The sequence below is a fragment of the Myodes glareolus genome, chromosome 10, assembly GCF_982192425.1.
Source record: "Myodes glareolus chromosome 10, mMyoGla1.1, whole genome shotgun sequence".
Lineage (NCBI taxonomy): Eukaryota > Metazoa > Chordata > Mammalia > Rodentia > Cricetidae > Myodes > Myodes glareolus.
The window spans coordinates 77238677-77518975 of NC_142035.1; the positions used below are offsets into that span (position 1 = coordinate 77238677).

The 280299-nt window shown below is 45.2% G+C and overlaps 3 protein-coding genes and 2 pseudogenes across 4 annotated transcripts; 1 reads left to right on the forward strand and 4 right to left on the reverse strand.

Moving 5' to 3' along the window:
* Positions 1-8385: 8385 nt before the first annotated feature.
* Commd9 (COMM domain containing 9) lies at positions 8386-24691 on the reverse strand. Its single transcript, XM_048443612.3, has 6 exons — positions 24535-24691; positions 14768-14893; positions 12770-12909; positions 11019-11053; positions 10016-10119; positions 8386-9100 (listed from the first exon to the last, which is right to left on the reverse strand). Exons 1-6 carry the CDS (start codon positions 24583-24585, stop codon positions 8960-8962), a joined length of 597 nt encoding a protein of 198 aa, XP_048299569.1. The 5' UTR covers positions 24586-24691; the 3' UTR covers positions 8386-8959.
* A 2969-nt stretch (positions 24692-27660) lies between these two features.
* Positions 27661-211260, forward strand: Prr5l (proline rich 5 like). 2 transcript variants are annotated; one of them, XM_085696663.2, is made up of 11 exons: positions 27661-27788; positions 30241-30355; positions 48073-48170; positions 153890-154170; positions 155349-155429; positions 170288-170336; positions 182997-183054; positions 189282-189373; positions 194780-194920; positions 200442-200568; positions 208186-211260. In XM_085696663.2, exons 3-11 carry the CDS (start codon positions 48138-48140, stop codon positions 208584-208586), a joined length of 1263 nt encoding a protein of 420 aa, XP_085552789.2. In that variant the 5' UTR covers positions 27661-27788; positions 30241-30355; positions 48073-48137; the 3' UTR covers positions 208587-211260. The 2 variants fall into 2 exon arrangements, with proteins under 2 accessions (XP_085552789.2, XP_048299565.3); XM_048443608.3 differs by lacking the exons at positions 27661-27788; positions 30241-30355; positions 48073-48170 and adding an exon at positions 129093-129388.
* A 14155-nt stretch (positions 211261-225415) lies between these two features.
* On the reverse strand, positions 225416-247347 carry Traf6 (TNF receptor associated factor 6). Its single transcript, XM_048443607.3, has 8 exons — positions 247157-247347; positions 244116-244284; positions 240858-241175; positions 238026-238176; positions 235831-235989; positions 234128-234199; positions 231576-231653; positions 225416-229391 (listed from the first exon to the last, which is right to left on the reverse strand). Exons 3-8 carry the CDS (start codon positions 241151-241153, stop codon positions 228555-228557), a joined length of 1593 nt encoding a protein of 530 aa, XP_048299564.1. The 5' UTR covers positions 241154-241175; positions 244116-244284; positions 247157-247347; the 3' UTR covers positions 225416-228554.
* Positions 231695-234121, reverse strand: LOC125406586 (small ribosomal subunit protein uS8 pseudogene; annotated as a pseudogene).
* Positions 247348-259650: 12303 nt separating the features above from the next.
* LOC125406527 (small ribosomal subunit protein eS12 pseudogene) lies at positions 259651-260049 on the reverse strand (annotated as a pseudogene).
* Positions 260050-280299: the final 20250 nt, after the last annotated feature.

The window sequence follows — 280299 nt, forward strand, 5'->3', positions numbered from 1 at the left end:
TAGCAGGAGTGCTGTCCACAGGCTTCTTCGGGCAAAACTGGGATTCGTGACTTTGCCACAGAAAAGAATTTCAGGATGAGCTGAGACGAAGTGGAGCTGGATTTTATTATGAAGATATTTCAACAAAGGTTTATGTATAGGGTTAATAAAAAGAGGGGTGCTGGAGGGGGTGGGCAGACTCAAGGGAGAGTCACACTCAGATGTCCTATCAGTCACCATATACACCATCTGGGTAGCTCACAATTACACCTCAAAGGACTGCTAAGAAACCCACCCCCTTTCCCTTCTTTCCCAATACATGAGGTTACAGGGCTGCTCCAATGGTGCCTTGGAGAGCCTTGTTAAGAAAGCATGGGTCACAAGGGTTGCGCAGGGGACTTGACATGCCTTTTACTGTAAATGGAGTTCTTTTTTGTGAGATTCCTAGGAAATTGCAAGTTTGCATATGGGGAAGGAGTAAGGCCAAACTCAAAGGCCGGCTTAGGCCTAAAGCATGATTTATTGATATTTTAGCATTCTTATTTGAAATGCCGCTATAAAAAAGGAATGTTGTCTCTACACAGGCAACCTTCACAGTAATTATCCTGCAGTTCTTAACTGTCAGCCGCTGTGAGACTCCAACAGGACTCCAGGCTGAGGACTTCCTTTTCCCGCTTCTTCCCTCTGTCTGTCTGTCTGTCCTGCTGCAGGGTGACACCCCAAAGAGGGTTGCAAAGGCTGAATTTGAGGAGAACGAGCGAGCACCTTGATTAGAGGCTGATTCAGGATTCCAGGTGAGAAACTGAGGATGCCCCGGGGTGGTAACAGGGAGACAGATGCCCTCCTGAGCAAGCAATGACAAGGGCACTGGGACTGTGGCTCAGCCATAGAGCGTCTGTCAAACACGCAAGGCCCTGGGGTCAATCCCCAGGCTGGAAAAAAGGCGAAGTGAGAAAGCGCTTTTTAAACTACCCACAAATGCTCTGGATTTCCACCTGTGAGATGCTCAGCAGCCAGCCAGATGAAGGAGTTCTTTTTGGAGAACGTTGAAATGAAACCACCATATGGAGGGGAGTGGAGGCGTGGTGAGGGATGGGGGAAACGGGGTCAAAAGAGACCAGGCTGAGCCCCAGCAATGCGGCATCCTCTACAGCTGACTGGCATGGGGAGGAAGTTCTGGGTACCATCTGTGCCAGGGAAACGGTATCCTGCGAAACAGATGGCTGGACAGGCACGCCCCCTGGCTGACCGGAGCCCTGCAGCCAGGGTCACCTTCCTGGGAGGGTTAGGATGGAGCATTCAGAGAGGCTGTGGGCACAGCAGGCAGCTGTGGGCACAGCAGGCTGCCGTCCTTGTCAGCGTGACTTCCCTGCTTCCAGACCAAGGCTGCTCTGCTTGGTACAGTTCTTTTTCTTTGGCTGTGCTGTTCCCCAGCAGCTCCCTCTCTGGCTTCTTGGGTTGGCAACGGTCCGGGGCTAGGAAACACTGGGCAAAGTCACTTAGCCAACCCTTGGCACTTCCAGGACACTCGTCATTCATTCATTCATTTATTTGTTCATTCATTCATTCTCGTTCATCCATGCTGGGTATAGTGATATTTCACTTGTATTTTAATAAATACAAATAAATTTTATAAATTTGTACTTAATAAATAAAGCTTGCTTGAAGTTCAGAGAGTAAAACAGCCTCATTGATCAGTCTTACAGACCAGGCAGTGGTGACACACACCTATAATCCCAGTAGCCACACTAGTTTGTCACAGAAACCGGCGGTAGTGGTGCACGCCTTTAATTCCAGCCCTAGAGAGGAATAGAAGATGGGAGGAGACAGCTCTCAGACCCAGTCTCACTCCGAGATTCTGGGAGGCAGAATCGCCACTTCTGACTGAGGTAGAGGTAAGAGCCAGTGGTTGACGGTTTTACTTCTCTGACCTTCAGGTTGACCCCAATTTCTGTCTCTAGGTTTTTATTAATCATGCTCCAACTCTGTCTTGATGTGTAAGGAAAGACACATCAAGAGGACAATTCATCATGCCCTCAGAGGAAGCCAAGGCAGGAGAATCATGAATTGGAAGCCAGCCTAAGCTATATACAGCAAGATACCTCCTGACACAGAAAGAGAGAGACTATGGGGGTGAGTGGGGCTGAGAACTTCCATTCGGTACCCAGACCGGTCCTCGTTCATTTCCTCTCCAGTTCCTGGGCTTTACTCTGCTAATTCAGATTTAAGCATTTCATTAGTTTTGTTTCAAGAACTTAAAAATGTAGGTGGAAATCAGGTTATAAAGGACATTGAGGATCCGTTCTGAGGTTGGCCTTCATTCTGTAGGCATTAAGAAGCCGTTAAGAATCTGGGGCAGATGGGTACCATTTAACTCTGTTCAGACAATGCCTACAGCAGGGAAGAGGAGAGGACGGAGCTGCCAAGGAAATTCAGATGCCAGTTACCCAGGGCCCCTCACCACCCCCGCGGCTGCAACACATCAGACCTGCCGTCACATCAGAACCGAAGAGCCTTGTGCCCACCCAAGGGCTTCTCTGGAAGAGGCAACTCACGCCTAGGAGTTTAACCAACATTGATGGGCATCTTCCACGACTCAGATACCTTCATACATAATTAATCTGCTCCAAGCTGGGTTGTCAGGATGAGTTTAGTTTAATCTCTCTCTCTTATACAGATGAAGAAATCGAGACTTAGTCCAAGCAACCCTGGGCTTGCATCCTGTCTCCACCATCTACCAAAGGAACAGAAATATCTGTTGGTCAAATCCTGGACCTTGTCTGGAGAAGCTGCGTCTGATAAATCATAATGGACAGGATCCCAGGATGGACTAACCTGTGGCAGAAGCAGCAAGGAGGCGCTATCTCAGGAAACCAGATATGGGGGGGGGGGAGTCCTTCAGGGGCTCCCTGGGAGTCTGCCCTGCCCACCCTCTTCCCTTTCTTCCAGCCCTTGTTGCCCTGGAGAGATAATTGGAGGTCGCAGGCCTTGATCTTCTTTTCCAGGTGGCCTCTTGCTAGCTGGGGTTCTACCACCTCCTCCTCCCGCCTCACCTTCCCCACTCTGGTCTTTGTTGTCAATACAAGGCCTGGATGAGATCGAGCGGACAAGTGCGCCATCTGCTGGGATTATCACGCAAGTTCCAGCTGTGCCTCGCTGAGAAGTAGGCCGCAATTTCCTCGCGGGTTTCATTTTCGGGTTCAGGCTTTTGGGTCACCAAAGAGGGTGTGACCTCTTGACCAGTGTCATCTTTTATGACATTAATCCCAGGGACAAGTTTACCTGATCCAGTACAGACAGGAGCTACCAAGCATCTGAGTGTTCAAGTGTGTGTGGGGGTGAGGGGTCTGGGGTTGGAGACAAGAACAAGAACGCAGACCCATAACACACAGTATGTCCTCCGGTAGATCATGCAGGGGACTAAGGCTAGTGGTCTGACTTCCTAGGCCCATGCCGGGTGCTGCTCTTGTATCTATGAGAGAAGCGGGATCAAATGAAGGCGTTCCAGACAGGGCTTGGTGGGGACAAAGGACTGGCTCTCTGGGTTTCATCTCTACTTAAGACCCAGCCAGTAAATCCCTCATTTATCTGTCTGCCTAGTTGGTAGAGAGAACCCAGCAGCTCTTCCCATGGGCCCTCTATAAATGCTGGTCTCCAACCTCTAGTAATGGCGGGACTTCTGGAGTGGACTCCTACCCACAAGCCATGGCAGGAGGGAGAAAGTGCTACAGATGGCCCCACTCCTGCGGACCTGAAGTCAGAGAGAGCTTGAAAGCACAAATAATGGCCGAAGTTGGTGAATTAGGGCCTAAGCAACATAGACTTATTGAGAGATAGTAAGAATGAATGTCACTTCTGTCACACTGTCACTCAGATTCACCCATGACTTCTATGAAAGTCACCCCACAGTTTAGCGACAGTGGTCAAATCCTGTGTGAATTTGTGAGTTATAACTGGGTAATTATTGGTCAGTCTGCTGTGCGCTGGGCATACACATCTCCACCTCCAAACCCCACGGTGCTTTCTGTTTTCTTCTCGTCGCCCATACTTGAGGTTACACTGAGCGGAAGTCGCCGAGTAGGTGCTTACCACACTGCCTGTCAGCTGTGTCTGCCGTCCTCTCTCAACCTGCGCTGAAGTCAAGGACGGGCTGCGTGAGTCTGAGCAGCGGGAGACGAGGAAAGAATGTGGTAGCTTCCGGTGTACTCTCTTCTTCCTCCTTGGGGTACGGCCTCAGAACACAGGGGTGAGCAGATTGTCCACGGCAGTGGGGGCAACACCTTGGTGACGGGTAAAGCAGAAGATGGAACCAACCTCCGTCCACCATCTCAGACACAGAACCATCCTATCAACACAGGCGTTCTTATAGCTTTACACTTTTATGTTATGCCTGCCTCAATGTTATGATCCATGGGAAGTGGGCTTTTGTTAATGCAGCCAAATCAACAAACTAACACAGCAAGCCTCCCTCCTTGAAGTTCAGTGAGAGCCTCCGGAATCCTAGCCAGAGGCTAACTCTAGGGATGCACACCCTGCGAGTTCCTGGCGATTCCCACCAGGTCCCCTGAAGACCGGAGACATCCCTGTATTCATCTGTCACTATGTGGGGTGACGTTATCCTTCACTGTGTAGTGTGTGCAACACTGACACCATTCGTTAGTCAGCAGGCCATGAGGAGTACCGAAACCTATGCCGCCTAGTGTCCTCACCTCCCCTTAGGGGTGAGTTCTGAAAGCCCACCAGAGCCTTTCCCGGGCATTCAGGGCTGGCAAAATCTCTCCTTGGAGACTAGGGTCCCCTAGCACCAACCAGGGACTACTGTCAACAAACTGGTTTTCCTTTTCAAAACTGTGAAGAGGGCAACTAAGCCACAGAAATACGGGCACCAAACAAGGTGGGAAGCTGTATAAAGGTCACCAGTGTGCAATTAAGAATATTAAAAAACTATCAGTATTTGGAAGTCAGTCGATAGAAGCTCAGAACAGTCCTTGTGTCTAATGACTTGAAAAATCTTCCAAGTGCCAGGTGGTCAATAGCTTCTAGATTAGAATTTAAAAAGAATGGTAACTAATAAAAGTTTCTCACGTGTGGTAACATCTCAGCTTTTAAACCGTATCGGACTTGGTAATTTGTGAACACCAGGCTGGAGAGTTTGTCTATGGATGCCTGGACAGGGTTCCCAAGTGAAAGCAGAGACCCAATGGGTGACTGACTCTGATGCCAACTGTCTTCAGACTGAACGTCACCAGAAAAGGGGAGGATGAGAGGATCCCCGGAGACTGATGTAGGAGAGCAGGAAGCCACCGCATTCAAGGCAAACTCAGGTCACCTGTGAGAATCATAGGCTCTCTTCCCTGCTGAATCAGCAGCGGTAGGGAGATGGCTCAGACGGTAAACTGCTTGCTGTCTGAGCACAAGGCCACAAGTTTGCATCCCTAGAACACACGTAAAAAGGATGGGTATGAGGGTCTGCAGACATGGCTCAGTGGTGAAGAGCACTGGTTGTTCTTCCAGAGGACCCAGGTTCAATTCCCAGCACCCACATGGCAGCTCACAACTGCCTGTAGTTCCAGGACATCTTCACATAGACACGTACACAGGCAAAACACCAACACATAGAAAAGTAAGTATGTCAATAAAAAAAAATAGAAAAAGCTGGGTATGGTGGCACATGCTTATCAGTCCAGCGCCAGGAAGACAGAAACAGATCTCTGGACTCACTGGCCTGCCAGCCCAGCATGCAGCGAGTTCAAGGCAGATCCAGCTGTCACCCCAGAGAGAGGGTCAGCACTCCTAAAACCAGGTGGACAACTCTCAATGAAGTCTTGCTTCCACACGCCCTTGTACTCTAATATAGCATGGATGTCCATGAGCATGGGCGGACACTCTAAGAGGAATGGGTTTGGCTCAATACCCTCGTCTCCCTCCAGGGTGTGGAGCAGACAGGCTCTGAGCACCAGGAAAGCCAGTCTCAGCACTGCTGACTCACTGCTGGAGCCCAGAGGCAGGGCTGGCCATCCTGGCAGGGAAAGACAGATTGGCTTTTCAGAGTGAGGCACATCCACAGTATATGCATTGATCAGGACTGAGGCGGCTGCTCACCTTCCTGCTGTGTTGTAGGTGGAATGTATTGGGAAGGCAGGAGCAGCATCCCTCCAAGATTGATCCTTTGATGGATAGTCTGCACATCAAATCTTTCTGCACCCTAGGAAAGGGGCTTCCATAGAGCTGTTCATCCAACTGTGGTCCCAGGAAACCAGACAATCACCCAATGAAGAACTTCCCTTGAGATTAATGGGGAAGGGAGAGGTTCTTCTGAAATCGTGTTGACCCAACCAGAAATACGTTCCTAGAACCAGCTTGCTAAAAACCACAAAATCCCAAGTCCCTTAAAAAGGATTATCCAAGAGCACAAGACATTTGTTGATTTTCCCAGTGCTCAGTGTGACCTCACACAAGTGTCATTGCATTCAAATAGAATATCCAACTTCCCAGACACACAGCCAGCACTCCTTGTATGTCTTTTATAAGACGGGAGACTGAGAAGATGTGATGCCAGGGATGTGAGATCTCATCAGATAACAGGAGCTGGAAGGAAATGGGCGAATTCCTATGAAGGCTGAGTCCTCCATGAGAGCAGATCGGGGACTGTCAACCCTAAGTAGTGGGCTGGGGTCTGCATGCAAAATATCAAACAGCCCTTTTCCACAGACAGGACCTACAGGCTCTCAACGGGTGTGACCCCAAAGAATTCAGGCCTACCATTTTAAGAACAGGCTACTGCCCCTTACTCTGCACCTCTACGCCCACAGCTTAGCACAACTCTCTGACCTCAGAGAAGTTCCTTTGAGCAGGAGACAGAGGTTAATGTAGAAATGCACAAGTGGCCAAAGGACAGAGAGTGTTTGTGGAGTTCTCAGCCACGAGCAGGACATCTCTATCCTACTTCACCCCTTCAAGGCTCAGGAACAATCACAGAAGAGCAGACAGGAAGCCTGTAAAAGCCAGAGGTGGAGGACCAGCCTGAGAGTGTCTTCTGGATATGATAGGACCCTGGATTGCTGACCGCATAGCAGCCGTGGTTGATGGACAAGACCTGGACAAGATCAAGCCAATCAGCATGCCGGAACAGAGTGGGAGGGCAGCACAATTTTCACTCTTAGCTGAAGAGATATTGACAATTTATGGCTTCTGGGAGAGGAGGAGTCCATTGTAAGGGTGTGACCCCCACGAAGTCAATCATTCACTAGGAGGTGGTTGGATACCGATGAGTGTACAGACAACAGATCTTTAAAAAACAGACCCAAACAGAGTACACAGTGTTGGGAGGAGAGGAAGAGGTGGGAGTGGATCTGAGAGAAGTTGGTAGGAAGGGTGGGGGGGTTGAATATGACCAAGATGTATTGTATGAAATTCTTAAAACAATTAGTAAAAATGTCCTTTAAGATCAGGTTGCTCAGTATGAGACGCTCAGAGGGTTGTCTTGACTTCCCAGTATCTCACTGGGTGGCCAGATTTCTTATCTTCAGGTTCAGATTTTCCAAACCAAGCCAGTTAAAAAGCTTCATGTCCCTTGCAGAGTCCCGCGTCGCAGAGAGAAAGCTAGGAAAGCTGTCCCCACATCCTAATGAGGCCATCTGCCAGCAGGTGACCAGCCTGCAGGAGCTGGCTGTCTCATCCACAAAGGGAGGATACCCGCCTGCATCCTCACACCAACCCTGTCGCTGAGACCGTGCATCGGATGCCGGAGCGTCCTACCGCTGTGCCTATTAATAGTCAGAGCTACCGTTACCGAGCCTATTAGCTGTCCCGGTGCTAAGTACTTTCAGGTGTGTTATACCATTTTATCTTCACAGTCTTCGAAGGAGGATACAATTATGTGTCTACTTAATTAAAAAAGGGAAGCAGGGCTGGGAAGGAATTGATCCTTAGAGGTCAAGCACATCCCCATCAAGGAGCAGGGTTGTCTTTCCAGCCTGGCTGCCTGACTGTTCTTCAGCAATGGTGCTACCTCCTCCCTGCCACACCCATCCCAACACACACACACACACACACACACACACACAAATATACACACACATACATACACACACACACACACACTCAGGCTGCATGTGCTACTGTGGAGATCACTGAAGGAGAAGAGGTTCCCCGGCATGGGGTCTGACGGCACATGAAGCATGAGAGCTGTTCTCCGTGGCGAACTCTCAGGAGCGCCCCTCCTGTTAGCCCTGTTTTGTTTGGGTCTACATGATGGACAACAGCAGAGCGGTGAGGTTCATTAGCCGTGCAGTGCCTCCTGCCATGCAGCTGTGAGCTTAGCCTGGAATTAAGAAGCTAAGGTCATTTACCCGAATGAGAGGTAGCAAGGCTGAAGATATCAACTCAAGTAAAAAGAATCATGACCAGAATCAAAACACTGTTATTTATTTCCAATTCTTTCCACTTTCTCGCTCAGGAGTAGTGGCAAATATCATGTTTTAGTTTTCTGAATTGGAGCTGTGGCCCAGGAGGGCTGCAGGCTCAGAGACGGCTCTGCGGGACCGTGCTGTGGTGTGGCGTGTACTCTGATGGGCGAGCAGGCGCTGCTGGCATCCATCAACCCTAGTCCCCCCATGTGTTCCAGGGCGGGAAATGAACTCCTCCGAGGTAATGCTGGAGGTAAGCTCATTAGGTAAGCTCCCCAGTTTGGGCCCAAGTTTTCCACAGCAGCCTGCTCAGAAGCTGACATAAAGAACACGCCCCCTCACACAGCCAGCGCAGTAACTCAGCTTCTCCCAACGCCGTCGCAGAGGCGGGGGCTTCTGCTCATCACCGTGAAAAGAAACAAAATGAGGAAGAGAAAGAATGGCCATGGGCTTGGCGGCTTCCTTCCCTCCACTGTGCTTTCTGAAGAGCAGCGGCGTCTCTGTCACGCTGCCCGTGCACCGTCAGCCCGTGTGGTGAGCACCACACCTTCACAGGTCAGCAGCTGGTTGGCCTATTTATTGGCTACAGCAGAAAGCTGGTCCCGGATTCGGCCCAGACCATCTAACATGGTATCCAGTGTTTCCTTGCTCAGTTCCATGGTCACAGCCGAGATGCAGGGTTTGTCTCCACACAGACTAGGATCTTCTTGAATCTGTAAGAACATGGTCCAGAAAGTCAGAGCTGCCTGTCTTTGCTTGCCCCAGAAGAGAACCCCACGCAGTTCTACTGGCTCCTAAAGAGAAGGGCTCTGTGGGGTGCAGCAGAGGATCCTAGCCTCACGTTCTTTAGCTGCTGGCAATGAAGGAGATGTTTGGCAGGCCTGGGTCACTCTCCTTTGACACATGAGTGTGAGTGAACGCTCACTCACCTCTCTAGTACTGGGTCTTAGCACTCAAATGAGAAACCACTGTCTGTCTGTACTACACTTAGACAAGCGGGCTCTATGGCATGCAGCAAACAATCAGACACAGAAGTTCCGGGTGTACTGATTTGATCTTAAAAGAGGACATGAAATGTTACTATATTTTGAAAGGGACTTGTTTACGGATGCTGGATTTCTGGGTGTCTGCTGAAGTGGCGATAGCCTGGCACTCTCTAACTGTAACCACACAAACCCTACGAGATGGGTCCTATGCCTTTATGGGGCTCCGGTAAAGAACAAAAAGGTGGAGAGAATGAGACCAGGCAGGTGCAGGAAAACGCAGTACTGGCAATCAACTGTCCTGCGGCAGTGACGGCCCAGTTCCACGGGACAGGAAGCTATTGAGAGGCTACCTGACAGATCCAGAGGGCTGTCAGCATCCACATGCGTAACCCTGTTGTTAAAGCCAGGCTCAGCACACTAGTTAAGGAACACAATGCCCTGCACCTGCCATTCTGAAGCCTCTGCTTTTAGTATCTACTTCATTATGACCAAGCTAATTCAATACACTCCCGCAGGTAGAATCTGAACAGACACCACACTGGGGGAGGGTGGTTACTTTGACTGCTGGTGTTGCAGATGGCTGTGGGCGGGGGAGGGTCAACCCACTATCATTCCTTCTGCGGAGTGGGGCAGTGGGCGCACCTTCATCTGGAGCAGGCAGGTGGGGACGGCCATGCGGCTGATGCTGTCTGAGGAGGTTTTGATATCCACTCTCCAGTCCAGGTCCACCAGGCGTGGCAGAGAGACTGTGGAGGGCACAGCTTTGGTGAGAGGCTATACTACTGTCTCTCCTGAGCTTTTATTCAGTGACAGGTGGCTGTGAGGAAGGTATGCATACAATACAGGCAAGCCTCAGAAAGAGACAGGGAGGGCCTAAGTCGTGTGCCTTACACACTGTGTGGGGCCACCGTCCTTTGCCTGACTCCCGGTGGGTGCACCTCCAGACACTCACACTCCAGAGGTTGGGAGAGAAAGACAGGTGACACGGAGACATAGAGAAAGGCCAACTTGGGCGACTGTGCTACTTTGTTTTACGGATGAAATGGTCTTGGTTTGCAGGCAAGCCCCACACTTGCCCAACCCTCTCATCTGGAAGCCGGGACTCCAGGGCTCCTGGGAGGGCTGCATGGGTCGGCAGACACAGCTCCAGCTGTGTGACTGATTTAACAAAGCCACAAGAGCAGTCAGTCAGCAGCACACTCTTATGCACCATTAGGAGTAACGCTAATGACTAATCTTTCCTTTTGGCACATCACACACATATATATATACAATTCTCATTGATTACGGTCACTATACATGTACCGTGTTACATAAGCTCAGTGTCACGTGCATCTGTCAGCCTACACCCACTCTCTCCTCCTCCCCTTCCTATTAGCCCACTTTGCTCCCCTCTTTATTGTCTTAACCGACACAGTACTTAGCTGACAAGTACTTCACTTTCCGCTTAGGTGTTTCTGTATTATAGCTCGTGTCTATCACCACCACCACTACCACCACCACCACCACCACAAGAGAAAATTAAAAGCATAACACAGAGTGTGGTTTGGGGCTATAACAGTTAGTTCTCTTTGGTCTGTGGTTAAGGGCCTGGTTGGGGGACTCAGTGCTGGCACTGGAGGAGCGGCGGGGGCTCCGTACTCACTCTGGTTTGCTTGAGCTTCAGTTCTCCAAGTAGATCTGTTTAAGAGGGAAAGACAAGGAGGAAGCCATGAGAAAGCAATGAGAGTAAGCGTTCTGATAAGGAGAGACCCCAGCTTGGGGCCTCACATCAAGAAAGGGCTTCAGAAACAACCCCTACCAATGCAGTTTTTCATTGTTCTGCGAAGCTCAGTGATGGCAAGGCCCGAGTGCTGATAGTTTTCATAGCTTAGGAAAAACAAGACAGAAAAACCATACAAGGTAGAAAATAAACACACTTGCAGCCCTAACAGAGGGCCTGACTTCAATGTATGGGACCCATATGATCAAGAGAGAGGACTAAGTCCTGCAAGCCACCCTCTGACCTCTGTGTCACCACGCATGCTCCACAGCCCTCCAAATAAATAAATGCAATACGACAGAAGAGAAAGCTTAATGGGTCACAGTCTTAATGAGCTACTGGTCTCTAAGATGAACTAGAACAGGTCAATTCACTGTCTCTCCCTGAGCATCTACTATGAGTGCCACATCTTACTCAAAACACACCACACAAGCCTGGCAGTGCTAGAGCAGCAGGGTGAGGTGCCAAGCCATCAGAATATACGGTGGCCACCATATATTACCAAGCTCCTGGTAAACAACCATTACCAACAGACCCCTTAAAGCGCTCAGCTAAACAACAATCCACTTCTATTTAAGATTCACGTTGAAAAGCATCTTCTCAGTTTAGAAAGTACAGACAATTCATAAAAGAAACTAAAATGATCGATAAATACAGGAAAAAGACAATCAACATCTCTAATTTCAGAAAGTTCAAAGCTAAAATGGGGCTATTTCCCAGTCAAAGGACTGGGGAAGGAACAGAAAAGAGAAAGCGTCTCAGTGCAGCGAGGCCAGGCGTTGTGGAGCATGCCTCCAGCCACAGCAGCAGAAACAACAGATTCCACATGCAAGGCTAACCTGGGCTACATAGGGAGACCTACTCTCAAGAAAAGGGGGGGGCACAATGGTTTTGGTAGCAAACTTGGCCCACTTGACAATGCATGGCAAAACCCAGTATGTCCCGCTATGTGATAGCCTTTAAGTCGGTAAGTCAATAGCTGAATACATAACAAAGTTCTATTACAAACTGTCTTTGGGAGAAGCTGTCTACACCTAAATGGCTAACCTTAAATAATTCCTCCATGTTCTAGAATATACTTTCCTTAAACTGTTAAAAACGGCCCTAAGGGTAAACATTTATAGAAGTGTCATTAATATTAATACCGTTTGCTGAAAATAAACCAGCTATAAAATGGCAAGGTCCTGTTTGTTAAAACCAAAACCAAAAAGTTGGCTTTTCCATATATGTGCAAAAAGAAACACCAGCCAGGTTCTCACCTTCAAGCTAGCAGTGGAACAGCACATGTCTGTAATCCCAGCACTCGGGAAGAGGACACAGAAGGAACACAAGTTCAGAGTCATCCTTGGCCACAAAGGCAGCTCAAGGCAGCCGAAGCTACGGGAGACCCGTCCTCAAACAACAAAAGTAAGTAAATAAAGGCTTCCCATTAGACACTGGATACAGCTAGGCTCCGGCTGAGGGGCTACAAGTATTTATTCTCTTCCACCATTTATCTGTGTGCATTTTCAACCACAGTTCACATTATCTCTAGGCTCTGTGTATATAAAGTGCACACAATGTGCTAATAGTTATAGCAAGATATGAATAGTACAAGAACAGGAATAGCAAGGGACTCTCAAAAACTCACTCACGCGTGCTCCAGGACGATTTTTGTCAGCAGGTTTTTGAGGTTTTGGTGGAAATTTTCTGGAAAGAGAGCCAGAATCGCTTCGGCAGAGGACAGGTCCCGGAAGGCCACCAGCCTAGTGAAGCGGTGCAGCGCCTGGAGCAGCTGTGGGAAAAGAGGGCGGAGACACGAGGGTACACTGCGAGGGCAGGGGCTCTGCACACTCACCCACGGACAGACACACCGCCACAGTCACAGGGTGAGTTACCACAGTGCGGGGCCTCTGCAGCAGGCGCTGACACCAACCTGGTTCACTACACCCCCGACTGCTAGTTCACTACACCCCCGACTGCTAATTCACTACACAACCGACTGCTAGTTCACTACACACCTGACTGCTAATTCACTACACACCTGAGTTTGTAGCTCACTATACACCCACCTGACTTTGCTAATACACTGGCCCTTTTAGAAGACAGAGACAGCTACCCCATCCAGGAAGTCATCAGCCTGTCAGAAACTTGTTAGTTGTGGGCAAAAGAATGGTATATCTTTTTGCTTTCTGTGGAAGAATCTGACCTTCACTTAACTTTGTGACGTTGTTTCCCTGGTAACCTGAGAGACGTGCAAAGCCAGCTGAGTTACTAGGCAACCCTGCACTGGCCCAATGCCTCTGGACTAAGAGGACTGTGTAAACATAGGCCATATTTCTATGAGTGAGGCTGCACCCTTCTTGCAAGAATCTGAACCTGTGCTTATCGAGTTGTTAGGGAAGATAATGGTTTCCCTGGAGTGGAAGGCACATCATGCCTTTAAGCTGTCTCTTGGAAGACCAAAGAAAAACAGTTCCTGGCCAGTAGTGGGATTCCCTCTGGGAAAGGGGAGTCTTGGACTCTGCCTTGCTTCATGTTCCCACCTTATACCCCTGTAGGCGCTGCCTAGCCAGCCCAGGGCTTTTCTGCACAGCAGGCCGGCACTCTATCACTGAGCTACACTCCTGGCAAACTATCCTATGTTCTTGTAGATCTGTAGCCAAATGTAGCTTAGAGCTCACTTATGAATATAACAATGCTTAGCTAACCCCAAGGAAGCTCTCTGGTGGTACCTGTTTCTCTGCTTTGCAGCTTTATGACACCATGGAGGCTGTCTGACTAAAAATGGACACAACCCAGAAGCAAAGAGAAGCGAAGCTTCCAGCAGTGAGGGTGGGCATTAACAAAGTGACTACTTCATCAGTGTGCTTTGTAATGGGCTTGTCTCCATTCTGTCTTCCTAGAATCATCCAGCTGTACCCAAGTTCTTGTATTTATTCTAAGAGCATCCAAACCAAGTCCACAATCTTACTTCTGTCTTTCATTTTTCCCATAGTTTATTTCCACAAATAAAGCTCTAGATTAAAGGAGAATGTAATAACAGGGCCGTCTGGATCGAGATACTCCTGTCAAGCATATCTGCCTGGGATGGAGCACACCGCCACTGCTGTGTAACTCTGGCTTCCTCCACTGCCTGATGAACATCACGTGACCTGAGCAGAAGATGTCACGGGGCAGAGGACAAGACTGGGGTGTGCGGAACACAGCGTCCCTGAGGGAGCCTGGTTGAGCCTAGAATGGGTATTCTCTGACTCCACTCAGGCCTTGGTGCCTCAGCTCAGACATCTACAAGGTCTGCCCTCAGCTGCCAGCTCATCAGCACCCACAAGTCACATGCTGGGCATACGCGAAATCACAAAAGGTCAGGTTTCTTTTTTTTTTTCCCCACACTGCCTAGGTAATAAGCCTGAAATGAAAGGGACTGGGAACTCTAGTTATTTATCACAAGTGGGCTTATGTGTCATAAAGGCTCAAAGACAAAATCCTTTGAGTTCACTAATATTTTTTAAGAACTATCTGAGGCTCGCTACAGTATCAACAAATGTGTCAAGCAGTAAATATCTTTGGACATGAGACTGACCAGGAAGTCAAGAACGAGGCTGACAGGTGATAAGGACTGGCGGGTGACGGCCACTTCTCAGCACACTTACTTGCTCTGCCTCCTCCTGCGTCACAGACAAGCCGGAACATGTAATGTCCAAGAGCTTCTTTGAGTCAAGGGCTGAAGTGGAAAAGCTTTCTTGGCACAGCTGTCTGACGACATCTTTCGAGGAGGCCTAGGAAGCACACACAGTTAGACCCTGCAAACGCCTGTGCTGGTTATGTGAGAGTCGCTTAACACTTCTGTTTCTGGGGAGACGGACTGGATGTGCCTTTCCCTACTCTTCCTGCTGAGAACCAATCCCTAAGCATAGCCCTGAATGGGGGAGAAGGCGGACCTGCCAGGATGAAGCCCAGGGACTGACACGGGGCTCAGGTTCTTGGTTTCCCTTTGTCTCACTGATCCCAGACCTCGCTATAGAGGGGAACCTCCTAAGACAGAATCCCTTCAGACAGTGACTCCTCTACTTCAGCCCCAACAACAGTCACATAGAACTGTGAGAACATCACCGGGGCTGGCAATGGCTGACAGGAAGTCTCGCCATGAGCAGTAAGCCCTGTAATGGAGGCTGCAGCAAGGAATCCCAACACCTCTTAGGGTGGTCTGATGGCTATTCTTGGTTATCAACTTGACTATATGTGGAAGTATAACCACAGTCCAGAAACAGAGGGCACACTGGTGATCCGGACCTTGAGGCGGGAGGGGGCACCTTTAATCTGGGCCACACATTCTGCTGAAGCCTATATAAAGACCGTGGAAGGAGGAAGGGATTGCTTTTTCTTCATCCACCTGCCCTCACTGTGTCGGCACATCCATTCCTTCACTGGGGCCTACTTCTTTGGGACCCCAGCATACACAGAGACCAGCTGAGACACAAACCTTGTGGGACTAAGGAACTACTAGATTCTTAGACTTTCCATTCACAGCCAGCCATTGTTAGACAGCCTGTAAGTCCTTCCAATAAATTCCATATACACCTCAAGACGAGAGATTCATGGTTTTTTTTTTTCTTTTTTGAGAAAGAGATTCATTCTATAGGTTCTGTGACCCTTGAGAACCCTGACTAATGCAGATGGTATCCAGGACCAGGAAAGGCAAGAGGGGAACTTGGATCCTCATTTCCACTGGCCTGTGGCAAGCCACACTGTCCTGTGGGGATTCTGGACTTCCACCTCCATGTAGAATTAATGAGGTTTCTCTTTCTGTGGTAAGATACTGATCAAAACTAACCTGGGGAGGAGAGGGTTAATCTGGCTTACAGGTGGCAGTCCACAATCGGGGTAGCGAAGGCAGGAATCCAGAGGAAGAAACCTGAGCAAAGGCCACGCAGGAGCGGCGCTCACCAGCTTGTTCCTCATGGCTTGTTCAGCCTGCTTTCTCAAGCCTGTCTGCCCAGCTGGCGTCACTCTCCGTGGGCTGGGCACTCCCACATCCATCATTCATCAAGGAAATGCGCCCACAGTCCTGCCTAAAGGCCGGTCTGATGAAGGCACTTTCTCAAGAGGAATTCCCTCTTTCTAGACGACTCTATCATTTGTGCTGTGTCAAGCTGACAAAAGACATCCCTTCTCTTTGCTGTAGCAATGTTGGGGAAAGCTAACTAAAACAAGATTTAAATACTATGTACAGTCTCAGAACACAACAGGAACATGTCCAGGTTCTAATAAAAATCCCCCGTGTGACCAGAAACCAGAAGATTTCGGGATGAATGGGAAGTGGGAGTGAACAGGTACCACAGGAGGCTGAGGGAATAAGATTACAAGTTGCAGGTCAACTTGGGCTATATGATGGGACTGTCTCAGGGACAATGTTAAAATTATCTGACCAAGATTTTGAAGCAGTTATGATTTTGAAATATTCCAATCATTAGAAACATTCCTGAAACAAATAAAAAGACTGGCAAAAAATAAGGCAACAATAATATAAAGCAAACAAATTGCATTTGAGAGACACAACCCAAACAAACACCCAGAGAACAAATGCAGCACAGCAACATGGAAGGGACATCAGAGAACTAATAGATGGGAGACAGTCCATTCTATGAAATCACCCAGCCTGAACAGAGGAAAATGGACTGAAACTCATCAACAAGGCCTTGGGGTTCGCAGGGCCCCACCAAAGACCTAACAAGTGTACCAGTTAAGTCATGGAAGGAAATAAAAGAGGAAAGGAATGATGATAGACGGATGGATGGACAGATGGACGGATGGACAGAGATAGACAGTAGATAGGTAACATTTAAGAAATAACAGAACATATTAAACTTTCCAAGTTTAATCAGACTTAATGGTAAACATTTCCAGAACCCAAGTAAATCCTAAAGAGCATAATTTTAAAACAGCACATCAATACACACCAGAAATTGAGCTTTTAAAAAAAGAAACACACACACACACACACACACAAATTGTAAGCAGTGTGAGACATACTCAGATTGGCGACGGCTTTCATGTTAGAACTCAGGGTCTAAAGAGAATGTTCCTCAGGTGTGGAAAGAACTGTCAGCCTAGGACCCTCAGCAAATGTCCTTCAGGAAACAAACACAACCAAGATAATCTGCCAGAAGATCTGCCATGAACTGGCTATGGCAAGTCCTTCAACAGAGAAGGAATGACAGAGCGTGGGAGCCACTGGGACCTGACAGAAACTATCTTGGGTCATCCCTGCCATACCGCCCCTCAGCAACCCTGGCCTCTTTCCCTGCATCCCAGGGATACAGAACCATCAGAGTGGTATCTGAGCTTTGCAAGCTGATGCTGGCACCAGTAGCATCAGCAATGTGCATGGCACGTTTCCTTAGTCTCTTACCACCTTCTGACCATGGCAGTCAGTGCTTTTACAGATTTTGCTAGAACATGAAGACAGAAAAGAACAAGCAAAGATGTAAAAAAAAAAAATAAATTTTCTAAATTACATTTGAAGGCTAAGCAAAAATTATAACATAGTTTGCTAAAGCTTCAAATGTAATGCACAAGAAATATTCAATACAAATGGGTTATAACTAGACTCCATCCTAGCTGATAAAATGATGACACCAACAGACTGTGACATATGTATGCTGTGACTAGAAAGGTCATTTTAGAATCCCAGATAATACAGGATTCTTTGTATAAATGTACGTGTGTGCGTGCATGCATGTGTATGAGTGTGTACATGCGCATGTGTGTGTGTACACCAGGGGGGAGTGTGTGTGCATGTCTCTGTGTGTGTACAGCGGAGGGGGAGTGCACATGTGTGTATGTGTGTGTGTGTGTGTCTATGTACACCAGAGTGGGGTGTTCAGTGTCCTGCTTCATCACTCTCCTCCTACTCCCTTAGACAAGGTCTCTCACTGCTCTTGGAGCTAGGCCAGCAGTCTGACTCTCCCAGAGACCCTCTTGTCCCTGATCTTTACAATGCCGGGATTACAGGGAGCTGGGTGGCCATGCACAGCCTCTTAGGTGCGTGGTGGAGATTCAAACTCTGGCTCTCACACTTGCATAGCTAGCACTCTTACCCAGATAGCCATCTCCCTAGCCCCTAAGAAACCCATGGGAAAGTGGAGAAATGTAAGAAAGAAAAATAAAAAAGAATGAACAGAAAAACAGAAGAGCAGATTTAAGTCCTAGCGTGGCAATTATTTGTATTAACTCTAAGTGACCTAAACATTCTAATTGAAACAGAAAAATGGACAGAGTGGATGAAAAATATTAACTGCTATATACAAGGATCTCTCTTTAAGTATATGGGCAGGCTAAAGTGGACGGATGAACAAACATTCAAACACCAATCAACGGAAAGCAAGAATGGCCACACTGATAACAGATAAAGCATACTTTATAGAAAGAAAACTATCAGGACAGTATTATAAAATGCTGCCAGATTTTGTCCACTAGGAAAATATCCAGAATGTGTATACAACCAGCAAGAGGACTGCAAACTGCGAAGCAGGAACTGACAGCAATGTAAGGAGAAACAGGATTTCCACAACCCCACGGGCACAGCGGCACCCCTCCTTCAGCGACCGATAGAACCGGCCAGATATGAAAGGGCACGGAAGAATTAAGCAACACCATCCATCACTCTAATTGACATCCATGGAACACTCCCCCAGTAAGAGGACAGGGGAAGCAGGTGAAACAAAGAGCTGGCAAGAATGACAAGCCAGACACTGAAAGGATGAGGGAAGCTTACACACAAACCTGACGGCTTCCACAAATGGACCAATTACTCAAAAACCCCATCACGACGCCCCTCATATGAAACAGATACGCAACAGCTGTCACTACTCAGGAAATTGAATCCACAGCATTAACTCAAAAAAAAAAACAAAACCTCTAGACCTAGACATTTTTCACTGGAGAATTCTAACAAACATTTCAAGATTAAAAACATCAATTCTATAAATCTCTTTTAGAAAACAGAGAAGGAAGGGACAGTTTTCAACGCATTTCATTGGTAAAATTACCTAAATATCCAAATCAGGTGGATAGTTCAAAAAAGGGAAAAGAGAAAGAGGGAATAAAGAAAATTACAGATCCGCATCCCCTCATAAAAACTGACACAGAAATTCTTAGCAACATATTAACATATAGAAAAAGCAATATATAAACAATGTATAAAAGGGATTATACACTATGGCCAGATGGGATTTATTCCAGGAATATGAATCTGGTTAAGTATATGAAAATGTATGTAATTCACATTTTAACAGATTAAAGAGGGGGGAACCACACAATCTCAAAAAAACCAAGAAAAATGCTTGATAAAATTAAACATCAATATTTTACTTAAACAAAGAAAACCCTCTCAACCAAGGAGCTCTTTTGGCAGGTAGAGAAAGGCTTGAGCTGAGGCCCTGAGCTTGATTTCTAAAACCTACATGGTATAAGGCAAGAACCAACCACTGAAAGCTGCTATGGAATAATCCTTCTGTACACTGTGAATATACATTACTCTCATCAGTTAAAAAAGAACTGACTGGCTGGTAGTCAGGCAGGAAGTACAGATGGGACAGTCAAACGGAATGCTGGGAGGAAGAAGAGTGGATTCAGCAGAGTCACCAGGCGACACAGAGGGAGTAAGACATGCTAGAGGAAAGGTAAAGCCATAAGGCAGGTGGCATACACAGATTAACAGAAATGGATTAATTTAAGGTGTAAGAGCTAATTAGTAATAAGCCTGAGCTATCAACTGAGCATTTATATTTAAGTCTCCATGTTGATTATTTGGGAATTGGGAAGGGAGGGGACAGAAACTTCCATCTACAGCAAGTTGTTTTCTGACCTCCATACCTGAATATGTGAGTGTGTGTGTGCCTGTGCACGCACAAATAAATACATTTAAAATAAAAAAAACCTTCTCAAAAATATAAAATTCTTAGAAAAAACTACCTGGCCTCATGGGAGACCAGTATACACACCTAAAACCTAGGGGTGCACATCTGAGGAGAATGCAGCCTCATGACCCCACCTGGCCAGTGAGCATGGGAGAATTTGGGGATAGAGTAAACCTTTGCAGAACACGTCCTTAACTGGGAAGGGCATCTGTGAAAGCCTACAGTTAACAACCTAGGCTATGGTCAGCACAGCTAGGTTCAGAACTGCCCCCTGGCATTGCAAGCATCTTCCTCAGATGCTGCAAGCCAGGAGATGATTTGAATCCAGAGTGTGCTTTGGACCCAATGCTATTACTTTCACAGTGTTGTAAGGTCAAACAATTGAAGGTTGAACCATCTTATCTTGGGCGTTGCCTGTCCGAATAATGGACAGGTGTTTCTCAGAGAAAATGTATCTTTCAAAATACAAAGCAAAGGTTACTGACGATGAGCAAGGACTGTATTCCAGCTTCAGTGCCCTGGCTTTGGCCTTAACTATTCACTAGTATATCAATATTTTCATAGGACTATTGGGTATCTTCTCCCACCTAAAATTTTGAGAAGAGTATTCTAATACATTCTGGCTCCTCATATCCCCACTCTCCCCTCACCCACCCTCTTCCCCCTTCTTTCTATCTTCCTCCCCTCCTCTTCAGAAATCTGCTCCCCCATCTTCAACCAGCCTCCCTTCCCTTTCTTCCTTGACAGTGTATCTCCTGCTCATTCTGCTTTGTAACCCAGTATTCCAGGAAGATTGTCTTAGTTTGTTTTCCACTGTTGTGATTGGGAGAAAAGGTTTATTTCATCTTACAACTCTTGGGTCCTGCCCATCGCTGAGGGAAGTCAGAGCAAGTTATGTGAACATACTTTAAAAAGTGTCCTTTGCAATGGTCAAAGAATGAGTTCTAGGACTTCTGCAATACAACTACAGACTGCAGACAAAGGAGCTCAGAGAAGATGAAATAAATGCGCAGACACACCAAGTTTATGTACTGAGAGATTCAACACCCTAAAGAGGGCAACTTCCCCCTAGTTGGCACATAGATTAAAAACAATTCCTATCAAAATCTAAACATGCTTGTTTCAGAAATAACCAACATTTTAAAATGTATACTGAAAGGCAAAGGAGTTAGAGCAGCTAAAGCAACATGTGCAAGCGTGTGTGTGTGTGTGTGTGTGTGTGTGTGTGTGTGTGTGTGTGTATGCCTGTGAATGTGTTGGGAGAACATGTGCATATGTGTGTACATAAATGTAAAGAGAGAGACAATCTCACTGTGGTTCTTCAGGCACCATCCACCCTGCTCCCTGAAACAGGTTCTTCATTGGTCTGGACCAGGCAAACAGTCAATAGTCAAGCCCAGCCATCCCCAGCAATCCCACTGTCCGTGTCTTCCAGGACTGGGCTTACACGTGCACACCATCACCTCAGCTTTTCACCTGGGGTCCAGAGATCACACTCACAGTCTCACGCTTGCATAACATGTGACTTATAGATTGAGCTATCTCCCTAGCCAAATCAACTTTGAGAAAGAAGAATAACGTAGGAGGAACCGGTCTGATTTCAAGATTTATTATACAGTTAGAGCAATCACTGGGCATACTCAGAGGAATGAACACATGGATCAAGGCAACAGAGAACCCTGAAACAAAACTACACAGATATGCCCAAAGGATTCTTGAATTGCAAAAGCAATTCAGTGTAGGAAAAATTTTCTTTTTAACAAATGGTACTAAACAATTTGACATTAAAAAAGCACACTCAACTTAAATATCACATACTTTATAAAAACCGGCTCTGTATAGATCGCAGACTGAAATACTAAAGATAGACACAGGGCTGGGGGAGACGGCCTGGTGGTAAAGCAGTCGCTGCACAAGTCAGATGACCGAAGCGGGATTCCCAAAACACTCGCAAAAGCTGAAGTAAGACACACATCTGCACGCCCAGGGCTCCTGCCACACAATGATAGACAGAAGAATTCCCAGAAGCTCTGGGACAGTGAGCCTGGTGTATGCTGCAGTGAATGATGAGAAAGATCCTGTCTTTAACCAGACTAAAGACAAAGACTGACCACCACACGTACACATCCACAATCACACACACACAAACACAAATGTATACCCCCCCCCACATACACACTGAGATCCAAGACACATTTATCAGAATGATTCATCTAGGACACAGAGACAGCCCCAGATGCTGATGCAGGCACAGATGTAAGTGTGAAGTAGCACAGGCACTCTGGAAAAGTCTGGAGAGGTCTTTAAACCATGTGACTTCTAGATGATCTCACAACTTTCTCTGTAACAGGGAACACTGGAAACTCTTTTAATAGAGTGGTGACAAACAAACAGAATACTACAGCATACTCCTAGGCACTAAAAAGGAAGCAACTGTTGACACACACGATTTATGATTCTCTAGGGTAGTGGTTCTCACCTTCCTAATGCTGTGGCCCTTTAATACAGTTCCTCGTGTGTCAGTGACCACCAACCATAAAATTATTTCATTGCTAGTTCTTTTCAATGAGCCCAGCTCATTGCTACTTCATAACTGTAATTCCGCTACTCTTATAAATAATAAAATAAATGTCTGATATGCAGGATATCTGATATGTGACCCCCAAAGGGGTCAAGACCCACAGGTTGAGAACACTGCTCTAGAGAATTGGACTGAGTGAGGAAAGTCAATCCACAAACATCATCTACAATGAGACTTACAAAAGTACTTGAAATGAAAAACCAAGACAGAAGAACGCAGAAGTGTAAGGGAGGTCTGGATCTAACTGCAAGGGAGCATGGCTGCAAGACACCAACATGGGGCTCTTCTTCTGATAGAAATGCCTTGTACAGTTTGAGCGTATCAACGTAAATACCCCAACAGTGATACTGTCCTGTAGATTCTCAGAAAGTAACCATTAGGGGATGCTTGACAAAAGGTAAATGGCATTTCCCTGCATTATTTCTTACAACTACATGTGGCTCTATGGTTGACTTATAATAAACTTTAATTTTTAAAAGTAGAACTAAAAATGCAAATGAGTTATCACTACACCATCATGCCTGAGAGCAAGATGTGAAAATGAATGTGTTCAACTGTTCCAATTTTGTGACATTCAGATATGAGCAATATTAAATTAGCTGTGTCAGAAGCAGTGAACTACTGGAAAGGAGAGAGAAAGAAGTTAGGAACTGGGAGGGACTTCCGGGGACAGGTGTCTCAGTTTGTGATCTAGTGTCGGCTACGAGTGCGTAGTCAGAAAGTGAAGCCCTCATGATTTCCGCATTTTCAGCATGTATGCTATAGATTACATTTTAAAGTTTATCAAGGAAAACAAAATGTCTCAAGATAAGTAGCAATGGAGAAGCAATGATCAAAATCAACCACCACGAAGGCTAACGGCTGGGCATGAGAACTCTAGGTTTCTAGTTACAGTCAGTTCTGTTGCACTAATGCACTCAGTAGCTATTTCTTCAGCACATACTGGGTGCCAGGAGTTGTTCTGCTTGTTGGGATACACTTGTGAACAACAAAGTCAAAGCCTTCAGGAGAGGAGCGAGCAAATGTGGCTGATAATGATAGTGTCACCAGTATCATTACTGATCTTCTTTAGAGAGGAAAGGAAAACAAAACTGAGATCATGTTCTTAAGAGACTATAAACAGATCTGCAATGTCAGCTAGTGGTAAGTTCTAGAGGGATGGTAGAGCTACCCTTCTACAGAGTAATTCAAACTTTATAATATCCTCAGTGGTATGTCCCTTTAGAGATGGTTCAGCGGTTAAGAACACTGCCTGCTCTCCCAAGAGTCCTGAGTTCAATTCCCAGCAACCACATGGTGGCTCACAACCATCCATAATGAGATCTGGTGCCCTCTTGAGGAAAAGACCTGGTCAATTGCCTTCATCAACTTAGACCATGAAACCCAATATGGACAAGTTCAACAAAACCGCCATATGCGAACTGCCCATGAATGCTTCAGCATTGTCAGGGCATAAATTTCAAATTTCATGTCCTTTTCAACCTCACAACCTTACCAAAGACGGTCAGGAAAGTGTTCCGACCGCATACAGAACAGAATTGGACCTCAGGGGGTCAGAACGCACATAGTACCCGAGAAAGAGAATTTCTGATAGTGCGAGCGACGGACCTGGAGGGAATGGGGAACTGATTGCCACCCGGATGCTCCAGCCCGGAAAACTACTCGTCGTCACTAATTCTTCGGTGAATTCACATCGATTATCTATTTTTAACTTCCACCTTAATATCAGGAAGTGATTAATTTTGTTGCTCCTGTTTAAAAACTCAGAAAGGCTAAGTGATTTTCTCAGGGTCACACAGACAAATACTTGCGGGGGGCAGTGCTCCGAGACAGAGCCGGTTTATTCCCAACGTTTGCGTTGTACAAAGTCCCAGAGTGTAAGGCAGCCGCCGAACGCACCCCCACCCTTGCAAGATACCTTCAGCAGGCTCTGGAGCGCCACGAAATGCTCCGCTGACAAGGCCGCCATCTTTCTGTGGTCACATGACAGCGGGAGCAAGCGGGGCGTGCCACGTGACACCTCGCGGGACGTGCCGGGAGTTGTAGTTCTTCGCCGTGTCAGGCAAGACTAGCGTTAAAGTACTAGGGTGTGCAGAAGGCTGGGAAATCTTATTCAAGGATCAGAGAGCCGAGATGCTGGGAGAACTCGGGTATGGGATGGATTCCAAGGAGCAACTGTCTGGACTAGGTCAGGGAAAGTGGTTTTGCCTTTGCCCTTCTGGGTTGGCTGGCTGATTTGGGAAATGCACCTGCACACTTGGCAGGCACCTTGGCAACATAGATGCCTAGAAGTGATCTTCCTACTCGCCATATGGATTTAAACGAAGCTGTGCCGATTCGAATTTTTGGAATTCACACACACGTGGACGCATGCACACCTGCAGTAACCCTGTAAAAAAAAAACATACAATGCTCTTAGGCATATAGTTTCTTTTCTGTTTAAGGAGAAATACGGGCTCGGTACTATAACCAGCCTTACCAGACAGTGAAGCCAAAGCATTTAGGGTTCTTAGTAACTTTCCTGTGGTCCCAGGAGAGCTCTGGTGTGAATAACAGGTGGTTAGGACGGGGCTAGAAGGCAGGAAGGCATATCAAAGTATTGCCTCCCTCGGCGCTGCCTGTCTCGCACATGCTCTCCCTGTATTCTTTCCTTGGGTCTCTGCCCTGGGAACTCAATATTAAGGCTCATGCAGCAAGGCACTGAGGCCTGCAAACACCTCCTTCCTCACGGGCAGAAGTTCCCGCCTCTAGGGAGTCTGAAAGTAGCGGTAGCTGGGCCAACAGCTGGACTGGACCTTCTTATTTGTTGACTCTGAAATCTGCCTCACAGGCTGAGGCTTTGACCACTTGGTCCCTAGCTTCTGGGACTGTTTTGAAAGCTGTGGAATTTAGGAATTGGGGCCTGCCTATCGAATGTCACTGCTGGCGGGACTTTGAGAGCTGTACTACTTCTGGTTCTGGCCCATTTGCTTGGTGTCCTGTCTGCTACAGGGCTATATAAGGAGCCCTGCCTGGATATTACTGCCACCCTGCGCTGCCATGTTTGATTACAGCTTCTGAAACCATGAGCCGAAATGAACCTTCTTCCTTGAGTCGTTCCTGCCCAGTATTGTGGCATAGTGACAAACAGTGACCAACACAAACGTCTTAGGAGATCTGAAGTAGAGCCACTCAGCTGAACCATTCCAGGATTTCTGGCCTTGAAACTTTGTATACAATTTTAAGTGCGGCCTTTTTACATCCTGGTTCAAAGCGGCTGCAGGCTGTGAGCTCCGGCACAAGACACTAACCACTGCTTGTCTGTGCTAGGGAGACTCACATCCCAGTGGAGCAAAATCTGTGGCCAGAACAGCCACCTCCACAGGCATATGTGGAGCTCTCTTTGCTGCAAGTTGGGGAGTCACTCCAATTTTAAGAATGTGCTTCCAGAACTAAGAAAAAAACAGAAACCTGTGAAGGAGGGAGCTGGGCTTTCCTCATCACCTGACTTTAAAGATGCTAATTCTTCCTTGAATAAACACAGTTAGGTGAAGAGTCAGTTACCAGTGAAAGGTGGATGCGCCGAGGGTATAGACCACCTGATGCATGCCGTTGCGGTGTGTGGGCAGCCTCAGCAGTCGCTGCAGGTGTCAGAGCAGTCTCCTCCCCCACCGGTGTTCCAGATGCTACTAACTAAACTTCTACCCACACATGAGGGAATTGGAAGTGCTCGGAGCTTGGCTGGAGATGCTGTGGAGTGTGCCAGATATCAGCATGATAAAATGTCAGTTAAAAGACTTCCAAAAATTCTAAACTTGGAAGCTGAGCAGCTGTGGGAATAAGGGCAGACATGCTTGTTACAGACTGTCCTGCACCGAAATCTACCAAACTGAAGGTTCGCTTTGAATAGATTCATTTCTCTGCTTTATTTATTTATTTCCTGTGAAAAGTGCATCTTGACAGAGATCTTTATGCACACACTGTAAGTTACCAAACTATCATGGATTTCATTTATTTCTTAGGACATGCAATTAAAATGTAAATTAAAACACGTCTGGCTTTATCTCTGTTGCTGTGATAATAATGTGGACAGAAAGCAGCACACAGGAAGAAAGGGTTTGACTTACAGTTCCTGGTATCAGCACGTCACCGAAGCAGGAGCTGGAGACCCTGGTCACACCAGCACGCTCAGGAGCGCAGAGCGAAACAAAGGCACCCAAGCTGTTTGCTTGCTGCTTCCGCTCAGCTGGCCTTCATCTCTCTTACACCTTTCAGTGCCCAGCCCATGAAAAGGCGCTTCTCACATTGAGATGGGTCATCCCATCTCAATTAACAACTAAGACAACCTCCCGGAGATATGCACCCAGGTTAACCCTGGCTAACCCAACCGAAGTAACTCTTCCCTTGAGATTCCCTTCTCAAATGGATTATTGGTTGTAACATGTTGATATCTAAAAATTAACCAGCACAATTACTTAGGTTAAAAACTCCCACTGAGTAGTTTCAAAACATTTGGGGGGTGCCGAAGCGTGGAAGTTAACCACAGAGTAAGTGGCTGTAAGTCAGAATATTGGCTACAGTTTGTGTTTGTGAAAACTAAGCATTGAGGATCATAAGATGACCACAACAGTCCCTTTTACTCTAACGTCTTTGAAAGCTGAAAAGGGAAGAGGAGAGAGGCGCTGGGGATTTCACATGTATTGAAAATGGCCTGTAAGCAATAGATCACACTTGGGGCACTGCCTCCTGTTTCCCACTGTAGAAACCATGGATTGAATGTACCTGTGTCTTTTCCATGTCCGAAATGGCCTGGTTGCTAAGATTAGTGAGGTTCAGAGCTCGCCGTGGCCTCATTTTTCATCCGCTGTCCCCGGGAGTAACACAGAAGCAGCTGGCAACACAACAGTATTGTCCCCGCGTTTGTACACAGGCCCCTTTGTTCCCACACGCACAGAGCAGAGGCTGTGACAATAGCCTGGGTAGCACTGTATCCTCCTCCAGTGCTGCGCTTGTTTATCAGTTCTGGGATTGGCGCAGCAATGATTTCCTGCTAGAAGGGGGCAGGTTGTCATATTCCATTTCATTCCCCCAGTCTTCAGGGTCAGAGTGGTGAGTGAGGCCCAGGGAGATCTCCCAAAATGTCACCATTTCAAGAGACTGGCAGGGCAGGATGCTTCGTCTCTCCTGTGCAAGGTAGGAACCACCCTGGGAGAGGGAACCAGGCAGGTAACCTGGAGAAAGGCTGAGAGCCTAGGGCGGGGCCGCTACAGGTAGTAGCTGAGTGTGTAGCCCAAGGAGGATGGGGCTCTGGGTTGGAGATAGACACTTCTGACTCACACACAGGGAAAAGCAACTGTGGTCAGGTTTGGCATCCTCCCAACAGGGAAGCAGACCTAGTCTGTGGTACCCGTGGGTTCCACATATAAGAATGTAACCAATGTTGAATAAAAAATATCATTTACATTTCATCTGTCCTGAGCATGCATAGACATTTTTCCTTGTTTTCTAAACAACACAGAACATAAAGTTACAGAACCTTTATGTTGTACCAAATAGGGCGGCAATCTAGTGATGACCATAGTATATGGGAAGATATGCACATCTTATGGAAAAGGCTTTATCAATTTTTAAAATAATGACTTTGTGCATTCTCAGATTCTGGTGTCCCCAGGGGTAATGACTCCAATCCTCTGATGATGATAAGGGGGCAGCTATGCCTTTTAAAACATTTTTAGATTCATTCATTTTATTTTATGCATAAGGATGCTTTGCCTTCTTATATGGCATGTTCTGCCCAATGGCAACATTATCTCCAAATTGAAACATATGCTCCAAAAAGGGGACTGAAGAGAGGTAAACAGGAGGTCACAGTATCTGGGAAGAATGGAAGCTTGGGAGATTCTTGGGGTCCCCTACCAAGAGTGTAGGCATCAGGTGCCTCTGAGACCTGTGAGTGACCAAAATCTTCAGGGACATGGCGGTTTATCAAAGCAACCATTTCTAAAGAGCAGTTGTTATTACTAAGCTCTTAGTGTATATACCATGTATGTATAGACTTTATTATCTTACTGTATATACCATGTATGTACAGACTTTATTATCTTACTGTGTATACCATGTATGTATAGACTTTATTATCTTACTGTATGTACCATGTATGTACAGACTTTATTATCTTACTGCGTATACCATGTATGTACAGACTTTATTATCTTACTGTGTATACCATGTATGTACAGACTTTATTATCTTACTGCGTATACCATGTATGTACAGACTTTATTATCTTACTGCATATACCATGTATGTATAGACTTTATTATCTTACTGTATATATCATGTATGTACAGACTTTATTATCTTACTGCATATACCATGTATGTATAGACTTTATTATCTTACTGTATATACCATGTATGTACAGACTTTATTATCTTACTGCATATACCATGTATGTATAGACTTTATTATCTTACTGCGTATACCATGTATGTATAGACTTTATTATCTTACTGCGTATACCATGTATGTATAGACTTTATTATCTTACTGTATATACCATGTATGTACAGACTTTATTATCTTACTGTATATATCATGTATGTACAGACTTTATTATCTTACTGCGTATACCATGTATGTACAGACTTTATTATCTTACTGCGTATACCATGTATGTACAGACTTTATTATCTTACTGCGTATACCATGTATGTATAGACTTTATTATCTTACTGTATATACCATGTATGTATAGACTTTATTATCTTACTGTATATACCATGTATGTATAGACTTTATTATCTTACTGTATATACCATGTATGTATAGACTTTATTATCTTACTGTGTAAACCATGTATGTACAGACTTTATTATCTTACTGTATATGCCATGTACATATAGACTTTATTATCTTACTGTGTATACCATGTATGTATAGACTTTATTATCTTACTGCGTATACCATGTATGTATAGACTTTATTATCTTCCTGTATATACCATGTATGTATAGACTTTATTATCTTCCTGTATATACCATGTATGTATAGACTTTATTATCTTGCTGTATATACCATGTACATATAGACATTACTTTATCTTACTGTATATACCATGCACGTATAGACGTCACTTTGTCTTACTGTATATACCATGTAATATAGATTTTACTTTATCTTACTGTGTATACCGTGTACATATAAACATTACTTTATTGTATTACTGTACATACCATGTACATATAGATGTTACTTCATTGTCTTACTGTACATACCATGTACATATAGACGTTACTTCATTGTCTGACTGTATATACCATGTACACATAGACATTACTTTGTCTTACTGTATATACCATGTACACATAGACATTACTTTGTCTTACTGTATATACCATGTACATATAGACATTATTTTATCTTACTGTATATACCATGTATGTGTAGACATTACTTCATTGTCTTACTGTGTATACCATGTACATATAGACATTACTTTGTCTTACTGTATATACCATGTACATATAGACATCACTTTGTCTTACTGTATATACCATGTACACATAGACATTACTTTATTAGCTCACAGTGCTAATTGCATTAACACTAAACACTTACACAGTCGTGCTTCCCATTCTTGCAGAACTCAAACCCAGGAAGCCTGGTTTTAGGATCTGGTCTCCATCAGGAGCTCCTCAGGCTGCCAACAAACTGAGGCAATGACAGCATTTCGTTCTGAGAGGCCTTGCAGTGTCAGGGTAAGTCTCTGTACTGAGTCCTTTGCCCTGGTTAGATATTGTCTTTAAGAGTTTTGCAGTTCTTTCCTCTTCTATTCTAGATGATAACCTAGTCAAGCAGGTACTATATTACCCCAACTTAATAGACAAGGAGATAGAGGCACAGACAAGTGAAATCCTCCATGCAAGGTCACATGACCTTTAAATAGGGAGGCCAGATTTGAACTCGGTTCTCACTGGAGCATTTGTGACTATGATGCTTCCCAGCTTCCTTCCTGGCCGGGAGTCAGTGTCCCTCAGTGGACTGGTGTGTTAGAGGGTGGCATTTACTCTGGACTTTATAGACTTCCTGCACCCACACTGTCCAGCTGGAAGGCTGAGCAGATGTGAAATGACTGATCTCCAGCCGTCAACTTCATCTTGTCTGAGCAAAGCGGGGCTCCCCAACGGTGACGGGGAGGGAACGGTAATGACTGTGAGTGGACGACGCCTCTCGCTGGGCTGTAGATGCACTGAGGAGCTGTATATGTAGATAATAAGTTTTCTTATGCATTAAACAGACAGGACATGAGGAGCATATTCAGGAAGCCGCCTGTATTTCTGCCCACCTCTCTGTCTAATTCTTCTCTGTAGGTCCCATTGTTGTCATAGGATAAAAGTTAAAGAAGTCTGTAATTCTCCTGGATGACCTTCAGGAACCAAACATTTCCTACTTACTTATAGTTTTTATTTTATTTTATTTTATTTTATTTTATTTTATTTTATTTTATTTTATTTTGAGGCAGGTTTCTGTGTAACAGCCCTGGCTGTCCTGGAACTCACTCTGTAGACCAGGCTGGTCTTGAACTCACAGTGATCCACCTGCTTCTGCTTCCCAAGTGCTGGGGTTAAAGGCCTGTGCCACCACCAACCGGCTCCTTACTTAGAATTTTAACATTGCATCACTTAAAAAAATGATATTCTCAGCCCTGTGGGGGATGCCAGACTTCCAGTGCCACCTGGAGTGGTGACTTCCCCACCTCCTCCCATGGAGTCAAAGTAATGGTTTCATCTGACTCGTTGGAGGGCAGAGGGGAAGCAGAAAAGCCACCAAAGTTTCAGCTTGGTTCATACTATGGTGTGTTAGTTAACATTCTGCTACTTGGACAAAATACCTGAACGAATCAACTTTTAAGGAACCAAGTTTCATTTTGGTTCGTAATTTTGTGGGGTTCCTCATGGCAGAAACACACAGTAGAAGCAATCTGTTCTCTTCACAGCAGCAGGAATGTAAAGAGGAGAGATGTTTTAGTTGGGGTTCTCGGGGAACACAACCAATGGGATGGTGTGTGTATACAGAAAATATATCAGGGTTTATAAAGTCAGGTTGAAAACAGTAACGGAAGTCGAATCATACCTGAGTCATGGAGAACTCAGTAGTTCCTAGGTCCTTGACGTATGAACTGACAATATGACCACTCCATGACTTGGTTAATTAAGAAGAAGCTTTATACTGTAGCCATGAGAGAGAGAGCATCCAGAGACATCTGGAAGAGTCTAGAACAAAGTGAGAAAGCAGTAGATTAAACGTGGTAAGCAAACCAGATCTGACCATGAGAGAAGCAGGAGCAGTTCAGGAGATCTGAGGGGGTCGGTACAGGAAAGGAGAGAGGGAGAGAGAGGTACGGGAGCTGGAGGGGGGCGGGGAGAACCTAGCAAAGAAGATGAAAAGAGCCACAGGCCAAAGAGAGCACATATAGCTGAAATAGCAGGGTTATAAGAAGGAGTAGCTGTGGGGAGGGAAACCCATGAGCTGGAGTTCAGGGGAGGAGAGGGGAGGAGGGGAGAAGAGCCAGGAGGCCAGCACGGACTCTGAAATGTGTACTTGTGATACTGAGGGAGCTTGGAGACCAGCATGTGCCTTGGTATGCTGTTAGATACCACAGAGAGTCCTTTGTCCCTTCTGCCAGTGACAGGGAAATGGCTCTTTGGGTAGAGGGGAGCCAGCTTCACAAGCCCCTGAGGAATTCTGGCTTTTGTCTAACCACCAGAATTTGGGGAAATGGAGTTTCCTTCGGATCTAACACTAGAGACTGGTGTCTCAACAATCGGGGTCGTCCCACAGTGGCTGTCTCACTCTGGAAAGCAGCAACTGGTAGTTTCTTAGTCCATGTAGTGAGGGCCTCAGCAGTTCTAACCTAGTTCTAGAAGTCCAGAAGTCCCTCTGGTACCTATCCCACAAAAATAGCTTGGAAATGCTGGTTCTGCTGCTGCTGACAGCAGGACAAATCAGCTTGAGGCCAGAGGGAAAGCCGACCTAGCAAAAGGTCAGACAGTCCTCCTTCTGACTACCTTTTTAACCTAGGCTGCCATCACAACCAGGGTGTGTCTTCACAGCTCTATCAAGGCTATCAGGACAGGTTTTTAGGTAAGGTGGTTCTGATGTGTGGCAAGTTGACTTTAAAACCAACCGTAACAAGAGAGGGAGAAGCTAAGTTCCAGACATCCCTATCAAGGGCACTGTCCCGGTGACCCAACTTCCTCCAGAGGCCCAACGTCCCAAAGCTTCCACCACAGTGCCAATACTGCCTCAGGCTGGTGACTAGGCATTTAGTGTATAGTCTTTAAAGGACGCTTAACATATAGCTGGGGACATTGCCTGGGCCCTAAGTTTTATGTTTTAGTATGATCTGTGGGTGCTTCAGAGAGTGCCCTTTTTAGTAAATTTTGAGGATCTCTGAACTCCCCAGGAAGTGGCTGCCTAAGTCTCCCTCCTTAAGCATCAGAGACAGGACTGTTATAGACACATCAGACTTGGGGAATTAAATAACTTAGATTTAGAGACTAGAAGTCCAAGGCCAAGGATAGGTCTTACAGGTGCCTGTCTTCACACTGTGTTCATCTGCTGTCTTTTTACAAAACCCCGGTGCACCCTGCTTTAGGGTCTACACTAAGGACCTCGTCATTTAACACAATCAACTTTTAAAATAGTGATTTAGTTGTATATGTGTGTGTTGCATGTGTGCCACAGTGCATATGTGGAGACCAGAAGACGTGTGTGTGTGTGTGTGTGTGGTGTGTGCCACGGTGTATTCGTGGAGACCAGAAGACAACTTGTGTGAGTCACTTTTCTCTTTCCACCGTGCAGGTTGCTGGACTCAGGTCATTTGGGTTGACAACAAGTACAATTACCCACTGAGCCATTTTTATGGCCCACAATCAGCTTTTTAGAAGTCCTGGTTTCTTATACAGTCCTATCCTGAACTATTGGGGACAGCTTGTGAATTTGGGAGGCACACAGGCATTAATAGCTTCCTTGTTCCAAAGAGTTTCAACTATACTCCAAGCGCTTGAGAGGCTGAGGCAGAATAATTGCTGTGGACTGAAGGTCAGCCTAGGTTGTTCAAACAAACAAACGAAGTAAAGCCAAATAAACAAGGAGCTCCAGAGTCCACAGGTTACCTGTGGGGGTCTCAGACTTGAGGAAAATAATCGTGGTTTACCCAGGCAAGCCCCATTATTCCAGCTGGCTACCTCCTCCCTGGTTTCCCCTTTCTTTGGGTTTCTAAAGCATGATGCAGACCTATGTCCCCAGAAACATCTCAGCTTGAGGGACACTGAATTCCTCTGAAGGGACTCTGTGTCCCTCGGAAGCCACTCTTTGGGGCAATAGTTGAGTGCTGATGGTTGGGGCTGAGAGCGTCCCCGTTGCTTTCCCCTGTCCCCTGCCAGCTGTCTCCCTTGTCCAGCCTCCTTTGTGTGCTGGAGATGGGGATAGGAAGGGGACACGAGTTTCGTGCCACTGCTGTCCTTCCTTCTGCACCCTGGCATCACGGATTGCTTTGGAATGTGCCGGCTATTCAGCTTAAACTGAGACCAAAATAGCTTCTACATCCTGCTCCCCAAACAACACCTCATTTTGCTTTCACAGAGAACCCTAGGATATTATTATCCACAGATGGGAGAAGCACCTGGAACTAGGAAAGGTTAAAGAATTCACCCAAGATGGGGTTTGGAGGAGGGAGGCGAAGAGTCCAGATTTAGCTCATACCCATCTACCCTTCTCTGGGCCACCAGCATCCGAGATACTTTAAGCCTCTTTTTTTTTTCTTTTTTGCCTGTCACAGTTAGGTGTGCACTGCATAGGCGTCCTCCTCTGGTGAACGTTCTGAAGGTCGTTATGTCTGTGATGTAGAGATGCCGACAGGCTTGACAGGTGCAGCGTGAGATGAGTTTCTTCTTCCAAGGAGATGTCTTTGATTGTTGAAAAGCCCCTTCTCCTTCCCATAGTTTAAGTTAAAAGGTGGGGGAATGAATGGGAGTGGAGGTCTCTCTGTCAGAGCACATCAAAGCGACGGCATTCACTCAGGATCTTAACGGAGGCAGAAGGGCCGTGCCATCGCTCGATTCCTTAGGAGGCTGTTGCCTGGAGGGCTTCAAAAATCTAAAACTCTACTTAAACACTATGCTTTTAAAAAAGCAAGCAACAACAAACAAACAAATGCCATGCCTCAGAAAGGGAGACCATAGGATTTCTCTGCAGCCGTTTGGAAGCATTATACCCAGGGGATCATCTAACGGCAGTGTGGGGCTGGATTGGGCTGGGGTGGAGCTGAGCTCCAAGCAACAGAACCTAGATAGGCTGGGGATGCAGTTGGAAGGGAGGTGGGGGGAAGCAGAATGCATTTTCTGTTCGTCTGTCCAGCAGTTTAGTTCATGTCGTGTCAGAAGCGTCTGTGAACTCGCATCAGGGGAGGGCAGGCATTGGTGAGTGGCTTATGCGCTACTCTCTGGGTTGTCAAGAGAATGTAGCTACCGGAAGGAGGGCGTCTGTGGTGACTTGAAAGAAAATGACCTCCAGAGGGACTGACACTGTTAGGAAATATGACTTTGTTGGAGTAGATGTGGCCTTGTCGGAGGAAGTCTGTCACTGTGGGGCGGACTTTAAGGTCCCATGAGTGTGAATTTTAGAAACACGCAGAGAAACAAGCAAAGCCAAAGGGGAAAAGACTGAGTGTGGGTATCAGCGGGACCAGCCGAGGGAGGGACACAGAAACGCCCAGAGCTTCCAGTCTGAACTATGGAAAGCACATGCGGTAGCTCAAGTGCTCCCATGTGCATGTGTGCATGTGTGTGTGGATGGTGTGTGTGTGTGCATATATGTGTGGATGTGTGTGTGTATGGATGGTACGGGTGTTTGTAGATGGTGTGTGTTTGTGTTTGTGGATGGTGTGTGTGTAGTGTGTGTATGCGTGTGGATGATATATGTGTGCATATGTGTGTGAATGTGTGTGTATGGTATGTGTATATGGTGTGTGTACATTTGTGTATGGTGTGTGTGTGTGCATCTGTGTGTGGATGGAATAAACAGAGAAGCCTTCCTAGCTGGAGAGACTGAGGCATGGTAGCTACTCTTTCAGCAAACGTCAACAGAGCTGAGTGCTTACCTGGAAAACAGGATGGATTGGTGCCTCTCGAGCTGACACAGCACACAGGAAGAGCAGCGCAGGAGATTTGATAGAACGTTGGAGAATAATTGGGGGGATGTGAATGAGGACCAAGTCATAAGTGATACTAGAGAATCAGTCATTTTTAACTATGGTCCTAATGTTGCCTCTTAGTTGGGAGAATAGCCCTTCACTTGTGTCTTTTGGAGGATGCAAGTTGGAAGACTCATGGAGAAAATCCATGGTGTCTGCAATTTACATAAAAATAATATTTATAGAAAGAGATAGAGAGACAAACACGTGTAAAACATTCTCAATTGCTGGGAGAGTATGAAAGTTTAGGCTTCACACTGAAAACTTAAATTCAAAGCGTCAAGGATATGGATGAGAAAGGGCGTTTCTTCAAAGGCATTGATTGACACAGGTGACGTAAATATCCCAAAGAAAATGCCACCTAAGACTTGAAAGACAGGCAGCAGTGGATCAGAAATGTTTCAGGCACAGGGAAGAGTGTAGGCCTGGGGGTCCATCGTCCTACAGTAACAGACATTCAATGTCAGTGTGGGATGGGAAGCAATGGCTTAGTCACTGAAGGGTGACAGGCAGGAAGATCAGGTCCCACAAGGCTTGTGTGTGTGTGTGTGTGTGTATGCGTGTGCATGCGTGCATGTGTGCGTGCATGCATGTATGCCTGTGTGTTTCAGGAAGCGGTTTGGATTTTCTTCTCAGCACACTGTAAAGAGGTGGATGGATATGTTTTTGAAACAGGCCAGTTAACAGGCATGGGGCTATAAGGATCCACTTGTTCCAGTTCTAAACATTCAGTCTATACTACTTTGTTTAGCTTTGCTGAGCCCTTACCAACTGTGTGCACAGTAGAATCTCTCTTTGATATGTAAATCAACCTAGCTCAGAAGGATGGGGTAACTTGCAAAGGTCATCGCAGGTCTGAAGGGCAATCGAACTGAGGTGGCCTGACTTCAAGGCCTATGCTCTAAACACTGCTTTACAATGTTGCTCCAGGCCACTCCGATTCCTGTATGGGGACTTGGCCAACAGCTTAGGCAGGAAGCCTTCTTGCGGAACAGTCAGTCCAGGCAACTGGCGGTGGAGCCTTGAAGGAGACAAAGTAACAAAAAGTAACAGTGGAGATTAGACAAAGAGGAGGGGACGGAAAATTTCAGAGCAAGTATTCATAACTGACGTCAAGGAAGAGATCAGTTTGTTCCCCCACTGAAAACCTGAGTCTGCATAGCACTGGCCTGAGAAATGGACCAGAATAAGGGAGCACAGAAATACTCGAATTGTTAAAAACCCAAGGAAGTGCTAGCAGCCCCTTAGCGTGCTCCTCGGCCGAGTCGGGCGGGTTGTTGTGCAGTCAGCTCATATTCCTCTTGTCCTGGCCTCTGCTAACAATCATTGGTGCAACTTGTCATTTGTACGGTGTGAGCCCTATTATCTTCAGCTGCTGTAATATACAGTCCATGCCTGCACCCCTGTACCCTCAGCTGATTGTCAGTCCAGGCAAACCACAGTTCCCGGTCCCTTCTCTAATAGTTCCTAGACCTAGCAATCATAGCCTTAGCCTTGGATGGCATGATCACACACCTGTGTGTACTCACCAGAAGCCGTTGATCCGTGAGCCTCTTCAGAATGCTTAACGGGTATGAGAAATTAAGCAAATATTGAAAAGCGATAGAAAGAAAAGAACATGGCCGCGTCTTCTAATGCTTATTGATTTGTGGGATCTTCTCGGGCATGAAAACAAGACTCAGTGCTAGTATCTTGACATCGGGTGCCTGTTCCCTAGAAGAGTGGTTTATTGATTAGGTGGGGGTTCCTAGTGAACAGGATTCTTCCCGGGAAAGTAATCAGCCTCAGAGATGGAGCTGTACTGAGACCGAATTGCACCCATTTGAAGTGCAGAATGCTGTAGTCCAGAAGAATCAATAGCACCCTTGAAAACCATTGAGGCCACTTTTCTGTCTCACATCGGCCATCTCTGAGGGTCGCCTTTTACCATTTTTTTGTCCCCCTCGAGGCCTCAAGAATTCCTGGTTGGTTTTTCTGTGGTGGTGGTGGGGGCAAGCACTATGCAGTGTCAGGCACAGAGGACACAGGTCTGCAGGATAAAACACCAGCTCCTCTGCAGTCCCCTCTCGCCATACCTTCCTCAGAACTCTTTGGTCATCTGCTACTCACTATGTAAAGGATTGGTGAGACAGCCATGTGCAAGATGACAAAAGCCTCGCCTTCCTGTAGCTTATTGCTTCACTGATTCTTTGTGAATTTCATATCAGCGCCACTCATTTTCCTGTCCCTCCATACCTGCCCTCTGCTCTTGCAACCCTTCCCCCCAAAGAAAACAAAAAACAAATGTAGTACGATGGAGCAGCAGGCTGCATCCCGCCACCGGCTAGCTTAACCCCCCTCCCCCACAAATAACCACACAGAAAATTGTATTAATTAAATTGCTGCCTGGCCCATTAGCTCTAGCCTCTTACTGGTTAACTCTCACATCTTGACTAACCCATTTCTATTAATGTGTATCGCCACTTGACTGTGGCTTACGGGCATGAGTCTAACCAGTGTCCATCTTGGGCAGGAGAATCATGGAGTCTGCCACACTTCTCTTCTTCCTAGCATTCTGTTCTGTCTACTCTGTCCACCTAAGGGCTGCCCTATCAAAAGGCCAGTTTTCTTTATTCAACCAACGAAAGCAACACATAGAAAGAAGATCCTCCTACACCAAATACAAATGACAAAAAATTTAAAATTAAAATTAAAAAACTCTTTCTCTGGAAACTGCAGTGTGCCACGGTGTGTCTCACAGTCTGTCCATTAGTCCAGACATCTTTCCTTGCAAATGTTTGTGCAATGAGTCATGGGTGTAGTGTGAGGTCTCTGGCTTCTGCTACACGATCAATACCAGATCCCCACGGGACTCCTCTCAGATGCCTTGTTGTTGCTCTATGTCATGGAGATCCTGGAGCTTTGGATCAGCAGGGCCAAGCCCTCCACATGCTCCAGCAGTTCATAGATGGGGCAGTTGTTGGGATGGGTCAGCTCAAAGCCCTAGATCTGGGCCTGGGTGGTAGCTGAGTTTGTCAAGCTGCCCACCCTCCCAAACCCCCACCAGCAGGGTCTGCTCTCCAGCGATGCCCTGGTGAGAGGCAGAACCAACTCTCCTGCCTCACCCCTCGAGCTGGATCTCCTGTGCCACCAGGTCCAGCTCTACTGTGCTGCCCAGACAAGGTGCGAGGTCTGCTCCCTGGATGGTGGTAGCTGGCGAGAGATAGGGCTCTCAGGGACAGTTCTCCTGCCTGCAGTGAGGGGTGGGATGGAAGATACCACATCTCTCCCTCTCGCATGCCACCACCCTGCTGACAAGAGGCAGGGCCAGCTCTCCCGAGCTTACATCCTCTGGGCTGAGGCCCAAGTCATGTGACTGAGGGCAAGGGCATCTCAGGTTTCCTCTGCCAGCCTGGATGTCCCTCTACCTGTTCAGGTCTAGCAGTGTCAGCTAGGCCTGTGGGTGTTCTCGAGCCCCCCAGATCTTTTGACCAAGTTGATACTCTTTCTATAGATTATATTTTTATTTCTGTAGGCTAGTGTGTGTCTTTCCCTCTGTCTGTCTCTGTCTCTTCTCTGTCTCTGTCTCTCTGTCTCTTTGTCTCTCTCTCTCTGTGTGTGGTTATGTACATCACATGTGTGTCTGTACCCATAAAGAACTGAAGAGGGCATCGCTCCCCCACTGCTAAGTAACAGGTGTTCTTGACCTGCCTGATGTGAAGATTGGGACCAGAGCTCAGATCCTCTGGTAGATCAGTATGTAGTCTTTTCTGCTAAGCCATTTCTCCAGCCCTTTCTAGGCAATGTTGTGACAATGTGGTATATTGTCTTCCAGCCCATAGATTCAAAAAGGTAAACATGTTCCTACTGTATGTGTGGTTCTGTAACTTGGAATTCATTCCATGTGACCTTCCCTGTCCTTCGATAAACCCTGAAGATAAGCAAGTGGAGTTGTCACTAGTTTTCACAAACAAGGCTGGAGAGAAAGCTCAGCTGTTTAGAGTGTTTGCCGTTTTTCCAGGGACCAGAGTTTGGTTCCCAGCACAAGTTTGCAGCTTCTCATGTCTTCCTGGAACTCCAGCCTAGGGAATCCACCACAACCTTCTGGCCTCTGAAGGCACACATGTAGCAGACAAGCACTAGTAGACACACACACACACATACTCATACTTTCCTTTGCACATTGTGTTAACATGTAACTGTGCACACCAAGTATTTGTGTGTGAATTAGTTAGATTCTCTGTACCTCACTTTCCCCCTCTGTACAACTGCGCTAGTGAAGTAATGCTTCTACAGACACCATGGAAGTGCACTTCAACTCCGCCTGGAGACAGCACTGCACACCCACAGAGATAGGCACAATAAGATGATCAAGCAGATAAGAAATGTTGGTGAGGGTAGAGAGAAATGAGAAAACTGGTCATAGTGGAAAATGCCGCTGCTACCTTGGAAGACAGTCTGAAGTTTCCTGGAGAGGGAAAACCCAGGCTGTAATTTAATTCAAGAAGTTCCCTTCTAGGTCTATTCCCAGGAGAAATGGAAATAGATGTCTGCACAAAAAATGTTCATAGTAGTTTTGTTTGTAGCATATCTAAGATAGATGTAACTCAAGTATCCACCAACCTATGAAGGGTTAAATACAAAACTAGTGTATCTATGAACTGGTATATATACATATATATAGTACATCTGTAAGCTAGTATATACAGATGTACAATATATCTATAAACTGGAATATTACAAGTCATAAAGACAGATTAAATACTGATAGTTGATAGAATATGGACATTCCTTGAAAACATGCTAAGTGAAAGAAATGAATCAGAAACACCAGCATAATAGATATATCTACTTGTAGAACATTTCCAGAAGAAAAAAGGGAGGTGGGTAAGTCATTAAAAGGCATGGGGCAAGCACGGGAATAGAGAGATGTTGTTGGGTTCTTTTTTGGAGTGATAAAGAGGTTTAAAATGAGCCACATTTGAGAATGTGCTTTAAATCACCAAGCTGTTATGGACTATAAATAGCTTAATTGTTTACCAGGTGCCAACCTCTGAATGCCATGCTCACGCCTTCCATGAATTCCTATGTTGAAACCCGCTGACAGTGTGACAGTCTTTGTGTTGGGCCTCTGGAAGGCTATTAGGCCATAAGGATGAAGCTCTCACATCTGGGACCAGTGCCTTCATGGAAGAGGCCCTACATAGTGCTTCCTCCCTTTTAACATTTGGAGGCCCTATTAGGTACCAGCCAAGAACTGGAAAACGAGCCTTCACAAGACCCTGGGCAGAGCTTCCATCTGGAATACCCCAGCATCAGAACGATAAGGAGCAAGCTACTGTTGCATAGAAGCCATCATTTGATAGTTATGGTTACAATAACCCAAACAGACCAAGGCACCATGTGAATTACACCTTGACAAACCTATCATTTAAAAAAAAAAGTGGTTGTTTTGAATATTCCCTAAAGGGCAGACATTAAAAAAAAATACACAGAAAGACTCTAGCAGTCTGTAAGCTCTGTGTAATTACTCATTGATTTCTTTGCTGTTTTCAGGGTCCAGCTTCCTACAAGCACATTTTAAAGTTATTTATTTATTTATTTTGAGACAGATTTTCCCTCTGTAGCTTTGGAGCCTGTCCTGGAACTCACTATGAAGACCCGGCTGGCCTTGAACTCACAGAGATCCATCTGCCTCTGCCTCCTGAATGCTGGGATTACAGGCGTGCACCACCACCTCCTAGTTTTAAAGTTAATTTTATTAAGTTAGCATACAAGTATTGGGTTTCATTGTGGCCTTTCATAAACATTTGGTGGTACGGGACAATTGTCTATATTCTGTCAATTATGTTTTAAGTAAATGCTGATTGGCCAGTAGTCAGGCAGGAGGTGTAGGTGGGACAACCAGACAGGAAGTAGAGGCAGGTCAAGGAGAACAGGAAAATTCTGGGAAAAGGGAAGCTACCTTTGCAGTCCTGTCCAGACAGAAAAGAAGCAAGATGTGACTTCGCCAGTGGAAATGGTACTGAGCCATGTGGCTAACACAAATAAAAATAATGGGCTAATGTAAGTTATAAGAGTTAATAAGAAGCCTGAGTAATGGGCCAATCAGTTTATGATTAATGTAGACCTCTGTGTGACTTCTTTGGGACTTAATGAATGCGGGAACTGGGCAGGACAGAAACCTCAGACAACAATTTGGTATTATACTTTGCTCTTATTTCTCCCCCTCCCTCCAAGCAGAATTGCTTATCCAGAGGACGGGTACATCATTCTTTTCAGATTGTGCACAGCTGTACCCTTCTCCTGAAAACTCCACCAGGCTCTTCTCCAAGGATGGTGTGGGAGGCTACCCCTGGGAACCTGGATGGCTGCTTGTCAGTCTCCTTTTTCTTCTCAAGAGCAGCTAGCACCAAAACCGTTGGAGGACATACCTGTGCCCAGGGCGTTTCCTTCGGGCAGTGGAACCTGGGGCATGCTTTCCTCTTACTTAAACTGATTGCATTTTTTCCTCATTAAAAGGGAGCATGTACAAACTGTAATGTTTTAAAATAAGAGCAGCCACCCGTCTTCTGCTGGGGTCCCACCAATGGCAGCCATGGTGTAGGAACCCTCATTGATGCAGTTAGGAGCCCTTCCCAATTTGAGGAGGAGGTTGTATAATGAGTTCTGGAAGCGGCAGCTAGGGGGCGACAAACTAAACATGGGGCAAAGGACCGCCGCTGTCTCCGGCCCATATTTTCTTACTTGAAAGTTTCCAAATTCCCTGCAATAAAAGCTATGGCCATGTGGCAATGCACCCCGCACAGGTTCCAGACTCTGTCAGGTCTCAAAGACTTCCTCCGCAATGTCGTTCGCCCCTCACAGCAATTCCGGGACACGGTGCCCGTGCAAAATTGGAGTGAGTGAGTTAGGTGATAACGGGATGCACACGACTAGTAAGTGGCTGCCTTGCCTTAAACTACCAGTCAAGCATGATAAAAAAGGGTGTGCTTAAAAACTGTGTTAGTAAATATTCTTTTTTAAAGCTATCTTATTAACGGAAATGTAATCTATTCTGATCAAGGTTCCCTTCTCCTAACTCCTCCCAGCTCTCTCTACCTTTCCACCCACCCAACACTTCACCTTTCTTTTTTCCTTCCTTCCTTCCTTCCTTCCTTCCTTCCTTCCTTCCTTCCTTCCTTCCTTCCTTCCTTCCTTCCTTCCTTCCTTCCTTCCTTTCTTTTTCTCTGTTTGTTTAAAAACAAACAGGCAAACACAAAAACAAACCAGAATCTTTTTTAAAAGGAAAATAAAAACACAAGAAACACACACAAAAAAAAACTCATAAAAACAAAATTGGAAACCATAATTTACAAGCAAAAGACCAATAAGACAAAAAATGCCCACAAAACCAATATGAAATTGAGTTCATTTTGAGATCATTGGTGATCTTCTGTTGGGCACAGGACCTTGGGTGCAGTTAAGATACACAGTGAGCTGTTTTCTGCCTGCCGTGAAGTGTCCAAGTGCACGGTTCAGGTGACTATGGGCTGAAATGGAAGACTGAGGTAAATCTCCTCTCCTTTAGTGTGTTCTCTCAGGTCATAATGCTGAGAAAGCTAACGCCTTGAAGGCGGAGGGTATGAACCGCCCACATCTGCCCTCCTGTTTTATCCCAGGTTGCAGGGTCTTTATGACGCAGGGTGTTGCAGACTTGGTTTGGGTAGATCATAGGAGCAAAGTGGCTGCTTTTCAACTATCCCAGTATCTCGGATAATTCCTTCTCGAATGTTTCTGGGCTGGGTGGCAGATATTTAACTCACTCTGGGCTCTCAGGAGAAGTCTCTTCAGGGTGACAGGTCTGTCTGCAGACTTGATTTTGGAAATTGGGAGAATTTTAGGTTTGAAGGACTTAGGAAAGGCATACTTACCTTCTCGCAGGGAAGCATACTCTTACTTAACTAGTGTGAGGGGACGGGTGTCAGTCAGCAAGTCTCCACTTGCCTTCTCCACCATGGGGTCATCTGAAGCTTGGGCATGTCCTTAGATTTGCTTTGCTAATGGGATGTGATGGTACATGATAGGGTAATAGAGGCTAAATAATGCTTCTGCCGTTTGCCTGGCCTTGTGGTCCTATACCTGGCGAGGAGCCCCAAACAGAATTCATCATAGGAAACAGAACTCAGCCCAACTAGTCGAGGGATTGCTTCTAACCCACCTACAGATCTTCAAGTAAGGCATATTAGTGCCTTTCTTTTTCTTCTTCTTTTTGGGGTGTGTGTGTGTGTGTGTGTGTGTGTGTGTGTGTGTGTGTGTGTATTCATTTGTGTGACTTCGGGTAAAAATACCAGGTCACATTTGTGAAACTCAGAAGACACCTTTTGAGTTAACCCTCACCTTCAACCTTAGCTTGAGGCAGGTACACGGTATGACGGGCTAGCTGGCCTGGGGGGATTCTAAGGCTTTTTCTGTGTCACCTCCTATTTTGATATAGAGGAGCTGGAATTACAGACACATGTTGTCATTTTCACAAGGGTTCTGGGGATCCGAACTCTGGGCCTCCTGCATGTACAGCCAACATGTTATTCACTAAGTCATCCCTCCAGGCCACGTGCTTGTGTTCTTAGACCCAAAGTCGTTTCTGTTTTTCATAGCATCATCGGCGCAATAGCAGCCTGATGTCTGGGGGCTTTGCTCAAGTGTGTGGGCATGGAGACAAGCCGTGAGGACATGTCCCGTTAACGCAGCTCCTAGGACAGCAGCCTTGAGAAGAGCTCATCACGGGAATGAACTGGAGGTATTGTGGTGATTTTCTTGAAGCAACCCAAACTCTGAAATTTTTATAAACTGTTCGTGACCCCCTTGTCACCTAAACCAACTTCATGGCCAAGAAATTGCTAAACCATGCATTTCATCATCGCCTCTCACATGCAGTATGTGGAGGAAAGAGTGAGGGGTGTGGCATGGGGCTGGGCCACGGCGGCATGCCACAGTCTGGCTCTTGTCTAGTATGCGCCTTCGGATAAGTAATTCAACCTCTTTGAACCTCACTGTCCTTATCTGCAAGATGGAGGTGGTTATAAAAATAAAATGGTTGCCAGGTGGTAGTGGTGCATGCCTTTAATTCCAGCAGTCCGGAGGCAGAGGCTGGCGGATCCCTGAATCCAAGGTCAACCTTGACTATAGAATGAGTTTCAGGACAGTCACAGAGAAATCCTGTCCAGAAATCAAAACAAAACAAAAAAAAGAAAGGAAGGAAGGAAGGAAGGAGCAAGCATGTTTATTACGAGTTTCCAAACTGCTTTTAGTGAGTGGGATGCTCTTTTCAAACAAGTTAACATATAAAACTGATCATTAACTACAGCTACATCATCATCATTTAGTACTAAGTCTTTCAGTGTTGACTGAACTGTCAGGTCCCTACCCAGCACCCTTAGGGTTCTCTGCAGCCTGCTTAAAAAATACAGACACAGTAAAGATACTTGGCACACGTGGGTGGTGGCAGTAGTGGGCATGTTGGTGGCATATGATCTCAAAGTCCCTCAGGAGTTTTTGTCTTCTTCTCTTCCCCTTAGATCTGTATTACTTATTGTAACCGGAAATCCATAGTTACAGTCTCTCTCTCTCTCTCTCTCTCTCTCTCTCTCTCTCTCTCTCTCTCTCTCTCTCTGTGTGTGTGTGTGTGTGTGTGTGTGTGTGTGTGTGTGTGTTTGCTGTTAAACTCAACATAAGGATGAGAAGACTCAACAACACCCAACAATTCAGCTTTCCTTTATCGGGGAGGTTTTGAGACAGGGTTTCTCTGTGTAGACTTGCCGGTTCTGAAACTCACTGTAGACCAGGCTAGCCTCAAACTCACAAAAATCTGCTTGCTTTTTCCTCCTGAGGACTGGAATTGAAGGCATGCACCAGCACTGCCCAGCTCAGCTATCCTTATAACATATTTTCTATGGTTCTGCAAACATCAATGAATCTATTAACCGCCTACTGCTTTCCTACAGTTTCATGTGGTGGCTCTTTGCCTTAATGTCAGTATCTGAGCAAGAGCTTGATATTTGCACCCAGGTATAAAAGTCATCTCAGAAGAACACCCATGTATGGCTTGGCAGAGCTGTATGCTGTGCCCCTTCCTCTGAGACAGGATCAGTTCACAAGTCTATGACAGCATACAGTAACGACAAGCCTTTGTTACTGACAATGACTTGTCCTTTGGTTACAATTTGGCAGCACGTTTTCAGACAGCTCCTACATGTCTAGCCCATTGCATCAGCACAACCTTTTAAATTTACTCCACTGAGCCACATGAGTCATCTGCACCTGAAGGAAGAGTCCGTCAGCATCTATCCAGAGAGAGTTAACTGGAGTGGGACGAAGTGTCTTGATCAGAGTTTTCCTAGGAGCCAATCCTGAGACAAAAGCACAAGCAATCTATTTGCAAGGCAAGGGAAAGGCTATTATCAAAGCAGGAAACTGAGAAGGCAGAGAAAACTGGCCCATAAATGGAGTGTTATAAGGAAAATTATCCCTGTAATGGTGGTTGTAGTTTAACTCCTAAAAGCCGTGGGAGACTGTAGGGCACACACCTCAGAGTTATGTCATTCGGGAAGAAGTCAGTGAGCATTTCTATGCCAGCTTCCTTGGCTGATGGGTGAGAATGCTTCCATGGGTATGAACTCCCTAGCTTTTATGGCCCTCCACAAGCCTGCGCACAACAACCGTGGTGAATGGGACTGTTCTTTAGGGCAGCACCAACTCTGGTCTCTGCAAACTTTTCCCTGTGTATCAGCCAGACCGTCCTCTCCTCTTCTTCCCTCCTGTCCTACTATTCCTTACCCGAGCCACAACTTCTATGGGCACAGGTTTTTAAATCAAGGCGATACCCCAGGCTGACACCATCAAGGGATTTGATCTTCTAGCAGCTGTGACGTAGTCAAGATGTATTTGTGTGACAGTTACTCATCTTGTTATCACCGTAGTCAGATATATTAAAATGTGCCCAAGTGTTCCTGCAACTTCTGGATATAGACTTCCTTGGTTCTGCTATGTTTTGATACCCAGATCAATTATCAACATCTGTATAAAAGCTCCTTCCTTTGTCTGCTGGTTTACTAGCAGTTTTAGGTTGGGTGTAACTCTTACTGTTTCTATGGTAAAAGTTCATCTTCTCCCTGTCTTCCCACTAAGAATCAGCAGATACTAACTTTGAGCAAATGAGAAACACAAAGTCCATTAGCAGGTCTCTGGAGTTATAGCAAGAAGAGTTAGTTATAATTACATTTCATGATCTCTGAATCCATGTTGCTTAGTGATTGGGGGCACAGCACCAGATAATGACTACTGGTTCAAAATATACCACATTTTTTGGGATATGCCTTGACTCCATAAGAGGTCACCCCAAAGTTGGCATCTCTCCCGTGCCTTTATGTGTTGGTGAGTTGTTTTAATCTAGTTTTAGACAAACAACTTTTGTGTGGTGTGGTGTGGTATAATATGGAGGCAGTAGATCTTATGGTTCTTGGAACATTGCCTTGGCTGTCCCTTGACAAGAACAGGAAAAGCAAATCCTTCCTATGAATGCATTGTAGGACCTAATACTCCTTCCATATCAGGATTTTGATGTTAGCACCAGAGGTGTACTGTTCCTATATTTCCCAGGCTTCTTTACTGTTTGTGCAATTGGATATCAGCACAATCAGCCCTCTGGCACAGCCTTTAAGAGTCTCTTTACACACTTCTGTAGGAGCTGTTAGATCATCAACCTAAGTTGATAGCTTGTTTTTGTTTTGTTTTTTTGCTTGTTTGTTTTGGTTTTGTTCTTGTTTTCTGAGACAGGGTTTCTCGGTGTAGCTCTGGCTGTCCTGGAACTAGCTCTGTAGGCCAGGCTGGCTTCGAACTCAGAGATCTGCTGCCTCTGACTCCCAAGGACTGGGATTAAAGGCATGTGTCACTACTGCCCAGTGACGGCTGCATAGTTTGGATTGGTCGTTTTTTCCCCTTTGTTATTTCTGTACCTCTCAACCAGTAACTGACCCCAAAGCTTTACAGATGTCATATTTCTTCCCCTTTCTCTCTATTGCTAAATATTACACATGCCGGACACTTCCTTCCACCTGTGCTCCCACCCAATCCACTACTGTCAGGGTGCTAGGCATTGAGGAATCAGGAACTCCTCGCTGGGCACCAGCAACAGATCCGTATTGTCACCAGCCAGGCAAAGATCCAACTTTGAGAATCCTATCTTGACGTTCTGTTTCTTAGGACCACTTCAGTCATAAAGAAGACCTTGAAGATAATGTGTCTGGAACCAGCAGTTCTCCTGGAAGATGATGGAAGCGCCACCAGGCAGGAGAAACCAGGTAGGGATACATTCACGTGCACATAACCAAAACCGGCATAATCCTGCGGAGAAGTTTGGAAAACAATATGAAATGTGTTTTTTTTAGGTTATCTCAACTAAGCGGCTTGAAAGCTGGGTTCCAGCTTTGCCCAGTCATTGGCTGAGGTGATACACATGGTGGCATTAATTCCTGGCTGTGTGGCATCACCTACGGTGAGGAAGGCACAGAGGAGAGAGTCAAGAACAGCAAATCAACTTGGGGAAAGCAAAGATGTCAGGAGTCAGGGGCGTTTCTTAGTGTGGCTCATGCGAAGTTGTGGCTGCTTGGCATAGCTCTTCCTGTGAACGTTAAAGAGGCTGGAGAGAAGGAATACACAAATCTAGCACCGGTGTGTCCTTTATACATCTTAGGGGGATGCCTTAGTTGGGATGGAGCAGGGGTAGGGGCACAGGTATCTTAGCAGAGTGGCTGTTGTTTAGCTCTTCACGGCCCCAGCCTAGGGAGTAAGGTCTCCTTCTTGGCCTTGAGCTGCTAAATTGTGCTAGATTAAATTTTGAGTTAAGTTAAAGACTTGAAGGAAAGTAGAATGGAAAAATTAAAGAGGTCTGACACTTTAAAAATGTTTCTAAGCTACGACACACCTGGAGAGATGACTCAGTTTAGCCTGTTCTTCTCTTCTGGTCTAAGAAGAAATGAGGTCTCTGGCAGAGCGAGTGCATGTAGCAGTTTCCCAGGATTTAGTAAAGTCTTTTTTTTCCCCAGTGGGGCCTTTGAGTGTGTTTCATTTTTCCTCTATTCCAGTGTTCAGTGGAGGGCAATGTTGGAATTCTGGGATGCCCTCTCCTTCCTTCTGTCTGTGTTAAAGCCAATTGAGGTACAGGTATAAAATTAGAACACCAACCTAAATGTAACAAAAGATTAGAAATAATCTCTGTTTGCTAATAAGGGACTGATTAAATAAAATACAGTGCAACCATAAGATGGAATGCTATCGACCATAAAAAGAGAAAGAATATATTCTCCCAGCTTGTTCATATGAACAAGCTGTGAGAGTGGGGGAGGGGAGGGAGGACTGTATGCTTCAACACCTCATACATACAAGAAAACGTGAACGGAATCCCTGGGATGTTTGAATAAGAACAGGCCATGTAGCCTCACTTATTTGAAGGCTTAGTCACCAGGGAGCAGAACTCTTGGAAAGGATTAGAAGGATTAGGAGGTGTGGCCTTGTTGAAGGAAATCTCTCTCTCTCTCTCTCTCTCTCTCTCTCTCTCTCTTTCTCTCTCTCTCTCTCTCTCTCTCTCTCTCCTAGTCTCTTTCTGCAGGGTGTAGCATAGTTATTGTTTCAGCACCACGCCTGTCTGCTTCCTGCCGTTATGATAATGAACTAAGCCTCTGAAGCTGAACCTGTAAGCCAGCCCCAGTTAAATGCTTTCTTTTGTAAGAGTTTCCTTGGCCCTGTGTCTCTCTTCACAGCGGCAGAGCAGCAGCTCTGACAGGTAGCAATAGGGATTAAGGATGGAGATGAGGCGATAGGAACCTGATGGGAAGAAATTTATCTTTAAAAAAATGGCGGGTTTTTTTTTTTGCTTATTCTTTGAGAATTTTCTGCAATGTATTTTTTAAATCATATTCTTTTCCTTCCCCAGATCTAGAAACTTTTCAATGTCATTTCCTAGAAACAGAATATATTCCGTACGTATACATACATACATACATACATACATACATACATACACACACATACATACATACATACACAGAGAACCCAAAGAAGGGAAGATAGATAGAGAGGGGATAGCTGAAAATAATTGTTGCTGTGTACATTATGAGTCACTGGGATGACCTTTACACTGACTTTGGGAAGGGGAGAGGAGAGGAAAGGACAGGAAGGTATGAGCAAGAAGAAACCAAGTGCTGAGCCTGGAGGCAGAGGACCACATCCATGTGCTAAGCGCGTCCTTGGTGTGTTCTCTGCATCTCGTGCTCTTCTCTGAACAGGGCTTGGGAGTGTGCCTGCTGAGGTGTGAGGCAGCTGGAGTTCTGCAGAATCAGCTGGGCCTGCCTCTCTTTGCTGTTCCGGGGAGGCAGGGCAGGGGATCATTAAGATCGTGGCTCCTGAGACAAAATCAACTTACATTCAAGTCCTGCCTCTGAACTTCACTAGATATGTGAGCCTCACATCTATTTAGTTGCCTGTGGCCTCCATCCCCACACCTATGAAACATGTATAGCATGAGTGCCACCATACTCTCATGGAGTACGTCCCAGGAGGAGGGTCAGTGCATGGTCCGCTATATATGTTCAAGCGCCTTTAGTGCCTATGTTCACTACTTTAACAACAATGTTTGCAATCAGGAGTGCAAGCCCTGACTTTTTGTACATAAGGTCGTACCAAGTCTGTGGTTTCCCAGGCAGAGCAAGATGACATGAATCTTCTGTCTGAGGCATCCCTTGGGCACCGCTCAGATGGCAAAGTGCGGTTCAGGAGGCCTTTTCAGATGCAGCCACACAACTGTATTCTCGGACACCCCACAAGTGTTTATTCCCCATGCGACTGCTAAGTAAAAGGTTTAATGTCGTTGCAAAATGGCTCTACAAGCTAATGGTTCCCCCAATAGAAAAGCCCTCTCCCTGCCTCCAGCCACACAAGCTGTCAGAGAGAAGCGATGGGTCTCACTGTACCCTAATCCATGAGCCTCCTCGAGTTTCATTTGTGATAAGCAAATCTTGTTTGAGGCAAGAAAAAGAAAAGTAGATGTCAGCCAAGTTATTAGGGATGCTCCACTCTTAATGTGATATATTTTACTGTGCCTGGAGGAGGAAATTTTAAGTTGCTCCAATATTTGGGGTTCAAATAGTTCAGCCTATTCATGTTTTTAAAGTGTTTAGTACAAAAATATTGGGTATAGATGGTCTAGAATGTTTGAGACACTGCATTTAACAGTCAGCAGCAAGCCAGAACAATGAGAATAAGAGGAAGACGAGGGAGAGAGGGGAAGCTTGGAGGACTGTGTGCTGGTGCAGCAGAACATGCCTGTAGCCACTGGAACTCAAGAGGCTGACATCGGAGGATCATTTGAGCCTGGAAGTTCAAGACCAAAGTGGTGGGAAATATAGTGAAGGTCAGGTTTTTTTGTTTGTTTGTTTGTTTGTTTTTTGTTTTTTCCTGGTCTATATTCTGGGCAGACATATATTTCTTCGCTGTACCACCAAATAGTTCGTCCTGGAAGCATGAGGTAAGCCAATAGCAGCTGAACCTACTCTTCCTGAGACAGGTGGGGAGAGCAGTGAGAGACCTGAGGGCCGTAGGTCTGAATTCATCTTTTCCTGTATGAACATGCCAAAAATCTCAAAACTACAGTCCAGCAACCGCCAAGCTGCAGCTTGACCTTCTTTGCCTTGCCAGTCATATCTGCTTTGAGGAACAATTAAAGAGTGTGGATATTGTCAAATTAGAGCTGAACAGGGGATAAAGGGCTTTGCAGGTCCTGCTGTGGCAGATCTCTGCGTGGTACAGCTTAGTGTAAAGTCTGGATTAGGGGCTCTAGGGCATGTGACCCGACCCGAGTTTAAAACCAGCCGGGCTTCACCTCAGCACCTGGTGTGGTTTTAACCAGTCACATGCCTTCCCTCTCCTTCACTTTGTCTTCCGCTGAAAAATGCTGGCGATACCAGCACACGTTTCCCCAGGCTGCAGTGGGGATTGAAGGTGTTCGTAAGGAGAAATAACCTTCAAAGCCAGCAGCAGCAGCATAGGACTCCAATCTCAAATCACCAGTAACGTCTTTCCTTGTGCTTTTAAAGTACATGGGACTGAAGATCACTTACCTCACTGGAAACACGTGGTTGGTATGAGGTCACTGAACTAATTCCTGAGATTACTTATAAAACGTGGATAAAAGGTCAGCTGGGGGCTAAGGCGTGGCTCCCGTGTCCTCTTGTTTGCCTGGTGACAAACCAGATCCGGGGTCATGTGGTGACTTGCTGTAAAAGAACTCCCTCACACATGTGCAGGTTGGGTAGCGTCTGTTCACGGTGCTCTGGTGAGCTCACATACGTGCAGGCTGGGTAGAGTCTACTCACAGTGCTCTGGTGAGCTCCAGGAAGGATGAAAGCTGTGTGTTTATAGCGTGTGTGCACGTGTGCACACACATACACACATGCCTATCCCACAGCAAACAAACAGCTTCAACATCTCTCGGGGTTTCTTCTCTCCGAAGTCCCACTTGGCTATGCTCTGAGGGTTTCCCTCCATGCCCTTTTACTTCTACCAGCAGCCAGTCTTGTTCTCTGTCTGCCTCTTGGGAAATTCCAATTCCTTATTCGTTTCAGTAAGCAGGGCCCCTGGGCCCTAATACAGCTTCCTCCACAGTCTTACTACATCGAACATGTGCCAGACCGGCATCTATGACTCGGCACACTGATATATCAAAACGACCCTCTGCTCAGGGATCCCAAAGCCAACAATGAAAATACCCAGTCTATGGCTTCCGAGTCCTGTGGCCTGGGGCACACTGTTTTCTTCGTCATCTGAAAATCAGGTAAGATGTCTGAGAGACAGAGATAATGATAGTGTCATTAGAGTTATGGGGAAGAGCGTGTGGAATCAGGCCTGGGAAACAGACAGTGTGCCTGGCACATACTCAGACTGCAGTGCATACTGTATGGATGAGTGGGTAGCCCCAGGTCTCATGTAAGTGGGGCTGTTCATAATAAAAAGTGGTCGCTGATAACTGTGTTAGTGTATGTGTAGAGAGCACTATGGAAGGCAAAGGTGTGAAGAGCTGGGTCCCAGGTAATGGTGGAGATTTTTGCAGCTTACCTAACCATTCTCCATATTAATTTTCCCCATCACGAAATGGGGAGTGTTACATTTACTTATGACTTGTAGAAAAATTAAATGAGATAATATATGTAAAACACAGTCTAGTCCAACTCAGAGTTTTAAAACCTTAGGTATTACTAAAGGCTCATTCTTCGAATTGCACTGTTAAGATATGAAAGGATACTTGCTTCCTTTCCCAGTATAAAAATCGAGTTTGCAAGGTTCAGATATATTTAGGCAATCTTAATGTTATTTTTCTCTTGAAAGCTTTGGTCAAGACAGAAATCATTTAATTTAGGCTAATAGCTTTAGCTTTAGAGGTTGAAAATTACTGCACAATCCATAAATGTACTAATGGCTCCCTCTTGATATTTGGCTTAGGAAATCTCAACTTCTTTGGGGCCTTTTAGCTTTGTAGTGGTTTCCTTTCATCAGCTACACATTCAGAATTAATCTGAGGTATGAGCTAATAGCCCAGCACTTCTGGCCAGTGTGCCCTTTGATTTTGTGTAAATTGCTAGCAATTGGCCATACTCCACAGGCAGCTAGTTAGAGAGATGGGCTGTGGATGCATGCGCAGAGTTTAATGCCTAGATCAAATAAAGCTGGCAACAAATGTAATGCGATGTTATAAAGGCTGTGCAAAATCAATATTGTGCCTGGTGGTAATTAGACACAAATGTCGTTCGTGGAGACGACTACAGCTCCAAGCAAGTCCGTCTAGGATCAGCGCCCAAGGAAAGGTTTAGGCCTATCGGGAGCAGAAAGCAACTTAGAGCCTTTTGGGGTGTACCAGAACGTGGAGTGTCCAGAAGCTTCCCTTTGGAGGTGGGGTGAGGTTGATCAGGCCACTGTTGTTTCTTAGGAGTAGGACATGGTGGTCCTTGTAGGGAATTGTTGGTAAAGGAATCCATATTGGAATTTTTGTTGCTTTTTTTGAGACAGGGTTTCTCCATGTTGGAATTTTTAACTGTCCCGATGTTGCACAGACTTTGTGTAGGTAACAACAGCTGCGGGAGTTCCTGTGTGCAGCCGCCAGCTGTGTCCAGTGGTTTGGCTGGGAAGTGTTTATCTGTTTGAACAGATAAGCCAGATGGTGGCGCTGTTTGGGGAAACTGTTGAAACTTTAACAGATACCGTTTCATGGAAGGAAGGGATGCACACAGTTATGTCAAGTGATCACGTATGTTTGAGTGGGAGTCCACGTCAGCTGCTTTTCCGAGGGTGGTTGTACCAAAGAGAAGATGGAGGAAGTCTCTGAGGGCATAAGCCTGCAAGAGGACAGGATTTCAGAGGAGAGGATAGAGATTTGAGCAGTCAAGGAATGTAGCCAGGGAAGGCTCTGGAATATTCTGGAAAATGAAGAGAAATTGGGAGGAAATGAGTCTCAGGGTAGATCCAAAAGACAGAAGACAGGGAGGAAGGCAGGAAAGAAGAATTAAGCTGTGGCAACAAATATCAGAAACTCAAATATAGCAGAGAGAGGTATTGGTAGGGGCTTGGCCTAAGAAGAGCTGGATCCTTTGATATCTCTCTCTCTCTTTCTTGCATTGGAAGGCCCTAATGGTCTATATCACATAACAAGGATGTTTGGATAATAGAGACATTTAATGCCCACTATTTTCCCCTCCTGATGGAGAGTAAAATGGATCATTCACTTTAAGGTACTATATGAAATAAAGAGAATGAAAGCGTTTTAGAAGCAGCAAGCACTGTGAAAATCACATCCCACGTCAAGATTATGGAACTTGTCCAGCCTAAAATGATCTGCATCTTGGAGGGTTCCATTTAGGGAGGCTCCGATGAAGCTCCTGCCTGCAAGGAAGTGGAATCCCAATGTGAATTTCAAAATCAGAGAAAAGATTTAGCTTCCATAATGGGGTGGTCTGGAGCAGGCACTGCCCTCAGACAAGGCCTTTTCCGGCAGCTCGGACGGTGTCGCTGCCCTGGGCAGAAAGGGGTCTCTCTGCGTGCCAAGCTTGGAAAGCAAGCCTAGAAGATGGGAAAATGAAGAAAAGCTTCTGCCCACAGCACACACAGAATGAGCTGGAGTGGAAGCATGGGGATTTTAGTCAGGGACCCTACACATAAAGGGGTGAGGGCACATTTCTGAACACACTCAATTTAAGGCCATAGTTCAGACAGAAAGATGGTAAATTTATTTTGTAGCTTGCTCGGTTCATGGTAATATTTTAGAGGATTAATATGGTGGACAGGAACACTTCAGGACATACTCAGTTCATGCGATAAAGATGCTGAACAGAAGGACTTCTGGAAATGGTTAGTTTTCTCCAAAATCTTAAACAGACACAAGAACAAAGAACATGCTGAAGCTAAGTTAAAACACAACCTTCTCCTAAAGGTTCCTGCTTCACTTAGAAGTCAATGAGCCTCCCAAGACATGTCAGCTCGCACGCTTGAGGGGTTCACTGAGGATGGGGGTCATTCTTAAAAAGCAGGCATGGCCTGATGGGAGTGCTGTCACTCACTAATTAGAGGGGTGAAACTCTAGACAACAGAGCAAGGAAGAGCTGCGGCCCTGCAGCCGGAGTTCAGTTTAGTTTATTTTATCTGTAGTAATTTCACGGAGACCTTTTAAGGCACATCTAAATATGACATAAACCGTGAATAAAATCAGCAAAATTGACATTTCTAACTTAAGTAGCCCAGAAAATATAGACTTAATGTCCTGAGGAATCCAGGCCAAAGCCCAGTTAAGCAAGCAGGCCGATACTTACTGTTTCGCGATATAATACAATTGTAAGGGAATGCGATTGGAACTTCCGGTAAGACCGAGTAGGAGAGTAAGTGGAAATGTCATTGCTGCTCGTCTCTGCTTATTGTCTGCCTCTTCGGCTTTAATGTGAACTTTGGCTGCAGTTCACAGGAACACTTGTCAGTTTGGGTGGGAGGCGTCCCCCAAAGGGGGCTGTGCGAGCTGGCTTTCCAGCTGGAGACTCTGTCTGGGAGGGTCTAGCGTTTGGAGGGTGCAACCTGGCAGGAAGGAAGTGAGTCGCTGGGTGCTTGTCCTTGATGAGCCTATCTCCTCCTAGGCCTGTCTCTCGCTGTCTCTTTCTGCTTCCGTCTGCCCAAGGTGCCTGGGCTCTCCCATGGGCGCCCTTCTACAACGATGCTCTGCTTCACCACAGGCCCAGAAGGAAGGGACCCAAGAACTGTGTGGTTGAATGGGTTCAATCTCTAAAATTGTAAGTCCAAGTAAATAATTCTCAGCTGATCCCCTAGGGTTATTTTTGTTGAAGCTGCAGAATGTTAACTAACCCAGCCTCTGAGACTCACTTGACCTCGTACTCTGGCATGGTGAACTTAGGGACTCATTCTTGGGGATGTAAGGGAAGAATGAATAATTAGTAAGAAAGGACCTTGTCCCATTGGAATAGAGTGGTCTAGAGGGGACCCTGACTTCCGGGATTTTAAATATACCCAGTCTTCTGAATTGCCATGTGTTGAGGCCCCTGGCTCCAGCAATGGAGTAGCTGGACTAGGGGCCAGAGAAGTCTTTAGCCGTCAGTCTCTACTAGCCTGGTTCAGGGTCTGGTAGCCTGGTTCAGGGTCTGGTAGCCTGGTTCAGGGTCTGGTAGCCTGGTTCAGGGTCTGGTAGCCTGGTTCAGGGTCTGGTAGCCCAGTTCAGGATCTAGTAGACAGGCTCTGTAGTATTTGGCTGCAAAAAAAGTCAATTGGGTATTATTGATCACACAATTTAGGACCCATCGTCTAACCAAGTACATCTTCCTGTATTTGGCTCCGGCTTCCTGTTGGATAAGAGTCTTAGGCTGTGAACAATGGAAACTGGCTCTGAACTCTGTAATGAAAACGACAAATTCATTACCAAAATAGTCAAAACTCAGATTCTCTGGAAATTGGTACAGTGTGTGTCACATGATCAGTAGAAGGGACCAGTTCCTCCATGGCCACTTGCAGGAGGAAGGAGTTTCGTCACTGAAGAAAGCGAGGCACTCAGGCTCCGAATGCTGGATCTCTATTAAGGCAGGGCAAACTCCCAAGTCAGGAGCTGCTCTGTGTCTCTCTCCCCAACCCCAGAGCTGTGAGCTTCCCCGAACAGACAGAAGACCGGACCTGTGTCCTCGCACTGCTGCCGCTTGCTCGCTGTTTGGACTTGGGCTCACTCCAAACCTTCTCCGAGTTTTCATTCTTCAGGAACAAAAAGAAAAGGAGATCCTAGTCATTTAAGACTCTTAAGTGCCAAGCTTTGACACCTCCTTCCAGATAGCCATCATCTTGCCAGCTAATCTCTGAGACGTAACACCCAGTGCCCCGCAGCTGACCTTTTTACGTAATCACCGGCTGGAGGATCTTGTGGTGGGTGATACGTGTGTTCTGTGAGTGTCCACTCCCTCATCCCCGACCAGCCCTCCCCTGCAAGGTGGCGTGGGCGTGAGAACCACAGCTTTGTGCCCAGGCTGGTTCAGGGGGTGGCTCTGGACTTTTGGACAGCAGGATTCCATCTTTGCTTAGCCTTTTTTATTATTATTATTGTGCAAGATCGAACTGACAGTTTAAACCTTTGAACTCTCTGAGATTTCTGTGTCTGTAAAATGAAATTATTTCTAAATTCCTCTTCATGGGATTGCCATGAAGATTAGGTGAGATACTACATGTAATGTGTTTAGTATACGGCTTGCCAGCCAATATCCTGTACATATGACAGGTTTTTTTTTTAAAAAAAAAAGTTAAAATATTTGTTATTTAAAAGAATTGTTTATTTGGGAGTCTCTCTCTCTCTCTCTCTCCTTCCCAATTTATCTCTCTCTCTCAATGTTCTCACAGAATTAAATATTATTTTTGGTTTTATGTTATTGGTTGCTTTTAGCTATTTTTATAAGTATGAAAGTAACAAATGCCTATTTAATTTTTAAAAGCTTCTAACCATTAGAGTTGGATATTTTCTGGTATAATAGCAGGCATTTATGTAAGAAAGTGCTTTGATTGGCTGCTGTAATTGCAAGGGCATCTAAGTTTAATATTTAACACATCGATGTCTATGAAGATTGTTTCCTTATTCTGTCTGTGCTCTGACTCTCACATCACAGTAAATCACCTCGATGCTCAAACACAAGACAGTTCTCAGCCCATCCAGGGGCTTCCTCTTCTTCCACATCCTATAGAAGAGACAAAGCTAACAACACTTATTTCCCTGAGGCCTCAAGTAAACGTTTTTCCAAGCACCGCCTGACATGAGAGCTTTGGAACGAAGTCCAAAGAAACCGCTGCCGCTAACATACTAAACTGAGCCGTGCTGGTCTCTGTGGCTGGCTAACGGCCTCGGATGCTGCTCCAGGATGTTCTAGGGATATTCTGTGACCAGGAAGTGACCAAAGAGCATGACCTTTGCCTGCCACCCCCACGTTAATCCTCTAAATGTTCATAGATCCCTGTTTGCTCGCTAAGATTGTTTTCAGGTGGGGCTTATCACAACAAAGTTTTCAGGAGGGGTGGCATTTAAACAAAGAAGCATTTTTTCTCCTGGTGTTGGGGGTGCTGAAGTCTGCACATCTGAGATCAAGGGTTGGCAGGGCTGCTTTTTGCAAGACCTCTCTCCTGGCTTTTAAATGACTGTCTTTCCTCTATGTCGTCACTTGATCTGTGCCTGTCATGATCCCCCCTTACATTCACACCTGTCCCTTTGGTTTAGAACCCACCCCTTGACCCCATTTCATCTTAATAGTCTCCTTGAAGGCCTTTCTCCAACTCCAGTTTCATTCATTCATTCCAGTGCTAGGGTTTGGAAACTCAATGCAGTCATTTTGAACTGATAAAGTCTGAAGGGATAAAAAGTTCCCCACCTGCAAGCCAAGTCCATAGAACACCTTTTTAAATGCTTTGCTACATAACTATAGTTCATCATCATTCCCCATTTTTGTGTGTATGTGTGTGTGTGTATGCCACGTGAATGCTTCCACCCACAGAAGCCAGGAGAGAACCAGAATATCCCTCTGCTGGAGTAATGGGCATTGTGAGGTGCAGGATGTGGGGGCTGAAAACTGAACCCGGGTCCTTTGGAAGAGCACAAATGTTCTTCACCATTGGGGCTTCTCTCTCATCCCACCCCAAATGTTTTTTGAAATGAATTTATGCTGATTTTGCCCCAGACATTAAGGAATTACTAAAATTCTTTCAAGAGTCGGGAAATCAACGTACCTGAAAATTTTATTCTAAGAATGGTTTTTTAAAAGTTTGTTTTTTATTATGTTTAATTATGTGTAGATGTGTGTGTCTACATGTGAGTTTGTGCACATGGGGGAGGTATTTTGGGGGTTGTCAGAGCCCTTGGAGATGGAGTTACAAACAGCTGTGAGCTACATGAAGTGGGTGCAGGGACCCAAACTCAGGCCCCCTAGAAGAGCAGAGGGTTCTCTTAAAGGATCAGCCATCCCCCAGTGTTGTTTTAAAGCAGATGTTTTTATTAATTTTGGCATCTGTCCCTAAGATTTCCACATCAATATACTTAATATACTGAACCCTAAAAACAAATTCATAACAAATGTAACACCAAAAAAAAATTAACTGAATAATTTAACTTCTGGTTTAGAACTATGTCAGACAATGCTTTAGCTCACTGTCATACTATGGTATAAACTATTTTTTGTGGTTTCTTTGAAGAATTCCTTCTCTACTTCAAGTGATCTTTGAATATTTGACAAGTGTTGTCTGCCACCACCCACCTCTGGGTTTGTCATAGTCTTGAGCATGTGACCCAGATTAAGCATCCTGTGACAAGGTAGCAAGTTAAAGCAATGGGCATGCGGTTTGGAGTAGACACTGCCCTGGCATTAGAAGCTGAAGTGGTACGGTAACCTTCTTACTGTAGGTTAAATTGTGCCCCTATTCCAACAGATGGACTGAAGCTCTAATCCTTGGTACCTGTGAATAGTCTTATGTGGAAATAGAGTCTCTGGGCCTGTGGACTGGGTGTGATCATCCTTGATCAGTGCTGTGGCATGTATACCAGTAATGCTTCCCAAAGGGCCATGTGTTGAAGGCTTGGTGTCCAGGTAAGTGCTGTTGGAAAAGTGATCAGATCCTAAGGAATTGGGAACTAGCATGTTTTAATGAATGTTCTATTGGTAAATCACCAAGGAGTGTTTAAACTTATTAAGAGTGGATTCTGGGCTCTGCTTTGTTTCCTCAAAAACTCCCTGGCCCAAGGTGGCTTGTATCCTCACTCCTAACAAGGAATAAAATTAACAAGCAACTAAATATTGTTAAAAATGTGCTGGGAGTCAATGAGAAGGCTCAGCAGGTCACTTGCTGCTCTTTCGGAGCACTGAGGTTTGGTTCCCAGCACCCACCTCAGGTGGCTTATTGCTGCCTGTAACTCCAGGGGATCCAGTGCCCTTGTCTGGCCTCCAGGGATATCTGTACATGCATAGTACACATTCATACATTCAGGCACAGACATATACACATAAGTAAAAGTAAATTTTAAAAACAGTTGTGTTCTTGAGAACAGATAAAAGGTGAAGTGTTTCTAACCACATTTTCTTTGTTTATCATATAATATCAAAATGCCTACAGAGGAGAAGTAAACCTGGAAACTCATAGAAAGGACAGAAGGGACCCTCTGCCCCAAACTCTCCAGATCAGGAACTCCAGCTGACTGCCTCAGCTTCCCCAGTAGGTTTCTATCAGAAGGCTGTTGGTATTGATTTGCTAATGTTACCTATAGATTGCTATCTGCTATTTTACTTGGAAGCCTCACCCAATGGGACACTCTTCAGGCCCAGGACTCTCCACTGGGAACTCTAGGCTGGCTGCCTCAATGGATCTTCCAAAGCTGAGTTCTTCTGGGCATTTGTAAGCTCTTCATTTGGTGGTATTGCCTTTTGATTACTCTCAGATGGGCTACTCCAGCGGTCTCTGCTAGATGTTGTGAAGACCTAGCTGCTTCCCATCTGCTTCTCTCTCCTACTCATAATTCTTTTACTTTTACTTGCTATATACCTTATAAACTCAACCATTTAATACAGAAAAATCACAGCTATTTTAGATCATTCTCCAGACTGTCCAAGATATATCCTTAGGTCACCGTGGGTGTGCCTTCAACCTGGATTGCGAGACTCTGCTCTCTTCCTCTTCTGGTATTTTCTTTGCTTCATAGCTCCTGAGCCAAGCAGATTATTTGACTTCCACTAGTGTGGACCAAAAATATAAAGATTCCCAGGTTTGAACTGGAACCTCCAGAATCATGAGCCAAAATAAGCTGTTTCTCTGGAAATTAATTGCCTCAGTTATTTCGTTGTAGTAACTTGAGGCTGGCTAATAAATTTAGGGTGGATGTTTTGTGATATCCACAACAGACCAAATAAGAATACTATTGAAGTGCAACTTAGTAAACCAATGAGTTATATTGAGGTACTTACAGGAGTATGGGGGAACAATTATTTTCAGAAGAAATGACGCAAAGACCTCATCAAAAGCCTGATCCAGCACAGATGATGTTCGCAAGGGCTAGAACTGTGGAACTCATGGCACAACTTGTAGGCAGCTCGACAAGCTTCCAGGTAGTTCCACCAGTCCCTGCCTCTTCCAGGGGGCCCAGCATGTCTGTAGTATCTCTCAGCTGTTCTTATGGATTCTAGACTCTTGGGGAGGGAAGAATCTACTGAGTCTGATTAGTTTCAGGAATTTCCTGAAGCCTGTGGGTTAATTATTTCCCGAGTTCAATAAGCTTCTGTGTTGGCTAGTTTTATGTCAACTTGACATGAGTAGAGTGATCTGAAAAGAGGAAATCTCAACTGAGAAAATAAATGGGGCATTTTATCCATTTGTGACTGATGGAGGAGGACCCAGACCATTGTGAGTGGTGCTACCCCTGGGATGCTGTTCATAGATTCCGTAAGAAAGCAGGCTGAGCAAACTGTGATGAACAAGCCAGTAAGCAGCATCCTCCAACGCCTCTGCGTCAACTCCTGCCTCCAGGTCCCTGCCTTGCTTGAGTTCCTGCCCTGACTTCCCTCAGTGATCGACTGCTGCCTATAAGTGCAAGAGGAAATAACTTTCTTCCCCAAGCTGCTTTGGTCATGTTGTTTTATCACTGCGATAGTAACACCAACTAGGGCAGCTTCCCTGCAGGACAGACTGTCTCACCTCCCTTTAGAACATCCTGTGTCTCCAGGACCTTCCCTTTCAGGTGGAGTTTTCACTCAGAGGACATTGCCACACAACAGAGGGCCTGATTCTGCTCTGACCACTGTCCTTAGAGGATGAGAAGAGACACACGAGGAAAATACCACTACAGGATGGAAGTGGACTGCCATGATGCTACAAGCTGAGTGGAGCCCACATACAAGGAGCCCGCTAGTCCATAGAACTGCAGGAAGCTACACTTCTATCTTTTTAAAAGCTACCCAGCATGAGGCAGGCCGTTTCCCACAGAAGCACTCGGACTTAGTATAACTCCCATTCTTATGTTAAGATATTTGTGGAACCTGAGGACTTGATATGGCTACTGTGCCCAGACTACGGTGAGAGAAGGTCCAAACCAAAGAGGTGACACAAAACGAGAGTTGGGCTGATAGGAAGTGGGTCCGACCTCTTACCCTGCACCCCTAGCAATCCCTTATACCTGCCTCAGAGCTTCCTAGCCCAGCCACTAAGGACAGGAGGGCTCTCATTACCCTGAAATGTTGGTTCCTTCAGCCTCGGAGTCATTTCGGCTGGGGTTAGCAACAGCAGTCAACTCAGTTTAAGATTCTTCTGTGGGCTCTGTGATCGTCTGCTGTGCGTGCCATGACATGAGTTGAGAAAAAACAGCTTTATCTTTCCAGTGTTATTAGCCCCTGTTTTTGCTGACACCATTTTGACCTCAAATTATGTCATTTGAAACGAAACAGATCCTGGCTTATTCAGTGCTATTAGCGGCCAGTCTGTTGAGTATTCGGAGACTGTCTCCCAAATTACTAAGACTAAAATTTAAAAGGGGGGTGGTTTTATGTGTTGACTAGGTGGGGTACAACTGACAGTCTTGCACATTGTTGGTGGAATAAAAATAGCATGGCTTCTTTGGAGAACTAGTTGGTTGTTGCCATAAAGCTAGCCAGTTATATATCTGCTAGGTATAAACCCAGGAGAGAGACCTAAGTAGATATGCCCACAAAAAGATTTAAACAAAAAAAGGTTTATAGACTTATTCCTAATGGTCAGTAACTTGAAATAGTCCAAATGTTCTAGCAACAAGATAATAGATAAATAAATGATTGTATACTTTCATAATGGAGTTCTACCTAGTGGAATTCTACCACAGTTTATAGAAAAAAATCAACACATACAAGAATATAGATGGATCTGATATTGTATTAGATTATAAAAACCACATACGAAATGATATATATTATATAATTCATTTACATGATGCTAAGAAAAAGCAACATAAGCATTTGAATATTTGTGTGTGCTAAAATTGTGGTTGCTTGTAAGTGGAGGTAGGAGATAGGGGGATGCGGAGGGGGATGGGACACCAGTGGGAGCTGAACAGGGAAGAGGTGTATCCACTGATGTATCCAGTGCTCTGTGTCTCAGTCTGGGATTCGGTAACATCTGAGCGTGCCTATAGCCACACTGGACACTGTATCGGTTATTTGTCCTTGTTGCAACAAAACAAAGAGACTTGAGCAATTTAAGGGAAAGGAGTATTTTGTCTCACAGTTGAGAGTGTGGTCCCTTCTGCCAGGGCAGCCCAGGAGGCAGGAGCCTGTGACCCTGGCAGTCAGAAAGCAGAGATACCCAAGTGCTGACTCTCAGCTCGCTTTCTCTTGTTCAGTCCGAGATCCCAGCCCCTGGCATGGTGCCGGCTATAGCACCATCGGGGTCTTTCTGCTTCAGCTAGCCTGACCTATTCCTTACAAGCAAGACTTGTCTGCTGGGTGACTCCAGAGCCTGTCAAGTTGGTGATATCCACCCCCGCAATCACAGCAGTACCCTTTCCTTGTAGGTGTGTTATCATGCAAGGGGAAAACTCTAGGGAAAAAACAAAAATAAACAGAATTTCTGGGGGTAAAGCTAGTGCTTTTAAAACTTGTACAATGATATTAAATATTAAGAATCTTAACCTACTCTTATTTATTTCATTATTTAGAGAAAAATCATTGTTCATTTTTGAGATAAAATATTTTCATTCTCTTAATTTTAATAAAATTTAGATTATAGAAAACTGATTTTTTGGTACATTTTTATGATAATAAATAGTATTCAACACTATTTTCCATTTGGTGAAATGCACCAAAATGTTCCTTCACTGCAAGTTAAATTCATTTTTGGTGGACTTTAAGATTATTTTTTATGGATTGGCATTAGAAATCTCTCTGAGAAAAAGAATGCATTTATTGCTCTTGTTATATTTCCAAAGTCTTTCCTTAGGAGGACTTTCTGTGAGTCAAATGAGACTGGTAAAGCTGCTGATCTACTCTCTCCTTCTCTCCCTTCCTCTCTTTTTTCTTCCCTTCCTCCCTTCCTCCCTTCCATCCTTCTAGGTAAATACATCTTCTATTACTCTTGATGTAACAGTTCAAGTTATTTGTTCCATTTTTCATTGGTGGACACTACCAACAGTAGGGTGTGGACTTTGTTCTCATTGGTGGACACTACTGACAGTGATGCATGGATTTTGTTCTCATTGGTGGACACTACCAACAATAGTGTGTGGACTTTGTTCTCATTGGTGGACACTACCGACAGTAGTGTGTGGACTTTGTTCTCATTGGTGGATACTACCAACAATAGTGTGTGGACTTTATTCTCATTGGTGGACACTACCAACAGTAGTGTGTGGACTTTGTTCTCATTGGTGGACACTACCAATAGTAGTGTGTGGGCTTTGTTCTCATTGGTGGACCCTACCAACAATAGTGTGTGGACTTTGTTCTCATTGGTGGACACTACCGACAGTAGTGTGTGGACTTTGTTCTCATTGGTGGATACTACCAACAATAGTGTGTGGACTTTGTCCTCATTGGTGGACACTACCAACAACATTGGTGTGTGGGCTTTGTTTTGCCTTTTGTTGTTTACAATCTCAAACACACAGCATTAGAACAGTGCTTTGGGCCTCTATGAAGCCGTCACTAACTTTACCAATGCTCAACACTTTGCTGCCCTTGCTTAGAATGTGTTCTCCCCTCCACAACACACAGCATATTTTTTTTCTAGTCTACTTAAAACAAAGTGTAGGTGCTGTTGTTGTAGACAAGGATAACACGTACATGCATGCATACATCCGTGTACACACCATTGTCACCATCACACATAATCTGTGATTCATTTCTGACTGAATCTTTCATATCTACCCCACATTTCATTCATGCACACACACACACACACACACACACACACACACACACACACACACACACTTAAACATTCTGTTTGCTGGAATTCGGGAAGAACTCAGCATTGATTTGAGCCACCTACTTCTGAAGTCCCCATCTCTTTCCCTCTGTACCCTCTAACTTCCACTTGTTTGGAGGCCTTGGGTGAATCACTTGTCTTGAGAAGACCCCATATTCTTCATTTGAGTGGCTGCTGGCTGCACCCCTAGGGTGTCTTCCACTTGCTCCTCTCATACCCCAACAAGCCCACAAGGTGTTATTTGGGCAGAAGCTATATTAGATCGTTCTAAAATTGCCGAACTCTTGAATCGGCTGATAAATATCCCCTGGAAAGGTCACAGCTATTTTAAAAATCTAAACCATTCTTAAGGACTCAATTAAATGTCAGGGTAAGTGTTTGTTCAAACTTTGCCTAGCTGGGGGTGAGGAAACTAAAGCCAGCTTATGGTATCTGGCGGACTCCTCCCAATGCCAGTGAGAGAAAGTGTAGTGATGCGGACTTTCCCAGGCAAGCCAAAGAGGGTGGGGACAACAATTCCTTCCATGTTTGCTTAGTCATCGCTAATTCAGGGCTTCTTGGCTGAGAACATTGGACGGAAAACGAATTATTGTGCTATGGATAGCTATCGATTTCATACCCCTGTGGGACTGACTGATAAAGGGTTTCCCTCCAGCTCTTACATTACTTAGAAGACTTCCAATTAAACTGAGAAAACACAGGTTGCTGGGCGGAGGCCAGATTGAGTTAGTAATATCCTTGTCATGCAAGCGTGAGGGTGTGAGCTCCCCAAACCCATGGGAAACAGCAGAGTGCTGTGTTGTACGCTTGCAACCCCCAAACAGAAAGCAGAGGCAGGAGCATCCCCAGGGCCTTGGGCAGCCTGACCTAGCGAATTCAGTAAACCCCAGGACAGTGAGAAATCCTGCCACAATAAACACGGTGGATGGTTTCTGAGGAACAACAGTTGAAGCTGTCCTCTGGCCTCCACAATCACACGTACACACATGAGTGCATGTGTTCACACTCGCGTGCGCGCGCACATACACACACACACACATACACATTGATTGGCAACATTTTCTTTCACTTATGTGGAGGATCATGGGAAAACGTGAGCCAAAGAAGTGGTTAGAAGTGGGGGCTTGTATAACATCTGCTAGCAAAAAGTCAGCAGTAAAGGATGCTTGCAGACAATTGGATGACTTGGAAAAACGAGTGAGCCTTAAGAAATGAGATGGTAGACCTGATAATTTGTTGACAATGTCTGTACTGGTTATTTCTTCTGCAGTGCCAGCTTCTCATGTGCACCAGCAGAAGTCAGTCTTCCCCTGTAACAAAGTTCCATAGACAGTTTTTGTAGCTGTGTTTTTTCTTTCTCTTTAGGAGCCCACCAGTCAGTTTCCAAATAATTATGTGGAAACTTATTCTTACTTATGAATGCCTGGTCTTAGCTTGGCTTGTTTTTAGCCAGCTTTCCTAACTTAACTTATCCTGTTTCTCTTTAACTACAGTTTGCCTCTCAGCTCTTTACCTTTCTTTATTCTACATATCTTTCTTTCCTTCTTACTCCATGGCTGGCTGTGTGGCTGGATGACTGGCCCCTAGTGTCCTCCTCTGCTTTCTTTTCTCGCTCCTCCCTTTTCTTCTCGAACCTAGATTTCTCCTTCTGTTTACTCTCTCTGCCTGCCAGATCTGCCTATCCTTTCTTCTGCCTAGCTATTGAGGGTTCAGCTCTTTAGTAAACAAATCAGGTGTTTTAGGCAGTCAAAGTAACACAGTTTTAGAGTTAAATAAATGCAACATAAAAGAATACAGCACGTCTTTGCATCATTAGACACATATTCCACAGCATAGATGAATGTAACACGTCTTAAGCTATATTCTGCAACTGGTTTTATTATTGTTGGGTTCCACTTTGCTCTTAGACAGTTAGAGGGTGTTGGGATGCAGGGAGAGACTCCTTAAGTTGTGTTTATAGGATCTCTGCGCTTGCTTCATCAGAATCTCCCATCTAAGGGGCCAAGTTACTTGATTGCTCCAGAGCTCTGAAAACCAGTTCCCCTGTCTGGGAAAGGTGCACAACTGTGCCCCTGGTTGCAATGTTGCAGGTGACAGTGGTGTGTTTGGAAGAGAGGTCTTTCTATGGGGTTCATGTGGAGTTGCATATTTCACAAAGAGTGTTCAAATCCAGAGTGCAAAAAGATTTTCAGAATTTGGGCTTGAAGTATCTTTACATGATGGAGTGGGGGTGTTAGTGGTATGTGGAATACAGGAGACTGGGTTCATTATAGCAAACTTTCTGTGTGCTCCAAACTTCCTGATAGTTCTTTAAAGTTATATCAAATTGTCCAATTTCAGCTTCCAGGACTTTGGGAAAAGGCAGTGTTAGTTTTCATCGAGGAGAGGAATATTAGAAACGTTAATTACTGGCATACTATTAGATAGGAATATCCAGTTTACAAAGAGGCAAACATAACATAAACATTATGACTATGGCTTAGAATCTAATAACACACAAGGGTGGGTTGTAGTTTTCCACCAAGCATAACATTTTGGTCCATAATTGCTCCCATTCTGATCAAAGACAATTGCAGTTAGATTACTCTTGCTTACAAAGTAATTCTACAGCCTCATTAAATTTAGCCTGAGCATTTGTATAAATGTAGCAAAAATAGTAATTGATCACATAAGCCTTTGAAGTTTTCCTTAACTGGAGATTTTTAAAGGAATCTCAGGCCAGACTTTAACATGTTTTTGAGACTAGGAAGCTGAGAACCAAACTCACTGTCGGAATTAACTGGAACCCAGAGATTTAGGTGAATTGGTCTTTTATTGAGGTATTTATAGATACTTTTCTGGTTACCATGGCAAAACAGCTAAGGTAGGAAGGGTTTGCTTAGCTCACAACCTGAGGATTCTGTTCATCAATGATAACAGGAGTCTAAGGAGTAAAAGGTCACACTGTGTCCACGATCCATGAGCAGAGAGCATAGATGGTGGTGTCCAGCTGCACACACGTGCACACGCATGTGTATGCACACACACACGCATGCACACACTGACTCACACTCACTCACTCAGTCCAGGACGGCCCATAGTCTGGTGTCACCCACATTGAGAGTGGCTCCTCCCACCCCAATGAAGCCAATCTAGAAGTTCCTTCACAGACATGCCTAGAAGTCTGTTTTCATTAAATCTCCTCAAGTTGACAATCAAGATTGACCATCACAGTTGAAGTCTTGAGAATATCTTAAACTCAGAACCAGTTTAGGTAGAATGCAAATGTAATTCCAGGCCTTGGGAGGCTGACGTAGGAAGAGTCTGAGTTTGAGAACAATCTATGCTACATAGCAACATATGTCTAAAACACAAAAACGAACAGTCAAACAAAAATATAAATTATATAAATATTATGTGTGTACACAAACATATATGTATATGCATATATATGAGACATACATAGAATGCATATTAGAATATATGTATCCTCATTCCTCTAACACTATCAGAAATTGATCATTAAAATACATAATTCTTTCAGACTTTCATACATGTGTACAATATATTTTGATCATATTCATCCCTCCTTCCCTTTACTCTTCCCAGATCTGTTCCCTTTCCCAACCCAACTTTGTAATCTTTTTTTTTTTTAAATTAACTCACTAAGTCCAGTTTGTGCTTCCCATATACTGTTAGTTGTGGGGCCACTAGGGGCCACACCCTTAATACTGATTCTATAGCTTTTCCCAGAAGCCATAGATTGTCATAAAAATGCCCTTTATCACTTATCTGGGAGGCAGAGAGCCCTGCAATCCAGGAACTGGGCCACTTTGTAAGGACTAGAACCTTTTAAACACGAGCTCCACAGAGATACACTTAGCTGCATGAATCTCACTCTATGGGCATCATTCTCGAACATGGCCAACCACTCAGAGCTCGCCGTAGGCCCAGTATTTCCAGATACGCTCTTACTAGAGAACAAGTTCTTACAGAACTTGTACGAAACAAGATGATACAGTAATGGTCTCCAGATTCCGGAGGCATGGTATAGGGAGGAAAACATGAATCTGTCACTTTTGTTTACAAACGTATAAGTCACAGAATTTAAGTGGGGATAAAAGGGAAGAACACTCCTTATATTTACAAAGTATAACATTAAAGTAGAAACAATGTTCCAAGCACAGGCCATAAAATTTGTGACCATTCTTCATCACTTCATTTAGGCCTGCGGGATTAATTCCCGTGCTTCATCTTGGGTTAGCAGTTTTACGACTCCATTTGTGCGGAAAATTCCCTCTCAATGTGCTGACTCAGTCTTAAAGTTACTTAGGCAATGACATCAGAAGCCTGTATGGAGTGTCATGGTCCCTTCCATGGGTTTCAGAGCACAAGGGAAATATGATCAAAATGCGTTGTACACATGTATGAAATTCTCAGGGAATTAGTAAGGTGAATCACTTTGTCCTCTGAATGCTTAGAAGAGAAGTCTACCTGTTAATGTCTAACGAGGCAGATAAGCCGCAGAAGGCATTAAGCATTTCTTCCTATTTGACAACAGGATGTGTGTAGAACATCAAATCCTAGGGGTGTTCCTGTAAGGTGGCAGGACAAATATGGGGGTCTCTGGTAGTCCTCTTATCTCAGAGTCACTTTAGAATTAAGAACACTTCATTTAGAATTTGACTTATGGAAGTGGTAAAAGATGTTGAAAAATTTGAATGCTTAGATAAATAGAGCCATAGATAAGTTCCTCAAAAGATTTTGTTCTGTTCCATAATCAAAGACATGAAAATCCCTTCACATGCCTTTAATCCCAGCACTTGGGAGGCAGAGATAGGAAGATCAAATATTCAGAAGCATCCCAGTCATGTAGAAGCTTCTAGAAAATTATTCTGATAATATGCAGAAATTTTTTTGCCAGTAGATCACCCCCTTTACAATGTCATATTAAAAGACCAATAATCTAAGAAATTTTATCTCTTTAAGATTTACTTTGAAATGCTATTGACATTTAAAGGCATCTGCAAAAATAAATCTGTTCAGTCTTGAGCAGCTTGGGACAGGTATTGAAATGGGAGTTCAAATGATATGAAAATAGTAAAAACAGAATTTTATTCAAGTGTGTACCTGGGCAAAATGTGACTGCACAGTGGTGCGTAGTGTTTGGGGCCTGCATTAGCCAGGGTTTTCCGAAGAGGCAGCCAAAGAAACACCAATACAGAAGTAGAAATAGAAAGTGAGATATAGGTTGTGGTAGTTTGAATGTAGTTAGTTGATCGCCATAAACTCATTAGAGTGGCACTATTAGGATGCATGGCTTTGTTGGAATAGGTGTGGCCTTGTTGGAGAAGTGTGTCCTTGTGGGAGTGGGCTTTGAGGTTTCTATGCTCAAGATACACCCTATATCTCAGTACACTTTCTTTTGTCTGCATATCAAGATGTAGAATTCTCAGTCACCTCTCCAGCACACCACCACCATATCCCACCATGATGATAAGGGACTGAACTTTTGAACTGTAAGCCAGCCAATTAAATGTTTACTTTGATAAGATTTGCTATGGTCATGGCGTTTCTTCACAGCACTAGAAACCCAAACTAAGACACAGGTGAAAGGTTAATTTTGAGGGGTTGCTTTATGTAAATATCGAAACTGAGTGGTTCCATAATCTGCTATTATAGAAAGGTCAGTTGTTTAATTCAGCATCTTCAGATGGGAGAACCAGGTGTCTTGGTTCATTTCTGTTGCTATAACAAGATATATGAAGCTAGGTGATTTACTTTATGGATTTTTTTTTAAAGTTAGGACTTCACACCATACTTTAGGGTGGACTTGAACTCACTTTGCAATAGAGGTTGATCTCAAACTCATGGTGTTCTCCCTGTTTAGCTTCCACAGTGCTGGGATTGTGGGCTTGAGCCTCTGTTAGTGGAGTCATTAGGATCAGAGTCTGGACTCTGGTGACTCTAACAAACTGACTTTGGCCACCCATCCTCCACAGATCAATTAAACAGACAATAGTGAAAGCAGAGAAGGGGAGTTATTCCATGTGTTCACACTAAGACAAGGAACAAACAAAGAGATCAAGCAATACCTCCCCAGGTTCACCTTTGGGGTCCTGACATGAGGGTTAGGTTTAGAGAAGAGGCGTGAGGCACGCGTGCCTAGGCAGTCCTCATGAAGGTGTGATCCTCCTCGTGAAGATGTGATCCTCCTCGTTGTCTGGTCCTCCTCCTCTCTAGTCTCTCCTGCACTGAGTTCTGATTGTGCCCACATGAGACTGTGTGGTTTATTAATAACAGAAATGTGTTTCCTCGTGGTTCCAGAGACTGGAAAGCCTACGATCAAGCCATCAACAGTCTTGGCATCTGATAGGTTTATCTGAGCTTCCAGGATGGTGCTTTGTTGTGTCCTTGCAGTGAGGGAATAATTCCATCCAGCCCACGTAGAAAGTCTCGAGGCCCATTTAAGAGGGCAGGGACCTCATGGCCAAACTACTCCACAAAGTTCTAGCCCCTAAAGCTTTGAGGTCTTGTATTTAACTTTTCTTTGGGCCACCAGCTCATTAACAAACAACAATAATGAGACTCATTATTAATTATGAAAGCTTGGGCTTAGATTAGGGTTTTTCCAAACTAACCCTTATAACTTAAATTAACCCATTTGTGTTGATCTACATTCTGCCACGTGGCTTGGCTACTCTTCTCTGTACCATACGCCCTACTTCTTCAGTGTCTCACTGATGTTTCCCCACCTCTCTTTTTCCCAGAGTTCCTCTTCTTTGTCTGGAAGTCCCACCTATTCTCCCCTGCCTAACTATTGGCCTTTCAGCCCTTTATTAAACCAGTCACAATAACACATCTTCACGCAGTATAAACAAATATTCTGCAACAAGGTCTAGTTTTCAGTGTGAATTTGGGAAGATACATCACACATTCAAAGCAGTATGAGGGGAGGTCAGCTGCGTGGAAACTCAGCGTCTCAGCTCAAACACTGAGGTGAAAGCGAGGCCATCCCTCTTTAACTTTTTGTTTTAAAACTCACATCAAAATGGGAGCATGGGGACTATGGGGGAGGGTAGAAGAGGAGGGAAGAGGAAGTGGGAGTGGAGAAAAGTATATGACTCAATAAAAAATAAAAATAAAAAGATCCACGTCAGGGAGGGCAGTACACTTTCCTGAGTCTCCCTAACTGTTAGCTTTGATGTAGATTGTTCAAGATGACCCTGGGGTGGATTTTCAGGTTTTAAAGAGTTAATCTGATGAGTTATTAATGCCTGGGCAGACAGAGGATAACAGCATGGCAGAGGCTCTGTGGAGAGTTCAGCCCCAACACCAGAGACGACAGCATGGTGGGGTCTCTGAAGAGAAATGGAAGAGAAGGGAATCTCTTTTCATGCCTTTTCAGGGCTTAAGAGTATTTCTGGCTAACTCATACATCTTAATTTACCAATTTCTATTAATCTGTATATTGTAACGAGGCTGTGGCTTACCTGTAACATGAAGGGGCCTACTTGTTGGGGTATCTGTCCCGCCCAGTACCCCACAGCTGGCAATCCCCAAAGAAAATCACACACAGGACTCCATAAGATTATAAACTGATTGGCCCATTAGCTCAGTCTTCTTATTAACTAATTCTTACATCTTACGGTAACCCATAATTCTTGTCTGTGTTAGCCATGTGGATCAGTACCTTTTCCAGCTGGCAGCTCACATGTTGCTTCTTCGGTGGTCTGGGCAGAAATGGCGGAGGGAGCTTCCTCCTTCCTAGCCTTCTCCTGTCCTCATTGCCCCATCTCTACTTCCTGTCTGGTTGACCCACCTATACTTCCTGCCTGGCCAATCAGCATTTTATTAAAATACATGATTGACAGAATACAGACAATTCTCCCGCACCACTTACTAGGTAAAGTTTCAGCATTGGTCTCCGGTTGGGCTACATGGCTTCTCTTTACCCTGCCTTCTTTCTCCCAGCATTCAGTTTAGCTTTCCCTGCCTAGCTCTGTTATGCCCTGCTCTGCTATAGGCTCAAAGCAGTTTTTTTATTCATTAACCAATAAAAGTAACACATAGACAGAAGAACCTCCCACACCACCACACCAAAGGGACTAGAATGTGAAGGCTCCTTGTAGGCCCCAGCTCAACTTCTCCATGTTCAGTAGAGTTGTAAGGATGTTGTCTTTGGCAGTGGGCCTACTGTCAGTTTGTGGAGAGTAATCCTTTGTCCTAGCAGCAGCCTGGGTTGTTTGGAGATTTCTATGGCACTTCCCCTGCCAACAGTTCAATGGAATGCAACCCAATCCCTCCACTGGAAGACTTGCCTGGCACAAGAGATGGCCAGTTGAGACTCTATAGCTCCTATTACTAGGAGTCCTCATTAGCATCACCTTCCTATATTTTAGGCAGTTTCCATTGTACTAGCTTTTCATACTACCCCCCAACATGTCCCCCAGTTCCAGCTGTCTCTCCCTGTACTCTATCCCTCCATCCCTCCTCACCTGATCCCTTCCACTTCCATCCCCACCTGCCCTCTGTCCACCTGTAAAATCTATTTCCCTTTCCTGAGGAGATCCATGTGTTCCCTCCTCTTTACTTAACCTCTCTGAGTTTACTGATTGTAGCTAAGTTATCATTTACAAGTGAGCACATACCATGTTTGTCTTTCTGGGTCTGGGTTACCTCATTCAGTTTTTTTTCTAATTCCTTCCATTTGCCTGCAAATTTCATGATGTCATTTTTTTAAACAGCTGAGTTTAAAATGTGTTACATTTACACAGCTCCATTTTATAAATGTAACACATTTTCTTTATCCATTCTTCTGTTGAGAACATCTAGGTTGTTTCCAGTTTTTGGCTATCTTTTTTTTTAAAAAAGAAAAAAAGCTGCAATGAACATGTTTGAGTGAGTATCCTTGCAGTAGGATGAAGCATCCTGGGCATTTGGGAATATGTCCAGGAGTGGTATAGCTGGGTCTCGAGGCAGATTGATTCTCAATTTTCTGAGAAGCCACCCTATTGATTTCCAAAGTGACTGTACAAGTTTGCACTCCCACCAGCAGTGGAGGAGTGTTCCCCTTGCTCACATCCTTGCCAGCATGAGCTGTCACTTGTGTTATTGCTCAGCATTCTGACAAGGATAAAATGAAAACTCAAAGTAGTTAATTTGCATTTTGCTGATGGCTAAGAATGTTGAACATTTCTGTAAGTGTTTCTCAGCCATTTGAGATTCTTCTATTGAGAATTCTCTGTTTAGATCCATACCTCATTTTTAAATTAGATTATTTAGTTTTTTATATCTAGTTTCTTAAATTCTTTATATATTTTGGATATTAGCCCTCTATCGAATGTGGAGTTGGCAAAAATCTTTCCCTGTTCTGTAGGCTGCTGCTTTGTCTGTTTGGCAGTATCCTTTTGAAGCTTTTCAGTTTCATGAGGTCCCATTTATTAATCATCGATCTTAGTGCCTGTGCTAGTGGTTTTCTGCTTAGAAAGTCCAGTGCCACTGTTCAGGGCTATTCCCCATGTTCTCTTATTCAGGTTCAGTGTATCTGCTTTTATGTTGAAGACTTTGATCCACTTGGACTTGAGTTTTGTTCAGGGGTGATAAATATGGATCTATCTGTATTCTTCTACACGTAGACATCCAGTTTGGCCAGTAACATTTGTTGAAGATACTGTATTTTTTTCAGTGTGTATTTCTGGCTTCTTTATTTAAAAAAATTGGTGTTTATATGTGTTTAGATTTTATGTCTGGGTCTTTGATTCAATTCTAATGATTAATGTGTCTGTTTTTATGACAATACCATGCAGTTTTTATTACTATAGCTCTCTAGTGCAACTTGAAACAGGAATGATAATCCTGTATCCTGTAGTTCCTTTATTGTTCAGGATTGTTTTCGCTATCCTGGGTTTTTGTTTTTCCATATGAAGCTGTGAATTGTCCTTTCAAGATCTGTAAACAATTGTGTTGGACTTTGATGGAGAATCTGTAGATTGCTTTTGGTAAGACAGTCATTTTTACTATACTAATCCTACTGATTAGTGAGCATGGGAAATCTTTCCATCTTCTGGTATTTTCTTCAATTTCTTTCTTCCAAGACTTAAAGACTTTTTTCCAAAACTTTTATCATACAAGTCTATTACTTGCTTGGTTCTTAACTCAAGCTATTATGAAAAGTGTTGTTTTCCTTATTTCTTTCTCAGTCTGCTTGTCATTTGTATGTAGGAGGGCAAATTTGGGGGGGGGGAGTTGTTCTTTCTTTTTTAAAATTTTTGACATAGTGCTACCCAGGCAGAGGACAAGATGATCATATCCAGATGAAATCCTAACCTGATGCCATCTTAAGTGATTTGATGCCAACTTAAGATGACATCTAAGTTAAAGCTTGACTGTAACCCTTCTTGCTGAGGATTTACATCTGCTGGATTCTCCTGGGAGGCTCCTGTAGGCTGCTAAGATCAGCTAGGAAACCTTGCTCTTCAAAATTGTATGCCCTAAGTCTCTTTACCCTCATACTAAAACCAAGTAAAAACTTTTCCTGTTTTACAGACTGGAAAACTGAGTTTTGGCAAGATTAAGGAATTCTCACACTGACACAGAGCTAAGTGGGTTGCTTGGCTTCAATCCTCGCTCCACATGATTGCAGTTTTTTCTTCCTTCAGGGCTCTTTCACAAATAGATGGAAATTGAGGGGTCTTGTTACAGATTTTCTATCACCCTCAAACAAAGCTGATAACATTAACAGTGAATGCAAGACTAGGAGGAGGAAGCTTGGCCAGAAAACTTCTGAGAGTTATATAATAGATAACCACAGACAGAATGATTTTCCTACATTGTTAAGGTGCAAGAACAAGTGATTTTTAATTTATTTATTATTTTTCATTATTTATGTATGTGTCATTGTACTATATATGCACATGGGTACCCATGGAAGCCAGAAGAGAGTCTCAAGTCCCTTGAGCTGGAGTTGCAGACAGTTGTGAACTACCTGCTGTGGATACAAGTATCTGAACTCAAGCCCTTCGGGGGAACAGTATACACTCTTAACTACAGAGTTATCTCTCCAGTCCTCCTAAGTGAAATTTTAAAATAAGATTTTCTTTATAAAACAAATATGACTAGTTTATGGAGGATAATTTAATGTATGCAAAATATTTACACTTGATCTCAACCAAAAAGCTAAGAAATGATCAAAATAAAATTTTAAGCTATCTGTCTTAGTTACTGTTCTATTGCTATGACGAGACACCACGACCAAGACAACTTATGAAAGAAAGCATTTGATTGGGGGCTTGCTTACAATTTCAGAGGGTGAGACTGTGACCATCATGGCAGGAACAAAGCCGCAAGCAGTCAGGCATAGTGCTGAAGCAGAGGGTGAGAGCTTACATCTGACTCACAAGCAGGAGACAGAGAAAGCTTCTCCTCCCCCAGTGACACCTCCTCCAACAAGGCCACACCTCCTTATCCTTAACAAACAGTTCCAAAATTGGAGACCAAGCATCCCTATGTATGACCCATGGGGACCATTCTCATTGAAACCACTGCACTATCTGAAATGCTCAAAGCAAGTTTCTAGTTGCTGAGCCAGTGTTGGGCTCACTTTAGGCCTCTGATGCTCATTTCTACCCATCATAATCCCAAAAGACCAAACTGCATCATCTCCTTTGAAAGTCAAACTCCAAGCTTTCCAGTGAAGCATAAGCTGCATCACTGACAAGCTGTATGACTTTGAACAGGTCGTTAAATGTCTCTGCATCTTAGCTTCCTAACTGGTGACATGCAGAAAACAGGATTGTCATGAAGATGAGCTCTAAACCATTTATTTAGAGCTTTTCTTCTAGCTCTTGGCTTCAAGTAGCTTGGCGTCTACTCTTCATTGTCAGCATGATTAGATTTGGAATCACCTAGGAGACACTCTTGTGTCTGTGTGAGGTTTTACTGAGAAGGGATCCACTCTGAAAGTGAGCAGCCCCATCTCATGGGCTGGAGTCCCACACTAAATAAAAATAAGGAAAGAGTGGTCTGAACTCTAGTGTTTATCTCTCTCTGCTTCCTGGCTGTGGATACAGTGTGACCAGCCTTCTCATACTTGCTTCCAGTCTTTCTTCTGCTGATGGGCTGTGCTGGGAGCCAAAACAAACCCTCCCTTCCTTCTTTATGTTACCCATTGTCAAGTATTTTGTCATAGAAACAAGAAAAGTAACTAATATAGAAAACTGGCCCCAAGGAGTGGGGCGATTACTGAGAGAAAGTTGATCGTGTGGGCCTTTAGTCTTTGGAATTGGTTTACAGGAGACATGAGAAAGACTTTGGAGGCTAAAGGCTACAGAAGTCCTAAAATGCTATAAGCAGAAATGAATGCACCATTCTTGTGGGATTTGGGGAAAACCAGAGTGCCAAAAGAGATGCAGGCAGGAAAAAATGTGTTCATGAAGTTTTAGAGGGAAACAAGGACATTCTTGGGCACTGGCTACAGCACACTCATGTTATATTCTGGCACAGAGTCTGCCTGCATTCTGCCCATGTCTGGAGAAATTCGCTAAAGCTGAATTCTAAACCAGTGAACCAAGTGACTTGCATTGGAAATATCAAGAAGGTAAGCATACAGACTGTGACAGGGTTGGTTCTCATTGCTCTTGTCCAGGTTTGCAGTGGGAAAGCAGCAAAATGGAGCAGGAGAGATGAGGTGAGGAAAGGACCGTGAGCAAGTTTGAAGTTGCACCCAGGGAGGCAGGGGAGAAAGCAACTGCAGTGAAATACAAGCAAGGAGACTTCTCACTCTTCATCAGACCTGCAGGAAAGGAGCCTTCCGGGCAAGACTGCCTATCCAAGGCTGCAGGTGTCAAAATGCAGATTTGCCCAAACAGAGAACAACTGAACTGGGAATGCCAGGCAAAGGACTTCCTGTGGAAAATAACTGCCTACAGAATGATTCCCCAGGTTAGCTGGCAAGGCACACAGAGACCACTTTAGCTGTGGTAGATGACGGCCGGGTGACACCCCAAGCTGGCAGAACTTGGCAGTGTCCGTCACACGATTTTGCAGGATACACAATTCAGGAGTTACAGGGTCATTGGAGGCTTACACCAAGGTTCTGGAAGCATGCTGAGCCAGATAATGTGTAGCAGGGCTGAATTCCCCATAAGGAGGTCCCGACAGATAATGCCTGAAGCTGAGAAGATGTAGCTTTGTTTGCTATGGAGAACCCAGAATGCTGGCAACACTGGGACCGTGGGATGTCTGTGGAGAAAATCTGCAGGCACAGGGTAGAATTAGCTCAAGAGAGATGCTATGTGTGCTGCAGGTGACAGACCAGGACCAGAGGAGGAGGAAACAGGTAATCCTGCAAACTCCAGATGTTGGGCCTCTAACTGAAAGATTTGCTGGTTTCCCTTTGGGGTTTTGTTTCTCCTTTGGTCTGGTTTTTCCTTGCTATGCCCCTGCCTCAGCCTCTTAGAATGGAACTGTTTATTCTATGCCATTGTACATTGGAAACATGAAGTGTTATGATTTTGTAAAGCGGCTCAGAGTTAAGAGATTGCCCTGAGTCTCTTGGATTTTGATCAGTTTTGAGACTAAGACTTTGGAGACTCTATAAGCTGAATTAAACACATTTTTGCAACATGAGAATGCCACAGGCTTTTGAAGATCAGGGATAGAAAGTTATGGATTAAAAGTAGCATATTTAGGTGTCAAGTTGACAAGAAGTTGATATGACAGTCTTCTTTGTCAAGTTGATCTATGGAGTCATACCTCAGGGTGTGTCTAAACGTTTTCCTAGACAAATTGGAGTGAGACAGGATGTTCCACCATGACTATGGATTGCACTGTCTCATGGGCTGGAGTCTTAGATTGAATAAAAAGGGGAAAGGAGGACTGGAGAGATGGCTTAGCAGTTAAGAACATTGGCTGTTCATCCAGAGGTCCTGAGTTCAATTCCTAACAATCACATGGTGGCTCACAACCATCTACAGTGGAATCTCATGCCCTCTCCTGGCCAACACTTGTACATGCAAATAGAATACTCATCTACATAAAACAAATAAATCTTTGAAAAAAAATCAAAATAAAAAAGGGAAAAGGAAAAGGTCAAGTAAGCCCCAGCATTCATGGCTCTGTTTCCTGACCAGATGTGTTGTTCCCAAGTACTTCCTAGCTACCATGACTTCCTGAACTGTGGAGGACTCTAGCCTCAAAATTTGAGCAAAATAAACCCTTTCTTCCTTCACTCTATACATTGCTATTGTTGGGTACTTTGTGACAGAAAGAACACAAGAGACTAATATAGATAGGCTCTTTCTTGTTTGTTTACTTTTTTGGAGGGGGGGTTCTTTCCTATAAACTTAAGAGAACTATGTATAGATATAAATAACAATCATCATTTAGTAAAACCAAAATCTGTAACAATGTTACAAAGACCCCCTCACTATTTGTTGTTAGGAGGCCACTTGTTTGTTCCCAGCTGCTCAGCCCCAGAATAATCACACAGAAACTATATTATTTAAATATCACTGCTTGACCCATTAGCTCTAGCTTCTTATTGGCTAACTCTTATATCTTAATTTAACCCATCTCTGTTAATCAGTGTATTGCCACATGGCTATGGCTTACTAGGTAAAGTTCCCAGCATCTGCCTCCAGAGGGGCTACTGGTACAGGAGAATTGTCTGTATTCTGTCAGCCATGTTTTAAATAAAACGCTGATTGGCCAGGCAGGAGGTGTAGGCAGGAAAACCAGACAGGAAGTGGAAATGCCGCAAAGAGAGCAGGAGAATTTTGGGGAGGAGGAAGTTGATTCCTCCCACTCCTGCCCAGATCACTGAAGCAGCAGGATGTAAGCTGCCCCACTGAAAAAGGTACTGAGCCACATGGCTAAAATAGATCAGAAAAATGGGTTAACCAAGATATGAGAATTAGCCAGTAAGAAGCCTGACCTAACGGGCCAATCAGCATTATAACTTATAGAGATCTCTTGTGTGATTTTACTTTGGGACTAAACAGCTGGGGGAACAGGGCAGGACAAAAACCCCAACAAGCAGGGGTTGTTTCATGTTACAGGCTACATGGCTTCTCTTCAACGCTGCCCTTCTTTCTCCCAACATTCAGTTGAATTTTTCCCACCTACCTAAGTTCTGCCCTACCAACAGGCCAAGGCAGTTTCCTTATTAATCAATGATGTTCTCAGTACACAGAGGGGAATCCCACATCAACCATTCATACTTCCTTCTCACTCCTACTGAGTATATCCTCCTGTACAATCATAGACACACAGAAGTATGCTATCAAAAGCCATGGAACCTATGTGCTTTTCAAGCATTAAGTAGGATTGAGTCTGAGCCCAGCTCCCCTGCTGCTATAGCCTGAGCAATTTTCCTTAACTCACCGTAACTAGTCCACTAATGAATCCTAAAGCCATCATCTGCCTAATACCATGCCCTCCTTCTCATTTCCCGCCTCGCCACTGTAGCCACCACCTCTTGCTGGAATCATAGATGTCTCTAGCTGCTCTGCCTCCTTTCTGTATTGCTTTGACTATTTTGGATGATCAGTTAGCTTTGTCTGACAGCAGGAGAAAAATCCCAAATAAGCGTAACATACAAGGTTTTTCTCTTTCTCGAAAAAAATAAATAAATAAAAAAAATTAAAAAAAAATGAAGGCATCTCACTAAAAGCCCATTATAATATCTAAAATTCAAAGGACTGACAGTTCCAGATCTTGGTGAGGATGTGGATCAACTGGTGTGCAAATTCTCCAAGAGTGTCAAATAAGAATCTAGTGCTCACTCATGCTCCCCAGTCTCTAAACATCTAGTCGTTTATCTCCCAGGTATCTCCTCGGGGTTAATAAAAGTCTCTGTACATGTTTGTAGCAGTTTGATTCACATTAGCCCTAAACAGTGAGCTAGACTCCATATCAAATGTCTATCATCTGGGGAACTGGTTAAGTCAGTGGTAATGAATATGTTCAATAACATTCAAGTTGGTCATAAAGAGGAATGAACTTGATACAGCAGTATAAATGAATCTTAAACTAATTATACATGCTGAAAGAAGCCAGACACAAGAGAGTGCATACTACATGACCCAATTTAAAGTTCTAGGAGGTGAAAAGCAGCCAATGGTGACAGAAAGCATAAGAGGATGGACTGGTGTGAGGAGTGGGAGAGAGGAGTGGGATTGCAGAGGCATAGGATGTTTGGTGGGGGTGGTGACGGGATAGCAGAAAGGTTCTGTGATGTGGGCTTCCCCTCTGAGTGCTGTGAATATGTTTTATTACCATTAGTTAATAAAGAAGCTGCTTTAGCGTTCGGCAGGGCAGAATAAAACCAAGTGGGAAATCCAAACAGAGATATATAGAGGGAATAGGCAGAGTCAAGGAGATGCTATGTAGTTGCTGATGGAGACAGATGCTGAAACCTTACTGGTAGGCCACAGCCTCATAGTGACACATAGATTAATAGAATTGGGTTAGTTTAAGATGCAAGAGTTAGTTAATTAGAAGCCTGAGCTAATAGGCCAAACAGTGTTGTAATTAATATAGTTTCTGTGTGATTATTTGGGTCTAGGCGGCTGGAAGCAAAAGTACAGTCTCTGCTTACAGTTCTGAACCTTGGTTGTAGTAGTCCTTAGAGGGTTTTAAGTATAGAAACATACTTATCAGTACATTTTAAAAGCATTTTATGTGTATGTGTGTAAATGCTTGCATGTATGTATGTGCACCATATATGCATGGTGACCTTTGGGGTCTGAAGGAGTCATCAGGTCCCCTGGAACTGGAGTTGCAGGTAGTTGTGAGTCACTTGATGTGGGTGCTGGGAACTGAACTTGAGTCCTCTGAAAGAGCAGCAAGTGTTCTTAACCACTGAGCCCTTTCTCCAGCCCCAATTAGTACATTTTAAATGAATACTGTTTTCTCGTATATGAATACAGCTGGTGCACTAGTGCATGCCAGACAAGCACACCATCACTGAGATACACGCCCAGCAGCTTCATATTTCATTTAATCATTTGTCCTCCACCCTGAATCTTCGTTTAAGTCACCATCTATGAGAGGAGCTGAATTTTCCTGTAAACACTGCCTCGGAGCTGGGGTAGGGAGTGGAGTGAGTAAAGCTCACAGGCGTGAATGTTATCAGAAAATTCCTCAGTTACTATTTCCCTGTGAGGGGGACTGAATTACTTTGAGTTGGAACAGGACGTGTGTGTGTGTGTGTGTGTGTGCGTGCACACGCCCAGGGACAGAGCTGCATGCTATGACACGCTTACACTGTTCCTTTAATGGACAGAACAGGAGGTGTTGATATGCAGGCTATTCTCCAGTGTGTGGTACTGATTTTGAATGAAGATACAATGCAGGCTACTTACAGCAGTGATTTAATGGAAAGAATATAGGATAGTAACAGATTCAAGAGCCTAGATTCTCCACTAAGTGATACCTGCTCAGCCAGCTGTACCATAAGCAAACATGAAAGCATTTTTAATGGTCATTTTTTTCTCCTCCTCCTCCTCCTTCTCTTTCTTCTTCTTTGGTTTGTGTTTTTAGGATAGGGTTTCTCTGTAGCTTTGGTGCCTGTCCTGGAACTAGCTCTTGTAGACCAGGCTGGTCTCGAACTTACAAAAATCTACCAACCTCTGCCTCCTGAGTGCTGGGATTAAAGACATGCATTACCCCTGCCCAGCTATGCTCATTTCCTTATACAAAGTGCCCTTGATTTATGAAGTTTTGTCTCAGTGATTTCTATCATCAGTGAGTTCTCATAAATTTGAAAAGGAAATATTTTTATTTTGTTGATGCTGTGGGATGATGCTTTTGTACACTGTAAAATTTGTTACTTGTATTGGTTTAATAAAATACTGACTGGCCAGTAGCCAGGTAGGAAATATAGACAGGACAACAAGACTAAGAGAATTCTGGCAAAAGGAAAGGCAAAGACACAGTCACCACCCAGATGCAGAGGAAGCAAGATGAAAATACCTCACTGAGAAAAGGTACCAAGCCACGTGGCTAAATATAGACAAGAATTATGGATTAATTTAAGTTGTAAGAGCTAGTTAATAATAAGCCAGAGCTAATAGGCCGAGCAGTTTATAATTAACATAAACCTCTGTATGTTTCTTTGGGACTGAATGACTGTGGGACTGGACAGGATAGAAACTTCTGTCTACATGTTGAAGAAATAAATAAAAAACTAGAAATGTGAACAGGAGAAGAAGGAAGGGAAAGAAGGAAGGGAAGAAAGGGAAGAAGGGGAAGAAAGGAAGGTAGGAAGGAAAGGAAGGGAGGAAGAGAAAGAAAGGAAAGGAGGAATGGAAGAAGGGAGGAAAGAAGGGAAGGGAAGGAAGAACGGAAGAAAGGAGGGAGGGAGGGAGGAGGAAAAGTAGATCTCAGTTCATGGAGAGAGTTGTAACCCACATAGCCCCTCCCCTTGGGGGGGTGACATTCATTCATAGTTTGTTTCATGCAATTTGCCCTAGCCACTGTCATGGCTTACTTAATAAGAAAAATTCTATTTTTTAAACAAATGTATTTACAAAAACAAATTATGTAGGTCAGGAATTTTTCTGTTGGTCTTTGAAATACTTAAGATAATACCTAGTAGGGACTAAAAGAATGTTTGTTCAATGAATAAATTTCATTATCACCTATGGAGAAGTGTATTTTTTCTAAGATGTTATAAGTCTATAACTGTTATAAACATAAATATTTATGATATAATCCCTGTATAGAGTCCTCTTGGCCACCACTGAGGTTTCCCCACTAACCAGGCTTCACTGTGCTCCCCAGCAATCATAACTGCAGAGCCATCTCATCACTTTTTTATTATTCTTCTTACTCACTAGACACACACCTCTGCTCCCTGGTGGTTTGGTCTATCAATATATCTCCAGCACATTACACCACACAGGGAGCATCTGTAAAAAGTATGAGTAGCCTACTTTACTTAACCTTCAACAGCAACCTGAGCATGGAAATTATTGCATCGTTTTAAAAGATCTCACTGTGCTGTGTAGTATTCTCTGATCCTGCCACATCATCTCACCTAGCAGTTTAAGACAGACTGATAAAAATGCTTTTCTCAACATTATTGAAGCACGCTGTAAGCAACAGGAAATAAACCACCAAAGGGGCTGCTCCTTGATTTGTGGGAGGTTATTGTGGACAAGAGAGCATATATGCTCAAACCACGCCCTCATACGTCTCAGATCACTTCTTGTTGTCTGTGGGTCAAGATGTAGGATTCTCAGCTCCTTCTCCAGCACCACGTCTGCCTGTACACCATCATGTCCCACCATGATGATAGTGGTTAAACCTCTTGTGAAGAAAAATGGCCCCAAAGGGAGTGGCACGATTAGGAGGTGTGGCCTTGGTGGAGGAAGTGTGTCACTGTGGGGGTGGGCTTTGAGGCCTCTTATGCTTAAGTTACACCCAGTGAGGCAGCCCACTTCCTGTTGCCTATGTGTCAAGATGTAGGACTCTTGGGCTGGAGAGATAGCTCAGAGGTTAAGAGCATTACCTGTTCCTCCATAGGTCCTGAGTTCAATTCCCAGCAACCACATGGTGGCTCACAACCATCTGTAATGGGGTCTAGTGCCCTCTTCTGGCCTGCAGGCATACACACAAACAGAATATTGTATACATAATAAATAGAATAAATACATTTTTTAAAAAAGATGTAGGACTCTCAGTTCCAGTGCCACATCTGCCTGCGTGCTGCCTTGCTTCCAGTCATGATGACAATGGACTGACCCTCTGAAAATGTAAACCACTCCAATGACATGTTTTTACTTTATAAGAGTTGTTCTCATCATGGTGTCTCTTCACAGCATGAAGAAGGATGCTTAAAAGAAATCTCACACTAGCTCAGAAGTAAGAAATAGATGGTTATTTATTTAGGGGTAGACTCACAAATCAGAATCCTCTGCTGGAACAGAGATCAGAAAACTGAATCCTGCAGCCAGAAAAGAGACTGGGCACATGCTCTACATTGGCATAAATAGTATAAGAGGCCACACCCCAGGAGGCGGGTAACTACTGGTTGTAAGACTTCCTACAGCACCTTCCCCTTTTGTTTAAATAAGAGAGTTTTAAGCCTAATACAAAATTGTAAACAATAAGAACAAATATATTCAATAATTATCCTGTCCTAACTAGTTTAAGTCTTGTATAATAAATAACTTGGCCAAGTCATGAGAGGAAAGTAACTACAACTATCTAGTCTTCAACCCCATTGAAGATCTGAGAAGTGAAATAATATTACTTGAGTAAGCAGAAAGAGCAGTCAAGCAACTTCCAAAATGTGCAACAAATGACAGAGACAACTAGCTACCTGAGCAATCGCCCAAAGTTTCATTTGCAATGTTGAAGCAACCTACTTTGGCTAAGGCCTAGAATAACTGACAGACCATTTTCAGAGGCAGGAAAGCTTTTAAAAGCATCTTACCCTGTCTTGGCAAGATTTGACAGTCCTGCTTATCCATGGTATTTCCAAATACCATGTACCTTGTCAGTGGTTCAGGCATAGGCAGTTTTTCTGCCCAAAGGCCAGTTTTGCCAAGAAGAAAACAAGCTCCAAGTGGAGTGTCTTTGGTGCTCAACATTCTCTTGGGAATAGAACGGTGATGCCAGGAACAATTGTGTCTCACTTCAACAGAACCCTAAGTTACTTAAATGCCATATTCTATAGCTCCTTGGAGTGGTTGAAGATTACCTGTCTATGCAGAATATAATCTCTATGTATCTAAAGAACCTGATTAGTCTAACTATAAGTATGACAAACATAGATGACTATTGAGCTATAATTCTTAATATCTATATAACTTAAAGACTAAGACTTCATATTAGAATATTATACAATAAACAACTGTGCAACAAATGAGGACAATGACCTCAAAATGTAAGCAATGTATAAGTATCTTGATCAGAGGTAGAAATGTACATTGCAATATGATAAATATATTCTAAAATTGTATCAATATACAAAAATGTTTTAAGCAGAGGTAGAAGCATCCATGCATACAATATGACAAAATAACTTTGCCTAGGTATACAAATATTGTGGATGGAAATAGGAACATATTTAATATAATTTAAATTTGTATCAATATACAAGAATCTATACCAATGTAAATTGCCTATAAATAATAACTCACAAGTATTCACTCTATACTCACTATTATTATTAGTGTAAGCCCATACTAATCTATTACACCATCCAATTTTCCCGGTTTTTCCCCCCAAAGAGATCTCTGAGCCTACAAAATTTCCCCCCAACCCTATACTAATTATAATCAATCCCTAAATGATGTTCCTAACCATGAGGACAAACTTTGTTGGGAGAGGGGACGTCTAACAAAGGTGGGGGCCAGAGGAGCCTGGAGGTCAGCATGAGCTCTGATATGCTGATAGGTGTCAGAAATATGTGCCAGTAGAGAAACTTATGTCCCTTCTGCCAGAGGCAGGGGAAATGACTCCATTTGGTGGGAAGGAATGCTAGCTTCTATCTAGCCATCAGCAATCCTTCTGTAGTCCAATTTGAACTGACTCAATTTTGGTCAAAGTCAGTGAATCTGCTCTTTTACGGAGGGCGGGATGCCCTTTGGACCTGACATACATTGTCTATGCTCTAGCCTGAAGGCTGGTGTCCTCCCAGATTCCCATGTTAAACTCTGATCTTCAGAGCAACAGTATTAAGAACTGACTGGGGTGGTGATTGGGTGATTGGGGGATTAGATAAGTGGATTAACACTCCTATCAAGGGATTAGGGGGAGCCTGGTTGACCCCTGCCCCCTCTCCCCAGCACTGCATATGCTGGCCCCTTGTCCTTGAACTTCCAGGCTCCAGAACTGCGAACAACCAATTTCTACCATTTAAAAATTACTCAGGCTAAGATATTTTGTAAAAGGAGTAAGGCAATATTTGTGCATGTTTTTAACCTCTTAAAAACAACAAAACAACAACAACAACATCCAGTTCATAAGATGGGTCCCCAAATAGTTTTCTCTTTTAAAATAGATCCTTTTTAAAGAATTTTTTTATGATGCATAATGTTCTGCCAGCATGTATGCCCACAGGCCAGAAGAGGGCACCAGATCCTATTTTAGATGGTTGTGAGTCACCATGTGGTTGCTGGGAATTAAACTCAGGACCTTTGAGCCATCTCTCTAGCTTCCCCCCACCACTACCAAACAGTTTTCAGCCCTTGCTCATTTATCTTCTCTTGGTTACTGCACTCAGCTTCCTCTCCCAACATTCTACTTCTGAATGCTCCTTTCCACCTCAGTACTGTGAAGTTGCCACCATACTGTCCTGCACTGCAACTTCCTGCATGGCATTTTCAATTTGCTACTTGTCTATGCACAGACACTTGATGGTTACGTCCTCCTCGGGGTTAAAGAACAGCCAAAGGATTGTTTGTCAGTTAGGATTAAGTTCAGCCATATGTTAAGACTAGATCTAAACAATCGTGTATAGCAAAGAACTTCCCTTCCTCTCCTTAATAAGTCTGGAGGTTGACTGCCTGCCACTAGTAAGAGTCATTCAGAAATTGGTTCCTTCCTCTTCTGTGATCCTCAAAATCCTGCCTCAGCTACTACTGCCACTGCTGTTGATTGCCAGCCAGAACCAGATGGTAAGACCCTATTGCTTTGGTTGCAAAACATAAAGAAATCAAGTGGGGACTGAGCCAGAAGCTTCCTCCTGGCTATTTGTTTTGTATGCTGCTAGAAGATACTAGCAAGCTTGTAGGGAGAAGTGCTCTCATCAGTCTTACTGAGTTATGGGAGCATGTGTGCTATACGACCAACTTGGCAGGCACAAGGTGCCCAGGTACAGTACAGGCTGCTGAAAGTGTAGCAGATCACTTTCTGGTTGTATTTGAAGCCCCCGACACAGAAGGGAATTCACATCTAGTACTGCAAAAAATGGTTAAAAGCTAAGGCTAGAGAGGTCATCGGTCCTAGTGAGGAAGATACTGCTTTGAAAACAAAGTATGTGTGCAAGTCTCTCTCTCTCTCTCTCTCTCTCTCTCTCTCTCTCTCTCTCTGTGTGTGTGTGTGTGTGTGTGTGTGTGTGTGTGTGATATGTAGTGGTGTGCATCCAGAACACACAGGTGGAGGTTAGAGTCAGAGGGCAACTTTGTGAAGCTGGTTCTTTCTTGCAGCTTTTTCTTGGGTTCCTAGGATCCAACTCAGGTCACCAGACTTGCATAGCCAAGGCTTGAATCCACTAAGTCATCTTGCTGCCCCCCACGTTCTGATAAATGGATATGTGCTCATCAAATTGCTTCCCGAATGTTTCTGCTTGCAGACTAGTGCTGCTCTTGGTTTGGTGAGGAAGGCTTCTGTGTGCAGTGGACGGTGGTTACTGCAGAGACTCACAGCCAGACAGAGTGCCGAGGATAAGTGATTATTGAATTCTCGGTCATAACTAGGACATCTACATTACCCCCAACAGCTCTCAGGGAACATCTTAGAAGAGGGTAAAGAAAGAACGTACGAGCCGGAGGGAGGGGTGGAGGCTGTGAAATGGTGTCTTCCTGGCACGCTATGGCGCTTGCACTCTTGAACTTTCAGCTGTGATCCCTTGCACAAGATTGGGTTTATTAATGTCATGTGTCATGGACTAGGGAGCGGCTTCTAAGGGCCCTGCAACTCCCTGAAGATTTATGGACAGTTAATGATTGCTTAAGGAGGGAAAGACATTGTCTTCAGTGGTATAGTCATGGTAACTTAACCCCCCCCCCCCCACACACACACAAATAGCCCCTTCTCTGTGCTCCTATAAATCACCCTAGTCAGGCTCAGCAGAAAGAAGAGTCCTACCTCAGAATGTGAGATGGCTGCCAACATTCCAGCCATTGTGTCTGAATTTGACTTTCCCTTAAGTTCAACCTGTCACACGGCTGCATTCAACCAAAAGAGGGGCAGAGAAGTATAGTCAGTCCTTTTGGGGACCAATAAAGTAGACTTTTTTTTTACATTTATTAATTTTGCATCACAGGACAATTTATGGTAGTTGTTTCTCTTCTTCCAGTCATGTGGTTCTCAGTATTGAACTCGGGTCATCAAGTGGTGGCAGGTGCCACTATCCACTGAGCTGTCTCGCTAGCCCCCTGTATTAGATGCTTTGTTAAAGATAAAGAAGGGAGCCTAGCCATTAGTTTGCACCACAGCCAATCATAGAAAGTCCTTTTCAATCAAGTAGCAACACAGCTCTGAAATCTGTCTCTTTAAGCTTCCTGAAAGTATGAACCTTGTCACCGCTTCCCTTGTTCACTGCCACCCCTGTGATGATTTGACTTTAGAGCCCCTGCACCCACAGAACTTTTGCCTGTGAGCACATGAACTTTTCCAGCTGGGAATGATGGACAGACAGAGCAAGTTGCTTTCCTGAAGTCACACAGGGGAGGAGGCAGGACCTGATCCTGAGCTCAGTCTCTCACGATGTTAAAAGGGTGATTAGAAAAGAAGGGTGATCTCATGATTTAAAGATCTGCTGACATCCATCACAAGGACTATGCTTGCCACTCCACCCCAACATGAAGCTTTCTTGGGATGGGATGTCCTTGACCCTGGCCACTGCAGGCCACCGCCAGCTTCATTAGCAGTTCAACCATCAGTCTCTGTCCCTACTTCCCTTTTAATAATCAAATCCTGTGGTAGGGAGAGAGGCCACTTGGTGTTTCCCAGCTGCTCAGCCCTGAAATACTCATACAGAAACCATATTATTTCAATCACTGCTTGACCCATTAGCTCTAGCTTCTTATCAGCTAACTCTTACATTAACTTAACCCATTTCTATTCATCTGTATTTCACCACGAAGTTGTGGCCTACCAGCAAAGTTTTAGCATGTCTGTCTCTGGAGGCTCCATGGTGTCTCTCTGACTCTGCCTCCTTTCTCCCAGCATACAGCCTAGCTTTTCCTGTCTAGTTCTGTTCTTCCCTGCCATAAGCTCAAAGCAGTTCTTTATTCATTAAACAGTAAAAGCAACACACAGACAGAAGGACCTCCTGCACCATTTCCTCTTTCCTGTTTAAACAAAAAGGAAGACTTTCACATAGTAAAATTACACATAACAAAACAGTTATCAAGCAAGAATTACAGTTACAATATTTCTATTTGCTTTATCTTTTAGCATAACTAAGGAAAACTGTAACTATAAATTCTTCAACTCCATCAAAAACTCCAGAAGGATATGATATTACCTAAGTAAACAGGAAGTACATTGTAAGCAACTTCCAAAACTCTAGAATTGACAGAGACATCTTGCTGCTTGGACAGTCACCCAAAGTTTTTCTGTAATATTGGAACATCCATCTTCAGCCTACAGGCTCATAATATCCAGCAGACTTTTCCATGAAGCAGGAAATTTCAAAGACAGTTTAGTCACTTTCTTCTGTATCCTGCAGAATGTCTTCCAGACTCTTTCATGAAGCAGGAAACCCAAAGAATCATCTCACCTTTCGGCAAGTTCAGCAGTCCTCTCTCTGCAAGTCCTGTATGTCCAGTTAAGCAGTCCAGGCAAGAGCAATTTCTTGCCCAAATGGCTAACCAGCTCCATAAGGAGCCTCTTTGACACCCATCTTCCTCTTGAAGTAGCTTGGTGCTGCCAGGAGCAGATGTGTCTCACTGTCATTAAAAGTCCTGAATTTTTAAAACATTTAAATGCCATATTCTGAAGGTCTCTGAAAGGTTTAAAGAATACCTAACTAGGGCTAGAGAGATGGCTCAGTGGTTAAGAACACTGCTCCTTCTTCCTGAGGTTCTGAGTTCAATTCCCAGCTACCACATGGTGGCTCACAACCATCTGTAATGAGATCTGGTGCCCTCTTCTGGCCTGCAGGCAGACATACAGGCAGAACATTGTATACATAATAAATAACCAAATAAATAAATAAATCTTTTTAAAAGCGAATACCTAACTAAATGAAATATATCTCTATATATCTAGAAAACCTAACTAACATGACTACAATTTTGACTATTATAGATGACTATCTATTAACCTATATTTCTTAATTATACATTATAGTTTTAAATGAACTACACAAACACAACACCTTAATCAAGAGCAGAAATATACATATAATGAAACTGACCTTAAGTTTGTATCAATAAACCAAGATCCATACCAGTGCAAAATATCCATCTCTATAGCATATCCCCCTTTAAATGTAAACATTTATAGAAAGTATTTCTAGTTATTTGTATATTTGTAGTATATTATCTGTAGAATATGGGTGTAGTTATTTCTCTCCAAACTGCTTCCTGCTGTTTATTGGGTGAAGTAATTTTTGAGGGTAATTTTGGGGTGTTCACAGCAACCTTTCAAGGGTCCTTGGTCCATCAAATCACACCAGTCTGGAATGAACCGACAAGTTCTCATCCTCTGTGGAAACAAGGGAAGAAACTCTTTTCTAAGGCAACCTATCCTTAGACCCAAACTTGGAAGTCATGATACCTTTAAAATTAATATACATGCTGGTTTAGCTTAGCAGCCCATATAATAAAGTGTCTTTCTGTACTTAACTCTTTCATAGTCAAATTTTTTTTAAAAAAAAACACAATAATATACATAATCCAGACTCTGCGTATACTCCATCTTTATGTGGCTTATTTTCCTTTTCTCCTTTTAATCTATGACTGTCTGTACTCTCTCTCTTTAAAGACTTTGTTTTATTTTTTTAAACCATTTGCTTATTTTCCAATTCTCTATACTCGTTTTTTCCTCTCTTTCAAACCTATGTACATTTATCCAATACTGTGACCCATTTAGAGATCTTTTCCATTTGAATTTGACTTTATGGTGTATCTGTGATTTACTGACCAGGACAGCTTCTTAAAATGCTAAGTGCTTCTTCAAAACTTCAGCTGCACCATTGCTAGACATAATACGGTACATCCTGCTTTCCTGCCCAGTCTAAAACTTAAGCTGCATCATTACTATAATATATACGGTACTTCCTGCTTGCCCTCCCAGTTCAACATGGCAGAGCCTCTTGTGCCTCTGAGCCACGCACACTACCCCACTTCCAGGCACACAGCCAGTCCAAGTTGCCACCAAGCAAGCCACAGTGCACACTACCCACAAACCCCACTCCAATGCTCGGTAGCCTCTGCTCTGAAAGAGTCAGAGGTTGCACTGGCAGGATGGCCCAGAAAGTCAGCATTTCAAAATGGTGTGGCTTTTTTCCTGTGATGGCTGAATCAGGAAAACCTCTCTTAAAGGAGCTGTAGCATGCCACCAGAAAACAGCAAGAAGTTATGTTAAACTCTGTATTTTTGTATCTAGAATTCCTTTGCAAGCCCTCTCAGGTTTTAAGTGGATTTAGATAGCCATGTTGGTGCCAATCTGTTGGAGGAGGGGCTGTTTGTTGGTTCCCAGTCACCCAGATAACTTAGACCTGAAATAATCACACAGAAACCATATTATTTAAATCACTGCTTGGCCCATTAGCTCTAGCTTCTTATCAGCTAATTCTTACATTAATTTAACCCATTTCTATTAATCTGTATTTCACCGTGAGGTTGTGGCCTACCAGCCAAGTTTCAGCATGTCTGTCTGGCGGCTCCATGGTGTCTCTCTGACTCCACCTCCTTTCTCCCAGCATACAGCCTAACTTTCTGTTCTTTCCTGCCATCGGCTCAAAGCAGTTCTTTATTCATTAACTAATAAAAGCAACACACAGACAGAAGTACCTCCCACACCAAAATCCTACTTGGCTATAACTAAAAGGAATTCAGGCATGGTGCATCTGGAATTCCAGCACGCAGGAGGCAGAGGAAGGATCTCTTAGTTTGAGGCCAGCCTTGATAAAAAGCAAGTTCCTGGACAGCCAGGTCTACACAGAGAAAGCCTACCTTGCAAAACTGGAAAAGGAAGAAAGGCAGGGAGAGAGAGAGAGACCAAATTCGTCAGGAGACTCTGTTTATCATATCCAGCACTTGGCAGTGGCAGGCCAGAGTGACTGAGCCAAGGCAGCAGCCACAGCATCTGACTTGATCCCCCACTCACATGCTGAGTTTACGGCAATCCAGGATCTGATGATGTTTCAACTTATTGTCAGTGTTTACAAACTGGACCATGTTGCAGAGTTCAAATTTGGGCCCGCCCTGGGAACATGTGAGAGGTGTGGGAATTGTGGGAATTGTGGGTGGGCCTCCTGTGGGCTCAGGCTGCCAAGTCAAGAGTAGCATGTTCTGTCAGGGTCAGCACAGGTTTCTCTTTCCCGTTCCTGGAACACCTGCAGCCTCATTAGTTTTCCTTACTAGCCTGCCCCAAATGACAATAACGGCACAGCGTGTACTTGTATAAAACACTCTGTGCCACAGTGGAAGAGGGCTATCATTCTCTCCAGGAAACTGAGGACCAATTAATAGTTGGTGCTGGGTCATGATACCTGGCATTTTTGGGCTTCCAAGTCTGCTTTTAAGCCCTATACCAATACCTTTTTGCAGACCTTGAAGTGTGTGCCCCTGCTTTGAAAGGACAAAGAGCAGATAGGGGACTTGCCTTGATGCCTTCTGCGGCTTAAGGCCCACACATTGAAAACTTCAGCCGCAAAGTTCTGCTCCTAGGCAAACAGCAGGCCAGCAGGAAAAAGCTGTTTTTACTTCTTGCTCTGAAAAAGTTGAACTTGATCTGACAGCAGGGTAGTGAAAGGACCAAGAGAGACTTGGCAGTGCCTTTGGGGACTTCGGAGCCAGCGGTGGTGAACAGACAAGCTTATCGCTCTTGGAAGAAAGAGAATTTAATTCTGTTCAGCCTGCATCCTAACTCTCACTTGAAACATTAGCCCATAAACAAATGAAAAAAACCGTTTGGATTCCTGACTGTCTTCGGAGAGGCGGTGGGGTGGGTCACAAACAGGAGCAGAGATACCCAGCATCTTCACATCACATCCACAGTGGTCACCAGGCTACCTGAGCCCCCTGGGCTATTCAGTTCATAGAGTGACAAATGGTTCCTGTCCTTCTGAGAGAAATTAATCTGCTCAGATTATTTTGCTCAACAGCCTCTAGAAACTGGGTCATTTTAATATTCTGGTGCTCAAGGGAGAGTCACATTTGGAAATCTCCATGGTTTAGAGGCAGAAAGTGTTTATGTGTGGCTGCTGAGGCTGTGGGGCTTGGTACCCACAAGCTGTAAATTGAAGATGCTCATTGAACATTCCCACTTTCCCGTGCCTAGAGCTGTGCATGTGACAATGGGTGGTTAAGGTGGTTTTCAGATTCTACCACGGTGACTGAGAGTGGGCTTAAATGGACTGAATGAAGTGAGCTCCCTCTGGAGCCAACTGGACAGGTGGTCAGAGTGAGAGATATTAAAACGTCCCTGAACTCCAGGGTCAGAATCTGGCCAAATGACTATGTGTGTGTTAGTCTATGAACTCACGATCACTCCTGCGCCACAGAGGATTTCCCATAAGCACGTGCTCCTGCTCTTGCCCCCATTGCCATTCTCTTGTGTAAATCAGTTTCATCTGAACATATCAACCAGGAAACAGACCCGAGAAAGGTGGGGAGGGCTGAAAGAAAAAGTCCTGCCACTCGAGAAGAGGGAGGGTATCATTGGAGCACGCTATTGCTGGAGAAGCCCAGGTTCCAATAAAAAGAAAGAGCTTTTTAAAATCTCCAGTGAAGTAGGGCATGATGGCACACACTTTAAAACCCGGCACTCAGAAGGCAGAAGAAGAAGAAGAGTTCGAGGCCAGCCTGGTCTACAGAGTGAGTTCCAGGACAGACAGGGCTACACAGAGAAAACTTGTCTCTAAAAAACAAAAACAACAACCAAAAAAAAATGGAGTCTTGGGCACTTTAAGAGTGTGCAGTGATACCTTACACTGGCCAGTCCCAAGTCCCCTGCCTTGATCTAGGTTTCTCTGCAGAATGAGAGGAATGCCAATTAAGTCCTGTTATCTGAGCCAAATACTTCCCGCTTTGATTTCTCTGATAAAACCTCCCTAAATGGAGAACTCTCAAAATACCAAAGTGGGCCTCCCTGTGGAATTCCTGAGGAGTGACGATCTGGAGGGGATTGTGGGGTGGACGCTTCCCCCAACCCTGTGAGCCTCTGGGGGCCTCACCCAACCTTTCCCACTAGGGTTCTGCTTGGAGACCCAGCCTTGCTTCCCTATTAAACATGGCCACACTTCAGTATGGAATGGAAAAATTAATTCATAAAACTCTTCTTCCAAGATTAGGTGGCTTGGCCACTTTGTTTTTCCCACGCCGTCTCTGTTTAAATGTTTGCTGGTGCTTTTAAATACCAGCCAGGCCCTGCATGCTGCACACTGGTGAAGCCTCCTTCAGGACAGAAGAATGGATTCCAGGAAGCGCATTACTGAGCTGAAAACAAGAACAATGTTTTTCCAATAGAGGGCATTGTTTTGTGAAAGAGAACCCCCTCTTTTTTTAAAAAAAAAAAAATGTTTTTATTGTGAGGAGGGAGGGTGCATCTTAGCCACAAAAAAAAGGGGGGATTTTTAAAGTTCACAGCTAAGACTCACGCGTTAGTGTGAAGGGCCGATATATCGAAAAGCAAAGACTCTGAATAATTCTTCCAAGACCAGCCTATGATCAGTTCTAAGGTCGGCTCAGAACTAACCAAATTAAGTCACAGCCCCATTCCCAGTTTTTCTTTTCTTTTCTTTCTTTTTCTTTTTTGTTTTTGTTTCTCGAGACAGAGTTTCTCTGTAGCTTTGGAGCCTATCCCAGAACTAGCTCTTGTAGACCAGGCTGGCTTTGAACTCACAGATATCTGCCTGCCTCTGCCTCCTGAGTGCTGGGATTGAAGGTGTGCACCACCACCGCCTAGATCCCAGTGGTTTCACCAAGAGGAAAGAGAAGAGAAACAAAGAAGGAAGGGAGGGGAGAGAGGGAGGGAGAAAGGAAGGAGAGAGGGATAAAGGAATGTAAAAGACAGAAGGAGGAAAGAAAAACAAACAGAAAGAAGGAAGCAATGAAATGAACTACAGTTCAGAATCTTTAAGGGCGTACAGGCCAAAAGTATAAAATTCAAATGTTCAGCCAGATAGAACTTTTGCATACGAGTTCATACCACATCGTTTGTTGCACGCTTGCTGTGCAGGGGCTGTCTTTCTTGCTTTGCAGGCCTATAATCTCCCTGAAGCACGTAAGTACATAATGTAAGGTATTCATGTATGCATTTGAAGCTGGATCCCATGGGCAGCTCCCATGCTTGCCAACCGTCAGCCAATATTACAACAGAAAAATCGCATTGCAAATAGCTCATTTTAAATGCTTCAGACACCCTAATCTTTGAAAGACATTGGATGTTTTGCTAATGAACGTACTAAGCATCAGAAATGAATTTCCACTGGTGAGATCCATGCTAATGAACGTTAGAATGTTCTCAATCACTCTTCATAAATGGTACTCAAAATTATATACTGGCTCAAGTGCCTTGCTATTGTTGACTGCAACCACTGTGAAAATATATAAGAAGTCTTGGCCCCCTTTGTGGCTATTCGGATAATGTCTTCAGTGCTAGCAGCGGTGCCCACAAACCTGCCTCTGAAGTGTGGTTTCAATGTCTTGGAGACGTAGTCATGCAAAGTGGCTGGTTTAGCAGCTAAAAGAGCAGAGGGCAAGGACTTCCCTACGCGTGCAAGGCGGCTTGTAGAAACCACACGATTTCTGCTCCTCTGCATTTCGTGGGAGAGTGGATGCAGACTTGGTTTTAGGTTGTGGGGGAACAGCGTGCCCACTCTATCCTCTTTTAGAGTGACATCATTGCTTATCAACAAGAGCCCAACAGCAGTGCACGTGGGCGATGGCATGGTCCTCCTGGAGATGTAGACCCCATTACGACTGTCACTTTCTGCCGAGGGAGCAGGTCTGTCGGCACAGCTTGAGTCCCTTGTCCAGGCCCACGGAATGAAGATGAAAACTGTAGTTTGGTCCTCAAGCTTTGCTCTTCCTCCATGCAAGTTTCCTGTTTGCGGGAAAATTGAAAAATATATGAGCATATAAAACAGCTTAATCTTATCATTCAAAGAAGCCACAGGAGGCTTTGCTGCATCCTGCCCAGACTTGTTCACATGCATATTTGGATGAGACTGTATAGTTGTGAGGTAGGACTTGCTGACTTACCATGACATGAATACCTCTTCATACCCTTCAGCAACACTAGGTTGCTTTTAAGGACCCGCTAGCCTGGACTGTGACTATCCTGAACCACCTGCTTGTTGGACGTTTAACTTCATTCTGATTCTTGGCTGCCATGATTAGTGACGATACAGTCATCTCTGAGAGTAATCTCTTGCTTTCTTTTCTCATTTCATTAGGACAGATTTCTGGAAAGGATATTACCAGGTCAAAGGGCAAGAACAGTTTAATGGCCATCGGGAGGCCTGAAATAGGCCACAGTGTACTTTGCCTTTGAAACAAAGACTAGTGTTACTTTCCAAGACTGATACTTAAAGTAACCTAAATTAAAACAAGGCACATTTTGAGCAAGGGCAGACTGGCCAGCAGACGTATTGATTTCTCTCCAGTAGGGGGCAGCACAAACACCAAGGGACACCCGCCTTTCCTGTTGAAGTTTGTCTCTTTGTAATGTTTTATCATGGCTTCTTTGTTAAAATTTAGCAACACCGTGGTCCTCAAGTTTATAGGCAGGAGCCAGAAAAGAAAACCTAGTTTACAAAGATTTATGGCTTTCAGGAATGTTCCGGAAGACGGTTCCAGATGGCAAAGTGCTGGAGATAAAAGGGTCTTTCCCCTGTGGGTTTGCACTGGGAGCTAGGAAAGCAGGTCGTGTGGGGGGAGCAGCAACCGGAAGAAGGGCTGGTGAGGACCGCACTGGTATTCTTTGCCCAGTTAAGAGCTGAGCTGATGGCTCAGACACGAATTTATCTTTCCAAACAGGATGGCAGGAGGAAGAAGGGAGCACGTGACTGCCAGCCTGAGGAAGACCTTTGGAATGACAGACACAAGGTCAGGGACAGGAGGCAAGTGTTCATGAATCACTGAGAAATGTGCTGTGTCTGACCCTCTGGCCAGAGCCAGGGAAGGCTGGTGAGGAGGGGCAATGTGATGGGCCTCAAGCCTGACTGATAACCTAGACTTGGTACCACGGTAGCACTTTTATGACAGCAGAACACATCTGAGTTTACCCAGAATTCCTCCGGCAAAACAGACGTGTTACCTCTTGGGGAGGGGCTGTGACTTGAGGCTTCTGACCCACCAGGAGGTCAGGAATAAGTATCTGTGAAGATTCCTTTTGTGACTCTCTCTGCTTTGTTCCGAAGCCTCTTACGTGGTGGTACGCCTCTCAGGTTGGCCCTGGGAGGACTTCTTAGAAGATGAGTCAGGTACCAGAAGGCAGGCTCAGCAACAGCTCTGCACCCGGGAGACATCCAGGAAGCCCCAGGCGACTGTGAGGACACAGGTGTCACTTGGAGACATGCTTTGTTTCCTCAGAATCTAGTTCCTCGTAGCCCTCCGACCAGGGCTGGGTCAGACCGCTGCTTCAGGAAGTGTACAGTGGGAGCTGCGTGCTGGCGATGAGGTTGTTAATCTTGAGAGTCCCTCAGATTCCTTCCGTACATTGAGTTACCTTAACACTATCTGCAGAGGCAAGAGCCTGGAAGCAATCTACTGGTAATTAGTAATTAGGTAATTCTGTAATAAGTAGTGATGCTTCTCCTACGTCATGAAATGATAGGTAGATGTCTTTAAAATCATTTCATCCGCATTGCATCTATTCGTTGGTTTCTGTGTCTGTGTGTGCGCAGTGTCTGTAAAGGTTAGAGGACATTAAGCCATGCTGTGGGTCCTGGGGCTTGGTCATCAGGCTTGGCCACAGGTACCGTTTCCCCCTGAAATATGGCTAGCTTTTTAAAAGAAAAGGAGATCCTAAGCCAGTCACGGTGATGCATTTCTTTAGTTACAGCGCTTGAATGGGTGAGGCAGGAGGATAGCAAGGTTAGCACCCACCTGGGTTGCATGTACAGCAAAACCGTCTCTCAAAACAAAACAAAAAGAGAGAAAGAGAAAGGAAGGGAAGGAAAGGAGAAAGAAAAGAAAGGGAAAAAGAAAAAAGTTAGACCTGTACTCAGTGACCTAAAGGTTGTCCATGATATTTTCCAATATCTCTCAACTATTTCATGATGGTTGAAAGAGTAGGCACAGGTCGGGAAGAAACAACCACTTTCTGCAAATGGCTGAATCGTAACTATTTTAGACTTTGTGTGATCCATAGCCTCTGTCATAATGATTCCTCTTTTTACATCTGGTAGAAAGACAGCTATTGCCAATATATAGAAGAATAGATTGGGCTGTGTTCCAATAACGCTTTATTGATAAAAGAAATTAGTGGGTCAGATTTAGTCTACAGGTTATGGCTTGTTTGCACTTGACACAGCTTTGAGAAGACCTGCGTGTGTTTGTCTATGTGTTTAAGGCTTCAGGTTGTTCGTGCTAATTACTTTGTGGGGAAAGAAGAGGGAGTGTCTTTGTTATGGTTCCATTGCTGTGAAAAGACTCCATGACCAATTGTTTTCTTATAAATGAAAACATTTAGTTGGGGTGACTTGCTTACAGTTCAGAGGTTCAGTCCATTATCATCATGGTGGGACATGGTTGCATGCAGACAGACATGGTGCTGGAGAAGTAGCTGAGAGTCCTACATCTTGTAGGGAACAGGAAGTAGTCTGAGTATCACATTGAGTGAAGCTTGAGCCTATATGAGACCTCAAGCCACCTCCACAGTGACACACTTCCTTCAACAAGAAATAATAGTGCCACTCCCTTTGGGGGCCATTTTCTTTCAAACCACTACAGGGAGTGATGGGGTGATTATTGTCTTCTTTTCCATTTCTATTCTCTTTGATGTGAAACGGAACATATATACTGCTTTTGTAATCTCTTCTTCAAATACCTAAAACGATGTGATTGAACATTTGGGGTTCTCAGCAATAGAGAAATTCCTTTGTTAGCAGAGTGGGAAAGTGTTGCACGGACTTATAGGGATTTGTTAACCACGAGCACCAGAGAACCTAGTCACTACTAAAACGTTGGCCCAGTTTTAGAGGATAATAACTGTGGTTTGAATGAGAAATCTCCCCCACAGGCTCTGGGATTGGCAAAGTCCTCAGTTGGCGACACTGTCTGGGGAGGCTTTAGTTGGAGGAAGTGTGTCACAGGGATTGGCTTCGTACGCTTACAACCTTGCCCTACTTCCAGTTCCATCTTACAGCTTTGTGCTGTAGTTAAAGATGTGAGCTCTCAGATTCCCACTCTCTCCACCCATGTCTGCAGCTCACTGCCATGTTTCCCTGTCCCCCCACCCCTATGATGGGCATTAACCCTCTAGAACTGTAAGCCAAAGTCGCTTTTGGTTGTGATGTTTTATCACATGACAATACAGTAGCCATGGCATGAGTGACTCGGATGAATAGTGAGGACCAACCCGTTGGTATGAGGACCATCCTATTGATGTGAGAACCATCCTATTGATGTGAGGACCATCCTATTGGTGTGAGGACCATCCTATTGGTGTGAGGACCATCCCATTGGTGTGAGGACCATCCCGTTGGTGTGAGGACCATCCCGTTGATGTGAAGACCATCCCATTGGTGTGAGGACCATCCCGTTGGTGTGAGGACCATCCCATCGGTGTGAGGACCATTCCATCGGTGTGAGGACCATCCCATCGGTGTGGGGACCATCCCTTTGATGTGAAGACCATCCCATTGGTGTGAGGACTATCCCGTTGGTGTGAGGACCATCCCATTGGTGTGAGGACCATCTCATTAGTGTGAGGAACATCCCATTGGTGTGCCACCTCCTGTCAAGCCGCTTCCAGGGCTTTCTTTTGTTTGAGGTTCCTGGGGTATGAGGTAGATGTTGACAAACCAACTGATTTCTCAAGGCAGAGACTCTGAAGGTGAAGGGAAGCCCTGACAGGAGGCTCCCTTGGCCTGCAGAGGTGGGGGCAGCTGTTCCTCTCACCCACCCCCCAATTGCTGTGGAATAGAAAGGAGGAACATCCCAGCTCCAGGCTGCATCCCAAACCCTGTCATCCAGCAGTCTTATTAGCAGCCACCAAGGAATGGGAGAGAGGACAGGCCACACAAGTCCCTTTTCTAAATTACTGTGGATGGAGTTGTTCTATGCAGGACCTAGGAACTGAGGGGCAGAAATCCTGCTGTGTCTCAGAATCTGTGCTTTGTGTTTCACTGACCTGATTTTGCAAACTTGGAGAACATTTATGAATCCCTTCATCCCTTTCTTTCTCCTCTTGTAATACTATAGTGATGATGATAACAATGTCAGCCACAGATATGGCTCAGTGGGAGAGATCCTACTTAGCATCCTGGAGGAGCTAGGCTGCATCCTAAGCACAACAACAGAAATAATAAGAATGGACATCTCTTTCTTCAGGTTGTCATGAGAGTCAGAGGAGTTGATCCATGTCCAGCCCCTCTCATGGTACATGCCACAAAAAATATAGATTCCTTTTTTTTTTCCCCAAGACAAGGTTTCTCTGTAGTTTTGGAGCCTGTTCTGGAACTAGCTCTTGTAGACCAAGCTGGCCTCAAATTACAGAGATCTGCCTGCCTCTGCCTCCAGAGTGCTGGCATTAAAGGCTTGCACCACCACTGCCTGGCTATGCCACAATAAGTAAATGCCTTGCTGGCGTGGCTCTTAATGTGGGTATTACTGTCACATTCCTCTCGTCCTTTCCTCTTCACCTGTGTGTGCAGAACTCTCTCTTTAGCCTCAGAGTGCTTTGACTTGTGGGCTTGGATACAACCTAAAAGATTACTTGACGACTTGGCTTTCTCTGGGCTCAGCTCTTCTCTAGTCTCCTGTGAACAAGCAGGAGGATGCACAGTGCCCTCTAGAATGGACCCACAGAGTAACTTGCAGGCTACTGATTGCCTGGAGTTTTCTGCCTCACCTATCTGCAGGTCTAAACTTCCCCCTCTTCTTCAGCCAGCTCAGATCCCACCTCTTCTGTCTACCCGGACATTTTCTCTTGGAACTTCCAGACATTTCTATGTGCCTTGTCTGTTGACCGATGCCAGACATTGCTTCATAGCCTAAATGGTTGTATGTGTGCTCTTCACGGCCATAGATGAAAGAAATGTCTTAGAGAATTAGAATTTGTCTTGTATGTTTTCATGCACATCACCAGTTAGAAGCTAGTAGTGAGTGCTAAATTCAAGATCAAGTGGTCAATACAGTGCTAGATCTCTTCACGTAAAAAGGACATTTAAATCACAAAGTGATGTGCGTTTTTAATACCAGTACGTGGAAGGTGGAGACAAGAGAAAGGAGAGCTCAAGACCAACCTGGGCTACACACTAAGACCCTGCTCAGAAACAGTAGTGTTGTTAAGAGCGAGGCACCCACATGAGGTAGCATCCATGTCCCTGCTGTGTGGTGAGCAGAGTTCAAGAGAGCACTGAGGTGGGTCGAGTGGATCCAGGTATTTAAGAACCAACACTTTCCAGTTCCCCCAGCCCCAACAGAGCTAATGTGCAGCCTTCAGTGATGAATTGAAGATGTAAAAAATTGCTATTCTAACTGCATTGAGTTGGGGGTAGAAAGAGGGCTCAGTGTCAGGAGCACTGGCTATTCTTCCAGAGGATCTAAGTTTGATTTCCAGGACCACCATGATAGCCCACAACCATCTGTAAATCCAGATCCAGGGGACTAGACACACCTGAGATACATAGGCACACATGCCGGAAAAATGCCACACGTGTTAGATAATACAAATATCTTTAAAGAGTATTCTAAGGATGCAACAAGTTTTTAAAATGTTTATAAATCCATCTGAGCTGGCTGGCCCTCCTTGGAGTTTGCTTATCAAGTGGGCTGTAGCTCACCTGGAACTCCACCAGGGCCAGGGAGAAGGGAAGCAGGAGGCCGGAGTTTCCTGTGGGGAAGTCCAGGCCTGAATGTCCTGTTTCCTTCTGCTCAATTGTTCATGGGAGGGAAGGCAAGCTGAGTGTTCTTTCTCCGGAAGCCCGAAGTACCAGCTCTTTCCGAAGCAGGGATAAAGAGCGTGACTGCCTTCTCTGGGTATGGGGGGGGGGGGCGGGGGTGAGGTGAGGTGCGGGAGGCAGTGGTACATGTCTGAGCCATTTCCTCTGTGTCTGCTCAGTGGCAAGGTTAGCAGGTTTAGCACACTGCTTCCTAAGATTTAAGAAAGCGTGTGTGTGTTTGTGTCTGTGTGCATACTTGTGTGTGTATATGTGTGCGCATGTGTCTGTGAGTGTGTGCATACGGTGTGCATGTGTGTGTGTCACATGTGTGTGGAGGTTAGAAGATGTTGGACTCCCTGCATAAGCCACCCCGTGTGGGTTCTAGAAAAGGACTCAGGTTCTCTGGAAGAACAGCAAGGGCTAACTGCTGAGCTATCACTCTGGTTTCACTTCTGAACATTTTTCAAGTTCTTACAAAACAAAAACCGAACACTTATGCTTCACAAAGCTTCATGGAGTAGTCCAAGTTTGACTGAGCAGAGTGTCCCCAAAGCTTCCAGGTTTCTGCGTCACCACAAAAGGTCCCACCGAGGACTGAACAGAGCAGAGGGTCAGCGCCCTCTCTGTTCTGAACTCTGCCGCTGGCTTTTCTCCATCACTTGTGTGTGTGTGGATGCTAGAAGTCACCCCCGGTTCTCTCCAGTACCCTGTGAATTCAAGAATCTCTCAGTTCTGTTTTCCAGACTGCTCTAGCTAACAGCTGTCATCTTAGAGCCAACATAATCCAACATAAATGACTGGTGGGTACTAGATCCAGACCCGCTCGCTCCGGGTCTGCGCAGCCTCCCTCTGCCGCAGTTCTGAAGAAACGGAAGTACTGGATAAGGCCTGTCGGTGGCGCTGTTGTGGAGACTAAATAACTGAGTACTTCCAGAGCGTCAGAACCACACCTGGCGCAGGGTTATGAGGCAGCAGCTCTTCTCTGAACAGACGTCTTCTGTGCTGCCGGGTCCTTGAAGGCCCCTACCTTGAAAAACTGCTTCCTGTCTCTTTTATGATTTGGGGACGCCTTCCATATGCCTGTGACTCAAGCTGAAAGAGAAAAGGTAGAACACGTTTGCCATTGTGTTGTTGACCATTTGCCTTTATTTCTGCCTCTCTTCTGCCTCTCTTTCCCATTTGAACCCGAGAAACCTTTGTACCCGATGATGATTCCTTACCTTGCCTTTCCAAACAAAAGCTCATCCTGTTTTCCTAAGGCCTCCCCCACTGCAGTAGATACCACCCCCACATGCACACACTGCAGACATTGCTGTGACCAGTTAATTTTTAAAATAATGGTCTTTGCCTTTTTACTACACCAAGATGAATCACGGCTTTCAAAGAACTTACTAAACAGGCAGGAGGTGGAAAGCATCCACGCGAACAGGCCTTTAGGGAGGGAAGTTCTGTGTCAAAATTAATAAATACTTACATAAAAAGGAAAGCCAGGTGGTGGCGGTGCGTGCCTTTAATCCCAGCACTTGGAAGACAGACACAGGTGGATCTCACTGAGTTCAAGGCTACCCTGGTCTACCAAGCGAGCTCCAGGACAGTCAGAACTGTTACAAGAGAAACCCTGTCTTGAAAAACCAAAAAAGAAGAAGAAGAAGAAGAGGAAGAAGAAGAAGAAGAGGAAGAAGAAGAAGAAGAAGAAGAAGAAGAAGAAGAAGAAGAAGAAGAAGAAGAAGAAGAAGAAGAAGAAGGAAGAAGAAGAAGAAGAAGAAGAAGAAGAAGAAGAAGAAGAAGAAGAAGAAGAAGAAGAAGAAGAAGAAGAGGTGAAAGCCCCAGTTGGCTTATTGTTATAGGGGAGAAAGGTCATTAACTATCACACTTGAGCTTCAGACATGCATGTCAGTCTCCAGTCAGCGCTGACACGCCAGAAGGTACCAGCCGACAGACAGGACACCTCTTTGCATCACCTCTCAGTTCTGCCTCAGCGTTGATAACTTATTTTCAGCTGTGTTCAGCACATGCCTTGGCATCTTCCCTTTTTCTCCTTATCCAAACTGGAGCATTGGGAAGGCATATCCGTCCTTTAAGAAGGGCCTGGAGACTGACTGTGTTTCACCCGGCTCCACGTCACCAGCATCCTCGGCAGGCAATGGCAGCGACTTCTCTGGGGCTCTCTCTGTCTCAGTTCCTATTCTCCTACTTATCAGCTCCAAGCCTCCCAGCAGCCCCAATTCACAGCCCTCTGCATGGTCCTCTGTCCCCTTCGGACCTGGGCACCTTCCTTCTCTAGTCTCATCTGCTACTGTCCTCTTCTGTTCATCCCAGCCCCTCACCGCCTGTCTGAATTTTTGTGGCCCAGCAAGGCTTTTACCACCCCAGGCTCCTGGCACTTGCTATTAATTCACCTGAAATGTTCTTTCCCTGGATTGTCAGCCCCATGTCTTCCTGCAATGCTGCCTTTTCAGCGAGGCGTATTGGGATCACGTGGTTAAAAATGCTAAATTCCCTCTCCTCACACTTCGAGTCCCCATTGCCAGAATATGCTTTTTTCCATAATACCAAACACCTGGAAACACGCCTCTTGATTATTTAGTATCTCGCCTGTCTTTTCCACCTGAATACAGACTGAAAGGTTTTTTTTTTCATTTTTCTTTTTAAAAAAAATTAAGTGTAGGGGTGGATAATTGGCCTGCATGTATATCTGTGCATTGTGTGCCCATCTGGTGACCTTGGAGGCCAGAAAAGGGCATCAGGTCCTCGAGACATGGAGTCACAGATGTTTGTGAGCTGCCGTGTGGAGGCTGGGAATCAAACCAGTGTCCTCTGGAAAAGCAGCCTGTGCTCTTAACTGCGGATTCACGTCTCCAGCCCCTGAGTGGGATTTGTGTTCATTCTGTCCTGCTGTCTTTACTCTCTAGCTGTGCATTTATATCTAGGTCTGTGCACAGTAGGCATCCAATAATACATCCTGAAGAACTGAGTGCATTTAAATGTCAGAAGGTTCGCATAGGTTAACTGTGTAGTCTAGAAGGGCACTTTCTTCCCTCCAGTGTTAACAGTGCCTGGGGGATGGGACTAGGGCTAGTCCTAAATTCTGATTTCTGACTTTTCTGAGTATTTCTAGTGGTCAGATACTTTATAATCACATATAACCATAAAAGTGTTGTTTAAAGAAAAAGCAGCAGAAAACGTCCCAGAAAGTAGGTAGACATGTGCATTTGATCCTCTCTACTGACTGTCCCCTTAACAGAGGCACTTTAAAAACTGGAACTTGCCTGGCATAGCTGGCACACACACTGTAGTAGTCCCAGCACTTGGGAGGCAGATGCAACCTGATCTCTGTGAGCTTGAGGCAACTCTGATCTGCAAAGCGAGTTCCTGGACAGCCAGAGCTGTTACACAGAGAAACCCTGTCTTGAAAACCCAAAAAATACAAAAACTGGTGGTGCATGCCGTTAATTCCAGCAGAGGCAGAAGCAGGCAGATCTCTCTGACTCCCGGGACAACCATGGCCACGTAGTGACACCTTGTCTCAAAATAATAATAATAATAATAATAATAATAATAATAATAATAATGAATAAAAAGTTAAGTGCAGAGATGTTAGTGCTTACTTAGCTTGTACGAGGCCCTGGGTTCGAGTCCCGGTACTGAATAAGACAAGTCTGTGACGTGAGTTTATAATTCCAGAATTTGGAAGTGGATGCAGAAGAATCTGTTTGTTGTTCAGGAACATTCTTCCCCACACAGCATCCTCAAGGCCATTCTGGGCTGCATGGGACCCTGAACATTTAAATTAAACCTGGTGGTGGCTCACACCTTTAATCCCAGTACTCGGGAGGCAGAGGCAGGTGGACTTCTGTGAGTTCGAGGCCAACCTGGTCTACAGAGCAAGTTCCAGGACAGTCAGAACTACACAGAGAAACCCCATCTTGAAAAACAAAAATAAAAGCAAATAAACCCCAAACAAACAAAAATTAAAGTTAAATAAAACAAAAGCCTAAAGTTGTGAAGATATACTTAAAATATATAGCATCATTTGTTGAGAGCGAATGTATTAATATTTAGTTACTCATATTGTCTTTGGAAAGCTGATTTGCTTATTTATTCCATGAGTGTGTACTGTTTCACTGCCAAGCAGCGAGATCTGTTGAAGTCCTTGGGGAGATAAGAATGAAAGAAGTGGATCCTGGGGTTCATGGTCCAGTGCTGTAGAACAATGTAGGACCACCCCATGCCTTTTCTAGGTTCCCACAGGGAATAAAGGAGGGAGAGAAGCCACCGATGGTGAAAGTCCACAGTGGGCGTGGCCAGAACACCAGGAGCCTGTTCTGCAGGCGTCATAGAAACAGATCACATGGACGAGGACTCGGTGGCAGGCACGTGTGTTGGCTAACAGTCCCTGGGTGGATTCCATTGCGCCCATACATTGTCGTGTAATGCAGACTGTAGCAGTGCTCATGATGTTCTGGAGACCTGGAAAAGTCCTTTGCAGTGCTGGGGGCCAGCACAACACCCCACAAATCCACAGAACTGTCTCTAGCCACCTCCCAGTTTATACTGTCTTATGCCTAGGAGCAAAGTCTCGCTTCCAGCAAAAGCACACCCAGAGGTCGGGGCGAGTCATTAGAGTAGTTTCCTTGGTGTGGATCATCTGGTTGTTCCTTATTAAACAGCCTGTTGTTTGTACCCATAGTTAGCTTCAAGGTGGCATAAATACTTCTGAGCCTGTTATTTCCTCTACACACAGAGGCAATGAGAGAAATGTGCTACTTAAAACAGATGCCCTCTCATAATGAAAGTGGAGCTTTTTTTCTTTTTTTGAAAGTGAAAAACACGCAGAATGCTCCATGCACGTGCCTGTGAGGTGCAGCATTGGATGGTGCGGTGATACTGCTATGGCAAGTAGTTACAAACGAGCTGGCACACAGCTGCAGCCAAGATGCGGCTTCCATTATGACTCTTACCAGGCAGTGCAAAGGGGCAGCCTTAAGGCTTGTGAAAACACTGAGCTGTGCACAAGACAGTGCCCAGGCTATCGCATGGGCTTCACCAAGGCTAACGAGATAGGTGTACGGACATGGGAGCCTCTAGCTGTGGCTTGCTTCTGGGGATAAGCTAGTCCACTGGGGAAGCAAGGTTTGAACTAGGCAGTCTGACTCCAGAGACCCTGTTTTCAGCCACTGGGCGATCAACAGCCTTTAAATACCTGACCTATTTTTAAGTAAAAAGAGCGTCTGTGCTATTACAATGGCTCTCTCATGATGATAGAAGCTTGGGCATGGACAGCAAGAATTTCAGCGAAGTGAAAGCCATTTATTTGACAAGTGCATCATTGACCCGTGAGTGGGTGGTTTCTGTCTAGTGCTGGAAGACAGCCAGGCTGCAAGGGTTTACAGGAGTCAATGGAGGGGGAAACGAGAAGAAATACAATGTATGTATCACTCCTGGGAGTTCAGCAATAGTAGATGAGAAACAAATAGGATTACATCAACAAGAAGCCAGTCACACGGTTTGTTTTTCCCTTTCCTGGGGTGATGGACATACCTCAGGAATAAGGAAGGGGTCTGCTGTTGGGGAGAAGAGAAAATGCTGATGGGCAGGAAAGGGAACTCAGATACCTGGGATGGGATGGTGTTCAGCACATTCACAGAAATATTTTCTTTCTATGGTTTGGATGATTTCCAATTAGTCCAGGGTAGAATATTCTGGAGCCAGCGATTGGCTCTCCAGTGGCCTGGACCTGTGATGCCCTGGAGTACACATTCTCCTGGTGTGGATAGTCTTTGACTCATTTGCTAGGTTTGCTCCCACTGCTGCTGTCACATAGACACGTGGTCTTGGATGAATCAGTCACTTCATGTCTCTGAGGGTGCTTCCACATAGATCCCCTGGAACTGGAGAGACAGTTGGTTGTGAGCCTCCATGTGGGTACTGGAAACTAAGCTCAGGTCCTCTGCAAGAACAAGCGCTTTTAATTTCTGAGCCATCTTCCCAGCCCTGATCAGTCACATCCACAAGTGAGACTCTGAGAAACCAAGGCTCACCACAAGCTAGTCATCCATCATTCACAATATTTAGGAAGTAGAATTTTCCCCAGCAACCAGAGCTAAAAAATTCAACTCAGCTTCGAGTGGCAGCCGTGTCCAGCTTTTTGAGATTGTTATCTGCAGAGTTCTCTCTCAAGAATGGGGCAAACAAGGTACAAAAACAAAGTTGAGGAAAACAAAATCTGCTACTGCTTTAAGTAAGTTCACGGTTGTTTTTGTGTTGGGCCCCATTTATAGATAGCCTTGGCTATGTGTGGCTACCTGTCACCCACAGGCTGCGGATTGGCCATGCCTGCTATGGGAAGGCACCAAACAGGAAAATGAGGAGCTTAGATATCTGTGGTGTTGATCAAAGTGTGCCCACAATCAAAACACAGCACAAGAGTCTGTGACAAGTATCTCTCTAGGGTGTAGCCATTTGAAACACAGCTTGAGGGGTGTGGAGGGATGTGGTTACTGGGGACTAAGGCTGAAAATGGCGTATGGTTTTACTGTTGGATATTAGGGAAAAGCTTTGTGAGTCATGCTTGTGTGGGGAGGTATATGTGGTGAGTATGCATGACCAGGCCAGAGGAGGATGACCACTCTCTTATTCTCTTGAGACAGGGTCTCTCAATGAACCTGGAACTAGTCCAACAGCAGGAAAGCTCAAGCAATCCTCCTGTCTCTGCCCCTACAGCACCAGGGTTGTGACACTCATACAGCTGCATCCAGATTTTACATGGGTGCTGAGATCAAATTCAGGTCTTCATCCTTGCACAACAAGGGCTGTCTCACCAAGGTGGCTCTCAAGGCCAAGTTATGCTCTACCCTCTGTGCATGGGGTCACTCTAAACACTGGCTCATAAGTGGTACAGTAGCGCTCCCCGTCCTCCGTGTGTGTGTGTGTGTGTGTGTGTGTGTGTGTGTGTGTGAGAGAGAGAGAGAGGGAGTCTGTGTGTGTCTGTCTCTCTTTGCAGCCTATCTCTATTTTTGTCTCTGGAAATGTGAAATTTAGCTGTCTTTTCCCAATTTGGACATTAAAGAGATTTGCAGAAATATATTTTGGTTTTGGAAAGGGTAATGGCATTCTCATAAAATATTATTTATGTCATTATGGAATTGTTTTTATTATTTTAAATAAATTAATAAACTATCATCAAATTATTTTCTCTATGATCCCTGGGTATAGCTGTGGTAGAACATGTATTTGTCATGGGCGAAGCCCTAGGTTAGATCCTTAGTACCAAATAAACAAGTTTGTTATCCCTGTCAGTTCCTGATATGTTAAGTAGCACCAGATACAACCTGGAAGAAACTTAAGCCTTCAGAAATCATCGTCTCCTCTGTGGAAGCTTGAGAGCAGCAGGGTCTGGATTCTGTGTGGCATTTGGAGCTCTCCAAGACGACAACGCTGCTGGAGTGGCCACCGCGGGTTCACACAGAAACCAGCTGTCCGCTTCCCAAGGGCATAGGCAGAAGGTCCTCTGCACAAGGCACAGGGGGATGCAGTGACCGCGGAGGTTCTGTCTATGGCTCGGATAACCAACAGAGTTGCTCCTTACCAGATCCAAAGTCACGAGGCTGAAGTGGGGAACAGATACACGAAGCGGGTGTGGGGAGGCAGGAGATGACCCTGGCCCTCTGTCAGCCTGCAAGCCATTTGGAGGAGTCACTAGAAAGTCGCACTCCGGGCATTAGAAGCCGAAGCGGCCACCAGCTCCAGCTTGCGGGAGAAGGGGGGGATGTCAGCGTGGGAATGGGAATGGCTCCTTCTCACTCCTGTATTCTGACTCATTGAAACTGATCGCTCCCTTCCCCGTGGGGCCCCCTTCCCTCCACTTTCAGCTCCACAGTTCTGATATGAATTCTTCCCACCTGTTTTTTAAAAACTCATCTTGTAAAGTCTCCCATATCACCCTGAGAAAAGAAAGGAGGTTCCTGGGTCAGAGCCTTGACCCCAAGGAGCACTCCTGTAAAGCAGGGCATTTTAGATGCTGGACGAGAGGAATGGATGGAGTCAGTAAAGACTGTCTTTCTGCAGCTTCTCAGGCCATACCTGTGGTTTAAAAGCAATCTCTCCTGTTAGCCTCCGCACTTTTCTGTGGATACCCAGGCCCGATTCAGGCGCGCGCTTTCCTGACTTGAGTCCACGAGAATGGACGATTGCCCTAAGGGTTTAAACACACGACACAAAGAGACCTGCTCATTCACCAAAGAGTAAATGGCCACTTTATTAAACTCAAGTCGGGTATTTATACCAGTGGGCAAGAGGGCAAAAGGGCACAGCCCCCTCCCAACAGGAGCAGTAGAAGAAGATTACAGGTGCCCGGAGCCTCAGGCCAGAAGCAGCTGGGGGAGCCAGGCGTGGCAGGCGTATAGGGCCCGCAGCTGGAACCTTGTTTACAGGTGGAATTACCATAACAAAAGAGAGCCAAGTTCTTTCTAAACTATACCCTCAAGCCAGTGCTAGTGCAGAATCTCCAGGGAGCCAGAGGTCAACTGGTCCTGCAAATCGCCAGGAAGAAAAGGGAAAAAGACCTGGGTACCTACACTCTCCATCTCTCTCCTCCCCTCCACCCATCTTCCCTTCTGCACTCCTTCTTTCCCCCCATGCTGTACAAGGCTCTATGTGCTCTCCGTCGTGTTCACTGTCTTGGCACTGGGACGCAGAGATAAACTATGGTGTTAGGGGAGCGGAGACGAGCAGGTAACCTAATGATTACAACAGGCTAAGGGAGATACTGGACAGAGAGGATGTGTATAGTGCAGAGCAGCCTGGGATGAAAGCAGAATTTGGGATGATGCTTTTCTCCAGCTCTGAGAGTAAGAGTGTGGTGTGCGTGTGTGTGCATGTGTGCATGTGTGTGTACATGTGTGCATGTGTATGTGTGTGCATGTGTGCGTGTGTGTACATGTGTGCATGTATGTGCACGTGTATGTGTGCATGTGTGTGCATGTGTGTGCGTGTGTGCACGTGTGTGCGTGTGTGCATGTGTATGCATGTGTGTATGCATGCGCATGTGTGTGCGTGCATGTGTGTGTGTGTGTGCATGTGTGTGTGCATGTGTGTGAAGGCCAGAAGTCAACCTTGGTTATTTGGGTAGTATTCCTTAGGTGCAGCCCACCTTATGTTGGGGAAGGATCTCTCACTGTTCTGAGACTCTGTTATTAGGCCAGGCTGGCTAGTCTGGAAGTCCCAGGGATCCTCCTGCCTCCACCTCCTCAGTGCACAGAGCACAAGGAAGGACCGCCAAACCTGGGTTCTGAGGACTGGACTCAGGTCTTGTGCTCACATGGCAAGAACCTTAGCAACTGAACTGTCTGGGGGTGGTGGTGAGAGAATAAAGTGCTCCAGGCCCTAGAGATCACACAAGGCACCCAGGATCCCATGTGCCGTGTGGTGCCACAGCCAGCACCACCCACCTGTATAGTCCTACCTTTCTCAAACACCAGACAGATTGACAAAGATAAGTAGGGAGAGGAGAAACCGGCAAGGGGATGTGACTGTGATCTGTCTGGCTGTTCCTTTTGGCATGCCAACAAACAGAAAAAACACAAAGTTGGTGGACTTGTCAGTACCTTTACTTATGTTTCTGTCTGAGTTATGGAGCTCATATATATGGCATGCATGTCACATGCTCGGACTCATCTCAGGGCCCCAGTCTCCGAGGCAGGACTCCCTGAGTCAGGAGGGGTTTGCAGCTACTCAACTCGAGACTGCTTTCTGCCCTAACTTGGGTTGAAGCTCCCCACTGCTTCCTTTGAACTTTGGCTCCTATTACTAACAAATGACACAACTCCAGCCCCCTTCCCCCTGCCCCCACATGTCCTCTGCTGGGTTTCGAAAGCGCAGGCATTGATGCCTTATCTTCTCCACTTGCCTGACCCTGACCGACAGTAAAATCTTGCACCAGTTAGATCCAAGGAAGCCAACCTCATGCAAACAAACAAACAAGCAAACAAAAAACACCCAATTGGTTACAAGCTTGCAGAAGGGCCAATAGGAGCCCGTCTGTCTTGGAACTCTCCATTGGACAGCGCTTACCTCACCTAGCTGTTCAGCATGTGAACCTTCAGAACTATGGATGTCCCTGCTTTCCTTTTGGAGACCATGTTCAGCTACTGGTCTCTGAAGATGATTTCATTTTTAAAAAGATTCCTGCCCATTCTTTTCAGGGGTGGGTAGTACCACAGATTAGAGAGGCAGAATGTTTGGCTCTCAGTCTCAATACCTAGTCTCTGTACCTCTGTGCCTCAGTTTACTCGTTATGAAGTGAGGACAGTGAGAGAGTAGCAGTGGCCTCTGCTGTGCTTTGTGGGGCCAGGAGAATCAAGTGAGTTGATATTTGCAATGTGCTTAGAACTCGACGTAGCCCATACGGTAACAGGCTACCACAGGCTAAATCAATCGACTGTTTATGTTTAACCTTCCAAGTATGGGTGCTATTTGCCTGTGTTCTTTGTGCGTGCTTGCACATGTGTATTGTGTGACCATGCATGCACATATGTGCACATGCTCATGATGCCAGAGGTCAGAGCTGGGTGTCTTCATCAACTGTTCTCCTTCTCATTCTTTTAATTTACGTGTGTGTGTGTGTGTGATATGTATGTGTTCATGTGGCATACACACATGTGTAAGCCTGCAGTTGTGTGTGTGTATACAGAGCTAAAGAGATTGATACTACCTGTTTTTTCAGTTGCTTCTCTGCCTCCTTTTTTTTTTATGTGACATGGTCTCTCACAGAAACTGGAGCTCACCATTGTGGCTGGACGGGCTGGCCAGTGAGCCTCAGATCTGTCTTGTCTTCTCTGCTCCCCTGATGCCGGCATGACAGTTGGACACTTTGACACCTGGCTTTTTATGGAAGTGTGGGGGATTTGAACTCAGGCCCTCATGCCTGCGACAAGCACTTTACAAACTGATCCATCACCCCAGCCCATTGCCTCTTCTCTTTGCTTCTCTCGAGATCTCTGCCACTGGACAGAAAGAATGGATTTAGTGAAGAAGAGGAAAGTAGCAGTTTGAGGTTGAATTGCATCATTTTAAATCCTGACTCCTCCACTGAATTAGAGGCTAAAGCAACTATTTTCTGTGCCGCTTGGCTCCCTGGCCTGTAAAGATAAAATTGCACTTGTTTCTGGGAAACAGCTGTGGGCAGTGAGCTCTGTGAAGTTCTTAAAGTGTGACACCCAGTAAGTGCTCAACAAATTTTAACTGTTGTCATTGTCAAGCATGAAGAAAAGGGGTCCCACATACCACACGATTTTATGCAAGCCACAATATGGGGCTTTTTTTGAAAGGGGGGTGTTATGTAACACAAGCTGACTTCTGACTCAATGTGAAACCCAGAATGAGCTTAAACTCCGGGTCCTCTGGCCGCCACCCCAAAGTGGCATATACCACCATGCTTGGTGCAAGCTAAAATCTGACCAGAGTTAGTACACTGAGCAAATGTGACCAGCAAACAGTCTTTTCATAGTACCACAAGTCCAGGTGGCTTGTGAGGTGCCAAAAAGCTCAAATCGTGTGTTTAGAGACCTAGTGCTTCTTGCTAGAGTGTGAAGTTGGGCAATCCGATAAGTCCAGACCATAGTTAACTTTCTTCTTTTTTCCTCTTCTCCTAACTCTCTTTCAATGGTCACTCCTTGAGCACCTCCCCCTGGCTGCCCCCATCACACAGTTCATGTGTGTGTGTGGTGAGGCCTTGGGAATTCAACAGTTGCTGACTGCAGAAGCCCAGAGTAGGGGAGGAGTGGGGAGGAGTGGGGTGCTGAGCTGGGGCTGGCATCTGGTTTGCTCTCTGATGTCCTTAGATCCCACCACTGTAGGTCTTAGGCTTTCCCAGAAGGAAGCAAGACAAGGGGAGTTTGTTCAAGGTTACTCATTCTGCTTCCGCAGTGGAGAGTGAAGCAGGACAGTTTCTTCCTCTGTGAATTTCTGATACTATCAGCAGACTAGTCATCCAAGAAATTAAAGCGCAGAAAGCAGGGGCTACCAAGTAGACTCAATTAAGATCTCTCCTTGATCTTGTACCCTCCTCAGCCCTGCACAGTGCGCATTTGACGGACGGAATTCTTTTGTCTTGGACAACACTTCCCAGCTGTGCTCTGCAGAGTGCATTTTCTTCAAGCTGTTAAGAGCGTTCCAAGCCCAGAAATTAAACTGTTGAATGTTTCTCTTCTGAAGACCACCTCCAAGGTCTTAACATTCTAGTGCATACTGTACGCACGCTCTCCCTCCCTCCCCCTCTCCCCCTTTCCCTTTCTTCCTCTTTCCCCCTCTCCCTCCCACCCCTCTTATAATCTAGGTTGAACCTACAACTTGCCATGTATTCAAGAATGAAGTTCTCCTACTTCCACCTTCCTGGTTCTGGGGTTACAGGCATGGACCCCCACACTGGGTTTATTCAGTGCTGGGGTTAAACCCAGGCTCCATACAAACTAGGCAAGCAATGTGCCAGCTGAGCTACACCACAGCTACCGTCAGGATTTCTGAGAATTTAACTGTCTTGTTCCAGTAAGTCTTGCAGTATTGTCCTTTCTCAGAAACAGCCGTCTGGGGGAGCTATCTAGACTTCCTTGGTGAAAGGGTGTGAAACATCAGGTTTCAGGTGGCCCAAGTGCAATCCCTGGGAGATGTTGAATGATGAGCTGGTCTGGGTTCCTGCTGGGACAGGAGGACTACTTTGTACTCCTGGTGAGAATAAACAGCGATGTCTGTGCACCCTGCCCAGCGTGGTTCACTTTGTCTGGGCTGGGCACTCTGGCACGGGCAGAGCCAGTGGGTTCTTGGGGACAGCAACATCTTTTGCTTTGATAGCTTTCATTTTCCGTTCCTGCAAAATTTCCCCCATTCCCCACGTCCGTCAGAATGGATGCACTGGATGAGAATGCTTCTCTTTCCTCAACAGTTCTACACACTGCCTCCTCTGAAATTGCGAGGTAAAGATGACTGCAGTTGAGAAAGACTGAGGAACGGCAAATAAAATAATGTGACTGGTGATTATTTCTGTTTCCAGGAGGCTGTGAGACCTCGTGAAAGGGCTCGGCCCTTTAAAAGCTCAAGGTGGTTTTCTGTGAACTGGGGGTGGGGTAATAACAGCAGTCTTTCCACAGCTTGTCCAAGGTGTGAGGTTCTGCTAGCAAAGTCCCCTCAACAGTGAGCGTCACATGCTGTGTTGGTGTTAGTGTCAGCTACACTTGTTACACACAGGTCTCATATCTGTGTGTATGCGGGAGCAGGATGCAAAGAGGAAGGGGGAGGTGGAGATGATGGCTCAGAGGTTAAGAGCACTGACTGCTCTTCCAGAGGACCCAGGTTCAATTCCCAGCATCCACACGGCAGCTCACAACTGTCTGTAGCTCCAGTTCCAGGGAATCTGACACTATTGCATGGAGTATATACAGGCAAAATACCAGTGTGCATTAAATAAAGACATGAGAGAAAGAGAGAGAGAGAAGACAGAGGGGAAGGTGGAATGAAGAAGGAAGGGAGAAAAGGAGAGAGCCATATAGAGTGCATATTATACAGAGAATATAAAAGAAATTCTATTTATGAGGGAAGCATTAAACCAAATGAAAAAATATTATATTTCCTATTAATAAGCATCTCTTTTTTACCTAAAGAGACAGCTTATCAATGGAATTCTGGCCAAAGTCTTAAAAAAAATTCTGTATCACAGGTTCTGTGTTCATTAGTGTTCTAGTTTATACACCAGTCTCTGAGAAAACTCAGCTTGAGTTGATCCACTAAGTGTATCAGATGGACCCATGTGTCATGGTATCTAGCATACTAAATGGTGGCTATAGAGTGGTGTGGGGGCTTTGATATTGAAGAAAGTGACCCAGATTGCCTTCAGGATGTGTGTGTGTGTGTGTGTGTGTGTGTGTGTGTGTGTGTGTGTATGTGGTGTGTACTGGTGTGCATGAATGTATATGCATGTGTGTGTGGAGGCCCGAAGTTCACATTGGGTTTCTTCTTCAGTCTCCACTTTATTTTGAGGCAGAGCCTCTCATGGAACCAGGAGCTTCCTGCTGGTGTGGATAGCCGGCTTACCCTGGGGCCCCTGCGTCTGTCTCTAGAGTGCTGGATTACAAAAGGGCCACTGCACCTGGCTGTCTTTTATGTGGGTTCAGAAAATCCCCAGCAAGAGCCTTATCTACTGAGCCATCTCCCCAGTCTCCCTAAGCGAGTTTTGATCAGGCTTCTGACTCACCTAGATGAAAGCTGCTGGCAGGGGCTCTACCCCAGGAGCCATGGGACTCCTTTCTACGGTGGCTCTTTGCTTTCTTCCTCCTAAATTTATGACCCCTTTCCCCTCAAAACAGACGTGGGCAAACATGAGCAAACTCTTGTTTGTTCCATCTGTCTTTGTATGTAACTGATGCTCAGATCACTGTCTAAGGTCGTTATTCATGCTATGGTTACACAAGTTTTAGAAGTGGGGAGAATATGAATGTCATGCTTTACTATGAAGATGACTATTTTATTTATATTTTTGAGACAAGATCTCATTATATTACCCTGGCTGTCCTGGAACTCACTATGTAGACCAGGCTGGCTTCAAAGTCACAGAGATCCACCTGCCTCTGCCTCCCAAGTGCTGGGATGAAAGGCATACACTACTATACCAGGCTATCTATCTATGGCTTACTTATAGAGGTCTCCTTAAACATTGTTATTATTCATAATTTCAACACATATTAGACTGTGAAGAAACACTAGAATAAACTAAAAATACATTACAGTGTTAGATTGATAAAGGAAATGGGATTATTTATCAAAGGAAACAAATACAGACAATAGACACATTAAGTTGTTTTTTTTTTTAATTTGGGATCAGGGATATTCCTACCTCAGTTGGTAGGCTGCTTTCCAGGCAGGTACAAAGCACTAGGTTTGATGATCCCTGACATGCATAAAACTGGAAATATCTGTTACACTAGCACTTAGGGGGTAGTGGCAGGAAGCTGAGGAGTTCAGGGTCATCCTTGCCTGCATACTGTTGTAAGAGGTCACTTGTTTGTTCCCAGCTGCTCCAGAAATAATCATACAGAAACCATATTATTTGCAATACTGTTTGGATAATAACTTAAGTATATTTCTGGCTAACTCATATCTTAAATCAATCCATCTCCATTAATCTGTGTATTGCCATGAGGTAGATACACAGGTAAAGTTTAAACCAGGTAAAGTTTAGGCATCTGTCTCTGCCTTCTTTCTCCCAGCATTCAGTTTAGTTTTCCCTACCTAAACTAAACTCTGTTCTCCCTGCTCTGCTATAGGCTCAAAGCAGTTTCTTTAATAAGCAATGGTATTCACAGCATTCAGAGGGGAATCCCACATCATCATACTGAGCTGGAGACCAGCTTAGGTTACATGAGACTGTGTCTTAAAATTGTCCTCTTCCTTTGAGCGTTATACCTAATATTTGCTTTGTTACTGAAAATACAATTCTGTGTGTCAAGCACCATTGCAAATATTTCACATATGTCCCCTAAGCTTCATATGGGCATCACTAAAACCCCATGAAAAGCTATTAGCTACAACTGAGGCCCCAGTAGAGTTAAAATAGGAATAATTCTAGCTGGGAAGATGGGCTGTGGTGGTTGGAGTGGGAGAGAGTGTCCACAGGAAGTGACAAGATCAAAGCTGACCATGAGAATGGCAGTGACTGTAGAGTAGAGGGCAAGGCCATTGGAAGAGAATTCGAGGACTTGATCTACCATGGTTTCAGAAAGATTTTTTTTCCTGTGGATATCAAAATTATCAAGAAGTTTGACATGAGCCATTGTTAGGAAAGTGACCATGAACCAGGAATCAAAGCTTGAAGGAAAGATGGGGAGGGCTGGAGAGATGATGACTTAGTGGTTAAGAGCATTGGCTGCTCTTCCAGAGGTCCCGAGTTCAATTCCCAGCAACCACATGGTGGCTCACAACCATCTGTAATGAGTTCTGGCGCCCTCCTCTGTCATGGGGGCATACATGGAGGCAGACTGTTGTATACATAATAAATAAATAAACCGTTAAAAAAAGAGAGAAAGAAAGATGGGGATACCTCTGGAGTCAACAATGACCACAGGCTGTGACTAATCTGACGATACTGTGCCCATTTTGAGGGGAGTCTGTGGTCTTCAGGAAGGTGAGAACAGGAAGGCAAACACTTTAATTTCCAGGTCAGCAGTTCAGAGAACACTGGCGAGCAACCAACACCATTTGGACTATTTGTAAAGAACCAAGGAAGAACCAGGATTCCAACCAGGATTCCAACCAGGACAGTCATCCTCCACGTGCTCCATGACCAGAGTCATCTGTGCCCAGGACCCAGGCAGAGATCCGTGAGAGTAACGCGACTCTCATGGAGATCCGAAGGATCATCCACCTTCTTCGCTCCGATTTGTTCATAAGTCCACTGCTGTTCTGGAGGCAATGTAAAGAGACGCAACAGCCTCTTCTTTCCCAGTGCGTCGTCATTCTGAACAATCTTATCTTTCATAAAATACGAATTGTATTATTTTAAACTTCCTGTATTAGTTTTAACTTTTAATTTTGAATGTAGGAAGTACAGACAGATACCAGACAAATAAAAGCTTTTTAGGCGCATGAATCACTTGTTTAAAAGACTGAAGACGTCCTGAGATGAAAATATTGAGTGCTCCTACATCTAGACCTAAAGGTTGGCAAGAAACCGAGGTTTACAGGATTCTGCTGGTGAGGAACCTTTGGACAGGAAGAACAGGGAAGAGGCTCTTGACAACAGACCGGACTGGGAAATAGATCAGAAAAGGGCAGAGAGAGAAACAATAATTTGATGATGTCATTTAGGGGATCAAGAGACCCTAATTTGGCCTTATTGTTTGTGCTGATTGGAGGAGAAAGCAAAAAAGGCCAAAAGGAGTAGCGATCAAGAGGCTGCAAGGGTCTCCAGGAGACAAGGGGCACGTTCCAGAGCGGAACAGCTTCTGCTGGGTGGGGGCGGGGAGGTGGGGGGGTGAGGGCGTTAGCCCAGAAGAGCTCAAGCATCCTAACTACGTGTGGATTATAGTTTCTGGTTTTGATATTGATGTTTTTGTTTGTTACAAGGTCTCACTGTATGGTACAGGCTGGCCTAGAACTTAAAGCCCTGCTGTCTGTCTCTTTCTCTGTCTATCTCTCTGTCTGTCTCTGCTTCTATCTGTCTGTCTCTCTGCGTGAAAATGTAGAGCTCAAAGGATAATTTTCAGGTGTTGTACCAGGGATAAAACTCAAATCATCAGGCAGGGAGGCAAGCGCCTAAACCACTGAGCCATCTCCTTAGCCCCCCAAACAGGACTTTAGTTTTAATTTTTATGACTAAAATTTTAAAAAATTGATATGTGCATATATGTTATATGTGGTATTCATGTGTGCACATTATTTGTGTATATGGATGAAGGTACAAGGATGTCATGGCACACGTGTGGAGATCAGAGGACAGCCCTGGATGTCAGTCTCACCTTTTACCTGGTTTAAGACCAGGTCTTGTTTATTGCTGAATTTGAGCCAGGCAAAGTGGTCTGAGAGTGGGGATTCTCCTGTCTACCTTCTACCCGTACAGAAACACCCCCATTACAGATGCTTGGGCTCTGCCCCAGCTTTTTTTTTTTTTTCATATTATGTATATAATATTCTGTCTGCATGTATGCCTACAGGCCAGAAGAGGGCACCAGACCTCATTACAGATGGTTGTGAGCCACCATGTGGTTGCCGGGAATTGAACTCAGGACCTTTGGAAGAGCAGGCAATGCACTTAACCTCTGATCCATCTCTCCAGCCCTCCGCCCCAGCTTTTATGTAGATTCTAAGGATTGAGACAGGGACGAGCATTTTAAGTCACTGGGCCATCTTCCCATTCCCTAACTTGCGTTAATTTGTTGTTGTTATTATTGTTGTTGTTATTGTAAGACTTGCTTCTTTTATTTTGTGTGTATGATTATTTTGCCTGCACATACGTATGTGCACAATGTAGCATGATTAATAAAAAAAACCCAGAGACAGAAATTGGGGTTCAACCTGAAGGTCAGAAAAACAAAACAGCCAGTCACTGGCTCTTACCTCTACCTCAGTCTGAAATGACCAAATGGCCATCCTACCTCCAGGAATCCTCAGAATGAGCTGTGAGTGACAGCCGTCTCCTCCCATCTTATATTCCTTTCTAGTGCTGGGATTAAACCTGTGCACCACCACCACCCAGTTTTTATGACAAACTATTGTGGCTACTGGGATTAAAGGTCTATGTCACCACTGTCTGGTCTGTAGGGCTGAGGGGTGCAGCTGTTTTATTCTCTGAACTTCAGGCATACTTTATTTATTAAAATACAAATAACATATCACTACAGCACAATATTTGTGCCCGGTGTCTGCGGAGGTCAGAAGGAAGTGTTGATCATGTGACCCTGGAGTTACTGTTGGTTGTGAGTCACCATGTGGGTGGTGGGAACTCAGTCTGGGTCCTCAGGAAGCACCACTAGTTGCATTCTTAAAAGGCGGTCTGGCTGTCACAGCTCTTTTCCTGTGTTGGTGTCTACCCGCCATTTCCAGCCACTGCTCCCTGCTCAGAAGCATGGTGGTTCTTGGCATAGGAACCTTTAAATGCCTTCTGTGATGATTGAAGGAGATGGGAATCTCCTTTTTGGATGAACGTTAGTATTTATTTGGAATGCCTCCCCATTGGCCCAGCCTTAAAGGGTAGGTATGTGCTGACCTCTATTGTAGCCCAGCATTTCCACTGAAAAACAAAGCATTATCTATGAGCCCTTGCCCTTCCTCATACATCGAGCACACCAGACAGCCCTGCATCCATAAAGCTATAATAGAGCACAGTCATCAGGACTCAATCCCTGAGCATCACCATCTTGTTCTTCCTTGGTTTATCACTGCCAACTCCTAAAGGGTCCACTGCTGATCACTTCTGCTCAACCTGTTATCTGTTGAGATCTTCTGGGAGCTAAACTCAAGTCCTAAAGAAGAGCAGTAGGTACTCTTAACCGTTGAGCTATATTTCCAGCTCAATGAGAGTTTCCTTTAAAAAAAAATTACCTGGAGGGGTGGCAGATACGTTTATTCCTAGCACTCAGGAGGCTCAGCAGGGGGATTTTTGAAAGTTTGAGGTCAGCCTGGTCTATAGCTATATAGCAAGTTCCAGGACAGCCAGGGCTACATAGACCTTCTTCCTAATGGAAAAATAAGATCCTTAATTTTGACTTTATGTGTATGATTGCTTACCTTCACATATGTAGCTCAGAGTCCTTCTCAGGAGAGCACAGCTAAGCTGCAAATAAAGACTCTTGAGACCAGACCAGTGCCTGGAAAAATCAGAAACTAACAGAGCTTCCTGGAAGAGGTTTATATCAGAATTATTTAGAAAGGACACTATTCAAGCTATTGAGTTGGGGGGGTATGCAGTATGCTCCAGGTTCGCAGCTTTGTGAGCCACCACTTGTGCTGCGGTGGAGGGGCCTTTGGTGATATACCTGTCTTTGAGTTATTTCTGCTCTCCCATGCTCTTGTAAGTAACCCCAGTAAAATTCATTGGTTTGCCAAAGTGGACTCGTATGGTGTCTGTCCTTTGGTCTACTCTTTGGTCTGTTGTGAGAACTCTGTTTGGGGTGAGTACGCATGTGTGTTGTGTCTCCCTAGGGAAAATGTTGTCCGATAACTCATGGGCATAGGTCGCCTCTTGTGGCACGCGATCTGTGCCGGTCATCTTGTGTCACTAGTACACACCCAGGACAATCAGTCTAGCATGACAGGTTTGCTTTGGGTCCTGGTTTCATTGGCTGGCCTCACTGTGTGAGCTGAGAAAGGGGCTGGGGTCGGCCCTGTGTCCCCCTTCAGGGGGCACATTCTCAACGATCCACCGCTTTCTGCACCACACTAGGATCCAGATTTTACCAATGTCCTTTGTGGGACACTCAAGGTTCAAACTGATCATAAAACCCTTCCATGACTTCCGGTGGTGACTGGATGTCAGTCCATCTGGTGGTGCTAGGACCAGGCCCTATCTGATGTGACCTTGATTTTGTTCCGGAATTCATTCTTCCCCTTTTTTGTTTGTTATCTTTCGCACAGGTGGCTGTTCCTCCCTGCTCTTCAGCTTCCAGGTTTATTCCTGACTCGGGCTTCCTGTGTTGCTGGGAGTGCTTCTTGTTGTGTTTGTCTCACTCCACAATTACCTCCACGGAGAGATCGTCCCCAAGGACCATTCATAGAGAGAGCCTTTCTCTCTTGCCTGGTCACTAGGGCTCTCTTCTCTCCTTTTCACAAAATTCACCAATCTCGAAACCTGTTACGGGCTAAATGTGCAGTGTCTCCCACAACTTCATATTTGCACATTTGATCCCCACTGTTGGTGCTGTCTTGGGAGGCTGCAGAACGTCAGAGGAAAGAAACATGGCTGGGAAGTGGCTTCCTGAAGGTGAGCCTCTGAGGATTATAGTCCAGCCTGCTTGTAGCGAAGCTACTTACCTCCTGACCTACCAATGTGCAAGCAGCCTCTGCCACATTCCTCTGCTACTGTGGCCCCCATGCCTTCCCTGCTATGTTGGACTGCCATCCCTGAAACCGTGAGCCAAAATAAATCCTTTCTCCCTCAGGTTGTTTCTGCCAGGTTCCATCACAGCAGAGAGAACGTTCCCTAGTAGAAAAAGAGGTCCCCGTGTGTTTGTCTCTTGTTTCTTGACGGCAGGAACCACACCCTTTTGTTCGTTCTTGCACCTCTAGTACTTAACGCAAATCAACAACTTCACAATGTTTTGGCCCACCAGCGGAATTGGGATTGTGCAAAGGAATAATTGAAATTTTTTTCCAAGGGACTATTCGTGTAGGATCTCTAACTTGCTTTCCATCTGCAATACCTACTTTTTCAAGTGTTCTCAGCATTTTCAAAGTATGAATTAATCGCCAACTGTCTTAAATGGGAATGTGTCTTAAATTGGGTCCTCAATACCCAAAGAAGAAGAAAGAAGTCAAAGACCAATGTATTAAAAAATGCTCTGCTGCTGACTAGGAAAAGGTGGAAGGGAATTTTTGCTGTTTGTTGGTTTCATCTTAATTCTACCCCACCCCCACCAAACTTCAAGGTTCTGACTCTTTCTGGTGGACGCTGGCTGGAGGGAGTGTGTGTGTGTGATAAACCTTCCCTGTGTACCAAAGGTCGCTGATTTTATACCTTGCAATTGGGTCAGACACAGAGCACATTTCTCATATGGTCCTGTTTTTATGGCTGGTGAGTGCTGAGGATTTCTAAGTGCTTATTCGCGTTCTCTATTCAGGGTGGCACCTATCGAGAATAACCATGCTAACTTAGTTTATGACTGGAACTTTGAGGCCTGATTGCACACACGACAGAGAGACCTACCTATGCGCCGTACCTCTACCATAACCTCTGCGCCGAAATATCTAGGAGTTCTGGAGTCTCCACCCCCTTGCCCCCTCCCCCCTGCACATAAGAGGGGGAAGGCTGGGGAGATTAGTCAATAAAGCCTTTGTTTGGGGAATCAGAAGTGCTTGAACAAAGCTGGATTTGGGCATTCTACGCCTGTACTCTGAGTGCTGTGACCCCAGAGACAGAAGGACCCATCCCTCAAGCTCACCATCCAGCCGCCCCAGCAGAAGGGATGAGCCTCAGCATCATTGAGAGACCCACCTCAAAAGATAGTGTGGGAGCAGCTAAGAATACCACCCTCTTCAGCCTCTGGCCTCCACCCATGTACACGCATGCACACGTCTCCTTCCCCCAAGTGCATACACACAGACATGCACACAGGAGACAAGACAAGGTCTGGACGTATGCGGTGCCTTTCCTCACTGAGGTACGGAAGGTGCTCTAGGCTGGAGAGCAGACCCCTATGGCCTAAACTGGAGATACTGTGTCACTCCCGTTGGCTACCAAGCCTGTAAGCCCCTGCCTTGTTTAGTTCTGTTGACTCTAGTGGGTTCCTGTTGTGATTCAGAGTTGGAAGCAGGTAATGAAACAAAAGGAAGACCTTGTATTGACTTCACAGAAGCCCTGTGCTATTCTTTCCCGCTTGAGGATGGTGTTGACCGCTCATCGGACTGTGGTCTGACTGGGGCTCTTCTGGGGTGGCAATGAGGAATAAGGTCGGGTGGGCAGGATTGCCTTCTGTGCCCACTTGTCTGTCTGTCTCCTCTGTGGCTGCCTTTACCTTAGTAGTACTCAAATGATGTCACTATGAGTAAAACTTTGAAAACAATGCGTGCTCTCTCTTGCTGGGGGTAAAATGTTTGAAACCCATGACACTCGGTTGCATGATGGGCTTGCTCAGAACTCTGGCCCCTCCTAGCCCAGGCATCCCTCTAAGGTACAGTGAGAGTAGCTGGCCTAGGCCGGGAGCCAGAGAAGCAGGGAGTGGCGGGGATTGTGGCAAACTAGAAACAGGGAGGAAAGCATTGCAGAGTTGATCATGTGGCCCTGCAGGCCTACAGTAAGGCTAACACCGCTGTTCCTAGGTTCTTCAGGGCAGGCTGAGAATCTGTTTTTAATATGAAGTTTTCTGATTGAAGAAAATTGAACAGCATGAAGTTCAAATAATAAGCGTCTAACTATTCTAGTTGCAGACAGTCTGCAGCGTCTATAATCTAGACGCCTGACCTTTTAGCTTTCTCCTCTCCTTCCTTTCTCTCTCTATTTCTAGGCCCGAAAATGGAATATGATTTACCCCATACATTTTGGGACAGATTGTGTCAAAGGACAAATCTATGGCTTGGTTGAGCCTGAGTCCGGTTCCCACTCTTAGTCCTAAAAGGGCTGCCTAGGAGTTATCCTTTTATCTGAAGTCTGGTTTGGGCCAAGTTCCATTTCAGAGACTGACACGGCAAGCTCTACAGGGAGGTATGCGTAATAAAGAATTAGATAGCACCCCCTACCAAATGAGTATTTAAATGTCTTGATCTGTGTTGAATGCTCCCAGCAAGACTCTGTTTCTTAGTTAGAAAAGGTGGTGCTCACTACACATACATATACTATACATACATACACATACATAATACACATTTATACATGTGTGTATATATACACATATATATTTATATATTTGCAAAGTGACAAGCATGAGAGAATGGCATTAAAGAAGTCTTGATTTACATCAAAATACTGGTTTCTCCTTTTAAGAAGATTCTGTTTACAAAATTGGTGGCACTAATTGGGTGTGGTGGGGATAATCCCATCATTCAGGAGGTGGAGGAAGGGGAATCTGGAGTTCAAAGGTCATCCTAGGTTAAAGGAGTTGGACACCAGCCTGCATTTTGAGAGTGCTACCTCAACAAACAAGTAAGCAAGCAAGCAAACAAACACAAACTTAAATTAGCAAAACTTCAGGTTAAAACCTCATAAAAACTTGCTCTCAATCTTTGGATATTTTTTTCTCAGCCCCTCCCCTTTACCTTCCCAGGAAGGTACTTTTTCCACAGGGAAGAGTGTCTCCTCTCATCCTTGGACAGGTCTAGTAATTAGTTCCCACCCCACACACACCCACACCATTGCGCAATGCACTGCTCATCGGAGGCTTGGTGTCAGAGGCAGCATGGGATGAATTTATTCATAAATCTATCCCTACAGTATATACCATGGGCGTACTGTGTGCCTGGTGCTGGTCTAGGAACTTGAACCATCGGTGAAAAGAAGGAACGATTTTTAGATAGTTGTCTATGTAGATAGATGGGAAGGAAAATTAACTTATGTGATATATAATATATTGCAAGGTAATGGACGCTAAAGGGAAAAGGGGTGGAGTGAAGGGCGTTGGGGAGAAGGAATGGATTGCAATTTTATTTGTATTGAGACAGACTTTCCTTATACAGCCTGGAACTTCAGGTTCTCTGGCGACTGCTTCCTCGTGCTCTGTTTACAGGCAGATAGAATAAAGTAGGTCTCCTTGAACAAAGAGCTGTAGGGGAGGAGCCCTGGAGAGGGAAACGCCAGTCTCGAGGCTATCCTTTCCCCACGGTGGGATCACAGTAACAACAGCTTTCTGTCCTGTGAGTTCCTGTAGAGGTTCTCCGGATGCCCTCAGCGCGTATTCCTTACATCCTTATCAATGAACCTGAGAGAGCTATTATTTATTCCCATTTCAAAGGAATAAACTGAGGCCCAGCAGTTCTTCAGTAACTTCTGAGGCTAGGATGGAGGTGATGGTGTACGACCCCAGCCTTGGAGCTGCAGGCTTTTGGGCTTTCTCCTCTTCCTCCTCCTCGCCTCTCTTCCTCCTTCTTCCACATTTTTGTTTTGCTTTGAGACTGGGTCTCTCCCAGTAGCCCAGAAATGCAGACCATGCTGACTTTGAACTTGCAGAGGTCCACTTCCGGAGTGCCGGACTTACAGGCCTCTGCCACCATGTTGGCCAGGCCAGCTTTTGCTTCTTGATCACTGCTTGTTCTCTGGCTTATCTACCTCCTGCACTGTTCTGGGCACCGTCCCCACTGTGGAGGAGACTCTTAGAGTGAGATTTAAGGGCCTTCTGTCCATCTTGGGGGTTCTTTTCAGAATCCTTTAGATTTCTCTACTATCTCTGGGGCTCATAGACCCCTCTACACACACAGCTTAACACAAAGCCTTCATAGGGTTGCAGTGACCAACGCAAACTCATACTTAGTTTTAACCAAAAAAGGGCACATCCATCTTTTCCTTCATTGAATGTCACTGTGGTTTTAAAGTTTACATGTTAATAGGAGGTTGGGCAGTGCTTTTAAAAGTAGTTCCTGCTCAACCACAGGGTCACTTAGGCTAACAAGGAGTCCTACAAACAGCTGCATAAAAGAATTTTCTTTGTTTTTGAGACGAGGGCTTTTATAACCCAGGGTGGAATGGAACTCACTGTGTAGAGCACTATGTCCTTCCTAAACTCTTGGTCTTCCTACCTCTACCTCCAAAGTGCAGCAGCGATTCTCAGTCATCCTGACGCTGTGACCCTTTAACACAGTTCCTCATGCTGTGGTGACCCCCCAACCAAAAAATTATTTTCGTTCCTACTTCATAACTGCAATTTTGCTACTGTTGTGAATCATAATGTAAATATCCGATATGTAGGGTATCTGATATGCGACCCCCAGAGGGGTCATGACCCATAGGTTGAGTAACACTGTACTAGGATCAGGAATGCTCCACCATCAGCTCAAATTCTTAGCGCCTCCCAAATAACAACAACAACAACAAAATAAAAATAATTTTAGTGTTTTTAAATTTTCACATTCGTTGGTTTTCTGTGGTTTCAATTCTCAAGACCTGTTGTGTTCGCGAAACCTTCGCCTGGGAAGATAATCCCAGATCTTTAAAGTCGTTTTGCAATGCTAAGGAAGAGACGCAAACAAGTGTGGAATCTGTTTGAGACCCTTTCCTTAGAACAGAGTCGCGCGTGCGTGCTCCAAAGCAACAACAAAACCCTCTCTGTCTCAGGAATGTTCTGCAGACCTCCGCTCCTTTTTATCTGGTTGCACAAACACCTCTGAGCTCCTGAGCAGTTTCTTTTCGCGAGGTTAGCAGTGGGAGGTCAATCTCTTGGGCGAGCGAAAGGTATCTCAGAGTCCTTGACTTGCAGCATCCTCCCCTGCTTTTTAGGACCACGAGCTTGGATTTTCTGAAATTGTTGAGGTGAATTTCAGCGCAGGGTTCCCCCGCCTCCCCTTGTTGCTGAAGAGGAGGCGTGGGACGGGGTGAAGTGAGGCGGGAGCGTTGGAGAGAAACTAGAGCGATGTGCACCGGACAGGAAAAGTGGGAGGAGGTGGGGGGAGGAGAGGAGGCGGCCGTAAGTTGAGAGAGGAGGGAAACAGTCACCAGTCACGCCGGGAACTACTCCGGAGAGGAACCCAGGCTGTACGCGACCAGGCTGAGGGCAGAACTGGGAGAGGACCCAGGAGGGGAGAGCAAGGCGAGAACCATCCAGATCGCTTGTTTCTCTCCAGGAGAAAACTTTCCCTGGAACGCCGGAAACTTTTTCCTGCGCGCGCAGTGTCTGAAACGGAGGCGAGCGGCGACCGGTGCGCGACTCGACTCGGGTGACTCACGCCGGGGACCCCAAGGGGGTGAGTGGGGAAGTCCCTGGAGGGCATGTAGTCATCCGTTCTGCAACTTCACAGGCTTGGAAAACAACTCGGCGGGCGTGATCTGTGGGTGGGAACGGGGGCCAGAGGAGGTTCCGGGTGATTAAGGAGCCTCCGCACCAGATGCCGAGGGTGACGAGGTAGACCACCTAGGAGTGGATAAGGAAGGGGCAGGCCACCCTTGGCTTCGTGTGAGCGAGGAAGCCCTATGAATGACTCTGGGGAGATGCTGCTGATTGGGGGAGACCCATAGCGAAATAGGAGGCAGAAAAGAGTACGTGTGCCTGCTTCATCCTCCCACGGCCCGAGGAGCAGATCTAAAGAACCACGGGTGCTCAGGGGGAGACACAGACGCAAAGCCGACCCTCCCACCCGTCCCCTTCTTTCCTGGAGGGGGCCTGGGAGCACAAGGCGTCCACTTGGTTGCGTGCGCTTTGCAGGTCACTGTAGCTAGGGGACAGCCCGCCAGAGACCTGGCCCCTGGTGGCGGGAAACTCTGGACAGCTCGCTGCGGTTTTGCGCTGGGCGCCCGCGGTGTCCCCTTTCCGCTTCGTCTTTCGCGCCCGCGGGGCGTTGGGCTGGGATTTCCTCCACGCGCCTCATGTGTGTGCGCACTGCGCGTTTTTGCGCGCAGGGGGCGCTGTGGGACCCGCGCCTCCCAGCAAGTCTTGTTTCCCAGGGCTCGCGCCCAGTCTTCCCTGGACTGTGACGGGGACCAGGTGTGCTTGCGAAGTGTCTTTCATGGATAGATTCCAGGGTGCTACCTTCGTGGACAGTAGGGTTTTCCCCGATTTCTACCCTCGCCCTGCCAGGGATCACATGTCACCGCCGCCTCTTCCTCCGCGGTGCCAGAAGCCCGCGTTTTGCTTGTCAGCAGTAAAGTGGAGAGTATTTATAGACGCCACTGCAATCCTGCGGTGTGCAAGGTTTCAATTACTGCGCTGCGTCGCGCCCAAGACGAGATGCTTACCCTTGTCGGCTCAGCTACAAGTCTGCTGCGGAGACCCGCATGGAAAAACAAAACAAAACAAAAAAAACCTCCAGGCATCCAAAACTTGGAGTTTTGGAATCCTTCCCCAGGAGACACATGCAAATTCGGAAAGTCATGATAAGGAGAACAGCAGTCCAGGACAATCACATTTCATCCGTCAGTCTCTTTCCCCAACCCCTCTGCTGTCTTCCAGCATGGCATCCACCAGCCTTCGAGACTATGCCTTTGACCATCTACTAGTGATATTGCCCACTTAAGGATTGAAGTAATAGTATTTCTTCCCCCACATACTGCAAAAGGTCATTGTTAGATCTGGTAAATTACTCTGGAGATAGAAGGCGCTGTTGACTGATAACACCAAACTGCAAGAAAATCAGGATAGAAGTGAAGCTTCTGGAAATCAATTTAGCCACATTTTAAAATTAGCCCCTAGTAAGGTTCCTTCTACACCTGGAGGGAGTATGATGGTCTACCAGATGGCACCAGGCAGAGGGTTCCTCTCATTGCAATACTGAGAAAGGACCAGCGTGGCGGTGGAGAGCGGTCTCTGCAGCATATTGCCTTCCATAGAAGGCAAGCAGTGGTTGACCAGGCTACTAAGCTGTCTCTGGTTTCTCCACACCCACACGTTGTTCTAGTTTGTTTTAAATGCCCTTCTAACATCTTAATGTGTAGAAAGCAAGCTGGTAGTAGAAATGAACCTACTTACATTGGCTCTAACCTGACTATAGCCGATTTCTGAAGTGAAGAAACACATTTCTTTCAGCTCTAGAAGGGGCATGGTTATGTTTTTATTTCAATGCGTGTGACTTTAGCAGTTATCTTTAATGTTGAAACGTTAAGAAAGACTTGCTTCTTGTTGGACAGTGGTGTCACATGCCTTTAATTCCAGCTCTCGGGAGGCAGAGGCAGGCGGATGTCTGAGTTCGAGGCCAGCCTGGTCTACAAAGTGAGTTCCAAACCCTGTCTCAAACAAAACAAAACAAAACAAAAGCTCCTTCTGAAGACGGGGAAAACTAGATTAGGTTTGGGCAGAGATGTCTTCCCCTTCTGTGGGATTCCCCAGATGTTTACTACAGTTAGTTACTTGTGTGTGTGTGTGTGTGTGTGTGCGCGCGTGTGTGCGCTGTGTGTTATGTCTGTATGTATATGCATATTGCATTGTGCACGTGCGTGAGTGTGTGTGTGTCAATGTGAGTGTCTTCCTCAGTTGTTTCCTACTTTATTTTTTTTTAAGATTTATTTATTTATTATGTATACAACATTCCTTCCATGTATGCTTGCAGGCCAGAAGAAGGCACCAGATCTCATTCTAGATGGCTGTGAGCCACCATGTGGTTGCGGGGAATTGAACTCAGGACCTCTGGAAGAGCAGTCAGTGCTCTTAACCTCTGAGCCATCTCTGCAGCCCCCGACTTTAGTTTTTGAGTCAGGCTCTCTCACTGATTTTGCTAATTGGCTGGCTAGCAAGTCCCTGGGATCTCCTTCTGCACAGCTGCTCCAATGCAAGCAAGCATTCAGGTCTGTTTTTTTACATGAGTTCTGGGAATCCACATTTGGGTCCCCAGGCTTGTGTGGCAAGCTCTTTACCAATGAAGCTGTTTCCCCGGCCCGCATGCTAGGTTGTTTTTTTCAAATGGCGTAGGGTTCTAATTTGAACTTTTTTCAAATTACTGAAAAAGTCCTTCGTCTGGTCCTAGAGCACTATTGCAGTGTCTGCCTGAGAACTCCACCGAGAGATCTTACCTGGATGTTCTATCCTCGGCTTACTCATTAACTCAGTGCATGTTCAGCGTTTAATCCACGCGTCGGGAGAAGGTGCAGCTTGTGAGCCTTCAGCTCTGTTCACGATCCCATCCTGGTGATATGGGTGGGCGTGCCTGTCATACAACCCTTGTACCGGGTGAAACGAGTGCAAAAGCTTTTTCCGAATTGCGGGCTTTCTCTCTTTAGTCCTTTTTGCAGAACCAGGCCAGCATAGGATTGATTTGAGGGCTAGCATGTGCATCTCTGTGAGGGAATTCTCACAATGCCTGTGTCTTCGAAGGGCTTGGTCTGTAGAGCTACCTGCCTCTATGCAAGCTGTAAATACGTTCAAGGCAGTGCTTATAGAGAATGCTCATTTCCTTACAGAGCAGAGTGAATTAATACCTCTGTCGCTGAGATTGGAAGGGAAGATGTTTTGTGTGCCCTGTCCAGGATTCGGGGCACCCTAGTAAGCAGAAGGAAGAAGCCACATTGTAGTCAAGAAGGGGAGTGGGGATGTCGCTGGCACAAGCGGTGACAAGCCATCGGAGATCAGCTTGAGATAATTCACGTTTTGGCAGACTCCCAAATTCTCAAGATGGTTGTAGTGGTTTACACGGGGAAGTTTCTGAATCAGAAGTCAGTGTTCCAACTACACGGGGAATCTACAGTGGGGGGAAGAGGATGTTGTAGTACTCAATAGCCTCAGGGGGATCGTCCCATGGAAGGAAAGGGATAGAGAGTAAATATAGAGACTAACGCTATGTGCTATGTTGGTTTGGGAAGGAGTGGCCCTCCGTCACAGAGCCAAATAAATAAGCCTTGGTGAATGACATACTGGATGCAGTTCTCAGAGGGGGAGCAGTGGGAAAGTAAGGCCCCCACCTCCTGGGAGTGCCCTTTGTTATTCTGCGCCAGCTTATAGGCTGTAGATGTAAGGGAGCCCGTGAGACCTGTTTCCATTTTAATTGGACTTGGCCCTTTGAGCTAACAGTCACTCAATCGCTCTTTAAATATTCTTTTCTTATGCTTTGCCAGTTTATAGTCTTTGTAGATCAATGCTTGGGTTTCATTTAGGAGAAAGAGAAAGAGGGGGGGAGAAAGCCCAGAGGTTAGTGATTACCAAATTGGATTAAGTTCTGTCTAGCAGCGTTTAAAGAAATGCTGCTTGCTCTCTAATTACCATTAACGAGGAATTTAAACACTCTATTAAATAGAAGCTGGCTTATAAAAAAAAAAACAATCCTGCAGTAGTTTTAACTGTAACATATTCTAGAATTTTAGAAGTTTTTATATAATAAATAAATGTGGAGATACTCGGTATACATGTGTATCTCTCTATCCAAGCCTTACATTTCCGTATCTGACAATGCAGGACATTGTTATAAAAATCAGAAGTTCATGGCCTCGTTCAGCCAGTTTCAGCAGCCTCTGGAGAACCCAGTTCACTGAGGTAGCCTAGAAGGTTGGTGGAGAATGGAGAACTCTCCAGAAGACTCTTCCTCTTGAGTGTGGTCTATGGGAGGACCTGGCAAACACGCGCCCTGCTGCTGTCCAGCGTAATTACATGTGCCATGTACTCTGCGTGTGATTATGTGTTACATCGGATTGTGTATTTCCTCATGCCTTTCTCTGTGCTCCCAAGCTCCCTTCTTGGTCCTGCGGTATCAGGAGAAGAACCTCACGTGTACACTCAGGTTCTCTCTTGTGCATCAGCAATGCCTCTTCCTCTTTCTTCTCTTCTTACTTTACAGAGCTTTTTTTCCAACCTTGCTGGTGCTGTTGACACTGGCTGAGTTCTTGGTTTTGTGGAAGGAGCTGGGTTACTCACAAATTTGGGGATTAAAGAAAGGACTGTGTTGGGTGCCTCCGTCTGTTTGGACCGTTGGGATATGCGTCAGTTCAAGCAGAGCCTGCAACAATAGCTGAAGGTTGTTGTTTCTCCTTGCTCAGAACTGGGACACAGTTCTACCTCTGGCTCTGAAGTATGTCTGTATTAACCTGCTCTGAGCGGCTTCAGACCCTGTCACAACCTGCTCCTGACCTCAGCAGCGTAGCTCCTCAGGGTAAACTCTTTCATATTGGCTGTTGAATGCTTCAGAAATCCTTTGGAAGTGACTCATCGTCCTCTCCCGGGTGCCTCCGGGAGACCAAGTCAACTTCGGCAGGCATTTGGAGAACTCTGAAGCATCAGACAGTTGTCTTCCTCCTCCCCTTGGAGCCCTTGAACTATTTTATTTGTGATATCTGCAGACAAAATTAATGGGTGGTATTTGAAATTATTTTTAAAAATTCACCTACCAGCGGGATAATAGATGTCTTTTAGGCCTCAGAAAAACCCTCACAGGATGCCCTTTTACACACACACACACACACACACACACACACACACACACACACACACCACTTCCCAAAAGTCACTTTTAATGCAGAGTTGTTACCTGAGCCCACTGTTAGCCTTTACTGGCACTGGGGAGACCGCACGGGCTGGGGACTTGAGGTTGGGAATCTGACTGCGGCTCTGCCTTGAGAGACTCTGATCACAGCGTACTATCTTCTCAGTTGTTTCTGAACTTTTGCTGTCTACAAACCTTGTAAAGCTGACCTATTACAGAGTGTCATCCAGGATGGCCATGTTCAAAGTGCACACAAATCTGATGTGCACTATTCCTGGGAAGATATGCACAGATGTCTCTTCACCCCACATAGGGAACCAGGGACAGAACAAAGTACTGATGCCTGCAAAGTTCCAATTGGTGAACCAATGAGCTTTTTGTGATTACTCACAGCATGGAAGACCCGACAGTTGTATCGCCAGAAGCCTAGCCCAGCGTGGGGGAACTCTGGGTCTCTCTGCATGGCATTCAGGCAGATGGACAGGCTGGACTGTCTTTGATGCCTAGCAGTCTTCCTTGGTAATCTAAGTTTGTTGGCATGGCTGGGGCTTGTGAATCGAATGAGTTTCAGTAACTTCCTAAACTGGAAGTTGCTTATTTCTTGAGTCTTGGTGAGCCCCTCTCCTTAATGGGATGTTTTAATTCATAAGAAATTGCTGCATAGCAGGGTCACAAGGAAATCCTAGGAAACTACAGTCTGTGGATCCAGTGGGTCTGCATGGGTCTACCCACGCCAGGGCGCTATTGATCATGTAGCATCTGAGAACATAGTGTTTGTGCCCAGATACTAGGGTTTGAAGCAAGGTTTCTCCTCCTTGGCTCTACTGACATTTTGAGCTGCAGAGTTCTTGTGGTGTTGCGAGATGGCCTCTGTCTACTCAGGGTGTCCTCTGCCCTGAGCCCCACAGTGGTAACAATCCATTCATGCTGGCTGTCTCCTAGGGAAACAGGAGACTGTGGCTTTGGTTGAGAATGTTGGCCTAGCCCTATGTTATCAATGCGAGTGTATACCAGAGTCATAAACCAGTACCAAGTCTCAGGGTTAATGTATTAAAATCCAGGATCCTTTACTCCTGATATTGTTCTTGGTTTCAGTTAACTACAGCTACTATGGAAATGTTAAACGGGAAATTCCCCAAAGAAATAATTTGTGTCTAAAATTATACCCTATTCAGAGTAATATGATGAAGTCTATGCTGTTCTGTAATTTGCTGCTGCTTGGGCGAATCATACCTGTGTGCAGTGTGCTCTCCTCGTATGCACTACCTGCCTGTTAGTGACTGAACAGCTGTCAAAGGGATCAGATCCACTGTTACTGTTATTGTAGGGTTAGTGTTCTACTTTTGCTTAATAATGAACACTAACTACAAATCTTTAACAGAATATGTTAGTATTCTACTTGTGTCAGTCTCTTTGTTCACTTTATAATTAAACAATCTTAGGTGTGGGGTTAGTGTTGTGAACTTGACAGAATCTAGAATCACCTGGGAGATGTGCCTCTGGGCATATTTGTGAGGCATAACCTTGATTGTCTTAATTGAGGTAAGACGATCTGCCCACTATGTGTGGCCCCCTTCCTTGGCTAGGATCCTAAGCTATATAAACAAAATGGGAGCTGAGCAGTGGCCTGCATTCATCACTCTCTCTTCCTGTCCTGTATCTCTGTGGATACAATGTAGTCAACTTCTACAGCCTCTAGCTGCCTTGACATCCCCATCATGGTGGGTTGTAGAATAAATCCTTCCTTCCATATGGTGCTATATTGTAGGAACAGGAAAAGAAACTAAAATGATAGATTATGTGTATGTAGAAAAAACCATGGAATGCATAAAGTTCATCACTCTTTGTAGATTGAGGCATTCACTGGCGGTGTTGAAATGCACTCTTTGTAGATGACGGGGGACAACTGTATTTTTTAAGGTGATGGAGGCTGTAATTCTGAGATTCTGGATGGAACAGATGTTAGAACTGAGCTATGACGCTGTGGCAGTGGACCTCAGAGATGTCACTGAAATGCTCAGAGCCTCCCGCTCCCGGGAAAGGGCTTTAGGTACTCATGTGCCGTGCAGATGTGAGCAGGCATTGTACTGCTGCCGACCTCTGGAGTTGTGTTTCCATGTTGGTTTGATTGCCGTATTGCTGTATTTGGTTTTACTCGATCCTGTGTTCATTTTCTCTCAGGCCTACATCAACAACCAGTACAAGATTTCTCTACACTGCCCCTTTAAGCTGCTGCGGCTGAGAACTGGGCACACTTCTCTACACACTCAAAACACAGGTTTCAAACTGGGAGAGTTGACGCATGAGCTTTCCAGCTTTTCTGGAAAGGGTGTGTGTAGTAGTGCACAGTGTAATGCAGAACTTTGCAGGCAGGGCCCCGAGGCGCACGAGTTCAGGGTCAGTTTAGACCACATGCTGAGACCCTGTCTCTGAAAAGCAACCCACAATACGAGAGAGAGAGAGAGAGAGAGAGAGAGAGAGAGAGAGAGAGAGAGAGAGAGAGAGACAGAGAGAGAGAGACAGAGACAGAGACAGACAGACAGACAGACAGAAAGACGGATGTGTGTTTTATTTCACCACTGTCCTGCTTGTAATCTTACTGCATTCCTGACCTTGACCATTACTGATTTTGCCCTATGGGAAGGGGGTCCTATCCTTTTCGTTAGTCATGACCAATTATTCTCTCCTTTTATTTTCTTATTGTTACTAGGCTGCACATATGAACTGTCTTTACAGGCAGCCGTAGGTATTGGATGCAATGCAATCACCCATCTCTGTGTTGCAGAGACAGCGGTGTCTGCTCTCAGAGCTTCTAAAATTCTTACTACTACTTATCTACCCTGGGGCAGTGATGTTGCAAGCCTTTAATCCCAACACCCCAGAGACAAAGGCAGAAGAATTTGAATTCAAGGCCAGCCTGGTCTACAGAGTGAGTTCTAGGACAGTCAGGTCTACACAGAGAAACTCTGACTCAAAAAGCAAAACAAAACACCAAAAATGTCTTACCTACAGAAGCGTGTTTTCCTTTCTCAAAGTCTCCTTCCCCATGCTTAGTTCCCACACTCCAAAGTCCTGGGCAAGGACTGGGGAACCGGTAGTTTTCAGCTGACCTTTGGTGGGTCTAGCCTTGTCGTTTCCAAATGTCATCTAACATTCTGCCTCTGGTTGTCTGACTGACCATCTTTGGCAGTAACCTTGGTGCCTGTCGCAATGATAGTACTACTTTTGGATGTTTGCTGACAGACCCTGAGCTCCCTGGGGGTAGTTCCTTTAATCTTCTTTCTGGGCCAATGGCTTCTTCGCTTAGGTCCTGGCACACACTCGACTGTGGTTGAGGTACAAAGACTTTGGCCAACTTCCGTGACTTTGTGACTTCCGTGAAATAATTGCATGGCAATAACTCTGCTCCTGACTTATTACCCGGGGAGTTTGTTTTCTCCTCACCCCTTCTCTTAGGAAAAAGCATTTTATCTCTGAGAGAAGACCGACTTTTCAGGGAACAGCACATTTAACATGGGACACATTTCCCAGCACTTCAAAGCGCCGCTGGCTGCCAGGCAGTAGCATTTGACCGCTCCTTCACCCATCAGTGTTTTATATATATTATGTGTCAGAAATGTAATTGCTCCTTAATGATGCGTCTCAGCTACTGCCTGCGTCTAGACTTTCTGGCTTACCATTGAGTAGGCACCGCAGAACCACTGTGGATGACACTCACGGGCCACACCCCAGCCACGTGCATTCCAAGGAAATTGATGTTTAAGTGGGGACGTCAAGGTGAGTAAATAGGAAGTGTGGTATTTCCCACAGTTTCGCTTAACTTGCACCAAAGAAGGGGGGTTTTGTTGTAATTATACAGTGGGTTTCTGGTCCAAGCAGTAATGTCATATAGTTACTTGTAGGTGAAACTAAATTACCAGTGTCCTGAGTCCTCCAAATAATTAGTGACCTCTGCTGAGTTGAGGTCAAGCCCTGAACTTGTATTCTGTTTGCTCGGATGTAGAAGAGTGTCCAAATTTGGACTTCTAGATTCTCGGTTTGGTTGCCAGGGAGCTCTGAGAAAGTTGTTCATCTTTCTCCTGGGGCCTTTTGCATCCTGAGAGGTTTCCATGTTGGTTTTGATTTGTTCCTTTTTGAGATAGGGTCCCACAGTGTAGCATACACTGACTTGAACCTCCCAGGGCTCAGATCACAGATGTGAGCCACCCCACAGACTTTCCAGCATTGGTCCTTAAGGAGATGAGGGTGCGCTGCTGTGCAATCTACATCCTTTCCCTGCTAGGTCTACAAGGGCCCCTGGCCGATCAACCGACCCAGAATTCCTTGCCCTTGTGGTTCTGGTCCGCAAGGTGTCGGTGAGTGGGAATGTCCGGTGGATATGTGCTGGATCATGATGAGGATTTTTCTGGCCCCTCTGTCATACTCTTCCCGGGGACTTTGAAAGTTCCTTTTCCTCACCCATTTTTAAGTGTGTGGTACCCAGTGTTATGCTCAGTATCAGGTGGCGGTGGAAGAAGGCAGGTGGAGGCCATTGCTATGAAGGGCTTTTATCCTTTCAGGGCTGGTCAGACTCACAAAGAACAGTTGGTACAGAGACTGTGGCTTGCCAGGGGCTCTGGAGAAGCAAGGTCTCCTCCTGGGAGGGAGAAAGGTCGCGGTAGGAAAGGTGATGCCCACAGGGAAAGTGAAGGGCGGTGTCCAGCTTCTTGGCAGCCTGTGCAGCCAACACATGCATGTGTAAAGCAGAGAGTTTGGGAGCCCAGACTCTGGGGCCTGTAGGGTCGCTCTTTGGGACACGTTAGCTAGTTTTCTGCTGTCGGATATGTGACTCTCTGTGCCTCAGTCTCTTCATCTTGCAACATAGGAATTATAAAACAGGTAATAATCTAATAAAGCCAGCCTTTTTGGATGTCGGTGGAAATTAATGATAATAACACATGCAGTTTGAGGCCTGGCCCATCATAAGCAGCCTTTAGTGATAATTAATATTAATCCAACCAATAGTAGTAATGGCAATACAATTTCCATGTTAGCCATTTTATTATATGAAACAATCCCACTCTTTTTTTAAAAAATTGCCATTTTTTCTTATTCTTCATCTTCCTCCTCTCTTTCTTTAATGTTTATTTATTTGTTTTTTCCAGACAGAGTTTCTCTGTGTAGCCCTGGCAGTCCTGAAACTCACTCTGTAGACCAGGCTGGTCTTAAACTCAGAAATCCACCTGCTTCTGCCTCTGCCTCTGCTGGGATTAAAGGTGTGCGCCGCCCCCGCCACCACCCCCTACTGCCTGACAACACCCTACTGTAATAGTAGCCTTTCTGACCTGGTTTTCATGCAGTGGCCTTGGAGTGTGGATTTGGTTTCTTGCATTGGCTTGGAGGGTTTTGCTTTGCTGCATGTCTCTGCAATAGCTGGGGGACTGCAGGCTCACCCTGTCTCCTTGAAAGAGAGAGAGGCTACTGCATTTCAGCGAAGGAGTAGATAGATGGGGTGATGGTGAGCTCAGACAGAAATGGAGACAAGCGAATCTGAAGAAGTGATGCTTTGGAGCCAATCATAGACTGAAGCTGGCTGTGGCTGTGTTATGTTAGGGATTCCGTTCTTGTGGGAGGGCTCTCCGAGGTGCCTGCTGCTGACACCTCTGAGTAGGGTCAGCAAGTAGGAGACCACACAGCTAGCCAAGCAGGAGAAAATCCTGGCTCTGGGAGGACAAACCCTTAGTGAACTAGTAAGTCAGCAGACATGGGAGGAAATTTCTGGTCAGAATGCTGGGGCCATAGTTATGATGGGATGAAACAAACACTTGTATGTTTGGTCTCTAAGGGACCCAGCCAGCTGAGTAAGTTTGATTAGGAGTCAGCTGTGAGAAATTCTTTGAAAAAAAAATCACATTAGAAGTATCTCAGGTCTGGGGAGATGGCTCAGTGCAGACAAGGGGACCCAAGTTCAAATCCTCAGCAGCTATGTAAAAAGCTATGTATGATTGACAATGTCTTTAATGCTGGCATTATAGGGAAGAGACAGGCAGATTCCAGGAGCTTGATAGCCAGCCACCCTAGCCAGAATGGCAAGCTTGCAGCTCTGTGAGCATCTGTCTGTGAGAGGAATAAGGTGGAGAGGGATAAAGGAAGCCCCAACTGTAGAGTTCTTTCTCTGTCTTCTACTTGCATGTACATGAGTATGCATTCACATAACTGTGCAAGCACAACACACACACACACACACACACACACACATCCACATAACCATGCAAGCACAACACACATACACACACATAACCATGTGAGCACAACACACATACACATGAATTTTGGGAAAGGTCTGGTAAAATTGGACTAATATCCCAGTGTCAAAAGCTGATTGGGTTGTGCAGTGACTGCCTTCTTTAAGCTGGGTAGGTGCTGTTTAGTTTGACAAGTGGGTTTCCCCTTACTCACTGTTGCGGTCAGAGCTGTCCTGTTTTGGTCAGTTTGTGATATATGGTGCAAAAAAAAAAAGTGGTGGTGGGGAGAAATTGTTTGATCTTCCCTTTTCTCTTCCATCAGTGAGTCCTTCCCTGCAGCAGCCCCGCTGTGGGGTACCTGATGAGTGAATTGAGTGAATCGGCACATGTATTAATGAACTGGGATTGTTAGCCCTGACTTGAGACCAAAAGTCAGCTTCTGGTTTTGAGCACCTTCTAAACATTGGCTTGAACAAATTACACACCCATTCCTCTTATGTTTTTCTTTTTTCTCAGGGCCATAGGAGCCACTGTTGGTGCCTTTGTTTATTTGAATAAATAATCCAGGTTCACATTTCAAATTCCGAAAGTACAGAAGGGCATACAGAAAAGAGACGTCCCTGGTGTTGGTGTGCCTGCCACCCGGCAGAAGCCCTAGGGGGGTGAGCATGATCAATATCTGGTCCAGGGTTCCATAGTTCATTTATGCTCTGAACTGAAATGTGAAAATGGCCCCCGAGTTGTTCTATGGCAACAGCAGAATGGTATGCACATAGCTGTGAGCAGCCTTCTTTCTTTCCATGCCTCCCTGGATAGCATCCATCACTTCACAGTATACCCAGCGGGTGGGCTACCACAGGGCCCTTGAGGACATGGGCCTTTGATGAAGTGACAGTTTTGGGGACCACAGGGCAGGTGCCACACTTAGGTGCTGGAGAGATGGGAGAGCTGAGCAGTGCGTGTTGTGAAGAGAGGCAGAACCGGAGATGTGACAGGGTGACAGGGAAACGTGCCATTGTCCAGTGGGCTTGGCAGGGTGTTGTGCAGCAGCCTGGAGCTTTGCAGATGTCGACTCAGCCCCTGAGCACATTGCCCAGCCTCAGGATAGCCCTGGCTCTGGGCAGTGATGTAGACCTGAGATGAGGAACAGTTCACTTCCTGGTTTGGACCTCCTTGAAAGACCACTGTGGCTTGTGATGCCGCTGAGGGCCGTGCGTGGGTCAGTGGTCCTGATGCAGCAGAGGTTCAGGTTGATGTCTGAGGCCTGTGAAACCATCTAACACCATGCACATATCCATGGTCTGTGCGGTGGCTTAAAGCCATGTTGGTGTCCGTGGGGCTGTATTGATGTGAGTGGCCTGTACTGTGCCATCTGAGGCCGTCCATGCTGCAGGCGAGGGTCCTGTCTGGGTTCCTGGACTTGCTGGAGTTGGGGTCTCTGTTGATGTCCGTGGTCTGTGGTGGCCCCTGCACCCATGTTGATATCTCTGGTCTCTGTAGCCCTCAGGGGTCATATTGATGTGAGGCCTGTGCTGCCTCCTGAGGCTGTGGTGATGTCCACAGTACGGGCTGCTGCCAAGGGCCAGGTCTGGGTCCTTGGCCTTACTGCGGCAGGGCGTCGGGTCGGGTGGGGGCAGTGTTTGTGGTCTGTGCTGTTGCAAGAAACCATGTGGAGGCCCATGATCCGTGCTTCCCCTGACTATAAGGGGCAAGGAAGCTACTTTGGCAGTGATACCCATGATTGCAGACACACAGTTGAGAAAGAGGGACGTGTAAGGCTTCTGTGACACCCCCTGCTCCCCCTCCAACACCTCTCCAAAGTAACAGCCTAAACAGGAAGTTCTTGAAGCTAACTCTTATAAAGTGTGATAAGGATGCTGAAGTGTAGCTCTCCACACTTCATGACTTCCGGTGGGGGTGCTGGAAGGGAAGGACTCAGTTCTATTTGGGGACAGGCCACAGAGTTTGCCCATGCACCAGTGAGTAAATAGATAACACAAATTGGACTGGAGTTTTTTTTCCCCCCTTTTTTGTTGTCGAGGGGAGGAGGTCACAAGGGCTGGGGGAGTGAAGGAAAGACTGGGAAATGGGTGTGATCAGGGTGCGTGATGTGAAATCCCCCCAAAGAGACAGTAAAAATATGTTGAAAGGAAAAGTAACAATTTTGTACGTTTTACAAGGCCCGTTGTGATAAGACCACAAAGATGGCGAAGAGGGGCTCTTTGGGGTGATGAGACCTGATCAAGGGATGGAGGGGAAGGAGGATGGGTTGAGCCTGAGAATGGGCTGGGGATAGTTTATGCAGAGGACACAGCGCGTAGGAAGGCCCCGGTGGGGAATGGAAGGTGGTGGCGGAAGTGAAGTGAGCTAAGGAGTTGGCATGCAGAACCTGAAGGCAAGGGCGCTAAGGGTGGAGCTAGGGTCTTCTCTCCGAGCTGTAGGGAGTCTTAGAAGGCGTTGGCGTGACCAAGTGACTTAAATGGCATGAGTGTGGTGCGTTCTTCATCGTTGGATTCTTGTCCCATCACACTTTCTCCTAAGTGCACGACCTTAGATAGACTTGCCGTTGTGCACCCCACATCCTTCTCGGTGTGAAGGTAACAGAACCTGCCTCCTGGTCACTGGAGGGCCAAGTACAAGGGCTTCCACACACTTTGGGGGTACACTGAAATATGTAGCACATTTTGATTCGGGTCAGTATAAGCGTGTCAGTGTCCTAGTGGTCTACCTGTGGCTGTGATAAAGACCGTGGCGAAAGGTAAGTTAGGAAGGAAAGGACATATTTCATCTTATTGCTTCTAGTCCTTCATGAAGGGAAGTCAGGGGAGAAACCTGGAGGCAGGAGCTGAAGGAGACCACAGAGGATTGCTGCTCACGTAAAGCTTACTCACGTATTGCTCAGTTTGTTTGCTTCTATACCCTAGGACCACTTGTCTGGGGTGGCACTACCCTCAGTGGGCTGAGCCTTCCCAATCAACCGTCAATCAAGAAAATGCCCTACAGCTTTGCCTACAAGCCTCAGTCGACATTACCTCTTCCCAGACCTCTCTAGCTTGTATCAAATAGACAAAATGCTAGCCAGCACGGCAGGGATAGTTATCTGCAGGCCACTGCTCCTCAGTCTGTTTTTATGAGGAGGGGGTCCATCTGGCAAGTGCCCACTGTCTGACAGGGACCTTGGCCATTCCCACCATCACTATAAAGGCTGCTCCGCTGTGGGGGAGGGGACGGGTCAGCGTCAGCGAGTTGGGGTGATGGTGAGTGTGGAGCTGAGTTCCGTGAGTCCTTCTAGGGAGACCCTGACCCTGCGTTCAGGATGCAAGGCAGATGCTGCTGGGCTCCGAGAAGTGGGCTGTTTCTGTCTGCCTGGGAACTGGATTCTTCTCTTGTTCCTGGAGGTTGCATCAGACTGGGTGGCTCTGTCTTTCACTCTTGTTTACACCGAAGTGGCTTTTTCCTGGAAGCCTCCAGCCATCACCAGCTCACACTTCTTTATTTTAAGCTGTTGTGTCATGATGCTACTTCCGTTTTCAGAGGCCAAGCTGGAGCCCTAGTGGATTTCATTTGCATGCGCCAAAAACACAGCGTCTCCTTTTGTCCTTGTATCTATCGGTGCCTAGGGTCCCTGTGTCAATCCCCCCCACCAGAACCCTGTCCCCAGGCCGTCTTCTTAACTCTGACCTTACCCTCCGTATCCCCATCCCCAGTCCCTATCTTGTTCCTGTTTTCATGCTCGATCTCTTCACGTCCATTCCTAGGCCCTGCCCTCGGTCCCATTCCTATCCCTATTCCCACCCCTGCCTTCATGCTTCCTCCCCATCCCTATTCCCCACCCTGCCCTCATACCCACTCCCGTCCTTATGATCTCCACCCTCATCCTCAACCCCATTCCCATGCCCACTCCCCATCCCCAGCTCTGCCTTTGTTCCCCCCTCATCTCCATGCCCACTCCCTGCCTTGTGTATACCACCCACAATCTGTTGCCTTGACCCCCAAACTCCAGCTCTGCCAGCTGTGGGGAGAAAGCGTGGCAACAAATTCTTTTCCAAGAATCCCATCACGGACCTTGGGTGAAGAGCTTGGCAAACAAACCAGGTGGGGCACCTAGAGAGCCCGGCCAGCGCTGCCTCCCAGGGGCCCTGCGACCCTCACACCCCAGCTGTGTGCAGAACGGGAGTGGACCATTCACCAAATCTATCATTTAAAGCACTCTACAGTTTAGGTAGCTTGGTCCTTCAGAAGAGAATCTGTTCAATGCAGAGACACTAGACTTGAGCTTCCTGTGATTGTCGTGGGGGTATGGGCTGAGGTGATGTCCCCGCCTTGGAGCTATAGCCACTGTGCCTCTGCACAGTGTAAAGAACTTGATTTGTGGCCCTAGCCCAGTCTATTAGTATCTCCATGGAAGAAGCCATTTGGGTAACTCAGGATGTGAGACCATGAAGGGAAGACGCAGTGGGAAAGAAGCCATCTGCAAATCAAAGCGAGGGGCCTCAGGAGAGACTAACCCCTTTGATTCCTGGGTCTTGGATTTTTAACCCCCAGAGCTAGAACATCCTTTGGTACGGTGCAAGCTAACCGGACTGTGGTGTTTTGTTCTGACAGATTCAGCCAATGGACAGAGTGGTGGTGAGATACAAATAGACAATGGGCTGCACCTACCAAACACTTCCTGTGTGTCTTCCTTGAGTCACCACACCTAACCTCATCCCTGTTCTGAGTCAGCTGCCCAGCCAGAGTGACAGTACCATCCCAATGAGGGATGTACTTCTGCGTATGTGCTGCTTTTATTGGTTGATAAATAAAGCTGTTTTGGCCAATGGACAGGCAAAATATGGCTAGGTGGGAAGTCCAAACAAAGATACACACAGAGAGAAGGCAAAGTCAGGGAGATGCCACATAGCTGCCTGGGAAGCAGGATGTGAGATAACAAGCCACGAGCCCCATGCTAAAATATAAACTAATAGAAACGGTTAGCTTACAGTAATAGCTAGCCAGGAAGAAGCCCAAGACGTTGGCCTAACAATTGTAACTGATAATAAGCCTCATTATTATGTGATGTGTTGTAAGTGGCTTCAGGAACAGGCGGGTGGAGAGACACGGGTCCAGTGGGATTATGGGACAGAGAAGAGCATTCCATCGACACCATCCTGCTGTGGTACCCCCTCCCCTGGCCAAAGAGAGTAAGTTTTTATTAAGGATGCATATTTGAGAAAACACAAAAACACAGATGGCAGATATAGCATCTCCAGAAGACAGAACTGGCATGTAAGCTTATTAGAGCAAACAAACACATCAACCAAAAGACAAAGAGATCAAGTACCAGAGAAGTGAAATAATGATAAAATATAACAATGGACGTCTTCTTATTCTTTTTTTACTAAGATGACATTTTTAGTCTTTATTTGGGAATGCTGTACAATGCACCCTCTATCACACTCACTCTCCATCTCTCCCAGGTTCACTTTTCTACTCTTGCACACCCCCCCTCCAAAAAAAAAACCCACCAAGTCTACTTCATATTTCCATATACTCGTTGGTCAAACTCCCAGTGGCCAGCCCTTTAAAGAAAACTGAGCCCCACCCCCTTCCTGCCAAAAGCCATCAAGAGAAAAGCTACACTTCAGCATTTTTATCACAGTTTTCAGGCTTCCTTTCTGGACTGTTTGTTTCGGGCAGGGGAGGCTGTCCAGAAGCCTTCAATGGCTCCCATTTGCAGTTAGTCATCGATACCACTACAAAAGAAACTTCCTTGTCCATAGCAGTGGCAGCCGCATCATGGACATCAACTTGGTCCCCAACTGCAGCGTGAATCCCATCGCCTCGGGCAGCAGCACAGACTATAGACATCAGCCTGACCTCCAGAGGCAGCACAGCTCACGGACATCAGCATGGCCTCCTCCGCCTGTCTTTTGTGACCCAAGCTTCTCTCTGTCTGGACCATTCCCTGGACAGTTACAGGAAGCATGCCCTACACTTCCTAGCAATATCTCTGACGACGTCTCTCCAAGGAAACTCTCCTGAATCTTTCTTCTTGGTGGACACTGTAGTTCAGATAATCCAAGGCCGTGCATGCTGTCAGTAGTAGGTTCCCGGAGCTGCTGTAACAAGTTAACCACGACCTTTGTGACTTAAAACAATGGAAATTTATTTATCCACAGTTCTGGAGAGCCCAGGTCCAGAGTCAAGTTACACTGGAGCCATCTTCCTTCTGGAAGCTGTCCTCGTCTCGATTCTAAGAGGCTTCTGGCATTCCTTGGCTTATAGCTGCATCACTGCTGTCTTTGTCTCTGCCTTCCCAGCTTTCGATGTCTGTCTGTCTTTTTGCTCCTTCATCTTCACCGTGTTTTTTAAGTTGCCTGGATTACATGTAGAACCCACGGATCCTGCATAATCTCTTGCACTTAAGGGCTTAACTTCATCATAGCTTCTGCTATGTAAGGTAATAGTTAATGAGTTCTGGGGATTAAGACAAAAATAAACCTGTTACGGTGGCAAATGCCTGTAACCCCAGCACTTGGTGGACCAGAAGGTCAAGGTCATCCTCAGCTTCAGAGTGCATTCAAAGCCAACCTGGGCTGTGTGAGGTTTCGTCTAGAAGGTATCCTCTGGTCCTTCTTCCTGCCTACCTCTCAGTAAAAGAAAAAACCTTGATGATAGCTCTGTGATTCCCCAGCCTGGAGTGACATGGCCTTGTGGTGTCTTATCCCCTGGAGCCAGAGACACCACCCCTTACCCTTTCCTGTGTGCTATTTCTGGACTTCTGTGTGGGTGGACGTTAGAGCCACAGAGTGAAGCTGGCTAAGACCCGTCAGACAAACCTAGGCATCAGAAGCACATCAGGGCCGCGAGACCTAAAAACTGACTCATCCTCTGCCATCCCAGAATCCTGGAATCTTCCTAAATGTCCTTTCACAAGGCGATGGCCGAATAAAATGCGATTTCCCCTAAGTGGCTTGCTTCGTCTGCCATTCTAATCGAAAAGCAGACCAACGAAGCGGTAGGAGATGCCTGTAGTGTACAAGCAGAAAGAAAGAATTGCCCGCCCTGGTTAAAATACTGTGGCTGTTAAAGGTGAAGTGAGGGGTAGGCAGTTGTCTCAGTCAGTACGCTGCTTGCCGCACAAGCATAAAGACTTGAGTTTCCTCCCCAGAAGCTATGTAGAAGAGCCAGGTGTGCTGGAGTGTGCTTGTAATTCCAGCAATGGGAAGGCAAAGACAGGAAGATTCCTGGGACTCGCTGGCCAACCAGTCTAGCTGAGGGAACCAAGTCTAGGCCAGTGAAAGGCTGTTTGAATGAAAAGCAAGGTGGTGTGCTATGGCTCTGTGAGTCGCAATAATGATTGTCCCTGCAGGACAGGCCCGTGGTCTATCACGCCCAGGGCATGGATGTTGTGGGAGTAACCAACTACTTTCTGATTGTCCTTAGGGTATAATCCACCGGCTCAAACACACTTAATACTATAAATACCAGAATCCGAGGCTGGGCAACTGTTAGATCCCAAGTGTGAAACTGCTAGATTTTGGTAATGCATATAGTATCTGACTGCCTTCTGGAGACATATATCTTTAGCCATAGATGAATGAATCTCAGTCCTGAAGCTGAATCTCAGAGAAGCATTGTGTGCAGTAGATTATGTTCATGCAGAAACCCACAACTGGTCAAGCATAGGGAATGTCTGTGGAGTGGTCATCTACCAGCGGGATATCTGTGTCACCTCCTGTCTCCACAGGACTCGGGGACAACCACTAAAGAGGGGAGCATAAGGCAGAAATCGCGGAAGACTAAAGCAAAACGGTGTTTCCTGCGCAAGACCTGCGCAAGGTCAAGCCAATCAGCGTGCGGCCCGAGGGGAGGGAGGGCAGCAGAGGCTTCATCCCAGGCTGAGGAGCTTTTGAAAGCTTCTTGGGGAAGGAGAGTCAATTTTGTTTTAGAAGCAAGGTGGACTATTCCTGAGGAGGAATGACACCTGATGGTGACAGCTGCTCCTACAGGTGTGCACACACGAACATGGAGACACAGGCACAGAATTAAGGAAAATCAAAATTCACTCTTCAGTTGTACAAGATGGGTGACATCATGGCTAACATTAACATGTGTACGCTCAACTTCCTGTTGCAGACACCATGAATGTTCTCTCTTTCTTCTTCTTCTTCTTCTTCTTCTTCTTCTTCTTCTTCTTCTTCTTCTTCTTCTTCTTCTTCTTCTTCTTCTTCTCTCTCTCCCTCTCTCTCTCTTTCTCTCTTCCTTTCTTTCCCCTATAGAAGCAAATATGCCATTGTCCAGGAAGTGGGGGCATGGCTTTCTGAGGCGGTGTTGTATTCCTCTAGCTGCTTGCAGGTCTCTGTCATATTTGAAATATGTGCTTGTGTCCTTACACACTTTACTTTTTTTCTATCTTTCTTTCTTTCTTTCTTTCTTTCTTTCTTTCTTTCTTTCTTTCTTTCATTTTCTTTTGATTTTCAAGACAGGGTTTCTCTGTATTGTTTTGGAGCCTGTCCTGGAACTCACTCTGTAGCCCAGGCTGGCCTTGAACTTACAGAGATCCACCTGCCTCTGCATCCCAAGTGCTAGGATTAAAGATGTGTGCCCCCACTCCCTGGGTTGCATACACACTTTTCAAGTTAGTCATAATGAGTCATAACTTTCATAATGAGTCATAACTTTCATAATGAGTCATAATCTTGAAATATTTAGGAAAAAAAAAGACAAAACCAGTCACCTGTGCTTGTACATTATGGGACCAGGCTTAAAGGGAGAACCTTTTTTGACTAGCTCTGGGTTCCTTATAGCCCTCTGGTCCTGGCTGAGTCACTCTGCCTCAGTTTCTTTAATTAAGGGTGGAATCCTTGCTCTGCCTGCTTCCTGTGGTTGGGCATGATATGTTTATTTGTATGTATGTATGTATGATGTATGTATGTTTTCTTGTTTATGGGGAAGAGTCTCTGGTAGCCTAGGCTGGCCCTATGCCCTTCTGATCCTCTGTTCCACCTTTGCAGGGTTTAGATTACAGACATGTATCATCATGCAGGTTTATGCTCTGCTGGTTCATGCTACACGGGCACCCTCTGTCAGAGCTGCATCCCTAGCCCGGGGGTTGGGTGAGATTTAGAAGCATCTCTAAATAGATGAGTTAGGGAGGTGAGGCCTCAGTACCTGAAGCTGTGTGTAAGACACCAACGATCTGAAGAGACCAAGTCCATTTCTGTGACGGTGTCGGGGGCCTGGCTGGAGGGAGTGTGGTTCAGATTCTGGGGAAGGCCCTAGCAATGAGAGAAGCATTGCTGTTTTGCCGCTGCCGTGGGGGCTGGGCAATCTTGATACAATACAAAGCAGTATTCCTTTATTGATTTGGTCAGTACTGTGTCAAGCTTGCTCCTTGTCAGGTAAAGCATGTGGGTGCTTTACAAACACTCCCGGTACCCTGAGGATTCACTGTTGGTGCACCCCTTTCCTGGAGAGAAAAATCAAGCTTGTCCAAGGTCACACAGTAGGCAAGGCTGGCTGGCTGGCTGGCAAGCCTGCATCTCTTCATGGGGTCCTTCTTCTTACTCTGTTCCTTTTGTCCCAATCGTGTGTGTGTGTGTGTGTGTGTGTGTGTGTGTCCCGTCCAGTTGATTTTGGTAGATTCCTTATCTTGGGGGCACGAGATTTAGGTTTTGACATGAAGGTTGGTGATTGGTATTTCAAACTCAGTAACTTTAATTCTAGGATCCTGTCTGGGTTTGGTAGTGTGGAAAGTGGAGATGGGCTGGGAAGGCAGGCCAACCATGACATGGCAGTGACTTGCTTCTCGCTAGCTATGTGTCCTCAGATTGGTTACTTACCTTCTCTAACTTCAGATGGCATTTCGTGAGGGCTGGATAAGTCACCTTGGTGACAGTGCCCAGTATCTTATCAGACAGCTTACTCATGCTCCCTTCATCCTTAATTCTACCTTTGTCCTGAGCTAAGGCTTATGCGTTCCGTGTGAGTGGATCTCCTCCCGGGCTTCAAGGGCTTCCTACCCTGGCTTGTGGGGCTGCAGAACTTCTCAGGCCTGGCACTGCGGAATGGAAGTTCTAGGCCGTGTTGGCTTAATCCCGTGTTGGAGATTTTGGATAACTCTGTTTGCTCATGTGTACCACGTCTGTTGGTTCTAATGGCTGAGCTCCTAGGTCCTGTCTGTCCTGTCACTTCTGACTCGTCCTATCTGGGTTAGGGCAAGCTGGTACTTGAAGGACCAGTGCCTCAGCAGGTGCATACAGGGTGCACCCACCTTTCTTCAGGCCCTGGTCGGCAGACCTTCCTCCCTCGGTCTCCACGCGACTGCTTGCCTCTGTGACGAGTAGGGATGGTGGGGACCACATACTCCCCTCATCTTCATCAGTTGAGACGGACGGCGTTTGGGGGCTGAAAACAAACCAGAGGGAAGTTTTTGCTGTGTATGTCTCTGATTCGGGTGATTGTTGTCCTTTGGGCTGAGAGTTACCTTTGTTTATAACAGGGCAGGCTATGCTGCTGGAGCGGGCCCATGTGACCGGGCTTGCCTAAGGTGCTGTATGGGGTGCTCAGATGGGAGATCTAGGAGCTGTAGCTGAGATATGGAGGGGCAGGAGCCTCCTTAGAGCCTCTGTAGTCTCAGCTCCTAGGAGAAGTGTCATGTGTGCAGCCCCTGACATTGTGTCCCGTGCCTTCCTCTGCTTCCCTGAGCTAGTGCCCCAGAGTGGACGGCAGCTTTACAGGGTGAGTTAATATCCGGTAATTACACAGTGATTGTACTTCCCGGGCCTTTCAGAGCAGGGCCCAGGGAGGCATCCTGACCGAGCAGAGGGACCTTTGTTAGCAAGCGAAGCCTTGAGCCAGCCCAGTGTTTGTATTCTGAGGGATCCATGGTTTCATTTTACCCTTCCCTCATCACTGATGTGCATAGATCTTTCTAGGTTTTCTGGCTTTTGGGAACCTGTTGAAACCCTCTCCAGAACTTAATAGGCTTCTGCAGAGTTTGTTAATCAATTTTGATAACTGTTGATTTGCTCAGTGTGCAGGGTTCCCAGCCAAAGACTGTTTAAGAAAATGGCACATGAAACTGCTTCCCTTAAGGAAAGCAGTTACAGAGTTATAAAGTGGGACTCGCCATCCTTCTTAGCCTATGAATCCAGTGTCAGTAGGCCCATTGCCTACATGAAACCTCCATGCCTTCCTGACAAGTTGAATTGTGGTGGTGCTGGCCGTGGTGTCCCTTCTTTGTGCGCCAAATGCTGCAGCTGAGGCTGTGGGACTTTCCTTGCCAACCTGCAGAGTCCCACTCATGGCTGGTATCTTCCCTTTTTTCCTTCGTTGGTCTTTGGGACTGATCTGAGTTAACTTATCTGAGTTAGGCCAGAAGTAGCAGTAAGAAACAAAACAAAATAAAAAACTCAAACAAACAAAACAAACAAAAACACTCCCCGAGTGAAATCTACTAAGCCCTTCGAGAGAGAAAGCGCCGTTGGCCGTTTCCTGCAGTACTCCAGTCTGCTGAGGTGACTGCGATTGTGGGTTCCGAAGCGCTGAGAGTGGAGCATGGAAGGAGCGAGCTATCCCTGCGGCACAGCGCTCTGCCAGTCTGCTGGGCGTGTCTGCTGATCTCGTTCCATCCCTCCCCAGTCCTGTGAGGCTGGTTCACTAGCACCTGAGAACACTCACAGAGTCTGAAGTCATGCGACGTGGGAGGGCCTGAGTAAACTCCTGAACCCCAGAACCAAAGCTCACTGCAAAGCCGTTGCCTTCTACTGGAGGTATAAAGCATCTTGTGTTTTGCTACGAGGAACGAGATTTTTCTGTGCATGTGGAACTGAACATTGACCCCAAAGAGCTTAGGGCATGTATACACGTTCTACCTCTGAGTTACATTCCCAGCTCTCTTTACTTAAGACCAATGTTTACTTAGTGTGTGTGTGTGTGTGTGTGTGTGTGTGTGTGTGAGAGAGAGAGAGAGAGAGAGAGAGAGAGAGAGAGAGAGAGAGAGAGAGCAGTGCACTTGTGGAAGTCTGAGGACAACCTGTAGAAGCTGGCTCGCTCCTTTTACCATGTGGGTCCTAGGGGTTGAACTCTGGATTGTCATGCTTGGCGGCAGCACCTTTACCTCTGATCCATCTTGCTAACACTTTTTATAGTTTTTCTACTTTTTATTTTGAGCTGGGGGAATAATTAAGTTATCCAGGTTGACCTTGACATGTACTGAGCCCAGGAATGCTTTTGACCTTGGACTCTTCTGCTTGTGTAGCTAAGATTACAGGTCTGTACCTAGCCCTGCTCAGTGACAAGATTATACTGACTCAACCTGACAGAATTAGTTGGATTTAGACATACACAGAACAAAAGGAAGATCATTCTGGTAAAGGAAAACAAGAAATGGCTTTAAAGCCTTGCAAAGGGCCTGGGGCAGGGTCATGGGGCAGTTACACGGGACAGTTACATGAAAGAGTCCCATGGCCTCCTTCTTATCATCTTGCAGTATCTCAGCACCTGGAGTTTATAGGCTTCGTGAGTATTTATTGAATGACCAAGTACAAGAGCAATCAGTCGTCCTTACCATGGAGTGAGAGTCTCCAGAAGGCAGGCAGGGCCTGGGCCTTAGAGATTTTGGTTGCTTGACATGTTACAACGGTTATTACACCTCAAACGGTAACTATGTCCTGATGGACTAGATAAACACACCATAGGTAAGGAAAGGGATGGCAAGATGTGCCTGAGAGAGGAAACACTCGTGACCTGAGGAATACTGAACATCACATAAGTGGCTGATGGGACAGAGGTGGAAGGTCTTTATTGCCAAGGAAAAGGAGCTTTTACGTTTTTCTTCAGGCACCCAAGGCTCCAAGGCTGTCTTTCTGTTAGGAGGTCTTGGTGTATCTCAGTCGTAAAGTGATGTCCCATCCTCTAAGCCTGCCTAGCACACGTGCGTTCATGCACACACACACACACACACACACACACACACACACACACACACACAGTGAACAGGAACCTCAGTGGTAATAGATTCTCTTGCTGTGTCTCTTTCCTCATTGATTTTAGGATCATTTAGCTAGAGAGTCTCGCCAGCATCCTTTAGTTAGATGTTTTCAGTCAGATTCTCAGGAGAGGTTGTCTCTCATTTCAGGTGTTGGCTCGGAGTGGGGTTTTAAGAGATCCCAGAAGCAGCATTGGGAGAAGCCTTTTCCGTGCGTGGCCAGAAACGTCTGGTCCTGAAGACACAGCTCAATCCTCACCTAGACTTATGACCCGAGGCCTTGCTCCCCTCCTGCCCGTTGAGTTCCACAAGATGGGCTCCTTCCGCCGTCCCAGACCACGATTTATGAGCTCCCCCGTGCTCAGTGAGCTGCCCCGCTTCCAGGCTGCCCAGCAGGCTCTGCAGCTCAGTTCCAACTCTGCCTGGAACAGGTAAGGGCCTAGGGTCCAGGACCACCAGGGAGGGGTCTGGGATGCTGGGGGTGGGTTGAACATCTGCTGTCTTGAGAGCATTGCTCATGAAGTCTGATCCTAGTGTCGCTGACGATTGGGGGCAAGTGCCCCTGTTTTCATAGAGAAAGTAGCTCACTGTGAGTTCTAGGATTCATTTTGCCAGTCTGGGATCAATGAGTTAGAATTTACAGTTACTGTTCATGCCCCTTAACGCCCTAAGGGCAGAGTCTTTCAGATGACCTCATATCACCTGTTTAGGCGTGTTTCTGTGCAAAGCTCAGTGAGTGGCATATGCCACGGTCTCTTTCACCTGAGCTGCTGGTGCTTGGGATAGGAGTTATAGCTTTGGAAGGTGTCCGGCAGAGCTTGTGAGCCACGCCTGCACAGATCCTCCCATCAGCGCTGCCTCGTAAGTCTGCAGGCTACTGCTTTCCAGATCTGTGTTGGCCTCCAGATAAATGAAAGCATCACTGAATTCTCTGTGTGCTTTCTAAGTGACTGGCCATCAGACCCCCCTCTGCTGGTGCCGCTCAGCAGGGCTGCCTGGAATATTCTGGCATTCCAAGGGTCATTGACTCCTGTAAAATTTCCTCAGCACAGACAATATTATAACCAGCTCTTCTGCTGAGAGTTTGGGCCCAGGTCCCTGGAGTTGAGCGGAGTTGAGCCCTGACTGTGGCCCTGTAAGAGCCTAACTCTATGCCTGTCTACTTCCCTCACTGGGGTGAAATAAAAAAGACAAGGAAGGCCCATGGAAAATTCTATTATACAGGCAAACGGTTACTGTTTCTATCCGAGAAGATGGTGACTTCCCAGTTGTAAGATCAGACAGGGTCCGCCCCTGCTGGCAACGAACGCTTTTGGGATGCTTGCAGGCCCCGGTAGTGACAATTCTCGGGGAGCTGGTCCACTGTCCGCTTCTATGTGACCAGGGGGAAGAAGCCCTCTGTGACCTGCAAGATGCATGGAACTGCCTTTGAATTCGTTTGCCTTGGTCTCCTTAGTACTTCTAGGACATTAAAGAAAGGGACAGAGATATGACTGTGAGTATCCCCTAGGGCTTCCCAGCTCTTCTATGACCTCTCTTATGATCTCTTTGAAAACATGGCTCCTGGAGGCAGATCACCTAACTGGGATGTTTTTCTGTCTCTCTGCAGCGTACAGACAGCTGTGATCAACGTTTTCAAAGGGGGCGGCTTGCAGAGCAATGAACTGTATGCACTGAATGAGAACATCAGGTACTTGACTGGCCAAAACCAGTGTTGTTTTCCCATTAGGAGGCCTAGGGTTCCCCGCCCCCCACTTCCCACGCTCATCGTCTTGCTTAGCCCTTGCTTGCTGTAAAACTGTTCTTGTGTCTGTTGTGTTGAGACCTTTACCATCTAGACTTCTCATTCAGATACAATGCCTATGATCATGTATATTATGCACTTTGTGCTGGGGATGCAGATTGATAGACAGGAGCCGACACTAATTCTGTAAAAATTTACTGGGCACTGTATTAGGCAATATGAAATAGTGTTTGGAGCCAGGATACTTGAGATTTATATCTGTTAGTAAAAGACTTAGTGGGCTGGAGAGATGGCTCAGAGGTTAAGAACACTGACTGCTCTTCCAGAGGTTCTGAGTTCAATTCCCAGCAACCCATGGTGGCTCACAGCCATCTGTAATGAGATCTGGTGCCCTCTTCTGGCATGTAGGCAGACATGGAAACTAACACTGTATACATAATATATAAATAAATCTTTAAAAGAGAATAAAAGACTTAGTAACAAATATTAGAGTATCTTCTTGATGGCCAGGTGCTAGAACAGGCATGTGTGGACTCTGCTTTCCTGGTTTTTGTTATTGTTTTGTTTTGAGACTTGAGTATCAGGTAGCCTATAGACTGGAGAGATGGCTCAGCAGTTAAGAGCACTGCCTGCTCATCCAAAGGTCCTGAGTTCAGTTCCCAGCAACTACATGGTGGCTCACAACCATCTGTAATGAGATCTGGTGCCCTCTTGAGGAAGAGACCCAGTCAGTTGTCCTCATCAACTTAGACCATGAACCCCAATATGGACAAGTTCAACAGATCCGCCATATATGGGCTGTCCACGCATGCTTCAGCATTGCCAGGGCATAAATTTCATTTTTCCCCCATCAGGTAGCTTGCACTGGCCTTGAACTAACTATATAACTGATGATGGCCTTGAACTCCTGATCCTCCTGTCTCCACCTGAGTGCTGGGATTACAAGTATGAGCTACCACCCTTGGTTTATTTAATTTTTTAATTTTATTTTGGTTTTTCAAGACAATGTTTCTCTGTGTAACAGCCATGGCTGTCCTAGCTTTGTAGACCAGGTTGACCTCGAACTCACAGAGATCCACCTGTCTTTACCTCCTGAGTGCTGGGATTAAAGATGTGCAGCACCACCACCCAGCTCATCCTTGGTTTATAAGATGCTGGGGATGGATCCCAGGGCCTCTTGCTTAGTGGGCAAGCATTCTGTCAACTGAGTCACATCCCCAACTCACTCACCTAGGACGTACAGTCTAATGGGGAGATGATCATTAGTCAACCAGTCATGAGCTGTATGATGACATAATTAATGTGAAAAAAGCATGTTAACATGACTTGGTCTTGCCAAGAGTCCAAGGACAATGGAGGTGATGCTTATGCTGTGATGTGAGGGTCTACAGGGATTCATTAGGGGGAAGAAGCCTCCAGCGGGAGGAATCAGCAGGTGCGCAGGCCCTGTGCATGCAGTGAAAGAAATCCTACGTACATAGGGTACTGGAGGGATGGTGGCACAGTTGGGTTTGTGTCCTGGAATGAGAAAGGGAACAGGGCTCACAGCCCCAGGCTCAGCTAGGGCTGGGAAGTTGAGTTAGCTAGGCTTTTAATTCCTCTCTGAGTATGTTAAATGCAGAACATCTAGGGTAAAGATCCAGCCCTGCAGTGGGCCAACAACAAACAAGGCCATTGTTCAAGCCATGTTTACCTTGAATCAGGGTCTGTGTTAAGGTCAACTGGGTCTGTTTTCATTCAAGCCTGCTCAGCACATAAGCAAACTGTTGTGTTACATTTCTAAGTACTTGAATTTCATGTCACAGTTACATAAATGTGGACAGAGACGGAAGAGACCATCTAGCCCAAGGTCTCATTTTACAGGGAAGGAAAGTGAGGTTCCAAGAAGGTATGGTCTCAGGGGCAGAGCTGGGTCACCAGCCTGACTTATAAGAAAGAACCCAGCGTACTCCAAAATCATTGAGTTCCTACCCCCATTCCTCAACCCCTAGTGGAAATATAAATAAATAATCCAGTAGCTCAGGAATGTGCTAATTGTTTCTCACTTCAGGAGACAGATCCTGACATTGTACTTCAAAGATATTGTGGGCAGTTAGGAAGGTGGGAACCAGCCATGATATTACCTGCCCCCACAACCCAAGGAAGCAAAGCAGCTACCAGGTGCCAAGGAAGCTTCTGAATGGCAAGGCCAGCTCGTAACCATGCATGCAGAGATGCTCCCAGAAAACCCAAAATTCAAATTTTTTATGTAGAATTTCTTTTCTTTTCTTTTTTTGGTTGTTTTAAAACTTATTTCTACGTAGCCCTGGTTTTCCTAGAACTCAACTATGTAGACCAAACTGGCTTCAAATCCACAGAGATCTGCCTGCCTTTGCCTCCTGAGTATAGAATTAAAGGCGTGAGCCACCCTGCCCAGCTCTTCCACAGTTTTTAAGTTTTATTATGTTTTTAAATTATCTTTTGTAAATTGGTGTATCTGACTTTCAAAGGTTGGCTTTTAAAAGTGTAAATTTCTCCAAGCGTTGGTGCAGACCTAACAAAACACTGTGGTCCAAGCGTGGCGAACATGCGACCCGTAACTATGAAGGTGGTGTATATGTGGTGTATATGGAATGATGCTCCTGTTGAGGAAATGTGCTGTGTCCCAGACAACTTGAGGCACCTTCTGTGTCCCCACACAGCTATCTCTTCCTTGTGTAACTTATAGACAAGAAAACCATGAGTGAGAGAAACCTTGTGACTGGACCGTAGAGGCACAGCTCTAAATATGGGTCTGGATTTGAACTCCTGCCTGAACTCCTGCCTTTGAAAGTCCACATTAGTCTGCTCGGGTTGCTGCTAACAAGTGTCACAGACAGGGTAGCTTAAACAACAGAAATCTGTTCCTTTATGTTCTGGAGCCCAGAAGCCCAAAGTCAAGGTGCCGACCGGCTCGGTTTCTGTGATAGCTAGCTGGCGATCATCACCTCACCGCCAGCTCACACGGCCTCTTCCTGGTATGTTCAAAGGTGGAGAGCCAGCTTTCTGGTGTCCCTTAGAAGGACGCCAATCTGCCTTGAGGATTGTACCCCGTAAAGCCCTATATAGCTGAGCATCTCTCAAGGGCCTCACTATCTCATCATGCGGAGGGTCAGGGCTTAGATATAGGAATTGGGGGGCAGGGTGCACAGTTCAGCACTCAGTGGCACTTCACCTCGGACCGTAGTGTGGTGTCTGGGAGCCGTTTCTTACTGGGAAGTCGGTTGAACTGATGTCCATGGCTTTTTTTTTCTGCTTTAGTTTCTTTCACGGGGTCTTGAGTCCATCACTTATTGTGTGATGGAAGTTCTTCTACCCCCTGTCCCCAGGAAACAGTGGCCCTGCAGATCTTCCTGACAGCTTAGGGGTGCCACCAAAGGTTCTCTGTCTTCAGCCTGGTGGGAACTACAGTGCTTGGTGTGATGTGAGCCTAGAGTAAGCTGTAGCTCTTAGCATGGAGAGCCTGGGCTCTGTGTGCTTCTGGGAGTTCTACTCTTTGGCTTCTCCAATCCAGTGATGGCGTGGAGACAGGCATCCCTCACACAAACCCAGAGTCGGCCTGGGAATGTGGAACATGTCCCAGTCAGATATATGACCTAGTGTCTTAGCCATTGTTCTATTGCTGTGAGCAGATATCACCAAGGCGACACTTATAAAGGAAAACATCTCATTGGGGCCTGCTTGCAGTTTCTGAGGGTTCGTCCATGATCATGATGGCAGGAGGCAGACAGACATGGTGCTGGGGAAGTAGCTGAGAACTATACATTCTGATCTATAAGCAGCAGGCGGAGAGACACTGGACCTGGAAAGGGGTTTTGAAACTTCAGAGCCCACCCCCAGTCACACACCTCCAATAAGGCCACACCTCCTTATCCTTCTAAGCAGTTCTACTGACTGGGGACCAAACATCCAAACATATGAACCTATGGAGATTATTTTCATTCAAACCACCATACCTGGACATCTCAAACTGCATGAAGCAAGCTACCCAATATGTTCCCATACCTTCAGGTATCTGTAGACACAGCTGCTCCACGGATCTCAGCGCTGAAGCGAATGTGCCGCTCTCCGCACGTGCCCACAGACACAGGGCATTGAATTTCCTTTGTCTCCTCCTAAGCCCTGTTTGCAGGATAGACCTACACTTTTCCCAGGGTGGAGGGCATCAAGGTGGGCAACAGGAATGTTGGAAAGAGGATGTGGTGGGAGGGAAGGCTGAGTGGTCCCCAGCCTCATTCTTAAGTTAACCTCGACAGCCCTACTATGTGACCTATGTGTTCTAGACCGGATAGAAGGCTTTAATGTAAGAAAGCCAGCCACCACTGATTCAGAGCCTGAGGAATACAGACTAGTTAAGTTGAGCTTGGAGAAGTTGCTTAATTTTTCTCTGTTTGTTTCTCATTTTATAAACTGTGGGTGATAGTAGACCAGCCTCACGGCAGTTGGTGGACCATGGTCCTATTTAAGTGGTCTTAGGACAAAATCTGGCACAAAAAATGCTTCGTGAATGCTGGGCATGCTCTGTGCTGTTCTGGTGAGTGCTTGGGGACCATGAGTGTTAAACACTACACAAGATCCCACAGGGTAGGGTGGCGAGTCATCTTAGGGACAGAGCGAGCATGACATTTCCCCAGTGTTTTGGATGAGGCGAGCTCACTTTGAACTTGTGCTTGGAACTGAAGTTTGGGTGAGGCTGAGTTCTTACAAGGACAGACAGCTATTTCTTCTTTTTGTGGAGACCGAGTCTAAGAGGAAATGACTCTCTCAGTTCTCCATTCTATTCAGCCAAGCAGTAGTGAGCCTTTTGATGCTCACCCAAGTCTAGTGTCCAAAGCTGAATCCTCTCCCTTGGGTCTCTGATCCCAGCCAGGCTTGGCCCTCTTCCTTTTCCCCCTCCACTTTCCCTTCCTCCCCACCCTCTCCTCTCTCTCTCTCTCTCTCTCTCTCTCTCTCTCTCTCTCTCTCTTTCTCTCTCTCGTGTGTGTGTATGCTTGAGGGGTGGGCAGAGATTGATATCAGGTGTCTTATTAGTTGCAAAGGTGCCTCTTTGGGCACCTGCACACTTGTGGCACACACACACACAGAGAGAGAGAGAGAGAGACAGACAGACAGACAGACAGACAGACAGAGACAGACACAGAGAGAGACAGAGAGAGATTAAAGTTTTAAACTTTTGGTTAGTGGGTTGAGACAGGGTTTGTCTGTTGGAGCCTGTCCTGGAACTCACTCTAAGACCAGGCTGGCCTCGAACTCTGAGAGATCCATCTGTCTCTGCCTCTTGAGTGCTGGGATTAAAGGCATGCACTACCACTGCCTGGCATTAACCTTATGTTCTGAGACACTGAACGGTGGTATATCTGTTGACTGAACTGACTGACCAATGAGATCTAGGAAACAGCACAGTCCCAGTGCTAGCATTCCAGACCCACACCACCATGCACAGACCATGTGGGTCTTGGGATACAAGACCCACATGCTTGTCAATGGGCATTTTGCTGACAGCCTCACAGGGTTCCCTTTTCACAATGTAGTTGAGATGTGCCTGACAGAAGTGGTTGCTTGCAAGTGGGAGCCAGCGTGCAAGATGCCCAGAAGGCAGGCATATGTATAACTAGACCTTATAAGGCAATCTTTGCAAATGTTGGCCCTTTCTTTTAAGATGTATCGTTGTAAACATTATCTTTGTAGATAGTTTGTTTGTACAGGGAAGAACTTGGGTCCAAGTGTGGCTAAGTTCTAAAACCTAATATTGAATTTATAGACAAGTGTTTCCAGACCTTAGGAGTAAGACCATCCAAAACAGATTGGCCAGTTTTCCTTAAATAAAGTCCAAGCACCTGTTTTGTCAATATGAAAACCATAAATCAGAATATTTTCTATTTGCAACTGCCTTAGAAAGCAGACTGTGGTTCGGCATCCTCAGAGGCACGGGGATGACCTTTCTGAATAGACTGATTTGGGCCAGATAGTTCAACCAGCACGCCTTCCTGACTGAATTCTCCGGAGCTTGGATGTGGTATTTAACACTCCAGCCTCACCCCTGGCTGGAGATCTGGGTTTCAGGAATCTTCTAGAAGCAGGGGTGGCTGAGCTCTGACATGGATCACAATCCTTTCTCAGCAAACACCTTTTTCTGCTCTTACCTGGCCAGCGAGAGCAGTGAGAAAACACAGACTGATGTTCCCTGGCTCTTGTGAGAACCTGGCCGGGGGTTGTAGATGATGCTGTTGTCCACTTGCTGAACGTTTGTGGTGGGCTCTGCCGGGTCTTTGACACGTTCTGGGGCAGCCATTGAGGCAGGTGACTCAGAGTTTGCAGCAGAGAGGAGCTGGACAGGGGGTCGTCATCTGATAGTTGAGGTGGGGTGGTAGCAGATCATTAGACTGGGGACAGGGTGGATTCCTAAGTTGAAATCTGAGGGTTGAGCAGGTAGTCATCGGGTCCACAGGGCAGCCGAGGATGGAACTGTCTTTCCTTCGCTCACGCTGTGTTCTCAGCTCCCAGGGAGGATGTTTTCTCTGCAGAAATACTCAGAGGTGACACTTTTGGAAGTCGGAGATGAGTTGTCTGTAGCTGGCCCGAGGTAGGAAATGTATATTTTCCTTCTCTCCCTAACACATCCCTTCTGTTCTCGAGGAGGAAGGTGGCATAAAGGGAACCCGAGAGTTTTAAGGAGGGGAGGCTCCAACTGTTTGATTTCTGGCAGGTCTGGGGCAAGATTTCCACCCGAGGAGTGAGTGGGCTGCTCGAACCCTATACGGAAATCCACCTTAAAGGTTCCCATCTCTCTGAGTCTGCTGACTGGGGTGGGAACCACAGCTGGGGAAAGCTTGGCAGAGGGATGAGAAGAGGGGGAGCCTATGTCTCACCCGAAGGTGGCTGATGGCTCCGACACCAGTGTGAGGCACCATTCCCTGAGGCAGATGGCAGCAGGTGCCCACTGAGCCCTATGTTCCAGGCCCTTCCATGGCTGTGTGTACTCACTCTTGTACAAGTGTCAAGCCTGGAAGATGGGTGTTGTTTTCCTGTTGGAGGGATGAGAAAGTCTGAGTGCACAGAGTGGACTAGCTCACTGGGGTCATCTCTGCAGAAAGGGTTGGGATTTAAATGCAGTCTGCCATGGTGTCAGAAGATCCTAGTGTCCCCTAGCACTGGCACAGGCTGCTTCGGGCCTGATGTCCCGGGGTTACTGGGCATGATGTCTCTAAAAAGAACTAAGATAAGGCCTGTCTTTTCTTTCTTTCTGAGACAGGTTTCATCATGTAGCTCCAGCTAGCCTAGAACTCACGTTGTAGGCCAGACTGGCCTCAGACTGTCAGAGATCCACCTGGCTGTGCCTCCCTCGCCCTGGATTGATGACATGTGTACCACCAGGCTGGGCTCCTGAGGGTTGCCTTTTGAGCTCTTTGGCTCTGCCTCCTCTTGTTGTTGGCACCTTGCGCTGCAGTTGAGAAACAAATGTCTTTGGGGGACAGGAAGGTCCTCAACAAGAAGTGGCAGCTGGAAGCCAATGGGGCTGGCTCTTGTGTTGGTCGGAATATTGTTTAGAAATCTGCCCTTCTTCCGTAAAATTCAAGGCTTCTAGATTTTCTGCCAAGTTCCAGTCTGACCATGTTAGACCCACAGCCTGGCTCGGTGTCAGTCATGGGGTCTGAGACTTGCCTGCTTGTTTTAGAGGAATTTTCCTCAGCCCCCAGCCTTCATACTCCTTCCCTCCCCAGCTTGCCTTCTTCCTCTGTAGACAGAGTGTACTGCCTCCACTCGATTTCCCTAAGCGTTCGTCTTCTCTGGGCAGAGGAGGGCAACCTCAGAGACTCCCACCTGGGTGGCTGTTGGAGTATTCAAGTGTGTGCAAGCTGGCCCACACAGCTTGTACCTCATAATAGGAGTTCATTGTGCCCATTGTTAGGTGAATCGTTTTTTCCCTCATTGTTCACACTGATACCCACTGGGGTGTAAACAGAGATATATGGAACTGGCAGTACTGTGCCCCACCCAGGAACACGAACTCCAGTGTATCCCAGTGGAATAGCACAAAGGATTTTGAAAGGGGAACTTTCGTTTGCTACCACTTAAACAACTGCGCCTCCAAACAAGTCCTGTGGTAAGGTGGGAGTCTTCAGAGGCAAACGGTTAGGTTGGATGGACACAGCTGTGACATCTGGTTTGGAGCCCTGCCTGGAGGGCCTTGCTGTTCCTGGATTTTGAAGCAGTTGAGGTGGGTCCCACACAAGGGGCCTGGGGAGAACTTGGGGTGGCCAAATATTTAACAACCAGTATTACTCTCTTGACCCATCCTGCCTAAATGGTGGCAACTGCCCAAAGTGGCCTCCTTATCTCTACTGTTGACCTGGGAAGACAAATTAAGCAAGCTGAGAAGCAGAGGCACTTGGCTGGCCTATACACGCGGGAGGGGGGGGGGCTGATTCGGAGGGCGCCTCAGAGTCCTTTCTGCCCTGTGCCTCTGTGGCTGGAACCCGGCTTTGGAGCTGCTCGCTTTACCTCCGAGCCAGCCTGAGTGGGGACTGCTGACAGCGTGGTGTGAGATGGAAATCGAGGTCTGTGTAATCATAGGAAGTCCTGTGAGCTGGGGTGGCGGCTCATCTGGGCAGCCTGCGCAGGGATGGGGGTGTGACACAGTGTAGTCCAGTAAATTGTTCCCCTTTTCCCCTGTTGTGGCTCCTTTTGGCTTCTAACTGAACTTCACGCTATTTCTGCTTTCACTCGGCTCACATGTCCCACAAAACCGTTTCCTTCCCGGTGCTCAGCTGCTTGCGGTGGAGCGGAGCGGCTGTGAGCGGAACCCTGTTGTCAAATGAAGCCAGGGTTGTGGGAATGCTCATGTGGGCGTGGCCTGAACCTAAAGGTCCTTTCACATCAGCCTCCAGCCACAGTGCCCCTTTCCCACATGATTTCTACCTGTTAGCCTTTTGAGTGCTATGCTCATGGTTAGAAGACTCTACCATGCTATTCCACTCACAGGTTTCCCGGGGCCTTAATTTGAGGTTGGGCAAGGCTTCCTGCGCTTCTGGGCAGGAGTCAAGAAGAAGGGTGGGATTGTGGAGTTGTAGGCTTCAGAGGCGGGCAGACCGGGTAGAATCCTTGAGACTATCGCTTGCCGAGCCAGGGGTTCATCCACAAAATCTTCTCAAGGATGCACTCGCTTGCCTCTTGCTGCCATCCTGCCCTGAGGTGATCTCACCATCCACATATTCTCTGAGGACTGGGAGGAGGAAAGTTGGGCCCATTTGCTTGCTTACCACTGTCAGTAGCAGGGAAGCAGCCATCAATATTCAGACCTAGGCAGCTGCTTCCAGATTTAATGAGCTGCTGTCTCCGAGGTCAGCTTCTGGGTTACAAGCGGGACGGTATCTGCTCCTCTGCAGATACTGCCTAGGCTAAAGTACAGAAATACAAATGTCGTGCATATCAGGGCTTGACACACATGAATAGTAAATTGACTTAGAATAAGAGACACCATCCTAGGTACAGTTTGTTCTTATTCCTTATTATTTTAATTTGTTCCAGCAAATAATTGCATTTCTGTTGACAAAGAAGGAACCTTAGGAAAAACTGGGAAAAATGGAAGGTAGGTTGACAGATTCTGAGCCACGTAGAAACCTATGTCTAGGCACTGGGGTACTGGGAGTCTCCTCTTTCTATGCCTCATGCATGAACTAGATAAACATGGTGAGCCAGGCTATGGTGAAGGTGTGGGGGGTTATCCTGCTGTGATTTGGACTGGTGTCTCTTCTATCTTGATTGTGTGTATCTATGTACGTGTATGTAATGTCTCTGTGTGTCTTTGGGTATCTGTGTATATATGTATTATACCTCTTTGTATGTATGTATGTGTACACGTGTCTGTGTTTATATATGTAATATGCATTTTTTTTTCTTTTCGAGACAGGGTTTCTCTGTGTGACAGTCCTGATAGTCCTGGTTGTCCTGGAACTTACTTTGTAGACCAGGCTGGCCTCGAACTCAAAGATCTGGTGTGCACCATCATCTCTAGGTTTGGGTATCATTTCTTAGGAGCCATCCATTTTGTTTCTTAGGACCAGCCTCACCAGTTCTAGCTGTCTGGCCAGCGAGCCCCAGCGGTCATGTTTGTCCCCACTTCCTTAGTCTGGGGTTACAAGTGCACACTACCATGCCTGCTTTGTTTTGCTTTGAGTTTGGGTTCCAGGGTTCCAACTCAGGCCCCCAGAACAATCTTTAAAGAAATCTCAGCTTTTGAATGAGAGTGTGGTCAGTGAGGAGAAGACCCTTGTATGTTCTGTTTCCTTTCCTTTTTTGCCCAGCATCATATCTAATACCTAATAAGCATCTAGTAAATTATAGATCAGAGAAATAGCTAGCAGGCTTCCTATTCTCTCTGCCAGTTACTCTTTTCTGTTTTAGTGGGGAAGGGGTGCAGGGTGTGCCCATAAGAGGGGCAACAACTAGATTCCCCTGGGGATGGCAGTGTTACTGGTGTTAGGATCAGAGTCTGGGCTCTGGCTCCCCTAACAAGCCAGACCTGTCATCAATAGCTAATTGAAAAAGCAAGTGATGTTGAGAAGCAGAAAAAGGAGATTAATTCAGTACAGTCATGTTGAAAAGGGAGCAAAGAAAAGCAGGGCATAGTGGTACACAACGTTAATCCCAGCACTCAGGAGGCAGAGGCAGGGGGATCTTTGAGCTCGAGGCCAGCCTAGTCTACAAATTAAGTTCTAGGATAGTCAGGTGCTATGGGATAATGCTCTTGTATACTATTAATATTTGACACTTTCATTGGTTTACTAAAATGCTAATTGACCAGTAGCCAGGCAGGAAGTATAGGTAGATCGACCAGTCTAGGAGAATTCTGGGAGGAAAGGCTCAGTCTGCAGTCATCACCCAGACACAAGACGCAGAGGAAGCAAGATGAAAATGTTGCACTGAGAAAAGTTTCTAAACATAGACACATGACTAAACATAGACAAGAATTATGGGTTAATTTAAGTTGTAAGAGCTAACTAATAATAACCCTGAGCTAATAGGCTAAACAATTTATAAATAATATAAGCCTCTGAGTGTTTCTTTGGGACTGAATAGCTGCGGGAACAGGCGGGAAGAAACTTCCTTCTACAGCCAGGAGTGTTAAACAAAGAAACCCTATCTCAAAAAAAAATTTAAAAAAACAAAAACAAATAAATAAATAAATAAAGAAGAAGAAGAAGAAGAAGAAGAAGAAAAAGAAGAAGAAGGAGCAAAGATACCTAGTAACTCCCCAAGTCCATCCCAAGTCCATCTTTGGGGTTCTGCCAAAAGATTTAGGCTTAAGTAGTAGATCGAAGTTATGCATAATTAAGCAGTCTTGGTCAAGGTGTGGTCCTGACCATCACTGCCCCATCATTGTCTCAGCCCCAGACTGTCTTAAGATGGTCAAACTTGTCCTATCCATTGATAAACTACATGCACTCTCTTTCTGGGAGACAAGTGTCCCCTTTGGCTGGCGTCGGGATTCAGCATTTTTCTTATTTGAACATGGATGGGGTTCCTAGGGAAATTCCAGTTCCTTGGGGACTACTGTGTCAATAGTCTGGACTAGGTGGTGGGGGCACAAGTGTCTCTTTCACATGTTTTTATGGCCAGGATGGTTATGGATGAGGCAGGAGTGTGGGAGCACTTCTAACTCTCAGTTTGACTGACACGTGAGTCAAGTTTTCTTCAGAGGTGTCCTTTCCTTGTTAGACAAGGACAAGCAGAATAGACTGTGTACAGGCAGCTGTGTAACCTGACTCGCTGTGGTCTACCCTCAGGTTGACCAGCTAGCATTGCTTTGCTTCCCTGGCCTCAGCCCCCTTTCTTCACCTCCTCCTCCTCTGTGTTCCCTTGGATCAGTGATTCTCACGTTACCAGTGCAGGCAGGGCTGGAAGGGCAGGTTCCTAGGACTCGAGTATTCTGTCACCTTATGCCGCCCTGCTCCCTGACACTGTGCCCTTGCTTGGTACTTCCTCCCGCAGCCCTTTCTTGGGTTTCAGACCGTCCTCAGTAAGCTTGGTGGAGGTTACTGTTAATTTTAGAATCTTTTGAAAAGTTGTTTTGAACAAGATTGTCCCCATACAGTTCAAACATGTTATAGCTGGGGCTGGAGAGATGGCTTGGTGGTAAAGTATTGCTGTATAAGCAGACAGGCCTGAGTTTGGTCCCCAGTGGGCTTGTGAATAGCTGGGCATGGTGTTCATGTGTAATCACAGTTCTAGGAAGGCAGAGCCAGGAGGATCCCGAGGCTGCTGGTCAGCTAGCCTAGTTGAATCATTGAACCATGGGTCCCAATGAGAGAGAAAGAACTTGTCTCCAAAAGCAAGATGGATGGCTCCCGAGGAATACCACGTGCACATGAACCCACATGAACATAATCAAAGCACACGTGCACACACACAACTGTGTATCTTATAAAAAGGTACAGGTGGAGAATCTTTACTCTACCCCCAAAGTCTAATTTCTCCTTTTCAGAGGCAGATGTTACTATAACAGCATCTCACTGACTACTCTAGAATATTGTTCTGGGTATATAGGAATATGCTCAGAAATGAACCTGGTGGTGTAGGACACCTCATTCAAGGACCACAGACTGGACTAGACTAGGGCAATAAGGTGGTACATCTGTAGGACCCCGAGTGCCCCTAACTTCAGGGACTACAGTTTGCTAACGTGTTGTCTGGCCCTACTCAGTTTCCTGCCACAGCTTCAGTGGCTTCCAGTCTCTTCCCTGGGAAAGAAGAGGGAGACACAGAGCTTTGTGTGTTTCTCTGTGCTGTTTTGAAAGTGTTTCGTGTGTCTGAAAATCAAGGTGCCTCAAGAAGTCCCAGCAGCTGTGATTGCCTGCACAAGACTCACACATGTTCAAGCCGGTCAGCATTCCAGCATGGATGGGGAAGGGCTCACAAACCTGAGATCAGGTGTCAGTTGATCATGTCTGAGACATGGGTTAGCTGATAGCACCTGACTCTTCTACAGGCATGTTTTCTTCACCCATGCTCTGGAGACTTACTGATGACTGCAGAGACCGTCAGGCATTTTTGCTCTCAATTGGAAGCGGACCCCTTGCTTCATTCTTCTCTGACACTTCCATGCATGTGGTACCAGCCACTCAGTTGCTTTCCTTCCCATGTGCGCTCAGCCCAATGGCTTTTTAAAACAAGAATTTATTTCTACTTTATGTGTATGAATGTTTGCCTGTACGTTTATATGTGCACCACATGTATGCCTAGTACCCATGGAGATCAGAAGAGGGCATAGGGTCCTCTGGAACTAGAGTTACAGGTGGTTATATATTTATAGTATAATCCAGGAGACTTTGTTCTGTGGCCAGGTGGCCTAGGCAGGGCTTTGGTCCACCTTTTGCTCTGTTCTTAGACAAAGAATACCCTCCTCTGAGCTTCACCTGCAGCATCTGTTAGAAAGGGGTACAGAATTGCAGACTCATGAGCCTCCACACGGGTGCTGGAACAGAACCTGGGTCCTCTACAGTGGAGCCATGCCTTTAGTCCTGACCCAGTAACTTTTGATAAGTTCCCATCTCTCGTTAGACTTGCCCACATCCCGAGAACCCCTGGGCTGTTTTGCTGGAGTGGCTTTTAGGTTGCCTGCTATTAAGTTGGATCTCAAAATGCTTTATCTGCTATCTAACGTGTTCTCTGCTCTGGGGAAAGGGCGATAGTCTCCGTGTGTTTCAGTTTTCCAAGCTTTGCTGAAGATTTCAAACGTGGGTGTTTCTCTCTTGTTCTGTCCCCAAATTCTTGTCCCGGTTTCATGCACATAACGACATGGCCGTAACCGCCTGTTTGTTCTTTAGTGACATGTGTGAGCATGTTTCGAGGGAAGTTCATACCTAGCAAGATTGTCAGAAATTTGAGTATTTGCTACTTAATAACCATAGCAGATGGGAGGGGCAATGAGAACACTGGAGTCAGGGAGACTTTGTTCCCTGGAGAACTTATTGGGTTCCAGGAGCCAGTTTTTCTTGTTTTTAGCTTTTTCTCCACTTGTCTGGATCAAATTCAAGATGGATCGGTAGGGATGGGTCCATTATTTGTGACAGGGGAAGAACCCTCTCATTTATATTTTTGCACTTAAGATGCTTTGACATCATCTTGTAAATTTGCTCTCATGCTGTCTCCATCCACATCCTCCACCCAAGAGTAGAAACTAAGAGAGCAGAGACCTAGTGTGTCTTCTTCACCTTGGTGGTTCCAGTGCTAGAAACAATATGTGGGAACATACAGGGCAGCTCAGTAAACGTGTTGCCTAGGTAACCAGAACCCCAAATCTCCTCACTGTGGTCCCTTTTACAGGTTGCCTCAGTACATTCAAGATGGCTAGTGAGACCGCCCCGTCATCTCCTCAAGGAGAATTTCAAGTCTGGGCATCTCTGATGGAGTTAAAGGAGAGGAGAGGAGGAGTTATAGGAAACGATGTTCAGCTTGCAGAAGCTCTAGCTTTGAGCCTAGGCTCTTGGATTACTGTGTAGGATGGGGGCGAGCATGGTGTCTCTACCCACGGTGGCTGTAACTATACCGTCCTGCATACACTTTCTACCTTCGGATGGGGAGTGTGTTTTAGGCTACACAGTGTTTGTAAACATGTTACTACTGCGGTGGCCCTGGAGGTGGAGCCAGTCCTCCCTCCTCAGGCCTAGATTCCATCCCTATGGGACTGGTCAGCGCACTGTCGTCAGCGATGAGCCCCTTGTCATCAGGAGCTGTGAGCACACCGACAGCTGCCTGACTGTGGTTCTGTGTTTCTCTCTCCCCAGGCGGCTGCTGAAGAGTGAACTTGGGTCATTCATTTCCGACTATTTCCAGGTAAGCTCGGGGGGGGGGGGGGGGCCAGCACCCATCCTCCTTGCAGTTAGTTGCCATACCAACAAGGGCGCCCTTTAATGACTGTGGTTATACGTGCTGCAGTGGCGACGGGGGCTGGTGGGCCAGCGTGCTCACTGATGTTAGTGGAGATCGGGTCTCTTGCATTCAGTCTCGGGCTTTTGGGTCTCGGGACTTCTTTATATTGTCAAAAATCGCTACTCATTTAGGTTCTGTCTGTCCTTACCATATGAGGAACTGTGCCTCAGAGACTTCGCAGTGTGTTTAACTCACACAAGAATACACAGCCAGTATGTCTTAATTAACTCACGGAAGAATACAGAGCACTTCTTTGCAGGGAAAAAAAAACCGCTTCCAGAACAAAAAGAAGTGAGAAGAGTGTTGTTGGTCCTGTGTTTGTGCAAACATCTGCATGGCCTGCTGGATAGAAGGCAACTCTTTCTCCTGTCTGCCTCTTTTTTGTGGGCTGTGTATTGCATGTCACATAGTCTCAGGACAGCCACATTGTTCAGTCACGGGACACAGGAGGGAACAGACAGAATCAGCTTACTGCTATTGAAGATATAGTTTTCACCCAGAGGCCCCTGAGTCCCTCCCTGCCCTAAGCCCTTCCTGTCCTATGTGTGGTATTTAGTTGGATTAGGTATATGTGCCCCTTAGACAGGTTACTTCTTGTCACGAAGCCTCCTAGTCTGTTGAAGGCAGGATTGGATTCAACAGTCTCTACTTCTCACTCATTTGCTACAGGGGGCGGGGCAAGCTGTTTTATGCCTGTCTCTCAGTTTCCTCGTTTGTAAAATGAGAACCTCGGTTTATCTCATTTTGTGGTTTGCATGAAATAATAGCAGTGGAGAACTCAGTGCTAGCTGTAGCAGGCAACATAGCGTGGTAGTCAAGATCATGGGTCACTGAGGCAGGCCACCCAGGTTCAGGGCCCAGCACAGCCCTTTACTGAATGTGTTACCGTGGGCGAGTTGTGTCTCTGTTTCAGTTTCCTGAAAAGCCAGGATGTAACCTTTAGGACATAGCCTTATAGTGGTACTGTATGGTTAAATGAATTGCTTGTTAATTAAAATTAATTAATTAATTTTTACTGGCTAGCACAAAATAAGAGAGTAATAATAGTGTTTGTTAAATTTACGCTGGTTCTTATTTATTATCCCGAAGTGCCAGCCATCCGTTTGAATGGGGAAGGAATGTAAATATCTTGGGGGTAGTTTGTTTCGTATTATTTCATGTCCAAGTAGAGCACAATTTTAAAACTGAAGAGAATTTTGTTGCTTAAAAAAAAACCCCAGAAATCATTTTGTTTTTCTACTCGAGTATCAAGAAATGTCAAACGCTTACGTCCACTTTTAAAAAATGGCAGGTGTCAGTCAGCTTAACACCGGTGCGTTACACTGGTGCATGTGTGTGCACACTTGTACGCACACACACATGCAGGAAACACTGACTCTAAGCCTCAACAGACCAAGATCCAGTGGAAACCTGGAGTTCACTCAGGTTATCCGCAGCATCTGTTATTGGGGTGGGGGTGGGGGGATCCTGAGGACTCAGAATGTGATAAGAGTCCCAACGGTGAATCACCTCAGTTGCCCTTCTCTCAAAGGTCAGCCTCTACTGCACTCTGCCCCCTGTGGTCTCTATTGATTGCTTTGAAGGAAGCCTTCTGAGAAGGTGTTCTTTTTTATTTTTTATTTTTTTCACCAATCCTGAAGAAGCCTGCTGGGCCTGGCTGCTTTCTGCCTTGACATTTCAAAGAGACAGGGTCCGTGTGGTTTCAGTCAACCTGTAAATGTCAGCTGTCTTTTGGCATTGGGGGCTACCCCTTGGCCCATAGGAAGGGTGTGTCTGCGTGGGGACTGATGCATAAGGGAAGCCCTGAGGTTTTGGGGGTTGGCGAATACTGCTTACAAAGATGCCAGCGTCTTCAAAACTAATAACCACACGGCACTTCCTATCAGGATCCTGACCTGGGAAGCTGTTGGTTGAACGCTGAGTCTTTTTCTTGCGTGTGATGTAGGGACTGATTTTCAGAACTTTGAATCTGGGGTTTTCCTTATTTAGGGTGCTAAACTGGAGGAAGGGTCTCCTAGATACTTTTCTACTGTAGGTTTTAAGGTTTTTTTTTTTTTTTTTTTTTTTTTTTAAGCTGTGGGTGTACATTTCTTTCCTGGTGTTTTTAAGCATTTAAGTATCCTTCCCTTTTGTGTAGAGTGTATACTGGATGTTCTGTCTACCTTTTTAGAGGGACTGTCTATCATGTGTACCAGAAGTGACATTTGGTGACCTATACAGTGACAATGAATAACATCAGAGATGTTTCCCTTTTAAATTTTTTTCTTAAGCCCTTGTGTTCATGCCAGGAAAAGTCTTGGGCAGTATTCTGCAGGACTCAGTGGTCTCCTTATTTAAGGAAGAGGGAGCTGGCCTTGAACTTGGTATCTTCAGCTAGGAATACATGACTGGCTGAGATTCTGTGGCATGATTTTGTTTGCTTGAGTAAATTTCGGAGTGGTTTTTCCACTTGTGGTGAGTGGTGCTGCTACTGGTTCCTTTTAATACATAAAGGCAATTTTGATAAGTAATTTTAAGAAAAAAAAATAGCCCATAAAGGATGATGGTGCAGGTGGCCCTGGTTATGGCCCCGTGGTGAAGGTGCTTCAGGAGACATTCAAGTGGGAAGGCTGGGGCTGGGCATTGCTGAGGAGGCTTCCAAAGCTACACAAGAAATCCCACGGGAGAAAGTCAGGCTCACAGAGGCAACTTAGCTTCACAGCAGTCTCATTTTCAGGGGTGAAGCCTTAAGAGGCTCCAACAAAGGACCTGGAGGGAAGTGGGGGCAATCAGGAAAGTCCCTAAACCTTGGTGGCTCAGAAGAATGTAAACAAGCTCCTTGGACCCTGTAGTCTTCCTTAGTGTGAGGCTTAGGCGCCATCCCTGGACACCTGCATTTGGAAGTGAGGCCTGCCCCCCTCTTTGGACCCTTCCTCCCGGAGAGAGCTCATCCTTTGCTCATCCTTGGCAGAGCTCTACACAGGGCTCTTCCTGTCTGAGGCCCTGCCTTTTGGGAGCAGGCGAGCATTTCTGTTGTACGGTTTTAAAGAAAGAACATCCACAGTGAAGAATAATGAAATGACCTGAGGTGAGGGTAGAAAACCGGTGCTTATCTCTAGTCTGCACACAGAGAACACAGCCTGTTCGGAGGCCAGGAGCCTGACTAGGTTTCTGAGACGCTGGCCAGAGAAATCTCTGACATTTCCCGTATTGACTCCCCTCCCCGCTTTCCCCTGTCTGTTTTGAAGTGTGCCTGGGAGGAAAATTGAGGTTTCCAAGTAGAACCCTACCCTAGTGACTGCTTGGAGGAATAATTGCCTCTCTACCATGCTCAAAAATGGATATTATAAAATGATCTTCATTTTTGGATTGCCTAGGAAGGTATCTCTCTTGTTCAAAGTGCGAGGGCAAGGTATTGAATACCTCATTTTCTCAGTTCGACATCTGTGGGTTACACTATTTGCTAAAAACCTTGCCCCAAGCCCAGAAGGTTCCATTTTCTTTTCTTTTTTGGTGGGATTAAAGTTTTGCTTTATATAGAAACTTAAGCTGAAGTCAAAGGCTCTGGGTGAGTTAGCGCTAGGGAGGAGGGAAACGTGTGTGTGCACACGTGCATGCGTGTGTGTATGCACATGCACATGTTAGCACACACATGTATATGAATATACATAGGTGTGTGCGTACTTTTGTTTATCCGATTGCTGCAAGACCGATCGTCACGGTGTGATGTGCCCTTGGCAGGGGCTGAGAGAGGAGAGCGATGCTGAGATCCTAGGCAGAATGGGGTTTAAACTGTAAACAGTGCAAGAATATAAATGAATCTACTATCAGCAGCACACACAGTAGCGTTGACTGATGGTGGGGTCTTCAGATCAGACCCAGAATAAATAAATAAAATAAAATAACTAATTATGAAAGTAGGACTAGCCTGTCGGTGGTGATGCACACCTTTACCCCAGCACTCAGGAAGCAGAGGCAGGTGAGAAGCCAGCTTGGTCTACAGTGTGAGTTCTAGGATTAGGACAGCCATGGCAACACGGAGAAACCCTGTCTCAAAAAACAAGCAAATCAACAAACAAAAAACAAATACAGAAACAAAAGGAAAACTAAAATGAGACTTGTAAGGGATGGGTAGGACAGAGTGATGAGAATAACTCTTGTGGTTTTCAAATCCCAGCTGAATGGGGAAGGAGAAGTACAGCTCCCTTTTTTCATCCGTCTCGGAAGACTTCTATAATCAGCAAGATTCCCCAAAAGGAAGCGGAGATGGTGAGGTGGCCATCTGGGAAGAAGGGAAATTCCATGCATACTCTGTAGGTTAAAAATGGGGCCAGGGCACAAAGAGGCTTTGACAAGGAGCCTGGGTGAGGATTATGTTTTTAGGTGAGAAGGTCCTTAGGACTGAGGTTTGACTGGTATTTGGGACAAAGGCATGGCATTGGGAGGGAGGCACCTCTGAGGTGGAGCTACCTGAGTGGGGTTACAGAGTACTCTTTGCCAGATTGGACAGATTTCTTGCCCCCAGACTCTGGAGCAGTTATATTAATTCTGTGCAATTATTCGGATATTTTTTTATTGTGCATTTCTCATATTTTATGAAACTAAGTGGAAACATGAGTCTTAAAATTGATAACTTTAGGCCTTCATAGTTTTTAGATAAAGATGGAAAATCAATAGGTCTGCTGAGGTAATGGATCATTCTTTTGGCTTCATTGGATTTGGTTCCTGTGTCTTTTATTGTGAAGGGCAGGAATGCAGAGGTACAAAAGGCTGAGACGAGATCACCTGAAGGTGGACTCCGAAGAGAGGTGGCTCTGGGCTTTATCACCCTTCTTAGCTCTATGGAAGCAGGATTCCTTTGAAGTCACGTAGGTCTGTTGTTCTGTGAGAACATATTTCCGGGAGCCTGTTGTGTGTGAAATCGAGTGTTTTCTAATAGACGAGACAAGGACTAGAATGAGCCAAGCTTGGTGGGGAGGCAAAGCGGAGCCACGGCAGGCTGCGGCAGGCGCTGCACATGGGAGTTAAAATGGGTAAACATGCTCAGTTGTCCTGTGCTCCTGAGAAGAAAAGGTTGTCGGGAGTTTTTGTTTCATTTGGGAAGCTTTCTTGAGAGTCACAGTTGAGGCTGGGTATGTAGCGCAGTTGGTAGAGTGCTTAACAAGCAAGCATGAGGTTCTGTGTTCCATTCCTCACACCCCGGAAGCCAGGAATGGCGATCCGCACCTGTAATCCTGTTTGGCATGGAGGTCTCCCCCTGGAAAGGTGGGGTGAGCATCATTCTGCCCCCTGGAAAGGTGGGGTGAGCATCATTCTGCCCCCCTGGAAAGGTGGAGTGAGCATCATTCTTCCCTAGCCTTCTTTTTTTCCTTCTCTTTCTCTAGATTACTTTCTTTCCTGGGTGTCTCTGGATGGGTTGGCAGGTACCCTGCTTGATGTACATGGGTGACTGGCTGTACCCCACACATGCCGAACCTTTTCTCTGACTACCTTGGCACCTCCATCGTGCCCCATGCTGCCCAGGATAGGCCCATCTTCTTCCCCGTCAGAGGTGGGTGACTTGGGATGCTTTCCTCCAAACGCCCTTGTCGGAGGAGTTTTTCCCAAGCCTCGTGTTTCTGTTTGCAGCCCATTTCTCTGTATCTTAGGGGAAAAAGAATGTCAGCTCTTTCCACTTCCGGATCCTTCTACCACTTCATTAATGTGCTGTTTTGTCCGTGGCCAAGTTCACTGATGGTATGCCAGAAGGATGTGTTAAGTAACAACTGGCCCATTGCCAAGCACCAAGTCATTTCCTAAGGAGCTACTATTTAATGAACTGGCGGTTTGTGATTTGAAGCTGTCTGACTGGAGAGGTGGTAGGGAGGGCGTGGGGCAGGGAGAGAGGAGAGTCCCTAGTTTTGTCAGCACTGCTTAGCAGCAAAGGTCTGCAAAGAACCTTTAGGATTCAGGCCCTTGTCAGGGATGGAAAGTCCTTGAGGTAAGGTTCGGGGAGAACAGATGCTTAGAACAATAATGCAGGGTAGTTACCTCCCTCTTACTCCCTTCCCGATCCTCTCTCTGCCTTTTCTCCCTCACTTCCTTCTTCCTTCCTTTCTCTCCCATCCTTGGTTTTTTGTTTTGTTTTATCTCCAAGAACCTTTAAGCAGGCCTAAACCCCATAGATGCCAAGTTGACATCTTCCTAGGTGAAGTGGATGGTGGTGGTGTGGGCTTCATAAGCTGCAGGGCCCAGTGCTAAATGAAAATGTGTCTATAGGTGATAGATGGGGTATGGACTTCTCTTTCTTTCCCATGGGTCTGTCCCTGCCAAGTACAGAAGTCAGGAAATCCCAAAGAGGGCTTTGCAGTCTCACATAGATCACAGGGCGGGGATGGGGGTGAGAGACAACGAGGCCTGCCTAGCAAATGTACCACAGCAGTACCAGACCCAGATGGGAGTGGCTGACACCAGGTTTCTGCTCAGGAATTAGTAGACATGTGTCCAACCCTGACCTCCACATGCCATGCCTAGACCTAGACATCTTCTAACTGAAAAGTGTCTGCGCCCCAGAAGCCTCTCTGCCGACGCAGCAATCCAAATCAGACCAAATCAACCCGAATTAGAAAAAGCACAGGTTTAAGGGATAAAATGCTCCCGGATGATTTTCCAACCCCCCAGAGAGGAGATGAGAAAGGAAGACCGGAAAACCACGTGTCTGTTTTCTGGGGGGCAGTTTAAATACCCTGTGGGAATGGTCTTGAGCATCTCTGGGTGAGAGGTCAAAGGTTTGGCAGGCTTTCTGAGATGTGACAGAGTTTGGAGAGAGATGAGGGAAGAGCCTTGGGGTGGAATTTCCGCCAGAACATTCCAGGCTCTTTGGGTATATAGATGCCAGGGGCTGGGGTGAAGCTTCCAGCAGAACACAAATACCACTCATTACCACCCTAGGGGTAGGATGACAGCAGTGGGAGGTCAGGGTGGGGGCATGAAGAGGGCCTGCAAACCCTTCCTGGGAGGTGGGGGCTCCAGATCCCTGTGCTTTTGTGTTACAGTGTCACGTGCACGCGCACGCACACACACACACACACACACACACACACACACATGCACGCGCGTGCACACACACACTCAGAGGACTTAGGGATGGCAATTACAGAGCCCTGAGCTCCAGCTGCAGCACCCTTCAAATGCTAGACCCTAGGGGATACAGGATCCACAGGAGTGCCGATGAGTGACTACAGATTCACAGGATGGAAGGCTCTTGTTCAGTGGGGTTCAGCAAGAGGAGGGTGGGGGGATAGGAGCGGTCCTCGCAGCTGAGCAGAGAACAGGGCTCTGGTCAAGCTAGTGTGTGAATGAGAAAGGGGTCAAGGCAGCACTTCCTCGGGAAAGGGAAGCTGGGGGCTCCGCTGCCCCTGAGAACCCTGCAGAACTGAGCAGGCACCAAATGAAGGATGTCTAGTGGAATCTGAGCTGCATTCCTGTGGGCTGGAATTCGGAGAAGGAAACTCTAACCTAACCAGTTACTGGAAGATCAAAGTTTTTGTGGCATGCTTTTCAAGGGGTTTTAGCTTCTTGGAAAAATGAAGCCCCTTAAATATCAGCAAATCTGTGTGTGAGCAGACAATAGTGACCGCAGACTCCAAGCAGGGAGAAGCAATAGATGACCCGAAAGGCTCCTTCAGACCCCACGTTTTTGTTTGTTTTGATCCAAGCTGCAGAATTTCCGTGCTGTGTATCATGAGAGCCTTAGAAAGAATGTTTTCTGTGTCATTTCCCCCATAAGCCAGAAATAACTCCCTTTCCTTGGAAACGCACATTTTTCCTTCCAATATCTCCTCAAAGGGAGACGACTAAGGAAGGGCCAGAAAAGAGGCTTCGGGCCGCCATCTGTTGAAATTTATTCCTTCTGATTTGGGCAAAGGAATTTTTACCAAATGAAGAAAATGGTGACAGATTTAAGGTCCCTATGTCATCTCCCCCAGCCCCTTAAAAACATTCTATCTCTTATCCTGACTCCTTAAAAATACAAAATAATTCTTATCACCAAAATAGGCAGTTGATTAAGTTCAACCAAGATTTGTGATACATCAGCTATACCCAGCATTGTGCTGGGAGTGGACGGCTAAAGGGAGAAGTGGTCCTTGCCCTCAAGGCTCTAAAAACCTAAAGGATATATTTAGTTTTTGTTTGCGTGTGTGTGTGTGTGTGTGTGTTAGTGTTATATCTGAGTATTTGTGCATGTGGATGTTCATATGCCTGTGTGCATATGGGAACCAGAGAAGGATGTCAGATGTCCTGTCTCTCGCACTCAACATTCATCCTTTGTGGCTGGATCTCTCACTAAACCTGGTGATAGACTGGCAGACTGCAAACCTCAGGGAGAGCCTAATGTCCCAACCCCTACAGAGCTGGAGTTCTATGCATTTACTGCCACACTGCTGGCACATGAGAACTGGGGATTTGAACTTAGGTCCTCATGCCTGCTTAGCAGGTACCTCTTACCTACTGACACATGTCCCTAGTCCTGGAAGTATTTATTAAATCGTGTTAAAACCTGGACTATTTTTTTTAATGTATTTAACTTTCTTTAATATGCATTGGTATAAAGGTGTCAGATCCCCTGGAACTGGAGTTACAGACAGTTGTGAGCTGCCATGTGGGTGTTGGGAATTGAACTCAGGACTTCTGGAAAAACAGCCTGTGCTCTTAACTGCTGAGCTGTCTCTCTAGCCCCTGGACTAATTTTTTAAAACTTTCTTTTAGCATCCTAGATTACTGCTGCTTCTTCCCTTTGTGTAGATAATTAGAGAGATGGAACAAGATGACATAATCCCTACTGGAAGGAGTCTTGGTGCCTTGGAAATGTGCAGCTTTGTCCTGGAGGGAGGCTGGGGTACCAGTGTTGACATCAGGAGTCCTGCACAGTGCAGGGTGACATTCTGAGAACCTCACCTAGACTGACTCAGAGGAAGGAGGAGGGCAGACCCTCCAAGCTCACTTGGAGTCTGTGCTCAGGTGGAGTGACTGTCTTAACCCCTCATCCGAGTAATCTTTCACACCCATCTTGGCTTCCAGGAGGTCTAGACCAGTTGGCTTCCGGCTGCATTCTTGCTTTCTGACCCAGAGGCATTTGCTTGACCATAGCTGGAGGAACAGGTTGGGGCTCTGTTATGATTGCCTGTCCAGCTCAGAGTATTTTATAATGGACAGTTTTTTTCCCCTTCAACAAAATCAGTCCACTCCAGGATGGTGTTATTTGAACTGTGATTTGAGGTATCATATGCCATCTTAAAATTAAGCAGTGGCCAACTATTTTTTTAAAATTGGTTCATATCTGAGTCTCTGTGGGATTTTAGAATCAAAGAAATTTGTTAGTGGTCTGGTAAACTGTCTTGGTAGGGAGGCTGGAGAGATGGCTCAGTGGGGAATGTGTTTGCTGTGCGAGCATCAGGACCTGCGCTTGGGTCCCCAACACCCGTGAGAAATCCAGGCCTTGTTGTGTGAGCTTCTGACCCCAGTGCTGGGAAGGCAGAAGCAGGAGGATGCTGGGGCCTTGCTGGCTGTACCATCTTGCTGAGAAAAGTGGAGCAAGGGTTGAAAGACTCCGACATCATGCACTCACAGAGGCAAGTGCACCACACACCAACCCATGCGCGCTTGCCACACAATACTCTCCAGAGACTCCTAGTACCTCTGCTAAAGTCCTGTTCATCGCTGACTTTCTTCACTTCTCACTCCCGGGAAGATATTAGGCTGTTGACACCTCCATCACTAATTACTAAGGTTGTACGATGGCTTGTGTCTACAGCTTTTGTAACAACTTAATGATATGCCAGAGGTATCATGATAATGAGGCCCTTAAGTGTTCCCAACACAAAGACGTTCCAAGTATCTGAGATATGCCAGTTATCTAGTACCTAGGACCCACATGCAGTGGAAGGTCACAAATACACAACTATTTTATGTGTCCGTTAAGATTTTAAACTCTGGGGCTGGAGAGATGGCATCCTGCTCCCGAAGAGAGCCCAAGTTCAGTTCCCACCACCCACGTGGATGGACTCACACCTACCTGTAACTCCAGCTCCAGGGGAGCTGAGGCCTTTGGCCTTTGTGAGAACTGCGCTCAAGTGTCCATGCTCCCACACAGGCAGACCCAGACACGTCATTACAGATAATATACATACATATTCCAAAATTAAGATATGAGAAAATAAATTGAAAACATAATAAAATAATGCTGTTAGTGGAAAAAGAAGAAAACGAGTGGAAGCTGGGAGAAACTGGAGGCGTGGTGTGGATGGGCCTTCTGTTATGTGTCATTTTCATTGGTTAATAAAGAGATGACTGTCCAGACAGCGAGATGTCTCTGTCATTTCTAGAGTTTGGAAGTTGCTTATTTCTTGTTTAATTAGGTAATATTATATCCTTCTGGAGTCTTTGATGGAGTTGAAGAATGGTTAGTTATAGTTATAGTTTTCCATTATTATGATGTAGATAAAATAGATATAAATATTGTAACTGTAATTCTTACTCAATAACTGTTTTGTTATATGTAATTTTGCTATGTTAAACTGAAAGCCTTTCTTTTTTGTTTAAATAGAAAAGGGGGAAATGATGTGGATGGGCCTTCTGTTATGTGTTATTTTCATTGGTTAATAAAGAGACTGCCTTGGCCCTCTGATAGGACAGAAAATTAGGTAGGCGGAGTAAACAGAACAGAATGCTGGGAAGAAGGGAAGTGAGGCAGATGCCATGGAGTCAGCCACCAGGTCAGACATGCTGAATCTTTTCCGGTAAGCCACTACCTCGTGGTGCTACACAAATTATTAGAAATGGGTTAATCAAGATGTGAGAATTAGTCAGTAACTAACTCTCTAGAGATAATGGGCCAGGCAGTGTTTAAATGAAAACAACTCATGTGTTGTTATTTCCGGGGCTAAGCTAGCCATGCGGGAGCCGGGTGGGACGAAAAGCAGGCCTGCCCGCAGCCCCTCACTACAGAGGCACATACGTGTTATCCCAGTAATCGGGAAGTGGAGGAAGGATGGTTACAAGTTTGAGACTAGACCGGGCTGCATAGTGAGACCTTGTCTGTAACTAACCCTGTCTGTGATGGTAGTGTCTAATGAGCAGGTCCTGAACCTATGTGGTACCCCCATTCTTCTCACTCAGCTGCACACACGGCCATCATCACTGTGGTGCTGACTTGGTTTCTGTGTCAACTTGATACAAACAAGAGTCATCTGAGAGCTGGGAATTTCAATTGAGAAAAAAATCTGCATAAGATTGGACTGCAGGCACGTTATATACTATAGGGCATTTTCTTAAGTAGTGATTGATGAGGGAGGGACCGGTCCACTGTGGGTGGTGCTTTCTCTAGGCTGGTGGTCCTCAGTTCTATCAGAAAGCTGGCTGAAAAAGGCATGAGGAGCAAGCCAGTACGCATCCCCCTTCCATGGCCTCTGCATCAGCTCCTGCCTCCAGGTTCCCGCCCTGCTTGAGTTCCTGCCTTGATTTCCTTCAATGTCCTGTGACTCGGGATATGTAAGCCAAATAGACTTGGTCCTTCTCAAGCTGCTGTGGTCGTGGTGTTTCATTCCAGCGGGAGAAACTCTTCCTAAGCCAACTGCACGAGGGGGTTGAGGTTTTCTGAAGGGCAGTGTGAGGGGATCGTTGCGCTTTGCGGTTTGTGTGCCGCCTTTGCTCTCTGCCTCCCCCAGGACGGGGCACAGCCTTTGACGACCTAGTGCTGTTGATGGGCACATGCTCACGACTGCCTAAGGGTTTGCATAGGAGCTCTTTCTGCTGTGTTCAGTATAAGAAACCCCGAGTGTGAGAAACCCCAAATTTATTCTTTTTAATTTTTGAAGTGTGTGTGTGTGTGTGTGTGTGGTGGTTAAGTATGTGCACAATGAGAGCCATCTACACAGAGGCCAGAGGGGTTGGATCCCAGGGAGCTAGAGTTATATAGGCAATTTGTGAGCCACCTGATGGGGGTGCGGGGATTCAAACATGGGTCCTTCGGAGGAACAGAGCCACTGAGCCACCTTCCCAGCTCCTCAAATTTATTTATTTATTTATCTATTTGTTTTGGGATGCGGGTGTGTGTTGGGGGTGGGTGTCTTTTTTTTGTAGTCCTGGCTGTCCTGAAACTCATTATGTTGACCAGGCTAGTCTTGAACTCAGAGATCCACCTGCTTCTGCTTCTCAAGTTCTGGGATTCAATGCATATACCACCACACCTGTCTTCAGAAAAACAATCTCATTTAATTTCCCATTTGTCTAGACTCTCCACAGGGGCTTAAGTCATCGAGGACACTGGGATCATCGGTGAACTGGGCTGTGCCCTTTCTGTGTCCCTTAGTTTGAGAGGTTGGGTGGAGACTGCATTTGGCTTTTGGCTTACTGCCCTTTGGCAGTGTGGTCCTCACAGTCTTCCTCTGAGGTCGTGCCCTTCCAAGGGGACAAAGGGCTTCTTAAACGTGGAGGTCTGACTGGCACAACAGGCCTGGGAAGTCTGTCCTGCACATTGGAATCGGAGAGGGCTGGTCACTCCCGCTCAGTCTCCCAGCTCTTGTGCTCTTTGTTCTCTTTTGGCAGAACCAGCTTCTTACAAAAGGACTGTCCTTTGTGGAGGAGAAGATCAAGCAGTGTGAAGGCAAGTACGAGGCCCTGGTGCACGGGGCCGTGACTCAGCCTCCGCTGTTTGCACAGCTGAGATGCTGCTCTCCAAAAGCAGCAGGCTCCCGGGGAGTGAGTCGCCCCTGCTCCTTGCTGCCTTCAGTGGTTTGAGCCAGCTGTCCCTGTCTGTACAACCCCGACTGTCTTGGCAAAAATGCATTGGGATGGGGTGATTTATTGGAGACCCGGGTGAGGGGTTTCTGTGGATGTGTCCAGGTGGTCTCCTCTGAGGGGATACTGGCAGCTGCTCTACTGTAGGTGCTGCTGGCCACTCTGGTCTGTTCCAGGCTGGTGGTCATCCACTGTTGCGATGTTTCTTGGAATCACAGTAGACAGAAGTGCTCCCCGTTTGAGGGACATTAGAACAAGCAAGCTCCCGCTCCGTAGGATGTTGTCTGGAAGATGAAAAGAAATTTCCTCGTCTGTCTGTGGTTTTAGAATCCAGTCTACTGGATGGAAAGAAGCTGGCTGGAGAAGGGAGGTAGTCTCAAAAGAAAGAACTGGCCACCCCTCTAAGTCCACTGAGGGCTTCTAGAGACTCAGTTTGTTTCTTAGTTCTCTAGTGAATTTTGCCAAGTTTCTCTCTTTCTCTCTCTCTCTCTCGCTCTCTCTCTCTCTCTTTCTCTCTCTCTCCTCCTGTCTCCCTCCCTCTCTCTCCTTCTCTCTCTCTCTCTCTCTCTCCCTCCTTCTCTCTCTCTCTCCCTCTCTCTCTCTCTGTTTCCCTCTCTTTCTCTCCTTCTCTCTCTCTCTCTGTGTCTACCTCCCTCCCCCTCCCTCCCTCCCTCTCCCCTCCCTCTCTCTCTCTCTCTCTCTCTCTCTCTCTCTCTCTCTCTCTTGTTCTCTCTCAACTCCTGTATTCTCAGATTTCCTGCATAGCGGAAGATGACCCGGAACTTCTGATTCTCTTGCCTTCATCTCAGTGTTGTGATTACCGGCATGCAACACCATGCTCGGCTAATGCTGAACTAGAGATGAAACCCAGGGCTTTGTGCATGCTGGGCAAGTACTCTAGCAACTGGGCCACATCCCCAGTTCTGAGTGCCATCTTAAAGCTATGAAGCGGGGTGAGGACCTGTAGTGAATATCAGGTACATATAACACCATGCTCTGCAGACAGTCAATCCATCTTTTCTGTGGTCTCTAGCCTAATGACCTCAGTATAGCTCAAATGGATGTCCAGACCCAGACTTCAGACATGTAACATGTTACATTCTAGCTGTATACTGGAGTGCAGCACATACAAACTGAGGACATCGTGTCCAGTGAAAGTCATTTGCACACATGCCTGCGTGCTCACACGCAAGCATTTTCTCTTTCACATTTAGGCTGTGAGTTTTGTTTCCCCGAGTCTGTGAATACCCACTACACCATTTAGTTGGACTTTATTGTCAGGCTTTCTTTGAACCACCAGTCCTCAAATAATAACACAGAAACTTATTATTTATGAAAACTTGGACTGTAGTTTAGACTTTTTCCCCAGATAACTCTTATAACTTAACCTGTTTGTATTAATCTAAACTCTGCCATGTGGCTCTTACCTCCCTCTCCTTCATTCTGTATGTCTGACTCCTCCGTGTCTCTTATGAAATCCTGGTGCTGAGATCCATCCCCTGAGTTCTTCTCTCTGCCAGGAAGTTCCACCCAACCTCTTCTGTCTTGCTATTGGCCATTCAGCTTTTCACTCAACCAATCACAGCAATACATTGTCACACAGTGTACAGATATCCAGTACAAATACACAAAACCAAGGCTATAAATTCTTTGAAATCGGGGCTGGAGAGAGATGGCTCATCAGGTAAGGATGCTCGCTGCTCTTGCAGAGACCCTAGGTTCGGTTCCTAGCACCCACATCCGTCACTTACCAGTACCTGCACCTCCGGCTCCAGGAGGGCCAACTCCCTCTTCTGGCCTCCTTGTGCGCCTTCATGCATGTATGCGTGTGGTTCACAAACCACACACATGCACATCATAAAATTAGATTAAAGAAACCATTTGAAATTGTGATAAAGCACGTGATGCAAAATGTCCCCTGTTATCACCTCAACTGACTTTTCTCATCTCTGTGCTGTCGTCTCCGGTTCTCTGCCTTGAAACTGCGAACTCCATGCTGTTGAGCATTCTCACGCTTTGCTTCCAGAGTTGACCCTGTCTGACTCAGCTGACTGTGTGACTGAGAGGGGTCATACAGTAGTTGCATTTTTGTAAGTGGCTTCTTTTACTGGGCATTTTCTCCATCTGTTCGTCCATCAGTGGTGACCTGTTTTGACCAGGAAGTTAGAAGTCTTTGTGTCCGGGAGTCAGGTTAGTGCACAGATGTGGGCGGTAGCCCTCCAGTCGAGGGAGGGACAAGAAGCATTTGTCCTGGCCACGCCGCTTGTTTGTCGCCCTCTGGGAGTTATTACAGCTCCTGGAAATGTGTAAAACCTGCTCCATGAGACAAGCAATGACTAAGAATTAGACATCCATAAAACAGAAAGGTAGAAATACGGATACAAGTGACCAGGAGCAGAGATGACTCAAAAATAGAAACTCAGTGCTAGAGCTTGGGAGGATCGACCAAAGATCATCTAAGATTTCGTGCTTGTAAACCCAAAGCATGGCCAGGGACCCGTGCATTCCAGGCATTCCCTGAGCTCTCCTTGTCTCACGGTGGTGGTGTTGGAGCACAGTGAACAGGCACAGAAAGACCGCAAAGAGACGTCATCATCTTCAAACAATATGATTCTACTCTTTTATTTCATGTATTAGAACCTAAAGAAAGGTTTTGTTTGGTTGAAAAGGTTCTTGTGCCACACACACACACACAAAAAAAAATCAAATTTGAGAATAACCAGGATGCCCTGTGCATTGCTAGGTGAAGGTACCCTGGCAGCTTCCTGCTGGTACCTGGGTTTGTTGCTGTGTTCGGCTGTACTTGGCGACAGCTGGTGGACAGGGGACACCATGTTGATTTGAGTCTTTGCGACAGTTGTACTGGCCTTGCTTTTCAGGATGTCTTTGATAGCAACCTGTGTGCTGCTGCTGATTTATCTCCTGTGGTATATCAGAGGGCAGATTCGATGGCAGACATCCAGAACCTTCCATTCAAACCTTCACCTTTGTAGGGAGCTAGCTCTGACTTGTAGGCTGTTTCTGGAAATGAGGCTGCCTGTTTCCTTTATGTCTTTCTTCCTTTGTTGTTGTTGATCTCACAGAACACCTTCTGGAACCTTCTTTCCTCTCTGACCTTTATAGCCATCTGCCGGATCCAGTCTCCCAGAAGGTACCTCCCAGTTCCAGGGTGGAAAGACTCCTCTATGCACCCTTGAGGCCTCTATCTTAGCTTGGAAGTAGGCATAGATCTGCGCCATAGGGTTCTGTCTCCTTCCCTTCAATGTAGAAGGCTTCAGGTAAGGGTTATGAACAAAGCAGCTGGAACAGCATTTATTGCTCTTCAAGATTCAGTTTGGATTTAGGAAACGAGATGTCCTCCTGCCTCATCCCTGCAGTGAATGAGCCTTGCTTACATCTGAAAGACGGTTCTGCATGGCTGAATGCCTGGTCCTTTGCTGGATTCTGGGCCTGCTGAACTGGAAATGGGGACGGATATGAATCAAATCACCATCTATTAATATGTCAGTTGTGTGTGAGTGTGTGAAAGTTGGGTGAGAGAGTGTGTTAGTGGTCAGTTGTGAGTGTACCAAGACTAGTTCTACTAATATACACAGGCGAGAGTTGGAGGAATAAAGTCAGACTGTAAGAACAAATCTGAACTGAAAAGAGGAGGATTAACCGGCAAGTTAGGCAAAGAGGGACGGAAAGAGAAGTCTGGGCAGAGGAGTTATCCTACGCAAAGGCTCCTGCATAGCCACAGTTCAAAGGCTGAGGGAAATCTAGCGGAGGATGAAGACAGAGGAGAAGGAGGCAGAGTCTCTTGGCTGTGTGGTCCACATTGTAGAAGAGTCCTTCTCCCAAGAGAAAACAGAAACTGTTCCTGCTAACTTGAAAGATTTGCTCTGTAATGTCATCTATTGGGTCAGATAGGAACCTCCTACCCTTGAGAGACCCGGCATGTGCAGAAACCTACACATTTGGCGCTTGGCATTCTTTGCCATGAAGGCCTTTACCTAGTGGTTTATTGATGTGTCTGGCTGGATGCTCTGCACCTAAAATGGAAGAGGGACAAACCCGTCCCAGGACGAACCTGCCGCAGTCTCTCAAGTTCTAGCCAAGGACAATCCTAGCGATGTTTGATTAGTGCTTTGCCAGGGAAAGCAGAGCATGGCACCGCTCTGCACCCAGCCTGCCCTCCCAGCAGCTGTTAGCGACGAGCTGTGCCCTTGCTCTGTGCTTTCTCTCCGGCCACTGCTTTTATTGCCCATTAAATTAATAGACAGAAGACGGTAAATGAAACCATCAAGATTCGTTCCATGGAACTAGTGGTGTTTTGCCAAACACGTCTCTCGGTGTCTTGTTGTGGCTGACCCAGTTTCTCTGCTCAGGATGAGCAGACAGTAGCCCGTATGCTCTGGCATCTAGGTCATTAAGCAGCTGCCACTTCAACCAGGCTCTCTCCTCTCTCATCCCTTCAGTGACATGAGGTGACCTGTATACTTTAGCCTGTGGGTGGCATTTGGCTTCCTGGTGCCGGGGTGAGCAGGCACTGTTAGGAGGTGCCTCTCAGCAATGGTGCAGCGGTGGGTGAAGGTGATACTGTAGATCTTCTTTCTGCTTCTCACCTGACAGCTCACAGCCAGAATCAGGCCAGAGTAACTGTGCAAACAGAGCAGTGTACAACTGTGCAAACATCAGTGTACGACTGTGCAAACAGCAGTGTATATCTGTGCAAACAGGTCAGTGTACTATTGTGCAAACAGCAGTGTACAACTGTGCAAACAGCAGTGTACGGCTGTGCAAACAGGTCAGTGTACAACTGTGCAAACAGCAGTGTACGGCTGTGCAGACAGGTCAGTGTATAACTGTGCAAACAGTAGTGTATAACTGTGCAGACAGATCCATGTATAACTGTGCACAGAGCAGTGTATAGCTGCAAATCGAGACAAGTATAACAACTGTCCAGATGGAGTAAGTATAGCTGCAGACAGATCAGTGCACAACTGTACAATCACTCTTCAGAACAATCAGATAAAGACCATGGAGTCAGGGACCCCACCTTTGCCCTTGAGCTAGGAGTTTGTTGTTAGCCTAGTTACTTGTGTCTCTGAGCCTGTAAGATGGGGTAGTGGGTACTCACATAGTAGTGCTCAGTACTTTAGCTGAGCATCTGAAAATGCTGTAAATACTCGTGAATATTGACTGCCATGTGATTTTTAAATCTTCACCTCCCTTTCCTGAGTTTGGGGATAGAAAAGCACATTCTGTGTTCTCAGTTGAGGCTTCCCACCTGAATTTTGCTATAACAAAATACCTAAGGTCACTTTATAAATAAGAAATTGACTTGGCTCACTGAGTTGGAGGCTCAGACACTTGGGTTGTCTTCTGGTAGGAGCCTCATGGTGGGTGTCGTTGTGGTGGTAGATAAGTGTGAAAGAGATCACATGGGAAGCCAGGAAGTCAGAGCAGAAGCCAAAGACCAGCTCATTTCCAAAACCCTCGCCAAGAGGGCCTCCCTCTGCAGCCTGACACTAGTCTGTCCCAAGGTCAGGACTCCCGGTGACCTCTGACTAGGTCACAGCTCTTAAGATTCTCTTCTGCTATCCTTGCTCCAGAGCACAGGCTAACCTCAGATTCACTATACATAGCCCAGGCTGGCCTCGAACTCGGGATCCTTCTGCTTCTACCTTCCAAGTACTGGAATTGCAAGTGTGCAGCCCACTCTGCACTCACCACACTGGGGCCCTGTGAACCCTTGGTACCACCTCATGCTACACTGACTACTGTTATACTTTGTGGCTTACTTTGTGGCTTGAACAAGCGTCTTGCTGCTCCTGCAAAGGCTGTTCCTCGGCTTACATTCAGGATCTCATGAGTGATGTTTAATTTCAGTTGCTGTGTGTGTCCTATGAGGAAATTGGGTCTTCTGATGGCCCTAACAGGGACAGAGACCCTGTACACTGTCGCTGTGATCTCTAGGTATCAGCAGCTCCTGGCTACAAGTTCCCTAGTGTGTATACAACTTCTCATTTGAGGAGAAGCTGTCCTGTGGCCTCTCCCGTGAGTAATGACATGTTCTCTTCTTTCTCCCATCTTCTCTCCCGTGTGTAGGTGATAGTCTCATTGAGGTTCTGGCTGAAGTCTGGGATCACTTCTTCACCGAGACTCTCCCCACCCTGCAGGCAATATTTTATCCGGTTCAGGTTAGTGTCACTGGGATGCAACAGCCTGTCTCCTCCACTGACCTAGGTGGGCGCCTTGATTAGAAAGGGACCCGGAGGCCTCGGGAGGACTCTCTGGGTCTTTGTTTACCCCTAACTTCAAGTGAAGAGAGGCTTATATATAACCACCAATTTGTAGGTTCTTGTTACCCTTGTGGTTTTGATGATGTATGTACTGGGCAGGGTGGGTTTTCCTTTTTCTTCTCTTTCTTTCTTACCCCACCTCTGCTTCTCACCGGCATTCTCTTTGAAGTGAAATCTTAAAATACTTTATTATGCACACTGATCGGAAAGTCTTAGTTCATTAGGACGGCTTCACATGCGTGTCTCATGCCCTTTCACCCTTTAGACCCGGTTGCTCCCCCACCCCAATTCCTTGTAACACATTTTAAGCAAATTACTGTTGTCCTGAAGTCGTGGGAAAGGAAGCTGTCCCTCGCTGTCTGTGATGGACTCTCACCCAAAGAACTACATGACATATTAGTGCTGGGTGGGGAATGGGGAATGGGTGGGCTGGAGTTCTACAGTGCAGGTCAGGAGTTATGCACTTAACTTTGTGCATAACATCATCCAGTTCCTGAGAAACTGGGGATTGGGATTTGGGGCTGGAGAGACAGCACAGTAGTTAAGAGTTTGTACTGCTCTTGGGCAGACCCTGGGTGTAATTCCCAACATCCATGTTGCATGGCTCACAACTGTTCCAAGGCCCTCTTCTGAGCTCCCTGGGTCCCTGCTCTCATAAGCACAAACCCACACAGAGAGACACAAGCATATACATGTAATTTAAAGTAATAACGATAATAAATGTTTTTCTAGAATGTGGGATTTAGGGAAGGCGATTGGTTCAACAGTAAAGAACTTGCCATGGCAAGCATGAAGCTCTGAATTCAGATCCTCATCATCCATTTAGAAGTCAATGTAGCAGCACATCCTAACCCCGGACTCTGAACCGTGCTGGCCAGACAGTCTAGTTTAATTTGCGGCCTCTTCATCTCCCAGATTGCTCTCACTTACCTGCTGCTTGCTCACATTCCTCTCCTCCCCCTGGGGCTGAGGCTTTTGCAGCTCTGGCTTTGTTGAAGGGAGGGTGTAATGAGCAAACTGGAAGCAGAGCCACCAGCAATGGTTGGAATTTCCTCATTCCACAGCGAAGGCCCCAGGAGATGGTTTGCACGGAACGGGTTTCAAAGGAGTATGGGGTTGCTTGCACTCCGTACCCAATATTTAAATTTTTGTTTAGTGAATGTCACTTCCCATTGCTTCTCCCATTTCCTGTATCACAGTTGCAAGTAGAAGCCTGGCCTGTTGCTCGCTCCTCTCAACATCCTCAGTCTGAGCCAGCGCTGCTGGAGACCCTGCGGCTTCTGCCCCCTTAGATACCCTCTCCCTTGCAGCTGTTGCCCCTTACCAAGCAGCAGGTCCTCAGAACGATAGACCTGAGAGTAGGGTCCACTGGTGTAGCAAATAAAGACACCAGATGTTGCCTTAAGTATGAATTTTATGTAAATGACAGTAGATTCCGACATGTGTATAGGAAAATGAAATTTAGCCACTGTCTTGTGTTTAACCCAAAGGAAGGGTCATTTGTGACAGCAGCTGCCAGGACGAGGTGGTGGCTACAGAAGGTGGAGAATGGGCACGGAGGGGCTCAGAGCCAGGCAGGGGCACGGTCCTGTAGACCTAAAGAAAAGTGGCCAGGTCTGGCAATCCTAATGCCTGCTTATTTCACCTTCCTCCCTAGCAACTCCACGGCCCTCATTCATCTGGAGGCCACTTTCTCCCCCTGCTGACCCTGAAAGGCATCTGCTTGAGCTCACCCATTTTATTTGCACCTGAGATATAGAGGGAGAGGCATGGACTCAAAGAATAAATGGAAAATTCAAAGGCAGTAAGGGAGACTTGTAACAAACGGGCACCAAGGTAGAAGGCACAGAAAGTGGGCGGTCTGTGCATTAGGTAATGTGGAGATGACTTTTTTCTGTTTCAAGGGCAAAGATAGACCTGCTTTTATTTTTGGATGATTAGGAGTCCTTTCTCTGGTCCACTATGAAGGGAAGCCATATCAGAGTCTGAGAACACCCCAGGGCCAGGTTCAAGGCCACGAATGAAAGTCCCAGGAAGCAGTGACTGACTTGTTTCTGTTGGTCTAAACCAAGCACCTCATCTCTCCCATCAAGTGTATTTCCATATGTATCCAATGTGGCAGTATCCATAAAACCTCTCTCTCTCTCTCTCTCTCTCTCTCTCTCTCTCTCTCTCTCTCTCTCTGTGTGTGTGTGTGTGTGTGTGTGTGTGTGTGTGTGTGCGCATGTACAGGTGTGAGCATTTATCCAGAGGCCGATGTCAGGTGCCTTCCCACTTTGAGACAGGGTCTTCCCAAGCCTGTTATCTCACTGACTTGATTAGACCACTTGACCAGGAAGTTCTAGGAATCTGCTTGGCTCTGCCTCTCCAATTGCAAGATTACAGACCGCATCTGGTCTTTTGAATGTAGCTTCAGGGGGCTCAAACTCAGGTCTTCAGGCTTGTTCAGCACTCACCTGTCTCCCCGTGCTGTTTGTTTGTTTGTTTTGGAGACAAGGTTTTTCTGTGAAACAGTTCTGACTGTCCTGGAACTCGCTCTGTAGACCAGTCTGGCCTCGAACTCACAGAGATCCACCTACCTCTGCTTCCCAAATGCTGGGATTAAAAGTGTGCACCACCACTGCCTGGCTCCCCATTCCTTTTTAAAGGTGGATTTTTGATAGTGTAAGTTTTCTTTCGAAAAGAGGTAGTGATCTGGATATACTAACAAAAGGGTCCAGAGAGTCATGGATAAACATGTTTACTACAGTGCTGTAGTAAGAAAGGTATTTTAGTTGAATAAATAGCAGTTAGAGTATATTCACATGTTAGAATACTATATGACCTTAAAATAATATGGGGCAAAGGAGAAGCAAGGTGTGTTGATTTGCAAAATTGTCCAAGGTACACTAAGCTAAACACAGGCATGAAAAGTATGCTCTCTATGTATGTTTAAGGTTAGGTATGAATTTTATAGAGCTAAAAACTTTCTAGAAAAATTCAGAAGATAAATACAAGCCTTTGAAGAGTGGCTTCTTGGATGGATATCAAGAAGCTACAGAAAGTGATTTCTGCTTGCCTTAACCCTGTCCTAACTTTGAATTGTAGCCTAAAAATATCTATTACTCAATGATTTAAAAGTGAAATCCAAAACAAAATGACAAAGTACCAAGAGTCATTCTTTTGGCTGCCAGTGGAGAGGCCCCAGTGCCTGGGTGGCCTCTAGGAGCTTCCCAAAAGACCAGTTATGCCAAGGAGTTGCTAGTGGTGGGGGCAGGGGGAGTTCTAGAATTGCCTTCTTATTCCTCCTGTCTTCTCTTTCCTCCAGATTGACATTCAGTCTAGTTTCTAAAAGTCTGCCTGCCATTGCCTGCCTTTTTCTTTTTCTCCGCCTGGTATGATTTAAATCAGACAGTTTTACTGGGGACGGATGCCACAGAAGGGGCCATGAACAAAAGTTGGATAGTTCCTATCATCCTGCAGCATCCTGTATCATGGAGTAACCTGGTCTAAACAGCATAACAAGGGGCTAATGTTGGGTCTTGCATCCCTAACCACCAGCTATCAAGCATGGGTAGTTAAAGAAGAAGACTGTATGTGAGGAACACAGTAAAGAAACCACCGAGATGTCTGCACCATGATTAGGAGGAAGGTTTTCATTGTGGATGTGAGAAAGAACATCCAAAGGCATCCAGACGAATCCAGATCCAAGAGAAAAATAAGCAGACTAGACATGGGCCAGGGAAGTGGGGAAAATAGCAAGAGAGAGAAGAGTGGGCAAAACTAGTAGAGAATGGGTGTGGTAGGGTAACAGGTAAGCAACTTGCTGTTATAAAGGGGCTGGAATAGCCTGGGGCTAGCATAGTGCAGGAGTAGGGGAGTGAGAGGGGCCAGGGCTAGTGTGGGGACCTTGAGATGTGTAACAAGTACTTGTGAATAAGGGCTGAGGGAGCTTGGAGTCCAGCATGGGCTTTGATGTGGAACCACCCATATGTATGTTAATGGAGAGCCATATGTCCCTTCTGCCAGAGGCAAGGGAAATGAGTCCTTTTTATGGGTGGACCCATTTCACAAGTTTCTCAGGAATGGTGGGCTTTATCTAACAGGAGGAAAGCCTTCTCTAGTCCAGCTTGAGCTAAGCCAAGAATGTCATTTCTAGACCTATGTACTGCCTGCCCGAGCCCTATCTAAGACCAAGTAAAAGTACTTTTCTTCCATAGTTTGTAATCATTTTAATGCTATAGAAAGAAAAATAAAAAACCTTGAGGTAAAAATTGCAACATCTCAGATAGCTTTGAGGGACCATTGAGAATTGATGGAGGAAGTTTATTAGAAGGTTACTAACGTCATAGGCAGACAGAGGACAGCATGGCCAGGCCTCTAAGGAGAGTCCAGCCCAGCTCCACAGACAGGTTGGTGGAAGCTCTGAAGAGGCCTCAGGTGATTGCAGGATGCCCACCCGTGCTGGAGAGAGCCAGCACTCTGTCCTGTCTGCTGGCTCCAGTGCTGATCTCATGGCGAAGCACCATCATAGGCACAGGGAAGAGTCGTATTTAATCAGGACAGTGTGGTTTAGTCAGGTTTCTCCCTCCTTCACGTGCTCACGTGCACACACTCACATTCACAACACACACACAACTTTCAAAAATGTAAAAATGCCTCTCCAAGTCCCAGGGTTCCCCCAGGCGAGTGTGAGAACACACACACACAAACCACAACAGAAGTGGAGGTTACATGCACGGTTTACATCTAGAGTCTTAGGGCCCTGCCTAGCACACAAAACCTAGCGAATGCAAGCTCTCATGACAACTGGTGTCTTCATCTCCTGCCTACTACCGCAGCAGCTGAAATAGTGAGGCTTTTCCTACTTACAAATCACCTTTCTTCCTCAGTTACTTGTGATTATGGAAGAAGTTGACGTCTTATGTAACTATGTATGGGCTGATGCTGCCTGACCTGTGATAGCACTTCAATATTTAACAGATGAAATTGAGAAAGCAGCCTTGAGGTGGGGAGCGAGTTGTAATCCTTTCTGTCTCTCCTCCCTTCCTCTCTCTTCCTCCTTCCCAACCACTGGACTCTCCTGACAGCATGCTCCGCTATTATATAGGTCTTGTATCGTCCTTAGGTTATCTAATCGGGTTGATCCATACCTTGCCTGAATGCCGGGAGAAAGCAGACCCGGGTCTTCTGTGACAGCCCACGAGCCTTGCACTGTCTGTCCCAGTCCGTCCCGAGTGCACTGTGAACACTTCCCCAGAAGCACTGAAGGCTGGTGGGGACTCAGCAAGCATCCCCTCTCACCTTTCCGCCTGTCTTCCCCAGGGACAGGAGCTGACCATCCGCCAGATCTCCCTGCTGGGCTTCCGGGACCTGGTCTTGCTGAAGGTGAAGCTGGGTGACTCGCTACTGCTGGCACAGTCCAGGCTGCCCTCATCTGTTATACAAATGCTGCTCATTCTGCAGGTGAGCACCGGGAAGGCCTGCCCCTTACGCCACAAACAGCGGAATAACCTTGCCGCTGTGATGGAGGTGGGGAGCAGGGCAAACGCGGTGCAGAGCGGCTGAGCTGTGCGTTCTTCTGCTTATTCGTCCATGTTTCTTGGTTCACTGGCTCATGTATATTTGTTGTGCACCCAGCAGGCCCCTGGTGTCGTACCTGGTACTGGCGTTGGAGTAAGGGAAGAAAACAACACCTGATTTACTGGGTGCTGTGGCCTTCTCAGTCCCTGGGAGGGTGGGATTTGGGTGCTCACCCTCCCTCTGCTCTGAATACTCTGTTGCCTGGGACAGTCAAGGCATATCCTAAACTTTTTCCTTCTGCTTGTGTCCTCAGCACCCAGCCCAGGGTTGTGAGCACAGAAGTAGGCCTTCACTGTGGTGCCAGCTAGTGAGGTCAAGGAGCCAAGGAGTGCAAACAAGAACAAAGCATCTACCATAGTTGAGTCAAAATAGACCTAGAACTCCTACATGGGTCTCAGAGCCACCAACTCTGGTCACTTTCTATCTCAACAGATCATTCTTCCTCATTTTTTTTTTTTTTTTGTGATGTTGTCTTTTGTGGCCTTGCCTGCTTGCTTCTGGACTTGGTCTTTCTGTTTGTGGAATAATTCGGATCAGGTTACATGTGACATTCTGTAGTGTTTACCAGCGAGACACTACCCAGATGGCTCCATGCTGTCTTCTTGTCCCAATCCTAAATCTGCCACAGGAAGATGAGCTAACACTTCTCAGGCTCTGGTTGTTTGCCAGGTGCAGGCACATGGACTATAAATGTACTGTTTTTCTTAAACAACCCAAATAACCATTTAATGAGGTCAGCATTGCTGTTATTCCCATGCTCCAGACGAGGACGCAAAAACAGGACACTTAAGTGCTGGAGCCAAATCCCCCAGCTGGTGAGAGGTGGTAAGAGTCTAATACTCAGAACATCCTGCTCCCTCTTCTGGGTAAGAGATCTGGCTGCAGGGTTGGAGAGATGGCTCAGAGCTTAAGAGCACTGACTGCTCTTCCAGAGGTCCCGAGTTCAATTCCCAGCAACCACATGGTGGCTCACAACCATCTGTAATGAGATCTGGTGCCCTCTTCTGGCCTGCAAGCAGACATGCAGGCAGAACACTGTATACATAATAAATAAATAAATCTGAGAGAGAGAGAGAGAGAGATCTGGCTGGCATGTGTTGTGCTTGGGGTTCCCTTTTGCCCGATCGGCTGACCCTGAGTGAGGTCAGGTGAACCCAACATGCCCTGGGGAGCCCTTTCCCGTGGATGGCTGTGCAGTTCTCAGTTTCTAGCCACCATCAGGGTCTTGGTGAGTGGTGGGATGCCACCAGCCCCATCTATGTGCCTTTGGTTTATCTGTCTGCATATTCCCTGCTCCTGTAATGAGAAAAGAGGAAGGGTCGTCTCAGAGATGAGGGTGGGTATCCATCTAGGTCCAGCCTCTCTGTAAAAGGGAAGGAAAGGATAGGCGCGGCAAAGTGTCTGCAGCTTGCACCTGAAGGACTGAGCACAGCGCTTAGCTCCCAAAGATGGCGTGTAGAAAAGGAGCCCCTGAGGGTTCTGGGAGTGAGGTTAGGAAGCTGGGCTCCACTTTCTGTTTTCGTTTCTAACGCTTTGGGGAGGCATCCAGTGCTAGTTACTTCCCTTTTTGCCGTGACAAGACACCTGAGAAAAACAACTTAAAAGAGGAAGGGTTGTTTAGGCTTCGTCATCAGTGCAGGCAAGGCGACTGGCCACACCGTATCTTGTATCTGTATCAGCAAGTGGAGGTGGAGGGATGCCGGTGCTCAGCTGGCTTCCTCCTTCTATGCAGCCTGAGACCCCAGCCCAGGGAACAATGTTGTCCATATGTCTGGTGGGGTCTTCCCACCCTATTAACCTAATCTAGAAAAGCCCTCAAGGGGTGCTTTCATTCTGACAGTCAAGATTAACTACCACACATCCCTTTCTGTTTACATCCCTTTCTGTTTGTGAGTGTGGTTGCCCTCTGAAGATTCTCCCCAACTGAAGCTGGAGCAGGAGGACCTGTTTCTATTAATGAAAGCCTTTTGAGGCTCTGGGTCCTGCGTAGAGTCACCTGATGACACATGTCGTCACCCCTTTGAGCCCCTGAAGATGTCCCAGAAGGACTACTCTGCCTTTGTCCCATTTACCCACCATGCTGTGTACCTGCGGCTCTTCCCAGCTGATCTTAGGAAAACTGCTCATGACTGTACCTGGGCCTGGAGCCCCTCCCCCTCTCCCTCAGATGTTGGGATCTGGCTTACCTGGTGCTCTGGCCTTCGTGGTCCGTGCGGGGCTGAGATCTTGGTGCTCACTTCCCCTATGATCTAAACACTGTTGTCTGGAACAGTCAAAGCTAATCTTAAGCTTCTTCCTCATGTTTGTGCCCTCAGCACCCAGCCCAGTCTTGCTCATAAACGTAGCTGGTGGTGGAGCTAGCTGCTAATGACCAAGGAGGCTTCCAAGGCCATGGCTTCTTTTAGGGGAGTGAAATACAGCTAGAGAAGCTCCGTGGCTATGGTGGAGTTCTGGAAAATTGGGCAAGGAAATAGTCTCTGCTGTGGATCTTTTTTTCCCCACTTCAAGGTGGTAGAGGATCAGAGAGGCCAGCTAGCCAACAGGACTACGCCTGATCTGTGGGGGCTGGACCAGCCGGCCATCCCTTAGCTTTCGCTCTCTGACCTCTTAACCTTCCTTCCTGTCTCCTCCTCGGTACTGGAAACACCCTTCGAACTTCTAAGATAGCCACTCTCCGGGGCGGGGTACTTGGCATCGTTTCCCTCTGAGCCTGGTGGGAATAGGTCTCCTGGGCCGCTTTCTCCCTCGGATCTCAGAGAGCTGAGGCAGAGAGGCTGACAGCAATCAATGTAGGTCTTCCCTGGGTCCATATTGATTCTCTGGGTCCTGAGGGGCAGCAGCTTTGGAGCCAGAATAAAACTTTCAGAATCCACTCTGGGGCCACGCCTGCTACAGGGATGTACTGTGAATTGTCTATTTTTTCCTAGGTCCTAACTCTCTATAGGGACATGGGACCTGGGGAAGATTTTCCCAAATGACTCTGGTACAAAGAGAAAAAGCATTTCTCAGACTTCAGCTCTCCCATTCCCACCAGCCTTCTAAACCTTCTTGAGTCAATCCTTCCCTTATAAGACGATGCCAGGGCATCTCCTGCTATAGGTAGAAGCTCTTGTTCTCAAGGGGCCCCACCTAGATGAGGGAGGCATTCAGTCAGTAAGTGGCCCTGCCCAAGAGGCAAGGTGTGTGACATTGTCCTTGGAGGGCCCCGTGCCTAGTTTAATAGTCTCCCGTCTCCCACTCAATACTCTTAACATTTTGAATGCCGGGCCCAGCATCTTGTTTCATACTGGGCCATGAAAAGTTGTCATTTACTGACTGTGTTTTGCTAACTGGGCTAGCAGTGGGTCAGAAGGCTGAGGATGCCCTCAGGGGTCATATCCTTGGGAGCGCTACCCAACTCCAAGCTGTGTTATTATCCATTTTCCTCCTGCCTTTTGTCACTTCTGTTTCCTGTCATGTCTCTTTTGGGGAGAAGAAGTTGATGAGAACTATCAAGAGAAGAAATAGAAGAAACAACGGTTTCCTGGGCTTTGAGATCTAATAAAGGTGGCTTTATGACTTGGACCGCTCTGCCCCTAAAGTCTGGTTTGGTTCCTGCCCCTTTTCCTTTCTACTGCTTTGAGAGCTCGCCTCCAGTTTGGGCAGGCCTTCGTATGTCTTCCTAAGTAAAGCAGCTTCTTTTCTTTCTCTTTTGATTTCCAACGCTAAGCATTCTAATGCTTGAGCTCAGGGGGAGTGGAGCGGAACAGAGGGTGTGGAGAATCACCGTGCCTATCCCTAGTGCCACAGCCAGGGTTGTCCCAATGGACAGTCACTGGCTGCACCTGTCCCTTCCTTCCGTCTGTCATCCCAGACGGCAAACTCCTGCGCACACCCGAAGCTGCTTCTTAGGCTTTTTGTTTCCTCGAGCTACCCAACACCCAAGCATCCACATCTCATTTGATGTGGCTGAGAAGGACCAAGGGAGGGCCTATTTCCTCGGGAACCACACCATACACCCGGGTCCCTACCTTCAGGAGTTGTTCCCGTCTACTTCGCTCCACAGACAACTCTGGGGCCATGGTGAATTCTTTGTTTTTAAGGAAAGCCATTCAGGGCTTTCTCTTTTGAGACATCGAGGAGATAATCTTTCTGGCTAAGCACAGAGACCCCTGGAGCCTGCCTTCTTTCTCAGGTCCTGTCCTTTTCCTGGTGGCGCTGGGTCTTTGCCACCCCTCAGCAGGAGTGCACGTTTATCATCTCTTCCAATGGAAAACAGAGTTCACAAGGAGCGGCTGCATATCTAGAAAGCGGGTTTTAGCAGCCCCTTTTCAGCTTTGGCTGCCATGCATTTATTTTGGTTGGCTTTTACCCAGGTCTTAGTTTGAGGCCTCAGGCTGTGCTGGACCACTCTTCCCTTTTCCTGATTTGGACTTTTAAGTGTTTTTTCTCCATGTTCTACTCTGGTAACAAAGTGACAGCCACGTGGACTCAGAGCCAGATAGCTTGGGTTCCAGTCCCGTGGGGCTTTATTTGCTGTTATGTTCTTTGTTTTTCCATTTGATGGTTGTGTTATCCTAGACAAGTTTCCTAAGCCTCCTCCTGGTCTTTACTTCTGGTCCTTGGAAGGGTTGTTGGGAGGCCTGTGCGTTAGTCCCCATGCGGTGCTTCTGGGGTGTGCCTGTGCACTGTCGGTAAGTCCCCACTCTTCTGCGGGCGGGGTATTTGTTGGGCCTTGCCAACCTGTCCCTTTAGAGCAAGAGTTGGGACCATGCTGCCTACATTGTCCTGGGAGAACCTATATATTGATCTTAGAATGACCAGTTTTTTTGGTTTGATTTTGGTTTTGTTTTGTTTTGTTTTTTGAGACAGAGTTTCTCTGTGTTGTAGCCCTGGTTATTCTAGAACTTGCTCTAGGTCAGGCTGGTAGGTCAGGCTGGCCTCGAGCTCGGAATTCCACTTGCCTCTTAGTTTCGGGTTGAATGATTCTCTCACCTCCCACTTAGCATCTTAAAAGATTTTTCAACTCAGGGCCTCGCATCTTCATTTTGTACTGGGCCAGGAAAATCTGTCTTTTGTGTTTTGCTAGACAACCTGGCAGAGGGACTGAGAATTGAGGACTGCTGCCTCTGTAGGGCCCGACGTGAGCTGTGTCCCTGTGGCCCATGGACTTGCGAGAACCCAAGCTCCGAGCCTTGCATTCATCCTTTTCCTCCCACCTATGGCCTCGTCTTCGTTTCCTGTCCTCTTTCATTCTCATCCATGGCCTTGAGACAAATGACCAGTGCTTCTGGCCCGTTTCCTCCATTCTAACCACAAGGGGGCTGATGTGGCCACACGGAGAAGAGGGTCATTGGCAGGCGCTGACAAGTGTCCACCGCTGCGACACTTTTCACTAACCTTTATCTTGGGTATTTATTTGTAGAGTGTTCACGAGCCCACGGGCCCAAGTGAGGGCTATTTGCAGCTGGAGGAGCTGGTGAAGCAAGTGGTGTCTCCCTTCCTCGGCATCAGTGGGGACCGCAGCTGCGCAGGCCCCACGTACTCATTGGGTAAGAACATGGCTCCAAAGTCTAGACACTTGGGGGTAATGATACCCACCTCATGGTGTTGAGCAATGATTGTCTGCCCAGCACTTTGTTCCAGTGAAGGCCAGGGCAGATCTTGATTTGTTAATTACAGATGTTCCGAGGCCATGTGGCAGTAACCCTGCCCCTCAACCAGTCTTCCTCAGAGACTGATCCCAGCCTCTGTGGTGGTACCTGGCTCAGCCACACCTTTGATCTTTGTATGTGCCTGGACATTAATTTTCTTGTGTCTATTACTGGAAACTGTATTTTTAAAACTATACCTGCCTTAGTTAGCTATCATCAAACACCATGACCAAAAGAAACTCAGGGAGGAAAGGGTTTATTTCACTCACTGGGTACTTTTTACTGGCTTGCAACCCATAGCTTGCTCAGCCTTCCTTCTGATAGAAACCAGGACCACCAGCCCAGGGATGACACTGCCCACAATGAGCTGAGCCTTCCCTCCATCAATCATTAAGTAAGTAAATACCACACCAGCTTGACTACAGCCAGACCTTATGGAAGCATTTTCTTAATTGAGGTTCCCTCCTCTCAGATGACTTTAGCTTGTGTCAAACCAACATAAAACTAACCACTGCAACACCCTTCACTCACATGAGTGGAAACCCACCCATGATGTTTCTGCCCTTGCCAGCGGCTCAGCCTGTGAAACTCCCAGGTCACTTTCACAGGCAAACCTTTTACCAACTGTCCTCTCTCTGTTTCCATAGGCCCTGCAAGGGCTTTCACTGCAAGGGATGGGTTCTGGATGGGGCTTCCTCTTTTGGTGACCATAAAGCTACTGCGGTAGCAGGTTCCGTCTTAGTCTCTGTAAAGTATCTAGAGGAGAATCAGATCTGATCCTTCTTTCAGGGAGAGCACAGTCTAGATGGTCTTGGTAGAAATGGTTGATGACGCAGTACAATGTACTGTAGAACAGTTCCCAACAAAACCACTGTTTTGGTGGAGGCAGCCTTGGGAAAGGCTCGTGATAAAGATACTTCAGTTACTGCCTGGGATGTAAGCACTTACAATGCAGACACTCATTTGCTTATTTCTGTCTTCAGTGTCCGCAGTGGTGTCTGTGCCGCGCACACAGTCATGCAGCAAGGCAGCAGGTATGCGAGCATGCTTGTTAGGTCCGTGCAGGCACTTGTATTCCCAAGCCTGGGCACCCAGCACCCACAGAAAGGTGCAGCACAGGAAGCATCACCTGGCTGGAGTCTCTTGGCCCTCTTTCTGCTGTGATAGAGTTGTAGTTGAGCTTCACAGCCAAGGGGGCAAGGAGCAGTTTCCAGAGAGCTTGCTGCCCTTCTGGGTCTCTCTGTGTGGACAGCCGAGCCTTCTCCTGGCCGTTTTCCTGACCCTGCTCCTGTCTCTCTAGAGGTACTAGCTTCACCGCATCTACAGACTGGAGGAGGTTGACTGCAGTCAGCTGACCCCCAGGTCGGCCCACAGCCTCCAGCTCTGATCTCTTCCTCACTCCCTCCACATAAGATCAGAAAGCTACTGGAGGAAGACAGTCTCCCACCCTGCGCCCCTAGCTAGATGCTATATTACACAGTCTCTGTGGAGCCTCCCGTCCTTATTACTGCATGGGCTCATGTGATTACAGGGATGAGGACCCAGGGAGATGTCAGGATGCCAGCAGGTTAGCTGAGCTATGCCAAGAACTGTACCATAGCCAGGGCCTAATGCCAGAAGAGGGGGACGAAAAATAATTTTTCTTCAAGCCCCATAAGCTTTTAGTTGGAACGGATTCCTGTAACAGATTAACGGGAAAAACAAACATGTGTATTGAAACATGTGTTCTCACATGCGGGAGAGACATCCAGGCAACAAGTAGTTTTCAAATAGCTGGCTTTGAATTCCTGTTTATGTAATATCTTTAATAAAGAACAGTGATTTTTGAGACAGGACCTTATGTAGCCCAGACTGGCCTCAACCTTAGTATATAGCTGAGGATGGCCTTGAACTTCTGCTCCCCCAGCTTGAACCTGCTTCTTTATTGCCTTTAGTTCACTAATCCTTCATGCTTTTATTAAAAATTATTTTATGCTTTTATGTGTCTGGGTGTTCTGCCTGTGTGTGTGTGCTTGTGTGTCTAGTGCCCAAGGAGCTCAGAAAAGGGCATGGTTTCCGCTGGAGCTGGAGGTGCAGGTGGTTTTGGGCCACTGTGTGCTGCTGGGAATAGAATCTGGGTTCACTGGCAGAGCAGCCCATGCTCTTAACTGCTACTCCATCTCTACAGCCCCCACTTCATGTTTTGAGGAGGCATAGTCTGGTCTCCCATGCCTGGAGCACAGGAGATATGAGAACTCAGTGAGGAGCTGCCCCTGGCTCTCCGGCCCAAACAGGAGCAGTGTACACTATGTCAGATAAGGGAGGCCCGAGACTTTATCCTTTTTTTTTTTCTAAACAAGATTTAATTATTTTATGTATACTAGTGCTCTATCTGCATGTACGCCTGCAGACCAGAAGAGGGCATCCCATCTCACTACAGATGGCTGTGAGCCACCATGTGGTTGCTGGGAATTGAACGCAGGACCTCTGGAAGAGCAGTCAATGCTCTTAATCTCTGAGCCATCTCTCTAGCCCTGGCTTTATTCTTGTAGGAAGAATAGTGTGGTTTTTTAAAGTACATTTTATTTGTTTGTTTATGTGTGTATGCGCATGTGTGTGCACTCGTGTGCATGTGTGTGCACGCACAAACACGTCCATCCATACCTGCCCTAACCCAAGTATAGAAGCCAGCGAACAGCTTGTGAGGGGCCATTTTCTCCTTCATCATGTAGCTTATGGGACTCTGACTTGGGTTGACAGATTGGTGACAGGCACCTTTACCTGTTACACCATTTTGCCAGCCCAGTTTTTGTTTTTGAAAGGGACTTTGCTTTAAAAGGGACAGAGGGTGGCCATGATCCTCTTCTGAGCAATTTAAAAACTCCTTTTATCCCATTGATGAATAATCTCAGCAGCTGTGTCGTCAGACTCTCCTGTGTGCTGCTGCAGATGTGGCAGTGAGCAAATGGAATCTATTCCTGCTCACAGTCCGTCCGGTGCTGGCGGAGTGGATGCAGCAGAGACTCATCTGTATGTGGATGCTCTGCGGGGAAGCACTGGGACCACCCGGACAGGACACCGGGGAAGGCTCCCTGGAGGAAGTGAGCTGTTGGGGGAAGTGTGTGATGTTCAGGAGTTAGCTGAGTGAACAAGAGGGAGGGAGTCGTCAGGAAGGATCATTGGGAGGTCTAGGGGGGTGCAGGAGGGCCAGAGGATGGAGCACATGAGGAACTGAAGGGGCTTCAGAGATTCAGAGTCGCCAGTGGCAAGGAGCACTGGGTACGGGCCAAATCGTCGGCAGTGTGCTGGGTGGGCTGTGGAGCAGGGTCACCATACCTGCTTTATACGCACTAACGTCACCGGGCTCTTTGAGGTAGGATCCCAAAACTAAGATGTTTGAGCTGCTGCAGCTGCCCTCAATAGTCCACCACCCCCCAGCCCAGCCCTGTCAGCATTGGGGACACGAGTTCATTAGGGAACAGTAGTACCCGTGATCCTTCTGTTCCTTAGTCCAGGAGGTGTCCCAGGCCAACATTTCATCACAGACTTCTGCATGTTAAAAATGAGGTGGCCTTCCTTACCCGTTGGGGACAGAGACCTCTTCTGATGGTGAAAGGAACATTCTTCAGTGTGGGGGCAGAGGGGTATTAGGTCAGTAATTGAGGGGTTGGAGAAGGGCTCAAAGGTTAAGAACACATATTGCTCTTGCATCAGTTTCTAGAAGCCACCACAAGCTGCTGTAACTCCAGCTCAGGGAGATTACAATGCCTCTGACTTCTGTGAGCACAGTCACTCAGGTGCACATATCCGCACGCGCGCACGCGCGCACACACACACACAAATTTTTAAAAAGTGGACAATGAAGCAATTTTATGAGTCACATCAGGATCATGAAAGATCCTTTTATCTGAGGCAGGGCTGTGCTGTGGCTTTGGAGCCCAGAGCAGCATGAGATTGTCAGGGCAGCCGGGACATCGTCTGAAAAGCCACTCACCCAGTGGCCATGCTGCACATGCCTGGCAGGTGTGCATGGCTAGAGGAGGGTGGTGCTACTGTTAACTCTCAGAGTTCCTGAGAAACGCTCCACCTTTGCAGGCTAGAAAGACACTGTGTCCCTGCATCTTTGACTCCAGAGATGCTGGGGCAATGACTTGCTGGACCTGCAACTGTACCAGGACAGAGGGTCTTGCTTTACAACAACAGATAAGTAAGTGATCTAATCTCAGGCCCCAGATGAAACTTACACGCGTGTGCACGTGTGTGGTGTGCACACGTATGCAAGCCCTCTGCTTCAATTTTTTTTTTTTTTTTTTTACAAGAGGACAATGCAGTATCAGGTGAGGAGGGCCACAGTGAAGCTAAGAGAACAACAACAAAACCACAGCGCAGGCCTGACCTAAGAGCTACCTTTCAAGTTACCCAAATTCCTGAGCTGCCTGGGGTTTCTGAGCCTCTCAGGGCCCCTCCTCTGTGGCAAACATTAGCAGGCTAGATTCCTCCTTCACAAAGGCCCTAGCCTCCCACAGCCTCCCTCCTTTGTATCCCTGGGGCCCCTCTGTAACCGTCCCTGTAGCTGGACACTAGCTTCTCTGCATGACAAAGGCCGCCTGGGCCTTTCAGCTCTGGCCTAGAGCAGGAGCCCCCCCCCCCCATATGGCTTTGATAGGCAGGGGCATTCTGGGAGCCCAGAAGATCAAAGGCCTGTTGGGGAGCCAATCTCCAACAAAGGACCTCCCTACATAGGCTTGGCCTCTCTAGGAATCTGAAAGGAACTGCCAGCGCTGGCTTCCACAGGGATGAATTCCTGGCTCAGTAGGCAACCTGTGTGTAGGGAATAAAGGTCTGCTGGCCCTACCTTGTGAAAGTCAAGGAGGAAGGGGAAGTGACCTGAGAGTGGTGGCCAGCTGAGGTGACAGACCAGCCTCTCCCTGCAAGAGTGCCCCCGCTAGCAAAGAAAGTCCAGTCTTCACGTCTCAGAAAGCCCTAGGAAGACAGTCACAGCCAGTCCCTCAATGGGAGACTCCACTCCCTTTTCTCTGGGGGCATGATTTTGCTGTCTCTGGTACAATGAAGAAAAGGAGAATTATAATGAGCTCAAGAGTGGGAAGCTGCCTGTCCACCCAGGTCCCAGCCTTTGGTTTTCAGACTCTCTAAAGAGCCAGGCAGGGTTGACTGATAGAGTCACCATTCCGCTGGCTTCAGAGGACTAGCTGTGGCGACTGGCAGCTCACCAAGGAAGCACTGTCTGCCAGGACACTTGGCAAACCATGAGGCTCGTGTGGCCTTGACTCTGCCAGCACCATCTTGGGAACTAAAATATTCTTCCACAAAGCAGAGGGAAGAGCTAGCTGTTGGCCTCTCCTGCAAATCACTACATGACAAGAGCGGAGGCAACGTGGACAGAGAGGGACCTTGGTGACCACTAGGCCCAGGGCTCAGCTGTGCGGTCTGGTCTGGTGCTAGTTACCCACCTTCTGTGACCTGCATGTGGCTGGAACACCAGCTCCAGCTTTCTCCTGAGAGAGAGCAGGGGGAAGAAACAGCGCTGAGGGCGGGGCCAAGCAATGCCATGCCATACTGTGTTATGGGCTTCTTAGAGCCAGCCTGCCCCCACTCTTCCTCTAGGTGTGAGGTCACCTACTAATCTTTCCAGGAACCCCAAACTCTTGCCGTGCTGTGCTGCCATGGTTTGCTTGTCCTCCCCTTAGAATTGTGCAAGACCTGGAACACATTCTTCTTTGTGCCCCAGGCCCTAGAGAGGTCTGTGTGTCTTGAGTCTTACCATTCCCCAGTAAGCACAGCTTGCTGAAGTGCTCTCTCTTCAAGATCTCTCTCTTGGGGTTAAGGAGGAGTTTCAGTCAGTAAAGTGCTTACCATGCAAAGGTGAGGACTCAAACCTAGTCCCCCAGCTGAACTTCAGGCACTGTGTTAGGGGTGAGACTTCTGGGATGGAAGATATAGTGTCTCGTTAAAGGGATAATAATTCTGCCTATGTCTTCAGCATGGCTCAAGTTGGCCGCGCTTGGTTAGGCAAAGTCCTTGGCCAGGTCATGGACCCTGAGCCACTCAAATGTTAGGTCTCCCAGCAGGCCAGAGATGCTTTCCTCTTTTTTTTTTAAAATATTTATTTATTATGTATACAATATTCTGCCTGTGTGTGTGCCTGTAGGCCAGAAGAGGGCACCAGACCTCATTACGGATGGTTGTGAGCCACCATGTGGTTGCTGGGAATTGAACTCAGGACCTTTGGAAGAACAGACAATGCTTTTAACCACTGAGCCATCTCTCCAGCCCTAGATGCTTTCCTCTTGACCAGAAATTTTCCATTCATACCCCATTACTGCTGCTCAAGGTCACGAACAGCTCTGCTGTGGGCCCCAGACTTGAATAATTAATTGAGTAAGTAATTGTGACTGCAGACTTCACGTTTTTCTTCTGCAACACACCGGGGAACACATCGGAAGGAGATGCCGTTGGTGAACCATCTCTCTTTGGGCACAGTGCCTAGCACTTGTTGGGCAACTGGCACATAGCTGCAGCTGGGCTCGGACCCCCACCCTCCACACAAGATTTTTGGCCTCCTCCCCCACCCCCAAGCCCCAATCAAATTCGTGCACCGCTTCTTTTTCCGCAGGGAGTGCAGCATTTTGCAAAGTGTAGCTCTGGAAGTGTTTGCTGAAGGCTAAGACAGCATGGTTCTCCACCCCTTCCACTCCCGCTCCCCAAGACTGTCTCAGTCTCAGGCTGGCTTCAATTCTCAGCTCTCTTCAGCTGCAGCCAAAGTGGCCTTTGGTTAATTCACTGCCAGTAGAACCCTTCACTGACTTGACTGCACTGAAGAATGGATCATGTCCAGAAAGCCCGAGAGACCTTTCCTGGGCTCATTCCAGCAGGTTGAGGCCCATGAAAATCCTTTGGCCAGAGATGCAGTGGGTCTCAGTTCCACACATTGACTCTGCGTTCCCTCAGCTTCTCCTGTGTTCTCCCTGGCACTGGCCCCTGCTCCCACTCTGTGCTCCGCCTGGACACCCCGCCCTGGCTAATCTGTCTCATGTTTTAGCACATGTAACATCTTCACCTCCTATCAGTGCAGTTCATATTGCCTTCTGTGTATTGCCTTCGGTGTATCTCTTCCCCACCTCAAGGCTCGCCCAGCTGCTGGGAGTCTCTGTCACAGCTGAAATGGGAACCCTCCTGTCCTCTTTTTGGCTCTGGCTTCTGCACACACCCTACCTCACAGATGGGTGCCTCGCCTCAGAAAGAGAGACTGTCTCTAGTCCAATGTCCTCTGAAGCTGTTGGGTCCAGCTTCTGTGAGGGTGATTGTGGTTTTCCTACAGCCAGGCCACAAGGCGTGGTTGTAAAGGTGTGAGACATGATTTGTTGGGAGGGGGGTTCCTTAGAGCCAGTGGGGGGGGGCAGGAGGGCCACCTGAAGCTGTTCTGGAGACTGAGACACTTCCTCTTTCTTCCTCCATCTGAGGAGAAGATGTTGTTACCGTCCCCCGTCACAGACATTGCTGCCTTTTCTCTTGCAGCCAGGAGGCATTCCAGGGTCCGGCCCAAGGTGACTGTCCTCAACTATGCCTCTCTGATGACCTCGGTTGGCCGGCCGCTGAATGAGATGGCCCTGACTCCGCTAACAGAGCAGGAAGGAGAGGCGTACCTGGAGAAGTGTGGCAGTGTGCGGCGGCACACCGTGGCCAATGCCCACTCGGACATCCAGCTGCTGGCTATGGCCACCATGATGCACTCAGGGTTAGGGGAGGAGGCTGGCAGCGAGGACAAGCACCTGCTGCTGCCACCCAGCTTCCCGCCGCCACACCGCCAGTGTTCCAGTGAGCCCAGCATCCCCGACAGCCCCGACGAACTGGAACTAGAGGATGCAGCAAGTGGCAGCCAGGAGGACTCAGAGATGAACTGTGCTTCCCTCAGCTGAGCTGGCACCTCCGGGGTTTCCCCACCCCTGCTTTGCAGCCAGGATGAAGACTGTGTGGATGTTTCTTCTCCGTGGATCCCCGAGGTGCTCTGGCTTTGAGTGACAGTGCCTTATTTCCTAGGACCCAATCCGAGTCTCTACGCCCTCAGAAAACACCTGAAAAATCTCTTCACTTTGGTGTCTGTGACTAGCTCCTCATGCCACTGTTCTCCTGACTTCCAGTTTACCTACTTCATCCAGATCTTCATCTCTGGGCCTTTCCCATCATATTGGACTGGCCGATGCTCCTAGTATATAATGCTCTGGCATGACTATAGCAGAAGGTTGGACCACACGTGAGCATCTCGAATGTGCCAGTCTTGGCAGTTCCCTCTAATGATCCCGTGAAGCAGAAGCCAATGGGTAGAAAGAATAGTAGAAGTGCTGTATAGCATGGAAGTCAACTGTAGCCCAAGTCACACATGGCCCTGGGAATGTGCCCTTATCACTTCGGTTGTAGTGACCTAGAAAGCATTATCCTCCTCGTGGGTGAGGATACAGCTGCGCCCTTCCATATGTCCAGATGGCATGTGCTGTCTACATGAAGGGCTTTTTAGCCTAGGAGAATCTCCCAGACTGGCGCAGCCCTGTCTCACATTTAGCCTCAACACGTCCCTCTCAGGCTTCCCCAACCAAGCTTCAGGAATGAACCCTCTCCATTACTGGTGCCTTACTCCTGTAGTTTCAGGAACTGACCGCTTTCCTGTTGTGCATTTGAGAGGCTGGCTGACAAAGACTGACCTAGTCTACCTGGATTTCACTTGAATTTGTAAAAGTGTGTTGTTCAAAAAAAAAAAAAAAAAGTTCGTAAATATTTGCACGTAGGACCTTGCACTGTTCATTTCCAGAGGAGTGTGTTTGCAGATGGAACACAAGTGGACCCCTTCAAAGGGTGATGAAATAGCTCAGAACGCAGGGACCCACAGTGGGCGGGACTCACATACCTCAGAGCTGGCTCTGGAGGGGCCTGTGCTCTAAGTGTCCAGGCTTCTAGGGAAGGCTGTGCTGGAGTCAGGAGCCTGCCTCTTGGGCAGAGAAGCCTAGTTACTGGAATGCATCCATGGACAGAGAGATAGGCATGTGGACACGTTTTATTTGGAGGAATGTTTATTCCCTGGGCTTACAGAAGTATCCAGAAATGTCTGGGATTTCTGTCGTATCTGTCTTGTGATGCTATTTGAGGCAGCAGGTTTTGTTACTGTGCTAGGTCCTGACTAATGTTCACTCCAGATTGGGAAAGGGAACTTTTTTGTCTGTGTTGAATCCCTGGCTTCCTCTTTATAATTGTCTTTTGGTCTTGCTAAAAGAAGCTTAGAAAAACATAGAAACTTTCTCCTGATCCTGGGTGTGTGCTAGCCTCTCAGGATCTGGAAATTTTGTTGATGGAATCTCAATGCATAAGCCACCAATAGAAGAAGAGGCCATTCACACTCATCTAAGTCTTGATAGTGTCTCCCCTCTGGGCAAAGATCTGAACTATGACCATAGCTGTGCTTTTGATGCATTCTGCTTTAGAAATTTTTTAAAAATATCTTAATTTTGTCCTTCCAAGAGCAAATGACAAAAGAGAAATGTCTACTTGTCACAGAAATGTCTAAATGTCACCCACCTGTGCTCATGCACTTGCACATACATGTGCACCCATACGTGTCCACACAGTGTGTGAACCTATATATGTGTGCACACATACACACCACACACACACACACACACACACTACAAACACAAAGAGAAATGTTCACATTCCTTTAAGAACTTCATGCAAAAACTAATCTTTCTGTATGTGGTGTCTAAAGTCTACAGGTGGGAGGCTGGAGAGGTGGGTCGGTGCTCAAGGAGACCAGAAGACATGGTCTCAGTTCTCAGTACCTACGTCAGGCAGCTCACAACCATTGCTAACTCCAGTGCCAGGGGATCGGATGTCCTCTTCTGTCCCCTGAGGGCATCTGCATGCATGCAGTGTGCATATGTACACTCAGACAAGCACGTGCATGCACACACACTTAAAATAACTTAAACAAAAAACCTCTTCATAAGTTAATTACCATGTGTTAGTGGGCAGAACATTGTAGTCTATTTAACTTAACTGATGGCTAGGTCCTTGTTCGTACACCAAGCACACACTTGAGATTATTTATTGATCCTGGCAAAGTAATTAGTCATGTTTGGGTTTGCTTTTCTCATGCTAAGATGAACAGCACATGTTTCAAATATGCCTTGTTCCTTATCTTGGTTGTCTCCGCCAAGGACAGCAGTTGTCAGTATAATACATGAGCTCTTGTGTTGGAAGTGGACAGGCTGTTGAACTCCACTGCTGCTGACTTGAAACAGTTTACAAGTCTCTCTTTGGACGCACCTGATATGAGTACAGAAAGACCCCAGACTGTACACAGCAACGTTGTATGGCATTTGTGGACTTTGGCCATCAGACCTATTGCAAGAGTCACCTGTAGCGGCTTTACCCAGGTGCCAGGTAGATTTATTTCATCTTGCTATCCATGCCAAGGGTTCCCCTAGGTTGAAGTTTGGTGACAGCGTAATCCCAACTCTGGGCTCTGAGTGAACTCACATACTGAACTCCTTTCTTATTGTGTGTTTCCAAAATAGATACAATAAATGTTTTGTTTGTCGTGTGTGCTGCGGTGCAGAGTGCTTCAATTGTGTGCTGACTGAATTTGCAAACACAGTAAAGCTGGCCACGGTGCATTCTCCCCTCAATGCTTCCTGCACTGGCTGTGTACAACATGCTCCATTGTCCTATTGCCTTTTCTCCAGTGCCAGGGCCTAGCCTTTGGTTTCGTTGGCCAGCCTAGACTGGGTAGGCATGTTTTTCTGGAGAAGCATCTCATTTGTGAACATAGAAACACTAAAAAAGCCCTTCAAGAAGTTTTCCTTTCAGAATGTTTGACCTAGAGGGAATGCTTACTGTGTTATATTTATTATGAGCTCCTCGCATGTTTTTCCTGATTCTGTTTGACAGAAGAAATTTATAATGTTTTACTCTCTACGTAAATACTTTTAGCAGGGAAGTATTAGTTGGAGGGCTCAGAAGACTTAATAAACACATTCGGAGAGGTGCAGTCTCAGCTGATTAATTACACTAGAGTTGTGCTGGTAGATGGTCATGGAGTATTTCCTTCAGTAGCGAAAGAAAGGGCATAAACAGAGGAATATGAATAGTCTCTGGATGCTGCATAGGCAAGGAGGCATTATCCCTGGGAGCTCTTTGAAAAGAATGCAGCCCTGACACCTTGGTTCTAGTTCAGTGAGAACCATGTCAGACCAACACAGTGTGCTTGTTAGTCACTGGAACATCCATGGCATGATGGCATACCACTGTACACACCCATTTACATGCCAAATTACCCATCATACTTAGGGGAAGCTTTCACTGCATAAACCCTGTTCTTGGCGCTAGGAATACAGTGATGGAAAAATGACCGGTGTCTGTTTCCTTGGAGACTAGAGTGGTAGGGACCAAGCCCCACGTCTAGTGTTGGAGCATCTTGCTCGAGGAAGCATCCTGACTAGAGAAGAAAGAGCCAAGCAGGCAAGCCCAGAGCTTACCAGCACCTGCTATGAGGTGAGTGATGGTTTCATGGTTCCCAGAGAAGCTGAGGACTGGCCACTTCTGGAGGACATGGGACAGAGGACTGGACAAGTAGAGTCCAGTGTCCTAGGCAGGGTGGCTGTCCACAGAATAGACGTGGGTGGTTTCCCCCCTTCCATATTATTTGTGTAAGTGTAACTTTAAAACTGAATACTTACTAAACATAATTATGAATTAACCAATCATATTACTTGTCATTAGTGCCAATAAGCAAGTTAAAAATCCCTTTTAGGCTTTTACATTTGGATGACAGATTTGATTATTCTATCTATAATTATTCTAGCATATTTTTAGCAAAATCTTCCAAGCTGCCTTTGAATAATGCTTAGTCCTGTTTATGAACTCAGGCCAGCACTTCACACGTTTTTAAGTGAATGTACATGCTTAACCCACCTCCTTTAAATACCTCTGGTCCGTGTTTCGGCGGTAAGCAAGGCATTCTACTCCATGAAAGCTGATAAACTGAGCTTATGAGAAAATCTGGAAGTCCATCAGTTGAGTTTATTCTATTCTGTGTAAGCTTAGTTGCCACCATAAAAGTCACAAGTCTAAGTCAATTCTCAATTATACATTTTAAAGTGGACTTATAGAACTCTCACTAATGGACTTTATTCTATTCAATATCACGTGTGTCAAAAATATCCACTACATTCATACAAGTCCCTTTCTAACCCCCAAATATTAGTTCGTGCTATCGGTCTCGTCTTCAGAGTCTGGAGTCCAGCTCTCGGGCCCTCTCTAGCCTGTGCTATGTCAGCAACTCTGCTTTGCCTCATTGTAGGGTGGTGGTTGATGCCTATAGCTGCCACTTGTGTGATCCCACCACATTCCCTCTCTGCTGTTTTAATTTCTACAATCTTGCATTAAACCCTGTGCTAAGATAATGGATGTGGGGGTCAGAGGGGCGACTCCGCAGCTAAGCTTAACCTGCTTCCTTCTCTTTCAGAGCGTCCGCGTTTCGTCCTCGAGAGCCTTTTCAGGTGGCTTTCAGCCAACTGTAACTCAAGCTCCAGGGCATTTCATACCCTCTCCTGGCCTCTGTGGGCACCCGCCCACATGGTGTACACACGCACATGCACACACACTCAGATAGATAAATAAATAAATTTATAAAATAACTGATGTAGCTTTGTTTTCTGATTAGACGTTGACTGGCCAGGATTGAAAACTATATTCGCTGGGGAAGACAACGGTGTTTCCAGGTAACCGAGGTTACTCACGTGGGTGTGGACAGAACTGGAGCCTCCCCGAGGGATTCTTCTCACTCCACCTAAGGACTTCACAATCTTAAGTAATCTTGGTGACAGCGCCTCTGCATTTTTGAGTTATAGGTGAAGCACAGGTGACATCCATCTGTTCCCAAGAAACAATGGGTCCTATTTATGGCTTATTACTCAACAGCTTCATACCTCAGAAATATTCTTGCAGGCCTTGTTCCTGTACAGTACAACCGCCCAACTCTCCAGAATGCCTTTCTCACACGTCACTCTTTAGGTTGGCTTTTGCTTTTTTTTTTTTATATTTATTTATTTATTATGTATACAATATTCTGTCTGTGTGTATGTCTGCAGGCCAGAAGAGGGCACCAGACCTCATTACTGATGGTTGTGAGCCACCATGTGGTTGCCGGGAATTGAACTCAGGACCTTTGGAAGAGCAGACAATGCTCTTAACCACTGAGCCATCTCTCCAGCCCTGGCTTTTGCTTTTTTGGCCTCTCAGGCTCAGTTTACTGACCTTTGAAAAGACTTCTGAAGCACTGGGAATACCTTCTTCAGTTGAGCTGTGTTCTCATCAGACCCCGGATCCCCAAATTCCTTCAGATACTCAAGACAATGGCATTCTTAGAGAATCCAGTCAGATAGCAGTTAAATATCTTAGATAGCTTTGTTGTTGTCGGTAGCAACATCCCATTTTCTGTAGACTGATGTAGGATCAAGTCTCCCTGTCTGCCAGGAAAAAGGTTTCCTACCTACTTAACATGGGCTCAATAAATGGAAACAGCATACGACTTTTGATTCTTCACATGGGGCAAAGGCTTGCGTCAGGGTCATTTCTCTGCCAAATAATAATAATGCTACTTAAAGAAAAGAGCATCAAACAAATGTTTGAAAGAATTGGCAATGTCTCATAAAAGCATAAAACAAATGTTTGAAAGAATTGGCAATGTCTCAGTCCAGGTGGGATCTGAGGGGGCCTGGTTACTGAGAGAGTGCAACCCTGTGAGACAAGCTCAGTCTGGTTTGCCCCCAGCACATTTATGGGGTGACAGCAGGAAGCAGTGGGCTCTGAACTGAGTTGGAGAGCTGTGGAGGAGTTGGAGCTTGAAGATAACGTGATAGAGACCGGAGACTGAAATCCACAGGCAAGCTCTCCCTTGAGGTGTGGGCTGATTCCCAGGCACACAGCATGTTATGGTTAATGTGCCAAGTGTCTCCCAAAGGCTGGATGTTGACTCGGTCACTAGCCCCTGGGTCTATTGAGGGACAGGGAGCCACTAGGAGGTGGAACCTAGCAGAAGGAAGTTAGAGCATTGCTGGTTATGCTCTTAAATGGGAAACTGGGACTTCAGCCTCTTCATCTTTTTTTTTTCTTCCAAGTTACCATTAAGTGAGAAACTTTGCTCCTGCCATGTGATTTCACTGTGATGTACTACTCACGTGACCATGTGCTGAAGCATCTAGGATATGAGCCCAGACAAACTTGCCCCTTTATCTCAGGTATTTTGTCATAACAACAGAAACTATACATATACATATATATAATATATACATATATATGTGTATAATACATATACATACGTATATATGCATACACATAATACACATAATATACATAATAATATGTATACATATATAATACATATAATACAATATATTCTATATTATATATATTATATAGTATATTATAATATATAATGTATGAGTATATAATAATATACATAATATATACATAATACATATATAATACATGCATATATACATATATACATAAACATATATACATAGTTTTGTCATACACCCAAAACTACCAGATCTAGCTGACGGGAAACAACGGCTACAGTGATTAACAGAACAAATTCATTTCAGTCCCTACATAATGTCGAGGAGATTCAGGCCCTACTAAAGCTGGGGGCTTTGACATATATTCTCAGTATTGAATTGAGTCTCACTCTAAGAAAGGATCATGGCCAAAACGAGATTCTGGAGTTAAACACAACTATATCAATAATTATATTAAATGTAAGTGGACTAAACAAGTCAATGGAGAAACAAAAATGGCCAATGGAGAGTAAAATAATAGCATTTTATTTTCATAAGAGATACATAATTTATTATTTATTTACTTATTTTGAGACAGAGCCTCACTGTGTAGGTTGTTCTGAAGCTCACTATGTAGACCAGGCTGGCCTTGAACTTACAAAGATATGCCTGCCTCTGTCTCCTGATCTAAAAGCATGTGCCACCATGTCCAGCAAGAGACACACTTTAAATATAAAGAAACAGACTGATACTACAATGAGAGAAAAATATATAGCATATAAAAATAACATTTAGCAAAAGAAACTTGATGCTGCCAATTAGAAGGATGCAAATTTCATAATGATTAATGATCAATTCAAAGGGAAGATATGAATCATAATACCCAAATTAGCATTCATTAGTCATCAGCTATAGGTCAAGGGCCATTATTAAGTATTATATATTAGTTGTTTTGTATGGGCCCTCTGAGTACTTTTATGAAGCAATTTTTAGTATCCCAGTCTTACTAGATTAGGAAATTAAAACCCCAATTCCTGAGGTCACATAGCTAGACAGAGGTACAAACAAGACATTATTCAAATCTGGCCTTTGTCTGAGTTCCTGTGCTTATAGCCACAGTATGAAGACAATATGTCACTCCTGTGAAGACACGTAGGTCAATGGAACAGAACTGAAATGAGAAATCTGTACTTATAGTCAGTTGTTTCTCCTTGTGTTGTTTTTACAAACGTGCAAAGCAGTTGACTAGAGAACTGCTTAAAATAATCCAACAACTCGGGGTTGTTGCTGATACCAGATACTCACGCAAGGCAGTGATTGCAGACCGGGGCCAGCACCACACATACAAATGAACTCAATAGATAAGAGGTTTAACATGAGTGCCAATACAAAACATTTTAGAAAAGGAGAAAATGGTTCAAACAATGAGTTAAGTAAAAAGTTCTTCCAGGCTATAAAGAAACACATCATTAGGCTTCATTAAAATAATTAAGAAGGAAATCAAAAACACCACCAAGACAACAGACTAGAGGGAAATACTTACAAAATACATATTTGTCAAGGATTTGCAGCAAGACTTACAAAGAATTCTTAGAAATATGACAATAAATTCAATGGGGGAAAAAGCACAAGTTGTGAATAATAGTTCACCCAAGAAAACATTTAAATGATTGGGAAGCTCTCACAAAATGAAGATTGCCTTTACTGAGCAGGGGCGGAATGGGAGTTCTAAACCTCAAGATAACACTTCACACCTACTAGGACAACTGGTTCCATCGCAGAAGACAGACAGGAGCAAGTGCTGGCCAGAGCGTGAGCAAACGGGAACGTTCGTCCACTGTTGACCAGCATGTGAAGCGGTGCAGCCGCTTTGTAAGTTTGGCAGTTTCTCAAAAGTTTAAGTTTAAAAGCTTTTTGCTCTAGATTTCTACCTAAGAGAAATGAAAAAGTACACACACATGCACACACACTTATGCACGCACACACACTCCTCATATATATGTATGTTCAGGCAGTGTTATGCATTAGAACCCCAACTGGAAACAGCTGGTACACGCTATGAGGCCAGGCTGACCAGCTCAAGCTTGCCTCATCCACCATTCTTTTGCTCCTGGCTGCTGGGATGACAAACACGTCTTCATACCTGGCTCCACTTTAGCCAGTTGTAAACCCACAGTTTTGTGGCATCAGGTAAATCACATTGCCATTCAGCTATCGCCATCATCTGTCTCCAGAGCATTACCAGCTACCCAGCTGAAACTCCCCACCCCCGCCACACCAATTCTGACTGCCCCTTCTCTTAACGGGCAGGCGCCATTCTACTTCTGGTAGTGGTTCTACATAACTCCTGTCGGTGGGGCTCTGCCTTATGTGACGGGCTCACTTCATGTAGGATGTCTTTAAGGCCCCTCCGTAGTAGATTTGTAAATTTTTCTCTATTTTTAAGGCTGAAGAGTATTCCATTATATGCATATTGATTTGACCTTTCATCCAGCTTGGATATTTGGGCTCCCTCTTTTATACTTGTGAATGATACTGTTTTGATTGCTGTCTTAGAGACACCTGGACACTGGAGAATTTTATGATATATAAAACATACTTCAACAGAATTATTTAAGTTAAACTAATTATTCATTTTCAAAATGTAAAAAATCAGTAAATGGGATCCTATTATAAATTTATAAATGATAAATTTCTTTTGTGAAGTGAGTTTATTAATTAAGAATTATTTGATTCTCTAGGATTCTTGTGTGTTTGATCCTCCAGGTTCTTTTTTAGAGTTGGATACCGTGAAATTGCGTGCTAGTTTGGGTCAAATTCTACAGCAGCCTTTTCTTTTGGGGGGGTCAAATTCCATAGCACCCCCTTCCTCCCCGAGGGACTCACCATTGTCATCTGTAACCAGGTACTCTCAACTCCGCTATTCCCATTTATTGTGAGCAGCATCTCCTGGCGGGTTGTACAAGTCGCTCTCCCCACGTGCTCACTGAATTAGTGTCGCCTTGTGGTTCAGTCAGAAATTAATGAACAGAGCACATACTTTGACATGCTCCAGTCTCTACACTGGTGCGAGAGAGTCATGGTTTTAACAATCCCATTTGATGCCGACGTACCTCCTCTCTCACCCCTCCTCCTGGCGCCAGGGATTACTTGCTCTGGCTGCAGATGTCCGGAGCATCCTTAAAATAAAGATCCCTTTGCTCACTCCCTTGGAGTCTAATGTAGCAAGTTGGCTACGGGTTTGGCATAGGTGGTTGTGGTAGTGGAGGCAGCTTCTCCCCAGCCCCTTTCTTCTGTTCTACCCTCTCACATCCTCCACATTCCTTCTCTTCCTTCTCTTTTTTTAAGTACTGGTGACTGAATCAAAAGCCTTTAGTGGGCTAGGCTAGCACTTAATCCCTAAGCTATACCCTCAGCCCTTATAGGCACTTCAATAAGCACGTGGAGAGGTTCTTCCATCAAACACCTTGAGAAAGCTGTCCAGTGAACTGGATGGGTAGAGATGCTAATGCCACATTGGTTCTCATTGTTCAGCCTTGGGATGGACTAGAGCCTGATAGTCCGTTTTCCTAAACATAAACTCAGACAAGGCAGCTGCTCTTAAGTGTGAACCCACCATCAACTGTAGTAGAAAGGGGACTGGGGACGACTGTGAATCTGTATATATAGGTTGAATCACATGAAACTGCCAAAACTTAACTCTTTATTGACTTTCAAAAATGGCAGTGAACAGGAAGATCTAATAACTCCCCAAGGATTTCTAACATGAAGTTATTTGGCAACCAGCTGGTGTTTATAATTGGAATGAGGCTTCCCAACATTTGATGAAAATGCCTCATAGCTTTCACTGGGTGTAAAGCAAAAATTAAGGACTTGTTTCCCAGAAAAACGAGTCCATTCCAACTTCTGTACAGTCTTGGGAAAATTTATGGAGCCTGTTCCACACTTTCCTTTTTTCAGGAGTAGAGTTCTGCTGCCACCTACTGCTATGTTGTTCTTTTTCTTTCTCTTTTTAAAGAGTGATATATTTTTATTTTACTTGAATGGGGTTTTGCTTGCATCTCTGTCTGTGTACCACATGTGTGCATTGCCCATGCAGGCTGAAGAGGGCATCAGATCTTCTGGAGCTGGAGTTACCAATGGTTGTTAGTGGTCATATGGATTCTAGGAATTGAACTTGGGTCTTCTGGAAGAGCAGCCAGTGCTCCGAAGGCTTGGGATCTCTTCAGCATCTACTGTGCTGTTCTTACCTTGGATTTGCTCTGTAGTCTTGCCAGACAATCGTCTAGTCTGGAGTTTTGCAGGTGCCAACAGAAAAGTATGATAAAAGACTGAACTGGTACCTCACACCTTTCTTTTCTTCAGTTCTGGGAACTGAATCTCAGACTTCATACCTGTTAGGAAAGTACTCTCCCAATAGACTGCCATCATAAACCTCATTAAAATAGATTTTGAAATTGTGCTTCGTCTGTGTGAGTGCCTGCCTGTGTGGAGGTCAGAGGAGAGCTTGCAGGAGCCGTTTCTCTCGTTCACGTCTTGGGATGCCAGGCTTCCCATCTCCCTGGCAGGCTTTGAACCTGCGCTCCACAGCTCATAGGCCTGCACCACTGGGTCCAGCTTGATGGACTTAGAATCCGCACAGCTTTTAGCATAGGGCCCCGCGGTTAGAATTGCTTGAGTGAACGCACCATAGTTCAGTCTAGTCCACAGTTTCAGGTCTGCAGTTCCGAGACTTACTGTACAACACTGCCTTGTGGCTAGCTGACAGCAATGCAAAGTAAGCGTTGGTTTTAGAGGGGGAATTGTGCCCTGCTCTTTCGACTTTCCTCCTCCGCTTTGGAGGAAGCAAGGATTGGTCTGTTTACATGTTTATTCTAGTACTTCTGTCTATGTGTCTGTCGTCTGGCTTCTTCTTTGAACTAGTTGTAGCATCCCTTGGTTCCCTCATTAAGATTTTATAAAATGTTTTACTACATGTGATCTTAGCCAGAAGCTAAGCAACAAGATTGCATAAAATTAACACATGCTGGTTTGGTACTGGTATGAGCCATATCATCATTATTTTTTTAAATTATGTGTCAGGATTTTGAAATTTGCCTTTTAGTGTGGTTTACTTAACTTTTTTGGAGTATGAAGTCTGCAATCAGACTTAGTTTTATATTAAAATGTAAAAAATCTCTATCTCAACTGCTATAGCTTGGGTCTGAAAATGCCCCCTAAAGGTCATGTGCTTCAGGATGCAGCAGTATTCTGAAACAATTTAACGTAGAAGAGTTGGGGCCTGTTGGGAGAAGTTAGCATTGGGAATGTGCACAGGGAGGGCACTCAGGCTCCAGCCCGGCAGGTTCCTGGCAGGCATGCCTGCTGCGTGAGTACCTTCCGCTGCTTCAGCCAATAGTCACTGAAGCAGGAGCCCCCAGTGCTGTGGGAGTGCCTTCCGCTCCGTCAGCCAATAGCCGCTGAAATACCAGCCCGCTGGGGCGTGGTATATTTCTCTTTTAAAAAGAGTCACAAGTCTCGGCTTGGGCCTCTTGGTTCCGGCTCCTGCTCCAGCGACTAGGCTCCCTTCCTGACGGTTTATGGTGTATGTAAGTTTTACCCCCCAAAATAAATACCCCCTTAAAACATAATTGGTGTGGGATTGATTCGCCATTATTTGGCACCCGGACGTGGGCCCTTTTTCCCACCTCCTGGCGCGGGCCTAGCAGCCTCAGCGCACACAGCGCCTTGGTGGCCCCACGGTCTTTACAGTAAGGCCCGCACTGGATCCCAGCTCCGTTCAATAGAATTGGCCGGGGACTTTCCGGCTTCTGCAAACACCACGGAACTCGGGCAAGTGGCAACTCTACCCCCACTCAGACAGTGTATTCCCTGCAGCCCCGGCTGAGTTTGGCTTGCGCTGCTAGTCTGAAAGTAACCTCTGGATTTGAGTTTATATATATTTCAGAATCTTTCTGGGTCAGCGCCATTGCCACGTGGATTCAGGTGCGCCCCCACCACTTACTGGCAGGCAAGGGTCATTACAGGTAAGATTTTTCTTTTCCGTTGAAAACAAATAAATAAATACAATTTCTTTTGATTGAACATGTCAGAAAATATTACTATCCAAAAATTCAATGGCCTTTTTAATTGTGCCATGGAGGATATCCTCCATGAGGTTTCTGATATTCCTCTTACTTGGTTATTTCTGGGACTTGTCGCTTTTCTGGTGTTTGGATATTTTATAAGGATGATGCAGTCCTTCAATACTGAATCAGCAATGCTGAGGGCAGAGATTAAAACCTTAAGAACAATTCAGACTGACACCAACCTCCTCAAAAAAGAGTTTGAAGATTTCAAGGAGGAGACTAGATCAGAGTTTGGAGTTTTCAAGCAGGAGACTAGATCAGAGTTTGGAGTTCTCAAGGAGGAAAATAGATCTTTGTCTGATATGACTTGGTCGACTGACCAAAATATCAAGAAGGTACAGTCTGATATTGCTTCTTTAGAAGGGAGCTTCACTGCTCTGGAGGATGGGACAACCAAAATGACTCGTAACCTCCAGTCCATGACTGTAAGTGCTGAAACATTAGCTGAGAGGATTATAACCATTGAATGTGAAAATCGGACTTTATCAAAAGGGTATGATAGATTAATTGACAGGATTTCCATACAAGAAGGCACAGTACATGCCATGAGGATTATGTCCAAGGAGGATATGGTATCTCTAATGGACAAGCTCCACGCCTTAGAATTATCAATGAAGGTGATTGTGTCCAAGGAGGAAATGGTGTCTCTGATGGACAAGCTCCATGCCTTAGAATCATTAATGAAGGCTTTGGAGCATAATACTGGACAGGAGATTCAGGACTTACAGAAGGCAATGGTGAGCAGATTTAATAAGATTGAGGAAATCATAGACTCTGATGAACAGGAGCTAAAGGTAGAAAGGCAACCTTCACCTCAAAAAACTCTCAGTCTACATAGAGTTATACCTGCCTTTCCAGTAATAACATCAGAAAAGATAACCAGCTCCAAAAACCCTAAGGTCATTAAAGAACATACATGGGAGCCTATACGTATGAATGATCTGAAAGAATTTAAACAAGCAATTGTGAATTATGAACTACATTCATCCTTTGTTAGGGAGATGTTAAAATCCTGGGCTCTCAGCAGCAGGGCCACTTCTCAAGATTGGAATCAATTAACGCCAGCTGTCCTCGAGAATAGACCTTTATGGCATTTCAAATGCCTATTCAAACAAGAGGCCAGACTTTTACAACAACAAGAATCAGCGAAAGGAATTGAGGTTTCACTAGATCAAATTCTAGGGGAAGGACTTTACTCTGATCCTCAGGAACAAGCTCTTTATGATGAAAACATTTTATCCATGTGCTACAGCAGCTCTAAGGGCCTGGGACAGGGTTCAAGACTCAGGTCAGAGAGTAGAATCGTATATCAGGGTCAAACAGGGTCAGAGAGAACCCTCTAGAGACTTTTTACAAAGACTAACTAAGGCTGTACAAATAGGGATACCTGATCCAGAAGCACGAAATATAGTAATTGAGCCTTTGGCTTATGAGAATGCCAATGTAGAATGCAAAAGGATCCTGGGGCCTTTAAAGATCAGATCAGCGCCTTTGGATGAATGGGTTTTACATACAATGAATGTTGATACATTTGATTATGGCAATGAAACATGGGTGCAAGAAGCAATTTCCAAAGGTAAAAGGAGACATCAGATTACAAAATGCTTTCATTGTGGCAAAATGGGACACATGAAAAGGGACTGCAGACAATGGAATTCCAGGAATAATGCCTCTTCTAGGAATAACAGGAATAGGAGGACTCAGCCTTCAGGTTTATGTAGGAGGTGTGGAAAGGGCAGGCATTGGACGAATGAGTGTAGGTCAACAAGAGATAAACAGGGCAACCTGTTGCCATCGGGAAACTCAATAGGGGGCCTCTCGAAGGCCAAGCAGTGTTTAAAAGAATAGTTTCCGTGTAATTATTTCGGGTAAAGCTTGCCAGGTGGGCGGGCGCTGGGAAGCGGCCCGCTGTTCCTTTTACATACCACCATTACCCGACACTTGTTATTTTAATACCATTGTGATATTTGCATATATATATTTTATTTCAATTAAGTATCCATTTGTAAAGAGTGTGCAATATACAGGCTGATAAGGAAGAAGGGGAGGACACGTTCAAAACAACTCGAGGCATGCGGTTTTGGTGCATCTTTACAGTTAAGGCACATGTGAAAGTCAGACTCCAGGTGTCTCTTGCAACATGAACGGGAGTGCACATATGTGACCTGGGTTTGGAAAGATGTCACACTTATCTATTAGATGGAGCACAGAGTCTGCAGCATAATACCCTCCCCTCAGACGTTCCCTCTGCATCAATCCTCCAATCATCTGCATTGGCTTGAGGAGAAAGGTAGTGGGTGGGAGCCAGGTAGGGTTTGCTTTACATAGCACCTGGTTGAGTGTGTTCCTAAACAAACCTGCTCAGCTGCAACCTAAGCTTATTACCACGCCCACCTTGTCGTTACACTCCCCCTCACACAGTGAAACTCTGAGTCCCCTGATCAGTTCCACAGCAGCACTCTGAGCACAGCGGGCTTGTGACCATCTCATCATTGCATTTTGATTTTTAAAGTCGGATTTCATGCTAGTTTTCAGTTATAAAATTCTAAGTGGTTTCCCCAAGTCTATAAAATACCCTCACAAACAAACCTGGGCATTAATAATGCTACCTACTCCATATTTCAATTTCAAATTCTAGTTCCCACTTTACAGGCAGCTGAACTCACAATAAAACTCAACATATATGGTCAGCCAGTAGTGAAATACGGAGGAGGCGAGGAGGTCCTTGTGCTCATGGACAAGCGCTTGGGGAACCTGGAATGTCAGCACACAAGGTTATTCCTTCAAGGAATGGAATCCACTTGGAAGCCTGGGAACAGAAGTGTCTAGCCTGGTCACCTCTGTGCAATCTGTGTAGCAGGAGACCACATCTGATCCTCCTCCAGATCCCTATCAAAAGCTTTCTGTGCAGCAAGTCTACTGGATCCATTGTGGAAGGTGTCATGTGTACTTTATAAAGTATTGATGTGGTCACACTGGATCTTTATTTAGCTTACTTTGTTCCTCAAAGAGATTTATGTATGTTTTGTTGTAGACACAGGACTGAATTAATTGTAACTAGAAAAGTTTCCATCAAACTGTGATGTGCTTAAATATGTCCCCCCACAACTACTTGGGGTCAGGCTCCTGAAGTTTGAACTGGTAACAATTGCACAGTTGTGCTGAACTGAATTGTCTTCTCGCCTCCAGAGGACCATCACGATGCTGGCCAGAGAGGTCGCAGAGGGCCCCGCAACGATTATCTCCTGACTCCAAATATAGTATCCATGCTAAATCACTTTAGTCCCCAGGGAACATAATCCTGAAATCATATATACTAGCAAAATACGCCCCAAAATACACTCTTATCCACTGAATGAACTCAAGTAAGAAAGTAACATTAGAACAGACTGCAAAACCAGGAACCTCCATGTAAGCCCTTTATGAGAATACTCTTGGAGACAAAAACATAGATTAGAGCTCCACACATCACTCCCACAAATTCCAAGATGACACAAAGCAGCGGCTACCTTGTCTGAGTTCCCAGGAAGACCTGAGCCAACTCGAAGCTGTTTGAGCCACACGAAGGGCGACACTGTCCTGGGTGGCAGACGCCCACTGGGCTTTGAACGTTTCTCCGTATTTGAGAACTGCCGTGATAAAGTGCTGGGGAAAAAGCAAAACCACAACATTCACCTTAGCCACCACCTTACATAAGCTGCCTACCTGGGAAGCAGCTGGCTTTCACTAGGTGTTGCCACCTACTGCTCAGGCCCACGTTCAGTATGCCACATTCTGAGTGGCAAGTGTCCAGCAGGCCACCCTTTCCCTTCTATGCCAGGCAGGGCTACCCAGGAGACACTAAGTGTCTGCTAAGGAGACATTGGGCAGGACAAGGAACACTTCTCCACACTCCACAATGCTCTGAACTAGAATTGTTCTCCAGTTTTATCTTTTTATTAACCTGAATTTTCTTGGGTGGGGGCTGAGCAGTTTAAAACATCAAGGACACAGGTGACATTCAGAGAAATAACTACATTAATTCCGTTCGAGTGACTTCAAGGCATGTGAACAAGTGTTAACTTGTTTGGGTTGATCACATTTGGTTCATTTTTCTGGATTCTGGGAATTGGGTAACACCAATCCATTCCACAGACAATTACATCAACTGTGAGACAAATGACAGCTCTTCTGAGACTGCTGACATTTAAAGAGATTTCAATAGACAATCAAATGATTATTGACTGTGCCCTAGTCACCTGCTTAGGGCATCTAGGAAAATAACACCAAACACCCCACCAAAAAAGGTAATGACATTTTATGAATATTTATTGAAATTTTATGACATTTATTCATAAAGACAAAGAAGAGAATTTTAGGCATGTCAGAAAAGAAGTGGGTTAATAACAGGAAAGAGAAAGAAAAAAAAAAAGCCCCTTAAAGTCTTAAGTTAGAATAAGCTCTCTAGTAATTAAAACTTTCCTGGTCACAAGAGATTGAGACTCTAGGTAAAGCAGCAGCAAGCAACTTCTCTGTAAGAGAACAGTCTAATTGCACACATAATTCACAAGTTAGTCTTTGCTTGATACTGGTAAAAACTCAACTTTATGCCAGTCATAAAATTTAACTGAGAAATCATCCAGCGCCTGTCAGTTCTTGTTAGGGTGAAAAAGCACTTCTGCATTCTAATTCGCCGTTTCCCCCTCTTCAGTCTCTGAAAGAAAGTTGAATGGCCAGAAATGATCACAACCAAAGGACAGTAGCCAATTACCAAACTACAATCACCAACAGGCTTGATTTCTAATAGGAAGATATTTGACTTGGAAAAAAAAAAACTCCAATGATAAACAATTTGAAAACTAGCAATGTTCTAGATTGTTAAGGAACCATGGCCAACACACTGCAGACACAGGTCAGACTCTTACAGACCAGTTGGTGAAATAGGGAATGTTCAGAAGTGGGGAGACAATTAAGAAGTGTGAATAAAGAAACCAGCTTTCTAGGTTAAAACCGGATTCTGAGTCGACCTTGTCAAGGGCTGTCTTTTAATATCAGCTTGATTATTTTTACTCTGTATCCATGGTGACTGAGTATCATAAACTAGCTGGCTGGTTGGTTTATTACAAACACCAAATGCAGGAAGTTATAAAACTATGCTAAGATGCACTTCAGCTTATGGACATCAAGTAAAGCGTTCATGTCAGTAGTGGGGACAGTCACACCAATTTTCCACTGGTAAAGCCAGTACTGTCAGTGTTTTGTGGCTTAGCATTGAGCTCTTCAACACATACGCTAGAGAAAGCTAGTAAAATTTGTTTCATAGGCAGGAACATCACCATGTTGGGAAAAGTTTAACTTAGTCAAAAAACTTAAGATGCTGGAGTTAAAAAAAAAAAAAAGGCCAAAACCAAGGCAGGAAATGACTGTTCTTACTACCTAATACAGACATCTTTTAAATAGAAATCTGACCAGGAAGCTTTTAAATATCATTTCCTTTTTCAAAACTGAGAGGGGAAGGGCTGATATTTTGTAGTAATACTCAACTGATAAAAATGCTTACTATGGGATACAAAAAAATATAAGAATACACACAGAAAATAGACCCTCAAATAGCTGAGTACATTTTCAAAAGTAAATAAAAAAATAACTATTGCTTGCTTTTTCAAGAAACCCCACATTTCTTCGGTGAGAAACAACTGCAGGAATAGGGCAATGCAGGTTTCCCTAGGTGGGAGGTGCTGCAAGAGGCTCAGGCTGCTTAAGGCACAGCTAAAGACCCACACCACCAGGAAACCAACTGGTAATGCATGGTGAGCCTGTGTAAGGTAGGGGACAAAGACTTTCCTTCACCTTTATGGGTGGAATGGAAGCAAAGAGAGAAAAATTAAGAGGTCAAAGTGCCACTTGCGGGGGACAGGCTACAAGTGAAAATCAGACTCCTTCCTCCACCGAGGTCTCTGAGTGTCCTCTGGGAAGCAGGGCAGATCTAGGGCTGGCCAGTGGCTCTGATTTGGCTGGGGACAGAAGTGCCCTTCCTTCCTACCAAAAAACTTGAAGGATCTTGTGTAAACAGCAGCAGACAGATCCCCTTAGGTTCCTTACCAATGCTCTAATTACTTGTAGGACTCCCTGAGAGCTACTTCCACAGTATTTTATATGCACAGGCCATTAGCAGACACAGAACAGCACAACAGTCCCCTCTCCACACCACGACATTGGACAGAACGTGCTCAGGCTGGCACTGAGCAGGGTGTTCATACAACCACTATGACTGCCGACCTTGGTTAGTCATCTCTCAACTACCTACAATTTCTCAAGTTTTAGCAAACTCTGTTTTGAGGAAATCTATTTTATTTATTAATTTTCAAATTATGTGCTTTGGTTCTTTGCCAGTATGTTTGTCTGTATGAAGGTGTCAGACTCTCTGGAACTGGAGTCACAGACAGTTGTGAACTTCCATGCAGGGGCTGGGAATTGAACCAGGCTTTGGAAGAGCAGCCAATGCTCTTAACCGCTGAGCCGTCTCTCCAGTCCGTTGAGAACATCAGTTCTATTTCAATTAACTAAGCTAAATCAAAAGGCAAGTTTCCTGGCTGTAAGAGTTCTGCAGTCATGCTTAGATGACGTTTAATGGCTGGTGATCTGAATCACCTCGAATGTTTATGTTGGTGATTCTGTCTGCAAGTGACAGAGTGGACACCAAGCTACACTGCAAAGACAAGAAAGCTTACGTGGCCACAGCACTTAACAGTGGGCAACCACATTACTGCAGTATTACAAACTGGAAAAGCTGCTGCCTGAGCCTCAAAATATGGAAGCAGGGAACAAACAGTTGGTGCTCAACAGATAAAATGCTCACACTGAATAAGGAAGGGTTCAGGCAGTTCCTGGACCCTTAGAGGACAATGGGGAAGGGAGCACATGAGAACTTAGGCTTTCCAGGGCCCATGGATCAAAGCTTCTGAAATTCACAGGTGTCTACTAAACTGAGAACTCAGCACCAGAGCAGCAACTTTCTCACTGGTGTCAGCACAGGCAGTAGTGATTCTGCTTAATATAGTACCTAAACGTCCTGAAACCAGCCCACGTTTCTACGGCATCTAGCATTATTAAACAATTCAGCTTCAGCACACTAACTCTGGCCTTTTTTTTCCTTTTACAGTGAAGTACCCAGAAAAAGTCCATGAAGTACAACAGAGAGGTATACTAACTGACAAACAGATGAGCCACAGACCCCGCAAATGTTAAGTTTCTGTAGATGTGTAGATTCCCGTGAAGACTGCCTCAGGTATCTGTAACAGTTAGCAGTGCAGGGACCTCCCTGCAGACACCTGCTGCTGGTGTTATGCCTTTCCCACTGCTTGTCTGAATACTGTTTAATGGGAGCAGGCAAGGAAGGAACTGGTTTTCCATATGGTTTGTAGTTTTTTTTAACACAAGTAAATGGATGCTAGACTCCTGCATCAGTACTTCGTGGCTGGAAACCCTCCTTCCGAAGGCCACCCATGTCAAAGCGGGTAGAGACTTCACAGCGCACTAATAATGTATCATCCTTAACGAAGGTTCCCTGTCTTAAGGCTTCCAGATGCATAAATGTTACGTAGCCAAAACCTTTGGGGTTCCGTGGGATTGTGGGACGCTGAAAGGCAAGCAACTCTGGTTTAGCATCCATGACCTCTTCGTGGTTTTGCCTTATTACTGCTTCAGACTGATCAAGAATTGTAAGGCGTATTGTGCCTTGGAAGGGCCAGGGGAGATGACTGTCATAATCTCCTTGCATTGTGTGGACAAACAGGGATATATAGTTTGCACAGCGCTGAGCAGTGGGTAACTGAAGGTGCAGGCGCATGCACAGCTTGTACCCAGGTCTGCCTGTGTAGAATCCTGGGCTATGAATGACAACAGGTTTTTCCTCTTCTTGGGATTTCAAGTGCATCCCAAAGTTGCCAATTTTCCAAATGTAAATCCCATTACACTGCTGTGCTTCCATTTCAGCAACCTTGTCCTCAAGGGTTCGAATGGTCCGTTTGAGCTCGCTTACATATATACTCTGAGTTTCCATTTTGGCAGTCAGTTCCCGGATTTGATGGTCCTGTCTTACTAGGCGACTTTCCAATTGTTTGATAGTTTCTTCATAATTTGGGTCCTCTGGACAGCATCCCCGGGACGGAGAGGAAGTATCACATGTACGCAAAGCAAGGTTTACATCACGAACAGCCTGGGCCAACAGTCTCATGTGCAACTGGGTATTCTCTTGCAGGTGTCGTGCCAAGTGATTTCTCTGCATCTGAAAGAAAGCACAAGTCACAAGTCTGGGAGCACTCACTGAGGATGAAGAAAAGGACCCAGCCAGGCAGACAAGAGGGTTGAAAAGTAGCATCACAATTTCTCTTAAACCTTTATCACTTCTCTGTGTTGTTACCTGATCCAATGAAACAATTCTCTTATTTTATTGGTGCTAACTCAAGAGCACTCTCAGCTGCTATTCCAATAATCACCCATCCTTCTTTGCTGATTCGAAGACAGCAAACACCCAGGTCTCTTTTCTCCATGTCCCTTCCTCTAATGTTTCTCTCATCAGAGTACAGCTAATAAAACTTTTGCATTAGAAAAACAAGGCAAAGCTTTCTACAGATCATGCTTCCTTTAGTCAATACCATTTTTCTCCCCTTTAAAGCCACCTGAGCCCACCTGTCAAGTCCTCAATCCCACTTATGGTGCTGACTGACTGCAAACTGCCATCTCCATAGCATTCTAAGACCACAAAAAGTCCTAAATGTTCTATGATAATCACAATTATAAAATAATGTATATTACAGAAAAATAGAAAATACAGGTGATTAAAAAGAAAATAGGCTACCTATTTTCTGTCTTAGCATTTGATAACCTTCAAGTTTTCTCTCTATACACATAACATAGAACTTCTTCATAACGTTTGAGTTACCATTCTATTTTATCTTTTAAACTGTGACATATGTTTATTCTAAGTATTGTAAAAGTAGAGCAGAACAAAACATGTAATTACGTACCCCAGAGAGAACGAGGCCAACACAAGAGTAAGCTGTCAGACACTTCACACTGTGACCCCAGCTTGGAGCTAACCTGGGAGACAACGCAGGACTTTCCTCCTTACCATGCACTGTTTTGAATACAGTTTGTTCAGGTTTCTTACCTTGCTTACCTCTCTTTCCTGTAAGACGAATTCTGTAACACTGCAATACTGCTTCCATTCCTTCTTACTCTTCCAAGTCAGTGCTCTAGGCTACACTCAGGCCATCTCCATTCGAATGAGCTGAGATGGCTAGACTCACTACCACTAAAACACCCTTTCTGTCTTTTAAGCTCTCAGCTGCACAGCTCTTTCTGTGTTGACTCTTTCTGTTCAAGTCTTTCTTTCCAACCCAGTGACTGAGACCATAAACCTACAGTCATTCTGGATGCCCCCCCTTCTCTGCCTATTGTACTTCATTACTATTAAACCTTCCCTCCTAAAGGTGTCTAGGGTTCATAGATCTCTCTCTTTATTCACTTTCATTATGCATGCTGACCTTATTTTGGGTGTTGTTAGTGAAAAGTTCAGATACTGCTTTTCCTTATACTACTTCAGATCTTCCTTGTTGTTGCTAGATTAAATAATAATACATATATATAAATATATATATAATATAATAATAATAATACATATATATAAAAACAAAATCAAAAACCTCCAAACAAAAAATAAGTCACCACACTTACTTTCTTTCATCGTCTTGAAATTTTTTTTGGTAAAATTTTATTTTTATTTTAAACTACAGGTAGGTGTGTGTGTGTGTGTGTGTGTGTTTGGGGATGCACGTGAATGCAGGTGCTACAGAGGCCAGAGGTGTAGGAGTCCCTGGGCCTAGAGTTCCTGGCCACTGTGAGCCACGTGATGTAGGTAGGTGCCAAGAACCACTGAGCCATCTTCCAGAGCTGCCCTGAACATTGTTTTTCCCCACCTGTTAAGATTCAGTCCATAGGCTGGTAAGACGGCAATGGTGCCTGCCACCAAGACTGACAACCTGAGATTGATCTCCTGGAATCTACATGGGCGAAGAAAGAACCAACTCCTATAAGCTATCCTTTGGCCTCTACATGTATGCCATGGAACACATATACCCACATATATACTGATGTGCATATGTGCACATGCGCGCACACACAATTAAAAAGGGCAAAGATTCAGTTAAATATGTTCATTCATGTGCACCTAAATACTTAAGCCATCACTATGTGTGTAAGTATCACATCATATTCATAATAATTTACAATAACATTGTTTATATATAAATGCTTTCTAAACACTTAAATTTAAATTTGTTGGTATTCTTCAGTATACACCTGAGTATGGTGTGTGTGTATGTATGTATGTATATATATATATATATATATATATATATATATATATATATATATAAAATTCAGATTGCAGAATTCAATGAAAACTTACCTTCTCATGACAACCAAAAACACTGAAGGTGCAAGGGATTGGTGCTGTCGGGCAGTCCAGATCATAATGATTAGGCATCTGAAAATCAATATGAAGTTGAAAAATGTCTTTCCCTGAATATCATGCTCTAGATGATGATAGTACATTTAAAAATCTTACAGTAAGCAAAACTGTGTATTATCTATGGCTTTTTCACAGTTCTGAGAAATTAAATATTAACATCTTATACCACCCAATTCACTAAACTTCATTTCTTAAAATGGTTTGCGTCTATGATAGAACACTGGTGCCCTCTTGTGGCATTTTTCAAGAATACACACCCTAACAACTTCCCCAGCAAACCCAGGGACGGGTCATACATTCATGAAAGCCTCTAAACAGACCCATTACTTTCCATATGACAATCTTTTATAAATCATCTCATCTTTGAAACCCGGGCATATTGATTTTAGCTCTACAGGGGAACTTGATTATTATATGGTAGAGACACAACCATCGTTGGCTGGATACAGCACCCCAGACTCGACTCAAGTGACCACGTCTGTCCTGTGTCACCAGTCAATACAGTCAACGCTGCCTGACGTTTGCTATTCTGGAAATAGGACTGACCCTGGGCACAGTCCACGGAGGCTTTTCAACATTTCCAGAAATAATCCAAGGATTTTCCCTCCTGTGTGTTTTCAACTTGCTTATTTGTGGTCCACGATGCCAACTGAGGTTGTCAGTACAATAAAGCCAAATGGACGGGATGGGAGCAGATTATTCTGTCATTTTTCTAGGTCTTTGAGCTCCTAAATCTAGGGCTGATAACTGCACACTTGCTCAAAGTGCGTGTGCAGTTCACAGCATTTTTCCCAGCTCTGTCATCATCAATGATTTCAAATTCATCAATGTAGCCAGGCTTCACCACCATGGTTAGGAACGGGATGACGACTCTGGAGCACGGCCTGAGGAGGGCCTGGCATTTGCCTCTCTTCTCCGCACTGCTGATCCTCTTGGGAGCATCTGTCAGTGCATTCATGCGCTCCATGAGGGAAGATGGTGAAGACACTTCAGCCTTTAGTTTAGGGTGAGGTCATCTTTTTAAAATAGTACCAAAGGACAAGGTGTGATGGTACATGTCTTTAATTAATCCCAGCACTTGGAGGCAGGGGCTACTGAGTCTTACCAGCTTGATCTACACAGTGAGTTCCAGGCCAGCCAGGGCTACATACCCAGCCACAAACAAACCCAAAAGCCAAAAATAAAAAAGCAAAAAACCAGAACGAACCAACCAAATACAGAAAAGGTACCAAGGGGTTGGAGAGGCAGCTCACGATGGGTAGAGTACACTCACCTAGCAGGTCAACTCTGGGGTGTACTTGGGTACAGAAAGGAAAAAGAAAAGGAATGGAGAAGAGGAGGAAGAGGAAGGGGAGGAGAGACAGAAAGAGGGAAGAAAGAAGTCATGTCAAAGTTGGGTCCAATTTTCACTAGAAATTGAGCCATAGTTGAGGACCAAAGTTCAGTTTCTCTGAAGTTTCACTACGGTTTTTGTTTTTATTAAATTTTACTTTTACTGAGCTTTTATAAGTATAGCATAGCATAGTTTCCATTAAATATTAATTGAGAACAAAAAAGAAAACCAGGGGTACAAGATGACTTCATAAGCAAAACGTTTAACACCTTTAGATTAGGATTCTTGGGAAAAACACAACAGACGGACCCATGGGAACATTAGTCAGCGTCTTACCAAGTAAGGCAGTCAGTGAGGTTTTCACTACAGACTTCCAGCTCACACAGATTTAGTGACTAATATTCATCCTTTGTGGTAAACTCCCTAACTTTCAACAGAGAGCAATCTGATGGAATTTTCCTTTCTTTACTAGCAGATAAAGTGTAACAGTTTTCTATGACGACTGTTGCCTTTGGTGATGCTCTGCAGTGGTTCTGAAAACCCTTCGCATGTCGCAGGAGCTGGTGCTGCACAGCACTGTGCTGCTGAGCCAGAGCTTTCTTCTGCTTCCTCATTCTCTCAGTTAACCTCCGGACAACCAGGCCTCACGCCAATGTGTTAACGTATTCTTCTACGAGTCTGTTTTTAAGTGGGGCCCTTTACTTTCAATTGTTTTTATTTGAAACTCATCTGTTTTGGTTCATCTGTTTTGTTTTTATTTCTTTGTGCTGGGCACACTAGGTAGAGTCTCTAGTCCTCTCAGTTCCATCCCTAGCCAATGGAATCCTTTTTTTTTTTTTTAATTTTTTGAGAAGCGTCTCTCTATGAAGTCCAGGAACTCACTATGTAGATGAGGCTGGCTTTGAACTCAGAGATCCACCTGCTCCTGCCTTCTGAGTGCTGAGGTGTACACCAGCCACCATGATTTAAGCATCTACAAATACTAATTTTTGTTCCTTTTAAATATTTATTCAATTACATTAACTTATATATTTTTTGTACAGTAGAATGCTTCAACATATACTGATTTTGCCTTATTTTTTATATTCTCAATTTAAAAAAACTGTAGCACTTCTTTAAGCTCTTAAGGACACAGTAATTTGCAAGAGACACCTACCTGTTCTCTGATGAGGATTGTACCACAGTATTCACAGATGATATTTGCCAAAGGACAGGTCTGATCATGGATCTAAGTTGTATGAGAGAATTAAGAAATGTATGAGAAAGTCTGAAAAAGTAAAAGACTAATTTTTACAGTAATTTTTTTCACTGTGTGCAAATGAAGAGCATTTATGTACAGTCACAATGTAAGACTTTTGCTAGTTAATGAGACTCAGTCTTCAATTTCCTTCAAAGAATTAGTTAGAATGCAAAACAGAGATGGACTTCTTTTGAACTTGAAGCACAGCACCTCGGAGAAGCATGGATATCATTGGCTGGTGTAATTCTCCAAGGGCAAAAGTTTCAGCAGCAGTTACAGATGAGCTAATTACAATTCTTTCCAGTAAGTTAGAGCAAGCAAGCCATCAATCAAAAGGCATTAGGGCATAGGCTTTGGTACTTAAGCTCTCAGAAGGAGGAGTCCCACTTTCTAGAACACAGTAACTCTGGTTTAACAGATATGCTGAGAAACAGACAAAGCTTCCTCATCAGTTCATCAAATCTATTCAAGTTGAGAAAGGGACCAAGTTTGTTTCAATTATGACTGAGATTTTACATATTTATTATTAGCAAGTTAGTTGAATTTTCTTGACTATTTATTTATTTATTTATTTATTTATTTATTTATTTATATATTTATTTATGGTATTTCAAGACACGGTTTCACTGCAGCTTTGGAGCCTCTCCTGGAACTAGCTCTTGTAGACCAGGCTGGCCTTGAACTCACAGAGATCCGCCTGTCTCTGCCACCTGAGTGCTGGGATTAAAGGTGTGCACCACCACCGCCCAACAATTTTCTTGACTATTTTTATCAACACACTAAATATAAAATGCTCAATTTTCTAAGAAACAAATTTAGAAGAGTACAAATTTAAGGAAGTAACTAAGTATCAGTTATAGAGGAACATAGACTAATGCAGGTTATTTTATTAAAGAGTACCAGGGTAGGGTTTCAATGTCACCCCAACACTGACACCATTAGGGTGAAACTAATTAGCCTGCTGGATGGAAACAACTGCCGTCCCATCATGGTGCTGCCAGGTATCACACTGTTTCTTTTTAAAGGTTAGCTTCAACTGCAGGACAATATACACACTGAAAAGTGAATGGAGCCAATGGTTTAGTACCAGTGGAACACACTTTGCTATATTTAATAAACTATTTCTTACAGATGCGATAGCTCATGCCCTTTGAGGAACAAGTCTGTACAGCTCTTACACAAAACCTGCCGTCAGATCGTGGACAGGAGGAAAGCAGCAGGTGTTTGTCCTAGCAGCTCTTGTTCATTGCTCACTCTCAGTTTAGTCTAATGCGTCCGAAGGATACGGAAATATAAATTCCACATCTATAGCCCTTGCCTTACCTGAAACTTCATTTCTTTCACACAAATTACCTTTTAAAAACTGATAATACAGCTGGGTGGTGGTGGTGCACACCTTTAATCCAAGTACTTGGGAGGCAAAGGCAGGCAGATCTCTGAGTTTGAGGCCAACCTGGTCTATAGAATGAATTCAACAACAACAACAACAATAACAACAACAACTCCAAAACAAAAACCTGATAATATAAATTAATTTTTGTATTTACATCCTTATCTTAATGCTACCACCTTCAAATATGTACTTTAAATGTAATGAACAAATCTAAGTTAGCACATACCTCTTTTTCTTCAAATGGCATGAATACAGCACAGTTTACACAAGAAACCTGTCTCCTGGGACAATCCTCAATAACATGTATATTAAACTGGCACTTTTGGAAAGGACGTTGACATTGGGGACAATTCATAAGAGCAAATTCACAATGTGCTTGATGATCCTGTAATAAAGGAAAAATAATTGATTAGTATTTGAAAACCCTAAAAATGTTTTCTAAAGATAATCTTTTCTAAGAAAACATTTTTTTTTTCTTTCAGAATTACTTTTAACTGTCAATCTGACATAACACAAGTCACTTGAGAAGGGAGTCTCAATTAACGAACTGCACAAATCAGATTGGCTTCTCGGCATGTCTACAGGGAACTGTTTTAACTGTTAACTGATGGAGGAGGGCCCCGCCCACTGTGGGTGGCACCATTTCGTGGGCAGGTGGTCCTGGGCTGTATAACAAAGCTAGCTTGAGGAAGGGCCTCTGAGCTAGCCAGGAAATTGTGTTCCTCCAAGGATTCTGTGTGAGTCCAGGCCTGACTTCTTCAACAACAGATTACGATCTGAAACTATAAGCCAAACACAGCCTTTCCTACTCTAAACTGCTTGGTCAGAGTGTATCATAACAGGATAGAGACTAAATACGGACAGTAACTAAAGACCACATTTTCTAGCCACACACAGCATGGAGGCCTTAATGGAGTCTTTCAAACAATAATTGTGATGTCAAGTTTATAAGAAGAATAAGACGTCTCGAGTTAAATTTCCAGTTAGAGAAGTTTCGGATAGAAGTTAGATTTCCAGATTAGTAATTTATTCTGTGCTGAAAGGGTTACAGAGGCCCAAAAATGTGAGCCTATTCCACCTTGTTTGGAGGTCAGAGAGTTTGAGCTTGCTCAAAGTTGTTGACAACAACTGTGTCTACACACCCTGACCTAGGGTGTGGTTGCTTGGTGTTTTGGACATTAATATGGCTCATATAGGTAGATCCACTCCACCCTGACCAAAGGTCAGAGAATTTAAGCATACTTCTTTTGAAATAGGAGGTTTGACCTATGGTGTGGGTGCCTTCAGGATACTTGGTCTAGGGAGGAGTTCAGTGCCTACACAACAGAATGCTTTTCTCATGAATTAATGGTTTGATGTTTCAAGCACTGAAGCAAGTAACTGTTCTGGCTGTTCATGTTAGAGCAGTCTTTGCCTTCATCCCCCCTTTGTATTGGGGTATAAAGTGCATGAAAAAATAAACACCGGCTAATCCAAAACTCGGAACTCAGAAAAACTCAGCATTCAGTGTTCACTGAGTTGCCCTCCTGTTACTATCCTGTGTCACTGTGATTCTTTCTTATCCCTGTTCCTCCTTAATTTCTAATCTTCACGCCCATACCCTGGAACACGAACCCACCACAGCTAGGATCACAGCAGCATTCACCCCAAAACGGGGGCTCCCAACATATGGCAGCCCACCGTGGCAGGGCTCACAACAAAGGGTAACTCCCACCGAAACGGCTAAAGAGGTGGCCAGAGTTCTGTTCTGAGCACCCACACTGGGCTGTAAACAACTGCCTGTAAGCACAGGGAATCCAATACCTCTTCTGGCCTCCATGAGCACCTATACATAGCACACACGCACACTGAAATGAGTTAATCTTTTTTTTTTTTTTTTTTAAAAAGAGCAAAATAAAAGGGACAGACTTCAAATCCGCCCTAAACATTTTTGATTTCTGGTAAAACCCCAAAACACGAAAGAATTGATTTATTTTAATTAAAAAGAAAATTATCTCATTGTTTCAGTTAATTTCCAACTATATGAATATCTGATCCAGGGAATAAAACAATATGCAATTTAAAAAAATAGAGAAAGTATGATGAAGGTGCCGAGATGGTGGCTATAAGACACTTTGTTTCTTATTTCAAAATGAGAGAAATAAAGTTAGGTTAAGATGTAATTTGCAATTAAGAGGCTCTTCAACTGTTGAACTGTAGATGTGCTTATCTGAAAATCTTCCAAAAGCACAGACTTATTTTATTGCGGGGACAAGGTCTAAGTAGAAAGAATAAAACATTTCTAATTTTTTACATTTAATGATGGCAAGAATTCATTCACCCATCCTGATCTGCTATAATGACACACACAAACAGGGCAAAGTCGTTATGCTCTACAGACGACATTGTGTAGTGACAACAGTTAGAAAATGTCCTTAATACCTCGAGATGTCTCAGCTCCATCTTTTGCAAACAGCCTTTATTTGGGCACTTTACCGTCAGGGAAAGGATCTCTCGCTTTGCAAAATTGTCAGGAAACAGTTGATTTTCCAGCAGTATTTCATTATCAACTGGACACTTGTGACCTGCATCCCTAAAAGAAGCAGAAACTTAGAGTTAGTAGCCTGAAGCGTTCACGTGGAAGACTGACCGCAGCTCTCCTTATGAAATAAGACAAGCATTATATTTCACAGCAACACCAGAATGATAGTGCACTGTGGAGCTTATGAATTCACTTATGAAATGAATGCAAACTAGCACCGCACTATTTATCAAAAGCAAACGGGCTGTATATTGTAGGATAAATTCCAGCTAGAAAATAAGCAAAACACTGAATAAAATTATAGTTTGACTGGCATAAAAATGAAGTGAAGGTCAGTTAGGAAAGACTTCTGCAAGTCTGTGCTCTGTAATAGCTCTATAGTCGTCCACTAAGTCAGACTATGCTGCTTATGGTCTTAGCAACACATTCATAGTGTTACAAACAGAAGTCAAACTGGTTAGCAGTACCCTTTTGAGGCTTCTGGTAAGCTCTGAAATGAGGTTCATGATAACACCATCTCCTGAGCCACAAAAGGATGATTTTATTTGCATATCTAGGGTGAACTATAGCAGAGCTAAAGGACTTCTGGGGTGGGCCTCTTGGTGTTCTACTTTCCCTCATCTTTGGTGGGAAAAATCAGCTTCAGAAAACCTGGGAGTCTGCCACTCCCTTTGAACTTTTTGGTATTTTTCAAAATATCATTTTAAGATATTTTTATTTTTAATTATGTATCTGTATCTGTGTGGGGGCATGTGCACATGAATGTAGGTGCTTATGGAGGTCAGGATCCTGTGGAGCTGCAGGTATAGGCAGTTATGAACTACCTGCTGAGGGTCTGGGAACTGCTTTGAGTCATCTGCAAGAGCAGTAGATGCCATCCCTCCAGCCATCCAGAGATGTCTGTCTTGTGTCACAAAATGTGATAATCAGGTAAGCCACAGGAGCCTTAATCAATCACTGAAATGTTTCTTCAACACTACATGCTATCTGTTGTCAAACAGCACAGAACTAAGAGAGACAGAGCTGATCTTTATGGGTTCTGTTTAAGATTACATAATGCATGCCAGGTATGGGATCTCTGTGAGCTCCAGGACAGTTAAGATTATATTCCTTGTCTCAAAAAAAAAATACATTATAACTATCAGATACTTTTAAAACAAAGAAAGTGGAAACAAACCTTGTACAACATGCATATCTAAGGGAAAGTAATAACTTTACAAAGTAAATCTAAAACCATTACCCACAGTTTTAAAAAACTCAAAAGAAAATGAATTAGACCAAGACCCATTTTGATTTCTTGAATGAGTCAATGAAGACTTTACAGCAGTTCCTTTTAAGAGATTAAAGCCATAGTACTCTGCCATTTCTAGCTTCAAGGGAAACAGGACTAAGGTCTCAGATTTCCTTTTGTGGGATTTGCTTCTTTTTCTTATCACTATCCTACAACTTTCAAAACATTTTGCTACAAAGATTAGCGAGCTAGCTTCCTGGACACTTGATAAAAGAGCGCACATTTCTCCCGTAGAGAAATCAGCATGGCACACGTGCTACCATTTTACCTAATTATACTACATTAAAATAGAAACAGGAGGGTGAGCCTTGAACACTGCTGGCTGTGATCTAAACCAGGGGCCCCAGGGGACACTGTGACCTCACAGGCTGGGCTGAAGGTTGGTACTATTAGCTTCCAGTGGACACAACAGCAAGGTCTAACAGAAGACATCCTGCATCAATAAATAATCATCTGGCTCAAAGTATCAACAGCGCCAAGGCTGGGAAACAAACACATAACATAACCTTATCCTCTACAGTTCCTATTGATTCAATGCCAGCAGCACATTTTCCCTCAAATTAAAATGATGTGCTGCTCCTTTGTAACTTAATTCAAGTCCCAAGTATGGAGTTTTATTGAAAAGTTGGTACAGAAACTGAGAGGTAAGAATTCATAGACCATTGAGTATCCCAAGATGGCCTTAGCCTACTTAGGAATCATTGCAGTTTGGTCCCTAATGCAGCAATGCTCAAAACAGAGCTTTGGAGACGTGACTGGAACTCCATGAGGGCTCTGACCTCCTCGGTGGATTAATCCATTTGAGGGTTCAGTGTGAAGGTAATGGAAACCCAGGAGGTGAGACCTAGCTGAACTGAATGAGCATCTTTTTGTCTTGTATATTTTAATCCAGTTACAACATTCATATACCAAGCACCTACTGTGAGGAAGGCACTATTGCTGTAACTAGAGAAAGCCGATTTAACATCTCAGTCTCAAGGATTTACTTTTCAGTGCTGTAGGCAGACAAAAAAACATCAGTTATCAATTGTTTAAGGGCAAAATTCTAGGGGTAAAAAAATCAAAGCCTAGCATGGTAAGGGATGGGAAAACACAGGAGGCCTCCTTTCATACTGCAGCACAAACTGGGATGGGCTCACTCACTTTTCTGTTGTCTTTTTTTTGGAGCAGCTTTTTCTGTCTGCCTACTCTTAGGATGACCTGTTTCTTTTCTTCCTTCCTTCCTTTTCTCTTTTGAGACAGGTTTTCTTTTTTTTCTCCTGGCTGTCTTAGAACTTGCTCTGTAGACCAGATTGGCCTTGAACTCATAGATCCACCCACCTCTGCCTCCCAAGTGCTGGGACTGAGGGCGTTTGCCACCACCACTCTAGGGATGGCCTGTTTCTAATATGCTCTTTGTATTTGGTTGTTATAAGCATCGTTCTTTCTCAACATCAAATACCTTATGGATTTGATGATGCAGGCTTTGCAGAACCTGTGGCCACATGGTGTTTGCACTGCTTCCCGTAACGCCATCAAGCAGATGGGGCACTCATACTTGCTTTCCAAAGGTGGGTCAAACTCCACGTCGTATCCCTGGATCTCCTCCATAAAGGAGCTGGAGAAGTTCCCCGTGCTGGCGGACCCACTCACACTGTCATCTTTCATTGCAGCACTGCAGGAGGTGGCCATGGCAGCACAGCAGTCACTTGAGGACTGGCTGGACGCACAGCTGTTTTCACAGTTTAACAGACTCATAGTAGCTTTGTTATCAGTCAATCTGCACACAAAGCGAGAACAAATGCTTCAGCATGCAAACACATAGCTTACCTATACTAGTCACCTAGTAGCCCACACATACTGTTTTAATATTACTTACAAAATAACTTCTAAAGTGTTTGAGCTTTGTTTCATATGATTACCACTTCAAAATGTTTATGAATCACCAAGGAACACAAAGGAAAGTTCCCGGTCTATGCAATGACAACAGAAGGTTGGAAAAGAAAAGCCCTTCTGTTACAACGCCTTAGTATCTGTTTACACTGAAAATTTAGTGTTCACTGCCGTGCCCAGCACAAGAGTTTTTCACATAATGGTCGATGCTCACTAAACATCTACTGAGGAGGTTTTTCACGTAAATAAGGGTCCGTTAGGTATTCTTAGTTGAAGAGAATAGTACAGCCAGCAGGGAACACAGCAATACTGGGTGTGTGTGTGATCTGGAGCAAGTCATAACTTTGTTTCTTCTTCTGATCTTAAACTCTGTGTGGATTTCTAAAGGCTCAGCGTGGCAATGTCTATTATATAGAAGGAATGGAATTTAAAAGTGTACATTTATCTTTCTGTCTTCAGTCAGATCAGATGACCATGTTTCACTACTAGTGACTGGAAAAACATGTGAGGTTTCTTTGCCTATGGAAAACTATTGTATTAGGAGGAGACAGATGCCTTCACATATATGGGATATGAACGTTTAAAAGCAACTTATAATACCTATAACCAGCCATGTCTTTAGTTTATAACCTGCCATGTCTTTAGTTTAATTATCCTCGAGAAAATTCCTAATGTGAACTATAGTTCAAGAAGCAGAACGCAAACCTCTAGTCAATACAGCAGATAATAACCCCAATGCCTGTCTACATAAAAATTTTGTCTGCCAGTGTGCCAAATGGAGGATTAAGCTACCAGGTCAGTGATATGGCTCAGTGGGTAAAGGTGCTTGCCTCTAAACCTGACCACCTGAGTTTAATCCCTGGAACCCATAAATTGCCCTCTGACCTCCATACAGCTGCCACCCACACTCCTTTCACACAGCAGTACACAAATGTATTAAACAGCAATAAAATCCCTAACAACAACAACAACAAAAGGAGTTCTTGGTTGGGTCTAGTGGGGGCAGGTCTGTAGTCTTAACTACTAGGGAAGCTGAGGCAGGAGGATGGATTCTGGATGAGTCTAGACAACTTAGTGAGAGCCCACTTTAGAACAGTCAAAAGAGGATTGAGAAACAGCCCAGTGGCAGAGGACTTGCCTGGCCACTGTGAGGCTCTAGGTTCAACCCCCTCAACTGGAAATAAAGACAGGGCTCACAGTCTTTGCACCCTTAGAAACAAACACCTTTCTGGATGCTTCAAGTCTTTCAATCACTGTCTGACAGGTTCTACAGTTCTACAGGTTCTTCTGTCTACAGAAGCAGGAGGGGCTGAAGGACAGGCAGAGGTAAAGAGCGCCTGCTCTTCCAGGGGATCTGGGTTGGAGCCCTTCTCCCATGCTGGGTGGCTGATCCATCTGTAACTCTGGCTCTAAGGGAATCTGGCTTCTCTATGCACCTGGACTCTTGTGTACAAATAACTGAAAATAAAATAAATCGTACAACACAAAACAAAACAGAAAAACCAAAACATCGAAGTGGCAGTGCTCTGGTCGCGGGGCAGAGCTGCGGTGCAGTGCAGCCTCAGGGCTGGGCAGTCTGCACCTAGTCCTCTCTTAGTCTTGTGGTCACACAGGCAAAGTGGATAACCCTACGCTTCAGTTTCCTCTCTTATTAGTGAGAGTTCCATCTAGAGTTCCTGCTAGGACGATATGTGTTAATATGCACTGAACACTGAGAGCTGTAGCTGCAGTCAGAACAAGTTATAATTTCATACAGTTTTACACAGGATTGTCTTCTCTTATTAGAGTGAAACCATAGAGTTTAAAAGGTCAGCCTGCCTAAGATCACCAATTAAATAGCAGAGTGAGATTAAGCCACAAAGTCTACCTGACCCCGGAACCTTCTGCACTACATTATGTTTATCTGTGTTTTGACAAAATAATTTAAGATTTATTTCTTTTTAAGTGCTGAACAGTGTTATTACACTGAGTTGATTTAACTCCAAAAAGTCACCTGACACCTCATACCATTTTACTTTGTTTTTGATATAGTTTTGAAAAGTAAATTACCTCCTAAAGCCTGGTCATTTCTAATGTGAATTCTGAGGAAAGGCCCATTCTGACGGGAAGACAGGAAAGAATGAGAAACAGTGGTATACAGAACTAGGCAAAGACTGAGTATAAAGACCTTTACTGCCTTTACACTGAGGACAAAGGACAGCTGTGCCGCACAAGGACTGCATCCTATCTCTACTACTTTAGTCATGGTTTCTAAAGTAGACCATTGGGGAAAGAGCATGCAATTCTCAAAATTGTCTGATACATGACGCTGTTTACCCAGTATATATCTAAGGCTTTCAAATCTCCACTCCTACACAGTATGTACCAGGGTGTCCATTTTATATACCCTTGATAAGAACAGGCCTTTATGATCTTAGTCTGTTTTGTTCAGCTTTGCTTAGTAAAGTCATTTCTGAGCTACTGATATTCATTACTGAACTACACAGCACATATCACAGTGCTAGCTGTATGGCGAACCTGAGGGAACTAAGACTGCCCTTCCTCCCAAATGTTCAATTTAAAATTCAGCTACAGACAGTCACTACACTGCTTTCTTGCTGTCCACTTGAAGACTTGAGCACCATCTGATTTAAAGAGATCTTTTGCGAACTACACATTCCTAGTAAAACATGCTCGACAGTAACAATTTAAGAGGATTCCCAGTGAAGGAGCACACAGCAAGTGCGCTCTTAAAACCTGCACGGGCATCCGTGGGCAAAGGCGAGAACATAAGGAGGGCGTGAAGGGGCCCACGGCATTCTTGAACTCTCTCAGTAGCCATTATTACCTGCTCAAGGTCCCTCCTTAGGAGCTGCAGAGATGGCTCAGCAGCTAAGAACAAGTGCAGCTCCTCCAGAAGACTCAAGTTCGGATCCCAGCATCCTTGGCAGAGTCTGAGAACCACTTATCAGCTCCTGGGGATCTATACCTTCTTCTGGCTTCCTCCAGCTACACACCTGAGGCATACACACACATATAAATAGAATTAGTTAATTAAAAAGATAAAGATCCCCCTTATCATTGTCAAGGTGGCGGGAGAGTTCACAAAGCACCGCCCTTTTCCAAGGTCTCACTTGCAGTTAAAGGTTGCTGGAGGGACATTTTCCCCAGTAGTGTAGTCACTGTTAAGTTGCCTATGTCCTGAGGGCAACCCTAATTAAACTCATGGGTTTATCAAATATGAACACACACACACACACACACACACACACACACACACACACACACACACATATATATATATATTCGCTCTTAGGGTATAAAACACCATGGGTGTTATTAGAAAAAAAAACCTACCAATATCAAGCTGCTTTCATTACTTCCCATGCTTTAAGAACAGAGAGGCTCTATGTCATCCAAATACTCTTCAGGTAATACACCTTGCGTGCACCTGTACGTGTGTATGTGTGTTTAACATATACTGCAATATTTTAACACATAGTGTAGTAATTAGACTCAAACTTGATTACTACTAGGGAAGTTAAGCTACAACAAGCACAGCCACCTTTTCTGAGGCAAGTTAAAATATTTTACCTCTACTTTTATGTGTTGCAATGACTTAAGTAACAAAGCCACATCTCTAATTTCCCAACAGTGAGTTGTTGTCTTTATTAACACTTAGAGAAGAAAAAGTATCCTGAATCAGTTAGAGAGGTGAGAACACCGTGCTCTGAGCAATCCATGAGCTGCTACAAAAGCAGACTCCAGACTCACTAAGTAAGTTACGCTTTGCTACAAAGTATTTCTCAGCATAGCTTTTACTTATTTGGGTGACTTTCTCCAGGACAGAGAGGGCAGAATAAAATTTAGGTCATTCTTTATCTTGTACCTCACGACTGCAATTCTGTTTGCCGCTGAGAATCTAGTAAGGCACACTTGAGTGAAGTGCCACAGAAGTAACCATTACCAACTTACCTCAGCTACACAGTGAGTAAGTAATGAAATCGGCCTTACTAGAAACCATGGCTTGTAGCTACAAATCTGTACCTAGGTATGTATTATAATTCAAAGACAATGAAGTTAGATGTCTTCCGTGAAGGGTAAGGTGACCACCAAAGACATATGCTATGCTAGGAAATGTGGACCTTTTGAAAGCATACATTTTATGTTAGCTGCAGTGCACACATAAGTAAACATGTAATTTATAAATCAAAGCCACATAAAAGAAAATACTGACAATTAAACTTTAACTTTTTACAAGGGGGTCACCTGGTGGGACTGACCAGGTGGAAGGACAGAAGTGACTTATCCTGTGACTTCCACGCATGAGCTTAGGCACACACGAAGGCTGATATAGACACCCACGGGAATACACTAAATAATTATGTAAAAGCAAACCCCAAATTTCTTTACTAACAGCAACTGTGTGCCGTTCTTGCTGGGCGGTGGTGGCCCACACCTTTAATCTCAGCACTTGGGAGCTAGAGGCAGTTGGATCTCTGTGAGTTCAAGGCCACCCTGGGCTACAGCTTGAGCTGGGGGACAGCCAGAGCTGTTCTCCAGAGAAACTCTGTCTTGAAAAACAACAACAAAAACCCAAAACAATAACAAACTCATTCTTAAAATACAAAGACCTGCAAATGCGGTACAATGCTTAAGAAATGCTACAAAATATTTGACTGTTGTCGTTTAGTTTTGAACCCAAATTCAAAATGCTTTTGCTTACCCAGGCATTGTTTGCTCCTCGAAAAGTCAAGGATTTTTGGACAATCTCTTATACAAACCAAGTGACCAAAATTGGTGAGCAGCAGAATTTATTATCACAGACAAACAAGGCTATAATTCTGAAGCAGTAAATATACAGTGCATCAAGGCTGAAACTCAGACATGATTCTTGTATGCATCATGTGGACAACCATAGCTCAAACACTTTCCCTGAGTCACATGACACCAAACCGGCTACACTCCACCTCAAACCCCAAAAGGGGAAAAAAAAGCTCCTTTACCTCGGAGCATCATCAAAGGAGGTGTGAAATGCCAGCAGCTCAAGTCACAAGCCTACATACACTTCGGATGTGACAAGTTGTTCTCGTTTCTAGACTTGTGCAGCAGGCTAGTTACCTGCTCTCAGAGAAACATGCAAATCCTATACATCCAAGCTTTAGGTGCTTTTTGTTCACACACGATGGTCTAAGTCTCAGCTGGAGTTCCCCTGAAGTCAAATACTAGGAACAGTTTTATCGACACAGCGTCTGGAACAATCGCTAGAGTGCAGGGGTGGGGAGGGAACATTGGTGTCATCGAACTTTTTTTGTTTTTTCTAACTTATTGCTTAGGACCTCTATCGAATTTAACAGGGAACACAAAAAGTTTCCCCCTTCACTCTGGAAGTTTGAAGGGTTTTTAATTTTTTTCTTTTTAATGTAAGCTGGAAGGGACGGGAAAACCCAGCGGGCGATTTCCTTCCCTGGGCAGGGAAAACACGAGGTGAGGATCAGCCGGGCTGAGGAAGTGGGATGTAGTGAGCCGGGAAGGGACAGGATCGGCGGGAGAGGCTCCAAGACCAGGGGCCGGGCCAGGACTTTGGGGCGAGAGCGGGGAGGGCACGAGGGCGTCCCTGGCCTGTGGGAGGGCGGCGGCGCGTCCGGCACCTGTTAGACGCCGGGCACCGAGGGCAGTGGCGGCTGCGCGCCGAGACGGGGGTCCCGGGACCACCCAGACTGGAGAGGAGAGGGGCGGAGTCCCGGACCCGTGCGGGGACGAGGGAAGGGCGGCGCCGGTCCGTGGCAGGCGAGGGCGCGCGGCGACACGTCCCCATCCCGCGGGGAGCCGGAGTGACGCTCCCGGGCCCACGGCAGCCGGAACCCAAGTTCGAAGCCGCTCACTCACCGCTCGCCCACACACAGACGCCACAGCCGACCGGGAAGGCTCCCTCCGGACTACACCGCGTCGCGAACACACGCGGCGCTCCGAGACCGAGTGACTCCGACGCCAGACTCCAGGTTCGAGGGCAGCAGCCGCCGCGTCCGCCGACGGCCGGAGCCTCAGCCCCAGCCGCGGCTGTCGCTGCTTCCGCCTTCTCAGCCAGCCAGGAGCAGCGAGGGGAGGGGAGCGCGTCCCGAGACAGAGCGGCCCCGGGGGTGAGGGCGCCCCCTGGCCGTGGTCCTCCACCCTGCAGCTGTCAATCCCGCCTTGGCCTCGGAATGTGCAATTCTGATTGTGTGTGTGTGTGTGTGTGTGTGTGTTGAAAGGAGAAATTTGATGGTGATGGGGCATTAATAGCGTTGATAGCATGATAGCAACAATCCAAAATTTTATTTTCTTAGACTTTTTACAGTTCTTCCTCTACTCCTACCAATATGTAGAACCCTACATTAATTAATCAAGTAGTTCTTCCTCTCATCAAAACATGAAAAATTTCTTCACAACTGCTGCATTTGCACTAGCCTGTTCTCCGGCATTGTCACGGGAAAGGTGTTTTGAACTCCCAGTTTAAATGGATGCAAATATCTATGAATTGTAACAGACACACTGCGATAGATGCCCAAAAGATTTTCACCCTCATCTGAAGATTTGACTCATCTTCTCCACTTGATAGGGAGGGTGTTGCAGAGTCACGTGCGCACATCCTGAAACTAGATGTGTGCTTTCAAAACCGGTTTTTCCCCTTTATAAATCTTGTCACACACATACGGAATCTTGTCACTTTCGATTAAGTTGTTTAATCTAAACTTGCAAGCTTCAACTCTCTCATCTCATATTCACGTTGCTAGGTAAGATAAGTAAATACACGTAAATAAATGGTTTAAAGTTATATAGAAAATAATAGTGCAATAAATACTAACAATCCACATGTCCATTTTTTGCTGACATTTTAACTAACATATTCTTTCCAAAGTAATAATCTGTCATTACTCAGACTCAGTCTGCCATTTAAAAAGTGCCTTGAAATAGTTAAGGCATGAAAAGTGTAAAGAGTTACACGGAAGCGTCTGTGAACACGTCCTACAGTGTAAGCAGTAAAGGGAGCCTGCCGGTGCTACTCTCTGCGCATCCTCCTCCACCAGCTGCCTTGTCCACTTACATAAACAAGTTCCTGAGGGATGGAGAACAGGTCATTATACAAAAACAAGAGATGGGGAGAGGGCCAGATGGCCCAGTGGGTACCGAGCATGCCTTTAACCGTGATGCTAGGAGTTGGAACTCCGGAACCTATGTTTTAGAAGAGAACCAATTCCCAAAAGTTATCCTCTGAACTACACGTGTACACAATGGCATGCACATGTACACACACACACACACACACACACACACACACACACTTAAAAAAAAGAGGGACAGAGAAAAAAATTACAAGGGCATCAGATTTCCTCCATTTACTGTGGAGACCCTAAAATGAGGGCCTATTTTCACCTTGTCTGTGGGTCAGATAGTTTGGAGGTCGAAATGACTGACAAGTGTAATTGCAGGACCCAACTCAGGATGTGATTGCTTGGTTCTTTTAACATTAAACAGCTCATTCAAGTAGGTCCACGCCATTCTGACAGGCGGTCAGGAGATGCAATTGTGCTTCTGCTTTCTTTTGTAACTGTGAGGTCACCTGGGGAGGGGCGGTTTCCAGCTGATGTCCTCTACAGCAGCTTCCAGCTTTGCTACCCAGACAACAGAATGCTAATGATTTGCTATCTCAGAGTGTTAAAGCGATTGACTGTTTCCTTTGTGTCATGTTAATAAAGTCTTTTGTGTCCCCGCCCTCCCCCCCCCCCCCCCCCCCCCCCCCCCCCGCCCCATAACTCCTCTCCCATTTACATTGGGTATAAAAGCTGTGGAAAAATAAACACAGGCGTTTTCAGGATTTCTGTTATAATTGGAATGCCTTCCTGGTACTTCTCTACGGTTTCTGTCTTATTAATTTTCATGCGTCTTCATATTGTTTACTTGTATTTCTAAAATTCCCATGCCCCTACTCTGGTAAGAGGTACTTTTGTCAAGGCCAGTCCTCGACAGTTTATTAGTGTGACTTCTGGGCACGTTAGCTACTTGTCAAGCTTCCTCTTCCTAAGCCACAGAAAAGAGGATGACGTCTCCCTTAACCAGGTGTGTTGTCAAGGTGAACTAGTAAAAGAACACAGAGAACTAGAAAGAGGCTTCCAAAAAGAGCAGATGTTTTGTGTTCATTTCTTCACACTGTTTTTCTAAGTGTTCTTGAGGGACCTCAAGAATAGTTTCCTATTTCTATAAATCCTGTACATACTTTACTACTTTTTGTACATAGAGAGTCTTGGGCTCACCTGTGCCCTGGACACAGGAAACTTACACATCTTTATCTGCTTGCAGTCAAGTAGGACCGTGAGAAAGGGCTCATCAGCCGTGATGGGGAAGGATGCTTGCCATTTGGGGCTAACACATTTGATTTCTGCTTTGCTGCCTATGTTTGACTACTTTATTAGCTCCTGTTGTATGGGTGTGGCCAAAATACATGTCTGAAAGAAGTTAAGCAAGAAGAATTTAATCTTAGCTCCTTGTTTCAGATCTGTTAAGTCCACGGCAAGGAGTGCATGGCAGAGCAGAGGGTGAGCAGCTCATGGTACCGAAGTGGAGGGAGGAGGAGGAAGGTAGAGGAAGGGGAAAGGGTGAGCACAAGACACTGACCTTAAGGCCAGGCCTCTCAGCCTCATGAGCAACCTTCTCCGTCCAGACCCCACTTTCCAGAGTACTAACCCCTCCCAGTAGATTATTGAGATTCTAATTCGTGGCACCATTACTAGTTTCCTAAGTATCAAGTTTACAGTCAAGATTAACCAACACAATCCTGGAGGCCATGAAGAGTCTTCCAGAAGGAAGAGGTAAGTCCTTGCCTTGTGTGGAGGGGAGTCACCTTGAAAGGTTAGCCCCTACTTTGGATTTACATGAGCAATTCTTTTGTTTGAAGCCATTAAGATGGTGTACTTGATTTCTGAAATATAATCCAGTTTATGTTAGACACATTTCCTTCTTAGTCTGTCTTCTGATCAGAGCAATCAGAACACCAAAGTTGCCCTTCTGGCTTTGCTTATCAGTAAAACTGGATCCTGATCAGGTGACCTCATCTATAACATTTGAATAAAATCTGCCTTGTTTATTTTTCTCATGGATGAAGTAGTTTCAGATGAGACCATAGTGAATACACTCTGCTGCCTGGGAAGTCCTGTCCAGACAGAGGAACCAGATGTGCTGACGAGCAGGGTCCTGATGTTTATAGCAACCCCAATGCTCAGGTTCTCTAAGATGCTGCTACCCGAAAATGCCTCATTTGATTGTCCTACAATTAAACTGAACAAGTACAAAAGGATAGTCCCACAACATGCATAGGTTCTCATTTTTTCCATTCTTTTTAAAAAATGAAAGGAGTAGATGCCGATGAGGTGGTTTAATGGATAAAAGCACTCGCCATCAAGCCTGGTGAACTAGGTTCAATTTTCAGACCCACGTGGTGGAAGAAGAGAAAAGACTCTACAAGTTGTCCTATCATCTCCAAACATGTGCTATGGGATGTATGTGTGTGCATATGCACACACACACAATCACACAAACAAACCTCACAATAATACAATTATACAATAATACAGTAAAAACACAATAAACATTGTTTTATAGCGAAAATAGGATACTCCATCCAGGCAATAGGGCTGAGATAATGAGAGTATTTCTCAAACCCTTGAAAATAAGATTATCTTGAAGAGTTAAATTATAAAATTATGGTATTAATTTAATGATATGATATTAATTTAATATTGAATGAAAACGAGGACATGCCTGCTTGTAGATGTGGTTGAAGAGAAGGTTTTATTGTTGGTATGAGGGAGAATACAGTCAGAGACATCAGAAAGGGTACAGACAGAAGTGAGCTATGAGGAAGTGATATAGGATGTCCTTCTGTATATGTGTTGCTTTTATTGGTTGATGAATAAAGCTGTTTCGGCCAATGGCTTAGCAGAGTAAAGCCAGGTAGGAAATCTAAACAGAGAGAGAGAGAGAGAGAGAGAGAGAGAGAGAGAGAGAGAGAGAGAGAGAGAGCAGGCAGAGTCGAGGAGACACCACACAGCTGCTGAAGGAAAAAGATGCTGGAATGTTTCTGGTAAGCCACAGCCTGTGGTGAGACATAGATGAATAAAAATGCATTAATTTAAGATGTAAGAGCTAGTTAGAAATACACCGGATCCATTGGCTAAACAGTGTTATAATTAATATAGTTTCTGTTTGATTATTTGGGTCTGGGTGGCTGGGAAACGAAAGCTCACTCACTCTCTTTTTAAAAGGAGGCGGGAGAGTAAGAGAGGAAGAAAAGAGAGAGAAAAGAGGAGATAAGGCAAGAAGATCAAGAGAGAAGCCAAAAACCAACGAACTAAGACAGTGCATGGTCAGAATTTCTGGATTATATAGGAATAAGGGGCTGGGTGGTGTGGGAGGCCCTTCTGTCTGTGTGTTGCTTTTATTGGTTAACGAATAAAGAACTGCTTTGGTCCTATGGCAGGGAAGAACAGAACTAAGCAGGAAAAGCTAGACTGTATGCTGGGAGAAAGAAGGCAGAGTCAGAGAGACGCCATAGAACCACCGCCAGAGACAGATGTGCTGAAACTTTGCTGGTAGGCTACGACCTCGTGGTGATGCAAGATGAATGGAGATGGGTTAAATTAATATAAGAATTAGTTAAGAAGAAGCTAGAGCTTATGGGCCAAGCAGTGATTTAATTAATACAGTTTCTGTGTGTTTATTTTGGGTCTACGCGAGCCGGGTGGTCAGGAACCAACAAGTGGCCCTTCCTGGATACAGTTAGGAGAAGCAAAGCTCAGCCCCTGGACTGAAGAGGTTTAGGGTAGGGGGTGGGTTGAGAAGTGGTGGGAGGAGACACAGGTACTGAGTGAGAATTGTGCTGGGGGTCTTTGGGATCTGTCAAATGTATCATTGAATAATAATAATACCTAGGTGTGACATCCCTGGAGATGACATTTAGATCCATGCGAAACCCCTTCCACGATGACCATGGCTGACTCATGGAACTATTCGCATGGTGTGGAAATGACAGAAGAAGGCCTTCTAGGCTAGAGTGCAGAACTGCAGGCTAGAGAGAGAACTGTTCTCACAGTTACTCATTCTAAGGGGAGCTCTTGCTTTGTCTTGAGGGCACCAGAACAGTGCTCAGGAAAAAGGCTCTTGTGATGAAGAGCTTAGTCTTCCTAAACAGAAAGAGGATTTTCCGGGCCCTGTGAGTACGCCATCTTGGAAGTGGAATCCGTGACCTACAGAAGCTGTGAGACGTGTATTTGCTTAAGCATCTACATTTTTGATAATTTATTATGCAGTAACAGGTAGCAAATGGAAGGTGAAGGTATTCCTTAAAGCCCAGGAGGTATGGTGGCAGACAAGCAAACTAGATAAGTTCTCCATAGAACTCATACCAGTGGGCGTGAAGAGACAGACGGAACAACTGAGATAATTTCAAAAGTCGAAACTCATATGAAAGTCTCAGGAAGTCAGAAACCCTGAGAGTGTGTGTGTGTGTGTGTGTGTGTGTGTGTGTGTGTAGACACTCTCTCACTGATGTGACTGTCAGGGGTCAATGATGGGTCAACTGCTCTGGCCTTATTTTTTTATGATTATTTTTATTTTATTTATGTGTTTGTGTGTGAGTTTTTATGAATATACATCGCATGGGTGCACATATCCACCGAAACCAGAAGAGAGCATCTGATAAGGGTGTTAGGAATTGAGCTTGGGCCTTTTGAATGAATGGGAAATGCTCTCAACTGCTTGAGCCATGTCTCCACCCTTACATTTCACCTTATTTTTCGAGACAGAGTCTCTTACTAGCTCTGGATCTCACCACTAGGTCTAGACTGGCTAGCCAGCGTCCCTGGGGTTTTCCTGTTTCTGTGCCTGGAGTGGTGGGATTACAGGCACACGCCACTGTGTCCATCTTTTCTCCTCCTTCGTGGATGCTGGGGATCTGAATTCAAGTCCTCACGCCTGTGAGGTAAGCACTTTACTCGCTGGTGTCACCAGTGATCTGTGAAGAACATGTTTAAGAGTTGAGCTAAAATTTTGCGGATATTCCTCACGGAAAACTACTGAAGCAGAGGGGCCCAGGTAGTGGAGCAGCTGCTGCCAGGGCCTTAAGATGAAGTGAGCTTGATTTGTTTCCCAGCATCTATAAAGTTGATGTGGTTGAAGCTGGGAGGGGGGCTGAGAGTTCGCTCTGCTGAAGCTATTTCTCCTAGCTTACAGGAAGGGTATCATGAAAGGAGAGTATATTCAGAGAGAAGATACAACCAGATCCATGCAGCACTGAGAAAAGCACATAAGAGTCTTACCCAAGTCAAATCAGGGAAAGAAGAAAGTAGACAAGGTAGTGTTTGATGGAATTGCACACGAGGAAAGAATGAACCCACTGGAGGGAGATTTGGTCACACTAGAGCCTAGAAAATGGCCAAAGAAATTCATCCAGGTTAAGTTGGAAGAAGGAGGCACCAGGCATCAAAATCTCCCCCTGTCCATTTTCAAGGACAGACATTTGGGAGATGGCATGATTGATGTGGGATTCCCCTCTGTATGCTGTGATCACCATTGATTAGCAAAAGAACTGCTTTGAGCCTATGGCAGGGAAGAACAGAACTAGGCAGGAAAGCTAGGCTGTATGCTGGGGGAAAGAGGGCAGAGTCAAGGAGAAGCCATGGAACCGTCACCAGAGACAGACATGCTGAAACCTTGCCAGTAGGCCATGAGCCTTATGGTAAAATATAAAACAATGGAGATGGGTTAATTCTAGATGTAAGAGCTAACTAGCAATACACTTAAGTGATTGGCCAAGCAGTGATTTAAATAATATAGTTTCTGTGTGATTATTTCTGGAGTCTGGGCGGCCAGGAAAACAAACAAGTGGCTTCTTACAACAGTCTGATGCCATTAATGATTGGATGGGAAAATGGTGATCTGCTGATGGGCTTCTCCATTTGTTAACGGTGAGTCTATAAACACAAAAGAGAACACAAAAGAGTGTCATAGGGTTTCTATTGCCGTGAAGAGACACGATGACCACAGCAACTCTTATAAAGAAAGACATTTTATTTGTTCAGAGGTTTAGTCCATTACGGTCACGGTGGGGAACATGGTGGCATGCAGGCAGACATGGTGCTAGAGAGTTATTTGGGAGTCTACATCTTGATCCTCAGGTAGCAGGAACTGAATGTGACACACTGGTCAGGTGTGAGCATCTTAGACTGCAAAGCCTGCCCCAACAGTGACATTCTTCCTCCAACAAGGCCACAGCCACTCCAACAAGGCCACACTTCCTAATAGTACCACTTGCTATGGGTCAAGCATTCAAACATGAGTTTATGGGGGACATTCCTATTCGAAGCACCACAAGGAACATTCCTCAAAAGGGACTTTGGAATATGGAAAAGCATCCTTCACACGGTAAGATAAAGGGGAGCCCCTACCATTCTCCTGTCTCCTCCACACCCTTCTCCATATCCACCAAAACGAGGCAAAGTTCTCTGAGCAGAAGAGGGAAAAGTTATTGTGAAGTCATGAGATGGGGTGACAAAGGGAAGGTAGGAAGCACAGACACGTGCAGGAAGGCTCCTGGAGACACCACAGATGGTAGTAATGGGTTTTGGAGCTGAGTTTGTGCCTCAGGCAACTGTCCAGTCTGAGAGTAGACTCTGATCTACTAGCAGACAGAAGTTTAGTTTTGAGTTATTCTCTGTGTTTGTGTTTTATTGCTGGAGCAAACATCCTTGGGACTTGGTAACGTAAGAAAGGAAAGTGGGAGCTGTAGAGATGGCTCAGTGGTTAAGAGCACTGCCTGCTCTTCCAAAGGTCCCGAGTTCAATTCCCAGCAACCGCATGGTGGCTCACAACCATCTGTAATGAGATCTGGTGCTCTCTTCTGGCCTGCAGGCTTACATGCAGACAGAATACTGAGACTACAGTATACATAATAAATAAATAAATAAAATCTTAAAAAAAAGAAAGGAAAGCGGCATCTTAAACTCTCACTTCCAGAAGTTTGAGGATTCATATCCAGTGATGCCTACCTTTTTGGCAGAAACCAAAGGTAGCGAATGACATCACATGGCAAACGACAGAACTTCCATGTGTCTATTTGGGTTTTCTGGTTTATTGTGTTCCCATAAAGTCACCAGAATTCAGTCACAAGGGCTCCACCCAAATGATTCTGCCTTTACACACCATAGTTGAATTAAATGTCTTGTTTCTCTGGAAACTCACAATGGGGATTAAGCTCAGTGTAAAATCAAGAGGACAAACAACACCCAAACCACAGTAATGTCACATCTTTGAGGACAAGTTCCCCAAACTGTTCAGGGCAATGAGATGTCTTTGGCAAACCTTTCTCCTTTGAGGTGTAAGAATCTCTTCCTCAAATCACAATGTACAAAGGAGGCTTTTGTGACCACGTTCTCTCCCTTTTACAATCAAGGAAAGAATCTCTGGTGAGTTTTTTGTGTTTTGTTTTGTTTTTCATTTCTTTTCCTTCTTCCTGCTCCCTCCTTCCCTCTCCCCTCTTTTATTATTGGAAGAGTGGGTGAGCAAGCACATTTCCATTACATCAGAGCTAGTTCCCCCTGCCTTTAATTTCGTCCCAACTCATCCAGCCACATTAAGATGATAAATTGATCCAATTAACTGCTTTCCTTGAGGGCAAGAATACAAACCATTGGAGGATGTGAGTATCTGCTCTTCTTGTGAGTTATGGGTCTGGTGTGAATGAATAGCTTTTGTCTGATCTATATATGCGTACTGTAAGCTGAATTAGTGTTCTGATACGTGGTGGGGATAAATTCGAGTTTTGAATTGACAGAGTCAAGGATCACATTCACCAAAATGAAAAATACTTACAATTTCTGGTACATTCCCTCCTGGACATATTTTTTAAAAGTTACTAACATTAAAATAATTCAACCAAAACTTGAAGTAAATTATATCATTTTTGATACACTTACTTAAAACTATTTAGTATTTTATATTAGAGGATTGTGACTTTACTATTAGTGATATTTTCTAAGAGACCAGACATCGAAACTAGGTATTTACTTACAGATTTTTGCCATCCTAGGAAAAAACCCAACCATCCAAACCTGAAGTTGACACCCTGTAGAATATTAACTAGGCCTGTGTCTATTAGGCAGGTATTTCTTTTCTTCATTTCTCTGATGGACTATACAAAAATCTCCATCTTTGGTTTTCCTTTGAGTTAGTTTTAGCAACACATACGTTCCTTCATGCACTGCTGAGTTGAGTAAGGTGAGAACTCCTGTCCCTGACCTGTCTGCAACAGAACAGCTTCCGACTATTTGTAAAGTGCTCTGCATGGCTGCGTCGGGATTCAGTGTGCTTCTTCCCAGTGTTCGTCAAGGAATAAACTATGTTCTGTCCGTCAGTCTAAGGTTCGCAGGATGTTTGGGACCCACTGAATCAATATTGTTGTGTCTTTCAGAGCATTGGAACCCTCATAATAAATTTTCAACATGGATAGCTGCATAACACAAAAGAGGTTTTGGTAAGTTTTTGGTTGATTCAGTTTGAACAATGGGAGTGTCTGAATTATGGATTATAGCCCCATTGCGTGTGTGTGTGTGTGTGTGTGTGTGTGTGTGTGCACATGTGTGGTACATGTCAGTGCCTTTGGGTGTAGAGGCCCGAGGAAGACATCAGGTGTCCTTTTTGCTATCATTCTTGCCCCATTGCCTCGAGACAAAGGCTCTCCCTGAACCAGAAGCTCACTTTGGGCTAGCCTGGCAGGCCAGCAAGCTCCCAGGATTCTGTCTTTGCTCCCCACTCCTGAAGATAAAGGCACCTGTAGCCACGTAAGGCTGCCTTCCCTTGTGTGGTTCCAGGGCACTGAACTTGGACCCTCATGTTTGCATAGCAAGTGTCCTTATACACGGAGTCATTTCCCAGATACCAGAATGTGACTTGTGTGGTTTTCCAGTGACTTCGTGTTGTGCTGTCTCTGTCTGCACAAGGCAGCAGGACTTGTCTTGAGGAGGAAGAACAGAAGAGATCCTGCCAGTGCTGGTTAGGATTTGTAATTTGTCCCCAAAGGTGACGAATTTAGAATCCGTTTCCTTGAGTTGCCCACAACACGGTTGAAATAATGTGACTTTTCTCTGCAATAATATCATTTCCCTTCATTGTATCTTTTCATTGCAAACATTTCAGATATAATATAAACCCAGAAGTCTTTTATTGGGATAGACACGGAAAGTAGTACTGATTTATGTTATTTTTTTTTTATATAGAGAGCGTGTGTATTTTGTTCTAACCAACTAAATAAAAATGCTTAGCAGAGGGAGGTGGCACAAAATTTTTAAAAATAGATTTGGAACAGGCTAGAATGTTTATCATAATGGTAAAATTAGGTAAATCACAAATGCTTGCTTCTAGAAACATGGAAGAGTCTGTGTGGGTGTATGTATTCTCACCACTTTCAATTTTTCAGTTTTCAGCCACAGTAGGATGCTCTTTCCATGTTCCCATAAGCCCTGCCTACATTTCCCTTTTCATAAGCTGCTGTTGTTAATACTGGAGCAAAATCTTCAGTGCTAATTCGAACTTTCAGCGTTTTATCCACCCCAAATAATCACTTTCAGTGTAACTCTTACTAGAACAGTGCAGTTGGCTTTCTAAATATTGCTTTAGTGAACAACACAGAAATGTAATTTCCTTGTAACAAAGGATTTTTCATGTTCTGTGAGACAGTGGGTACAGACACTGCTGTCTTTAAAGAAGATTCCGAAGGGGATAAAATGCTGTTGGATTCATAATCCTCTCAGTGTTGAGGGCAGTGCTGGCGTGCCTCTTAAGGGCTTCCTTCTGAGAGAGGTCACTGGCTGTTTTTGGTTTCTGCAGCAGGGAAAGAGCTTTGTAAAGGGTAAATTCTAGACACTGACAGGCAGGAGTTACCTCCAGTCAGAAGCAGAGATGTGCACTTTCACATGGGAAACCCCCAGAACCAAGCAGGGAAGTGACAAGAATCATATAACCCACGAAGAAAATGAAGGATTAACAGCGGGAAAGCAGCTGGAAGCTGGGACAGTTTGGAAGCTTTAGCTGCATCTCTTAACATGGCTTCTGCTTATATAACTATACATATGCACAAAAGGTTTCCTTTTGTGCTTAGGATGTTGGAGAATAAGGTTGAAGACTGTGCATTTGCCTACATTTCAGCCATCTATGGTAAATTAATTATTTCTCTAAGGTCAAAGTCTGGTCATCTCTACTATATTTGCTTTTATAATGAACTTTTGTGTTTAAATCATTGTTCCACTGTGACTTAAAGGTTGATTCCTTCAAGGGAAATTCGTAGGTCAAAGATTATTAATATTAATGACTCCTGTTACCAATAACTTTTCAGAACAATCTCCAGTGTTGCAGAGGGACTTTGGGTGACTGTCCAGGAAGCCTGCTGCTTCTGTCATTTCTATAGTTTTGGAAGCTGCTTGCTCTGCACTTCCTGTTTACTCAGGTAACATCGTAGCCTTCTTGTGTCTCTGATTGAAGAATAGATATAGTTTTACAGTTTTCCTTGTTACCAAATTTAGAAAAGAAACTTACATAAGAGACATAAAGTTTATAAGGTTGAGAAACATAAAACTTGAGTTGTTTATCTAAAAATATGTTTGAAGGTCTAAAAAGATGTTTTGAGGTTGGTAATACAAGTTATGACAGAAAGTGGTTTAGGTATAAAACTTTGGACTCACCAGGATAGAATTGATAATAGAGTAGTATCTCCAAATTGGCAAATACAAATGGTATGAACTTTGTGATTGTAATCTTTACTTGATAATTGTTCTTGTTTATATAGTTTTACTGTGTCAGAGTTAAATCTTTCCTTTTTATTTAGACAATACTGGATAATTGTTCTTATTGTATATAGTTTTACTGTGTCAGAGTTAAACCTTTCCTTTTTATTTAGACAAAAGGAAGAAATGTTGTGGGATATTAGCTCACACTCTGAACCTTGAGTTTGCATTTGCAATAATTAAATAAAATCAGCCTTGGGTCAGGAGGCCAAGTTGGCAACTAGTTGAAAAAAGTAATCACAGAGAGCCAGAGGATGTTTAGGGTTGCTCTGACTCTCCAGTATCTTTTGTGCTTCCATTTGAGTTTAGAAATTGTTTTTTTTTCTTTTCATTTTTCGAGACAATGTTTCTCTGTGAAGGCCTGGCTGTTCTAGAACTTGTTCTGTAGACTAGGCTGGCTTTAAACTCAGAGATCCACCTGTCTCTACCTCCTGAGTGTTGGGATTAAAGTTGTGTACCAACCTCCATTCCACCGGCTGATTTCTTTTTTAAGTGAGCCAAAGTTTTTTTATTTATTCATTTCTTGTATTTGAAGTAGTCTTTGATAACATCTTTGACTTGAGATTCTTCATCATAGTCCTTAACCACTACAGCACTGCAACCAGCCACTTTTTGTGGTTTCCGCTCTTGATTGATTTTATAGAGACCTACCCATTCCCCTAGTTTCTTTCTGTCATCAACTTTAATTAGGTTGATTTGCTCCTCAGCACAAAGTGCCTCCACCATCTTGACGTACATATGCTCATCTCAATTGGATTTAAGAACACAGAGATGGGTGTGGTGCTTATCTAAGGCTTCGGCAGCTTCACATATACCACACGTGAGACAATTGTGGGTGAGGGTGGCCTTCAGTATCTCTTGTAGAGCAGTATTGATCTCCGTTATACTTGTAGCAGCAATTTCTTCCTCTTCCATGGTGGTAGATTATGGGTGAGGCAGAATCTTTAACACACCTTAGCCTCCACTTCTGTGCAATTTGGCAGCAGCAGGGGAAAAGCCAAATTTAAGATTTTGTTTTCTCTTCTCTGTAGGGCATTTTGACTTTGATGTCAATTATATTGAATCTGTGGATTACTTTCAACAGTACAGTCATTTTTACAATATTAATTCTTTCAATTCATATGTATGGGAAATCTTTACATTTTCTAAGTACTTTTTGACTTATATCTATAATGTTTTAGTGTTGTCACTGAGATTTTTCACTTACTTGGTTATATTTATTCCAAGGTACGTTTTTAGATTGTGGTGGATGGTGAATGTTTGTTATGTGAATACAGGGAGAGTACTGATTTTTGTATGTTGATTTTGCATCTTGGCATTTTCCGGAAGGTGTTTATCAGATGTGATCTCTCTTGGAGTCTTTAGGATATTTCATTTAATAGATTCATATCATTTGCAAATAAAGATGGTTACTTCTTTATTTCCTGTATGCTGTAGGAATTCCTACGGCTAATAGCCTTTAAGTTACCTGCCCACTTGGGCGTGGCCTCTTATGCTATATATGCCAATGTAAAGTGCGTGTTTGGCCTATCTTCTGGTTGTGGGATTCGGTTGCTGTTCCCCGTTCAAGCATAGGGCTGTAATCTGTGAGTCTACCCCTAAATAAACAACCCTCAAGTATACTCAATTTTGAGCTAGTGTGGGATTTCTTTTAAGTCTTCACCTGTATATCCCTTTTATTTCCTTCTCTTGTCTTATTGCTCTAATGATGCTTGCAAGCACTATACTTAATATGAATGGAGAATATGAATACCCTTTTCTTAGGGTTTCTATTGCTGAGACCAAATACCATAACCAAAAAGCAAGTTGGGGAAGAAAGGGTTTATTTTGCTTATATTTACACATTGCTGTTCATCTCTGGAGGAAGTGAAGACAGACACTCTGGAAAGGCAGGGACTTGGAGACAGGAACTGATTCAGAGGCCGTGGAGGGGAGCTGCTCACTGGTTTGCTTCCCCTGGCTTGCTCAGCCTGATTTCTTATAGAACCCAGGACCACTAGCTTAGGAATGCCACCACCTACCATGGGCTGGGCCCTCCCCCTTTGGTCACTAACTGAGAAAATGCCTTATTAACAGCTAAATCTCATGGAAGCAGTTCCTCAACTGAGGCTCCTTCCTCTCTGATGACTCTAACTTGTGCCAAGTTGACACACAAAACCAGTCAATATAATTCCTGTCTTGTTATTGATTTTATAAAAGTAGAAATGCTTTGAGTACACTTTGTATCCAGGCATGCCATATTTAGCATGTCTTATTACTAGTCTCTTAAGGGTATTTTGTTAAAAAGGAATGTAAGATTTCATCAAAAGCTCCCCCTACCTCTCCTGAGATGATTGTGTGATTTCTGTCCTTGAGTCTGCTTCATCAGCTTCATTCCTCAAATCGCTTTTATTTTGAGTGATTCTGTTCATCAGAATCACCTCTCTTTTCATCTTCAGGTTGGATGTTATTCTTAGGACTGGACTGTGACTCATAGTTGGCTTCAGTTCTGTCATAAGACACTCTGTTTTTTTCTTTCTTTCCCTTCACTCTTTTCCTTTCCTGTTTTCCATCTAAGCTGTTTCCTATGGAAAAATTGAAGAGTGGATTTGAGTTGCTTTGTGGACTAAGCCATGTGCTCTAGAGATGGGGCCTTTGGGAAGTAATTAAGGAGGTAAAGGTGAAACCCTCATGTGCTGTGGCTTGCATCCCTTTGAGAAGCAAGATGGAGAGATGCCAGAGATGAATAATAATGCAGCAATAAGACAAAATAGCAATACCTGAGAGCCAAGAAAAGGCAAAGCTACCAACTCCTTCCTCTGGAATTTTGGCCTTTTGTAGTATCAGGAAGAAATGTTTTTTATTTAATCCACAATCTATGGCTTAGTTGTGGAATCCTTGGGTGACCAAAAGCATATGGTGTCCACCCGTCATTTTGCTAACATAGGGCAGCCACTTCTGGAGTTTCTGGCAAATGACTAGCTTTTATCCCCAACTTTTAGTAAAATAAAAGTCTCTTTACCTTTGGATGTTTTCACAGATGCTATGATGGGCTATTGGGAAAGAGGATTCATGTGATCATCTATTAATCTTTCTGAAAGTTTGCATTTCTTTCTTAAAATTTTATTTATTTTTAATTAATTAAGTTTCCCTAATCCAATCACAGTTTCCACTTCTTCCATCTTCTCCTCCCAGTCCTTCCCCCTACCTCCCATCTCCCCCGCCCCCCATCCACTCCCTCTCCTTTCTCTTCTGAAAAGGCAAGGCCTCCCATGTACATCAGCCACCCGTGACATATCAAGTTGCAGTGAGATCAGGCACCTCCTCTCCTATTAAGGCTGGACGAGGCAACTCAGTAGGAGAAAAGAGTTCCAAAAGCAGGTAACAGAGTCGGAGACAGCCCCTGTTCCCACTGTTAGGAGTCACACAAGAAGACCAAACTACACAACTGTAACATGTGCTGAGGGCCTAGGTCAGCCCCATGAATACTTGCATTTCTTAAGGCTCCTCTCATGTCCTTTAACATTCACTTCTTCATCGATAGCAGCAGTTTTCTTGTCATTTGTTTAGCTAGCCTGTAGCTTGCAAGTAGCACATTATTGTGTTTCGTGATCTCTGCCTAACACAGTGCTGATGGTTTAAAATTCTAGGCGGTTGACTAGTTCAAATCCTCAAGTTGAATCCTAGGCAGAGGCCTTGATTCTTTTAGTTGCCTAGGTTTAGAAGTTCACAATTCATGAGGAGTGAGAGAAGAGGCTGGGGGGGGGGGTCTTTCCCCAACAAACACAAAGACTTAGGACTCCTCAGGGCTGGTTCCCAGTGACATGGTATACTGGTCTCCTGTTCTCCTCGGAGACACAGAGGCAGATGTAGAGAAACAGCAGGTGAGGAGGCAGAGCCGCCCAGCACACTGCAGAGTGAGAAACAGCTGCAGAGCGGTAAACAACTGGGCTATTAATATATCATGAAAAGTCTTGCATCTGCCATGGGTGCTTCAGTCCTGCTACCCGCTGGTCATTGTCCTGAATGGGCAACTGGACAGCTGAAGACACAAAGTGATTGCTAATATGAGTCAGACTGGAAGGATTCTCAGACATCATATTCTTTTGCATTTCACAGCATCCTATTGTAGAACACACAATGGCTTTCCATTGCTTGCAAGTTGGCAGCAGGTGAGCACCAATTCCTATTAGGCAAATGCTAACAACGACATGCATTGCCAATGTTCATTCAGTCCTTTTGTTTAGGATGGGAGAAGGTATGTGTGGTGCTGGCAGGGCTTTGGACACTTTTGTCTGTATTGACTACCTTCCCTGTCTAACAGAGAGCCCATTCCATTCCATTCCAGTCTATTCTATTCTACTCTGTGTTTCTGCTACTATCATTTGATATTATTAAAATAATTCTAATAAATAAGCAAGTGAATCCAACTTAAAAATACAAGTCCCTTTAAGTAGAGACATTAAATAATCCTGCAGGTGGTATTTGAGGGGAGAAAAACCCGAGGAGGTGAATAGATCGATATGGATCTATAGATCCATAGGTGGATCTATATATCCATAGGTGGGTCACACCTTCCTATTGTTTCTGTGTTGTAAAGGGACTGTTCAGAGAACTGGGGTAGTTGATTAATGACATCTGCTATGACCAGGATGTCCAGGATGAAGGAAGAGGCTGCCCCAGGAAATGCTGGTTTCTCTTTATCCGGAGATCTCCATAGAGCTTGATGATGGCTGGTGCATTGAGAACATCTTTGATGTATCCACTCTTTGATGGTCTCCAGGAGCTCATGGGGAGGAGAATGTGAAGGGAATTGGGAGTATGATCTCTGTGACTTTGAAAGGTATGAGATGCCAAGGATTTTTTGGTCACATCAAAGGGACTTGTGAACCGTCAAGGCTGTGTGAAGAAAATGATGCTTGATGCCACCATTATTGAACTTGGAGTCTTGTTTGTCACATTTTAATCTTTTCTTTAATGAGTTATTGTTACATGTATTTATACCTCCTATGTAGAAAAATACCATGATTGTTTATATCTGTGTAGATTAATTTTATGGTCCCCATCAGTAACAAAGTTGGGACACTCAAATCTTTTACATAAAATAATGTAGTACCTGCACACAACCTATGTACATCCTCTTTATATGCTAAATCATCTCTATTTATGTGTAATATGTAGTAGAATTTATTGTGTGAATAGTTGTTATATAGTAGTGTTTAGGGACTAATGATAAGATACAATGTCCATATGTGTTTTTCAGACATAATTTTTTGTTCCATGTTTATTTGAATACTCAGATGGAGAGTCTGTGGGACTGAAGGCTGACCGTGTATGAAATTTCCAAGCAGCTAGAGTTCATTTTTTTGCAGAAAAATGTGTTGCATCACTTTGATAAACCAGTAGACTATGTTTTAGAAATTCTCTATGAGTCTGGCCAGATGACTCAGTGTGTAAAGAGAGGTACCTGCAGCACGAGCCAGGTGACTTTAGTTCAATACCCTAAACCTTCACGAAGGTGAAGGAGATCATTAACTCCATGAAGTTTTCCTCTGAACTTCACATGTGCACAATGGCATGCACCTACTCACTCAACACACATCACACACACACACACACACACACACACACACACACACACACACACAAATGCATACATTTTCTTTGAACATAAAGGCAAAAAATTACTCCAATCAATGCTTAGTTTTATTATCATTTCCACCATCGATTCTTCACCTCGTCCCCAATCCTAGGTAGCTCCAGAACTTCTATATCTTGCCTAGGGGTGGTAGGTAGGTAGATCTGGCTGATATCCTCCCAGAGTCTTGGATATTGTACCAGTTATACCTGAAACTCTGTGGACATCACTCTTCCTCACTGGTTATTAGTATGTATCTCTGTTTCTTACTTTTTGTGAGTGTGAGATCCTTTCTTACCTATGCCTGTGCCACTTTTACATTCCAGTTCCAAAAAGCCCCTGGTGGGGATGTCTCGGCCTTATTCACCAAGAGTGTGACATTAGTGACTCCCCTAATACCAGGTCTTATGCAGGTTTGTGACAGAGGACTGGAAAGATTTTTCTTCCCAGGGGCTCTGGAGGAAGTCAGATCCTTTCTGCTCTTGGATCCCAAAACTTAATAGGCAGTGGTTCAGTGGTGACTTCCTGAGTTGGACTTTTATAGATTTCTTGGTCCAATTTATGCCGCAATTGCAGAATACCATAGATTGCATAATTTATAAATAAAACTGTTCATGGCAATTGTGGAGTTGTAAAAAGGAACGGCGGGCTGCATTCCCACTAGGATTCTGGTTAGCTTTACCCGAAATAATTACATAGAAACTGTATTCTTTTAAACACTGTCTGGCCCATTATCTGTAGCATCTTATTGGCTAATTCTCTCATATTGGTTTAACCCATTTCTAATAATCTGTGTTTCATCATGAGCTCATGGCTTACTGGGAAAGATTTAGCATGTCTGACCTGGCAGCTTCATGGTGGTGACTCTCTGCCTTCTTCCTCCCAGCATTCTATTCTGTCTACTCCGCCTATCTAAGCTGCTATCCTATCAAAGGCCGAGGCAGTTTCTTTATTAACCAATAAAAGTAACACATAGACAGATGACTCTCCTCCATCATGGAGTCTGAGAAATCCAAGGTTCAGGTGCTGTATCTGGCATTTTCTTGCTGTAACATAAAACATTGTGGAAGGTATGCAGGGAGGGAATATAAGAGAGGGCTGAACTTGCTTCATAACAAACTCACTCTTGTGACAATGAAGCCACTTCTAAGATAGCATAAAATGATTTATTTACAAGGCAGAGTCCTCATGTGTACACCAATCCTTAAAGGTCCCACCTCCCAACAATATTGTGTTGGACATTTAGTTCCCACCACACTAACTTGGAGATGCATGTAGAAACTCAGGGCTTGGGCAAACAATCCCTTCTTCCCAGTATCCCTGTCTTGCTTGGCCTTCCCATTTCCTCCAACCTTTCCTTCAAGATCCTTCTCCATATACTGGAATACTCAACTTCCACACTTGGGGATGGATGGCCTGATTCCATCCACATTAATTGTTTGTGGGATATATAAAATTCTGAAATCCCGGTCTAAGGTGAAACCAAAGCATTTCTTTTGGATTTATTTTCTGGGTAACAAATATCAGCAGATGACTTAGAAAGCTGCTGTAAATATTAGAAGACAAGCTTTTGCAGTAACATAATTCTATATTTCTAGGACCAATGCCCAGGTGGCCAATTCTTGGGTCACATGGTAGCTGCCTATTTAGTGTTATCTAATTTAATAGACTTGAAAAATAAGAGTTCAGGTTTACAGAGAAATAGAGAAGAGTGTTTAAGGAATTCTCATATATCCTCCTATTATATTAATAATAGCCTGTATTTGTGCAAGACATTCATGGCAGTTCATAAATAGTAGACGTCCTTTAGCTATTCTCTTAGGATAGCTATGCAGGCTGAGTAATAACTCCCAGAGCTATCCAGTCATAATCTCTGGGACCTGACTGTGTTACCAACATGGAAGAGGTTTTTGCAGATGGTGAATAAGCTAAGGATTTTGTGATGGGGGAAATTATCCTGGATCAAACAGGAAGATAATGAGTTATAGTCATGGATTGCCACATAAAGGAAGGCGAAGACATAACATGACTGGGAAAAGGCAGTGTGGTCACTGAGGTCAAGATTGAAATTTGTGCTCTCTCTGATGGAACACAAAGAATGCAGCACTGGGTGGTAGAAGAGGGGGGGATCTAATTTTGATCGAAAGCTCTCCAAATTTAAAAGATACAAGCCACAGCCTGGAGCCTGTCTCCTTCAACTTCTCCTTCCAGGAGGCAGCTAGTGTGAGTACGTTCCCATCCATCTTTCCTGGGATGTTGTCTGCATGTACAAGCAAATACACACTATTTTCCTCTCTTTTCACCTAAGTGATTTATACTTTTTAAATAAAGTTTATTAATTTTTTCCTTGACAACTTCATACATGTATATAATGCATTTATTGCTTTCAAACCCACCTTCTCTGCCCTCCCTGTCATCCCTGTCAATTTCCCTCCTCCCTATTAGTCCTTTTGTTTCTACTCATGCCTGATGTAGGATTCCCTTCTGTATGCTGTAAATATGTTTTGTTAGCATTGGTTAGTAAAGAAGCTTCTTTGGGCATGGGGCATGGCAGAGTAGAACTTGTCAGGACAACTAAACTGAATGCTGGGAGAAAAGAAGGTGGGGTAAGGAAGATGCCATGTAGCTGCCAAAGGAGACAGATGCCCAGAAATCTTACAGGTAAGCCATGAGCCTCATGATAAAACACAAAATAATAGGAATGGGTTAATTTAAGATGTAAGAGTTGATTAGTAAGAAGCCTGAGCTAATAAACTGAGCAGTGTTTTTTTTCCTGCGACTCTTTTTTTTCAAAGTTTATTAAATTATGAAAGTTTCCATTTCCGCCCCTCCTCCCAATACCCTCCCACTCCCCCCTTCCCCTCCTCCTCCCTCTCCATCCCTAAGAGCAGTCAGGGCTTCCAGCCCTGTAGGAAGTTCAAGTTCCTCCCCCCTCCCTCCAGGTCCAGGAAGGTGAGTATCCAAACAGACTGGATCCCAAAAATCCAGTATATGCAGAGGAAACAAGTCCCAGTGTCATTGTCAATGGCTTTTCAGAAAGGCTCCGGGCCAGCCACATTCAGAGAATCCGGCCACATTCAGAAAATCTGGTTGGATCACATGCTGAGCAGTGTTTTAATTGGTACAGTTTCTGTGTGATTATTTTGTGTCTAGGTGGTCAGCAAATGAACAAACAGCCTTTGTCCACAAATTGGCATGCCAACATGGGCCAACTGCATCCACATAAAATCCAAGAAAGCTGGAAAATGAATTCTAGACACAAAAAGCAGAGTTTAGTGCAGCTTCTTGGTAGCCACATTTTTTTTTTTTTTTTTTTTTTTTTTGCATGGACTGTTTGCTGGCAGGGAGCAGGGTCATTGTAGCTCCTTTAAGAGAGGTCTTCCTGAGTCAGCATTGGCAGAGAAGGCTGCTAGGCTTCTTTATGGGAGGACTTCCTGGTTCATGCAAGTTACATGAATAACTCTGTCTCTTTCAGGAGACTGGCCACTTAAATGGGGTGTGTGAACAGAGTGTTACAAATTGCTTAATTGTGACATAGACCCACTGCAACCCTGGAACTAGGGCAGTGTGCATGGCTCTCAGAGGCAGTGAACAGGCCTCTGCCATGTTGGGTTGGATTGAGCCAACAGGCAGGGCCTCAGAGTTGGTCCTAGCCACACCTGCTTAGTTTTAAAGAAAAAGCACTCCTGGTCAAAAAATAATTACAGATATGCACACAATAAATATAAATTAAGATGAAAAAGACCTCTAAATGGGTCACAGTGTTGGGTAAATGTACATAGCCTTGAGAAAGAGAGGAAAAAGCGTATAGACAGTTATAAGTGTACAGACAGTCATAGATTAAAGGAGTAAAGGTAATAAAATAAATCTTAAACTTGTAGAAAAAGTAATAGAGTAAAAAAAGCCATGTAAATATGGAATATGCACAGAGAATCTGAATTATGTATTTTATTGTGTTTTCTTTGAATTTTTTTGACTGCGAATGAGCTAAGTACAGATGGACATTTCATTGTATGGGCTGCTAAGGTAAACCAACATATATATTTCGAAGGTATCTTGACTTCAAAGTTTGAGTCTAAGGATATGTTTGGAAAAGAGGTTCTGTTTTTGTTTCCACAGAAGATGAGAACCTGTGGATTTCTTCCAGTCTAATTAATGGAAGAACACCCCCTGAAAGGTCTTTTCACACTTCCAAAATACTTCACCCACCAAAAGGCAGGAAGCAGTTTGGAAAGAACTATGCCCAAATTCCCAAATATTGTTTAAAATGATAACCAGAATGCAGCAACATCACTCACTCAAGATAAGCAGACACAGTTCCAGATCCCATGAAGCCCACTGGGCAGTATATAAGCAGAGACTAAGAACAATGCTCTGCTCTGCATATCTGGAGAGATGCCATCTTGATCTATCCTGCTGCTGAAGCATCTCCCGTAGGATCCTGACCCTCTGTTAGAGACTGAACCTGACCTTCAGCTAAGATATATCATATCAGTGAACAGTCTTTGAGAGATAGGCTTAAGACTGTAGTTAGGAGTTTAAAGTGTAAACCTGTGTGATGACCCTCAGAATAACAAAATATAACTTTGTTTTACTAAAAAAAATTTGTTTACATTTAAATGAGGATATCTCTAAAGATCAATACTTTGCTTTGGTATGAATCTTGGCTTATTGATACAAATTTAAGGTCAGTTTTGTTATTTGTATATTTCTGCTCTTGATTAAGGTATTGTGTTTGTGAGGCTCATTTAAAAATGCAATGTATAAATAAGATATGCAGGTTAATAGATAGTCACCTATAATAGTCAAACATGTAATTAAGTTAGTTAGGTTTTCTAGATGTACAGAGATATATTTCAGATGGATAGATCTTCTTCAAACCTTTCAAAGACTAACAGAATACAGCATTTAAAATGTTTTAAGAACTTAAGGATTTCTCATGACAATGAGACTCATCTGCTCCTGGTAGCACTAATTTACTTCAAGAAAATGATGAATATCAAAGAGGCTCCTTATGGAGTCTCTAGCCATTTGGGCAAGAGACTGCTCTTGCCTGGACTACTTGACCTTATGCTGTATGAACTGAACATGCAGGACCCACAGAAAAATAAACTTGCCAAAAGAAGGTGGTCATTTGGGGCTCCTGCTTCATGAGAGAACTACCAGACATTTTGCAGGATATGGAAGAAAGCAACTGATGAACTTTGCCAGTAGAAGGCATAAGAGATCTTCAAATTTCCAACTTCATGGAAAAGTCTGCCAGAAACTATGGACCTGTAGGATAAAGATGAATTCTGAAACATTACAGAAGAACTTTGGGTGCCTGTCCAGGCAGCGAGATACCACTGTCAATTTTGTGATTTGGAAGTTGCTTACAATGCACTTCCTGTTAACTTAGGTAATATTATATTCTTCTGTTGCCTTTGATGGAGTTGAAGAATAGATAGTTATAGTTTTTCTTAGTTATATAAAGAATAAAGTAGATATAAATAGTGTAGCTGTAATTCTTGCTGGATACCTGTTTTGTTATATGTAATTTTACTATGTTAAAGTTAAAAATCTTACTTTTTATTTGGACAGAAAAGGGGAAATGGTACGGGAAGTCATTTAGTGTATGTGTTACTTTTTTGGTTAACAAATAAAGAAATTACTTGGGCCTATGACAGGGCAGAATGGAACAAGGTAGAAATTCTAAGCAGAGATAGAGGAGAAAAGAAGGTGGAGTCAGGGAGATGCTATGTAGTAATCAAAGGAGACAGAAGTTGGATGGAACCTTACCAGTAAACCGTGAGCCTTGTGATAAAATACAACATAATAGGAATGGGTTAATTTAAGATATAACAGTTAGTTAATAAGAAATCTGAGCTAATAGACTAAGTATTGTTTTAATTAATACAGTTTCTGTGTGATTATTTCTGGTCTGGGCGGCCTCTGTTTACACATGCCTTTTTGCTTTGTTTTGTTTTGACTCCTGGTTTTAAATAAGTCTGCAACATGATAATGGGTTTCAAGCAACCTATTAGACTCTGGTGGACTCATCAGCAAAAACAGTGACCACTAGACTCCTAAAATGTACTAGTAGCCAATAGTGCAGCAAGGAGGGGTAGGAGACCCTCCCTGATTCATGATTGACTTTAGAGAGGCCCAATCTTGTGCATGCCCAGTGCAGGCAACATTAGATGCTGTAGAGTCATGATTGCAATGGCTGTATCATGGCAAGAAGATAGTATTCCATAGCCCCTCTATGAAAGGAAATGTATCAGATCAGGACCCCCAAGACCAAGACCAAGATCTCAACTCAAAGGATATTTATTTGCCCTAGGGTGACAAAGAGACAAAGAGAAGAGATAGAGGATGATGAGGAAGGGAAAGAGAACAAGGGAGAGATGGTAGGGGTATTTGTCCTGGGGGTAGGGGCTGACACACAAAGGACTACCTCTGGTTAGAGAGGAGACAGATGTGGCCCACAGGCAAATGGTAGTTTATAAAGGTACAAGGGCAAATCTCTTGTTAGGATGAGGTGTTTAATTTTAATTGGGTATGTTAAGTAGGTGAGCTGAAGGGGGCTTTTGATTGCTCAATTTCAATACTTTGATAGCTGGACTTTGGTAGTCAGCCTTAGGAGGAGAAAGTGGCCAAATAAGGGAATAAACCTTGGGGGCTAGCTTTAGGAATGCAATTTAGCAGTTTTTAGCAAGGCAAAGGGAATGGAAGAGAAGGACAAAACCTGCCAGAGTCATGCTTGCCTCACTCGAGCTGGCCAGGGTCCCTTCACTTTTCCTACCTTCCTGTTCAAGCAGTTTTTCTGCCCCTTCTTCCTTGTTCTCGAAGGCTTTGAGGGAGCAATAGAAATGCCCGGGATGTCTTATTTCTGTAGAACTGGACAACCAGGCCTTGTTTCCTTTCAGTGCCATGCACAGTTACGAACTTCTGCATTAACTACTCTCTGCAAAGAGAAGCTTCTGTGATTAAGGTTAAGGGTAGCATTTGTATGTGGATTTCAACACAGATATGTAAGAGGCAGTTTGACCCCATGTCAATTTAACTAAGCAACTGTAGTTAAGTTCCTCACTATGGCCTAAGACCTTCTCAACTGTGGGCTTCTGATTGAGTCTATAGTCCCAGGTATGAATTTCTTCCTGTGGAACAGGCCTCAAATTCCATCAGAGAGTGGTTGATTACTTTTGTCCCACTGGTAACACTCTTCACCAGTGGGCGCATCCTGCCCAAGCAGGTTGGTATTGTAGTTCATAGGGTTCCGTGCTGGACAGGACTACCGACACATCTTCTTTCCTTGAACTCTGCACAGCTCCTTCTGACACCTGAAAGTTAGCCAGTAGGAAGGGAGTTTCTAGCCCAGTTCTAGCTTGATTTCTGTCTTGTAGTTAAAGTGTATGCTATCTTCAGCAACAAAGTCTTATTATCAAGTTCTGGTGGGTAAATAATAAGAATGGTAAAAGCCTGTGTATTTTAGGAGGGTATGGAAATCTCCATGACCAATATTTTATAAGGAGGTATTCCATACTGGTACTGGAGTTTTTTTTTTTTTAATAATTCACCATTTTGCAAGCCAATTAAAACTAAAAATTCAAACAGGAGTTGGCAATTCTTGCATGGCTGGATAGTGATGCTGCTGAAAGTCATAGATTTGCACATAACTTCTGCACCAACAATTAACCCCTGGGGATTGTTCTATACTGAGAGTCTCCTTCTGTTGTTTTGTGTTCGTAGTATAGACAATTTAAAATTTTGAGTAGAATTGATTTAACAAATAACAACCTAGGTTGTTATTGCCACTGTGATTAAGTGAATTATCTTGTACATATATAATTTTGTTTGCATTTTGGTGATTATGCTTTCTTGAAACAGGATCTTGCTTTGCACCCTAGACTGACATTGAGCTACCTATGGTGCCCAGCTTGTCTTAAACTCAGTGTCTTCTTGTCTCAGCCCAGGGGCCAGGATTCAAGGTGTATGTTCCTGCACTTGGCTTCATCCGAATAGACTTGCTTTAAATGAACAGGTAAGGGACTTCTAGGTCTTTTCAGAAGTCCCACGTTAAAGATAATCTTTAGTGTGTCTGTACTTAAAGAGACACAGTCTCTCTCTCTCTCTCTCTCTCTCTCTCTCTCTCTCTCTCTCTCTTTTTCGAGACAGGGTATCTCTGTGTAACAGTTTTAGCTGTCCTGGAACTAGCTCTTGTAGATCACACTGGCCTTGAACTCACAGAGATCTGCCTGTCTCTGCCTCCCAAGTGCTGGGATTAAAGATGTGTGCCAACACTGCCTAAAGATAGAGTCTTTACAACTACTAAGGTTTCTTTCATATATAGAATGTACATATTAAAAAATATATAGATCAGACATGAAAGTAAAGAGGAGGGCTGCGAGAGAAGAGGAAGGAGTTGAAGGAAGGGGAGGAGTCACTAGAGAAGGCAGTAAGGAGGAACAAAATATCATAAGCTTTCTCTCATATGCAGAATCCAGATTTAACTGCCTGCATATATACAAATATGGACATACGACATGGAAGCAGAATGGAGACTGTTTGTAGGGAAGAGCAGGCAGGTGGCCAGCAGGTCCGGAGTAGGACAGTGCACAGGCTGATGCAACACATGCGATGGTGCATAGACATGGAAGTGTTACAATGAATCTAGTATTAGAAAACAGTTTGAAGGTGGTCTGCTTTTATCTTTTTGCTATCACCTGCTTATCCCTGTGATTCTCTCTCTCTCTCTCTCTCTCTCTCTCTTTCCCTCCCTCCGTCCCTCCCTCTGCTTTTTCTTGCTCTGTTCCTATGGAACAGTTTATGCAGTAGGCTAACAATCATTTTCCACTCTGTGCCCATGGACATTGTTAGATCACATGTGGAGCAGGGGGAGGGCTTGAGTGGCCTTCATGTTATCAACAGGTTCTCAAGGTTTGTACACGAGTAGAGCATTAACGAAGATGGCGCAATTGAGGAACTTATGAAAACAAAGCAGGCCGTACGACCATCGCAATAATCAATCATCACTGTATTAGTCACTTTCCTCATTGTAGTGGCAAAGGTCTGGATGGAAAAAAAAACTTCAGGAAAGAGCAGTTTATTTTGGCTTATAGTTTTAAAGGATACGGTTTATTATGGCAGGAGTTGCCATGGCAGCCGAAGTGGGAGGCAGCTGGTCACAATGAGTTCACAGTCAGGGAGGTGGAGAGATGAATCCTGGTTCAAAGATAACAAACTCCACAATGGATTTTTATTCAGACAGAAAGAAAGACAAAATCGTGTCATTTGTTGTAAAATAGATGTTACTGGTGGTTATCACATTAAGTGAAATAAGTCAGACACAGAAACAAAACTGTTGCATATTTTCTATCATCTGTGAATCCTAGATTGTACAAAGTTACACAAAACCAAATATGTTTGTGCACATACACACACACATGTGCACCCCCACCATGGAAAAGCAGATGGGAAAAGAGAGAGGGAGAATAGTTGGAAGGGTAAACAGGGAGATGGGAGGAAGGGCAAGGTATTGAGATAGTGAATATGGTCAAAGTATACATGATATACTTGAACAAATTATCTTTAGGAAGCACATCACTATGCAAAATGAATTCATAGCCATTTACAAAAGAGGGGGGGATGAGAAGCCCAAATTTGATTTTCTTTAAGGAAAAAACTACCAAAGCAGAAACTTCCTTAGTAGCAAGGAAAATGTTGAAATCCCTTGGGTTGAAGGCAAGTTTCCTTGTGATGTTGTTGTGATTTTCCAGGAACTCAAAACTACTAAGGAAACTCACAGGGACAGAAGAAAAGATCTTTGTTTCTTCGGACTCAGGGTGGTTTTGAGGGTCAGAGACCTAAATCCAGCCCAATATAAATGGTACACACATGCCCGTAGTTCCAGCATTAGGGAGACGGAGACGGGAGGATTGTGAAGTGTAAGACAGCTCAGGCTATTTAGGAGGACCTTGCCAACAAAACAAAACGAGACAAAACCCCTTAAATTAACCCCACTTATAGTAGTGCATGGAATTTCATGACTTCCATTACTTGGAAGCCTATGAAAACGGAGTTTATTTCATCCAAAAGTTTAAATAGTCTCATGCCAGTCCTCCCTCCCCACCCCAATAGCTTCCCTTTTCTCTTGTCTGACTGGACTTCCTCTCACATAGTTCATCATGAGGTCACATGGTGACCTTTCACAGTTCCAGTCTTGTGAGACAGGGGGATCCTTTGGGAACACACACTCTAGAGAGCCGTTGGCAGTCTTTCTCTTCCTTGTGTGTGTGTGTGTGTGTGTGTGTGTGTGTGTATCCGTTCACCCCTTCCAGAGTTCCCTGACCAGCACAGAGTGTCTAAGTGGTATTTCAGCGAGTGAGCTGCCATATCACAGAAAGTCTGAGACAGCTGTGGTGCCGTGGGAAGAGTAGATGTGTGAGGAGGTGATCTGCTCTTGGCTCTTGTGAGACTTTTGGTGTTGGATTTAACCAAGACGAAGAAGCAGCACAGGGGCTTTGGACCAGAGAAGTGAAATATCCCCTCCATGATTTTGAGAAGATTAAAAGTTACTGACTGGATGTGAGGGTCCAGAGAAAAATGGTCAATTCGATCTGGTCCTGATCAAGAGCGTTCCTTGAGGCTTATATTGCCACTAAGCAAACTGAAGGAGAAGGAGAGTGTTTTGAGGAAGCCTGGGAGATTTGGGGGAACAGTGTGCTAAGCACCTCACCCATATTAACTAGTTTAATTATTATAAGGACACTACCAGGCACACGTTGTTATTCTAATTTTATGAGTTTTTTAAAAAATTATTGTTTTATTATTTTCACGTGTATGCATGTGTTTGTGTGCATTTTTGTGTACCACATGCCTCTGGTGCCCACAGAAGCTGGAAGAGGACTCTGGATCTCTTGGAACTGGAGTTACTCATGATTGTGAGCCGCTGTGTGGATGCTGAGGATTGATCCCAGGTCCTCTGTGAGATCAGAACATGCTTTTAACTGCTGAGTCGTTTCTCCAGCTTCATTATTCCAATTTTAAAATTTTTAAAATAAAAAAGTGGTATTAGGAAGACTAAAGAATATGCCAAAGTTCACACAAGTTAAAAGAGGTAGGGCTTAGAATATAGTGGAGGGACATTGCACTATTTCAAAGTCAAGGTTCTTTTTTAAATTGTGTTTTTAAAATTATTTTTAAATTCTTTTGAGATTATAGTGTATTTACAGCATTTCTCCTTTCCCTTTTTACCCTCTAAATCCTCCTTTATCTCCCTCCTTTCTCTTTCTCAAATTCATGGCCTCTACTTTTCATTAAATATTTGTTGTCACGTGCATACACATATATGTATACACGTATATATTCCTAAACACATAAATACAGCCTGCTCAGTCTGTATGATGTTACTTGCATTTATGTTTTCAGGGCTGACCATTTGGCACTGGATAACCAATTGGTGTACTTGTCCCTGTGGAAGACTTTATCTTCTCTCAGTCTTCCATAGTTGCCTATAATTCTTTGAGGCACGGTTGGGCCTCATGGGCTTCGTCACCCCAGCCACTTTAGCATGTCTATTGCTGTTGTCCTTGTTTAGCTTATGTTTATGTGGCCCTGTTGGGGAGACTTCATGGATGTAGCTTCTGACATTACTAAGGGACACAATCTCACAGCAAACTCCCTGATCCCCTGGCTCTTACAATCTTTCTGCCCCATTTCCACAACGTTCCCTTTCCTTTTCCTTGTTTTTCCTAAACATTTATTTTCTTCACGTGTGCATATCATGTATATCCAGGTATCAGAAGGCAACAGAAGAGTATCAGATTCCATATAGCTGGAGTTACAGGCAGTCCTGAGTTAACACTAGGAGAATTCTGGGAACTGAACTCCAGTTGCTGAAGGAACAGCAGGTGCTCTGAACTGCTGAGTCATGTCTCCAGCCTTATGTTTCCTTTACATATGACAACAGTGAGACTGGTATGTTAGGAACCACTCAATGGCTTCATTTTAGCTGAATCACCTCTCTAGAAAGTCCTGATAGGTAATTTTATGTATTAACATAACTGGGCTAGGGATGCCCAGGCAGCTGGTAAAACATGGGCTTATTTGTAAGAATTTAGAATTTAAATGACGCGAGTGAAGAAGACACCCTCATCAGTGCCAACGGGTATCCCAAATATGTGTAGATCTACAATGGAAGACAAAGGTAGATGGAGGGAAAACTTGCTTTCCTTGAGCTAAGACTTCCGTGTTCTCTCTTGAACACTGGAGCTCCCAGTTCTTGACCCTTCAGGCTCAGACTGATTCACACCATGGGCCTTCATGGGTCACAATCTTGTTAGATAATAGTCACGTGTGGCAAACCCTCTTTCTTCCTCCTCCTTTGCCCCATCCCCCTCTCTCTGGAGAATGCTGACTTATATAAGTACCTGTTTTCAGACGCAGTCACAATCTGTGGCATTGGGCCTCAAGGCATCAACATGGAGGCCCTTAGACCCACAAGCATAGCCATACTTTATGTGTCTGTGTGCATGTCTGTGTTAATGTGTATGTCACATGTGTGTGGATACTCATGAAAGCCAGAAGAGGGCAGATGTGAGATTTCCCTCTGTATGCTGGGATTATGTTTTATTACCACTGGTTATTAAAGAAACTGTTTTGGCCAATGGCTTAGTAGAGTAAAGCCAGGTGGGAAATCCGAACAGAGATACAGAAAGAGAGTAGGTGGAGTCAGGGAGATGCCATGTAGCTGCTGAAGGAGAAAGACACCAGCTGCCAGCCAGAACCTTACTTGTAGGCCACAGCCTCGTGGCAATACACAGATTTATAGAAATGGGCTAATTAAGATGTAAGAGCTAGCTAGAAATATGCCTGAACAGTTGGTCAAATAGTATTGTAATTAATACAGTTTCTGTGTGACTTTTCGGGTCTGGCGGCTGGGAGCGAATCATCGGTTCTGGGAACTGTTCTCCACTCTTGTGGGGAGTAGTAACTGCTCTTAAACACTGAGCCATCTTTCCAGCACCCCATTCCTTTTACAATTATTCTATTACATTTTATTTACTTATCATCTCTTTCTCCTCTCTCTCTGTCTCTGTATGGGTACTCACATTCATGTGTGGTGTCAGGTGTGGAGGTCAGAAGGCAGCTACAACATGTGTCTCCTTTTATCAGATCGGTACCAGGGATTGAACTCAGGTAGTTAGGTTTGGAGCAGGAGCCTTTACCTACTGACGTATTTCATAAGCTCATGGAATGTCTTTATTAGTGAGAAGTGAGTATTAATCCAAGTAACCAGAAACCACCTAATCTTGAGTTCACTCTCTACATCTTACATGTTGTCTCTATAAAACAAAGATAGCCAATGAATAATTATGAGGCCATGAAGATGTTTAGGAGGCCTCGAAGCTACTTATATATTGTTTTGTTAAATTGTTACGAATATCTTTTTCTGGTATGATACGTGTAATTCTTCTGTAGTAGTGTTTTATAACTATAATAAAATATCTGAGGCAAGCTATTCAATAATGAAAACATGTTGATTTTGTCTCACAGCTCTGGAGGCACAAAAGTTCCTGATGAAGTTTGAAAGGTGCAGAGCTTCATAACACAGGGGACCAGGAGCTTCGTCAGCGGGTGTTTCTAACAGGTCTCTCTCCTTCCCTCATGCATTCAATCGTTATCTCTGCTCTAGGGAACTTATCTGACTCACCAAAGTCGTCGCCTTTTAATGTCCCACAGTGAGGAGTACATTTACACACTGGAAACCACCGGGGATATTCAAACACTGTCCCAAACCATTGCCACGTGTGAATGAGATCCATTGTTGGTTCTGATTTGTGATTGGTTGTGGAGTGAGGAAGCCCTGGAACACTGGGAAAGACTCAGAGAAGCCTGAAGAAATCAAAAGTCAGCCATTGATAGCAGAATAGAGGACTGTGAATGACAACTACAGCTAAGCTCACCTTGCATCCTGCTCCATTCGTGACAGTAACTTTTAATCTAAAAGTGGCGTAAATAATAATCACTAGAGATCAGATGGTCCTTTAAACTATTTTGTTATAATAAAATACAATATTCAGGCTGTTTGTAACTTCATCTGGCACATTCCCAGATTTTGGAAATACCAATATATGCATCATGAGATGCCTTGGGAGCCATTTCAGCCACACCCTCTGCCTGAAGATGGCTTTGAGCATGACTTACAATTTTGTGCATGAAACAAAAGGATTTTCCACTGTGGTATCTTGTCACGCTGTTTCTGCTTTCTGATTTTTAGGATAGGTATGCTGGGTTCTCAAACATGAATACTAGCTCTGAGAATGTTAGGCCAATTCCATTCTAGTCTGACCTTTGAATTCACTGTTAAATGCTTGGCAGCCAAACGGGATGGAGACAAAAAGATGCCCTTCTGTTATTGGGTTTGGACAGGGACACCTGTCACCAGGTTAGAAACTTGGTCTAGTAGAGACTTGTGCTCAGTCCATCCCTTTTCATTCTGCAGTATCTCCAATGAAGATGCAGTTCTCACATCTTTACCTGTTTGAGGAATTAGGAGAAGGCGTTCTTGGTGGGTGGGAGCAGTCAGCAGTAGTGGAACATTGATGCTGAATTTCTATGTTGAACCCTTGACTTTGGTGGAACACTGCTGCTAGCTAGGTGTGAGCTTTTGGGCAAATTATTTTGATCCTGTAAGCTTTTAGTGTTATTTCCTGATTCGTAGAAACTGGGGGGTGGGGTGAAAGGATTCCTAGAGTGACAAACCGTGGTAGAAAGGGTAGGCAAGAAGGGAAGAATTAGAAGTGGAGACAAAGAGGGAGTAGATAATACGACACACAATTTCTTCTTCACTAGTCCAGAAATTCAATAATTGCTTTGTTTTCTTGGTTTGTTCCGATTCCTGAAGAAGCTACCCATTTTTGTCCACATGGTGGCACTCGTTGTTTAGAAAAGAGGCCGGCAGCTCCTAGGCAACCTGCTGCGGCGTTCCTGAGTGTGCTGAAAATGAGCTGCAGTTGACGTTTAGAGTAATTAATAACGCATTAGAAAATTTACTAACAGGGATAATCCACATTGAGTTAATTAGAAAGCAATTTTAAGGATGGGGAAGTAGGGGAGAAATGAATGAGTGGAGATATTGTCTCTCCACGGCCCTAGCAGCGTGCAAATTTGCACAATCACCCAAGGCTCTAATTTAGCAATGACCTGCTAAGGTTCTGATCTATCACCAACTCAAGGTCTTGGCGGGCACAAACTGGTGAAAGTGGTGTCAGGGTGTCAGAAGGCCTGAGGTCTCTTCTTCCTGTAGCGAGAAGAATCTTGTCCCGGGACCCTGGAGACCACATCTGAAGTGTTTTCTCTGCAGTTCCTTCCTCTCCTGCGACTTTGCATTGAGGCACTTTGTCCTTCAAGATGCATCCTCAGGACCTGATAACCTCTAAATTTCCCTTTAGTTCTGGCTTTCGATGATGTTGGAAGACAAGACTTTTGCTAGTTGGAGATGTATAGATACATACTTATGTATGTAATCACAATGTTGGCAAACAGCATCTGCTGGATTATGATAA

Bases quoted from the DNA above. Each gene is read 5' to 3' on its own strand.
- Commd9 (XM_048443612.3), bottom strand. From the start codon at position 24,585: ATGGCGGCCTTGTCAGCGGAGCATTTCGTGGCGCTCCAGAGCCTGCTG. The intron at 10,120-11,018 runs GTGAGTACGGAG...TGCCCTCCACAG, and splicing joins TGAAGCTCAAGCAAACCAGA to TCTCTCTGCCACGCCTGGTG. The intron at 9,101-10,015 runs GTGCGCCCACTG...ATGTTCTTACAG, and splicing joins CCTGCCTGCTCCAGATGAAG to ATTCAAGAAGATCCTAGTCT.
- Prr5l (XM_085696663.2), top strand. From the start codon at position 48,138: ATGATGGAAGCGCCACCAGGCAGGAGAAACCAG. The intron at 155,430-170,287 runs GTACTTGACTGG...CTCTCTCCCCAG, and splicing joins GCACTGAATGAGAACATCAG to GCGGCTGCTGAAGAGTGAAC. The intron at 183,055-189,281 runs GCAAGTACGAGG...TCCCGTGTGTAG, and splicing joins GAAGATCAAGCAGTGTGAAG to GTGATAGTCTCATTGAGGTT.
- Traf6 (XM_048443607.3), bottom strand. From the start codon at position 241,153: ATGAGTCTGTTAAACTGTGAAAACAGCTGTGCGTCCAGCCAGTCCTCA. The intron at 234,200-235,830 runs GTATGTGCTAAC...CATACAACTTAG, and splicing joins TGCCATTTGAAGAAAAAGAG to ATCCATGATCAGACCTGTCC. The intron at 231,654-234,127 runs GTAGGTGTCTCT...ATTGATTTTCAG, and splicing joins CAATCCTCATCAGAGAACAG to ATGCCTAATCATTATGATCT.